The following is a 288,358-nucleotide window of genomic DNA, read 5'->3' on the forward strand; positions in this document are numbered from 1 at the left end:
TTCTACCTCATTAACCCTCATTGTTAGGAGCTCCAGTTTGGATTACATGTCATTTAATTGATTTTGAACTTCAGCCTGATTAGATCTAAATTCTGCAGTCATGAAGTCTCTTGAATCCTTTATGCTTTTTTCTAGAGCCACTAGTAGCTTTATACTTGTGCTTCTGATTGCTTTCTGACATTGAATTGTAATCCAAATTTTGTAACTGTGGGAGGGAGTATTGTTTCTGATTTTTCTTTTGTGGTGAGTTTTTTGCTTCTAGTCATTTTGCTCAGTGCAGTATTTTGCTCTAAATGAAATATGGGAGAGGCTTTTTCAATGTCAATGTCACTATATTGGTTCACAAATTAAAATCTAAGTGTGCTTATGAGAATCAAATTAAGAATATAATGAAACTTACATTATGGTTCTCAGTATGTACCAGTAATATAATCCTACTAATTGCAAGATATTTTAATGTAGTGGCTTAAATAATCTTATTAAGTATATTCTTGCCATCCTACTGTTGGTTGGAAAATAAACCTAGTGCTTAAGTTTTAAATGCAACTATTTGAAAATTAAAAATGCTTTCTTTTACCTAAGTGCAGTTCAGAAACAGAGTTTATTACCAAACTCCAGATAGTGCAAACCACTATGCATTTTTAATGTTTTTTTTCTACCATAAATATAAAATGTTGTATTTGAATGAAAAGCTGGTCACAGAAAATAAAATTAACTTGGAATTTTATTGTTGAAATTAGGAAAAATTATTTTGGTATTCCATTTATGTTTTTTTTTAGAGAATGTGGGGAGAGGGAGAGGGAAGGGGCAGACGTAGAGGGAGAGAGTTTTAAAAAGGTAAGCCCCAACTCTGAGTTCCATTTTACAACCCTGAGACCATTTCCCGGGCCAAAATCAAGAGTGGGATACTTAACCAACTGAGCCACTCAAAGCTCCCCCTCCCCACTTATGCTTTCTTCATCTTGTTGTTCAGGCTGTTGATTTTGGATGATTGGCTTGCTATGAGTACACATCATATACTGATAATAGAAAGTTTAGATGCTGTTGCTTTATCTACAATCTCAGGTTTGCAGATATGAAGCTGTGTACAGATTTAATTTTAAAACAGCTCACTAATTTGAAATTCTTGTGGTGAGCTTGCAAAATAGAAAAATAATGTTAAAGTGAATCACAATTGAATATTTAAAGGGTTGTTGTTTTGGCAACAGGTCCCTTTCAGGATGTAAAACTAAAAAAAAAGTACTTTAAATTTTAATGAAATAATTATTTGATATATTCTTCTGCTAGGATATAGCATATGTAGAGTAAAGGAATACTAGTAATCAAAAAGATCTCAGCTTTTTTCCTCCGTTAAAGAATTTTTAAAGCAACACAATCATTTCTGAAGAACGATTTTAGCGTAATGCAGGAAATTATTTTTGGTTAAGCTAGAATGATAGAGTATAAAGGAAATAACACTTGAGTTAGTGAAATAATAAGGCATTTTAAAAAATAACTGTACTCTATATTTATAGGTCTTTCCAGATAATAATGCCTTACGATTTTTAGGTGTTTTACAACAAATAGATCAATCACATGTCAGTGCAGCATGCAGCTACTTTTAGGATAAAACTTAGGAGAATTTAGATGTACAAAGAAACTCTATATAGCAATTAGTAAGAAGCAATTAAAAAATACTATGAGCAATTAGAGTACAATAATATACAATTGTTGCACACAAGCAAATTCAGCATTGTTTTCTTCATCTTTAGAAATAATGCTATTGAAATACCATTCAACTACAGATTTATTCATTCTAAAAATTGATCAATTTTAAGAAATCATATCATGTTTAAATGTGTGAATGACAAGATTCAAATTTAAATTTTTCAGATTTATTTGAAGAGACGTGTGTCTTCAAACTCAGAATCTTAAATCAGGTATCATTTTATTTTAACTATCTAGAGCTTCCTGATCTCCAAAATGCATTCATTTTGGGTATAGTGTGATTGGCAAAACATGAAAGTTTTCTTTATATTTAAGAATGCATTACAGGTTTATAAAAATTTATGCTTTCTCTTGGAAAGCATAATTGCACATATATGTGAATATGTGTAAGGGTGAGTCTGATTTTCTTTTAAACTGATGAGTTGGGTTAGTGATAGCAATTTAAGAAAATGTACTTTCTTGCATATATCAAATTGCTTTATAGTGTTATATCTGGGAATGATAAGACTTTGAAATACTTCTTAAATTGATAATGTCAGGGTCTCTAGTAAAACTCTTCAACTTCTACTGGCTTACATTTGATTTGCTCTAATAAGTGTTATGGAAAAAGAAAAACTATTGGGACTCTATTTAGAGCTGCCTGGCAACAGACAAGTAGGAACATCTTTGAATTACTATTTTTCATTACTAGAGGGTCCCTTAGGACCACATTGGGAAGAATTCTGTCTACCTTAGATAAGAGTCTCCTAGCAGTTTAATGCACCAATCAGTTGTGCTCAGTATCCTGGGATTATCATATTGGAGCTATTAAATAGTTCCAGACCATATGTTTCAAAGGATGGAGAATTTGATATGTGACATACTTCCAAAGAAAGATGATGAAGAGCATTAATATGCTGATAATGGAGAGGGGGAAATATAAGATACTGAACAATGTGGGATCAACAGTACTATAAGATGGGGAAAAACTTATGTAAGCAGTAGGCACCTCATAGTCTACAACTGCATGTCTGCCATAGCCATATTGTTCACTCAATGCTAAAGTTCTCAGTTCTTGTCACTGTTAAGCGTCAAACCCTGGGATAATAGAGCACACATGTACTTTTAAAAGACACAGTGATAGAGGCTAATTAGATTCTCTTTCAGATCAGCACTATTATATGTTCTATTCTGAGAAGTCATCTTGAATAATATTAACTAGAGCCTTATTACCATTTGAGGTTGCCACCATACTTTTGAAAAATAAAACAAGATCTTTAATATGATGCCTTTAAAGTAAAAATAAAATGATAGGGAAAAAGTACACTTTCTTCTTTTTCATCTCAAAAGATCTTACCAGGTAAAGAACTGAGCTTATATTCATTTTTTAAGAAGCTAAATAAGAGGTGTGACTTATGTTACACACATATACTTAGCATGGAATGTAGTTTGTCAAAGAATGGTGACATAGTTCTAAAGTAGGATTAAGTAAGACCTTTGGAGGTCCAAAGGACTAAAAAGAAAATTGTTCCTCACTCCCATCCTTGATATATTATTAAAAATAAGTTTATTTATTTATTTTTTTTAATTTTTTTTCTTTTTTAATTTATTTATTCATGATAGTCACACGGAGAGAAAGAGAGAGGCAGAGACACAGGCAGAGGGAGAAGCAGGCTCCAAGCACCGGGAGCCCGATGCGGGACTCGATCCCAGGTCTCCAAGATCGCGCCCTGGGCCAAAGGCAGGCGCCAAACCGCTGCGCCACCCAGGGATCCCAAAAATAAGTTTAAAGTACTCAAGTTAATGATATCGAGTTATTTTAAAGAAATGTATTAGTGACCCTATTTTGACAGTACTCTTAGCATGTGTATATACCTATTGGATAATTCAACATATAATTTTCAATATTATAGCTCAGTAGACTATGGCCAGGCCAACTGCCCTAGTTAAGGGATAGAAAAAAAGGAGGTTGGGATAGAAATAATTACCATAGGATATGCATGAATGTCTCTCTGAGGAGAGGGAATTTAAATGAAGTGTGGGAGTTGACCATGTGGGTAGCTGAAGAAGAGTTTCCTAGGCATAGGGAAAAGCAATCGTAAATATTCTAAGCCTGGAGCATATATGCTATGTTTGGTTCAGCAAGTGGCTTGAGCAGAGTGAAGAAGAGCGAGGGAGAAAATTTCAGGTAAGAAAAACAATATGGAAAAAGCTGAGGAGTAACAGATGGCTCTCCGGCATCAGGATTATTTTACTTCTGAAGTCACACAGCCATCCCTAAATATCACTCAGAATATCATATGTAGCTAAACCTATGTCCAGCATCAACTGCATAAACATGGTTTTTTGATCTTTCTGAAGGTCACTGAATAGACTGGGAACACCAGGAACTCAGATGGCTAACATAAGTAACATAAGGTTTACATGAAGGAGACAAATGGGTAAAAGCTAGAATTTGGAAAACACAAGGCAAATTTAAAAAAGGACCTTTTTTTTTTTTTTTTTTTTTTTTTGGCTTTTAAGCGCTTAACAACAAATCCTGTGCTATCAATTCAGAAAACTCACAAACTGATCATAATTATGCATAAGGTGCACAGAAATTGATGGGTTCTATTAAAATACAGAAACTTGGAGTTGCACACAAAGGACACTGATGAATGATAAAATTCAGTGATGGTACTCGTAGCTAACACATTTTTATTATCTCACAATGTTATTTGAGTACAATGGCATATGGACATGAACAGAAGCTCTAAGGCCAGAAAAGAGCACTGAGTGTATTATAAAAATTCAATGAAATATATTCATAGTCATAGAGGGATACTGAATTTACCATTTTAAAACACGATCAGATAATCATTTTTGTCCAAATTTTGTCTTCACTTAACTAGGGACTGAACAGACCAAACTGACTAATAGTTTGGATTTGGGGGGCACTACGTAACACTATATTAGCATTAATTATGCCAACTTCAAGCAAGTAGTGAAAATTGGTCAACAGAATGGTTTTATCTTTTTTATTTATTATTAGTCTTTTTTATTTATTATTAGTTAAAATTTATTTGAGAGAGAGAGAGAACACAAGCAAGAAGGGCAGAGGGAGAGGGAGAGGGAATCTCAACCAGGCTCTGTGGGAGACCTGAACTGAAACCAAGTCAGATGCTCAGCCAATTGAGCCACCCAGGTGCCCCCAGAATGATTTTAAGAAGTCAAATTGATTGTTTGACATTGTGAAGTTATAACCTAAATATGTTTCAATAAAAATACTTGCTCATATATGCAGATAAAGCCCAGAGCTTTTTTAACCCTCTTAGGTCAAGAGTCTAGAACTGTCCTATAGCACCATATTATATGCACATATAATCCTTTATACTTTTCCAATACTTTTATATATATTCACCTTCTTGATGAGATTTCTGTAGCCACCACCTTCTTTAAAAATCCCTGTCCGCTTCTCCTGCCCTGCCTTATTCCACACTTGAATCCCACAATCCTGTGCCATCTTTTTTAATGTTTTAAAAAATTTATTTATGATAGTCACAGAGAGAGAGAGAGAGAGAGGCAGAGACACAGGCAGAGGGAGAAGCAGGCTCCATGCACCGGGAGCCCGACGTGGGATTCGATCCCAGGTCTGCAGGATCGCGCCCTGGGCCAAAGGCAGGCGCCAAACCGCTGCGCCACCCAGGGATCCCTCCTGTGCCATTTTTATCCATAAACTTATCACCTTATATCATGCTATCTCAATTACATGTTTATTTTTTTTAATTTTCTGCCTCTTTCTTCTAATATGTAAGCTCCATAGCAACATTGCTGGGTAACTTGACAGGGGCCATAGAGACAATTAGTGACAGTTGAGAGGAAACTAAAGCACGGTGTCTTGATTCTCAATCCTATATTTCCTTTGGAGAATCCAAATTCTCTTTTTTAAGATTTTATTTATTTATTCACGAAAGACACACACAGAGAAAGGCAGAGACACCACAGAGAGAGAAGCAGGCTCCCTGTGGGGAGCCTTATATGGGACTTGATCCTGGATCTCCAGGATCATGCCCTGGGCCAAAGGCAGATGCTCAACCTGGGAGCCACCCATGTATCCCCCAACTTCTCTTTTGACCATCATTCTCAACTATGGCTATGCATTAAAATTCCCTTTTATACTCTATGAAATTATGCCTGGGTCCACTCTTAGAAAATCGTGATGCAGATTGGGCATCAGAATTTTTATCTCATTCTCCTCCTCAATAAATTAAGTCTGTTTTTTACAAAGAAACATTTCAACAGTATAATGGATAGGAATCAGATAGAACTGGGTTCAAATCCTAATATCTATTTTATCCTGGCAAATTCCTCAACCTGTAAAGCTGTTTTCTCAGCTCTCAAATAGGGATAATAACACCAAACTTGTAGGGAAATGCAAGGATCAAATGAGATAGTGTGTATGAAAGACTCTGGCACATAATAGGTGCTCAATAAATATTGCTTTTCTGCCTCTTTTGCTTATTTCTGCCCACAACATTTTTTACTATTTCAGGGTACTATTACATCCTAGTTCTATTACAGGGTTATTAAAATTTGTTAGCTACTAATGTTGACATTGTGATTTTACCATTATTACTATTTATTAATCTCTGTTATATCAGTGTCTGAGATTTTCCTTTAATAAGAATTATCAACTCATGCTTTGAGTATAATTATGATCATGCAATTAGTTCTCTGAATTGATAGTACAGTATTTATTTTCATGGGTCAATAAATAATCACATGTTTGTTGTTTGGGTTTGATTTTATTTTTCCATCTCCCAGTGCTTGCAGATTGTGTCTGTTTTAAGGAATTTAATGCTTAGTCAGGCAACTAGTTAGCCAGACAGTTTACAAGCTGGTCTTGGCCTTTACTTCTTGCTTGCACAGAGCCTTAAGGTAAGCCAGAGGTGGGAGCTTAGTGTCTTCTCAGGTCTTTTGTGAACATCTGTCTGGCAACAGACATACCTGTGGCCTTCTAGATTCCTTAGAATATACAGACGATTTTTAAAGCCCTTATTCCTGGAAACATCTCTTTCTCTATCCTTTTCCTTTTCAAGCTTTTTGGCCTATTGGTTATCTAGTTATCCTTTGCTCATAGCAGCAGTGGCTAATACATATCCTTTAATGCTGACCAGAATGCTGTTTCAGCCCTGGAGAGGTTCTGTGGCAGAAAAAACAAGTTCAAATCCTTGGGATTATCTCTCAAGGAGCCACCAGACAGAAGAAAACACACAACCAGAATTCTTTAAAAATAAGTTCTGTATGTCTTCTTCTGATACTTGTAACCTGCAGTGGAAATGCAAGTTGTCATCATCAAAGTAGAATGGAGAGTAGGAGATGTTAACATGTAAGTTAAAATGTCACAGATTTCTCTTATGTAAATTCATCACCTTTTCTTCATTAAGCACACTCTATTTATTTTAAATTTTTAATTTCATTCTAGAGTTCTGAGAAAGTTGATCCTAACAGTTTTTCAGCTTACTTACTGCTTTTGTGAAGTAACAGAGTTTTGGATTTCCTTACTTAGTAATTTTTGGTGACTTCATTTGATAAGTATCACTTTTAATTTATAGATCAATTTGATGAGAAATTCCATTTTCACAACATTGAGCTTTTAAATATTGATCATTTAGATTATCTTTAATTTCTCTCAGCAATGGTTTATAATTTTCAGTGTATTGGTCTAGAAATTATGTGTTAAATTTATTTCCAAGGTTTTTTTCTTTTTAGGATTTTGAATGAAATATTTTTTCTATTTTTATTTTCAGATTTTCTGTTATTATTATATGTAAATTTATTTGCTTTTAATATATTGTTCTTGTATTCTATAACTTTTCTAAATGTGTTTATTAGGACTAATAATGTGTGTGTTTGTGTGAGCCTATCTTTTTAGGATTTTCTACATTAAAGATCATGCCAGTAGGACTTTTCCTTTGCTTTATTCTTTCTAATCTAAATGCTTTTATCTTCTGCCCTCTTTTTTTTCTTATTACACTGACTAAAATCACTATTATAATGTTGTATAGGAGTTCCCAAACAATCACCAGGACAGTATGGTACTGGTACAAAAACAGATAAGTAGATCAATGAAACCTAATAGAAAACCCAGAAATGGACCCTCAACTATATGGTAAACTCATCTTTGACAAAGCAAGAAATATCCAATAGAAAAACAGGCAATCTTTTCAATAAATGCCGTTGGGAAAATTGGACAGCTGCATGCTGAAGAATGAAGCTGGACCACTTTCTTATACCATACATAAAGAAAAACTCAAAATGGATGAAAGACCTAAATGTGAGACAGAAAGCCATAAAAATCCTAGAGGAGAACACGGCAGCAATTTCTGTAACCTCAGCCACAGCAATTTCTTGCTAGACATGTCTCTAAAATCAAGGGAAACAAAGGCAAACATATACTATTGGGACTTCATCAATATATAAAGCTTCTGCAGAGCAAAGGGAAGAGTTGACAAAACCAAAAGACAACAGACAGAATGAGAGAAGATATTTGCAAATGACATCAGATAAAGTGCTAGTACCCAAAATCTATAAGAAACTAATCAAATTCAACAAAGAACAAATAATCCAATCAAGAAATGGGCAGAAGACATGAACAGACATTTCTCCAAAGGAACATACACATGGCCAATAGACACATGAAAAAATACTCCACATCACTCAGCATCAGGAAAAAACAAAACCATAATGAGATATCACCTCACACCAATCAGAATGACTACAATTAACAAGTCAGGAAACAGCAAATGTTGGAGAGGATGCAGAGAAAGGTAAACCCTCCTACACTGCTGGTAGGAATGCAAGCTGGAATAGCCACTCAGGAAAATGAGATAGAGGTTTCTCAAGAAGTTAAAAATAGAGCTACCCGATGACTCAGCAATTGCACTACTAGGTATTTACCCCAAAGATAAAAATGTAGTGATCTGAAGGTACACAAGCACTCCAGTGTTTATAGCAGCAATATCCACAATAGCCAAACTATTGAAAGAGCCCAGATGTCTATTTATAGATGAATGGATAAAGAAGAGGTGGTATATATATATATATATATATATATATATAATATATATATTATATATATATATTTATATAATGGAATATTACTCAGCCATTAAACAAATGAAATCTTGCCATTTGCAAAGACGTGGATGGAACTGGAGGGTATTATGTTGAGCAAAATAACTCAATCAGAGAAAGATGATTATCATAAGATTTCACTCATATGTGGAATTTAAGAAACAAAACAGAGGAAAGGAGGGAAAAATAGAATTACATGAAATCAGAGAGAGAGAGAAAAACCGTAGAGACTCTTAACTCTAGGAAATAAACTGAGGGTTGCTTGAGGGGAAGTGGGTGGGGGCATGGGGTAATTGGTGATGGGCATTAAGGATGGCACATTATGTAGTGAGCATTGGGTATTAGATGTGACTAATGAATCACTGAATTCTATGTCTGAAACTAATATTACACAACATGTTGAATTTAAATAAAAATTTAAAAATTAAAAAAAGAAGTTGCCAAAGCAGACATCTTTGTTTTGTTTTGTTCCCAATCTTAGGCATCATGCAATCAGTCTTTTATCATTAAGTATGATATTGATTTTAAGTTTTTTTAAAAATATTTTATTTATTTATTTGAGAGAGATAACAAGAGAAAGGATGAGCAGGGGTGGGTGAGAGAGGGAGAAGTAAGCTCTACACTGAACAGGTGGCCCAATACAGAGCTTGATCCCAGGACCCTGGAATCATGACCAGAGCTGAAGGCAGACTCTTAACCAACTGATCCACCCAGATACCCCTGATTTTAAGTTTTTAGTAGATGTCTTTTATGGATTTGACCAAGTCCCTTTTCTTTAGTAGTTAGTTGATTGTTTTTATTATGAATTAGTGTTAGATTTTGTCAACATTTTTCTCCTTATTGAGATACTTATGTGGTTTTGTTCTTTTCTCCATTAATAAAATATATTACATTATCAATATTTAGAGGTGAAAACAACTTCACATTCCAGGTATAACTGGTCACTGGATAAAAAGCTTTTTAAAATTTTTTTATTTAGTTTTCACTTCTCTGACACATTTATTTTTTGAAAGCAATGGATTTTGAAAAGAAAAAATCATGAGACAGAAGTATGGAATAAGAAATAAATACAAAAAAACAAAACAAAACAAAAAAAAAGAAATAAATACAAATGTAAGCTGTTTTGCTAATTGTTTTATAACCACAACAAATTCATACAGAGTATGACCTATACAAAACAACACAATAAAGGCTCAAAGATCAAGGTGTTCCCTTGGGCAAAGCTGAAGATTTTAGTCTCGGGTATTTGAAATTTAGGTTGCTGTCCTTGTTTTTGGACGAATCATTGGGTGTGTGACATAGTCCATGCTTTTAACCATATTTGAACAGAAGGATGGCCACTTAGCCCAGGTTGAAGTAGATGAAGTGTTTGGTTTCACATGTCGCATCACCACCAAAATTCCTCCCCATGATGCAGTGTCAGGGGGGTTCTAATCTTTGTTGAACTCCTTCTTAATACGGGCCACAAGGTCTTTCTCTATATTCTATTTCTCCAGCTCCTAAGTAGCACACTACATAGAGTCCTGTTGCATCTTCTCTGATGAATCAGCATTTTTTTTATCATGGCCTTTTGGTCACACAGGGTTACCAAGGAGTGGGGGTTGGCCAACTACAGTGGTCTCCTGTGGGAGGGGTTGGCGATACTGAGACTTAGCAGTATCTTACTACTGAATCCCTGGTGCATCTCTGTAATGCTTTTTAAAAGTTTTATATATTCAGCTTCATAGTATTTTGTTGAGAATTTATGTCTATATTTTACTATTTGTTTTCTACATCTTTCACATCTTATTGTTCCTACAGTTCTCTTTTGTTGACTTATATTTTGTTGCATAGATATTTTTTGCTGTGTCACCTTAATACCAATTTAGTTTGCTATTTGTTTGTTTTTACTATTTTTTAAGTTACTTTCTTAATTGTTACTATAGGATTTATGTCTTAGTTGGCTCAGACTGTCATAACAAAATACCATGAAATGGGTGGCTTAAACAACAGAAATCTATTTTCCATGGATCTGGAGGTTGAAAGTCTGATATCAACCAGGATGCTAAATATTTGGGTTCTGGTGAAATCTCTCTTCTTGGCTTGCAGACAGCCAATTCTTATCTTCTTATCTTATCAAGATAATATAGTATTTCTTCAGGTGTGCATGTGGTGAGAGAGATCACCCCTTGCCTCTTTTAAGGTAACCAGTCCTACTGGATTAGGATCCTACTCTCATCTCATTTAATCTCAATACTTTTCTGAAACCCCTATCTCCAGGGGGGCCCGGGTGGCTCAGTCTGTTAAGCCTTTGACTTTTGAATTTGACTCAAGTAACGATCTCAGGATTCTGGAATGAAGCCCTGTGTCGGGCTCTGTGGTCAGTGTCAAATCAGCTTGAGATTCTCTCTCTCTCTCTCATTCTCTCTCTCTCTCTTCATCTGCCCCTTCCTCTGCTCACATGCTCTCTTTCTTAAATAAATAAATAAATAAATAAATAAATAAATAAATAAATAAATCTTAATAAATAGATAAACAAACAAATAAAAGCCTTATCTCCAAACACAATCAAATTGGGAGTTACTCTTTAACATGTGAATTTTGGAGGACACAATGTATGCCATAGCAGCTCAAAATATTCTTTTTTAAAAGATTTTATTTATTTATTCATGAGAGACACAGAGAAAGACACAGACACATGCAGAGGGAGAAGCAGGCTCCATGCAGAAGCCAGAGGTGGGACTTGATCTCGGGACCCCAGGAGCATGCCCTGGGCCAAAGGCAGAGCCAAACCACTGAGCCACCCGGGCTGCCCCTTTTCTTTATTTATTATAATCTTCTTCAAGTTGATTCTAATTGAATTTCAGTAAATATATTTGCTCCAGTGTAGCTTTATTCTCATCCCACTTCTTAGTGCTAGTATTGTCCTATATGTCTTTATGTCATAAAACCAATAATATAGGTTTATTTTTATTATTTTTTTTGGTTCTTTTTTTTTAATTTTTTTTTATTGGTGTTCAATTTACTAACATACAGAATAACCCCCAGTGCCCGTCACCCATTCACTCCCACCCCCCACCCTCCTCCCCTTCCACCACCCCTAGTTCGTTTCCCAGAGTTAGCAGTCTTTACGTTCTGTCTCCCTTTCTGATATTTCCCACACATTTCTTCTCCCTTCCCTTATATTTCCTTTCACTATTATTTATATTCCCCAAATGAATGAGAATATATAATGTTTGTCCTTATATAGGTTTATAATTATTGCATTATGCAATTGACTTTTAAAATATTTATTTATTTATTTACTTATTTTTTAAATATTTTTTTTAATTTTTTATTTATTTATGATAGTCACAGAGAGAGAGAGAGAGAGAGAGGCAGAGACACAGGCAGAGGGAGAAGCAGGCTCCATGCACTGGGAGCCCGACGTGGGAATCGATCCCGGGTCTCCAGGATAGCGCCCTGGGCCAAAGGCAGGCGCCAAACCGCTGTGCCACCCAGGGATCCCTAAAATATTTTTAAAATTTATTTATTCATGAGAGAGAGAGAGAGAGAGAGAGAGAGAGAGAGAGAGGCAGAGACACAGGCAAAGGGAGAAGCAGGCTCCATGCAGGGAGCCTGATGTGGGACTCGATCCTGGGTCTCCAGGATCATGCCCTGAGCCAAAGGCAGGCATTAAACCACTGAGCAACCCGGACAGCCCTCAATCTTTGTTTATATAGGTATGTCTTTTTTTTCATCTTCACTATTGAAGAAAAATTTTACTGGATATAAAATATTCAGCAGGCACTTTTTCTTCCCACACCCTGAATATGCCAACTCACTGTCCCTTGGCCCCCATTGTTTCTGACTAAAGGTAAATTGTTAATTTTATTTTGGTTCTTCTTATATGTGATAAGTTCTTTTTCTCTTGTTGCTTTCAAGAGTTTCTGTGTACCTTTGTCTCTCAACCACTTGTCTATAAGTCTCTAGGCATGGGTCTCCATGTTTATTTTTATTCACTTGAGATTCATGGATGTATAGATTAATATTTATCTTCAAATTTGGAAATATTTTGGCCATTATTTCTTTTATTTAATTTTTATTTATTTATGATAGTCACAGAGAGAGAGAGAGAGGCAGAGACACAGGCAGAGGGAGAAGCAGGCTCCATGCACCGGGAGCCCGATGTGGGATTCGATCCCTGGTCTCCAGGATCGTGCCCTGGGCCAAAGGCAGGCACCAAACCGCTGCGCCACCCAGGGATCCCTTGGCCATTATTTCTTCAAATATACTTTCTGCCCCTTTATGTTACTCTTCTCATTTTGAGAATTGTATTATGCCTATGATGATATAGGTTGTTTAGACCTGGGGGTCTCTAGGCTCTATTCATCTCTCTCTCTCTTTTTCTTCAGATCATATAATCTTTATTGATTTATCTTTTTTCATTTCTTTGTTTTTTAAAATTTGTTTTTATTGAAGTTTGATTTGCCAACATATAGTTTAACACCCAGTGCTCATTCCATCAAGTGTGATTTATCTTTTATTCCATTGATTCTTCCACTGTCAGCTCAAATCTGTTATTGAACTCTTCTAGTACATTTCTCATTTCAGTTATTGTACTATTGAACTATAACATTTCCACTTGGTGCTTTTAAAAATATATTTTGCCTTTGTATTGATATTCCTTATTGAGTCATTGTCAACACATGCTCCTTTAATTTTAAAGAATGATTTTATTTATTTGTCTAAGCACATGTATATTAGATACTTTGAAATATTTTTTGCTACTAAGTCCAACATTTGGACACTATTAGAATTTCTCTTGACTTTTCCCCCCTCTGTGTATGAGTTATATTCTCCTGCTTCTTTGCATGCTTTATAAATTTTTGTCAAAAACAGGTCACTTTAGATAAATTAGTTTAGTGCCTATGGATTTGGATCCCTTCTACAGATTTGTTGTTGTTGTTATTGCCTTTTGCTTGGTCCATTTGTTTGGTATCTTTCTTAGGCTAATTCTGTAGAGTCTGTATCCCTTATATCCCATGTACTGTGAGGCCATTGATGTCTCTGTTCTATTTTTAAAGATATTTCATTGTTTTAATTTTATTTTTAATACTGCTTTCATAGGAGTTACCTCTGAGTCATTAAAAATTGGTGGTTAAAAAAAATTGGTGGTAAACCAGTGATTAATTAAAATTTGTGCCAAACTCTTTAAGTGAATAACATTTCTTTGCCAATTTATCTGTGTATAGATTGGGGTACACAATTTAATTTCAGTCAGTTATAAGTCACTTCTTATGAAGTCAGTATTTTTCTGGGTGCACAAGGCTTCATGATCAGATAGGGATAAACACCTTACCTGACTATTCTTTAAGCCATATCACTTTTGGCTTTAATAATACCTCTGGGAGGAGGCAGCTAGATGGCGGAGGAGTAGGAGCCCTCAACTCATCTGATCCCACAAACTTACCTAGATAACTTTCAAAACATCCTGGACACCTACCAATTCGACCTGAGGTTTAAAGAGAGAACAGTGAAAGGGAATATAAGGGAAGGGAGAAGAAATGTGTGGGAAATACCAGAAAGGGAGACAGAATGTAAAGACTGCTAACTCTGGGAAACGAACTAGGGGTGGTAGAAGGGGAGGAGGGCGGGAGTGGGAGGGAATGGTGACGGGCACTGGGCGTTATTCTGTATGTTAGTAAATTGAACACCAATAAAAAATAAATTTAAAAAAAATAAAGAGAGAACAGATGGAATGCTACAGAGAGAAATGTTTTCACTTCTAACAAGGTAGGAAGGCAAAAAAAAAAAAAGAATAAAGTGGAAGAGGGGAACCACCACTAGCAGGGCTAAAGCGGAGCTGCAAAAGCCTCTGGGGAATGAAAGCCCAGCCCTAGAGAAATGGGAACTTCAAAAATCAGCATCAGAGCTTTCCTTGACAGAAAAGTGCTTAGCAGGAAAATCAGGCAGAATAACAGGAAAGGCAGTGAAGCCTCAAGATTCCTGGAGTCACTATAAGAGGAGGGGTATCTGGAGGAAAGCTCACCACAAACCACGGTCTGATCTCAGTAAAGGGCTGGAGTGCTGGAGTCCTCCAGGGCACTTGGAAGAAGCCAGTGAGTTATGTGGGCTAGCTCCAGAATGGCCTTTACACTAGAACCCGGCAATGGACAGAGGTGGCTGTATTCCATTCCCTTCAGGAAAGGCAGTCCCTGGGAATGCATGTCCAGCAGTGATCCTCCATTTTTGCTGGAACAGGCAGAAGTGAGAAGGACAATGGAAAGTGAGAACTCTCCTTCTGCTGGGCACACTGCAAGCTGTGCAGATCAGAACACCTATGCCTGTCCCCAGGCCACTGTGGGCTGGGAGACTGCAGTTAGTTACTCAAGGGGAGCTTGGCTACAGAACTGGAAGTCTAGCCAACACCACTTTTTTTTCTTTTTCCTCCTTGTTTCACCTTGTGTCTCAGAGAGGCAGGGCCTCTACGGGGCAAAGGCTCCACAGGATAAACAGCTCATATTGAGCCCAGCACCAGGCAAGTGGTGGGGCATCTCTGCCAAGGCACAGACACCTGAGAATCAGCACAGCAGACCCCTAACCCAGAAGAACTGCTGAAAGTACAAGGGAAAATCAAGTTTACTGAACAAACAGCACTGGAAAGCTCCAGAACTGAGGGTAAATAGTATACAGAACTAAGGGTCCTTTTTCTCCCTCATTATGACTTGTTTTTTATATCAGATTAAAAATTTGCAATATTTTTTCTCTTTTCCCATCTTAACTACAATATTACACCAACTCTTCATTTTTCAGTTTTTTCCTTTTTGACTTTCAAATTTCCACAATTACATATCTTAGATATATTTTTCACTTCTGGATTCCCTTCAACATATTCAATTTAAATTTGGTAGATATACAAAATATGGGTATTTGTTTTTTTGTTTTATGTTTTTCTGCCTCATTTTATTTTACAATTGTGGAAATTAATACCTTCGAACACATGACCAAAATACACCCAGAACCAAGTAGAACACCACATGGTTCATTTTGTGACATTATATTCTCTTTTTCTTCCCATTCTACCCCTTTCTTTATCTTATTTATGTTTTTGTGGTCAATGATAGGTCCTTATGTAAGTATAGGTGATTTATATAAATTTGGGATTGACCGTTTTCTAACATAGAAAACAAAATGCACTCAGAACAAAGAGGATCACCCTTTAGGATCCATCAGGTAGACTACATTCTCTCTCCATTACCACTTCCTTACGAACACTATCCCCCCCTTTTTCTCTTTTCTTTACATTTTTTTCGTTTCTTCTTCTTTTTTTTGGTTTTTGACTTTTTATTTTTACTACTTTGTTTTAAAATGTATTTTTCCCTTTTGTGGTCATTTTGTTTTATTTTGATCTGTTCTTCTTTCTCTTATTTTCTGGTATCTACTTCTTCAGAATCATCTAGGGTGTATTTTATCTAGGTTGTGGTAGATACTTTTGACTCAGCCCACTCATACAGCAAATCTGAATTGGAAAAATGATTAGAAGGAATAATCCATCACAAAAGAAAGAACTGGAAACAATGCTCTCTGTCACAGAGTTACAGAACATGGATTTCTCTTTTATTTGTATATATTTTTTATTGGAGTTTGATATGCCAACATATAGTATGACACCAGTACCCATCCTGTCAAGTACCCCCCTCAGCGCCCATCACCCAGTCACCCGAACTCCCCACCCACCTCCCTTTCTGCCACTCCTTGTTTGTTTCCCAGAATTAGGAGTTTCTCATGTTCTGTCACCCTGACTGATATTTCCCACTCATTTTCTCTCCTTTCTCCTTTATTCATTTTCACTATTTTTTATATTCCCCAAATGAATGAGACCAAATAATGTTTCTCTTTATCCAATTGACTTACTTCACTCAGGATAATACTCTCCAGGTCCATCCACGTTGAAGCAAATGGTGGGTATTTGTCGTTTCTAATGCCTGAGCAATATTCCATTGTATACATAGACCACATCTTCTTTATCCATTCATTTTTGATGGGCACCAAAGCTCCTTCCACAGTTTGGCTACTGTGGACATTGCTGCTATAAACATCGGGGTGCAGGTGTCCTGGCGTTTCACTCCATCTGTATCTTCGGGGTAAATACCCAGCAGTGCAATTGCTGGGTCATAGGACAGTTATATTTTTAACTCTTTGAGGAAGCTTCACACAGTTTTCCAGAGTGGCTGTACCAGTTCACATTCCCACCAACAGTGCAAAAGCGTTCCCCTTTCTCCACAGCCTCTCCAACATTTGTTGTTTCCTGTCTTAAGTTTCAACATTCTCACTGGTGTGAGGTGGTATCTCCTTGTGGTTTTGATTTGTATTTCCCTGATGGCCAGTGATGTGCAGCATTTTCTCATGTGCTTGTTGGCCACGTGTATGTCTTCTTTGGTGAAATTTCTGTTTATGTCTTTTGCCCATTTCGTGATTGGATTGTTTGTTTATTTGCTATTGAGTTTAATAAGTTCTTTATAGATCTTTGATACTAGCCCTTTATCTGAGAGGTCATTTGCAAATATGTTCTCCCATTGTGTAGGTTGTCCTTTAGTTTTGTTGACATTTATTTTGCTGTGAAGAAGCTTTTTATCTTGATTAAGTCTGAATAATTCACTTTTTACTTTTATTACCCTTGGCTTCATAGATGTGTCATGCAAGAAGTTGCTGTGGCCAAGTTCAAAAAGGTTGTTGTGTATGGATTTCAAAACGAGGCCAGAAAGTCAATTCAGAAGTACACTTAAAAAGCTACTGGTGGCTCTGGAAAAAAGCATAAAGGACTCTAGAGACTCGGTTACCATAGAATTGAGATCTAATCAGGTCAAAAATAAAAATAGATTAAATGAGATACAATCCAAACTGGATGTCCTAACTTCTAATGATGAGTTAATGATGTGGAAGATAGAGTGAGTGACATAGAAGACAAGTTGATGGTAAGGAAGGAAGTTGAGGGAAAAAGAGAAAAAATAATTAAGAGACCATGAGGAAAGGCTTAGGGAAATAAATGATAGCTTGAGAAGGAAGAATTTACATATAATTGGAGTTCCAGAAGAGGCTATGAGAGAGAAAGAGAGAGAGACCACAAAGTATATTTGAACAAATCCTAGCTGAGAACTTCCCAAATCTGGGGAAGGAAACAAGCATTCAGATCCAAGAGATTGAGAGGACCCAGCCCCCAAATAAATAAAAACTGTTTGAAACCTTGACATTTAATAGTGAAACTTGTAAATTCCAAAGAAAAAGAGAAAATCCTTAAAACAGCCTGAGACAAGAGATTCTTAACATACATGGTCAGAAATACCAGATTAACAGCAGACCTTTCCACAGATACCAGGCAGGACAGAAAGGGCTGGCAGGATATCTTCAGGATACCAAATGAGAAGAACATATACCCAAGAATACTGTATCCAGCAAGGCTATCATTCAGAACAGGAGAGAGAAAGAGCTTCCAAGATAGGCAGAAGCTGAAAGAATATGTGAGCACCAAACCAGTTATGCAAGAAATATTAAGGGGAACTCTGTAAAAGAAAGAGGAAGCTCACAGAAATAATCCACAAAAGATGGACTGAATAGGTATTATGACAACACTAACTTCATATCTTTAAATAGTTACTCTGAAGGTGAATGGGCTAAATGATCCCGTCAAAAGACACAGTGTATCAGACTGGATAAAAAAGCAGGAGCCATCTATATGCTATCTACAAGAGACTTATTTTAGACCTAAGGACACCTCTAGCGTGAAAATGAAAAACTGGAGAACCATTTACCATTCTAATGGTCCTCAAAAGAAAGTTGTGGTAGTACTCCTCATATCAGATAAATTAGAGTTTATCCCAAAGACTGTTGTAAGAGATGAAGAGGGACACTATATAATATTTACAAGATATATCCAACAAGAAAACTTAACAATCATGAATATTTATGCCCCTAATGTAGGAGCTGCCAAATATATCAATTAATAACCAAAGTAATGAGATACTTATACAATAATACACTAATAGTAGGATACTTCAACATGGCACTTCCAGCAAATGACAGATATTCTAAGCAGAATATCACCAAAGAAACAAGGTCCTTAAATGATATACTAGACCAAATGGATTTCACAGATATATACAGAATTTTCCATCCAAATGCAAGTGAATACATATTCTCCTAATGGGCACATGGAACTTTCTCCATAATAGACCACATACTGGGTCACAAATCAAGTCTCAACTGAAACCATAAGATTGGGAATGTCCCCTACATATTTTCAGACCACAATTCTTTTGAAACTACAACTCAATCACAAGAAGAAATTTGCAATAAAACTCAAACATGAGGAGGTGGGGAGGAGGGGCAAGATGGCGGAAGAGTAGGGTCTCCAAACCACCTGTCTCCACCAAATTACCTAGAAAACCTTCAAATTATCCTGAAAATCTAGGAATTCGGCCTGAGAATTAAAGAGAGAACACCTGGAATGCTACAGTGAGAAGAGTTTGCGCTTCTATCAAGGTAGGAAGACAGGGAAAAAGAAATAAAGAAACAAAGGCCTCCAAGGGGGAGGGGCCCCGCGAGGAGCCGGGCTGAGGCCGGGGCGAGTGTCCCCAGGAGAGGAGAGCCCCGTCCCGGAGAAGCAGGAGCTGCACCGACCTTCCCGGGCGGAAAGGGGCTCGCAGGGAGTTGGAGCAGGACCCAGAAGGGCGAGGATGCCCTCGGGCTCCCGGGGACAGTAACAGAGCAACTGCGTGCCCAGGAGAGTGCGCCGAGCTCCCTAAGGGCTGCAGCATGCACGGCGGGACCCGGCGGGACCCAGAGCAGCTCCGAGGGGCTCCGGCGGCGGCTCCGCGGAGGGGGCTACTCGGCCACGGGAGCAACTCGGAGGGGCTCGGGCAGAGGAAGAGGCTCCGTGCGGAGGGGGCTGCGTGGTTCCAGGAGCAGCTCGGAGGGGCTCGGGAGGCGGCTCTGTGGAGGGGCTACGCGGCCGAGAGCGCGAATCCACCAGCGCAGGCCCCGGAGCACAGGGCGCCGGGACACAGCCCAGGATCCGGCCTCCTCCGGGACAGGCAGAGGCCGGGAGGGCCCAGGACAGCGAGGACGCTCCTGCCCCGAGCTGAGCAGATCAGTGGCCCGCCCCGGAGCCTCCAGGCCCTGCAGACGGAGAGCTCCGGAGTTCCTGCCGGAGCTGAATCCAGGTTTCCAGAGCTGGCCCCGCCACTAGGGCTGTTGCTCCTGGGGCCTCACGGGGTAAACAACCCCCACTGAACCCAGCACCAGGCAGGGGCACAGCAGCTCCCCCAACTGCTAACACCTGAAAATCAGCACAACAGGCCCCTCACCCAGAAGACCAGCTAGACGGACAACTTCCAGGGGAAGCCAAGGGACTTAAAGTACACAGAATCAGAAGATACTCCCCCGTGGTTCTTTTTTGTTTGTTTGTTTTGTTTTGTTTTGTTTTGCTTTTGGATTTGTTTCCTTCCCCCACCCCCCTTTTTTCTCCTTTCTTTCTTTTTCTTATTCTTTTTCTTCTTTATTTTCGTTTTTTTCTTCCTTTTTTTTCTCTTTCTCTTTTCTTTCCTTCTTTCTCTCCTCTCTTTTTCTCCTTTTCCCAATACAACTTGCTTTTGGCCACTCTGCACTGAGCAAAATGACTAGAAGGAAAACCTCACCTCAAAAGAAAGAATCAGAAACAGTCCTCTCTCCCACAGAGTTACAAAATCTGGATTACACTTCAATGTCAGAAAGCCAATTCAGAAGCACTATTATACAGCTACTGGTGGCTCTAGAAAAAAGCATAAAGGACTCAAGAGACTTCATGACTGCAGAATTTAGAGCTAATCAGGCAGAAATTAAAAATCAATTGAATGAGATGCAATCCAAACTAGAAGTCCTAACGACGAGGGTTAACGAGGTGGAAGAACGAGTGAGTGACATAGAAGACAAGTTGATGGCAAAGACGGAAACTGAGGAAAAAAGAGACAGACAATTAAAAGACCATGAAGAGGGGATCCCTGGGTGGCGCAGCGGTTTGGCGCCTGCCTTTGGTCCAGGGCGCGATCCTGGAGACCCGGGATCGAATCCCACGTCGGGCTCCCGGTGCATGGAGCCTGCTTCTCCTTCTGCCTATGTCTCTGTCTCTCTCTCTCTCTCTGTGTGACTATCATAAATAAATAAAGATTTAAAAAAAAAAATAAAATAAAAGACCATGAAGATAGATTAAGGGAAATAAACGACAGCCTGAGGAAGAAAAACTTAGGTTTAATTGGTGTTCCCGAGGGCGCCGAAAGGGACAGAGGGCCAGAATATGTATTTGAACAAATTCTAGCTGAAAACTTTCCTAATCTGGGAAGGGAAACAGGCATTCAGATCCAGGAAATAGAGAGATTCCCCCCTAAAATCAATAAAAACCGTTCAACACCTCGACATTTAATAGTGAAGCTTGCAAATTCCAAAGATAAAGAGAAGATCCTTAAAGCAGCAAGAGACAAGAAATCCCTGACTTTTATGGGGAAGAGTATTAGGGTAACAGCAGACCTCTCCACAGAGACCTGGCAGGCCAGAAAGGGCTGGCAGGATATAGTCAGGGTCCTAAATGAGAAGAACATGCAACCAAGAATCCTTTATCCAGCAAGGCTCTCATTCAAAATGGAAGGAGAGATAAAGAGCTTCCAAGACAGGCAGCACCTAAAAGAATATGTGACCTCCAAACCAGCTCTGCAAGAAATTTTAAGGGGGACTCTTAAAATTCCCCTTTAAGAAGAAGTTCAGTGGAACAGTCCACAAAAACAAGGACTGAATAGATATCATGATGACATTAAACTCATATCTCTCAATAGTAACTCTGAATGTGAACGGGTTTAATGACCCCATCAAAAGGCGCAGGGCTTCAGACTGGATAAAAAAGCAGGACCCATCTATTGCTGTCTACAAGAGACTCATTTTAGACAGAAGGACACCTACAGCCTGAAAATAAAAGGTTGGAGAACCATTTACCGTTCGAATAGTCCTCAAAAGAAAGCAGGGGTAGCCATCCTTATATCAGATAAACTAAAATTTACCCCAAAGACTGTAGTGAGAGATGAAGAGGGACACTATATCATACTTAAAGGATCTATTCAACAAGAGGACTTAACAATCCTCAATGTATATGCCCCGAATGTGGGAGCTGCCAAATATATCAATCAATTATTAACCAAAGTGAAGAAATACTTAGATAATAATACACTTATACTTGGTGACTTCAATCTAGCTCTTTCTATACTCAATAGGTCTTCTAAGCACAACATCTCCAAAGAAACGAGAGCTTTAAATGATACACTGGACCAGATGGATTTCACAGATATCTACAGAACTTTACATCCAAACTCAACTGAATACACATTCTTCTCAAGTGCACATGGAACTTTCTCCAGAATAAACCACATATTGGGTCACAAATCGGGTCTGAACCGATACCAAAAGATTGGGATCGTCCCCTGCATATTCTCAGACCATAATGCCTTGAAATTAGAACTAAATCACAACAAGAAGTTTGGAAGGACCTCAAACACGTGGAGGTTAAGGACCATCTTGCTAAAAGATGAAAGGGTCAACCAGGAAATTAAGGAAGAATTAAAAAGATTCATGGAAACTAATGAGAATGAAGATACAACCGTTCAAAATCTTTGGGATGCAGCAAAAGCAGTCCTAAGGGGGAAATACATTGCAATACAAGCATCCATTCAAAAACTGGAAAGAACTCAAATACAAAAACTAACCTTACACATAAAGGAGCTAGAGAAAAAACAGCAAATAGATCCTACACACAGGAGAAGAAGGGAATTAATAAAGATTCGAGCAGAACTCAACGAAATCGAGACCAGAAGAACTGTGGATCCGATCAACAGAACCAGGAGTTGGTTCTTTGAAAGAATTAATAAGATAGATAAACCATTAGCCAACCTTATTAAAAAGAAGAGATAGAAGACTCAAATTAATAAAATCATGAATGAGAAAGGAGAGATCACTACCAACACCAAGGAAATACAAACGATTTTAAAAACATATTATGAACAGCTATACGCCAATAAATTAGGCAATCTAGAAGAAATAGACGCATTCCTGGAAAGCCACAAACTACCAAAACTGGAACAGGAAGAAATAGAAAACCTGAACAGGACAATAACCAGGGAGGAAATTGAAGCAGTCATCAAAAACCTCCCAAGACACAAGAGTCCAGGGCCACATGGCTTCCCAGGGGAATTTTATCAAACGTTTAAAAAAGAAACCATACCTATTCTCCTAAAGCTCTTTGGAAAGATAGAAAGAGATGGAGTACTTTCAAATTCGTTCTATGAGGCCAGCATCACCTTAATTCCAAATCAGACAAAGATCCCACCAAAAAGGAGAATTACAGACCAATATCCCTGATGAACATGGATGCAAAAATTCTCAACAAGATACTGGCCAATAGGATCCAACATTACATTAAGAAAATTATTCACCATGACCAAGTAGGATTTATCCCCGGGACACTAGGCTGGTTCAACACCCGTAAAACAATCAAAGTGATTCATCATATCAGCAAGAGAAAAACCAAGAACCATATGATCCTCTCATTAGATGCAGAGAAAGCATTTGACAAAGTACAGCATCCATTTCTAATCAAAACTCTTCAGACTGTAGGGATAGAGGGAACATTCCTCAACATTTAAAAGCCATCTATGAAAAGCCCACAGCAAATATCATTCTCAATGGGGAAGCACTGGGAGCCTTTCCCCTAAATTCAGGAACAAGACAGGGATGTCCACTCTCACCACTGCTATTCAACATAGTACTGGAAGTCCTAGCCTCAGCAATCAGACAACAAAAAGACATTAAAGGCATTCAAATTGGCAAAGAAGAAGTCAAACTCTCCCTCTTCACCGATGACATGATACTCTACATAGAAAACCCAAAAGTCTCCACCCCAAGATTGCTAGAACTCATACAGCAATTCCGTAGCGTGGCAGGAAACAAAATCAATGCCCAGAAATCAGTGGCATTTCTGTACACTAACAATGAGACTGAAGAAAGAGAAATTAAGGAGTCAATCCCATTTACAATTGCACCCAAAAACATAAGATACCTAGGAATAAACCTAACCAAAGATGTAAAGGATGTATACCCTCAAAACTATAGAACACTTCTGAAAGAAATTGAGGAAGACACAAAGAGATGGAAAAAGATTCCATGCTCATGGATTGGCAGAATTAATATTGTGGAAATGTCAATGTTACCCAGGGCAATATACACGTTTAATGCAATCCCTATCAAAATACCATGGACTTTCTTCAGAGATTTAGAACAAATTATTTTAAGATTTGTGTGGAATAAGAAAAGACCTGGAATAGCCAGGGGAATTTTAAACAAGAAAACCATATCTGGGGGCATCACAATGCCAGATTTCAGGTTGTACTACAAAGCTGTGGTCATCAAGACAGTGTGGTACTGGCACAAAAACAGACACATAGATCAATGGAACAGAATAGAGAACCCAGAAGTGGACCCTGAACTTTATGGTCAACTAATATTTGATAAAGGAGGAAAGACTATCCACTGGAAGAAAGACAGTCTCTTCAATAAACGGTGCTGGGAAAATTGGACATCCGCATGCAGAAGAATGAAACTAGACCACTGTCTTTCACCATTCACAAAGATAAAGTCAAAATGGATGAAAGATCTAAATGTGAGACAAGATTCCATCAAAATCCTAGAGGAGAACACAGGCAACACCCTTTTGAAATTGGCCACAGTAACTTCTTGCAAGATACATCCACGAAGGCAAAAGAAACAAAAGCAAAAATGAACTATTGGGACTTCATCAAGATAAGAAGCTTTTGCACAGCAAAGGATACAGTCAACAAAACTAAAAGACAACCTACAGAATGGGAGAAGTTATTTGCAAATGACATATCAGATAAAGGGCTAGTTTCCAAGATCTATAAAGAACTTATTAAACTCAACACCAAAGAAACAAACAATCCAATCATGAAATAGGCAAAAGACATGAAGAGAAATCTCACAGAGGAAGACATAGACATGGCCAACACGCACATGAGAAAATGCTCTGCATCACTTGCCATCAGGGAAATACAAATCAAAACCACAATGAGATACCCCCTCACACCAGTGAGAATGGGGCAAATTAACAAGGCAGGAAACAACAAATGTTGGAGAGGATGCAGAGAAAAGCTACCCTCTTACACTGTTGGTGGGAATGTGAACTGGTGCAGCCACTCTGGAAAACTGTGGAGGTTCCTCAAAGATTTAAAAATATACCTGCCCTAGACCCAGCAATGGCACTGTTGGGGATTTACCCCAAAGATACAAATGCAATGAAACGTCGGGACACCTGCACCCCGATGTTTAAAGCAGCAATGGCCACGATAGCCAAACTGTGGAAGGAGCCTCGGTGTCCAACGAAAGATGAATGGTTAAAGAAGATGTGGTTTATTTATATGTGGTTTATGTAATATGGAATATTACTCAGCCATTAGAAATGACGAATATCCACCATTTGCTTCAACGTGGATGGAACTGGAGGGTATTATGCTGAGTGAAGTAAGTCAGTCGGAGAAGGACAAACATTATATGTTCTCATTCATTTGGGGAATATAAATAATAGTGAATGGGAATATAAGGGAAGGGGGAAGAAATGTGTGGGAAATATCAGAAAGGGAGACAGAACGTAAAGACTGCTAACTCTGGGAAATGAACTAGGGGTGGTAGAAGGGGAGGAGGGCCGGGGTGGGAGTGAATGGGTGACGGGCACTGGGGGTTATTCTGTATGTTAGTAAATTGAACACCAATAAAAAAATAAATAAAAAAAAACATGAGGAGGTGAAAGAGCATCCTACTAAAAGATGAATCAGTCAAACAGGAAATTAGAGAAGTGTTAAAAGAAGTTCATGGAAACTAATGAAAATAAAGATACAACCTTTCAAAACCTTTGGGGAACAGCAAAAGTGGGCATAAAAGGGAAATATGGGCAGCCCGGTGGCTCAGCAGTTTAGCGCCACCTTCAGTCCAGGGTGTGATCCTGGAGACCCAGGATCGAGTCCCACGTCGGGCTCCCTGCATGGAGCCTGCTTCTCCCTCTGCCTGTGTCCCTGCCTCTCTCTCTCTCTCTCTCTGCATCTCTCATAAATAAATAAATAAATAAAATCTTTAAAAAATAAATAAAAAGGAAATATATCACAATAAAAGCCTGTCTCAAACAATAGGAAAAACATCAAATACAGGAGCTAAACTCCCACCTAAAGGAATTGGAGAAGAAACAGCAAGTAAAGCCTACAGCAAACAGATGAAGAGAGATAATAAAGAATCGAGCAGAACTCAATGAAATAGAGACCAGAGGAACTGTAAAGCACATCAACAAAACCAGGAGTTGGTTCTTTGAAAGAATAAGATAGAAAAATCATGAGCCAGCCTTATTAAAAAGCATAGAGAAAAGATTCAAATTAATAAAATCATGAATGAATGAGGAGAGATGACAATCAATACCAAGGGAATAGAAACTATTTTAAAAACGTATTATGAGCACTGATATGCCAACACATTAGGCAATCTAGAAGAAAAAGATGCATTTCTGGAAAAACAAACATTACCAAAACTGGCACAGGGAGAAGTAGAAAACCTGATGAGGCCAATAACCAGGGAGGAAATTGAAGCAGTCATCAAAAACCACCCAAGACCCCAAAGTCCAGGGCCAGATGGCTTCCCAGGGGAATTCTATCAAAGCTTTAAGAAGAAACAATACCTATTCTACTAAAACTGTTCTGAAAGATAGAAAGGGATGGACTACTTCCAAACTCGTTCTATGAGGCCAGCATCACCTTAATTCCAAAACTAGACAAATACCCCAGCAAAAAGGAGAATTATAGACCAATATCCTTGAGTAACACAGATGCAAAAATTCTCAACAAGATACTAGCCAATAGGACCCAACAGTATATTAAGAGGATTATTCACCAAGACCACCCTGGATCACAAGGTTTGTTCAACATTCATAAAACAATCAACGTGATAGATCACATCAATAAGAGAAAAAACAAGAACCGTATGATCCTTTGAATATATATAGAGAAAGCATTTGACAAAATGTAGCATCCATTCCTGATCAAAACTCTTCAATGTCCTTCCATTTCTTCTAGATTATTTGTTGGCATATCCCTGCTCATAATATGTTTTTAAAATCGTTTGTATTTCCTTGGTATTGGTTGTGATCTCTCTGAGGGAAAGCGATAGGGATAGACAGAACATTCCTCAATATCTTAAAAGCCATTTTTGAAAAGCCCACAGCAAATAACATTCTCAATGGGGAAATACAGAGAGCCTTTCCCCTAATATCAGGAACACGACAGGGATGTCCACCCTTACCACTGTTATTCAACATAGTACTAGAAGTTCTAGCCTCAGCAATCAGACAACAAAAAGAAATAAAAGGCATATTCAAATTGGTAAAGAAGAAGTCAAATTTTCCCACTTCGCAGATGATATGATACTGTATATAGAAAACCCAAAAGACTCCACCCCAGGATTGCTAGATCTCATACAGCATTTCAACAATCTGGTGGAATTCAAAATCAATGCACAGAAGTCAGTTCAATTTCTGTACACGAACAATGAACAGGAAAAAATAGAAATTAAAAAATCGATCCCATTTATAATTGCATTGATAAGTATAAGACACCTAGGAATAAACCTAACCAAAGAGGTAAAGGATCTATACCCTAAAAACTACAGAACACTTCTGAAAGAAATTGAGAAAGACACAAAGAGATGGAAGCAAGTTCCATGGCCATGGATTGGAAGAATTAATATTGTGAAAATGTCTATTCTACTCAGGGCAATTTACACATTTAATGCAATCCGTACCCATATACCATGGCCTTTCTTCACAGAGTTTGAACAAATAATCTTACAATTTGTTTTGAGTCAGGAAAGATAGCCAGAGGAATATTGAAAAAGAAAAGACATGCTGGGGGCATCACAATACCAGATTTCAAGCTGTATTACAAAGCTACAATTAACAAGACAGTGTGGTACTGGCACAAAAAACAGTCACATAGATCAATGAAACAGAATAGAGAACCAGAAATGAGCAATAAAGTCTATGGTCAACTAATATTTGACAAAGCAGGAAAGACTATCCACTGGAAAAAGACAGTCTCTTCAACAAATGGTGTTGGGAAAATTGGACAGCCATGTGCAGAAGAATGGAAATAGGCCATTCTCTTACACCATACACACAAATACAAACTCAAAATGGATGAAAGATTTAAGTGTGAGGCAATAATCCATAAAAATCCTAGAGAATAACACAGGCAGCACCCTTTTTCAACTTGCCCACAATAACTTCATGCAAGATACATCTATGAAGGGAAAAGAAAGAAAAGCAAAAGTAAACTATTGGGACTTAATCAGGATTAAAAACTTCTGCACATGGGGCGGGACAAGATGGCAGAAGAGTAGGGACCCCAAGTCACCTGTCCCCATGAACTTACCTAGGTAACTTTCAAATCATCCAGAAAATCTACGAATTCAGCCTGAGATTTAAAGAGAGAAAAGCTGGAATGCTACAGTGAGAAGATTTCGTGCTTCTATCAAAGTAGGAAGATGGAAAGAAAGAAAGAAGAAAGAAGGAAAGAAGAAAGAAAAGAAAGAAAGAAAGAAAAGAAAGAAGAAAGAAAGAAAGAAAGAAAGAGAAAGAAGAAAGAAAGAAGAAAGAAAGAAAGAAAGAAAGAAAGAAAGAAAGAAAGAAAGAAGAAAGAAAGAACGAACCCAGTGGGGGATGGGACCCCGCGAGGAGCCGGGCTAAGGCCAGGCAGCGAGAGCCTCCAGGACAGGAAAGCCCAACCCAGGAGAGTCGGGAAATTTACCAATCTTCCCTGTGGGAAAGGCACTGGCAGGGAGCTCGGGCAGGATCCCAGGAGGGGCAGTGGAGCCTCCAGGTTCCCGAGGTCACTAACAGAGGAAGTGTGCCCCGGGGGAGAGCGCGCCACACACGGTAGGCCGAGCTCCCTAAAGGGCTGAAGCATGCACCCGGCGGGCCCTGGGAGCAGCTCAGGCAGTGGCTCAGGCAGCAGCTCTGGTGGCTGCTCCATACAGAGGAAGCTGCGCACCCGGGAACGCAATTCCAGCAGCGCAGGCCTCGGATCCCAGGGCGCGGGGGGAAACAGCCCACGATCTGGCACTCCCTTGGGACAGGTGAAGGCTGGGATGGTCCAGGACAGCGAGAACTCTCCTGCCACTGGGCACCCCCCCGAGCTGTGCAGATCAGCGCCCCGCCCCCAGAGCATCCAGGCCCCTGCCGCCTGGGAGCTGTGGTACTTACTGAGGGAGCTGACTCTAGGGCTGGAGAGCTGGCCACTGCCACTGTTGCTGTTCCTCCTCGTGTCACCTTGTGACTAGAACAGAGCAGGGCCACCAGGGAGCAGGCACCTCACAAGATAAACAGCTCCCACTGAGCTGTGCACCTGGCAGGGGGCGCGGCAGCACCCCCAGGTGCACACATCTAAGAATCAGCGCAGCAGGCCCCTCCCCCCAGAAGACAAACTGGAATGACAGGGAAAGAGCAAGTTCTTAACCAAGCAGCACTGGAAAGCTCCAGGGGAAGTCGAGGGACTTAACAGTATACAGAATCAGAGGATACCCCTCCTTGTTTTTTTTTTCTTTGTTTATTTGTTTTTCCCCATTTTTTTCCTTTTTCCTTCCTTTTTCAGTACAACTTGTTTCTAGCCACTCTGCACTGAGCAAAATGACTAAAAAGAACTCACCACAAATGAAAGAATCAGAAACAGTACTCTCTGCCACAGAGTTACAGAATTTGGATTGCAATTCGATGTCAGAAAGCCAATTCAGAAGCAAAATTATAAAGCTACTGGTGGCTCTGGAACAAAAGCAAAAAGGAATCAAGACATTTCATGACTGCAGAATTTAGATTGAATCAGACTTAAATTAAAAATCAATTAAATGATATGCAATCCAAACTTGAGGTCCTAATGACGAGGGTTAATAAGGTGGAAGAAAGAGTGAGTGACATAGAGGACAAGTTCATGGCAAGGAAAGAAGTTGAGGAAAAAAGAGAAAAACAAAAGACGATGAGAAAAGGTTAAGGAAATAATTGATAGCCTTAGAAGGAAAAATCTACTTTTATTTGGGGTTCCAGAGACCGCTGAGAGGGACAGAGAGCTAGAAAGCATATTTGAACAAATCATAGCTGAGAACTTCAACAACACGGGGAGGAAAACAGGCTTTCAGATCCAGGAGATAGAGATATTCCCCCCTAAAATCAATAAAAACCAGTCAACATCCCGACATTTAATAGTGAAACTTATAAATTCCAAAGATAAAGAGAAGATCCTTAAAGCAGCAAGAGACAAGAAATCCCGAGGTCTGCTGTTAACCTAATACTTCTCTCCATGGCATTAGGTTAACAGCAGAACTCTCCATAGAGACCTGGCAGGCCAGAAAGAGCTGGCAAGATATATTCAGGGTACTAAATGAGAAGAATATGCAGCCAAGAATACTCTGTACATCAAGGCTGTAATTCAGAATAGAAGGAGAGATAAAGGGCTTCCAAGATTGGCAGAAACTGAAAGAATATATGACCACCAAACGAGCTCTGAAAGAAATATTAAGGGAGACTCTGTAAAAGAAAGAGGAAGTCCAAAGAAACAATCCACAAGAACAGGGACTGAATAGGTATCATGATAACACTAAATTCATATCTTTTAATAGTAACTCTAAACATGGACTTAATGATCCCATCAAAAGGCACCAGGTTTCAGACTGGATAAAAAAGCAAGACCCATCTATTTGCTGTCTACAAGAGACTCATTTTAGATGTAAGGACACCTCCAGCCTGAAAATGAAAGGTTGGGGAAACATTTTCCATTCAAATGGTCCTCAAAAGAAAGCAGGGGTAGCCATCCTCATGTCAGAGAAATTAGAGTTTATCCCAAAGACTGTAGTAAGAGATGAAGAGGGACACTATATCATACTTAAAGGATCTATCCAACAAGAGGACCTAAGAATCACGAATATTTATGCCCTGAATATGGGAGCTGCCAAGTATATCAATCAATTAATAACCAAAGTTAATACATACTTAGATAATAATAGACTTATACTGGGAGATTTCAACATGGCGCTGTCCCCAAATGATAGATCTCCTAAGCACAACATCTCCAAAGAAACAAGAGCTTTAAATGATTCACTTGACTAGATGGATTTGACAGATATTTACAGAACTTTCCATCCGAACACAACTGAATACATTCTTCTCAAGTGCACATGAACTTTCTCCAGAATGGAACACATACTGCATCACAAACAGGTCTTAAACGATACCAAAAATTGAGATCATCCCCTGCATATTTTCAGACCATAATCCTTTAAAACTAGAACTCAATCACAAGAAGAAGTTTGGAAGAAATACCAACACGTGGAGGTTAAAGACCATCCTACTAAAAGATAAAAGGGTCAACCAGGAAATTAGAGACGAATTAAAAAGATTCATATAATGAGAATGAAGATACAACCATCCAAAATCTTTGAGATACAGCAAAAGCAGTCCTAAGGGGGAAATACATTGCAATACAAGCATCCATCCAAAAACTAGAGAGAACTCAAATACAAAAGCTAACCTTGGACCTAAAGGAGCTAGAGAAAAAACAGCAAATAGATCCTACATCCAGCAGAAGAAAAGAGGTAATAAAGATTAGAGCAGAACTCAATGAAACAGAGACTAGAAGAACTGTGGAACAGATCTACAAAACCAGGAGTTGGTTCTCTTTCTAATATAAATTTATTTTTTATCGGTGTTCAATTTGCCCACATATAGAATAACACCCAGTGCTCATCCCATCAAGTGCCCCCCTCAGTGCCCATCACCCAGTCACCCCCACCCCCCGCCCACCTCCCTTTCCACCACCCGTGGTTTGTTTCCCAGAGTTAGGAGTTGGTTCTTTGAAAGAATTAATAAGATAAACCATTAGCTGGCCTTATGAAAAACAAAAGAGAAAGACTCAAATTAATAAAATCACAAATTAAAAAGGAGAGATAATAACCAATACCAAGGAAAGACAAACTATTTTAAAAACTTATACTGAGCTGCTATATGCCAATAACATAGGCAATCCAGAAGAAATGGATGCATTTCTGGAAAAATGCAAACTACCAAACCTGGAAGGAAGAAATAGAAAACCTGAACAGGCCAATAACCAGGGAGGAAATTGAAGCAGTCATCAAAAACCTCCCAAGACACAAAAGTCCAGGGCCAGATGGCTTCCCAGGGGAATTCTATCAAACTTTTAAGAAGAAACAATACCTATTCTGCTAAAGCTGTTCAGAAAGATAGAAAGAGATGGAATACTTCCAAACGCGTTTTATGATGCAAGTATCACCTTAATTGTAAACAAGACAAAGACCCCAATAAAAAGGAGAAAGACAGACCAATATCCCTGAGTAACACAGATACAAAGATTCTCAACAAGATACTAGGCAATAGGATTGAACAGTCCATCAAGAAGATTATTCAGCATGAGCGAGTGGGATTTATCCTTGGGATGCAAGGCTGGTTCAACAGTCGTAAAGCCATCAATGTGATAGATCATAACAACAACAGAAAAAACAAGAACCGTAACGTCTTCTCAATAGATGCAGAGAAAGCATTTGACAAAATAGAGCATCCATTCATGATCAAAACTGCTGAGAGTGTAGTGATAGAGGGAACATTCCTCAGCATCTTAAAAGCCATCCATGAAAAGCCCACAGCAAATATCATTCTCAATGGGAAAACACTGGAGCCTTTCCCCTAAGCTCAGGAACAAGACAGGGATGTCCACTCTCACCACTGCTATTCAACATAGTACTAGAAGTCCTAGCCTCAACAATCAGGCAGCAAAAAGAAATGAAAGGCATTCAAATTGTCAAAGAAGTCAAATTCTCCCTCTTTGCAGATGACATGATACTGTACATAGACAACCCAAAAGATTCCACCCCAAGATTGCTGGAACTCATACAGCAATTCGGCAGTGAGGCAGGATCCAAAATCAATGCCCAGAAATCAGCGGCATTTCTATACACTAACAATGAGACCTAAGAAAGAGAAATTAAGGAGTCAACCCCATCTACAATTGCACCCAAAAGTATAAGATACCTAGTAATAAACCTAACCAAAGATGTAAAGTATCTATACCCTAAAAACTACAGAATGCTTCTGAAAGAAATTGAAGAAGACACAAAGAGATGGAAAAATATCCCATGCTCATGGATTGGAAGAATTAATATTGTGAAATTGTCAATGCTACCCAGGGCAATTTACACATTTAATGCAATTCCTACCAAAATACCATAGACTTTCTTCAGAGATTTGGAACAAATCATCTTAAGATTTGTGTGGAATCAGAGAAGACCCCGAATAGTCAGGGGAATATTAAAAAAGAAAACTAGAGCTGTGGCATCACAATGCCAGATTTCAGGTTGTACTACAAAGCTGTGGTCATCAAGACAGTGTGGTACTGGTGCAAAAACAGACAATAGATCAATGGAACAGAATAGAGAATCCAGAAGTGGACCCTCAACTCTATGGTCAACTAATATTCCACAAAGTATTAAAAATTGATTGGAGGGGCAAGATGGCGGAAGAGTAGGGTCCCTAAGTCACCTATCCCCACCAAATTACGTAGATATCCTTCAAATCATCCTGAAACTCTGTGAATTCGGCCTGAGATTTAAAGAGAGAACAGCTGGAATGCTACAGTGAGAAGAGTTCAGGATACTATCAAGGTAGGAAGACAGAGAAAAAAGAAATAAAGAAACAAAAGGCATCCAAGGGGGCGGGGCCCCGCGAGGAGGCGGGCTAAGGCCGGGGCGAGTGCCCCCAAGACAGGAGAGCCCCATCCCGGAGAAGCAGGAGCTGCACCAATCTTCCCGGGGGAAAGGCCTCGCAGGAGTTAGAGCAGGACCCCAGGAGGGCGGGGATGCCCTCAGGCATCCTGGGACAGTAACAGAGCAACTCTACACCAGGGAGAGTGCACCGAGCTCCCCGAAGGGCTACATCGCGAGCTCAGCTGGACTCGGGAGCAGCTCGGAGGGGATCGGGCGGAGGCTCCGGCGAACGGGGCTGCCTGCCGGGAGCGCAAATCCAACAGCGCAGGCCCGGGAGCACAGGGCGCCGGGGACACAGCCCAGGATGCGGCCTCCCGCCGGGACAGGCAGAGGCCGGGAGGGCCCAGGAGAGCAAGGACGCTCCTGCCCGGAGCTGAGCAGATCAGCGGCCCGCCCCAAAGCCTCCAGGCCCCTGCGGACAGAGAGCTCTGTAGTTACTGCGGGAGGTGAATCCAGGGCTCCAGAGCTGGCTGCAGCCACTCTGGTTGTTTCTCCTGGGGTCTCACGGGGTAAACAACACCCACTGAGCCCTGCACCAGGCATGGGGCAGAGCAGCTCCCCCAAGTGCTAACACGTAAAAATCAGCACAACAAGCCCTGCCCCCAGAAAAGCAGCTAGAGGGACGGGGGAAAAATTATTGAACAAGCAGCACTGGAAAGTTCCAGGGCAAGTCAAGAGACTTACAGTATACAGAATCAGAGGATACTCCCCACTTTTTTTTTCTTTTTGATTTCTGTTTGCTTCCCCGACCCATTTTTTTCCTTTCTTTCTTTTTTTTCCTTTTCTTCTCTTCTCTTTTCTTTTTTTTATCCTTTTTTCTTTTTTTCTTTTATTCCCTTCTTTCTCTTCTCTCTTTTTCTCCCTTTCCCAATACATCTTGTTTTTGGCCACTCTGTACTGAGCAAAATGACTAGAAAGAAAACCGCACCTCAAAAGAAAGAATCAGAGACAATCTTCTCTCCCACAGAGTTACAAAATTTGGATTACAATTCAATGTCAGAAAGCCAATTCAGAAGCAGTATTATAAAGCTGCTGGTGGCTCTAGAAAAAAGCATAAAGGACTCAAGAGACTTCATGAATGCAGAGTTTAGATCTAATCAGGCAGAATTAATATTGGCAAAATGTCAATGTTACCCAGGGCAATTTATACATTTAATGCAATCCCTATCAAAATACCATGGACTTTCTTCAGAGAGTTGGAACGAATTATTTTAAGATTTGTGTGGAATCAGAAAAGACCCCGAATAGCCAGGGGAATTTTTTTTAATACATTTTTTAAAATTTTTTTGATTTTTATTTATTTATGATAGAGAGAGAGAGAGAGAGGCAGACACATAGGCAAGGGAGAAGCAGGCTCCATGCACCGGGAGCCTGATGTGGGTTTCGATCCCGGGTCTCCAGGATCGCGCCCTTGGCCAAAGGCAGGCGCCAAACCACTGCGCCACCCAGGGATCCCGCCAGGGGAATTTTTAAAAAGAAAACCATAGCTGGGGGCATCACAATGCCAGATTTCAGGTTGTACTACAAAGCTGCGTTCATCAAAACAAATACCCACCATTTGCTTCAACGTGGATGGAGCTGGAGGGTATTATGCTGAGTGAAATAAGTCAATCAGAAAAGGACAAACATTATATGTTCTCATTCATTTGGGGAACATAAATAATAGTGAAAGGGAATAGAAGGGAAGGGAGAAGAAATGGGTAGGAAATATCAGAAAGGGAGACAGAACATAAAGACTCCTAACTCTGGGAAACGAACTAGGAGTGGTGGAAGGGGAGGAGGGCGGGGTGTGGGGGTGAATCCCTGACGGGCACTGAGGGGGGCACTTGACGGAATGAGCACTAGATGTTATTCTCTATGTTGGCAAATTCAACAGCAATAAAATGTAAATTTATTATTAAAAAAATAAATAAAAAAGAAACAAGAAAAACAAAGTAGAATAAACTATCCATTGAAAAAAAAGTCTCTTCAATAAATGGTGTTTGGAAAATTGTACAGCCACTCGCAGAAGAATGAAACTATACCATTCTCTTACACCATACACAAAGATAAACTCCAAATAGACTAGAGATCTAAATTTGAGAAAAGAATCCATCAAAATCCAAGAGAAAAACACAGAAAACACCTTTTTTGAACTTGGCCACAGTAACTTCTTGAAAGATACATCTATGAAGACAAGGGAAACAAAAGCAAAAATGAACTACTGGGACTTATTCAGGATAAAAATGCTTCTGCACAGCAAAAGAAACAGTCAACAAAACTAAAAGACAACCTACAGAATGAGAGAAGATATTTGCAAATGACCTATCAGATAAAAGGCTAGAATCCAAGATCTATAAAGAATTTATTAAACTCAACAACAAAGGAACAAACAATCCAATCATGAAATGGGCAAAAGACATGAACAGAAATTTCACCAAAGAAGACATACACGTGGCCAACAGGCACATGAGAAAATGCTGTACATCCCTGACCATCAGGGAAATACAAATCAAAACCACAATGAGATACCACCTGACACCAGTGAGAGTGGTGAAAATTAACAAGGCAGGAAACAACAAATGTTGGAGAGGATGTGGAGAAAGGGGAACCCTCTTGCACTGTTGCTGTGAATGTGAACTAGTGCAGCCACTCTGGAAAACTGTGTGGAGGCTCCTCAAGGAGTTAAAAATAGAACTGCCCTACTACCCAGCAATTGCACTGCTCAGTATTTACCCTGAAGATACAGATGGAGTGAAATGCCAGGACACCTGCACCCCGATGTTTATAGCAGCAATGTCCACAATAGCCAAACTGTGGAAGGAGCCTCAGTGTCCATCAAAAGATGAATAGATAAAGAAGATGTGGTCTATGTATACAATGGAATATTACTCAGCCATTAGAAACGACAAATACCCACTATTTGCTTTGATGTGGATGGAACTGGAGGGTATTATGCTGACTGAAGTAAGTCAATTGGATAAAGACAAACATTATATGGTCTCATTCTTTTGGGGAATATAAAAAATAGTGAAAAGGAATAAATGGGAAAGGAGAAAAAATGAGTGAATATATCTGTGAGGGTGACAGAATATGAGAGACTCCTAACTCTGGGAAAGGAACAAAGGGTAGTGGAAGGGGAGGTGGGCGGGGGGTTGGCGTGACTTGGTGATGGCCACTGAGGGGGGCACTTGATGAGATGAACACTGGGTGTTATGCTATATGTTGGCAAATTGAACTCCAAGAAAAAAATTAATTAATTAATTTAAAAAATCTTCTGCACAGCATAAAAGATACAGTCAACAAACTAAAGACAACCCACAGAATTGGAAAAGATGTTTGCAAATGAGCTATTAGATAAAGGGCTAGTATACAAAATGTATAAAGAATTTATCAAACTCAACACCCAAGAAATACAAAATCCAATCACGAAATGGGCAAAGGCATGAACGGAAATTTAACCAGAGAATACATACACATCGCCAACAAGCACATGAGAAAATGCTCTGCATCCCTTGCCATCAGGGAAATACAAATCAAAACCACAGTGATATACCCTCACACCAGTGAGAATGGTAAAAAATAATAAGATAGGAAACAACAAATGTTGGAGAAGACGTGGAATAGGGGCTTCCTTTTATACTGTGGTTGGGAATGCAAATTGGTACAGCCACTCTGGAAAACAGTGTGTGGGTTCCTCAAGAAGTTAAAAATAGAGCTACCCTTTGACCCACCAATTACACTACTGGGTATTACCCCAAAGATACAGCTCTATTGAAATGCTGGGACACCAGCCCTCCAATATTCATAGCAGCAATGTCCACAATAGCCAAACTGTGGAAGGAGCAATGATGTCCTTTTACAGATGAATGGGTAAAGAAGGTGAGATCTCACCAAATACCCACCATTTCCCTTACACACACACACACACACACACACACACACACACACACACAATGGAATATTACTCATTCATCAGAAGAGAAGAATACCCACAAATTGCTTCCATGTGGATGGAACTGGAGAATATTATTGGGGGTGAAATAAGTCAAGCGGACAAGGACAATCATCATATGCTTTCACTCATACATGGAATATAAGAAAAAGTGAAAGGGATTTTAAGGGAAAGAAGGGGAACTGAGTGGGAAAAATTTGAGTGGGAGACAAACCATGAGACACTCCTAACTCTAGGAAACGAATAAAAGGTTGCAGAAGGGAAGGTCGACGACAGGATGGGGTAACTGTGATGGGCACTGAGGAGGGCACTTGAATGCGATGATCACTGGATGTTATATTATATGTTGGCAAATTGAATTTAAATAGAAAAAATTGTAAAAAATAATAATACCTCTGAGCATGAGTTTTTATTCTTTCTCTAAATCAAGACAGCTGCCTTACACCATAAGACTCTTAAGTCCTCATGGCCTATCCTGCACTGGTAGAGCTATCACAACATGATAGAGCTGTGGCTTGGGGATTGGAACAGCCCCAGACTGAACTGCCATATATTCCCATTGTCCGTATTAAGGTTTATTTGTGTTTCTCAAACAAACTTTTTTCAATCTTTTGTATGGCTTTAGTCAATCCAGAATCCTGAAAGGTTAGTTTTTGATGAATTTGAAGTTTTTTATTTTATTTATTTATTTTTTGCTGAACTCCTTACTTTGCCATCCAAAAAAACAAGTAGCATATATCTTCCTGCTCTTGTTTGAAGGATAAAGTAATGAATTATTATGAAATGGCTATTTCAATTGAGTGGACATAATTTAGTTGAATCATTTGTCATAAGAGTTAAGGCAGCATAAGAAGAGATTTCTATATTCTCCACTTCTGTAAAGGAATCTACAAAATCTTGTTGCTGCTTCACACATTTCCCAACTTTAAAATGTTATACCCGAATAATATTTTTATCGAGATAAAGGCCTTTTATATGTAGGCTTTATAAAAATATGTCCTATTTTCAGGATTTTTGAGGTTTTATTTGCTTTCTTGTTTTTGATTTTTGTTATACTGTTACAGAGCCAGAAAAGAATGTGCCATTATGTAGTTGGCTCTAAAAATGCAAGGCCTTTATTTATTTATTTTTCATTAAAACATTAAATTAAATTATCCAATATATAGTTCATTAAAAAATTAAATTATCCAATATATAGTACATCATTAGTTTCAGATGCAGTGTTAAATAATCACTTTCATATAATATCCAGTGCTCATTACATCCAATGCCCTCCTTAATGCCCATCACCCAATTACCCCATCCCCCCACCCACTTCCCTTCCAGCAACCCTCAGTTTGTTTCCTATAGTTAAGAGTCTCTCATGGTTTGTCTCCTTCTTTGATGATTTCCCATTTAGTTTTTCCTCCCTTCCCCTATGATCCTCTGCACTATTTCTTATCAAAATATGCAAGGTTTTTAAAAAAGTTTTGCCAAATTGTCCTACCTTGATCCATAAATAGCTGAAAACACCAAATAATAATAATATAAAGCTAAATGGATCCAACTGTAGTCACAGCCTAACAAACAACTTCTGCTAGTAAGCCTGTCTATGAAAAACTTATGAGAACTAATTAGGAAGTTTTAGTGTAGAAAATGTTCCACACTAAGATGAAAATGGTATGAAGGGAACTTGCAAGTAAATACCAAAGCAGGAATTTAAAGTGTATAATTATTAAGGTCTTTCAGATATTGCTCTGGCTTTTTTCCACATAGAAATAGTCTAGTTCTATATAGTTGTATTATTTTTAACTTAAGACTCCTATTATTTCCTGTTGGGCAGTGGACAAACTGTTCTAGAAATATTGCAATATTTTGGGGGGTTGGAAATGGTTTGCAGAGGAATTTTTAAAATAATAATTTTAAGAAGTAAAACACAAGCAACTTGTTTGTATTGCCTACTATCAATGGTGAAGCTGAATCAAGAAAAATGAAGATTTTATTTCAGACTAGACAGTCCATCTTTAGAGCCTTTAATTTTACTTTTTATCCCACATTAGCTGTATGCCCATAATTTTCAACAGCAGGTACTATTTTTCTATTTTTAAGTGGATGAATCATTGAATTTTAGAATTACAGAGGGATTATTGTGTCCATTTAGTTAGAAAAGCTAACATGTGTAAAACTCTATGCCTTACACAAATTTTAACTGTAAAATAATCTCTTTTAGGAAAGAAGTTAAAAATAAGATTTCTGTTTTCATTCTAAATAAGTGCCTTTTAAGTATGGGCACTTGGAACAAACTTTCGAGAAGTCATGACTGTAGATAATTCAGATTTCTAAGATTCATAGTTTAAAGATACCAAACTAAAACATAGGAGATTTCCTTCTCTCTTACTTATAACAGTATCTGTCACATAGTAAGTGTTTTTATTTTTTAAAAGATTTTATTTATTTGAGAGAGAAAGAGAGCACATGAGTGAGGGGGAGGGGCAGAGGGAGAAGTGGGCTCCCCACTTTACAGGGAGCCTGACAGGACCCTTGGATCATGAACTGATCCTAAGGCAGATGCCTAACCAACTGAGCCATCCAGAAGCCCCTAGTAAGTGCTTAAAGAAGTATATGTTGTTTTTTGTTAAATATCCCCTTTAATTTGATGGCATTTGCACTAAAGATGAAAGGCACACCCTATAGATATTAATCTTAGTAAAAGTACGTAAACATTATTTTGGCATTGATCTCAAGATATACAAAGCATTTTTCAAAACAAACAAAAAGAAGCAATTAACATTTCCAGTAAATTTGACCAAGCAATATTATCAAAAGTCTACTTGGAGGTGTGGATAACACAGATGGGCTCTCTATGTTGAATATACTAATTGTAATTACTAAATGTCCAGCCTTCTGCTTTGTGATTTAGATACAGATCTCTTTGCAGATATCTAAATAATATTTAAATGGCTAACTTAATCAACTTTCAATGAAGCTGTGTAGAAAAAATAATCAGTTTCATTTATGGAAGCATGCTGTTGTAAATTCAAAATTTGCTTCAGATGTACAAATTAAACCAATTAATTGTACACTTAATTCATCTTCATAGAAATTACATATATAAAACATCTGGTTCATTTTTATTAGTTCCATATAGTTTTTTTGGCACAGATGATATCAGGGAGATGAGAAATAAAACCCTGTGATTTGACAGACTATTTCACTTTCTTAAAAGTTGCATTGTCATCCTATAGATGCAGCTGAAGGAACATACTACAACTGTATTTATTCTGCATTATCTACCTCCTTCAAATATGAATGTCCCCTAAACATTCTTTGACACTCATCCAAAGAGAGAGTTTAAGACATGGTCATGTTGAGTTTAAGACAACACACTATGTTAAGAATGTCATTATATATTTGACCACAATTGCATGTGTCTATAGTGATGTGAATGTGACACCTCTTAACTTACTTGCAGTCATCTATTACTCCGGATCACGCAGCTTCATAAAGTCCTGAATTAATCTTCAGGGAGAAGAATGCCTAATAAAGAACACAATAATGTGCAGCAGCTCTGGCAATAAATTTGATGAAAGGTTTCCTGAAAGCCACAGCAAAGGGTAAATGAGTCCACTTATTAGTTCTGTGTTGGTATTATTTATGTTCTGCAATCCATAGGGAGATGAGAGATTTTATTTTGCTGCCTGGGCCTCTTTGCCAGGATTTCAGCATGTTGGCACTTTGGGACCAGTGTTTGTATACTGAATGGGATTTTTTTTTTTAATTTTGAGAAATATGCTGCTTTCTTCATGAAGGAAACTTGCAGACGTGTGTGTGTTTGTGTGTGTTCTTGTTGTTGTTGTTGTTGCTACTGCTTTGGTTTAGCTATTTTATTTAATTTTAATCTAGGATCTTGGAGTTTTGGAATTGTGGTGTACTTTCGTGGCTTGTGGGATTTAAAGTTATAAGGGAAAATGAGCTTATTACCTATGTGACCCTGTAATAAATCCCTGGGAATATATTTGAGGAGCAGAGAATCAAAGTGAATCAAGCACAAGTTTCATTAGATACCTTTCCAAGAATATACTCTTTTCTGGTTTTATATCAGTTCAATGTCTGATAACTATAGAGAATATGCCATCTCATTTTTACTGATGTCTTTTGGAGGATATATGTGTGTATTCAAAATTTTATATTTATATATGCATATATATACACATATTTAAAGACTTTATTTATTTATTTGACACAGAGAGAGAGAGAGAGAGAGAGAGAGAGAGAGAGAGAGCAAGCACAGGCAGGAGGAGTAACAGAGGGAGAAGCAGACTCCATGCTGAGCAGGGAGCCCAATGCAGGACTTGATCCCAGGACCCTGGGATCATGACCTGGGCTGAAAGTAGATGCTTAACCAACTGAGCCACCGAAGTGCCCCTATATTTATATTTTAGAATTATTTTTTGATTGGATTCTTTCAGAGTTGAATTAAAGGAATGGCTGTGGTTATTATATTTTATGTTCATAATTTAGTTCATTTGATGGCACTCTTAAAGAAAGAATAATGACCCAGGAAAACTTTGGCCTTACATCCTATTCCTTTTTTAAATTTTTATTTATTTATGATAGTCACACAGAGAGAGGGGAGGCAGAGACACAGGCAGAGGGAGAAGCAGGCTCCATGCACTGGGAGCCAGACGTGGGATTCAATCCTGGGTCTCCAGGATCGCGCCCCGGGCCAAAGGCAGGCGCCAAACCGCTGCGCCACTCAGGGATCCCTTACATCCTATTCCTTTAGGAATTTTGCATTGATCATTTCTCTTCACTTCCAAACTCTAAGGTCATTAATACCATTCCTTGAATATTGTGTTCTTTTCATTATTGTCAGCACTGCCTTAGGCTCATTTTTGTGGGTTTCTTTTATTATTACTGTTCTTGTTGTTAGTACTTTTTAGAAAATAAAGAAGATGGTGTTCATCAGGGCTTTACTTGAGTATTTGAACTTGTATATTATGATCTTATTTTTCTCTTTTGATATTACATTTTAATTATGCAGCATTTTGAGCTCCTGAATGTGTGTGGGAGGGAGAAAGAGAGAGACAAATGAAAAGAGTGTTATTATATTTAATTATTATGGGTCAACTATTTATTTTGCATTAATTCTCTATATTTCCTGTATGTCCTCTGTGTTAATTTAATATGATAGTCCAAGCACAGAAACTAGTCATAGAGCTCAAACAAGAAAAATTTGATGCTATTTAGTTCAAAGTATAATTGGAATGATAGATTATAGAACATTCGGGGAAAATGCTCCTTTCTCTGGAATACAGACTTGGGGTAGTAAGGATTAACAAATTAAAGATAGAAAGGTGTACAACTTAAAGAAGAGAAATACAGGTTCTGATTAAATTCAGTGTTTTATTATTATAAAAATGCAGAATTCAAGTGTGTGTATTTCTTGGAGGGAGTAAAAAGAGCTCTCTTCAAAGTTCAATTTGTTGACATTTACTTAATCAACAAATGTGTATTTAATGACAGTTTGTATAAGACACTGTTCTACGTAATATAGTGAATGATTCATGGCCTTTGGCTCTCAAGATTTACTGTCTGTAAACATAGTAAAAAATAATCTTATATGAGGTAAAAAAAATCTTATATGAGGTAAAATTAAACCTAGTTTTAAGCAGGATTAGTTACATAAGCAATTTTCTATAAAAATGCAAACGAAGGATTCATTATGAAAGTGACTAGGAAATATTCTAGAGCAAGTTATATATAAAACTGAAAAATAAATAGTTTGTTAATTCAACAAATTAAAAAGTTGGAACAAAGTCATTTCTTTCTGAAGGAAAAGTAGAGGCAGAGAGGTGTGAAAATATATATCATATTTAAGTAGATACAAGTGGGATCTCCTTTTCCTTCAAGCTAAGCCACCTGCAGTTCTGAGCCCAACCTCTGACTCCTCACTGGGGCCCAGATTCCACTTTCCTCTGTGAATTCTGGACCCCAGCTGCCCCTGCTCTCACTATAAAACCTATAGCAGGCTGCATTTTGTTGCTTCTTCTCTGTGCTCCCCATTGAGCCTGTGTCTCTTGTAAATTCTTTTCTGGAGGTCACTGACTATCTTGGACTCAGATTTGGGAACATGTGTGTTCAATAAATACTGAATAAGTATATTTTTTCCCTTAAGAAAAGTATATTTAAGTGGATTATTTGATATACATTTGATGGGACTAGCAACCAACTGGTACTTTGGCAGTGAAAAGAAAGTGAGAGAAGAAACTTTGTTTTGAGGCCAAAAATAGAGTCGAGAAGGATTTTCAGAGTAAATGGAAGGATTGACTATTAATTAGCAGACTGGTAAAAAGGAAGCAGTTGTTGACTCTTGAATCCTTTTATGTTTTATTGCACTGACATATAAGTGTTCAATTTTGAAGGGAAACATTTTTTTATCACTATTCTTAAGAAAAATTATCTGAACAATAGGGAAAAGACTGGATCTTTGTGGGCAATGGCCTCCTATTTAGTTTAGAAAAGAAATTGTTTCATCAACATTTCCATAGTAAGTTCTTCAGATAAATAAGGATCACATGGGGTGGCTGTAAGAATATTAGGCAAGGAAAATACATTTGGAGATCTGTGGGTTCAGCAAGGTTAAATGTTTTATTACTGCTGCTTATGGCCCTGTCTTTAATATAATGTAAATCTTCTAGAGAGGACTGTCTAGTGCAATATCTCTTAAAATAGAATTTGACAAGTAGATGCATTTCTTTTTCTGCATAGCATCTCACAGAACAAGCACAAAAGAGTATTTTTGGAAACATAGCCTTACATAAATGACTTAAAAAAAAAGCCCTGCCTAAAAGATACACTTACTATATGATACTCCAATTTGAAAGTTTCATTCAAAAAACATTATGTACAAAATACTATAATTCCCACTCTGAAGTTAACAAATAATGTTTGTATTGTTCATTTTATGGCTTACAGGTGTAACATTTTTACACTATACTCATGCTACTTAAAGCTCCTGAAGAAGAGTTGGAGGTAAAATGATTAAAGTTCTGAATTCTGCAAAATTTGATGATTCCTTGATGTGATTCATTTCCAAAGAGACTGGATATCTAGTATTTTAACTGCAATTTAGAAACATCTAAACCAAAAGTCCATGAAAATGAAAAACTGAGAGGAAGAAGATGGACAATTGTCTACTTAGAGTTCATATTTCTAAATCTATTGTGCGTAGCAAAGGGAACTGTTGCTTATACATCTATATTTGTGTTGCCCTTGAGTCCTGGCTAATGCTTTATTTTCTTTAAACCTCTGCAGTTTTAAGATGACTGCATCTGGTTTGGGGTAGGTTTAGCACAGAGTAGTATGCATTAAAAGGACTGTTTAGTTAAATTACAGTTTTTGATATACAGTATGAAGTATGAGATTACTTTAAGAAAAAAATGGGATGGCAGAAGATAAACCTCTGCAGTTTTAAGATGACTGCATCTGGTTTGGGGTAGGTTTAGCACAGAGTAGTATGTCATTAAAAGGACTGTTCAGTTAAATTACAGTTTTTGATATACAGTATGAAGTATGAGATTACTTTAAGAAAAAAATGGGATGGCAGAAGATAATGTACGTCTACTCTCAATACTTCTAGCAAACAGTTGGATAGGAAGTGCACCATGGAAACTAAGATCACAATATATTTAAAATGACTGCTCTTTGGTTGAAGAATTTGATATCAGCCAATCTGCTTGATGGGACTTATATACTAAGGCTTTAATTTTATCTTGGAACCAAAAAGTATAGAGATAACTACTTTATGTGGTGCTAATATCTAGAATAATAAGTCCTCACACACATCATCCTTGTTGCAAATAAAATAATTGAGTAAAATATTGCTTTTTAAAGAAACACCTCATCAATGTCATCAGTCATTGTTCAGAGATATCAAGTTACACTAATGAGGTTGTCTCTGTTAATGGTTTAGTACTGTGATATCTTCATCATTGCAGTATGGAGGATTGTTTAGAGGGTGATAGGTCATACAAAGTAAATTTTCATGCCTAAATATATAGCAAGAAAGGGAGAGAAGGAGGGATGGAGAGAAGGGGAAGAAAGGAGAGGGAAGAAAGAAGGAAAGAGAAATAGAGGCAGAATGTATTTAGATTAACTTTCAGAGTTTATGCAATGACCCTTCAATAATGGTTGTACATGATTACACCATATTTAACATCCCTAAGTGCATAAGAAAATATATGTCATTAAAAAAATCAAGTGACATAGTTTCTGTTATAAAAGAAGAACATGGTATGAGAACGGAGAGCACTTGACAACATGTTAGCATAATAGGAAAGTAGGTTAAGACTATTTGCAGAATAATTCACTACATAAACTATGGTACCAATCAAGATTAATGTGGACATCATACATATATACATATACATACAGGAGTGCTTCTGCTCAGAGCAGCTTGGATTTAGAGATATAGAGTCTTAAATAGAAACCTTTGGAGTATAAAGTGATTCATAGCTCTTGGAATCATTGTCTAACAAATTCCTTAAAATATCCAATTACAGATTTAAAAAGTATTTTTTGGCAAGTATTATAAGACTGAATTAGCATCTTTTCAACTAATTTGTCTATTCCCTTGTAAGTAAAAGATATGCCAATTTCTCCAAAGAAGAAATAAATTTCTAGAGTGTGAAGAAACCCGAGTGGAAAAAAAAAAAAAAAAAAAAAAAGAAACCCAAGTGGTCTCTTGCTGGAAAGTTTAATGATTATGGAATATTTGGTGGAGAATATTAGTGCCCTGTTAATAATATGAAAAATGATGCTACAAATGAGACCAAACATCTCTCGTATTGAGGGGCTATTTGACATTATGTGTCAGTTCAAAATTTATTCTTTCCTTATAATTTTCCATAACTTAATGGGGATAGTTTTTTTAATTCTGTGCATTATGTCTTTTTCATTAAATCAACAAAGCATAAATTTATAGAAATTACTTAAGAAATTTCTCACCTTCTTCCCAAGTTCTCTATTTTTCCCTTATCCCTCCTCTTCTTTTTTCCTTCCCTCCTCCTTGTTATCTTCCTTTTCTTTAATTAATAACACTTATAGCTACCGTTTATTGAACATAGATATTGTTCTAAGTGTATATATTCTTTATTCATTTCACAAATCCATGGTGAGCATTTCTAAGATAGAAACTATTTTAGGAAAATTATCCCTGCTCATATAGAGCTTGAGGAAATAGATAAATATGTAAGTAAGCAAGATAATTGTAGATTATATGAGAGATTCTAAAGAATGTAAACAGGGTGACAAGATAGTATAACTGAGTGGAGAGAGTTAAGAAAAATCTCTCCGAGGAGGTGACATTTGGACTGAGGTAAAAAAAGAAGTCAGCCATACAAGGCTGTGGGGTTAAAACATTCCAGACATAGGTTACAAAGGCATTTAGGATGTTAGAGAGAGGGGACTGTTTTGTTAGAGCTTACTAAGGAGAAATATATGAAATGATATCGGAGAAGTAGTTTGGAACTAGATCATTTAGAAACACTCTAGGCTGAGGTAAGAAACATAGATTTTATTCTGGGAGTGATGGGACTCCATTGAGGTATTCTATGCTAGGGAGAAGATAGGATCTGCTTTTCATTTTCAAAATTTTCTTCTATTTATTATAGGGAGAATTGGTAGTGAACATTAAGAATAGTGAGAAGTGAACTGATTGGGGACTTGTTTTGGAGATAAGGCCACAGGTTTTGGTAATGTATTGGATGTGGAGAATTAAGGTAAGCAACTGACTGAGGATGAATTCTAAGTTTTCAGTTTGAGGAGCAGAAGTTTACAGTGGCATATTTAGTAAATTGAGGGTAACTAAGGGAACAACAAACTGTTGTTATTGTTTTGGGATGAAAATCATGAGGTCTTTTTCAACATATCAACTTTGGATGCCTAATAAATATGACTGGTGACGTCAAAATATTGTAATACACAAATCTGACTCAGAACAGAGGTCTGGATTTTATATAGAAATTTGAAAATCATCAAAAAAACTAATAGTATTTAAAGCCACAATGCTAGAATGGAGTTACCTAGAAAGTTATTATAGAGGTAAAAGGGAAGGGGAACAAAAAGAGAGCAGAGTGAAAGAGAAGAATCCAAAGATTAAGTCCTCAGGCACACCAAGATTTAGGGTTGCACAGAGAATGCTGGACTCCCAATGGAGACTGAGAAAAAGTCAAGGAACTCAGTAGACAGTCAAGAGAATATGGTGCTTCAGGAAAGCATAGTTAGTTGGGTTAAATGCTGTTGAGAGGGCAATATAGACGTCGTTGTTAATCTTGATCATTGCTATTTCAGTGAAGTTCTCAGAGCAGAAGATTGAAATAAATAGACTAATGAATTGGAGATCATGATGTGAACTCATTTAACCCTTATAAGAAACCTGGGGACTACTACCATTTAACAGAAAGAAAATTGAGGTTCAAAGATGAAGTCATTCATTAAGTGTCACAAGAAATTGATGGAGGCAGGATTCAAAACAAAGTCTCCCTCACATCAAAGATCCCTGTATTTAATCACTATATATCAGGAATTCAGATTTAGAGAGTAAAAGGTTCAGAATTTGGAAAACTTAGTCTATTGCATCAGTGCTGCTATTATTCACTTAGTAACACTGGTAAATTACCTACTCCAAAACAAAAATGGATCTTAAAGCTGTCTTTAGGAATAGGTAGGCTTCAAGGAGGTGCTGGCATTATGCAATGTATCAACATTTATTTCACAAAAGGCAACTTCTATTGAGATGTATCAGCTATTTGGATTGTGAGAGTAGGGCTGTCTGATATTCTATGGCATTGAATTTCTAGTTTTAAGTTATTTTTGAGACTAGTGAACAGTTATTGACTTCATAGCCTGTGCTAGTACATTACAGAGAACATAAATCTCTGTTTTTTACGAATGATATTTCACCTTATAGTTTTGGAGATGTGCCTATCCACAAAATGCCAGATGGCATTGAGGTACTGATTGTTAACTACTCAAGGGCAATTTCATGTACACAATAAAGATAAACAGAATTTGACAAAAGAAATCCTTTCTATCATTATAAATCTCAAGATACTTCATAATGTCCTCAAATGCTCTGTGCTCACAATTTATATTAATTACAAGTCTCTTTTTTAGATTCTTCACAGGGTAAAACTTTAATATTAATTGTACCATCATAGAGGCTCAATGAAGGAAGCCCAATGTGGGGCTCAATCCTGGGACTCCAGGATCATGCCCTGAGCCAAAGGTTCAGTGTGTGGAGCCTGCTTCACTCTCTGCCTATGTCTCTGCCTCTCTCTGTGTCTGTCTCTCATGAATAAATAAAAATATCTTAAAAAGAAAATGTTGAAATTTTTGAAGAAAATAATAACTTACAGTGTAACAGTGTTGGAGCACTAACTGTGGATCAGATATTCTTCTGTTTTCTTTTTCCCATGGATTATTTTTTCCCATGGATTATTTTATTTAATGCTTACAATAACCAGAGGCAGAAGATATTTTTCTATTTCTATTTTTTTAACAAATGAAGAAACAAGGTACAGAAAATTTAAGAATTTCCTAAGGTGTCACACTTGTAAGTGTCAAGATTCAAATGCAAGCAGTCTAGCTTGAGAGCCTAGTTTTTACCACTACATTGCCACTCATAATCTCAAGAGCCACAGAAAACTACTCTCAGTAATTTGATCCATTCTCTTATACGTGCTTATTCTTTAAAGGTGGTTGCCAGAATTGGCTTCCATTTCCCCATACCCAAAGCTGGATTAAAATCATAAATCTCTCATGAAATTCTTTTTTCCCCCTAAGCTTAAATGCATATCCCAATATGCATAAAGATATCACATCACCAAAAACTTACCTATAAGATTTAGGAAAAAATAAGTAATCCTCCCATTCAGTATATATCTATCTTATATTTCTATATTATGATCAGGGTGCCTGACATTTGTAAAAGGCAAAAGTTCGCAGACATGAATTTCACAAGTTTCCAATCCTCCACTCTGATCTCTGCGTTTTTGTTATCCTGTAGAGATCCCAAGGCTTTCATTAGCCCTGTGCTGCCCCGCTGCTTATACTTCACTAGCTTTTTGCCTCTAGGGAACCATTCAAAATGATATGTATTCTTCCAGAAATCAGAATATAACTAACAAGAAGCACTGATCAAAAATATTGTCCCAGTGCAGGAGCCTTGATCCCCATATGGAACTTTGTCTACAAAAAACTTCACTAACAGTTCGAAGTCACAAATGAATTCACCCTGACCTATGCTCACTAATATCAGATCTTCTGGCCCCATGTAAGAAGTTACTCATAGCACCTACAGGTGTGTTTTCAGTTTTAAATAGTAACTCTTTAATTTAATTGGATTATTCTCTATTGTAGAGCATAAGTACTTTTCCAGGCAAAACATGACATCCCAATTCCACTGTATATCCATTGAATATTAATTGTGGGAGGAATCTGAATTCTTGTTTATTTCAGTGTCTAAGGAACTGATGGCCCTAACCATTCTAAGTGTATGTCACCCCCCTGCCCCATATCAGTCTGCTTGGGCTGCCATAACAGAATACTATGGACTGGGTGGTCTAAACAACAGAAATCTTGTTTCTCACAGTTCTGAAGGCTAAGAAGTCCAAAATCAAGGTGCCAGCTGATTTAGTCTCTGGTGTGGGCTCTCTTTCTGGCTTATAGACATCTTCCTTCTCACTGTGTTCTCATATGATAGGGATGTATATCTCTATATATCTATGTATCTAGATCTCAAGAGAGAGAAAGAGAGTGACCTCTTGTGTCTCTTCTTGTAAGGACACTAATCCTACAGATTTTGGACTCCATCTTTATGACTTAATTTAACCTTAATCACCTCTTATAGACTCTATCTCCATATATAAACATACTGGGGTTAAGACTTCAACATATGATTTTTTTAGATTTTATTTATTTATTCATGAGAGACACACAGAGAGAGAGCGAGAGAAGCAGAGACACAGGCAGAGGGAGAAGCAGGCTCCATGCAAGGACCCCGACACGGGACTCAATCCCAGAACCCCAGAATCATGCCCTGGGCCGAAGGGAAGCACTCAACCACTGAACCACCGAGGGATCCCAACCTTTGAATTTTGAAGGGAACATCATTCAGTCTATAGCATCCCACCTCGGAGTCTCCAAAATGCATGTCCCTGTCACTCCAAAAACACCAAAGGTGTTAATCACTTCAGCATCAACTCTAAAACCTGAAGTTCACAGGTTTTTTTTTAAAGGTTTTGTTTATTTATTCATGAGACACAGAGAGCGGGGGGGGGGGGGCAGAGGGAGAAGCAGGCTCCATGCAGGGAACCTGACATGGGACTCGATCCTGGGTCTCCAGGATCACAACCTGGGCTGAAGGCAGTGCTAAACCACTGAGCCACCTGGGCTGCCCCTGAAGTTCACAGTTTCATCTAAATATTATCTAAATCAGATTTGGGTGAGACTTGAGATACAATTTGTCCTAAGGTAAAATTCCTTTCCAGCTGTGAATCTGTGAAACCAAACAAATTACATGTTTCCAAAAATAATGGTGGGGTAGGCATAGGATAGATATTCCTATTCCAGAACAGAAAAATGGGAAAGAAGGACGAGATGATGGGGCATCTGGGTAGCTTAGTCACTTGAATGTCTGATTCTTGGTTTCAGATCTCGTTGTGATTCTGGGGTAGTGGGATCAAAGCCCACCTTGGGCTCCACACTCAGTAGGGACTTTGCTTCCCCTCTTCCTCTCCCTCTGCCCCTCCCCCTGCTCACACATTCTCTCTCTCTCAAATAAATATATATCTTTAAATTAAAAAAGGAACGTATGATGGGTTCCAAGCAAGTCCAAAACCTAGCAAGGCAAATTCCATTAGCTTTTAAGGCTAGAGCATAATCCTCTTTGATGATCTGCCCTTCATGCCCACAGGGGTAGCAATGTCACCCACAGAGCTCTTCAGGGTGGCCCCACCCATTCAGCTCAGATGGACAGCCTTCTGCCTTCTCTGCGAGGGTCTTATCCACTGAAACTGAGGAAAAGGCAGCTTTGGCCTGTGGGGGGAAGTGGGACCCCTGATGATCTCCAAATCACCTTCTGAGTGGTTATTCCCTTTTATTGAAAGATAAATCATGTTAGAAGTCTTCTTTCATTTGGTTTCATTTTCTCTGTGTCTTTTAGTCCCAGCTGGCAGTGTTATCATTGGTATAATCTCATTTCTATTGCTTGCTTTTCTGAGGTTACTGACTAAATTTGTGGTTCATAACCATACAAATATCCTCAGCAAATGGGTGTTTAGCCACATGCTTAAAGTCCTCTTAAAAACAGTCTTTCTCATTTGTTGTATCATGGATATGGTTGGAATTTTTCGAATTCTCGAGTTCTAGTTCCTTTTTGCTTAACAGCTTCTTAAATTTAGCAATCCCCTTTCACACTTTACTGGTAAGTATTAAACAGAAGCAAAGCCACACATTCAACACTTTGCTTAGAAATCTCCTCAGCTAAATACCTAGTTTCATCATTTGGACTTTCTACCTTTCGCCAAACACTAGAAGACAATTCAACCAAGTTCTTTGTCAATTTATTACAAGGATTGCCTTTCTTCCAGTTTCTAAATTACCGCTCGTTTCCATCTGACACTTCACCGGAATGATCTTAATGCCTATATTTCATTTTATTTATTTATTTCATTTTTTTATAATAAATTTATTTTTTATTGGTCTTCTACTTGTCAACTTACAGAATAACACCTAGTGCTCATCCCGTCAAGTGCCCCCCTCAGTGCCCGTCACCCATTCACCCCCACCCCCCCCGCCCTCCTCCCCTTCCACCACCCCTAATTCATTTCCCAGAGTTAGGAGTCTCTCATGTTCTGTCTCCCTTTCTGATATTTCCCACACACTTCTTCTCCCTTCCCTTCTATTCCCTTTCACTATTATTTATATTCCCCAAATGAATGAGAACATATGTTTGTCCTTCTCCAAATGACTTATTTCACTCAGCATAATACCCTCCAGTTCCATCCACGTCGAAGCAAATGGTGGGTATTTGTCATTTCTAATGGCTGAGTAATATTCCATTGTATACATAAACCACATCTTCTTTATCCATTCATCTTTCGATGAACACTGAGGCTCCTTCCACAGTTTGGCTATTGTGGACATTGCTGCTATACACATCGGGGTGCAGGTGTCCCGGCGTTTCACTGCATCTGTATCTTTGGGGTAAATCCCCAGCAGTGCAATTGCTGCGTCATAGGGCAGGTCTATTTTTAACTCTTTGAGGAACCTCCACACAGTTTTCCAGAGTGGCTGTGCCATTTCACATTCCCACCAACAGTGTAAGAGGGTTCCCTTTTCTCCACATCCTCTCCAACATTTGTGGTTTCCTGCCTTGTTAATTTTCCCTATTCTCACTGGTGTGAGGTGGTATCTCATTGTGGTTTTGATTTGTGTTTCCCTGATGGCAAGTGATGCAGAGCATTTTCTCATGTGCGTGTTGGCCATGTCTATGTCTTCCTCTGTGAGATTTCTGTTCATGTCTTTTGCCCATTTCATGATTGGATTTTTGTTTCTTTGGTTTTGAGTTTAAGAAGTTCTTTATAGATCTTGGAAACTAGCCCTTTATCTGATACATCATTTGCAAATATCTTCTCCCATTCTGTAGGTTGTCTTTGAGTTTTGTTGACTGTATCCTTTGCTGTGCAAAAGCTTCTAATCTTGATGAAGTCCCAATAGTTCATTTTTGCTTTTGTTTCTTTTGCCTTCATGGATGTATCTTGCAAGAAGTTACTGTGGCTGAGTTCAAAAAGGGTGATGCCTGTGTTCTCCTCTAGGATTTTGATGGAATCTTGTCTCGCATTTAGATCTTTCATCTATTTTGAGTTTATCTTTGTGTATGGTGAAAGACAGTGGTCTAGTTTCATTCTTCTGCATGTGGATGTCCAATGTTCCCAGCACCATGTATTGAGGAGACTGTCCTTTTTCCAGTGGATAATCTTTCCTGCTTTGTCGAATATTAGTTGGCCATAGAGTTGAGTGCCCATTTCTGGGTTCTCCATTCAGTTTCATTGATCTATGTGTCTGTTTCTGTGCCACTACTTCACTGTCTTGATGATGATCGCAGCTTGATAATACATCTTGAAATCTGGCATTCTGATGCCCTTGGCATTGGATTTCTTTTTCAATATTCCTCTGGTTATTTGAGGTCTTTTCTGACTTCATACAAACAGTAAGATTATTTGTTCCAACTCTGTGAAGAAAGGCTATTGTATATGGATAGGGATTGCATTGAATCTGTAAATTGCTCTGGTAGCATAGATTTTTTTCACAATAATTATTCTTCCAATCCATGAGCATGTGATGTGTTTCCATCTCTTTTGTGACTTCCTCAATTTCTTTCAGAAGTGTTCTGTAGTTTTTAGGGAATAGATCCTTTACCTCTTTAGTTAGGTTTAATCCTAGGTATCTTATGCATTTGGGTGCAAATATAAATGGGATTTTGTTTTGGTTTTGTTTTGTTTTGTGTGTGCCAATGGGATTCCTTAATTGTTTCTTTCTTCAGTCTCATTGTTAGTGTAGAGAAGTGCAAGTGATTTATTTGCATTGAGTTTGTATCCTGCCACATTACTGAGTTGTTGTATGAGTTCTAGTAATCTTGGGGTGGAGTCTTCTGGGTTTTCTACGTACAATATCATGTCATCTACAAAAAGGAAGAGATTGACTTCTTTGCCAATTTGAATGCCTTTTATTTCTTTTTGTTGTCTGATTGCTGAGGCTAGGACTTCTAGTACTGTGTCGAAGAGCAGTGGTGAGAGTGGACATCCCTGTCTTGTTCCTGATCTTAGGGGAAAGGCTTCCAGTTTTTCTCCATTGAGAATGATATTTGCTGTGGGCTTTTCGTAAATGGCCTCTAAGTAGCTGAGGAATGTTTCCTCTATCCATACACTTTGAAGAGTTTTGATGAGGAATGGATGCTGTATTTCATCAAATGCTTCCTGTATCTATTGAGAGGAGCACATGGTTCTTGTTTTTTCTCTTATTGATGTGATCTATCACATTGTTTTATGAATGTTGAACACCCTTGCAACCTAGGGGTAAATCCCACATGGTCATGGTGAAGAATCCTCTTAATGTATTGTGGGATCCTATTGGCTAGTATCTTGGTGAGAATTTTTGCATTCATGTACATCAGGGATATTGGTCAATATTCACCTTTTTGGTGGGATCTTTTTTTTCTAAATAGTCAACATAAATTTATTTTATTTTTTACATATAATCGTCATTTATTTTTTTGCATGTTTTCATTTTTTTATATGAGTTCAGTTTGCCAACATATAGCATATCACCTAGTGTTCATCCCGTCAAGTGCCCCCCCTTCAGTGCCTCTCACACACTCACCCCAACCGCCCTCCCACATCCCTTTCCATATCCCTTGTTTGGTTCCCAAAGTTAGGTGTCTCTCATGTTCTGTCACCCTCTATGATATTTTCACTCATTTTCTCTCCTTTCCCCTTTATTCCCTTTCACTATTTTTTATATTCCCCAAATGAATGAGACCATATAATGTTTGTGCTTCTCTGATTGACTTATTTCACTCAGCATAGTACCCTCCAATTCCATCCATATCAAAGCAAATGGTGGGTATTTGTCATTTCTAATGCCTGAGTAATATTCAATTGTATACATATACCACAGTTTCTTTATCCATTCATCTTTTGATGGACACTGAGGCTCCTTCCACAGCTATTGTGGACATTGCTGCTATAAACATTTGGGTGTAGGTGTCTTGCCTTTTCACTGCATCTGTATCTTTGGGGTAAATCCCCAACAATGCAATTGCTGGGTCATAGGGCAAATCTATTTTTTACTCTTTGAGGAACCTCCACACAGTTTTCCAGAGTGGCTGTACCAGTTCACATTCCAACCAACACTGCAAGAGAGTTCCCCTTTCTCTACACCCTCTCCAACATTTGTTGTTTCCTGTCTTGTAAATTTTCCCCATTCTCACTCGTGTGAGTTGGTATCTCATTGTGGTTTTAATTTGTATTTCTGTGATGGCAAGTAATGCAGAACATTTTCTCATGTGCTTCTTGACCACGTGTATGTCTTCTTTGGTGAAATTTCTGCTCATGTCTTTTGCCCATTAAGTGATTGGATTGTTTGTTTTTTGCTGTTGAGTTTAATGAGTTCTTTATAGATCTTATTACTAGCCCTTTAACTGATAGGACATTTGCAAATATCTTCTTCCATTCTGTAGGTTTGCTTTGAATTTTGTTGACTGTTTCTTTTGCTGTGCAGAATCTTTTTATCTTGATTAAAATCCCAATAATTCATGTTTTGCTTTTGTTTCCCTTGCCTACATAGATGTATCTTGCAAGAAGTTGCTGTGGCCGAGTTCAAAAAGGGTGTTGCTGGTGTTCTCCTCTAGTATTTTGATGGATTCTTGTCTCACATTTAGATCTTTCATCCATTTTGAGTTTATCTCTGTGTATGGTGTAAGAGAATATTCTAGTTTCATTCTTCTGCATGTGGCTGTCCAATTTTCCCAGCACCATTTATTGAAGAGACTGTCTTTCTTCCAGTGGAGAGTCTTTCCTCCTTTATCGAATTTTTAGTTGAGCATAGAGTTGAGGGTCCACTTCTGGATTCTTCATTCTGTTCCATTGATCAATGTGTCTGTTTTTGTGCCAGTGTCACACTGTCTTGATGACCACAGCTTTGTAGTACAACCTGAAACTGGCATTGTGATGCCCCCAGATATGGTTTTCTTTTTTAAAATTCCCCTGCATATTCGGGGTCTTTTCTGATTCCACACAAATCTTAAGATGATTTGTTCCAACCCTCTGAAGACAGTCCATGGTATTTTGATAGGGATTGCATTAAATGTGTAAATTGCCCTGGGTAGCATTGACATTTTCACAATATTAATTCTGCCAACCCATGAGCATAGAATATTTTTCCATCTCTGTCTTCCTCAATTTCTTTCAGAAGTGTTCGTAGTTTTTAGGGAATAGATCTTTACGTCTTTATTAGGTTTATTCCTAGCTATCTTATGCTTTTGAGTGCCATTGTAAATCGGATTGACTCCTTAATTTCTCTTTTCAGTATCATTGTTAGTGTATAGAAATGCTGCTAATTTCTGGGCATTGATTTTGTATGCTGCCACACTGCCAAACTGCTGTATGAGTTCTAACAATCTTGGGGTGGAGGCATTTGGGTTTTCTACGTGCAGTATCATGTCATTTGCAAAGAGGGAGAATTTGACTTCTTCTTTACCAATTTGAATGCCTTTTATTTCCTTTTGTTGTCTGATTGTTGAAGCTAGGACTTCTAGTACTATGGTTGAATAGCAGTGGTGAGAGTGGACATCCCTGTTGTGTTCCTGATATTAGGGGAAAGGCTCCCAGTGTTTCCCCATTGAGAATGGTATTTGCTGTGGGCTTTTCATAAATGGATTTTAACCTGCTGAGGAATGTTCCCTCTATCACTACACTCTCAACAGTTTTGATCAGGAATGGATGCTCTATTTCATCAAATGCTTTCTCTGTATCTATTGAGAGGATCATATGGTTCTTGTTTTCTCTTGTTGATGTGATCTATCACGTTGATTGCTTTACAAGTGTTGAACCAGTCTTGCATTCTGGGGATAAATCCCACCTGCTCATGGTGAATAATTTTCTTAATGTATTGTTGGATCCTATTGGCTAATATCTTATTGAGAATTTTTGCATCTGTCTTGCTCAGGGATATTGGTCTATAATTCTCCTTTTTGGTAAGGTCTTTGTCTTGTTTGGAATTAAGGTGATACTGGCCTCATAGAATGAGTTTCGAAGTATTCCATCTCTTTCTATCTTTTGGAACAGCTTTAGTAGAATAGGTATTGTTTCTTCTTTTAAAGTTTGATAGAATTCCCCTGGGAAGCCATCTGGCCCTGGACTTTTGTGTCTTCGGAGTTTTTTGATGACTGCTTCAATTTCCTCCCTAGTTATTGGCTGTTCAGGTTTTCTATTCCTTCTTGTTCCAGTTTTAGTAGTTTGTGGTTTTCCAGAAATGCGTTCATTTTTTTTCTAGATTACCTAATTCATATGTATATAGTTTCTCATAATATGTTTTTAAATTCATTTGTATTTCCTTGGTATTGGTGGTGATCTCTCTTTTTTCATTGGTGACTTATCAATTTGAGTCTTTTCTCTTTTGTTTTTAATAAGGCCGGCTAATATGTGTCTATCTTTTTAATTCTTTCAGAGAACCAGCTCCAGGTTTTGTTGATCTGTTCCACAGTTCTTCTGGTCTTTATTTCATTGAGTTCTGCTCGAATCTTTATTGACTCTCTTCTGCTGGGTGTAGGTTTTATTTGCTGTTCTTTCCCCAGTGTTTTTGGTGCAAGGTTAGGTTTTATATTTGAGTTTTTTCCATTTATTTGAGGGATATTTGTATTGCTATGTATTTCACTCTCAGGACTTCTTTTACTGTATCCCAAAGATTTTGAACAGTTGTATCTTCATTCTCATTGGTTTCCATGTATCTTTTAAATTCTTCTCTAATTTCTTGGTTGACCCTTTCATCTTTTAAGAGGATGGTCTTTAACCTCCACATGTTTGAATTTCTTCCAAATTTCTTCCTAATTTATTCTTGTGATTGAGTTTAGTTTCAAAGCATTGTGGTCTGAAATATGCAGGGGACAATTCCGATATTTTGGTATTGGTTAAGGCCTGATTTGTGACCCAGTATGTGGTCTATTCTGGAGAAAGTTCCATGTGCACTCGAGAATAATGTGTATTCAGTTGCATTTGGATGTAATGTTCTGCAAATATCTGTGAAATCCATCTGTTCCAACATATCATTTAAAGCTCTTGTTTATTTGGAGATGTTGTCCTCAGAAGATCTGTTGTTTACAGAAAGGGCCATGTTGAAGTCTCCCTGTAGAAGTGTATTATTATCTAAGAAGTATACTGTCTCCCCATATAACTTAGGGATCTCTTGTCTCTTGCTGCTTTAAGGATCTTCCCTTTATCTTTTAAATTTGCAAGTTTCACTATTAAATGTTGGGGTGTTGACCGGTTTTTATTGACTTTTTTGGGGGGGATCTCTCTACCTCCTGTTTCAGAATATCTGTTTCCCTCCACACGTTAAGGAAGTTCTCAGCTATGATTTGTTCAAATACACTTTCTGGTCCTCTGTCCCTTTCGGCTCCCTCTGGAACTCCAATTAAAGGTAAATTTTTCTTTCTGAGGCTGTCATTTATTTCCCTTCACCTTTCTTCATGATTTTTTGTTTTTCTCTTTTTTCCTCAGCTTCCTTCCTTGTCTTCCTTGTCTTCCATCTCCTTGTCTTCTATGTCATTCCCTCTTTCTTCTACCTCATTAACCCTCGTCGTTAGGACCTCCAGTTTGGATTGCATCTCATTCAATTGATTTTTAATTTCAGCCTGATTCGATCTAAATTCTGCAGTCATGAAGTATCTTGAATCTCTTATGCTTTCTTCCAGAGCCACCATTAGCTTTATAACTGTGCTTCTGAATTGGCTTTCTGACATCAAATTGTAACCCAAATCCTGTAACTCTGTGGGAGAGAGTATTATTTCTGATTGTTTCTTTTGTGCTGAGTTCTTCTTTCTAGTCATTTTTCTCAGTGGAGAGTGTCTAAAAAGAAGTTGTACTGGAAAAAGGAAGGAAGAAAGAAAAAGGGAAAGAATAAGGGAAAAACAAAAACAAAAACAAAAACAAAAACCCCAAAGAACAAAAACAAAAACAAGATCAAAAAACAAGGAGGGGTATCCTCTGGTTCTATATACTGTAAATCCTTCAACTTCCCCTGGAGCTTTCCAGTGCTGCCCAGTCAAGAACTTGCTCTTCCCCTGTCCTTCCAGCTGGTCTTCTGGGGGAGGGGCCTGCTGTGCTGAGGTGTGTGCACCTGTGGGAGCTACCCTGGCCCCTGCCAGATGCCGAGCTCAGTGGGAGCTGTTTATCCTGTGAGGCCCCTGTTCCCTGGTGGCCCGGATTCTCCAAGGCACAGGGTGACACCGGGAGGAACAACAGTGGCAGTGGCCAGCTCTCCAGCCTTAGAGTCAGCTCCCGCAGTAACTACTTCAGTCTCCCAGTCTGCACTGGCCTGGATGCTCCAGGGGCGGGGCAGGGTGGGGTGCAGTGCTCATCTGCACAGGAGTAACTACTTCAGTCTCCCATTCTGCAGGGGCCTGGATGCTTCAGGGGTGAGGGGTGCTGATCTGTACAGCTCGGGAACGCCTTCTGTCAGGAGCATCCTCACAGTCCTGTGCCCTCCCACACTCTCCCTGTCCTGAGGGGAACACAGGACCATGGCCTGTGCCCCTCGGTGATCTGGGATCCAGGGCCTGCACCACTGGAATCACGCTTCTGGGGCCTAGCAGCCCCCTCATCCTGGAGCCCCACTTGAGCTGCCCCTGAGTCCCCACCAGGCGTGGGCTCCAGCCCTTTACTGTGCTCAAACCACAGGGTGTGGTTCAGTCTCCCTCAGGGCGCACCTTCTCTGTTAGTGACTCCAGGAACTTGGAGGCTCTGCTGTCCCTCCTGGGATCCTGCTCGAGTTCCCTCGGAGTACCTTTCCTTCCGGGAAGACTTTTAAAGTTCCTGCTTCTCCAGGACTGGCCTTTCCTGTTCTGGAGGCTCTAGCTGCCGACCTTGGCCCTGCTCCTCGCGGGGCCCCTCCTCTACTGGATGATTTTATTTTATTTTATTTTATTTTATTTTATTTTATTTTATTCGTCTTCCTACATTGTTAGAAGCGCAAACTCTTCTCACTGTAGCATTCCAGCTGTTCTCTCTTTAAATCACAGGCCAAATTCGTAGGTTTTCAGGATGATTTGAAAGTTATCTAGGTAAGTTGGTGGGGACAGGTGACTTGGGGACCCTACTCTTCTGCCATCTTGTTCTGCCCCTTGGTGGGGTCTTTGTCTGGATTTGGAATCAAGGTGATGCTGGCCTCATAAAATGAGTTTAGAAGTATTCCCCCCCCCCCCATTTCAATCCTTTGAAACAGCTTTAGCAGAATAGGTATTATTTATTCCTTAAATTTTTGATGGAATTCCCCTGGGAAGGCAACTGGCCCTGGACTTTTGTCTTGGGAGGTTTTCAATGACTGCTTCAATTTCCTCTCTGGATATTGGCCTGTTTAGGTCTTCTATTTTTTCATGTTCCAGTTTGGGTAGTTTGTGGTTTTCCAGGCATGCATCCATTTCTTCTAGTTTGCCTAATTTGTTGGCATATCACTGCTTGTAATACGTTTTTAAAATCGTTTGTATTTCCTTGTTATTGATTGTGATCTCTCCTCTTTCTTTCGTGATTTTATTAATTCGAATCTTTTCTCTTTTCTTTTTAATAAGGCTGGCTAGGGGTTTATCTATCTTATTAATTCTTTCAGAGAACCAGCTCCTGGTTTTGTTGATCTGTTCTACAGTTCTTCTGGTCTCTATTTCATTGAGTTTTGCTCAAATCTTTATTACCTCTCTTCTTATGCTTGGTGTAGGTTTTATTTGCTGTTCTTTCTCCATTTCTTTTAGGTGTGAGGTTAGCTTGTGTATTTGAGTTTTTCCAATTTTTTGAGACATGTTTGTATTGTGATGTATTTCCCACTTAGGACTGCCTTTGCTGTATCCCAAAGATTTTGAACAGTTGTATCTTCATTTTTGTTAGTTTCCATGAATCTTTTTAACTATTCTCTAATTTACTGTTGGACCAATTCATCTTTTAGTAGGATTCTCTTTAACCTCCGCGTGTTTGAGTTTCTTCCAAATTTCTTCTTGTGATTGAGTTGTAGTTTCAAAGCATTGTGGTCTGAAAATATGCAGGGGACAATTCCAGTCTTTTGGTATTGGTTGAGACCTGATTTGTGACCCAGTATGTGGTCTATTTTGGAAAAAGTTCCATGTGCACTTGAGGAGAATGTGTATTCACTTGCATTCGGATTGAAAGTTCTGTATATATATTTGTGAGATCCATTTGGTCCAGTATATCATTTAAGGCCCTTGTTTCTTTGGTTATGTTATGCTTAGAAGATCTTTTATTTACTGAAAGTACCATGTTAAAGTCTCCCCGTATAAGTGTATTATTATCTAAGTATCTCATTACTTTGGTTATTAATTGATTGATATACTTGGTGGCTCCTACATTAGGGGCATATATATTCACGATCATTAAGTGTTCTTGTTGGATAGACTCTGTAAGTGTGATATAGTGTCCTTCTTCATCTCTCACTACAGTCTTTGGGATAAACTCTAAATTATCTGATATGAGGATTGCTATCCCAACTTTCTCTTGAGGACCATTTGAATGGTAAATTGTTCTCCAGCTTTTCATTTTCAGGCTGGAGGTTTCCTTTGGTCTAAAATAAGTTTCTTTTAGACAGCATATAGATGGCTCCTGCAATTTTTATCCAGTCTGATAGCCTGTGTCTTTTGATGGAATCATTTAGCTCATTTACCTTCAGAGTAATTATTTAAAGGTATGAATTTAGCATCATCGTAGTACCTGTTCTGTCCCTGTTTTTGTGGACTGTTTCTTTGGGCTCCCTCTTTCTTTTACAGGGTCCTCCTTAATATTTCTTGCTGAGTTGCTTTTGTGCTCACATATTCTTTCAGTTTCTGCCTATCTTAGGAGCTCTTTATCTCTCCTATTCTGAATGAGAACCTTGCTGGATAAAGTATTCTTGGCTGAATGTTCTTCTCATTTAGTACCCTGAATACATCCTGCCACCCTTTACTGGCCTGCCAGGCCTTTGTGGAGAGTTCTGCTGTTAATCTGATATTTATCTCCATATATGTTAAGAATCTCTTGTCTCAGGATGCTTTAAGGATCTTTCTTTTTCTTTGTAATTTGCAAGCTTCTCTATTAAACATCGAGGTGTTCATGGTTTTTAATTTATTTTCGGGGGGAGGGGGTTCTCTCTATCTCTTGTGTCTGAATGCCTGTTTCCTTCCCCTGATGAGGGAAGTTCTCAGCTATGATTTGTTCAGATATACTTTGTCCCTCTCATTCTCCTCTGGAACCGCAGTTATATGTAAATTCTTCCTTCTGAGGCTATCATTTATTTCCTTAGGCCTTTCCTCATGGTTTCTTAATTGTTTTTCTTTTTTTTTCCTCAGCTTCCTTCCTTACTATCAATGTCTTCTAACTCACTCACTCTCTCTTTCACCTGTTTAACATTTAGGACATCCAGTTTGGATTGCATCTCATTCAATCTATTTTTTTTTAAATTTCGGCCTGATTAGATCTCAATTCTGCAGTAACAAAGTCTCTAGTGTCCTTTATGCTTTTTTTCAGAGCCACCAGTAGCTTTATAACTGTACTTCTGTATTGACTTTCTGATCTCGTACTGAAATCCATATTCTGTAACTCCGTGGCAGATAGTATTATTTCTTGTTCTTTCTATTGTGATGGATTCTTCCTTCTAGTCATTTTGTCCAGTGCAGAGTGGCTGAATGAGTGGGCTGAGTCAAAAATATCAACCACGACCTAAGTAAAATACACTCTAGATGATTCCAAAGAGGTCAGAGTCCAGAAAATAAAAAAGATCATATAAAAATAAAAACAAAAGGACCACTAGTGGGAGAAAGATATTTTAAAACAAAGTAGTAAAAATAAAAGGCCAAAAGCCACAAATAAGAAAAAAGAAACAGGAAAAAGAGAAAAAGACAGAAAGAAGGAGGTTGGGGAATGGTGGTGGTGAAGAAGTGGTAGTGGAGAGAGAATGTAGTCTATCTGAAAGGTCCTAGAGGGTGATCCTCTTAGTTCTGAATGTATTTTGTTCTGTATGTTAGAAGATGATCAATCCAAAATTTATATAAACCAGCAATACTTATAGAAACCCCACCATTGACCACCTAAACAGAAATAACATAAATCATGGGGAGAGAATGGGAAGGAAGAGAGCATAGGAGCTCACAGAATGAACCAACATGATATTCTACTTGTTTCTAAGTGCATGTTGGTCATGTTTTAGAAGGTATTAACTTCTACTGTTGTAAAACAAGATGAGGCAGAGTAAACAAAAACACAAAGCAAAAACCCATATTTCATATATCTACTAAAATTAAATTGAATACGTTTAAGGGAATCCAGAAGGGAAAAATATATCTAAGACATGTAATTGTAGAAGTATGAAATTCAATAAGGAAAAAAAACTTAAAAATGAAGTACTGGTAAAATATTGTAGTTAAGTTAGGAAAAAAGAAAAAAATATTGGAAATTTTTAGTCTGATATAAAAACGAGTTGTAATGGAAAAAAGAGGGGAAAAAAAAGGGCTGGACCGTCTAGTTCTGTATACTATTTTTACTTCATTTTCCCTCATTTCTTGAAGTTTCCAGAGCTTCTTGGTCCAAAACTTGCTCTTCTCTTGTTTTTGCAACTGGCCTTCTTGGGGAGGGTTCTGCTGTGCTGATTCTCAGGTGTCTGACCCTTGGTGGAGATGCCCTGTCCCCTGCTAGGTTCGGGGCTCAGTGGGAGCTGTGTATCCTGTGAGGCCTTTGTTCCCTGGCTGCCCTGCCTCTTCTCTGCACATGGTAAAATAAAAAGGAAAACATTAATGGCAGTGGCCAGATTTCTAAGTCAGGTGTCAAGCTCCTTGGGAGTAACTAACCACAGTCTCCCAGTCCACACTGGCCTAGGTGCTCCTGGGGGCCAGAGCAGTTGCACTGATCTGCACAGCTTGGGGGTGCCCAGTGACAGGAGAGTTTCACTGTGCTGTGCCCTCCCATCTTCCCGAGTCCCAGGGAGAGCTCAGGATAGCTGGCTTTGTGCTTGGGCGCCCTGGGTTCTGGGGCCTCTTCCTCTGAAACCATGCTCCTGGGGGTTGCCTCTCCCAAAAGGAATGGGGTACAGCCACCTCCATCCAGAGCTGGCCCGCCTAACCCACTGGCTTCTCCCAAATGTCCCAGAGGGCTGTGGCACTCCAGCCTTTACTGATATGGGACCGCAGTTTGTGGGGAGGTTTCTCCCAGGTGCTCCTCCTTTTATAGGGACTCCAGGAATCTTGAGGCTTCACTGCTCCTCCTGGGATTTTGCCCAATTTCCCTGCTAAGCACTTTTTCTATCCAGGAAAAGTCTGGTGCAGATTTTTAAAGTTCCCACTTCTCTAGGGCTGGGCTTTCTGGTCCTGGAGGCTTTTGCCGCTCCACTTTAGCCCAGCTCCTCGCGATTCCCTTCCCCCACTTTATTCTTTTTTATTTATTTATTTTTCCACCTTCCTACCTTGTTAGAAGAGAAAACTTTTCTCTTTGTAGCATTTCAGCTGTTCTCTCTTTAAATCTCAGGTCGACTTGGTAGGTGTTCAGGATGTTTTGAAAGTTATCTAGGTAAGTTTGTGGGACCAGGTGAGTTGAGGACCCCTACTCTTCTGCCATCTTGCCCTACCTAATGTTTATTTTATGTATTCTCTAAGAATATGGAAACTTTCTCTACAGCTCTTCTCTTTTTATGCTTTCATCTGAATCACCTGTAGCATCTGTATTTCTACCAACAATTCCTTCGTGGCAATCCAGGCTTTCTCTAGCACACACTTTAAAAATCCTCCAGCCTCTACTCATTAACAAGTTCTAATACCATTGACATCTTTTTAGCACTCCACTTCTCAGTACCAAAATCTGTGTCTGTCATCTCAGGGTGCCATAACAAACTACCACAGCCCGGGTGGCTTAAACAACAGAAATCTATATCTCAGTTCTAGAGTTTGGGAAGTCCAATATTAAGGTGCTGGCTAACTTGGTTTCTGGTGAAAACTCTCTTCCTGGTTTGAAGATGCTGCCTTCTTGCTGTGCCTTAACATACTGGAGAGAGAGAGAGAGAGAGAGAGAGAGAGAGAGAGATATTTCCTATGTCTTCTTTAAAGACAATAGTTTCTCCTTATCAGAACCACACTTGATTACCTCAATTGAACTTAAAAACCTCCCCATCTCACCACCTCAAATAATTTATTTTTTTATTTTTTTAAAGATTTTATTTATTTATTTATTTATTTATGAGAGACAGAGACAGAGAGGCAGAGACACAGGCAGAGGGAGAAGCAGGCTCCATGCAGGTAGCCTGATGTGGGACTCAATCCCAGGTCTCCAGGATCACACCCTGGGCTAAAGGTAGCGTTAAAACACTGAGCCACCCGGGCTGCCCTCAAATAATTTATTTATGAGAGTTTATACCTTTGTGTTCCAAAATATGTTTTTCAGATCATTTCTGCCTTGTCATTCTTATATTATTCTTCTCTGAAGCTTCTACTAGTCTGAACCCCAAATATCTTTCTTTTACTGGACACATATATCATTACAAGTGACCACTAATGATGACAACATCTTATGGAGTGGTATATTTACCTTCATGTCTAGGGTAAGCACTGATATCTCTTACAGCTTTCCAGGATGGTCAGAACTCAGCTATAACTTCTTGAAGGTAGATTTCTTAGCAACTTCTGCCCAAGATATTGGCTATTGTAGAAACTGTCCACTTCCTTATACTGCTGGTGCTGCTATGGGTTTTTATGCTTTCACTGACAATTGTATCAAAAGGTCTCAGCTCAGAAATGACATTTCTATCTTCCTTGATTGCACATGATCAGAGGAAACTCATCCCTGCTATCTTGAAATCTAGGTTCTGAGAGATGAAGAAGTTCCTCTAATCAGTTGAAAGGCTTATTTCATTTTATCCTCTAGGGTTAGCCAATCTTCTTTAGAGGATAAGAGCTTCCCACTCAACAGGATATGGTACTGCTCTTGTAGCCAAAATTACACAAATACAAAATATTACATTGGTATTGAGTTTTTCTGTTTTGTTCAAGGTCACCTTCTCATACATGAATCCTTTACTAGCTGCTTATAAAAGCTACAGCTAATCTAGAGAAGCAGGCCCAAGGCTTAGGAAGGAAGAAATATCAATTTTAGTATAGTATATTGATTAAACATGCTTTAATGCTTTGGACCTTTCCCCTATGTATATCCCAGGGCTGTAGTGAGTAGCAACACATGATAGCTGTTGAGGAGGCTTAGAAGATGCCCCCTAACCCACTGAACTCACACTGGTTTCAGTTTGGCCTGTACAAGAAAGGTGAATAGACCCAAACACAAACTAGCCTCAGGCTTAATTCATTGTGGCAGCCCATAGAGCATGATTCTAAAATAGGAACCAAAAAGATAAGTAAAGAAAGCAATATAGAATATGCCATAGAGAAGTCTGAGCTTTTATACTATTCACTTATACCAAAATTTAATTGCTAGCATTGTTTCAATAAAGTCCTTGCATTTGATCAATTACTTTTTCACATCTTTGTTGAGGTACAATTTACAAATAAAATTATATATAAAGTGTACAAAATAATGATTTATGTCTACATTTTGAAATGATTACTACAATTATGCTAATCAAGAGAGCCATCACATGACATAATAAGTACATTATTTCTCCACAGAAATTGTGGGGATGAGAGAGAGTAAAGAATCACACTGGAAGATAAGTTGGGCTACTAAGATCCTTCTTTAACATTTTATAGATATTTTTATGTTATATATATTTCATATTAAATTTTTTTCTATAAATTTAATATTGCTGCTATTATATTGGGACTTTTCCTCTATTACAGTTTCTACATGCTTTTGTTGGTGTGCATGAATTATAATAATTTTCATAAATTTATAATTTGGGGGGATTTAAAAATATTTATAATTCCAGGGGATCTTTATTTATCTTATTTGGTTCTCAAGGTACAAAATTACTCTATCTATGGATAGAGTTTTTCCTTCATTTCTGTAAGTTGCACCTATTAATTCTTAGCTGGACTTTCTAGAATCACATCAAATAATATGAGTGATAAAAGTCATCTCTATTGCTATATATATGAAAGATGGTTTTAATGGAAATTTGTTTTCTGTTTTACTATGAAGTGTAATGTTAGCAGTTTATTATAGTTGTTTCATTTAGGAAGTAATAGGGATCCCTGGGTGGCGCAGCGGTTTAGTGCCTGCCTTTGGCCCAGGGCGCGATCCTGGAGACCCGGGATCGAATCCCACGTCGGGCTCCCAGTGCATGGAGCCTGCTTCTCCATCTGCCTATGTCTCTACCATTCTCTCTCTCTCTCTGTGTGACTATCATAAATAAATAAAAACAAACTTAAAAAAAGACTCATAAGTAATAGAATACTCACCTCAAACTGGTTTAAACAAGGAAAATTTTCACCTCATAAATGAAAAATTAGAGGTAGGGCATGCAGGAGCTAGCCATGACACAACATCCTTAAGGACCAATCTTTCTGGTATTGTTCTTGAATTTGGCTTTAGAATAGAATGGCTACAATAATTCAGGTTACCAAATCCAGAGAGTGAAATATCCAAAAGAAAAAAAGACTATATATTCTTGAGTCTCTTTCTTAGGAGTGAGGACACTTCATGGAAGTCCTCCAACAGAATTTACCTTGTATTTTATTGTATAGAATTGGGTTGACTGTAGACTTTCCAACATAGTGGAGGAGTAGGAGACCTTAATTTTGTCTGGTCCCAGGAATTCAGCTAGATAGGTATCAAATTATTCTGAACATCTGTGAACTCAACCAGAGATGTAAGGGAAGAATTGTTGCAATTCTACAAATAGAAAAGTGACCAGTTTCTGCAAGGTAGGGGATGCAGAGAAATGAATCCAAGGGGATATATCAGAAGATAAACTGCAGAGGGAGAGAGCTTCCATAAGCCAGCTACTGGAAAGTGATATAGCAGTGGAGTGCAAAATCAGAACTTTTAGCATTTTGCTCCAGTGAAGGGTGCCCCTGCCCGAAAGACACTCAGATGGTGACATAGGGTGGAATCCCAAGTGGGACAGTGTGATCTCAGGGTACCCAGGGTCACAGAAATAATGGGGATGCCTGAGTGTGGCAGAGAGCTCAGAAGTGGGATTTCAGTTCTGTATCGCCATAAACCACAAACCAAGGCACAGTCAAGCAACCACCCCCAAGAGAGGGACCCAGCAAGTGGCAGAACCATAGTGTGACACCACAGGTGGAACACACCCAGGTGGAACAGCACAGGTGCGTGCTGCAGGAGTATGAAGGGTTTGGATAATTGAAGTGGGTTTGTGTGCCTGAGATACACACCCTCGATCACAAGCTGGGTGAGCATGGAGTAATTGACTGCTTTTCCCTGAAGGCACACTGAAGATTGGCAGAGGGAGCTTTTGGATCCAGGGCTGGAGATTGGAAGGCTGCCATTTTCATTTGCATCCTCTAAAGCAGTATGGAAAGCCTTCAGAAAACAGAAAAACACAAAAGCCACAGAGAGCAATCTGGGGCTGCTTGCACTTAATCGGGGTCCCTGGAAATGGCAGTGCAATTCTACCTGGGGCAAAGACATCTGAGAATCAGCACAACAGGCCCTACTTCCAGAAGATGAGCAAGAACATCCAGCTAAGACCAAGTTTACCAAATCACATAGAATTGCAAAACTCCAGTGCTGGGAGAAAATAGTATATAGAATTCATGTTTTTTTTCTTGTGATTCTTTAGTGTTTCAATTTTAATTTTTTCCCCTTTCCCTTTCAACCAATTTCTTATTTTATCAATTTTTAAAATTCTATTTTTTAATTTTCATTTCTACAATTAGTGAATATAATTAGTGAATTATTCTTTCACTGTATTTAATTTTATTTTTGTATATATGTAAGTATTGCTTTATTTATAATTTGGGGATGTAGTGTCTTCCTTTTTATAAGATTTATATATTTATTCATGAGGGAAACACAGAAAGAGGCAGAGACATAGGCAGAGAGAGAGATGCAGGCTTCTTGTGGGGAGCCTGATGTGGGATTCAATCCCAGGACCCCACAGCATATTCTGTGCCCACATCATGCTCAACCACTGAGCCACCCAGGCATCCCATGGGATGTAGTTTCTTCTAACAAACAGACCAAAAAACACCCAGGGTATAATGTATTGCTTTGTTCTGTTCACCTATCTGATTATATTCTCTCCTTTTATTTTTATTTATTTTTATTCTGGTTTCATGGCTTTTCTGATTTGTTTAGTGTATATTTCTCTGGGGTCATTGTTGCCATTTTAGTATTTTTTATCTCATCTGTTCCTCTCTGGACAGGATGAGAATACAGAAAAAAGTCATCTCAAAAAAGAACAAGAAGCAGTACTGACTGTCAGGGACCTAATCATTATGGATATAAGTGTGATGTTGGAAGTAGTTTCAGAATAATGATTACAAAGATACTAGCTGGGCTTTAAAAAAGCATTGAAGAAACTAGAGAATCTCTTTCTGGAAGGAATAAAAAAACTAAAATCAAAACAAGTTGAAATCAAAATGGTTATTAATGAGATGCAATAAAAATAGTCTCTAACTGCTATGATAAATGAAGAAAAAGAGAGAATGTAGTGATATAGAAGACAAAATGATGAGAATAAACAAACAGATAAAAAGAGATATAAATAACTACTGGATCATAAGGGGAGAATTCACGAGTTAAGTGACACCATAAAGCAAAACAATATTAGAGTAATTGGGATCTCAGAAGAAGAGGAAAGAGGGGAGGGGGGGCAGAAAGTATATTTGAACAAATTATAACTGAGAACTTCCCTACTCTTTTTTTAAAAATATTTTATTTATTTATTTATTCATGAGAGACACAGAGAGAGGCAGAGACATAGGCAGAGAGAGAAGTAGGCTCCCCTTATGGAACCCGATGTGGGACTCAATCCCTGAACTCCAGGATCACACCCTGAGCTGAAAGCAGAGCTTAACTGCTGAGCCATCCAGGCATCCCAGAGAACTTCCTTAATCTTGGAAAGGAAACAGGCACTCAAGTCCAGGAGACACAGAGAATCCATCAAAAATAATAAAAATAGGTCAACATCTCAACATATAAAGGTGGAGCTTGCAAATCTCAGAGGCAATGACAAAATCTTGAAAGCAGATCAGGACAAGAGGTCCTTAACGTACAAAGGTAGAAACATTACAATGGCAGAAGACCTATCCATGGAGACTTGGAAGGCCAGAAAGGACTGGCATGATATATTCAGGGTGTTAAATGAGAAAAGCATGCAGCCAAGAGTACTTTACCCAGCAAGGCTGTCATCCAAAATAGGAGAGATGAAAATCTCCCAGGACAAACAGAAATTAATGTCTGATCACTAAACCAGCCCTACAAGAAATATCAAGAAGGATCCTTTAAGTGGAGAGAGCCCAAAAGTAACACAGACCAGAAAGGAAGAGACAATATACAGAAACAGTGACTTTACGGTAATACAGTGTCACTAAATTCATATCTTTCAATAGTTGCTTTGAATGTATAAAGGCTAAATGCTCCAATCAAAAGACCAGGGTAGGGGATCCCTGGGTGGCTCAGTGGTTTAGTGCCTACCTTCAGCCCAGGGCTTGATCCTGGAGACCTGGGATCAAATCCCACATTGGGCTCCCTGCATGGAGCCTGCTTCTCCCTCTGCCTGTGTCTCTGCCTCTCTCTCCCTCTGTCTCTCATGAATAAGTAAATAATATCTTTTAAAAAATCTGAATAATAAAAAATAAAATAAAATACAAAAGTAAAATAAAATAAAATAATAAAATAAAAAGACCGGGGTATCAGATTGGATAAAAAAGCAAGACCTGGGCAGCCCAGGTGGCTCAGTGATTTAGTGTTGCCTTTAGCCTGGGGCCTGATCCTGAGGACCTAGGATCGAGTCCCGTGTCAGGCTCCCTGCATGGAGCTTGCTTCTTCCTCTGCCGGTGTCTCTGACTCTCTCTCTCTCTCTCTCTCTCTCTCTCTCTCTGTGCCTCATGAATAAATATATAAAATCTTTAAAAAAGCAAGACCCATCCATACACTGTCAGGAATAGATTCATTTTAGGCACAGAGATGAATCCATATTGAAAGAGAGGGAGTGTAGAACAATTTGTTACGCTAATGAACATCAAAAGAAAGCTGGAATAGCCATATTTATATCAAAGTAGATTTTAAACAAAAGAGTGTAATAAGAGATGATGAAGGACACTGTATCATAAATAAATGGTCTATCAAACAAGAAGATCTAACAATTGTAAATATTTATGCCCCTAAAATGGGAGCAGCCAGTTATATAAATCAATTAAAAGCAAAATTAAAGAAACACATTGATAATAATACAATAATAGCAGGGGACTTCATGATCACACTCACTGCAATGGGAAGACCATCTAAGCAGAAGACCAACAAGGAAACAAGGGCTTTGAATGACTCACTGGACCAGATGGATTTCTCAAATATATACAGAGCATTCCATCCTAAAGCAATAAAATACATATACTTCTCGAGTGCACATGGAACATTCTCCAGAATAGATCACATACTGAGTCACAAATCAGGTCTCAATCCATACCAAAAGATTGGGATCAATACTTGCATATATTTCAGACCACAGTGCTTTGAAACTTTAACTCAGTCACAAGAGGAAACTTGGAAATGACTCAAATACATAGAGGTTGAAGAGTATCCTACTAAAGGATGAATTAGTCAACCAGAAAATAAACGAAGAATTTTTAAAAATCATGGAAACTAGTGAAAATTAAAGCACAACTGTTCAAATCTTTTGGGATGCAGCAGAGGCAGTCCTAAGAAGGAAGTATATAACAATACAAGCCTTTTTCAAGAAACAAGAAAGGTCTTAAATACATAAGCTAAACTTACACCAAAAGGAGCTAGAGGAAGAACAGCAAATAAAGCCTAAAATCAGCAGGAGAAGAGAATTAATAAAGATTAGAGCAGAAATCAATGAAATAGAAACCAAAAGAACAGTAGAACAGATCAATGAAACTAGGATCTGGTTCTTTGAAAGAATAAGATTGATAACACCCTAGCCAGACTTATCAAAAACAAAAGGAAAAGGACTCAAATCAATAAAATCATGAATGAAAGTAAAAAGATCACAAACACCATGGAAATACAAATTATTGTCAGAATGTATTCTGAGCAACCCTATGCCAACATATTAGGAAGGAATGGATGCATTCCTGGAAACTTATAAACTACAAAAACTGAAATACGAAAAAAGGGAAGACGTGAACAGACACATAACCAGCAAGGACATTGAAGCAGTAATAAAAAAATCTCCCAACAAGCAGGAGTCCAAGGACAGATGGCTTCCCAGGCAAATTCTACCAAACATTTATTTTTTTTTAAATTTTTATTTATTATTTATGATAGTCACACAGAGAGAGAGAGAGAGGCAGAGACACAGGCAGAGGGAGAAGCAGGCTCCATGCACTGGGAGCCCGACGTGGGATTCGATCCCTGGTCTCCAGGATCGCGCCCTGGGCCAAAGGCAGGCGCCAAACCGCTGCGCCACCCAGGGATCCCCTACCAAACATTTAAAGAAGAATTAATACCTATTCTTCTGAAACTGTTCCAAAAAATAGAAATGGAAGGAAAATTTCCAAACCCATTATATGCAGCCAGCATTACTTTGATCCTAAATCCAGACAAAGACCCCACCATAAAGGACAATTATGAACCAATACCTTGATGAACAGATGCCAATATTCTCAGCAATATACTAGCCAAAAGGATACAACAGTACATTAAAAGGATAATTCACTACAACTAAGTGGCATTTATTCCTGGGCTGCAGGGGTGGTTCAGTGTCCACAACTCAATCAATGTGTTATATCACATTCACAAAAGAAAAGACAAGAAGCATCCAATACTCTCAGTTGATGCAGAAAAAGCATTTGACACAATACATCATCCTTTATTGATTAAAATTTTCCATAGTGTAGGGATAAAGAGAACATATCTCAATATCATTAAAGCCATATACAAAAGTTCCCAGGGAATAACATTCTTAATGGGGAAAAACAGCTTCTCCCTAAGGTCAGGATGTCCACTCTCAACACTGTTTTTGAACATACTACTGGAAGTCCTAGCCTCAGCAATCAGACATCAAAAACAACTACAACTACAACAACAAAAATAAAAGGCATTGAAATTGGTAAAGAAGTTGAACTCATTCTTCACAGATGACGTGATACTCTATGTGGAAAACTCAAAAGACTCTACACCAAAATTGCTAAAATCTATATAGAAATTTAGTGGCAAGATATAAAAATCAATGCACAGAAGTCAGTTGTATTACTGTACATTAACAATAAGACAGAAAAAAGAGAAATCAAGGAACTTATCCCATTTACAATTGCACTAAAACCCAAAAGACACCTAGGAATAAACCCAACCAAAGAAGCAAAGTATCTGTACTCTGAAAACTTTAGGATGCTCATGAAAGAAATTGAGGAAGACACAAAGAAATGGAAAAATGTTCCATGCTTATGGAATGGAAGAACAAATATTGTTAAAATGTCTATGCTACCTAGAGCTATCTATACATTCAGTGCAATCTGTATAAAAATACCACCAACATTTTCACAGAGCTGGAACAAATAATCCTGAAATTTGTATGAAACCAGAAAAGAGACTGAATAGGCAAAGGAATGTTGAAAAAGAAAATTAAACCATGGTGGTATCACAATTCCGGACTTCAAGCTGTAATCATCAAAGCAGGAGGGTACTGGCACAAAACCAGACACATAGATTAATGGAACAGAATGGAGAACCCAGAAATGGACCCTCTACTATATGGTCAACTCATCTTTGAAAAAGAAAGAAATATCCAATAGAAAAAAAAGGCAGTCTTTTCAACAAATACTGTTGGGAAAATTGGACAGCCACATGCAGAAGAATGAGATTGGACCACTTTTTTATACCATATATAAAGATAAGCTCAAAATGGATGAAAGACCTAATGTGAGATAGGAAACCATCAAAATCCAAGAGAACACAGGCAGCAATTTCTGTAACCTCAGCCACAGTAACTTCTTGCTAAACGCTTCTCCAAAATCAGGGGAAACAAAAGCAAATATGAACTATTGGGACCTCATCAACATAAAAAGATTTGCAGAACAAAGGAAACAGTTGACAAAACCAAAAGACAACCTATAAAATGGGAAAATATATTTGCATATAACTTATCAGATAAAGGACTAGTATTCAAGATCTAAAAAGAACTTATCAAATTCAACACCCGAAGAACAAATAATCCAAACAAGAAATGGGCAGAAGACATGAACAGACATTTCTTCAAAGAAGACATACAGATGGCCAATAGACAAATGAAAAAATACTCCACATCACTCAGCATCAGTGAAAAACAAATGGAAACCACAATGAGATACCACCTCACACCAGCCAGAATAGCTAAAATTAACAAGTCAGGAAATGACAGATGTTGGCGAGGATTCAAAGAAAGGGACAGACACCCTTTTACACTGCTGGTGGGAATGCAAGCCGGTGAAGCTGGTGCAGCTACTCTGGAAAATAGTATGGAGGTTCCTCAAAGAGTTGAAAATAGTGTTACCCTATGACCCAGCAATTGCATTAGTATTTACCCCCAAAATACAAATGTAGGGATCTGAAGAGGCACCTGCACTCCAATGTTTATAGTAGCCATGTCCACAATAGCCAAACTACTGAACGTGCCTAGGTGCCCATTGACAGATGAATGGATAGAGAAGAGATGGTGTATATTTACAATGGGAGATTACTTAGCCATCAAAACAAATAAAATCTTGCCATTTGCAGAGACATGGATGGACCTAGAGGATATTATGCTAAGCAAATTAAGTCAATCAAAGAAAGGCAATTATCAAATGATTTCACTCACTCATATATGTAATTTAAGAAATAAAGCCAAGGAGCATAGAGGAAGGGAGGGAAAAATAAAACAAGATGAAATCAGAGAGGAAGACAAACCATAAGGGCCTCTTAATCATAGGAAACAAACTCTGGGTTGCTGGAGGGGAGGGAGTACCTGGGTGATGGACTTTAAGGAGGGCGGGTGATGTAAAGAGCACTGGGCATTATATAAGACTATGAAATCACTGACCTCTACCTCTGAAATTAATGATACATTATATGGTAATTAACTCATTTAAAAAAATAGTTGGACACTTAGTTGACTGAGCCACCCAGGCACTATACAAATTTTCTAATTAATAATTTAAGCTTGTTGTCTATAAAATTAATGTATAGAACTGAGTTTAGTTTTTGTACCCAACAAACATAAAGCATAATTTTAAAAAAGATATAATGTACACTAACAAGAAGATAAAAGTACTCAGGAACTTATAGATTTGGTTATAAAGTTTTTAAAATCTTTAAAATTCAAGGGGGCCTGGCTGGCTCAATGGGAAGAGCATGTTACTCCTGATCTTGGGGTCCTGAATTTGAGCCCCATGTTGGATGTAGAGATTGCATAAATGAAAAATTTTAAAATAAAAATATTTCTAAAATTTAATTTTTTTAATGGATAAGAATATTCAATGTTATAAAGATGTTAATTATTAAAAAAAAAGAATTGGGTTGACTGTTTATTTTTTAAATCAATCAATAGTAAGAAGAGTAGGATAACCCTAACTAGCTTAGAATAGTTTCTTAAAGTTGGAATGGATATTGGCAAATCAACCACATTGAGTATAAAATTGCATTATGTTTTCATTACATATAATTTTTTTCTAGTGAAAACTTTTTTCTTCCAAAATTTCATTTAAATTCGTTAGTAAATACATGCTGTAATATTGGTTTCAAGGGCAGAGTTTACTGTTTCATCAGGTACATATAACACCCAGTGCTTATTACAGCATGTGCCCTCTTTAATGCCCTTCACTCATTTAGCCCATCCCCTCCACCCATGTTCCCCAGCTTGTTCTTGATAGTTAAGAGTCTCTTATGGTTTGACTCTCTCTCTGTTTTTATCTTATTTTATTTTATTTCCTTTCCACTATGTTCATCTACTTTGTTTTTTTCTTTTTCTTTCTTTTTTTAAATAATAAATTTATTTTTTATTGGTGTTCAATTTGCCAACATACAGAATAACACCCAGTGCTCATCCCGTCAAGTGCCCCCCTCAGCAGCCGTCACCGATTCACCCCCATCCCCTGCCCTCCTCCTCTTCCACCACCCCTAGTTTCTAGCAGAAATGTCCACAATAGCCAAACTGTGGAAGGAGCCTCGGTGTCCAACGAAAGATGAATGGATAAAGAAGATGTGGTTTATGTATACAATGGAATATTACTCAGCTATTAGAAATGACAAATACCCACCATTTGCTTCAACGTGGATGGAACTGGAGGATATTATGCTGAGTGAAATAAGTCAATTGGTGAAGGACAAACATTATATGTTCTCATTCATTTGGGGAATATAAATAATAGTGAAAGGGAATATAAGGGAAGGGAGAAGAAATGTGTGGGAAATATCAGAAAGAGAGATAGAACATAGACTCCTAACTGTTAATCTATTTTGTTTCTTAAATTCCACATATTAGTAAAATCATACATTTGTTTTTCTCTGACTACTTATTTCACCTAGCATAATACACTAGTTCCATCCACATGGTTGCAAATGCAAGATTTCATTATTTTTGATGGCTGAGTAACATTATATATATATATATATATATATATATATAAAATATGATATTTTATATATATATCACCTCTTCTTTCTCCATTCATTAATCAATCAATTGACATTTGGGCTATTTCAATAATTTGGCTATTGCTGATAGTGCTGCTATAAACATTGAGGTGCATGTGCCCCTTAGAATCAGCATTTTTGTATCCTTTGGATAAATACCCAGTAGTGCAATAGTTGGGTCATAAAGTAGTTCTATTTTTAACTTTTTGAGGAACCTCCATGCTGTTTTCCAAAGTGGCTGTATGAATTTGCATTCCCACCAACACTACAAAAGCATTCCCCTTCCTCTGTATCCTCACCAACATTTGTTACTTCCTGAGTTGTTAATTTTAGCTATTCTGACTGGTGTAAGGTGGCATCTCATGATTTTGATTTGTATCTCCCTGATGATGAGTGATGTTGTGCAGTTTTCCATGGATCTGTAAGTCATCTGTCTGTATGCCTTCTTTGGAGAAATCTGTTCATGTCTTCTGCCTATTTCTTAACTGGATTATTTATTTTGGGGGTGTTGAGTTTGATAATTTCCTTTTGGATTTTGGATACTAACCCTTTATGAGATATGTTGTTTGCAAATATCTTCCCCCATTTTGTCAGTTGCCTTTTAGTTTTGTTGATTGTTTTCTTCCCCGTGCAGAGGCTTTTTATCTAGATGAAATTCCAAAAGTTTATTTTTGCTATTGTTTCCCTTGCCTCCAGAGATATGTCTAGTAAGAGGTTGCTATGGTCCAGGTCGAAAAGGTTGCTTAGGCAACACTCTTCTACTTTTTTGGCATTATATTAGTGTTAATCTTTAAGTAATGATGGCAAATGGAAAGAGCACAGGATTTGGAGTCAGAAATAAATGCTATATTAATTCTAAGAATTTTTTAGTGAAATCTTTAGATTTTTCTGTATATAAAATCATATAATATGCAAATAGAAAATTTTACAACTTCTCCTCCAATTTGACCACTTTTGTTTTCATTTCTTGCCTAATTGTTCTGGGCACAATTTCCAGTTCTATGTTGCATAGGAGTGATAAGAGTAGACACACTTATCTTGTTCCTGAGTTTTGCAGGAGCACTTTCACCTTTTCACCACTGATTATGAGCTAAGCTGTGAGTTTTTCATATATGGCCTTTCTTCTATAACTGATATGTTAAATTTTTTATTATAAAATAATGTTAAATTTTTCAAATGCTTTTTTCTGCATCTGATGATATGGCCATATAATTTTTATCTTTCATTCTATTACATTTTATTCTATCACATTTATTAATATGTGTACATCGAATCATCTTTATATCTCAAGGATAAATCCCATTTCATCATTTTTGTGTGATTCTTTTAATATGATTTTGAATTTGGTTTGCTAGCATTTTGTTGACAGTTTTTACATCTATATTAATCAAGAATAGTTGCTCACAGTTTTCGTTTAATGTCTTTATTGTGGTATAAGGGTGAAAGTGTTTTCCCCCTCTTCAACTTTTTGGACGAGTTTGAATTGCATTGGCTGTGATTATTTCTTAAGTGTTTGGTAGAATCCACCAGTTAAATCATCTGGTCCTGGACTTTTCTTTATTGGATGTTTTGGATTACTGTTTCAATATCCTTACTCATTATTATCTGTTCAATTTTTCTATTTCTTCCTAATTCAGTCTTGGTTTGTTATATGTTTCCAGGAATTCATCTATTTCTTTTAGGTTATCCAATTTGTTAGCATGCAGTCATTGATAATAATCTCTTATGACAGTTTATATATATCTATGGTTTCTCTTTCATTTTCTGATTTTATTTATTTTAATCTCCTTTTTTCCTAGTGTGGCTAAATACTTGTCAATTTTGTTTGTCTTTTCAAAAATCTAACTCTTAGTTTCATTGACTTTTGTATTTTTTCTTTTTCTATTTCATGTATTTCTGCTGTGATCTCCCTTATTTTTTTTTCCAGAGAAAACTCTCTGCTTTTTTTATTATTATTATTTATTTATTTATGATAGTAACAGAGAGAGAGAGAGGCAGAGACACAGGCAGAGGGAGAAGCAAGCTCCATGCACCGGGAGCCCGACGTGGGATTCGATCCCAGGTCTCCAGGATCGCGCCCTGGGCCAAAGGCAGGCGCTAAACCGCTGCGCCACCCAGGGATCCCCCATTTGTTGATTAATAAATCTTCTACCTTCTTATTTGAAATGGTACCTTTATCAGGCATAAGTACTTAACTATGCTGTGTTTGTTTCTCTCTCTCTTTTTTTAAATAGATTTTATTTATTTATTCATAAGAGATACAGAGAGAGGCAGAGACATAAGCAGAGGGAGAAGCAAGCTCTCTTTGGGGAGCCCAATGTGGGACTCAATCCCATGACTCTAGGACCATGCTGTGAGCCGAAGGTAGATGTTCAACCACTGAGACACCCAGGCATCCCTTGTGTTTGTTTCTAATCTATTCTGCTAATATCCATATCTATTATTTCACCAATAAAATATTTTATGAGCTACAGCATATGATAAACTTCTGTTATTTATTGTATACTACAGTTTTAACTCTGTTTTTATAATTTTAATTTTCTCATGACTATTTATTTTTTAGAAGATTTTATTTATTTATTCATGAAAGACAGAGAGGAGACAGAGACATAGGCAGAGGGAGAAGCAAGCTCCTCACAGGGAGCCTGATGTAGGACTCAATCCTGCAACTCCAGGATCGTACCCTGAGCCAAAGGCAGACACTCAACCACTGAGCCACCCAGGCGTCCCAAGACACTTTATTTTGGCAGCATTTGTAACTATACCTGTCTCTGCATCTCTTTTGTAAAAAATCCCATTCTTATGCTTCCTTATGACTTATATCTCAGTCTTATATACCATATTAACTCAGTAATAATGCCAAATATTTTTCTAAAATATTTTTCTGTTTAAGAAATTACTTTAATATGATTTTCTGCAGCTTCCAAATGATAGTTTACATGAATTAAAATATTGTTTAATACTTTCCAAATTTAGCATTTAGTCTTTTTCCATTCTTAAATAATAAAGATTATTCAAATTCAATATTTGCCAACAGGCAGCACATATTAGATTCCCTTTATTCTTGCATGCTTTCCATATGACGATGAATGGAATCACTTCTTAGATGTGTTGCTGGAAAATAAATTAATGGTATAGAGACTACTCTAATTTTTGGTAACTAGCATGCTTTCATTTTCTATTCTCCTCAGTTGTGATTATTTCTTTTCCCTAATGGCTTGATATTTTGGCATTTCAAATCACCAGTATTCAAAGTGTGACTCCTGGGGACACTGATAGCATCTGGATCTCAGTTAAATGAGATTTGGGGATCTACGTTTTACCATGATCTACAAATATATCTAATGCACATTAAAGTTGTGGTCCAGAAGGATTTCATGGAGAAGGCCTTGGAATTGCCTGACTGAAAGAGCATGTTTGTTAGTAAAGAAGAGTATTCTTTTATTTTAGGTTTTTTTTTTTTCACTGTATGCCAGAAGTCATATGACTGTTAGGGATATGGTTTAAGTTCTTTATGATGTATACCTTTTGTGTTTTGATACCTTTGATAGTTTCATGCTACACGGATTTACTGAAAGATTAGTTCTCTGTGTGTGTGCATGCACATTCACATATGTATATATTTCCCAACTATTTAAGTAGAAAGAGCAATGGGCTAGAATCCAAGAGAATGAGTTTTTATCCCTGACTGTTCTCCGAATTTTCTCAATTATGGTCTTGGACTGGTTTGTTTGTTGTATTTTATGGCATTGATAGGAATGGGAATTGCTAAAATTGCCAAAAAAAGGGCAGATCTTAAAGGTTCATACTCATCCAGAACATGGTATCTGGATACAGTGACAACAGAATATATTTGGTGTTAGTATTTGTTCACATAAAGATTCTGGATGTAGATAAAAGGAGTATGGCAAAAATCTGGTTCCTAAAAATGAGATAGTGACCACGTCTTTGAAAAAAAGCAAGATGGAAGCCCAGCTATCAAAACCTGGCTTGAATTAGCATAGGACAATTTAATGCTGACTCATACTAAAATAGAGCTCCCTAAATCTCTTTTGCCTAAATTCAGGATTAGTTCTATATCTGTCAGCTTTCAACCAATGACCAAGAAATATAAATGATGGCTATTGACACAGGACGTCTGAAAGAGCCTAAGAGATTTAAGCTTTCTAGGGTGAGGTCTTATCTTTGCCTGTGTTCACCAGAAAGCATACCTGATACAGGTTTTCATGCCATTATTACAGAGTCCAGTCTCAGGGAGCAGGAGTAAGGAACAAAAAGAGAAAATCAGTGAAGGAAGAAGTGCTAATATGAGGAGTTGTTATTGAGCAGGCTACTATTAAATGTGATTGCCTGATTCTTGGAACTGATAATCTGTACCCCCTATGTTATACAAACTATATATAGGCTATTCCTGGAGGGTAAGGTTTTGGGGGAAAAGGCAGAATGAATAATTTGTTTACTTGCTCCTCACATTGGTCAAATATTTATTTGGTCTTTAGTTCCTCTATATTTCTAAGTTTCCCATATATGTTCAAGGATATTGATCCCATGGGAGTGTTTTATGGAATGTGAACAGGAAAGCCTGCACCATGAGGCAAGAGGTGTGCTATGAGGGCAGGACACCAGAGACTCTGAGATCACAACTGTAAAAAAATTGGTGAGAGCCAAGGTGACCATATAAGTGATAGTCCAAATTGGAACACTTATGAGAGTGAAGGGACAATATTAATAATTGAAATGAGATAACAGGTTTATAAACTCTTCCAGTCAAACTGTGATATATGGTCATTTAATCAGATCTAGGGCAGAGGTGAAAAAAAAAACAAAAAAAAAAAGAGAAAGAGGAGCATGATTATAAGAAGTGTCTGAGACAGTTGCATTCATAAATATGAAAAAATTTATGTAATTAATTAGAGGGTTTTTAAAAAATTTTAGCAACTTTTTTTTTCCAAACAAAGTCTTAAAAAGAAACCAACTATGTGGAACAAATTAAGTCAGAGCCGCTCTCATTGAAGTAAGAAAAAATTAGGACTCAAAGGTTTGCCTGTTTATTTCCTCTCAATAATTTATCCCCTGCTTTGGAGAAATCTTTAGAGCAACTCTATTCTATGGAAATGTTATGTAAGCTACAGCTGTGAGGTGGGTTAGTGATTTTAAATTTTCTTTTTTTTTTTAAGTTTTATTTATTCGTGAGAGACACAGTGGGAGGCAGAGGCATAGCCAGAGGGAGAAGCAGGCTCCACACAGGGAGCATGATGCAGGACTCAATCCCAGGACCGAGGGATCACCACCTGAGCCAAAGGCAGACGCTCAACCACTGAACCACCCAGGTGCCCTGATTTTAAATTTTCTAATAGCTATGTTAAAAAAGTGAGAAGAAATAAATGTAGTTAATTTGAGTGATAGATTTAATTAATGTAATATATTAAAATATTAGCAGCAATATGTTATCAATATAAAAATGATTGATGAGATATTTACATTTTGGACTAAGTACTCAAAATGTAATGTGTATTTTGCAATTATAGCATATCTCAATTTGGACTATTCACATTTCAAGTGCTTGATAGCCATATGTGTCCAGTGGTGACCTTGTTGGGTAGCAGCATAAGTGTTCATGAGCAGCATGAGAGCATGATTTAAAACCTTTCACAGTAAAGGAATGCTCTACCAAGGACTGCTCATTTCTTCCCAATATATTGCTATCCATGAAAAAAGTTTTAAAGTCTTATTAATTCCAAATATACATTGAGAGAAAAATATAGAAAACAGTTCATTTTTTCACTAAGTCCAGTTTTGTATTTGTGAAGAATTGACCATTTTGACGTTCTTACCTACTGTGATTCATAAGGGAACAGAAAGTTGTATTTCTTTAATAGAATCAAATAGTCTTTAATTTAAATACCATTTAAATAATGTGATAAAGCACTGATTATAATCTCAACTGGGTTGAGTCAAATCCTTTTGGATGGTAGTTCTAACTCTTAAAGTTTCAATGCATTAATGGGATATATTTTTTATGACTGTTTTAAAAATCCATAAGAAATCCACATTTTCTGAGATGGAGGGTGAGGGGGGAACACTGGTGTATAATACAGGAAAGTTGCTAAGAATAAATCCAAAGAGTTCTCATCACAGGGAAAAAAAAGCCAAACTTTTTTTTTTGTCTATAGTAGGTTATGGATATATGTCAAATGCTTTTGCTGTACACCTTAAACTCATACAGTGCTATATGTTAATTATATCTTAATGAACTAAAAAAAAGAAATCCATATTTTCCCTTGCCATAAGTGCTTGGTAAAAGATGAAATAGCTCTCATATTGAGGGAACCAAAAAATAAAAATCAAAGAGAAGTCTTCTCTTTTTGAGTTTCTATGCACTTAACCCTTACATGGCAAGCTCTAGTCTTATTCTGTTTATTCTTAGTATGGCTTCAATTCCAGTTGTTTTGCTAATGATAAGTTGCTCTAGACCAGTGATTTCCAATATATTAAATTCCAGGAATACTTTATAGAAATGAAGTCTTATGCGTATAATATGTTCAATAGATAAAATCTTTTCAGGAAGGGTCATGGAGCTTCACTTTGTGCTTTCATTTTCCTACTTGAGGACACTGTACACAATCCTAGGTTTTCCTGAGCACTGTTTGACAAACAATGCTTCAAGCCATGAATATTTTCTGACCCATGCCTTTTAAAATCAATAGCATTCATTTTCTAGGTATTTGATTTAAATTATGTTTCAAGAATCAGCCTATTGGGATGCCTGGGTGGCTCAGCAGTTGAGCACCTGCCTTTGGCACAGGGTGTGATCCTGAAGTCCTGGGATCCAGTCCCACCTGGGGCTCCCTGCATGGAGCCTGCTTCTCTGTCTGCTTGTGTCTCTGCCTCTCTCTCTCTCTCTCTCTCTCTCTCTCTCTGTGTCGCTCATGAATAAATAAATAAAATCTTTAAAAAAAGAATCAACCTAGCAATATAGTATTTGTGAATCCAAATTGCATGACTCAAAGATGGGAAAAACTGCTTCAGTCACATTAATAACTTTCTGTACTCAATTCCATCCATTCAATTAAAAAATGTTTTATTGGATGCATGCGTGTTAAGTAAAATGTATGAGGTGGTAATAAAATAGAAATGAATTAGACAAGGTCCTTGTCTTAAAAGAGAGTACCATCTTCTGAATAGTTTAGTAACTAATTAAATCGCTATTTAATAAGGGACAGATAATCTAGATAGTCATTCATTCAACAAATATTCACTGATGTTTGGTATATTAGAGAAAATGCACTGTTTGTGGCTGGGAATGAGAGAATAGAGAATTGAGTAAGAACATTTTCATCTTCAAAGATGCCACATAAAGGAAATGGGCAGAAGTAAAAACTTACACCCTGGTACTGATTCATGCCTTAGGTAATTGCTATTATTGTGTAAATATAAGTGCATTTGAAAATATGTGTTGTACATATAAAAATGGATATAGAACCCAGAAATGGACCCTCAACCCTATAGTTAACTCCTCTTCGACAAAGCAAGAAAGAGTATCCAATGGAAAAGAGAAAGTCTCTTCAATAAATGGTGTTGGGAAAATTGGACAGCCACATGTGGAAGAATGAATCTGGATCATTCTCTTACACCATACTCAAGGGTAAACTCAAAATGGTTGAAAGATCTAAATGTGAGACAATAAACCATCAAAATCCTGGAGAAGAACATTTGTCTTTCTCTGATTTATTTCACTTAGCATAATAAACTGTAGCTTCACCCACATTATTGCAAATGTAAGATTTCTTCCTTTGATGGCTAATATTCCACTGTCTATATATACCATCTCTTCTTTATCCATTCATCAGTCAATGGGTATTTGGGCTCTTTCTATAATTTATACTGCTATAAACATTGGGGTGCATGTGCCCCTTTGAATCAGCACTTTCATATCCTTTAGATAAATACCCAGTAGTGCAATAGTTGGGTCATAGGGTAGTTCTATTTTTATCTTTTTGAGGAACCTCCATACCATTTCCCACAAATTTGCATTCTCACCAACAGTGCAAAAGTGTTCCCCATTCTCTACATCCCCATCAACACCCTTTGTTTCCTGAGCTGTTAATTTTGTCATCCCAACAGGAGTGAGGTGGTATATCATGGTTTTGATTTGTATTTCCCTGATGATGAGAGATGTTGCACATTTTTCCTGTGTCAATAAGCCATGTGTATGCCTTCTTTGGAGAAATCTCTGTCCACATCTTCTGCCCATTTCTTAACTGGATTACTAATTTTTGGGGTGTTGAGTTTGATAACCTCCTTATGAATTGTGGATACTAGCCATTTGTGCATGGTATTTGTAAATATCTTCTCCCATTTTGTCAGTTGCCTTTTACTTTTACTGATTGTTTCCTTCCCTATGCAGAAGCATTTTATCTAGATGAAGCCCCAAAAGTTTGTTTTTGCTTCCGTTTCTCTTGCCTCTGTAGAAATGTCTATTAAGAAGTTGCTGCTGCTGAGGTCAAAAAGGTTGTTGCCTGTTTTCTCCTCTGGGATTTTGATGGCTTCCTGTCTCACATTTAGGTCTTACATTCATTTTGAGTCTGTTTTTGTGTATGGTGTAAGAAAGTGCTCCAGTTTCATTCTTCTGCACGTGGCTGTCCAATTTTCCCAACACTATCTGCTGAAGAGAGTGTCTGTTTTCCATTGGATATTCTTTCCTGATCCACCAAAGATTACTTGACCATAGAGTTGAGGGTCCATTTCTGGGTTCTCTATTCTGTTCCATTGATCTATGTGTCTGTTTTTGATGTCAGTACCATACTGTCATGGTGATTGTAGATTTGTAACACATCTTGAAGTCTGGGATTCTGAAGTCTCTCACTTTGCTTTTCTTTTTTCTAAATTCCTTTGGCTATGTGGGGTCTTTGCTGGTTCCATACAAATTTTAGGATTGTTTGTTCTAGTTCTGTGAAAGATACTGATGTTATTTTGATTGGAATTGCATTGAATGTGTAGGTTGCTTTGGGTAATGTAGACATTTTAATAATATTTGTTCTTCCAATCCATGAACATGGAATATTTTTCCATTTCTTGGTGTCTTCAATTTCTTTCATAGATATTCTGTAGTTTTCAGAGTACAGATCCTTTACCTCTTTGGTTAGGTTTATTCTTAGATATCTTATGGGTTTTGGTCCAATTGCAAATGAGATTGATTCTTTGATTTCTCTTTTTGCTGCTACATTATTGGTATAAAGAAATGAAACAGATTTCTGTACATTGATTTTATATCTTGCAACTTTTCTGAATTCATGTATCAATTTTAGCAATTTTTTGGTGGAATCTTTCAGATCTTTTACATAAAGTATCATGTCATCTGCAAATAGTTAAAGTTTGACTACTTCCTTGCCAATTCGGAAGCCTTTTGTCTCTTTTTGTTGTCTGCTTCCTGAAGCTAAGACTTCTAGTACTGTGTTGAACAACAGTGGTGAGAGAGGACATTGCTGTCATATTTCTGACTTTGGGGAAAAACTCTCAGTTTTTCTCCATTAAGGATGATATTAACTGTGAGTCTTTTACATATGGCCTTTATGATATTGAGGTATGTTCCCTCTATTCCTACTTTCTTGCAGGTTCTTATCAAGAAAGAATGCTGTGTCTCGTCAAGTGCTTTTTTTCTACATCTACTGAGAGGATCATATGGTTTTTATCCTTTCTTTTATTAATGTAGTGTATCACATTGACTGATTAACCAAAGTAATATTAAGTATCATATTCAAGAATACATTAGGGATATATATATATATCACATTAGGGACTTCCAAATATTTCACATAACTTTAAAATGTAAGGCTTTCTTGTATTTTGAGTTTAAAAAGATCATAACAAAAGGATAAGTATCAAACTCAGTTTACCTCATAATCATTTAAATTTCTGTTGGCAATTTACGTGACTTGTTGTTAAAGTAAAAAGGTCCTTTTAAACAGTGCTAAGGTATATTTATGTATGTTGTACACTGAATATTTTATCACAAGCTTTCAGTGAATTGTTTTATTGTACTGAATTTATCATAACAAGTTATTTATTACATGTTCTCTTATTCGTGTTGTTACCCTGCTCAGTGAAAAATAATTTATATTTTCATGACATTTACTTGTTGATAGTAATTTTTATAACCTTGCATTTTGATTCTACTATTCATTTTTATACATGATGATTTGTGATTTAAAGATTTTACAGCAGCCTTCTGAGTTTTATGCATAGTGAATCATAATACTGACCAACTGTCTCCTTGTGTATGATGTCAATAGTAGAATGAAAATATATTATTATTACAATATTTTAGATTAAATATAAATGATAAAAAGTTTAGCTAAATTTTAATTCAGTAAGGAATAGATGTATACTTATTCATTTGGATATAAATTATCTTTTCATTGTTTCATAGCTATGAGGACAGATACTCAGTATATAGATGAAAAATTATGATGAATTATGCTCAATAAATTGTGTTTCTATTCATTTGGTTATGTCTTATGAACCAAATACAACTGCCTACATGCAGAAAATCCAACTGGAATTCTCTATTTACCGGGATAACCTATATTCATAATTATAGAATGAAAATTATATACTATACTTACATGTTTCCTTAATCAACAGGGGAAGATTAAATTATGCCCAGCACATAGTCTGTGTTAAATCTATTTTATTTATATTCTAAAAATCTGTGAATAATAGTGATATGTGCATGATATATAACAAATATCTACTAGAGTTTTTTATTTTTCAAAACACTTCATCCAACCTGTCTATTGTTGGATAGCAATTTGCCAAACCATATACTTAGGTATTCTCCCATTTTCTTCCTAAATTAAATCTTAGCTGCAACTGCCAGATGTCATTCATTCTGAAAGATGTGACAGAGGACTTGAGGATGCTTAGAAGTGCCTAGTCCAGCCCCAATGAAACTGCTTCTTTCCGCAAGATGTGTGGGGAGGATCGGGAAAGCCATTTCAGTAGATAAGAGAGTCTGATTTCCCCTTAAAGTTTTTCCCAAACACACTGAGAAGTGCTATTAATTAGTGCTCCATTTGGGTTACGGAACTACTGTTATAAAAGACAGATCAACCAATTTGCTTCAATTTTTATGATTTCTTTGTTGTTATTCCTTTATGCTTGTCTGGAGTTACTTAGCTGCAGAGGAATCTTTGCTATAACTTAAGAACATGCAACACAGAAATCCATAGTTGTTCATTCTGCAACTCCCATCTCCTTGTTATTTCTCAGCCTATCAAACTTTTCTAATATAGCTTCTTCTTAGCTGCAGCTTCAAATATACTACAGTTTTGCTATAACAAAGCAGTTAACAACAATCATTAAATCAGCAAACATACTTTAAAAAATAATGCTAAGTCAATTGATTGTCTCATGATGGTTTTAAAGACGTATTTTGGATTAATTTCATGAGTTTTTTCACCACTCAGTGGACTGTTTTGTTTATTTTGATTCCTGGAAAACTCATGCTGAAATGTGAAAACTGATTAATGGGGTGGGGGTTGGTGGTGGTGGGGCTAACTCTACTCATTAAACTTGGGCCTTTAATATAATAAGTCAACAACAAAAATCTTAACATTAGAGACTATACATTTCCACAGATATTAAAAAAAATAAACATTGCTTCCGCTACTAATACTACAAAGCAAAATACAGTAATAGGCTATTGTTGCTTCCAGAACATAACATTAAACAATGCCAAGGATATATATATATATATTTTTTTTTTTAAATACTTTATTTAAATTCAATTGGCCAACATGTAGTATAACACCCAGTGCTCATCTCATCATGTGTCCTCCTTGGTGCCTGTCACCCAGGTACCCCTCCCTACACCCACATCCCTTCCTGCAACGCTTTGCTTCTCAGAGTTAGGAGTCTCTCATGGTTTGTCTTCCTCTCTAATTTTTCCCCCACTCAGTTATATCACATCTTCATTATGCATTCAACTGTGGAAGGACATTATGACTCCTTCCACAGTTTGGCTATTATGGACGTTGCTGCTATGAAGATTGGGGTGCAAGTGCCCCTTCAGATCACTGCATTTGTATCTGTGAGGTAAATACCTAGTAATGCAACTGCTGGGTCACAGCGTAGCTATATTTTTAACTTCTTGAGGAACCTCCATACTGTTTTTCAGAGTGGCTGCACCAGCTTGCATTCCCACCAAGAGTGAAAGAAGGTTCACCCTTCTCTACATCCTCGCAATATTGATTGTTTCCTGTCTTGTTATTTTAATCATTCTAACTGGTGTAAGGTGATATTTCATTGTGGTTTTGATTTATATTTCCCTGATGACAAGTGATGTGGAGCATTTTTTCATATACCTGTTGGTCATGTGTAGGTCTTCTTTGGAGAAATAACTGTTCATGTCTTCTGCTCATTTCATGACTGGGTTGTTTGTTTCTTGGGCATTGAGTTTGATAAGTTCTTTTTAGATCTTGGATACTAGTCTTTATTTGATATGGCATTTGAAAACATCATCTCCCTTTCTGTAGGTTGTCTTTTAGTTTTGTTGACTCTATCCTTTGTTGTGCAGAAGCTCTTTATCTTGATGAAGTCCCAACAGTTCATTTTTGATTTTGTTTCCCTTGCCTTCATAGATGTGTCTTGCAAGAAGTTGCTGTGGCCAAGTTAAAAAAGATTGTTGCCTGTGTTCTTCTCCAGGATTTTGATAGTTTATTGTCTCACATTTAGATCTTTCAACCATTTTGAGTTTACCCTTGTGTATGGTGTAAGAGAATGGTCCAGATTCATTCTTCCACATGTGGCTGTCCAATTTTCCCAACACCATTTATTGAAGAGACTTTCTCTTTTCCATTGGATACTCTTTCTTGCTTTGTCGAAGAGGAGTTAACTATAGGGTTGAGGGTCCATTTCTGGGTTCTATATCCATTTTTATATGTACAACACATATTTTCAAATGCACTTATATTTACACAATAATAGCAATTACCTAAGGCATGAATCAGTACCAGGGTGTAAGTTTTTACTTCTGCCCATTTCCTTTATGTGGCATCTTTGAAGATGAAAATGTTCTTACTCAATTCTCTATTCTCTCATTCCCAGCCACAAACAGTGCATTTTCTCTAATATACCAAACATCAGTGAATATTTGTTGAATGAATGACTATCTAGATTATCTGTCCCTTATTAAATAGCGATTTAATTAGTTACTAAACTATTCAGAAGATGGTACTCTCTTTTAAGACAAGGACCTTGTCTAATTCATTTCTATTTTATTACCACCTCATACATTTTACTTAACACGCATGCATCCAATAAAACATTTTTTAATTGAATGGATGGAATTGAGTACAGAAAGTTATTAATGTGACTGAAGCAGTTTTTCCCATCTTTGAGTCATGCAATTTGGATTCACAAATACTATATTGCTAGGTTGATTCTTTTTTTAAAGATTTTATTTATTTATTCATGAGCGACACAGAGAGAGAGAGAGAGAGAGAGAGAGAGAGAGAGAGAGGCAGAGACACAAGCAGACAGAGAAGCAGGCTCCATGCAGGGAGCCCCAGGTGGGACTGGATCCCAGGACTTCAGGATCACACCCTGTGCCAAAGGCAGGTGCTCAACTGCTGAGCCACCCAGGCATCCCAATAGGCTGATTCTTGAAACATAATTTAAATCAAATACCTAGAAAATGAATGCTATTGATTTTAAAAGGCATGGGTCAGAAAATATTCATGGCTTGAAGCATTGTTTGTCAAACAGTGCTCAGGAAAACCTAGGATTGTGTACAGTGTCCTCAAGTAGGAAAATGAAAGCACAAAGTGAAGCTCCATGACCCTTCCTGAAAAGATTTTATCTATTGAACATATTATACGCATAAGACTTCATTTCTATAAAGTATTCCTGGAATTTAATATATTGGAAATCACTGGTCTAGAGCAACTTATCATTAGCAAAACAACTGGAATTGAAGCCATACTAAGAATAAACAGAATAAGACTAGAGCTTGCCATGTAAGGGTTAAGTGCATAGAAACTCAAAAAGAGAAGACTTCTCTTTGATTTTTATTTTTTGGTTCCCTCAATATGAGAGCTATTTCATCTTTTACCAAGCACTTATGGCAAGGGAAAATATGGATTTCTTTTTTTTAGTTCATTAAGATATAATTAACATATAGCACTGTATGAGTTTAAGGTGTACAGCAAAAGCATTTGACATATATCCATAACCTACTATAGACAAAAAAAAAAGTTTGGCTTTTTTTTCCCTGTGATGAGAACTCTTTGGATTTATTCTTAGCAACTTTCCTGTATTATACACCAGTGTTCCCCCCTCACCCTCCATCTCAGAAAATGTGGATTTCTTATGGATTTTTAAAACAGTCATAAAAAATATATCCCATTAATGCATTGAAACTTTAAGAGTTAGAACTACCATCCAAAAGGATTTGACTCAACCCAGTTGAGATTATAATCAGTGCTTTATCACATTATTTAAATGGTATTTAAATTAAAGACTATTTGATTCTATTAAAGAAATACAACTTTCTGTTCCCTTATGAATCACAGTAGGTAAGAACGTCAAAATGGTCAATTCTTCACAAATACAAAACTGGACTTAGTGAAAAAATGAACTGTTTTCTATATTTTTCTCTCAATGTATATTTGGAATTAATAAGACTTTAAAACTTTTTTCATGGATAGCAATATATTGGGAAGAAATGAGCAGTCCTTGGTAGAGCATTCCTTTACTGTGAAAGGTTTTAAATCATGCTCTCATGCTGCTCATGAACACTTATGCTGCTACCCAACAAGGTCACCACTGGACACATATGGCTATCAAGCACTTGAAATGTGAATAGTCCAAATTGAGATATGCTATAATTGCAAAATACACATTACATTTTGAGTACTTAGTCCAAAATGTAAATATCTCATCAATCATTTTTATATTGATAACATATTGCTGCTAATATTTTAATATATTACATTAATTAAATCTATCACTCAAATTAACTACATTTATTTCTTCTCACTTTTTTAACATAGCTATTAGAAAATTTAAAATCAGGGCACCTGGGTGGTTCAGTGGTTGAGCGTCTGCCTTTGGCTCAGGTGGTGATCCCTCGGTCCTGGGATTGAATCCTGCATCATGCTCCCTGTGTGGAGCCTGCTTCTCCCTCTGGCTATGCCCCTGCCTCCCACTGTGTCTCTCACGAATAAATAAAACTTAAAAAAAAAAGAAAATTTAAAATCACTAACCCACCTCACAGCTGTAGCTTACATAACATTTCCATAGAATAGAGTTGCTCTAAAGATTTCTCCAAAGCAGGGGATAGATTATTGAGAGGAAATAAACAGGCAAACCTTTGAGTCCTAATTTTTTCTTACTTCAATGAGAGCGGCTCTGACTTAATTTGTTCCACATAGTTGGTTTCTTTTTAAGACTTTGTTTGGAAAAAAAAGTTGCTAAAATTTTTTAAAAACCCTCTAATTAATTACATAAATTTTTTCATATTTATGAATGCAACTGTCTCAGACACTTCTTATAAACATGCTCCTCTTTCTCTCTCTTTTTTTATTCAATAGACCACATAGCATAGTGGTTTTAATGTTTCCCAGTCTCTGGAAGTAGACTACGTGGATAAAAAATTAGGGCATTGCAACTTACTAGCCGTATGGGACGCCTGGGTGGCTCAGCAGTTGAGCGTCTGCCTTTGGTCTCAGGGACCCGGGTTTGAGTCCCACATCGCGGTACCTGCATGGAGCCTGCTTCTCCCTCTGCCTATGTCTCTGCCTCTCTCTCTCTCTCTCTCTCTCTCTCTGTCTCTCATGAATAAAGAAATAGAATCTTAAAAAAAACGTACTAGCTGTTTGACTTTGCCTGTGTTAATTAAACCTTAACTTCCTCCTCTATAAAGTAAAGATAGAAATTTACATACTTCATAATATGAGGATTAAATATACTTTTATGTGTAAGATATCAATATCTGGCAAAAAATCCTAAATAAACATGAACCACTAGTTTATAGACTACTACTATGACTATTTCTAACATAAGCCATATGCTATAGTTTGGTTGGGGATGTTGTTAAAAATGAATAGGAGCTCTTTAGTAACTCATAATTTAGTACAGAAGACAAGTAAATAGATATATTAGTTATTTTTTCTGCCATAGAAAATTACAACAAATTAACAGATTTAAATTTATTTTTATATATTTTCCATGAGTAAGAAGTCCAGGTAAAAAGTGACTTAGCTAGGTTGTCTGCTTAGGTTCGCACAAGGTCAAAAGTCAAGGTAGTGGACCAAATTGAGCTTTTATTTGTAAACTCTGAGACAGAATCTTACTTTCAAGCTTATTCAAGCTTATTCTTTACTGGCAGAAATCATTTCCTTGAGGCTGTAGAAACAAGGTACAAGTTTCCTTGCTAGCTGTTTGCTGGGAGCTACTCTCTCATCCTAGAAGCTAGCTATATTTCTTCTCATTGTGGTCCTTTTTATCTGTAAACTAGCAATAATGCATTGAATTTCTCATGACTAGAATTTCTCAGACTTCCCCTTCTGCCTTTATTTTCTGTTATTAAAAATTAATGTCTTTACATTGATCCCACACTGATAATACAGAATAATCTTCCTATTTTAAGGCCAGATGATTAATAAGAATTGTATCTGCAAAGTCTCTTTTTCTATTGTAAGTTAACATATTCAGGGGAGTAATACCAGGAAGTGGAAGTTATGGTGGCCAAAGGTCTGTCTACCTTAGTGAGTAATTATAATACATAATATTTAGTCTAAAGGCAGAGAATATTTAATTGAAAGCATTACATTAAAATTCCAGTTCCAGGGATGCCTGGGTGGCTCAGAGTTTGAGTGTCTGCCTTGGGCTTAAGCCATGATCCTGGAATCCGGCATTGAGTCCCACACTGGGGTCCCTGCAGGGAGCCTACTTTTCCGACTGCCTGTCTCTTCCTCTCTCTCTGTGTCTCTCATGAATAAATAATTAAATCTTTAAAAAAAATAAAACACCAGTTCCATAATATTTACTAATGATCTTAGTGTCAGTTTTCTTCGTCTGACCTGAGGGGTTGGGAATGTATCAATCTCTATGATGACACTTAAGATCGTTGAGATAATATATGAAGTCTTTGAAAAACAAAACACTACAAAAGTGTTATTTATTTTGATAGAGTTATACACAAGTTCAGTGAAAACAGAAGAGCGCTTAATTCCATATAAAAGAGCAAAGGAACACTTTATAGAAGAAATGCCACTTAAGTCAGGTGATAAAGTATAGGTGTAGAATGTTGCCTATTTTATCACAGCTGCTAACATATATTTAAAACATATTAAATGCCAGAGGTTGTGATAGTGCTAAATAATCTTATATGCAAACATGCTAAATGATCATTGAAGCCTACAAACTCTAGAAGGTACATAGGTAGGTTTTATTAATGCCACTGTATAACATCAAGTTGGTTTTGATCAATAGTCCTCAAAGATGGAGGGAGCGGTGCATGTTGGAATCGCCTGGGATGCTTTTCAAAAATTGTGCAAAAAATATATCTGGAGTTGCACACAAAATTTTTAAACTGTTTACACTCTCTTAAAGAGTATTAGGGTAGGAACTTGAGATGTCCCCTTTTCACTTTGTGGCAAACACTGTTTATTGCCTGGCCCACAGCCATTCTTCCCTTCTTCAATAATACTATCCCACATTTTTAGCGGGTCACATGACTTTCCAGAATAAAAATTCCATTTCTCAGCCTTCTTGAAACTAGATTTGGCCATCGGACTGACTTTTGTCTACCTACATGATGTAAGCAGAAAAGTTTTGTGTGATGTAATAGTTTGTTAGGGCTGTCATAGCAAAGTATCACAAACTGGGTAGAATAAATGACAATAATTTATGATCCCACAGTTTTGGTGGCTAGAAGCCCAAAGTCAAAGCGTTAGCAGGGTTGGGCCTTGTGAGGGCTGTGAGAGAAGTATCTATTCCAAGCCTTTCTCCTTGGCTTGGAGATAGCCATGTTCTCCCTGTGTGAATGTATGACTCTTGTACAAATATCCCCTTTATATAGACACCAGTTATTTTTAGATCAGGGCCACCTTAATGATCTCATCTTAACTAATCCATCTGCAATTACTCTATTTCAAAATAAAGTCATGTTTTGAGGTATTACAGGTTAAGAATTTAAAATATGGATTCAGGAGTCCATTAACAGCCTATAATGTGATTTCCCATAAAATATTTTTAATTTTTTTATTTTTAATTTTTTATTGGAGTTTAATTTGCCAACATTTAGCATAACACCCAGTGCTCATCCCACCAAGTGTCCCCCTCAGTACCCATCACCCAGTCACCCCAACCCCCTGCCCACCTCCCTTTCCACTACCCCTTGTTTGTTTCCCAGAGTTAGGTGTCTCTCATGTTCTGTCACCCTCACTGATATTTTCACTCATTTACTCTCCTTTCCCTATATTCCCCTTCACTAATTTCATAAAATATTTTTTAAATGAGGAAGAAAGGTAAGTACTTCTTTTCAGTTTTTCCTTATTCCTCTATGATAGAATACAAACACGATGTCTAGAGCTCTAGATGATTCAGGGATGGAAGTTACAGATGGCAGAGCAACTAGATAGGGTTCTGGAAAATGTAGAAGCAGCCTAACCATTCCTGAGCTACTTATCTCCAGATTTTGTTTTTCTCCAAGAGAAAGAAAAACTTGTCTTGTCTCAGTAACTGTTATTTTTGAGTTTTAAATGCAAATAAACTAAGGTTAGTGCATATTTTAAATTATTTATTATGTTTTGAATTATTTTTCCACATGCATTATTTTAATTGAAAGTATTTTTTTTATTTATTTTTATTTTTTTAAATTTATTTTTTATTGGTGTTCAATTTACTAACATACAGAATAACCCCCAGTGCCCGTCACCCATTCACTCCCACCCCCCGCCCTCCTCCCCTTCTACCACCCCTAGTTCGTTTCCCAGAGTTAGCAGTCTTTACGTTCTGTCTCCCTTTCTGATATTTCCCACACATTTCTTCTCCCTTCCCTTATATTCCCTTTCACTATTATTTATATTCCCCAAATGAATGAGAACATATAATGTTTGTCCTTCTCCGACTGACTTACTTCACTCAGCATAATACCCTCCAGTTCCATCCACGTTGAAGCAAATTGTGGGTATTTGTCATCCACGAAGGCAAAAGAAACAAAAGCAAAAATGAACTATTGGGACTTCATCAAGATAAGAAGCTTTTGCACAGCAAAGGATACAGTCAACAAAACTCAAAGACAACCTACAGAATGGGAGAAGATATTTGCAAATGACATATCAGATAAAGGGCTAGTTTCCAAGATCTATAAAGAACTTATTAAACTCAACACCAAAGAAACAAACAATCCAATCATGAAATGGGCAAAAGACATGAACAGAAATCTCACAGAGGAAGACATAGACATGGCCAACATGCATATGAGAAAATGCTCTGCATCACTTGCCATCAGGGAAATACAAATCAAAACCACAATGAGATATCACCTCACACCAGTGAGAATGGGGCAAATTAACAAAGCAGGAAACATGTTGGAGAGGATGCGGAGAAAAGGGAACCCTCTTACACTGTTGGTGGGAATGTGAACTGGTACAGCCACTCTGGAAAACTGTGTGGAGGTTCCTCAAAGAGTTAAAAATAGACCTGCCCTACGACCCAGCAATTGCACTGTTGGGGATTTACCTCAAAGATACAAATGCAATGAAACGCCAGGACACCTGCACCCCGATGTTTACAGCAGCAATGGCCACGATAGCCAAACTGTGGAAGGAGCCTCAGTGTCCATCGAAAGATGAATGGATAAAGAAGATGTGGTTTATGTATACAATGGAATATTACTCAACTATTAGGAAGTATTTTTTTAAATTTTCCTTATTTAGTGAGCTCTCCTGGTATATGAAAAACATGATTTAAAAAAAATCAACAGACATTTATTATTTTGGTGAAATATGCCATTGCTTATGTTAAGATTGCATTTTTGCAAATGATTTTTTAAAAAAATCAAATCAGGAAAATTTTCTTTTGCCTCTCTTATTTGGTTGATTATATATCTTTTCCTCCTTTTCTTTTTTGGTGATTTACATGCATTTATCTCCCCAAAGACATCATTTATCCATGTCATTGACGAAACATTTATATTGAAGAAACATTTATTTTATAGTTTTTTGCAGACTCATTGCAGATTGGAAAAGAAGCTCTTTCTCAGCTATCTTTTGTCTCTGCCTTTGTTTTAAACTCATATGGTAAGTTAAAAATAGTACCCAATAATAGGTTAAGATAATGGCTTGTGACAGATAAACAGTAGGTGGTTTCACACATGGGCTGTGGGATACTCTTACTGTGGCAATCTTTACCTATTTGTATAAGAAACATTTTAATTCTATATGCCAGTGGTTCTTATCTTCTTTTGGGTCATGAACCTATTTAAGAATCTGTTGAAAGCTATGGATTCTTTCCCCCAAAAACTGCACATATCTGCAAAAATTTGCATATAATTTCAAGAGGTTCACTGACTCTGAAAATTCATCCATGAAAACCAGTTAACTATCCTTGCTTTGTGCAATCCTTAAACATATTTCCAGTGCTCATTTCTTTGTTTCATTGCTAGCTTAACTTTAAAAAGTACACTTTGAAATACAATGGAATTATGCCAAACATAGGAATAAAAATTAAATTACTGCAGTTTTTTCCTGGAAACCATGCTTACTTTTTCTGACTTTCTTTCCTTTAGTGTCTCTTTCTCCCCACCTCTTCAACATATTGTCACTTTCCTAGAAGAATAAAGAATATTTATTTTCTTATCAAAATGCATTTCCTAGAAAAGACATGGTAAAGCATTTGTACTAAAAATATAAATGTATAATGGGAATTAAAGTGATATCCCTCTCAGGGATACCCTATAGCAGAGACAAGAAATATGGAGTCAAGTAAATTCTTCTCTAATAGTAAATTATAGGCATCTGGGAATAAGTGAATGAGGAACACCATTGGAGTGAGAAGATTTGGGGAGCCTACTAATCTTACCATGAATGCAGTTAACTAGTCTTCAATATGAAAACCTGGTGGCATGTTAGAACAGCACTTGTTAATGCAGGTTTTACTGTGGTGGTTTTTCAAGTATTTTGAGCAACTATTCTTTTAACTTATTTAATTTTTTATTCTTTTATAATAGTTAAGCCAGGCCCTGATGATGTTCTAGTGTGTGTTTAGATAGAAATTATAAATCCAGTAAATTTTTCATCTCAATAAAATTTCCATTTAATGCTTGGTGGTTCCGAGTCTAAATGTAAGATTGTACATTTACTTATTAGGAAAGAGTTTTGTTATAGAATTTCTTTTGCATAAACTTATGGTCAACTCATTCAGAAATCTAAATATAATAGTATTAGTCCTGCTAGCTTAAAGACAAAGTGTGATGATGATGACATTTTGGTCCAGTGTAAATGCAAAAATATTTAATGTGTTATATAATATTTCAAGAATGCTCACCTGCTTTGCTGATGAAAATCATTCCACTCTATGTTATATTTATGTTATTTTTATGATATTCCCATTGTAATGATGCAGTAAAATGAGTAAGTAGAATGGAAATTTTTAAACATTAGTCTTTAAAATTCAGCAGACTACTTTTATTGACAAATGGAGGTCTATCCAATAAGAAAGGGTCTTCTTTCGCGTCCTTCCTAAGAGCAAAGTTCTTAAAAATGTCTGTTTGCAATGTTATGTCAGTCAAGAAAGGCAAAATGATGCAAAATAAACAAGCAGCACTCAAATCTAAATGGTCTATGTATTAGTTTTCTAATTCCGCATAACAAATTACCACAAATTTAGCAACTTAACTAATTCCCATTTATTATCTCACAGTTTCTATAAATCAGAAGTCCTGGCAGGATGTATCTGGTTCACCAGGGTCTCACTAGGTTAGAATCAAGGTGTCAGCTGAGTCTGTAATCTCATCTGAGACTTAAGATCCTTTTCTAGGCTCAAATTTTTGGCCAATTTCAGTTTGTAGCTGTTGTAGACTGAGATCCCATTTTTCCTGTTGGCCATATTAGTCACTCTTAGGTTCTAAAGTGAGTTCTCTTACAACATATTACCTTGCTTCTTCGGTGCCAGCAAGAGAATTTCACTGCATTTGGGTACAGGGGAGTCTGTATCATGTAAAAGATATAACTATCTGATCACCTTTGTCAAATAAGGAAACTAATCAGGGAGTGAATATCCGATCCTAGTAACATCCTTTCTCACTCCAGGGATAGACCCGAGATATACACTAGAGAGCAGGGTTATTAAGAATCCATGTAGAATTCTGCTATACACAGTTTATAACAAATGTTGATTTCTTGCTTAATAAAAGTTTGTTGTAGGTATGTGTGACTCTTCAGGGCAGCCATCCTTCATACTTAGCAATTCTGTTTCAGTCTTTTGGCACTGCTACATCAACATGACACTTTTTCCTCAACTGCTTTGGCTGGGAATGAAGCATTAGAGAGATAAGAACAAGCAATTAAATATTTTCAGCCTGAAGTGATATATGCCACTTCCACTCACATGTTATTGGCCAGTGAGTATCAAATGGCTATGTCTGACTTCAAGAGAGAAGATAGGGATCCCTGGGTGGCGCAGCGGTTTGGCGCCTGCCTTTGGCCCGGGGCGCGATCCTGGAGACCCGGGATCGAATCCCACGTCGGGCTCCCGATGCATGGAGCCTGCTTCTCCCTCTGCCTATGTCTCTGCCTCTCTCTCTCTCTGTGACTATCATAAATAAATAAAAAAAAAGAGAGAGAGAGAGGATAAATGGAATTTTGCCATACACATGGAATTAGATGATAATCAGATATTGATAAACAGTAGAAAGGCTTATCACAAAATATTGATATTAGTGTCAGGCTTCTTTCTCCTACTGGGTCATATATTAGTGTAAGATGAGATTTTTAAAAGTGTTTTTTTTAAGATTTTATTTATTTATTCATAGAGATGCAGAGAGAGAGAGAGAGAGAGAGAGAGAGAGAGAGAGGCAGAGACACAGGCAGAGGGAGAAGCAGGCTCCATGCAGAGAGCCTGACGTGGGACTCGATCCAGGGTCTCCAGATCACGCCCTGGGCTGCAGGCGGCGCTAAACCGCTGCGCCACCGGGGCTGCCCTAAAAGTGTTTTTTAAATATTTTATTTATTTGAGAGAGACAGCAAGAGGGAATGAGTGAGGAGGGGTGGAACAGCAGAGGGAGAGGGAGAAGTAGGCTTCCCGCTGAGCAGAGAGCCCAATGTGAGGCTCAATCCCAGAACCCTGGTATCATGACCAGAGCTGAAGGCAGATGTTTAACACACTGAGCCACCCAAGTGCACTGAGGTTTTTTTGAGATATAATCTACATATCATAAAGTTCATCTATTTAAAACACACATTCAATAGTTTTTAGTATATTTACTAGATGAGTTCTTCAATGTGTAATTGTAATAAACATTCCTTAAGTGTCTATTATGTGTGTAACAATATTAAAACCAATGTAGAGGAACAGAAAATAAAAGTTTTGTTTTGTTTGGTTTGGTTTGGTTTTACCTTGAGATCACAATCTAATTGGAGAAGAGAAAGTGAATATATAGTAAATTACTAGAGAATGATCTCAAGTCTTTAAATATATATATAAAACATGATTCTGAACTGGGAAGGGAAATTACATTTATTGAATATCTACCACTTGGCAGGCATCATGCTAAATGTCTTATGTATACTATCTCATGTGAACATAATAATAATTCTATTTTCTCCAATTTTTACAGTTGTGGGAGTTAAGGCTCAGAGAAGTTAAATGTCTTGCTCAATTTCACACACCTAGAAATTAAGAGTCAGAATTCATTTTCAATTCATTCTTAAACTAAAGGTTTGTTATGCCACACAATATTATCATACCAACAGTTATAAAACCAGTGGATTAAGGTTTATCTGGGAGTATAATTAGAACATTTTTTTAAAGGGCTAGAAAAAGGATGGTAAAATGATGGGTCTTTGTGTGTGTGTGTGTGTGTGTGTGTGTGTACATGTGTGCCTGCATGTATATTGACTACACTTCACCTACCTTCAAATAATTAATGTTATGAGTTTAGGCAGCATGTGAGCTTTTTCAAGTGCCCTTCCATTTACTTGTCTGTTGTAAAATATTTGTGCATTTATGTATTTAATCAGAAAACATTTATAAAGAACTCATTTTGTTCCCAAGAACTTACTCTACTAAGTTCTGAGATGAGTACAATTTGAATTTTTATTAAAAATTGCTATGATAAAGAACATATAAGATGAATAAAGGAAGCACACTGTTCTATTGAAGATAAGTAGTTAGAGATACTTGCTACCTAGGCTGATCAAGGAAATCTTCATGAAAAAATAATGGTAGAGTTGGAACCTGAAAAGTCAATAAGATTTTTGGACAGAGAAGGGGATAAAAAATATAGCAAAAATGGCATAAGCAAAGTAACAGAAACAGGAAAGAAAAGATAGTATTTGGGAATATATAAGTCATCATGGTTTCCAGATGTACATAAGTGTATATAAACTAGAGTGGTGAAAGATCATAGAAGGCTTTGAATGACAAGTTAAAGATAACTACATCTGATAAGGAATTTATAGCTTTCTGTGTATGGCAGAAAATTCTATAACCTCTAAGAAAGAAAGAAGAGATCCAGAAATTAGGGAAGACCAATTGTACTTAATGTTCTTCATGATCAAGTTAGTGGAATATGACTTCGTAAATACAACCTTGAGTCATGAGGAAGAAAAGTATTCTTTGAGCATTATAAGGTTGATATTATATTGACCACACAATATCCCTCTTATCTAGACTTGTTGAAGGAGTTTGGCAAGAAACTAACTCTCAAAATATGAAATGTGTCTAAATTTTTAGATACTTGGGGAAATGCAAATTGCAATGTAAAATGTGAGACATGATCTTACACCTTCCTTTTAGATAACAGCAGAAACCTTGTTGAGAAGATCACATTTCTGATTCAAAGTAAATCCTTCTGAAGGTATGGATTTTCAAGACATACAAAGGAGTTTGGGACTTGTTTCCCAAGGAAGAAGTAACCTAAAAGGGGATGGGGCAGGAAAAGAGACTTTTTCACAGGGGACGTTAATCAAGACAGACTGCAGGACAAAGAAACAAGGGATAACATGAGGAGGACAGGGAAGAGGTAGCCAGACTAAATGCTTACCAGTCACTTTTTCACCCCTCTTTTCTCTGTATGGTTTGGACATAATCTTTCTCTTTACCAAGGTTGTGCATATTTGGAAGAGGGAACAAAGGAGGCTGCTGTCACCAACTACACCTTTTCCCTTTTATGCTACAGTCACTGGCAGGTGCCCAGAAACAGCTTCATTGTGTCCTAGAGAGAGATAAGCATAATAAGCATTTCCTTGGAATTATCTATACTGCCAAAGACTTAACCTTCTTGTTAGGAAACAGCTTATTCTCCCAGTCCTGCTTAGATCTAGAGAGCTTAGGTGCCTTATGTGACAGAAGACAAGAATGGTGCCACAAGACAAAATGGAATCAGCAAAAGCAATTAAGGTGTTTGTATTAACATCTTACATTAAGAGGGATGTGATCAAAATGGAACCCTCACATTGGGAGTACAACTGGTGTTCTGTGTTGTACCATTTGACCATTTGAGAATAGATATTCTGTGTATAAGTATGGAATTTTACAGTGCCATATACATTTCTCAGGCTAATTTCTTTCTTATGGGCAAGGTAGACCACAGGCATGTGTGATTGTTCACATTTTAACAAATAGTTTTGGGGGATTTGTTTGTTGGCTTGCTTGTTAGTTTTAAGAAATTTATATGAGTTCTTGATAGAAAAGTAAAATATTTCTCCATGATGTTGAGATCCATTTGGAGAATCAAGCAAGCAGTGACAGGCTGGTGGCTAATTCTGTATCCTGGATTGATGACCTGTGGGAGACATCAGGAAAAGACAATATGACCTGTGGTCAACACAATTATTAGATATGGAAGATGAAGAGTGTTTTCAGAGGAGTTTGAACTATGGCTTGATTACATTAAGTAAGGGTGTCAGCAATGGAATTTTTAACAATTTGAGAAATGAAGAAGGGTCACAGAGTGTTTGAAACAGCATACCTTCTAGGCTATATTAGCATAAATATAATAATGTATATTCCTTTTGGTAAGTTGCTTTATTACCTTACAATAAGTCTTTGACAGTAGAGATAAGGAAATGCTTATTATGCTTACTACAGGAATAATGGGAAAAGACCTCTTAATATGTAATGAGATGGTAGATGTAATTACAGAAGACTGTAGAAAAGGATAGAATACAGCCCCAAGTTTTAGGAGCATCCTGAGAATCCTTTCAGGAATTTTAGAACTAATTTGAGCAGTACAACTCATTCATCTGATTCAGGCAGAGCAGAAAAAAAGATAAGGATAAATTTAAGTCCATAGATATTTACAGGCAAAATAAATTAGTTGATATTATATCTTACACTGAGCTTGATTTTAGTGACTGCAAAAGAAGAGTCATGGAAAGACAAATTGGAGTATTGGTGGCAGATGTAAAGGTGAGGCATAATGATCCTCACTTCCAAAGAAAGTTGGTAAGCTTGTTTCTTTTGCTTGCTTTTGTTTTCCCCAATAAGCAAGGTATTCAGTGGTAAGCTATGTGTTCATGGAAGATTACTCTCTATTATTGTATTTTCACATTGCACATTTGAAATTGTATTTTATATTGTATATTTTGATACTGATTTGATATTGCATTTGATTAAGTGTATATTGATTATTGAATATTGTTCAGATTTTGAGTGTATGGTCTTGCTCTCTATTATGGCTAATGGCATTATTTGCCTGATAACGTTTCAAGAAGCATGCTCCTGCTGGCTTAATGATTTGTTTTGTTTTTAACATGAGATGTTATGGTTAAGGATCCTTAAAATTACCTAGCAATCTGTTATCTCATCATGTGAATTTGACTGACCAGCTTCTGATTCTAGGGGATTTGTTTGACCTTTTACTGACTGCAGAGATAAGAAAAGAGGTAAGAAAACAGTGACATAGATAATAAAAACTCCATCACCTCCTTCTCTTCCTTCTGAGCTAAATAATCACTTCAAATTCAAATAAATTTATTGTCATATTTTCTGTGGCATATCTGCATAGCTATCTAAAAATCTATCTATCTATCTATCTATCTATCTATCTATCTATCATCTATCTATCCATCTTTCTTTCTATCATCTATCATCTATCTATTGGCAGATAGAGATTGAAATGGGAGATATAAAACTGCTTGTACCCTAAATAAGATAGTCTTCTTAAGAAAAATTTAATTCACAGTGATTTAATTGCCTCAAAAACATATATGTTATTCAGATCATATTTTATTTGAAAACTCAGAAAGTTCTATCCTATGCTTAATTTTTCTTCTCGTTGTTTGCCAACTCTAATTATCCCTGTTTTACAATTGGGAGAAATTGTCTTACATAGAGATTGAAAAGTTCCCAGTAGCCAACTGTTGACCAGGGAAGAAAGTGAAATTATTCCCTGAGCTAAATTCCATTTAGTAGCTGTTCCAAAAGTAAAAGAACAAATGTATTTTTAGAGAAAATCAAAGAATTGAAACTTATCTTTGTGTCTAACATGAAGGGAAATTCTATGTCTGCCTACACTAAAGCCATCAAAGTGAAACCTTTTGATTGTTCAAACACATTGCACAGATCTGTATTTGCACATATAATAAAGGTCAAAACTGTAACTTATTATCAGATGTCATTTTATTTGAACAGCCCAAGGAGAGACTGTTTATCTTATGGAGCCTTTCTACTAATTTGTTTTCCTCAATGTGGAACATTTGCTGTGCTATGTTATTTCATTTGACCAGTTGTAAGAGAAAACAAACAAACTTGAGTCATATATTGACAGATGAGTATGAAACTTGGCTGGAAGAGTCTTAAGATTTTCAAGCCAGAGAAGTAATTGAGTTAATTTCAGTAATTGGTGAGATGCAGTTGATTTCTTGGAAAGATCATGGGCTTTGGAGTTAGATATGGATTCAAATATCTGACTGTCATTTTCAGTTAATGACCTTGAGAAAGTTAACCCAATTATTCTAAAATTTACAGGCTTTGAGAAACAGTAAAATAAAAAACTAATGTTATAGACTAAAATGGACATTAATGAGTGCACTTGTGATGAGCACCAGGTGTTGTATAGAAGTGTTGAATCACTATACTGTATATCTGTATATCTGAAGCTAATATTGCACTATGTTAACTGCAATTTAATAAAAACTTAAAAAAACATATGTTTGTAATCCCCAAAGAGCCTGGTGCAATGCTTTACATTGTGATAAAAGCTGAATTTTACATACTTAATAAATGTTTGCTGAAATAATTCTAAAAAAATAAATAAAAAATAATTCAGCCAAAAAAAATAAAATGTTCCCAGCTTCTTATTTCACCAGGTAAAGATACAATAAAACCCCACCAATAAATGCATGAAGAACTATCAATTATCATCACCATCTATGGCAGGTACTGCTAGTTGCCTACTCAATATCTATTTCCTTTCTTCCTCACTTATAGAATCTCAAGTTTTGTTCACAGACACAACACACCCAGCTAAAATACATTTATCAGTCTCCTTTGTACCTAGGAGTAGCCATAAAATACAGTTCTGGGCAATGAGATATAAGGGAGAGTCTGCTGGGATTTCTGGAAGGCTTTTGCATTCCTAATATAGGCAGCCACCTTCCTTGCTGTGTCCTTTTTTTTTTTTTTTTTCGTACTTGGATATGAGGCTGGGGTTGGAGCAGCCATCTTGTGACACGTGATGGAATAAAGATAGAAGTTATATGCTAAGAAATCAGAGGAGAAGATGAAAAGAAGCGTAGGTTCTTAACAGCATTTGAACCCACCTTATCAATTTTGGTTTACTGCAGGACTTCTCATGAGAGAAAATGCCCCCCCTTTTTTAAACCATTATTTTCTAGGTTTCTGTAACTAATGATGAAATGTAATTCTGATTACAGTTCAGCATTTTGTAAAATAAAGGATATTTTATACTCAGAAGTGTCTTGCTTTGCTTTCTCCATAAAAGATATCTTCTTTTCTCTATATTCTTCCATCCCTAGCATCCTGTCAGGGCATTTTTAGTTCTGTGCACCTTGGCAACAGCTTCTACCTTCTGCTATAGAATTGCTTAGGTTTATGTATGATATCTCCTAGATGAGTCTTGCCCTACTTCTAGATATTTCTTTCAGTTGGGCACACCCCCCAAGGTTTTTCTAAATAGATGTTCCCGTTGATGCTTCCAAACCTGTATTCTCATGGGCTAAGAAAGAATGAATATGTCCTCTGCCATTTGTTCCTTAAAACTTTTATTTTCTTCTGCTTCAGAATTTTCTAGTTTTGTGTAACTTGTGAAACAGAATAGAAGAAAGCATCCTTTTTCGACTTCTTTCTTTGAAGCATTAGTATATACCTCAATAGTTGAATGTTGATCTCTTATTTCACTAATCCTTTGAAGCAGTCCCAGCTGAGTTGTATTTCAAAGAGCATTTTATTTTTATATTTTGACGGCATGGTATTTAGAGAATGATAATTATAACTTCATTGTAGATTGTATCCTTTGTCCAAGAGTTTAAAAAATATTCATTAAGATTCTTCGTTTTACTTTGAATTTTATTTTTTATAATAATAGTCTGAATTTTTTTCTTGTTATTATATCTGACTGATATATTTGTGTCTAACATCTAATTTTAATTTTATCATATCATTTACTTTATAAATGTATTTTGTAAGTATTGTATAGACGAATTTATCTTTAAATCCAACCTGAGTCTTTTCTTTTAATAAGGCGATTCATTTTAAGTTTATTCTTGGAACTGAAAAGTTTGTTCTTACTTTATCATCTTATTTTGTGTTTCTCTCATATCTATTTTCTTTTTAATAGAAAATATTTGCTGGTAGCATAACAATGTTGGATTTCAAGCTCTATGATAAAGCTATCGTCATCAGGACAGCATGATGCTGGCACAAAAACAGACACATAGATCAATGGAACAGAATAGAGAACCCAGAAATAGACCCTTAACTCTATAGTCAACTAATCTTGACATACCAGGAAAGAATATCCAATGGAAAAAAAACAGTCTGTTCAATAAATGGTGTTGGGAAAATTGGACATCCACATGCAGGAAAATGAAACTGGGCCATTCTCTTACACCATACACAAAAACATGTTCAAAATGGATGAAAGACCTAAATGCATAACAGGAAACCATTAATTTCCTAGGGACAAACACAGGCAGCAACTTCTGTGACCTCAGCCACAGCAACTTCTTAAAAGATACGTCTCCAAAGTCAGGGGAGACAAAGGCAAACATGAGCTATTGGTATTTCTTCAAGATAAAAAGACTTTTGCACAGCAAAGGAAACAGTGGACAAAAGCAAAAGACAACTAACAGAATGGAAGAAGGTATTTGCAAATGACATATCAGATAAAAAGCTAGTATCCAAAATATATAAAGAACTTATTAAACTCAACACCCAAAGAACAAAGAATCCAATCAAGAAATGGGTAGAAGATATGAACAGACATTTCTCAAAGAAGACATGCAAATGGCCAGCAGGCACACGAAAAAATACTCTACATCACTTGGCATCAGGAAAAAGCAAATTAAAACTACAATGAGATGCCACCTTACACCAGTCAGAATGGCTAAAATTAACAGACAGGAAACGATAGATGTTGTTGAAAATGTGGAGAAAGGGGAACCCTTTTACATTGCTGGTGAGAATGCAACTGGTGTAGCCATTCTGGAAAACAGTATAGAATTTCCTCAAAAAGTTAGAAATAGAGCTACCCTATGACCCAGCAATTCCACTACTAGGTATTTACCCCAAGGATACGAATGTAGTGATTTGAGAGTTCCCCTGTACCCCAATATTCATACGTTCACAATAGCCAAACTATGGAAAGAGCCTGGATGTCCATTGACAGATGAATGGATAAAGAAGTGATGTATATATTCAATGGAATACTCAGCTATCAATTTTTGTTTACCATTTGCAATGATGTGGATGGAACTGGAGGGTATTATTCTGAGTGAAATAAGTCAAACAGAAAGATAATAATCATATGATTTCACTTGTATTGAAATTTAAGAAACAAATTGGAGGAGCATAGGAGAATGGTAAGGGAGTAAAATGACAAAATAGGAGAGAGAGATAAACCATAAGAGACTCTTAATCATAGGAAATAAACTTAAGATTGCTGGAGGGGAGGGTGGTGAGGAGATGGGGTCACTGGGTGACAGGCATTAAGCAGGGCACATGATGTAATGCCACTAGATGTTATATAGAACTAATGAATCACTGAACTGTACCTCTGAAACTAATAACATACTATATGTCAATTAATTGAATTTAAATTAAAGAAAAAACATAACTTCTGTAGAATTATTGCCTAACCATTTAGCTATTCAGACATGGGAACTTCCATAGGAAGTCAGAATTAAATTTAAAAATAAGAATATAAGTAAGTTATAAACAAATTAATTCATTTAAAAAACTGAGTTGAGAAGACATCATCTATAAATGGCAGGGAATATAGATGTCATAAATTTAACCTAGGCACGTTATTAAACAAATAAATAGCAACAACAAAAACCTTTAGGAGGAAAATCAAGACCCATATTTGCTCTAACATATTATCTAAAATATCTGTAACAGAAATTTAAGAAATATGCAAAGAAACAAAAAAATATGCCCCATACTCAGGGGAAAAAATCAGTGAATACAAAACAGTCTCACTCCCTTTTTTTAAAGGAAGCTCCATGCCCATAATGATGGCCAATGCAAGATCTGAATTCATGACCCTGAGATCAAGACCTGAGCTGAGATCAAGAGTTGGGTGCTTAAGCAGCTGAGCCACTCAGGCACCCCTACAAAATGGTCTCTGAGTGGACTAAAAACTACAGAACACTTCTGAAAGAAATTGAAGAAGACACAAAGAGATAGAAAAATATCCCATGCTCATGGATTGGAAGAATTAATATTGTGAAAATGTCAATGCTACCCAGGGCAATTTACACAGTGAATGCAATCCCTATCAAAATACCATGGACTTTCTTCAGAGAGTTGGAACAGATTATCTTAAGATTTGTGTGGAATCAGAAAAGACCCTGAGTAGCAACAGGAATATTAAAAAGGAAAACCAGGGCCGGGGGCATCATAATGCCAGATTTCAGGTTGTACTACAAAGCCGTGGTCATCAAGACAGTGTGGTACTGGCACAAAAACAGACACATAGATCAGTGGAACAGAATAGAGAAACCAGAAGTGGACCCTCAACTTTATGGTCAACTAATATTCGATAAAGGAGGAAAGACTATCCATTGGAAGAAAGACAGTCTCTTCAATAAATGGTGCTGGGAAAATTGGACATCCACATGCAGAAGAATGAAACTAGACCACTCCCTTTCACCATACACAAAGATAAACTCAAAATGGATGAAAGATCTAAACATGAGACAAGAATCCATTAAAATCCTAGAGGAGAACACAGGTAACACCAGTTTTGAACTTGGCCACAGCAACTTCTTGCAAGATACATCTATGAAGGCAAGGGAAACAAAACAAAAATGAATTATTGGGACTTATTCAGGATAAAAAGCTTCTGCACAGCAGAAGAAACAGTCAACAAAACTAAAAGAGTACCAACAGAATGGGAGGAGATATTTGCAAATGACAGATAAAAGGCTAGTATCCGAGATCTATAAAGAACTCATTAAACTCAACACCCAAGAAACAAACAATCCAATCATGAAATTGGCAAAAGACAATCACACAGAGGAAGACATACAAATGGCTAACAAGCACATGAGAAAATGCTCCACATTACTTGCCATCAGGGAAATACAAATCAAAACCACAATGAGATACCACCTCACACCAGTGGGAATGGAGAAATTTAACAGGACAGGAAACAACAAATGTTGGAGAGGATGTGGAGAAAGGGGAACCCTCTTGCACTGTCGGTGGGAATGTGAACTGGTACAGCCACTCTGGAAAACCATGTGGAGATTCCTCAAAGAGTTAAAAATAGATCTGCCCTACGACCCAGCAATTGCACTGCTGGGGATTTACCCCAAACATACAGATGCAATGAAAAGCTAAGACACCTGAACCACAATGTTCATAGCAGCAATGTCCACAATAGCCAAACTGTGGAAGGAGCCTCGGTGTCCATTGAAAGATGAATGGATAAAGAAGATGTGGTATATTATATAATGGAATATCATTCAACCGTTAGAAACGACAAATACCCACCATTTGCTTCGACATGGATGGCACTGGAGGGTATTATGCTGAGTGAAGTAAGTCAATTGGAGAAGGACAAACATTATGTGGTCTCATTCATTTGAGGAATATAAAAAATAGTGGAAGGGAATAAAGGGGAAAGGAGAGAAAATGCGTGGGAAATATCAGAGAGGGTGACAGAACATGACAGACACCTCACTCTGGGAAAGGAACAAGGGGTAGTGTAAAGGGAGGTGGGCAGGGGGATGGGGTGTCTGGGTGTCAGGCACTGAAGGGGGCACTTGGCCGGATGGGCACTGGGTGTTATGCTATATGTTGGCAAATTGAACTCCAGTAAAAAAATAAAATAAAATAAAACATAGAAAAATGTAGGATTAGGATTTTTAACTTATATTAAACAATTTATATTATACCACTGTTTCTTTATGTTCATCCTTGCCTGCCATTTGGATAAATTACTAGTATAGGAAGTAAGTTAGGTAATTCCTAACGACATTAACTCTCAAACACATGAACATACAGGGTGGCATTTCACTGTGACAGAATCTCATTTTACAAATTTGTTATGTAGGTGGCTTTCTGGGATGTTTTCCTCATACTTTCTCAAAATCAAGTTGAGGAGAAGGTCAAATTTTCCACTTCTTGTTTTTCAATATTGCCTTGTTAAATTAATTAAGTATAACAGATCCATAATTGTTTAGCAACTAAGCCTAAGGGGATATTGCTCTCCTTCTTTCCTTCTGTTTTTTCCTTTATCCTTGCTTTCTACCTCTTCTTAATTTGTTCTTCGTATTCTTTTCTTAGGATCACTTTTACTAAAATATAGTGTTTTATTTTTCTTGTATTTGTTTCTAAATTATATGTAAGATTTTTATATTCTGTGTCTGCCCACATTTCTCACCATCAACAGATGAAATATTTTACAATGAATCATAGGCAAATTAATATCCAAATAACCAAACTGTTTTCTTCTAATACATCATTATCTTTCAGTTAGGGACTGAATGTTCGTTTCCTTCCAAAGTAAACGTGTTGACATCTTAACTTCCAATGTGATGGTATTAGGAGATGGGTTTTAGGAGGTGATTAGAGCATAACAGTGGAGACCTCATGAATGGTACGAGTGTCCTTATAAAAGACACTCTAGAGAGCTCCCTCACTCCTTACGCCCTGTCAGGACACAGCAAGAAGATGCTGTCTGTGAACCAGGAAGTATGCCCTCACCAGACACTGACTCTGCTGGTGCAATGATTTTAGACTTCCAGGCCTCCACTCCAGAACTGTGAGAAATAAATGTTTGTTGCTTAGCCACCCAGTTTATGGAAGTTTGTTATAGCAGCCCAAAGAGATCAAAATAGTATATGAATATATATATACATATACAATATGTATATGTATGTATGTGTGTATAAAAATCTCTCTTTTTATATTGGTTTATAACTTCTAAAGTGATTTTACATATATACTTTATTTCTACCTGATAATAATAAGACTACCTAGTAGTCTTTTACTAGGGCAAGTATCATTAGTGCTTTCTTTCCTACTAAGAGCTTAATTGTCAAAGAAGTTGTGTCATGTCAAAGTCCACAGAGCTAGAACAAGGGCTGTCAGTTTTCTGAGTCCAGTGCCTTTTCTCAAGCAATAGCATATTTTCTTATAGTCTAGTGAATATCCATACATGAAAAAGATCAGTGAAATAATATGTAAGTGACATTCAGAAACATATTATTGAATAGGTTATGTAAATCTTCAAGAGGAAGAATATATTATATAGCATTTTCCATGTTTATCCAACCCCTGAAACTCTGTTCTGTGACACATCTATTAACATGTCCCAGGAGAGTGTTTTCTATTATTTATGTATATTTTTATTGGAGTTCGATTTGCCAACATACAGTATAACACCCAGTGCTCATCCCATCAAGTGCCCCCCTCAGTGACCGTCCTCAAATCACCCGTTCCCCAGATTACCTCCCCTTCCACTACCCTTTGTTCATTTACCAGAGTTAGGAGTCTCTCATGTTTTGTCACGCTCTTTGATTTTTCCAACTCATTTTGTCTCCTTTCCCCTATAATCCCTTTCACTATTTTTATACTCCCCATATGAGTGAAACCATATAATGATTGTTTTTCTCTAATTGACTTATTTCATTCAGCATAATACCCTCCAGTTCCATCCATGTTGAAGCAAATGGTGGGTATTTGTCATTTCTAATGGCTGAGTAATATTTCTTATATATATATATATATATATATATATATATATATATATATATATATATCCCACATCTTCTTTACCCATTCATCTGTCAAAGGACATTGTGGCTCCTTCCACAGTTTGGCTATTGTGGACATTGCTGCTATAAACATTGGGGTGCAGGTGTGCTGCTGTTTCAATGCATCTGTATCTTTGGGGTAAATACCCAGCAGTGCAATTGCTGGGTTGTAGGGTAGATCTATTTTTAACTCTTTGAGGAACCTCCACACAGTTTTCCAGAGTGGCTGCACCAGTTCACATTCCCACCAACAGTGCAAGAGGGTTCCCCTTTCTCCACATCCTCTCCAACATTTATTGTTTCCTGTCTTGTTAAATTTCACCATTCTCACTGGTGTAAGGTGGTATCTTATTGTGGTTTTGATTTTTATTTCCCTGATGGCCAGTGATGCGGAGCATTTTTAGGCGTTTCTTCTAATACTTATTTGCAATTATAACCTTCCCATAAATTACAATGCAGAATGCAGGAAACAATGAACAATATGTATCCCCATCAGCAGTCTTCATTTCTGATTGTAACTGTTATTAATTAGGTGTACTAATAACTAAAAAATCATGTTACGTATTTGTAGTGTATAAAACTTTACAATATTCTTTTATGAATTAAGCTAAAACTTTGAGATTTAGACAACTTCATTAGATTTTAGGATCTCATTTTTGTTTTCAAATATCTTCTGAGGAATGTCTTCTATATCTAAAGTGTCCTGTTTTGATTCTTTTATATAATTATTGAGGTATAATTGATATAAACTGCACATAGTAAAAATTTAGTGGATTTTGACATAGAAATACGCCCATGGAGCCATCACCACACTGAAGATTATAAACATATTCATCACCCCTAAAAGCTTCCACTTGCTCATTTCTTATTCCTCCCTCTAGCCAAACCTCCAACTTCTGTCCAGGTCTGTAGGTCCACTGGTCTCCTTTCTGTCAATATACATTAGTTTGTCTTTCTAGAATTTTATGTAAATGGAATAATATTCTTTTTGGTCTGGTTACTTTCACTCCACATAATTATTTTGATATTCATCCATGCTGTTATGTATATAAATACCTAATTCCCTTTTATTGCTGAGCACTATTCTATATATTTACCTGTTCATGAACTTTGGGCTGTTCACCTTTGGGGCTATTACAAAGAAAGCAGCTATAGACATTTCTCCACATGTGTTCGGTGTGGACATATGTTTTAATTTCTCTGGGTTAATTACCTACAGGTGGAATAGCTGATTTATATAGTAGTAGTATGTTTAACATTATAAGATATTATAAAGCTGTTGTCCAACTATGCTTTACAAATTTACACTCCCACTAGGAGTGTTTCAGTTTCTCTGCATTCTTGCCAACACTTGGTAAAGTTAGTGTTTTTAGTTTTACCCATTCTAATAGGTCTTTAGTAATACCTAGTTGTGGTTTTAATTTGCACTTTCCTGATGACTAATTCATATGTTTATTTGTCATTTGTATATCTATTTTAGAGATACATCTGTTCAAATTATTCGTCCCTTTTTCATTGAGGCCTTTGTCTTCTTATTGATTCATAATAGTTGTTTATATGTTCTAGTTATAAGTCCTTTGTTAGGATTGGGATTTGTATTCCAAACTACAGCTTGCTTTTTCATTTCTTAATAGTGTCCTTTGAAGAGCAAACACTTTATTTATGACTTGGGGCTCAATCTCAGGACCCTGAGATCATGATCTGAGCTGAAGGCAGACACTTGACTGACTGAGCCACCCAGATGCCACTTCCTACTTTTATGTTGCAACTAAGAAACCCAAGATTACTAAATCATAATTCTGTTTACCTCTAGAAATTTTACAGTGTTAGCTCTTGAAATGAGGTTTATAATCCAATTGAGTTAATCCCCCTTTTAAAAAAAGATTTTATTTATTTATTCATGAGAGACAGAGAGATAAGCAGATACATAGGCAAAGAGAGAAGCAGGCTCAATGAAGGAAGCCCAATGTGGGACTCAACCCTGGGACTCCAGGCCGAAGGCAGATGCTCAACCACTGAGCCACCCAAACGTCCCTCCCCCTTTTTTTCAAGTTAATTTTAGTGCAGGGCGTGAGATAAATGCCTATCTTCCTTTTTCTCTTCTTCTTTCAGTTTTATTATGGCTATCAAATCTTTCCAGTACTATTTGTTGAAAAGGCTTCTAAGTTTATTTAAAATATTTAATTATCTTAGCAACTTTGTCAAGAATCAAGTTGAGCCTATATGTGTAGGTGTATTTCTGGACTTGATATTATTTTTTATTGATTTATTTGCCTCTCTATACCAACATAATACTGCCTTGATTACTGTAGTTTTATAGGAAGTTCTAAAATCACATAGCATAGGGCAGCCCTGGTGGCTCAGTGGTTTAATGCTGCCTTCAGCCCAGGGCGTGATCCTGGAGGCCCAGGATGGAGTTCCACGTCAGGCTCCCTGCATGGAGCCTGCTTCTCCCTCTGCCTGTGTCTCTTCCTCTATTTCTCTCTCTGTGTCTCTCGTGAATAAATAAATAAACAAATATTTAAAAAAATAAAATCACACAGTATAAGTTCTCAAAATTTGTTCTTTTCTTCCCACAGGTATTTTGCTTATTTTAGAACTTTGAATTTCCATTTGAACTTTATAATCCACTTGTCAATTTCTGAAAAAGTTGGTATTTTGATAGAGATTTTGCTGAATTTATAGATCAAATTGGAGAGAATTAATACTTTATCAATAATTGAGTCTCTTAATTCATAAAAATGATATATTTATTTAGGTCTTTTAAATAACTCTCAAAAATGCTTTATACTTTTCAATGTACAGTTTTTTTTAATAATAAATTTTTTTTTATTGGTGTTCAATTTGCCAACATACAGAATAACACCCAGTGCTCATCCCGTCAAGTCAATGCACAGTTCTTGCACATAGGTTGTCAAATGTATTAGTAGGTATGAATAAATTTATTACTATTATAACTGGTATGTTTTTGTTTGAATATATGATTTCTCATTGTTATTATGTAATAATACAAATTATATTTTGGTGATCTTGAATCAGTTTTGCTTAACATTTTATATCTGTTTTTGCATCTCTTTGAAGACTTTACAGGATTCTATACACAGATGAAGTTATTCTGTGGCCATAAAGAATTTTACTTCTTCCTTTCCAATCTGGATGAATTTATTTCTTTTGTATGCCCCATTGCAATAACTAGAACTTCCACTCTAATGTTAATTGAAGTAGTAGAAATGAACATTCTTTGTTATCATATGAGAAAAGCATTCAGTCTTTCACAATTAAGTATGATCTTAGCCATATGTTTTGCCATAGTACATTATAAGGTTGAGGAAGTTCCATTTTATTCCAGTTTTCTCAGAATTTTTATCGTGAATGGATGACAGTTTTTATCAAAAACTTCTTCTGCATCTACTGAGATTACCATACTTTTTTTCTTATTTTGAATTAATGTTAAATCAACCTTGACTTTTTTAACTTTAAATGCAATTGGCCAACATACAGTACATCATTAATTTCAGATATGGTTTTCATTAATTCACCAGTACTCATCACATCATGTGTCTTCCTAAATGCCCATCATCCAGGTACCCCATCCCTCCAACTACCTCCCCTTCAGCAACCCTTGGTTTGTTTCCCAGAGTTAGGAGTCTTTCATGGTTGTCTTCCTTTCTAATTTTTCCCCATTCAATTCTACTCTTTGCTTTAAAGTCCCTTTCACTATTTATTACATTCTAAATGTGAGTGAAACCATATGATGATTGTCTTTCTCCTACTGACTTATTTCACTCAAAATAATACCCTCCAGTTCCATCCATATGGAAGTAAATGGTAGATATTCATCCTTTCTGGTGGCTGAGTAATATTACTATATATATATATATATATATATATATATATATATATATATATATGCCACTTCTTCTTTATCCTTTCATCTGTTGAAGGACATCTCAGCTCCTTCCATAGTTTGGCTATTGTGGACATTGCTGATATGAATATTGGGGTGCAGATGCCCTTTCATTACAATACATCTGTGTCTTTGGAGTAAATAGCCAGTAGTGCAGTTACTGGGTCATAGGGTAGCTCTATTTTAACTTTTGAGGAAACTCCACAATGTTTTCTGGAATGGCTGCACCAGCATGAATTCCCACTAACAGTGTAAGAGGGTTTCCCTTTCTCCATATCCTTGCTAAAATTTGTTGTTCCCTGTCTTGTTCATTTTAGCCATTCTCACTTGTGTGAGGTGGTATCTCATTGTGGTTTTGATTTGAATTTATTTGATGGCAAGTGATGTGGAGCATTTTTTCATGTGCCTGTTGGCCGTTTGTATGTCTTCTTTGGAGAAATGTCTGTTCATGTTTTCTGCCCACTTCTTGACTGGATTGTTTTGTTTCTTGGGTGTTGAGTTTGATAAGTGCTTTATAGATCTTGGATATTAGCCCTTTATCTGATATACCATTTACAAATATCTTCTCCCATTCTGCAGGTTGCCTTTTAGTTTTGTTTACAATTTCCTTTGCTGTGCAGAAGCTTTTTATCTTGATAAAGTTCCAATAGTTAATTTTTACTTTTGTTACCCTTGCCTTTAGAGACATGTCTTGCAAGAAGTTGCTGCAGCTGAGGTCGAAGAGGATGCTGCCTGTGTTCTCTAGAATTTTGAAGGATTCCTCTCACATTTAGGTCTTTCACCCATTTTGAGTTTATCTTTGTGTATGGTGTAAGAGAATGGTCCACTTTCATTCTTCAGCATGTGGCTGTCCAATTTTCTCAACACTATTTATTGAAGAGACTGTTTCCATTAGGTATTCTTTCCTGATTTGTTGACGATTATTTGACCATAGAGTTGAGGGTCCATTTCTGGGTTCTCCATTCTGCTCCATTGATCTATGTGTCTGTTTTTGTGTCAGTACCATGCTATCTTGATGATCACAGCTTTATAGTATAGCTTGAAGCTAGGCATTATGATGTCTCCATCTTTGGTTTTCTTTTTCAACATTCCTCTTGCTATTTGGGATCTTTTCTGGTTCCATACAAATTTTGGGATTATTTATTCCAGTTATGTGAAAAATGTACATGGTGTTTTGGTAGTGATCGCATTGAATGTGTAGATTGCTCTGGGTAGCATAGACATTTTAAAAATATTTATTTCTCCAACCCATAAGCAAGGAACATTTTTCCATTTCTTTGTGTCTTCAATTTCTTTCATAAGTGTTTTATACTTTTCAGTATACAGATATTTTACCTCTTTGTGTAGGTTTATTCCCAGGTATCTTATGGTTTTGGTGCAGTTGTAAATGGGATCAATTCATTGATTTCTCATTCTGCTGCTTCATTATTGGTGTATAGAAATGTGGGTTGATTTTATATCCTGCAATTGCTGATTTCATGTAAAAGTTCTAGTAATGTTTGGTGTAATCTTTTAGGATTTCTACACCTAGTATCATGTCATCTGCAATTAGTGAAAGTTTGACTTATTTCTTGCTAATTTGGGTGATTTTATCTCTTTCTGTTGTCTTATTGTTGAGTCTAAGACTTCCAGTACTATGTTGAATAACAGTGGTGAGTGTAGACATTTCTGTGGTGTTCCTGACCTTAGGGAAAAGCTCTCAGTTTTTCATCATTGAGGACAATATTAGCTGTGGGTCTTTTGTATATGGCCTTTATGATATTGAGCTATGTTCCTTCTTTCCCTGCTTTCTTGAAGGTTTTTATCAAGAAAAGATGAAGTATTGTGTTGAATGCTTTTTCTGCATCTATAGAGGATAATATGGTTTTTATTATTTCTTTTATTAATGTGTTGTGTCATGTTTATTGAGTTGCAGATATTGAACCAGCTCTGCTGCCCAGGAATAAGTCCACTTGATTATGGTGAATAATCCTTTTACTGGACTGTTGGATATGATTAGCTAATTTCTTGTTGAGAGTTTTTTTAAAGATTTTATTTATTTATTCATGAGAGAGAGAGAGTGGGAGGCAGAGACAGAGGGAGAGGCAGGGGGATTCAATCCCATGATATGGGGAACATGACCTGAGCCTAAGGTGCTCAACTGATTGTACCACCCAGGCACCCCTTGTTGAGAATTTTTGTATCTAAGTTTATCTGGGATATTGGACTGTAACACTTCTTTTTAGTGGAGTCTTTTTCTGGTTTTGGAATTGAGATAATGCTGGCCTTGTAGAATGAGTTTGGCAGTTTTCCTTCCATTTCTATTTTTTGACACAATTTCAGAAGAATAGGTATTGACTCTTCTTTAAATGTTTGGTAGAATACCCCTGGGAATCCACCCTCCCCTGGGACTCATGTTTGTCAGGAGATTTTTGATTACTGATTCAATTTATTTACTTATTATGGGTCTGTTCAAGTATTCTATTTCTTCTTGTTTTAGTTTGGGTAGTTTATATCTTTCTAGGAATTTATCCACTTCTTCCAGACTGCCTAATTTGTTGTCATATAATTGCTCCCAATATTTTCTTATAATTGTTTCTATTTCTGCATTGTTGGTTGTAATTTTTTGTTTTTCATTTGTGAGAGACACAAATTTGTCTTTCATTTGTGTCTTTCATTTTATTTATTTGGATCCTCTCTCTCTCTCTCTCTCTCTCTTCTTTTTGATAAGTCTGCTTAGTGGTTTGTCAATTTTATTAAGTCTTTCAAAGAAACAGCTCCTGGTTTCCTTGATATGTTCTACTGTTTTTAAATTTCTATATCATTTATTTTTTATTTAATCTTAATTATTTTCCTTATTCTGCTTGTTTTTTATTTATTTGCCAATCTTTTTCCACCTCCTTTAGGCGTTAGGTTAGGTTGTGTGTTTTCTTGTTTGAAGAAGGCCTGTATTGCTACATTCTTTCTTCTTATGGCTGCCTTTGTTATGTCCCAAACATTTGGACTGTCTGTGTTTATTGTCATTTGCTTTTATGTCTTTTTAAGATTTCTTCTTTAATTTCCTAGTTAACCCACTCATTCTTTGGTGGGATGTTCTTTAACCTCCATGTATTTGTGGTCTTTTTAAATTTTTTCTTGTGGTTGACTTCAAGTTTTATAGTGCTGTGGTCTGAAAATATGCATGGTATGATCTCAATCATTTTGTACTGGTTGAAGCCTGATTTGTGACCAGTATGTGATCTATTCTGGAGAATGTTCCATCTGGTCCAGCGTGTCATTCAAAGCCTTTGTTTTCTTGTTGATGTTCTGTTTAGATGAGCCGTCCATTGCTGTCAGTGGGGGTATTAAAGTCCCTACTATTATTGTATTATTATCAATGAGTTTCTTTATGTTTCCTATTAGTTGATTTCTATATTTGGTTGCTCCCAAGTTAGGGGAATAAATATTCACAATGGTTAGATCTTCTTGCTGGATAGACCCCTTTATTATGATATAGTGCCTTTCACCATCTCTTATAATCACTGGTTTAGAAACTAGTTTGCGTGATATAAATATCACTATTACAGCTTTTTTAATGTCCATTGGCATGACAAATGGTTCTATACTCCCTCATTTTCAATATGTAGGTGTCTTTGGGTCTAAAATGAGTCTCTTGTAAGCAGCAAATCAGTGAGTCTATATTTTTATCCATTCTGATATCCTATGTCTTTTGATTGGAGCACTTAGTCCATTTACGTTCAGAGTGATTATTAATAGAGATGAATTTAGTGCCATTGTATTACCTGTATAGTCACTGTTCCTATAGTTTGTCTCTGTTCCTTTCTAATCTTTGTTGCTTTCAGTCTTTCTTTCTTGCTCAGAGGGTCCTCTTTAACATTTCTTGCAGAGCTGATTCAGTGTTCACAAACTGGTTTAGTTTTTGCTTATCTTAGAAACTCTATCTCTCTTTCTATTATGAATGATACCCTTGTTGGATAGAGTATTCTTGGCTGTATATTTTTCCCATTTAGCATGTTGAACATATCATCCCACTGCTTTCTGGCTTGCCAAGATTCTGTGGACAGGTCTGCAGCTAAACTTATGTGTCTCTCCTGTAGGTTAGGACCTTTGGTCCCTTGTTGCTTTCAGAATTTCCTCTTTATCTTTGTATTTTACAAATTTCACTATGATATGTATTTATGTTGACCTATTTTTGTTAATTTTTGAGGTGGGTTCTCTTTGCCTCTTGGACTAAAATGCTTGTTTCCTTCCCCAGATTAGATAACTTCTCATCTATAAATAATTTCTTCAAATAAAACTTCTGCCCCATTTTCCCACTCTTCTTGTGTGACTCCTATGATACAGATATTATTGTGCTTTGTGGAATCTCAGAACTCCCTAAGTCTATATTTATGAAAACTGAAAAGTTTTATTTCCCTCTTTTTTTCAGTTTCATTATTGTGCATAATTGTATCTTCTCTATCACCTCTTCAATCCTCTGCTTCTCCCATCCTCATTGTGATTAAATCCAGTCAGTTTTGCATCTGTTATAACATTTTTAAATTTGTCCAACTAGCTTTTAGCTCTTTTATCTCTGCAGCTAGGTTTTCTATGGTGTAGTGATGCTTCTTTCAAACCCAGCTAGTATTTTTATGACTGTTGTTCTAAATTCTTGTTCAGATAGATTACTTTTATCTCTTTTGAGCACATCCCTGGCTGTGATTTCTTCTTGATCTTTGTTTTGCAGAGAATTCCTCTGTCTTGTTATTTTGTCTAGGTTTCTGTCTTTTGCATATTATGAAAGCTTGCTATATTTCTTGCTCCTGAGAGTAATACTATATTAAAAAACATTCCTACACCGTACAGGATCTGGCACTTCAGGAAGTGTTTTTGGTGTATGCTGTTATGTTTTGGCTGTTCATCCCACAGATCAGGCCTCTGTATAGTTCCTTCTTGCTTGCAGTGGGAAGTTTTTGGACCTTTAACTGTGTGTGCTTTGAACTGCTTATTAAGATAAAACTGGAAAAAAAAAAAACAGGCTTGATCTAAGAAAAAAGAATAGGAAAAAGGAACAGAAAAGCAAGCAAACAAACAACTTTAAGTCTGATTTAAAGAATAGGAAAGAAAGGGTGAAAAAAACTTGAAACCTGATCCAAAAAATGAGAAAAGGAAACAAACAAATCAACCAACAAATGAACAAAAACGTATAACCCTGATACCAAAGGAAAAAGAAGAAAAATAATCAAAGAAAAAAAAGGAAAAAAAAAGAAATCTTGGTAGTGTTTCCACTAGAACTGAAGGTGACACTTTGGAGCATTCTATATTCAGTAGACTTGGTATATTCAGGGGCTTATTTAGGTCTTCTAAGAGAGGCCCATAGTACTGGCTTACAGTCAGACCTGCCTTTGCAAAAATGCTTCTGGGTGCAAGGAGGTGGTGGTTTGATGTAAGGGACTCCGGCCTCCACTGGAGATGCTGTTTCTCTCTGAAATCTGACCCGCTGATGGTCAGGGGGTGGAAGATGGCATCATGCCTCCTTCTAGTCACTGGGGACCGGAACTCATGGCAGTGCTGTTGAGGAGGCCCTCCCAGAAAAGGGAATCCTCTCTTCTCCTTTGTACCAGGCTTTTATCAGACCCCCACCCTTTATCTGTTTGTGCCCACCTATTGGCATGCCTGGTGGCACAGTTTTCCTAGGTTTTACCTCTGGCTGGTGGCTGGGATTCAAACCTCCACATCTTAAAGGACCTGGTGAAATGGGGGCCCAGTTCCCTCTCCTGGAGGAGAGCCTTGCACTGTGCCTGGTACCATTCTGTCCCACAAAAGCTGTCACACTCATGCACATGGTGGCTGGAGTCTATTGTGGCTCAAAGTGAAAAGTTGCAACCAGGTTTTCTGCCCGCTGTGCATGTACCTCTGTTCCCTGCTTTTAAATGGCCACTTAATGGCTCCTGGCAGGACTTTTGACCTTAGAGAGGCAAAATACCTTCTTCCAAACATACTGCAGGAAGGGGAGCATTTTCTCCCAGTGCAACCCAGGAGATCCCCTCACCAAGGCATATTGTGGAAACTCTACCTGCTGCTTTCTCTCCTACTCTCTCCCTTTCTGCCTGGCTTTGCTCCATGAAAAGAATTCCCTCCCCTTCACTGTACCATGGCTCTAAACCTTGCATCTACTGTATTCTCTCCCTCCAACTGTGTAGATTGTTTTCTTAATCCTCAATCAATTTCCTAGTTGTTAAAAATTATTTGGTATTGATTTAGCTGTGTTGATGGGATGAGGCAAACTCAGGATCCCCCTTCTATTCAACCACATTAACTAATTTCCCTAAAATTGTTATAGTTTCTTCCTTAAATGTTTGGCAAAATTACCAATGATGCTATTTTGTCCAGGAATTTTTCAATTGTTTGGAAGTTAAATAACACATATCTAAATAACCCGTGGGCCCAAGAAGAATTAATAAAATAATTAGAAATTAGTTTTTATTCAAATGAAAATGCCACATATACAATACTGTAGGATGCAACTAAAGGAGTATTTAAAAGAAAATGTTTAGTACTAAATACTCATATTAGAAAGAAAGGTCTCAAGTCAACCACCTTTGATTCCACCTTAAACTAGAAAGTAACAAATTAAATAAATAAATTAAATAAATAGTAAAAAATATTGCATTATGTCCTTCACCCAGATGCCCCAAATGTTAATGCTTTAACATACTTGCTAGCCATTCTTTCCCCTCTCCTTCTCTCTGTAGAATTTCAGAATAAATTGAATACATGATGACACTTTACCTTTAAATACTTTAGTGGTAATTCTCTCCTCTCAAAAAAAAAAAAGGTGGGGGGCATTATCTTATATAACTACAGCACAATTACGAAAATCTGGAAATTAAGACTCACCTTATTTAGTTGTTGCTACTGTCATTCTAATGTCCAGGTCTCACTCAAAAATTACTCATTCTGTTTAGTTGCATGTGTCTTTAGCCTCCCTTAATACCAAACACATATTTTTTCTTATTTTTTTTCATTTTTTGTAAAGGCAGAAACTGAAAATTTGATAGAAAGTTTAAACGACTTGCAAGATCACAGATGATAAGCAGTAGAGCCAGGGTTAAATTATCCTTTGACTTCTCTTCTAGTTCTATTTTCACATTGAAATATATTCCTCCAATCTAGTGTGTGTGTGTGTGTGTGTGTGTGTGTGTGTTCTATAGGTTTCTCATCTATGTACAGAAAGACAGTTACTGTATCTTATCACATCACCTAAAGCAGTTCAGTAAAGATAGCAGTCATTCAATCATTGTCCACATTTGACTAGATTAACAAACTAACCTACATGCTTGCAATATGACCAAAATTTAATTATAGTTATTTCCATATGCTGGCTGATGACAGTCAACTTCCTTTTCTCCAATTGAAATGACTTCTTTAACAGAAAAAAAATCCTTGGTAAAATAAATTTATATGTGTATCAAACACAATTTGCTAGCCAAGAAGATGCTGTGACTATGTGCCCAATGCCTTGTTACCTGACTTAAACTATATTATGCTTCATCAAAGAAAAACTGTTTGCTTTTAAGAACTTACCTGAGAGATTATCCTTGTGAGTTTTAAGAGGTGTGAGTTCATTGACATTTTCAGTGTTATTTTTTCAAATGAACTTTACTTTCCTAATATTGAAATGAAGATATTTTTCCCTCATTCGCCGCCCAGCTAAGTAATGGAATGGGCAAAAGATGTTTGAAATTAAGTGGTCATAAGCAATTTATTACAGAGAAAGAAAAATAAAATCTTTAAAGAACTTAAATTCTTTCTCCCACACAAACACATAACCCATGCAAATTCTAACTTTCTTGCAATTCAAGGAAGTTCTACAATAGAGGAATAAGCCTCTTAACAAGATTGAATTTACTATTGTGCATGTTACAAGCTGAACAAACAGAGATTGGAGAAGGCTCTGTTCATTCATGTGCCTCCTTTAAAAAACAAATACCAGTTTAATATAAATGGAAATGAGGGCAACATTAGTGTGAACACAAATCTTGATCCACTGTAACCTAATAATGAAAGCCATACTTTTTTGAGGCTGGATAAATGGATAACGTCATCCATTTTAGAATCTGAATCATCACCATTTTGTTAAAATTTTCTTCCTTTATGGATTTTACTTTGCATTCTGGGATAAGGATAAACTCTAGTACTGAAAGTCTTGAATGTTTATATGCACAACTAAAATAGTATAATTAGGAATAATGATGCTGGATGCCTGAGTGGCTCAGTGCTTGAGTGTCTGCTTTTGGCTCAGGGCGGGATCCTGGTCCCGGGATTGAGTCCCACATTGGGCTCTTTGAGTGGAGCCTGCTTCTCCCTCTGCCTGTGTCTCTGCCTCTCTCTCTCTGTGTGTCTCTCATGAGTGAATAAATAAATCTTTTTTTAAAAAGGAATAATGATGCAAAAAAATTGTACAAACTTACAAAATAAAACCCAAAGGCCAGCTTTATAAAAATTCTGTCTTTATAATCTTTTATTATCAAACACCATAGCTAATGGTTGTACTCAAACATTTGCCCTGCTTCAAGGTGTCATCACAGCAGCATTATTATAGAAGTTTTGTTTGCAAACAGGCAGAACTGAAATCCTTCCCTTAATTTGGGAGATGAGAATATCTTAAGAATACAGGGAGATAGTTTTTCTTTTTCCTAACTCCAAAGGAAGAACTTCATATAATTCTATGTCTTAACAGCTTTTAAAAATACAAATAAAAATTAGCTTCCTGATTTGTAAAAAAAAGTTTTCATTATTAAAAGAGATTTTCTTATCTTTTATAACACATAAATAAGTTAAATTAAAAAGTTATTTAAGGAGGAGGGGCAAGATGGCGGAAGAGTAGGGTCCCCAAATCATCTGTCCCCACCAAATTACCTAGATAACCTTCAAATCATCCTGAAAACATACGAATTCGGCCTGAGATTTAAAGAGAGAACAGCTGAAACGCTACAGTGAGAAGAGTTCATGCTTCTATCAAGGTACGAAGACGAGGAAAAAGAAATAAAGAAACAAAAGGCATCCAAGGGGGAGGGGCCCCGCGAGGAGCCGGGCTGAGGCCGGGGCGAGTGTCCCCAGGTCAGGAGAGCCCCGTCCCGGAGGAGCAGGAGCTGCACCGACCTTCCCGGGCGGAAAGGGGCTCGCGGGGAGTTGGAGCAGGACCCAGGAGGGCGGGGATGCCCTCGGGCTCCCGGGGACAGTAACAGCAACTGCGCGCCCAGGAGAGTGCGCCGAGCTCCCTAAGGGCTGCAGCGCGCACGGCGGGACCCGGAGCAGCTCGGAGGGGCTCGGGCGGCGGCTCCGCGGAGGGGGCTGCGGGGCGGGAGCGCGAATCCAACAGCGCAGACCGGGGGGCACAGGGCGCCGGGGACACAACCCAGGATCCGGCCTCCCCACCCAGGACAGGCAGAGGCCAGGAGGGCCCAGGACAGCAAGGACGCTCCTGCCCCGAGCTGAGCAGATCAGCGGCCCCGCCCCAAGCCTCCAGGTCCTGCAGGCTGAGAGCTCTGTAGCTATAGCAGGAGCTGAATCCAGGGCTCCAGAGCCGGCCCGGCCACTGGGGCTGTTCCTCCTGGGGCCTCACGGGGTAAACAACCCCCACTGAGCCCTGCACCAGGCAGGGGCACAGCAGCTCCCCCAACTGCTAACACCTGAAAATCAGCACAACAGGCCCCTCCCCCAGAAGACCAGCTAGATGGACAACTTCCAGGGGAAGGCAAGGGACTCAAAGTATACAGAATCAGAAGATACTCCCCCGTGGTTTTTTTTTTTTTATTGCTTCCCCCACCCTTTTTTTCCCTTTCTTTCTTTTTCTTTCTCTTTTTCTTCTCTTTATTCCTTTTTTTCTTCCTTCTTTCATTTTTCTTTTTCTCTTTTCTTTCCTTCTTTCTCTCCTCTCTTTTTCTCCTTTTCCCAATACAACTTGTTTTTGGCCACTCTGCACTGAGTAAAATGACTAGAAGGAAAACCTCACCTCAAAAGAAAGAATCAGAAACAGTCCTCTCTCCCACAGAGTTACAAAATCTGGATTACAATTCAATGTCAGAAAGCCAATTCAGAAGCACTATTATAAAGCTACTGGTGGCTCTAGAAAAAAGTATAAAGGACTCAAGAGACTTCATGACTGCAGAATTTAGATCCAATCAGGCAGAAATTAAAAATCAATTGAATGAGATGCAATCCAAACTAGAAGTCCTAACGACGAGGGTTAACGAGGTGGAAGAACGAGTGAGTGACCTAGAAGACAAGTTGATGGCAAAGACGGAAACTGAGGAAAAAAGAGACAGACAATTAAAAGACCATAAAGACAGATTAAGGGAAATAAACGACAGCCTGATGAAGAAAAACCTACGTTTAATTGGTGTTCCCAAGGGCGCCGAAAGGGCCAGAGGGCCAGAATATGTATTTGAACAAATCATAGCTGAAAACGTTCCTAATCTGGGAAGGGAAACAGGCATTCAGATCCAGGAAATAGAGAGATCCCCCCCTAAAATCAATAAAAACCGTTCAACACCTCGACATTTCATAGTGAAGCTTGCAAATTCCAAAGATAAAGAGAAGATCCTTAAAGCAGCAAGAGACAAGAAATCCCTGACTTTTATGGGGAGGAGTATTAGGGTAACAGCAGACCTCTCCACAGAGACCTGGCAGGCCAGAAAGGGCTGGCAGGATATATTCAGGGTCCTAAATGAGAAGAACATGCAACCAAGAATACTTTATCCAGCAAGGCTCTCATTCAAAATGGAAGGAGAGATAAAGAGCTTCCAAGACAGGCAGGAACTGAAAGAATATGTGACCTCCAAACCAGCTCTGCAAGAAATTTTAAGGGGGACTCTTAAAATTCCCCTTTAAGAAGAAGTCCAGTGGAACAATCCACAAAAACAAGGACTGAATAGATATCATGATACTAAACGCAAATCTGTCAATAGTAACTCTTAATGTGAACGGGCTTAATGACCCCATCAAAAGTCGCAGGGTTTCACTGGATAAAAAAGCAGGACCCATCTATTTGCTGTCTACAAGAGACTCATTTTAGACGAAGGACACGTACAGCCTGAAAATAAAAGGTTGGAGAATCATTTACCATTCGAATGGTCCTCAAAAGAAAGCAGGGGTAGCCATTCTTATATCAGATAAACTAAAATTTACCCCGAAGACTGTAGTGAGAGATGAAGAGGGACACTATCTCATACTTAAAGGATCTATCCAACAAGAGGACTTAACAATCCTCAATATATATGCCCCGAATGTGGGAGCTGCCAAATATTTAAACCAATTAATAACCAAAATGAAGAAATACTTAGATAATAATACACTTATACTTGGTGACTTCAATATAGCTCTTTCTACCCTCGATAGGCCTTCTAAGCACAACATCTCCAAAGAAAGGAGAGCTTTAAATGACACACTGGCCCAGATGGATTTCACAGATATCTACACAACTTTACATCCAAACTCAACTGAATACACATTCTTCTCAAGTGCACATGGAACTTTCTCCAGAAAAGACCACATACTGGGTCACAAATCGGGTCTGAACCGATACCAAAAGATTGGGATCGTCCCCTGCATATTCTCAGACCATAATGCCTTGAAATTAGAACTAAATCACAACAAGAAGTTTGGAAGGACCTCAAACACGTGGAGGTTAAGGACCATCCTGCTAAAAGATGAAAGGGTCAACCAGGAAATTAAGGAAGAATTAAAAAGATTCATGGAAACTAATGAGAATGAAGATACAACCGTTCAAAATCTTTGGGATGCAGCAAAAGCAGTCCTAAGGGGGAAATACATCGCAATACAAGCATCCATTCAAAAACTGGAAAGAACTCAAATACAAAAGCTAACCTTACACATAAAGGAGCTAGAGAAAAAACAGCAGATTGACCCCATGCCCAGCAGAAGAAGAGAGTTAATTAAAATTCGAGCAGAACTCAACGAAATCGAGACCAGAAGAACTGTGGAATAGATCAACAGAACCAGGAGTTGGTTCTTTGAAAGAATTAATAAGACAGACAAACCATTAGCCAACCTTATTAAAAAGAAGAGAGAGGATACTCAAATTAATAAAATCATGAATGAGAAAGGAGAGATCACTACCAACACCAAGGAAATACAAACAATTTTAAAAACATATTATGAACAGCTATACGCCAATAAATTAGGCAATCTAGAAGAAATGGACGCATTCCTGGAAAGCCACAAACTACCAAAACTGGAACAGGAAGAAATAGAAAACCTGAACAGGCCAATAACCAGGGAGGAAATTGAAGCAGTCATCAAAAACCTCCCAAGACACAAAAGTCCAGGGTCAGATGGCTTCCCAGGGGAATTCTATCAAACGTTTAAAGAAGAAACCATACCTATTCCTAAAGCTGTTTGGAAAGATAGAAAGAGATGGAGTACTTCCAAATTCATTCTATGAGGCCAGCATCACCTTAATTCCAAAACCAGACAAAGACCCCACCAAAAAGGAGAATTACAGACCAATATCCCTGATGAACATGGATGCAAAAATTCTCAACAAGATACTGGCCAATAGGATCCAACAGTACATTAAGAAAATTATTCACCACGACCAAGTAGGATTTATCCCCGGGACACAAGGCTGGTTCAACACCCGTAAAACAATCAATGTGATTCATCATATCAGCAAGAGAAAAACCAAGAACCATATGATCCTCTCATTGGATGCAGAGAAAGCATTTGACAAAATACAGCATCCATTCCTGATCAAAACTCTTCAGAGTGTAGGGATAGAGGGAACATTCCTCGACATCTTAAAAGCCATCTATGAAAAGCCCACAGCAAATATCATTCTCAATGGGGAAGCACTGGGAGCCTTTCCCCTAAGATCAGGAACAAGACAGGGATGTACACTCTCACCACTGCTATTCAACATAGTACTGGAAGTCCTAACCTCAGCAATCAGACAACAAAAAGACATTAAAGGCATTCAAATTGGCAAAGAGAAGTCAAACTCTCCCTCTTCGCCGATGACATGATACTCTACATAGAAATTTGGGGAATATAAATAATAGTGAAAGGGAATATAAGGGAAGGGGGAAGAAATGTGTGGGAAATATCAGAAAGGGAGACAGAACGTAAAGACTGCTAACTCTGGGAAACGAACTAGGGGTGTTGGAAGGGGAGGAGGGCGGGGGGTGGGAGTGAATGGGTGACGGGCACTGGGGGTTATTCTGTATGTTAGTAAATTGAACACCAATAAAAAAAAAAAAAAGAAAAAAAAAAAGGAAAACCCAAAAGCCTCCACCCCAAGATTTCTAGAACTCATACAGCGATTTGGTAGCGTGGCAGGATACAAAATCAATGCCCAGAAATCAATGGCATTTCTATACACTAACAATGAGACTGAAGAAAGTGAAATTAAGGAGTCAATCCCATTTACAATTGCACCCAAAAGCATAAGATACCTAGGAATAAACCTAACCAAAGAGGTAAAGAATCTATACCCTAAAAACTATAGAACACATCTGAAAGAAATTGAGGAAGATACAAAGAGATGGAAAAATATTCCATGCTCATGGATTGGCAGAATTAATATTGTGAAAATGTCAGTTACCCAGGGCAATTTACACGTTTAATGCATTCCCTATCAAAATACCATGGACTTTCTTCAGAAAGTTAGAACAAATTATTTTAAGATTTGTGTGGAAGCAGAAAAGACCCCGAATAGCCAGGGGAATTTTAAAAAAGAAAACCATATCTGGGGGCATCACAATGCCAGATTTCAGGTTGTACTACAAAGCTGTGGTCATCAAGGCAGTGTTGTACTGGCAGAAAAACAGACACATAGATCAATGGAACATAATAGAGAACCCAGAAGTGGACTCTGAACTTTATGGTCAACTAATATTCGATAAAGGAGGAAAGACTATCCATTGGAAGAAAGACAGTCTCTTCAATAAATGGTGCTGGGAAATTTGGACATCCACATGCAGAAGAATGAAACTAGACCACTCTCTTTCACCATACACAAAGATAAACTCAAAATGGATGAAAGATCTAAATGTGAGACAAGATTCCATCAAAATCCTAGAGGAGAACACAGGCAACACCCTTTTTGAAGTTGGCCACATAACTTCTTGCAAGATACATCCTCGAAGGCAAAAGAAACAAAAGCAAAAATGAACTATTGGGACTTCATCAAGATAAGAAGCTTTTGCACAGCAAAGGATACAGTCAGCAAAACTAAAAGACAACCTACAGAATGGGAGAAGATATTTGCAAATGACATATCAGATAAAGGGGTAGTTTCCAAGATCCATGAAGAACTTCTTAAACTCAACACCAACGAAACAAGCAATCCAATCATGAAATGGGGCAAAAGACATCAAGAGAAATCTCACAGAGGAAGACATAGACATGGCCAACATGCACATGAGAAAATGCTCTGCATCACTTGCCATCAGGGAAATACAAATCAAAACCACAATGAGATACCACCTCACACCAATGAGAATGGGGAAAATTAACAAGGCAGGAAACCATAAATGTTGGAGAGGATGCGGAGAAAAGGGAACCCTCTTGCACTGTTGGTGGGAATGTGAACTGGTACAGCCACTCTGGACAACTGTGTGGAGGTTCCTCAAAGATTAAAAATAGACCTGCCCTATGACACAGCAATTGCACTGTTGGGGATTTACCCCGAAGATTCAGATGCAATGAAACGCCGGGACACCTGCACCCCGATGTTTAAAGCAGCAATGTCCACAATAGCCAAACTGTGGAAGGAGCCTCGGTGTCCATCGAAAGATGAATGGATAAAGAAGATGTGGTCTATGTATACAATGGAATATTACTCAGCCATTAGAAACGACATATACCCACCATTTGCTTCAACGTGGATGGAACTGGAGGGTATTATGCTGAGTGAAGTAAGTCAATCGGAGAAGGACAAATATTATATGTTCTCATTCATTTGGAGAATATAAATAATAGTGAAAGGGAATATAAGGGAAGGGAGAAGAAATGTGTGGGAAATATCAGAAAGGGAGACAGAACATAAAGACTCCTAACTCTGGGAAACTAACTAGGGGTGGTGGAAGGGGAGGAGGGCGGGGGGTGGGGCTGAATGGGTGATGGGCACTGAGGGGGGCACTATTAAGAAAAGTTATTTAGAATATAAATGTACCTCTGTTTTCTGATTTGACTGTATAAGTAGTCTTTTGAAATGTCTGGGAATGGAACACAGAAATAATCAAAATGAGAGTAGGAAGACTTGCTAAATGAGTTTGGTCATCTTTAAATATAAGCGATATACCTATATCACTGTATTATTTTGAAGATTAGATTAGATAACAAATGTAAAATACTCAGCAAAGTGTTTGTGAAGCTAGAGTGCATATTTGAGAAACTATAGATGTTTTTGTTATTATTTCCTAAAAGGGCAAATTTCTTCCTAATTTTCCTTTTTCCTGGATTTATATTCCATAAATAACTGCATTATATTTGAAACCATACCATAATTCCTAAATTTTGAAACTAGAAATAGATTTAAAACAAGTAAAATTAAAAAAATAAAACAATTAAAATTATATTTGGTTTCATAGGGTGTGAAAGATTTTTTTCCCCTTATCTATATTTACATCATTTATTTTGTAACACATTATATATGCTAATATATATGCTGGAGAAATATTTAACAGTTTGGGAAAGCCATATCAATTAAGGTAGGATTTATTGCTCTAAATTAGTACAGTAATTTATGAAATGACAATATTTTATAAAAGAACTATATAATGAATGCTGAAAGAAGAGCTTTCCCTATGAGAACATATGGGCTGATATCATCTAGAAACTCTGACTTTCATTACTGTAACAATTTTAATAGGATACTCACTCAGAGGGCTTATCAAATACTGAGTCGTGTACTATATTTTTATGTGTTATAACAAGTATATTCTGATTTGTTTTACTATTTTATTTTTACCTTGTATCTTTTTTAAAAGCTTTGAGATAATTTGAAGATACTTGTAAATAATTTGGCCAATATGCTTTTCTCTTGGATTCAGACATATCCACAAAAGTGGCCCTTGGAGATAAGGTTTTCTGAATATAATTTGTCTGATAAAAAGAATTTGGCAAATTCATTTCCTGTCCTAGTATTCACAAGTTCATTATAATTTTGTCATTGATTAATTTATACAATATATATAATTTTAAGTTTGTAAAATTGAGCTCAGAAAAATTTGAGTTGGTTTTTCCTTCTCCAATATATTACATTTTAAGCAATGTTTGTTTAATCACTATAATTTTCTGAATGTATTGATGAACTTGCTAAAACCAAAAAATGCTAAAACCATTAATAATCTGATAGTTACATGATATTTGCTTTTTTTTTCAAAAGAAATGTTGTAAAATAATCAAAAGAAAATCCATTTTTGAAAGTTTACTCATCTCAAAATAGTGTTTATCATGGTTGAAAAAAAATTGTTTCTCAACCTTTATAATCCAGAGACAGGTAGAGTTCCTCAAGCTTTAGACTTATGTATAACTATTGTCTTATTCTTCTTAAACTATTCTCTTATTCTTCTTATTAAACTCCTCTGCAAAGCCATTGATAAATGCTGTTGAAGACTTAAGTGAAAAGGACTTTGACATTTAAAGAACCCATTGATTTACCAAGTGGTATTTGAGAAAATTTACTTCCTATATCAAAGTGTTAACTTTTTGAATGGTACAGCTTCTTGTGCTTATTTATCTGAGTTGAATGTTAGTTTTTTTTTTCTAAAAATCTCAAAAAAGATTATCAAAGACCTGATTAGGTTAATTAGACTGAGGATCTCCAGCTGCTGTATTGTTGCTTGCTAGGAACCATAATAAAACAATTAGGCTTAATTAAAAAATCTCCATGATTGTTTAGGATATATAAGCTAGTATGTGATTGTCACAGCTAATACATGGGCCTGCCAGTGTTACGTCTGATTAGCCCATGCTTTCATGACACAATTGGACAATTTCAAAACATTGCTGAAGTTATGATACTATAGCATGCATTTTGTAATAGGCTTTTTTCTTCTGCTCAGGTTCTCTGCCGTGCCTGAGCTGAAATAGCAGTTCATCTCTGTGTTTCTTGTCTTCTGAGATAAATTTCAATGCTACAGCAAGCCATCTTGGTAACACAGTTATAAAGAGATGTTCATCCACTGATATCTTCAAACTTCATTTAGAATATACACTGGCTATCCAAAAGTATTTAAGGGGTGCCTGGGTGGCTCAGTCAGTTAAGAGTCTGCCTTTGGCCCGGGTCATGTCTCAGGGTCCTGAGATCAAGTCCCACATCAGGCTGTCTGCCTAGCAGGGAGTCTGCTTCTCCCTCCTACTCTCCCTCTGTGCTCTCCCCCCTCAAATAAATAAAATATTTTTTGTAAAAAAAAAAGAATTTAAAAGTAAAACTCAAAAAAAGCAAGAAATTACACTAAAGTATAAAAATAAGCCACTAGGGATTTTGTAGACGTTTTCATTCAGACTATGGCATTTTAAAGGATTAATCTATAAACATCTAGATCTAGGACAAGAGGGTATAACCAACATGTCCTTTATTTTTCTAACTTAATTTTCTAGGACCAGTCAACACCAGGTATATCCTTAAGAGTTTCTATACTCATTCAGGGTTCTTTTCTAAGAACAAGCCAAGGGTGATCTTTGAAAAAAATTGTTATAGTAGCCCAAGTTTGATTCTAGGGGCTCTATATCTCATTGGTAGTTAATCTTTTCCTCTAACCTTCTTTAAATAATTCCTTGCTCCAAGTCTCAACTTTTCCCAATCCACTGTACCCTTGCCCCTAATGATAGTGCAGAGATTCCAATCATCAGGTCTAGATGTTTCCCATCCTCATCCCCCCTTTCCCCTGAGTTGAGTACACTCAACTATTAACTGCAAGTTTAATCTCTGACCTGATGTATGAATAATTAGAAAGACATGATACTTTAGTTCCATAAAGTTTAGCATTCAAAAAAAATGAAAAAATAACAAATAATACATAATCCTAACACTCTCACACAACTGAGATAGTTTTATATCATTTTACTTACAGTTTACATATCAGTTTTTGTTCTATTATTTTCTCTTAATGTTACATCATAATTATTTACATAATTTCCCAGTCTTAACTGGGATTAATATTTTAATATGCTTTTCCTTTTGACATGCTTATATATCAAAATTTATTAAATCATTTTACTAAACAATTAATTATCTCTGATATTTTCTTCTAGAGGTAAACATCTCTTTATTTTTAATTTTTTTATCTCTAAGTTTTTATTTAAATTCGAGTTAGTTAGGGATGCCTGGGTGGCTCAGCCGTTGAGAGCCTGCCTTTGACTCAGCTCATGATCTCGGGGTCCTGGGATCGAGTCCCACATCAGGCTCCCTGCAGACCTGCTTCTCCCTCTGCCTGGGTCCCTGCCTCTCTCTGTCTGTGTCTCTCATAAATAAATAAAATTTAAAAAACAATTCGAGTTAATGTACTATGTTACATTAGTTTCAGGTGTACGATGTACTGATTTTTTTAATAATAAATTTATTTTTATTGGTGTTCAATTTGCCAACATACAGAATAACACCCAGTGCTCATCCTGTCAAGTGCCCCCCTCAGTGCCCGTCACCCAGTCACCACCACCCCCTGCCCACCTCCTTTTCTACCACCCCTTGTTCGTTTCCCAGTGTTAGGAGTCTTTCATGTTCTGTCTCCCTTTATGATATTTACCACTCATTTTTTTTTTTTTTAGAGTCTGTGTTTAGATTTGTCTGTCTTATCTCTTTTTCCCCTTTTCCCATTTGTTCATTTGTTTCTTAAATTCCACATATGAGTTAAATCATATGATATTTATCTTTTTTGACTGATTTATTTTGCTTAGCATAATACTCGGTGGTTCCATCCATGTTATCACAAACGACAAGATTTCATTCTTTTTTATGACTAATATTCCATTCCATACACACGTGTGCATGCACACACACACACACACACACACACAACACCACATCTTCTTTATCCATTTATCAGTCGATAAACATTTGGGCTCTTTTCATAATTTAACTATTGTAAATAATGCTACTATAAACATTGGGGGGCATGTATCCCTTTGAATTACCAGTTTTGTATCCTTTGGGCAAATACCCTTCAGTGTAATTTCTTGATCATATGGTAGTTCTATTTTTAATTTTTTGAGGAACATCCATACTGTTTTCCACAGTGGCTGCACCAGTTTGCATTCCCACCAAAAGTGCAAGAGGGTTCCTTTTTCTCCTCATCCTCACCAACATCTGTTGCTTCTTATATTTCATTTTAGCCATTCTGACAGGTGTGAGGTGATATCTCATTGTAGTCCTTAAAAATTATTTATTTGTTTATTTATTTATTAGAGAGAGAAAGAGAGAGAGAGAGAGAGGAAGCAGGCTCTATGCAGGGAGCCCAATGTGGGACTTGATGCCGAGACTCCAGGATCACACCCTGGGCCCAAGGCAGGCGCTACAGCGCTGAGCCACCCAAGCGTCCCTCTCATTGTAGCTCTGTTTTGCATTCCCTTGATGGTGAGTGGTGTTCAGCATCTTTTTTATGTATCTGTTGGCCATCTGTATATCTTCTTTGGAGAAATGTTTGTTCATGTCTTCTGCCCATTATTTTCATTGAATTGTTTTGGGGGTATTGATTTGTATAAGTTCTTTATATTTTTTGATACTAACCCTTTATTGGATATGTCATTCGCAAATAGATTCTCCCATTCAGTAGATTGTCTTTTGGTTTTGTTTACTGTTTCTTTTGCTTTGCAGAAAATTTTTATTTTGATGTAGTCCTAATAGTTTATTTTTGCTTTTGTTTCCTTGCCTCAAAAACATACCTAAAAAATTTGCTACTGCTGATGTCTAAGAGGTTACTGCCTATTTTCTCTTCTAGAATTTTTATGGTTTCAGATCTCACATTTAGATCTCTAATACATTTTGAATTTATTTTTGTGTATGGTGTAATAAGTGGTTGAGTCTCTTCTGCATGTGGCTGTCCAATTTTCCCAACACCATGTATTGAAGAGACTCTCTTTTTCCCACTTGATATTCTTTCCTGCCTTGTCAAAGGTTAATTGACCATATAGTTGTGGGTTTATTTCTGGGCTTTTTGTTCTGATGCATTGATCTATGTGTCTATTTTTGTGCTACTACCATATTGCTTTGATTACTACCACTTTTTAATATAACTTGAATTCTGGAATTGTGATGCTTTCAACTTTGCTCTTCTTTTTCAAGACTGCTTTTGCTATATGAGAACTTTTGTTGTTCCATACAAATTTTAGGATGGTTTGTTCCACCTCTGTGAAAAATGCTGTTGATATTTTAATAGGGATTACATTATATGTGCAAATTGCTGTCGGTATTATAGACATTTTAACAATTTTTGTTCTTCCAATGCATGAGCATGGAGTGTTTTCCCACCTCTTTGTGTCATATTCAATTTCTTTCATCAGTGTCTTATAGTTTTCAGAGTACAGGTCTATCACCTTTTTGGTTAGGTTTATTCCAAGGTATCTTAATGGCTTTCGATGCAATTGTAAATGGGATTGCTTTCTTAATTTCTCTTTCCATTGCTTTATTATTGGTGTGTAGAAATGCAGCATATTTCTGTATATTGATTTTTCATTCTGTGACTTTACTGAATTCATTTATCAATTCTAGCAGTTTTTTGGTGGGGGCTTTCAGGTTTTCTATATACAGTATCATGATCATGCCATCTGCAAATAGTGAAAGTTTTACTTCTTCCTTACTGATTTGGATGCCTTTTACTTATTTTTGTTGTCTAATTGCTGTGGCTAGGATTTCCAGTTCTATGTTGAATACAAGTGGTGAGAGTTGACATCTTTGTCTTGCTCCTGACCTCAGGGAAAATATCTGTTTTTCACCATTAATAATGATGTTAGTGGGACGCCTGGGTGGCTCAGCAGTTAAGTGCCTGCCTTCGGCCCAGGGTGTGATCCTGGAGTCCTAGAATCAAGTCCCACATCAGGCTCTCTGCATGGAGTCTGCCTCTCTTTCTGCTTATGTCTCTGCCTCTCTCTCTCTTTCTGTCTCTCATGAATAAATAAATAAAAATCTTTTTTTTAAAAGAATGGTGTTAACTGTAGTATTTTTATACATAGCCTTTATTAGGTTCAAATATATTTCCTTGAGCCCTACTTTGTTGAGGGTTTTTATCATGAGTGGATACTGTACTTTGTAGGTAAACATTTCAATGGATGTTTTAATGTATAGTTTTTATTCTACTGTTAAATTATTATTATTATTCTATTGTTAAATTATTTTCTTAAGAGAATACCTAGCAGTGGGGTGACTTTGTCAAAGAGTGTGTATATTTGTAACACATAATTTACCTTGTCATATCGCTTTCTAAAAGGCTTATTCCAATTTATAATGCCACTCAAGTTGAAATACATTAACACCTTACCAGTAGAAGTTACTACAAACTATGTGCTTTTTGTAAGTCATCAAAATGGCTCCAGTTTGACTACTCTTAGTGAAGATTCACATTTTCCAACATGTTCAAACACTAATTTTCTATTATGGGAAATTTATGTTCAAATTCTATATCCATTTTTCTAATGAGAATTTGCTGTTGCTTCAATAAAGTTAAATATATTCTTTATACATCATACATGCAAACATCATGTAAGCCATGTAAATATTTTACACAATTTCCTGCTGATTTTTGTATTATTTAATTGTTATTTTATCATCTTTAATTTTTATATTCAAATATGGCAGTTTTATCCATTGTAATATCTATTACTTCCAAAAGAAAATATTTTTGTGTAAATATACTCTTTTCTTTTTTGTTTGATTTTCTATAATCTGATGAATCTTGCCTAATCCACCTAAAGTATACGTTGTTGGATTTACAAAGCATATTTAGACTACTTATTTACCTATAAGTAACAAAAAATTCTTAAAGATCACAGGTTTTACAATGGAATAGACTAGGTCTCAAATTCATGTTGTAACTTGAGAGTTGTGCTATGTTGGCCAGATTATTTAACCTGAGTCACCACCTTTTATCTATAGATTGTGGGCATGTAATGCTGGACTTGCAGGATCATTATGAGGATTGAGAATTATGTAAATATAATATCTGACATATGAAAGACATTTAATAAATGATCATTTTTTAAAAAGATTTTATTTATTTACTCATGAGAGACACAGAGAAAGAGGCAGAGACATAGGCAGAGGGAAAAACAGGCTCCCTGTGGGGAGCCATGATGTGGGACTTGATCCCAGGACCCTGGGATTACAACCTGAGCCAAAGGCATATGCTCAACCGCTGAGACACCCCGGTGCCCAATAAATGGTCATTTTTATTGAAGGTGCAACACAATTGTAGTTGGATTTATTTCTGGACCTTATGTTTTACATAGTTGTATTTTTGTGTCTATAATTACAAAAAATATTTTGTTTTAAATAATTAAAAAAAATTCAAAAAATGGGATAGCTGCATGCAAAAGAATGAAACTGGACCACTTTTAAATGTCATATGCAAAAATAAATTAAAAATGGATTAAAGCCCTAAATGTGAGACCTGAAACTATAAAACTCCTAGAAGAATACATAGGCTGTAATTTCTTTGACACCAACTGTAGAGGTATTTTTCTAAATATGACTCTTCAGGCAAAAGAAACAGAAGCAAAATTAAACTATTGAAGCTACACTAAAATAAAAAGTTTTTGCACAGAGAGGGAAACCATCAACAAAACAAAATGCAACTTACTGAATGGTAGAAGATATTTGCAAATGATATATCCAATAAGGGAACAATACGTAAAAAAGAATTTATACTACTCAATACCAAAACACACACACACACACACACACACACACACACAAACATATTCCGTTCATGTCTTTTGCCCATTTCATGATTGGATTGTTTGTTTCTTTGGTGTTGAGTTTGATAAGTTCTTTATAGATCTTGGAAACTAGCCCTTTATCTGATAGGTCATTTGCAAATATCTTCTCCCATTCTGTAGGTTGTCTTTGAGTTTTGTTGAGTGTATCCTTTGCTGTGCAAAAGCTTCTTATCTTGATGAAGTCCCAATAGTTCATTTTTGCTTTTGTTTCTTTTGCCTTCGTGGATGTATCTTGCAAGAAGTTACTGTGGCCGAGTTCAAAAAGGGTGTTGCCTGTGTTCTTCTCTAGGATTTTGATGGAATCTTGTCTCACATTTAGATCTTTCATCCATTTTGAGTTTATCCTTGTGTATGGTGAAAGGGAGTGGTCTAGTTTCATTCTTCTGCATGTGGATGTCCAATTTTCCCAGCACCATTTATTGAAGAGACTGTCTTTCTTCCAATGGATAGTCTTTCCTCCTTTATCGAAATATTAGTTGCCCATAAAGTTCAGGGTCCACTTCTGGATTCTCTATTCTGTTCCACTGATCTATGTGTCTGTTTTTGTGCCAGTACCACACTGCCTTGATGACCACAGCTTTGTAGTACAACCTGAAATCTGGCATTGTGATGCCCCCAGATATGGTTTTCTTTTTTAAAATTCCCCTGGCTATTCGGGGTCTTTTCTGATTCCACATAAATCTTAAAATAATTTGTTCTAACTCTCTGAAGAAAGTCCATGGTATTTTGATAGGGATTGCATTAAACGTGTATATTGCCCTGGGTAACATTGACATTTTCACAATATTAATTCTGCCAATCCATGAGCATGGAATATTTTTCCATCTCTTTGTGTCTTCCTCAATTTCTTTCAGAAGTGTTCTATAGTTTTGAGGGTATAGATCCTTTACATCTTTGGTTAGGTTTATTCCTAGGTATCTTATGCTTTTGGGTGCAATTGTAAATGGGATTGACTCCTTAATTTCTCTTTCTTCAGTCTCATTGTTAGTGTAGAGAAATGCCACTGACTTCTGGGCATTGATTTTGTATCCTGCCACGCTACCGAATTGCTGTATGAGTTCCAGCAATCTTGGGGTGGAGACTTTTGGGTTTTCTATGTAGAGTATCATGTCATCGGCGAAGAGGGAGAGTTTGACTTCTTCTTTACCAATTTGAATGCCTTTAATGTCTTTTTGTTGTCTGATTGCTGAGGCTAGGACTTCCAGTACTATGTTGAACAGCAGTGGTGAGAGTGGACATCCCTGTCTTGTTCCTGATCTTAGGGGAAAGGCTCCCAGTGCTTCCCCATTGAGAATGATATTTGCTGTGGGCTTTTCATAGATGGCTTTTAAGATGTCGAGGAATGTTCCCTCTATCCCTACACTCTGAAGAGTTTTGATCAGGAATGGATGCTGTATTTTGTCAAATGCTTTCTCTGCATCCAATGAGAGGATCATATGGTTCTTGGTTTTTCTCTTGCTGATATGATGAATCACATTGATTGTTTTACGGGTGTTGAACCAGCCTTGTGTCCCAGGGATAAATCCTACTTGGTCATGGTGAATAATTTTTTTAATGTACTGTTGGATCCTATTGGCCAGTATCTTGTTGAGAATTTTTGCATCCATGTTCATCAGGGATATTGGTCTGTAATTCTCCTTTTTGGTGGGGTCTTTGTCTGGTTTTGGAATTAAGGTGATGCTGGCCTCATAGAACAAATTTGGAAGTACTCCATCTCTTTCTATCTTTCCAAAGAGCTTTAGGAGAATAGGTATGGTTTCTTCTTTAAACGTTTGATAAAATTCCCCTGGGAAGCCATCTGGCCCTGGACTCTTGTGTCTTGGGAGGTTTTTGATGACTGCTTCAATTTCCTCCCTGGTTATTGGCCTGTTCAGGTTTTCTATTTCTTCCTGTTCCAGTTTTGGTAGTTTGTGGCTTTCCAGGAATGCGTCCATTTCTTCTAGATTGCCTAATTTATTGGCGTATAGCTGTTCATAATATGTTTTTTAAATCGTTTGTATTTCCTTGGTGTTGGTAGTGATCTCTCCTTTCTCATTCATGATTTTATTAATTTGAGTCTTCTCTCTCTTCTTTTTAATAAGGCTGGCTAATGGTTTATCTATCTTGTTAATTCTTTCAAAGAACCAACTCCTGGTTTTGTTGATCTGTTCCACAGTTCTTCTGGTCTCGATTTCGTTGAGTTCTGCTCGAATCTTTATTAACTCCCTTCTTCTCTTGGGTGTAGGATCTATTTGCTGTTTTTTCTCTAGCTCCTTTATGTGTAAGGTTAGCTTTTGTATTTGAGTTCTTTCCAGTTTTTGAATGGATGCTTGTATTGCGATGTATTTCCCCCTTAGGACTGCTTTTGCTGCATCCCAAAGATTTTGAACGGTTGTATCTTCATTCTCATTAGTTTCCATGAATCTTTTTAGTTCTTCCTTAATTTCCTGGTTGACCCTTTTATCTTTTAGCAGGATGGTCCTTAACCTCCACGTGTTTGAGGTCCTTCCAAACTTCTTGTTGTGATTTAGTTCTAATTTCAAGGCATTATGGTCTGAGAATATGCAGGGGACAATCCCAATCTTTTGGTATCGGTTCAGACCCGATTTGTGACCCAATATGTGGTCTATTCTGGAGAAAGTTCCATGTGCACTTGAGAAGAATGTGTATTCAGTTGAGTTTGGATGTAAAGTTCTGTAGATATCTGTGAAATCCATCTGGTCCAGTGTATCATTTAAAGCTCTCGTTTCTTTGGAGATGTTGTGCTTAGAAGACCTATCGAGTATAGAAAGAGCTGGATTGAAGTCACCAAGTATAAGTGTATTATTATCTAAGTATTTCTTCACTTTGGTTAATAATTGATTTATATATTTGGCAGCTCCCACATTCGGGGCATATATATTGAGGATTGTTAAATCCTCTTGTTGGATAGATCCTTTAAGTATGATATAGTGTCCCTCTTCATCTCTCACTACAGTCTTTGGGGTAAATTTTAGTTTATCTGATATAAGGATGGCTACCCCTGCTTTCTTTTGAGGACCATTCGAATGGTAAATGGTTCTCCAACCTTTTATTTTCAGGCTGTAGGTGTCCTTCTGTCTAAAATGAGTCTCTTGTAGACAGCAAATAGATGGGTCCTGCTTTTTTATCCAGTCTGAAACCCTGCGCCTTTTGATGGGGTCATTAAGCCCGTTCACATTCAGAGTTACTATTGAGAGATATGAGTTTAGTGTCATCATGATATCTATTCAGTCCTTGTTTTTGTGGACTGTTCCACTGAACTTCTTCTTAAAGGGGAATTTTAAGAGTCCCCCTTAAAATTTCTTGCAGAGCTGGTTTGGAGGTCACATATTCTTTTAGTTGCTGCCTGTCTTGGAAGCTCTTTATCTCTCCTTCCATTTTGAATGAGAGCCTTGCTGGATAAAGTATTCTTGGTTGCATGTTCTTCTCATTTAGGACCCTGAATATATCCTGCCAGCCCTTTCTGGCCTGCCAGGTCTCTGTGGAGAGGTCTGCTGTTACCCTAATACTCCTCCCCATAAAAGTCAGGGATTTCTTGTCTCTTGCTGCTTTAAGGATCTTCTCTTTATCTTTGGAATTTGCAAGCTTCACTATGAAATGTCGAGGTGTTGAACGGTTTTTATTGATTTTAGGGGGGGATCTCTCTATTTCCTGGATCTGAATGCCTGTTTCCCTTCCCAGATTAGGAACGTTTTCAGCTAGAATTTGTTCAAATACATATTCTGGCCCTCTGTCCCTTTCGGCGCCCTCGGGAACCCCAATTAAACGTAGGTTTTTCTTTCTCAGGCTGTCGTTTATTTCCCTTAATCTATCTTCATGGTCTTTTAATTGTTTGTCTCTTTTTTCCTCAGTTTCCCTCTTTGCTATCAACTTGTCTTCTATGTCACTCACTCGTTCTTCCACCTCGTTAACCCTCGTCGTTAGGACTTCTAGTTCGGATTGCATCTCATTCAATTGATTTTTAATTTCTGCCTGATTAGCTCTAAATTCTGCAGTCATGAAGTCTCTTGAGTCCTTTATACTTTTTTCTAGAGCCACCAGTAGCTGTATAATAGTGCTTCTGAATTGGCTTTCTGACATTGAATTGTAATCCAGATTTTGTAACTCTGTGGGAGAGAGGACTGTTTCTGATTCTTTCTTTTGAGGTGAGGTTTTCCTTCTAGTCATTTTGCTCAGTGCAGAGTGGCCAAAAGCAAGTTGTATTGGGAAAAAGAGTAAAAGAGAGGAGAGAAAGAAGGAAAGAAAAGAGAAAGAGAAAAAAAAGGGAAGGAAAAAAGGAAAAAAAAAGAAGAAAAAGAGAAAGAAAAAGAAAGGAGAAAAAAAGGGGGTGGGGGAAGGAAACAAATCAAAAAGCAAAACAAAACAAAACAAAAACAAAAACAAACAAACAAAAAAAAGAACCACCGGGGAGTATCTTCTGATTCTGTGTACTTTAAGTCCCTTGGCTTCTCCTGGAAGTTGTCAGTCTAGCTGGTGTTCTGGGGGAGGGGCCTGTTGTGCTGATTTTCAGGTGTTAGCAGTTGGGGGAGCTGCTGTGCCCCTGCCTGGTGCAGGGATCAGTGGGGGTTGTTTACCCCGTGAGGCCGCAGGAGGAACAGCCCTAGTGGCGGGGCAGCTCTGGAAACCTGGATTCAGCTCCGGCAGGAACTCCGTCTGCAGGGCCTGGAGGCTCCAGGGCGGGGCCGCTGATCTGCTCAGCTGGGGCAGGAGCTTCCTTGCTGTCCTGGGCCCTCCCGGCCTCTGCCTGTCCCGGGGGAGGCGGGATCCTGGGCTGTGTCCCGGCGCCCTGTGCTCCGGAGCCTGCGCTGTTGGATTCGCGCTCCCGCCCCGCAGCCCCCTCCGTGGAGCCGCCGCCCGAGCCCCTCCGAGCTGCTCCTGGAACCACGCAGCCCCCTCCGCACGGAGCCTCTTCCTCTGCCCGAGCCCCTTCGAGCTGCTCCTGGAACCGCGCAGCCCCCTCCGCACGGAGCCTCTTCCTCTGCCCGAGCCCCTCCGAGCTGCTCCCGGGGCCGCGCAGCCCCCTCCGCGGAGCCGCCGCCCGAGCCCCTCCGAGCTGCTCCGGGTCCGCCGGGTCCCGCCGTGCGCGCTGCAGCCCTTAGGGAGCTCGGCGCACTCTCCTGGGCGCGCAGTTGCTCTGTTACTGTCCCAGGGAACCCGAGGGCACCCCCGCCCTCCTGGGTCCTGCTCCACCTCCCCGCGAGCCCCTTTCTGCCCGGGAAGGTTGGTGCAGCTCCTGCGTCTCCGGGACGGGGCTCTCCTGTCCTGGGGACACTCGCCCCGGCCTCAGCCCGGCTCCTCGCGGGGCCCCTCCCCCTTGGAGGCCTTTGTTTCTTTACTTCTTTTTCCCCGTCTTCCTACCTTGATAGAAGCGCGAACTCTTCTCACTGTCGCATTCCAGGTGTTCTCTCTTTAATTCTCAGGCCGAATTCATAGATTTTCAGGATGATTGGAAGGTTTTCTAGGTAATTTGGTGGGGACAGGTGATTTGGGGACCCTACTCTTCCGCCATCTTGCCCCTCCCCCCCACAAAAACATATTCCAATTAAAGAATGGACAGAGGACCTGAATAGACATTTTTCCAAAGACGGCATACAGATGACCAACAAACACATGAAAAGATGCTCAGCTCACTTATTATCAGGGAAATGTAAATCAAAATCACAATGAGATATCATCTCTCACCTGTTAGAATGAACGAAATAAAAAGCATAGGAAATAACAAGTGTTGGCAAGTACGTGGAGAAAAAGAAATTCTTGTTCACTGTTGGTGGGAATGTGACTTGGTGTAGCCACTGTAAAAAATAGTATGGAGGTTCCTCAAAAAATTAAAATTAGAATTATCATATGATCCAGTAACTCCACTACTACTTACCTAAAGAAAATGAAATATTAATCCAAAAAGATATACACACACTTATGTTTATTGCAACATTATTTATAATAACCAAGATATGGAAGCAACCCAAGTGTCCATCCATAGGTGAATGGATAAAGATGTGGTATAGATTTATTCAATGATGTATTACTGATGTATTACTGAGCCATAAAGAAAGAATGGTCTTGCCATTTGCAGCAACATAGATGGATCTACAGGGTACAATGCTAAGTGAAATAAGTCATACAGAGAAAGACAAAATACCATATTCCCCTCATGTAAAACTTAAGAAACAAAACAAACAAGCAAAGAAAAAGAGACAAAAAGAAAAAAACAGACTCTTAAGTACAAGAAAACAAACGTAGTTGTCACAGGAAAAGTGGATGGGAAGATGGGTGAAATAGGTTGAGAGGATTAAAAGTATTGTTATCTTGATGAGTTCTGGGTAATGTATAGAATTGTTGAATCGTGGGGATCCCTGGGTGGCTCAGCGATTTAGCGCCTGCCTTCCGCCCAGGGCGTGATCCTGGAGTTCTGGGATCGGTCCCATGTTGGGCTTCCTGCATGGAGCCTGCTTCTCCCTCTGCCTCTCTCTCTCTCTCTCATGAATAAATAAATAAAATCTTTTAAAAAAAGAACTGTTGAATCACTATATTGTACAACTGAAACTAATATAATGCTGTATGTTAATTGTACTTCAATAAAGAAAACTATTTTTAAAAACCAATTTTACAGACCTTGTCCAACTATATTAATCTTTTCTTAAAAAATAAACTGCTTTAACAATTTTAGATGTGTAGAAAAATTGCAGATAGCAGAGAGAGTTCCCATGTAGACTTCATATAGTTTTTCCTATTATTATTATTATCTAACATTAGCATAGTTACATTCGTCATCATGAACCAACAATAAGACATTAAAATTAATGAAAGTCCATATTTTCTTTAGATTTTCTTAAGTTTTACATAACACTCTTTCCCTCATAACTCTAATTTCTTAATTATGGAATAAACATATACATAACATAAAAAATTTGTCACATTAGCCATTTTTAGTGTTTAATTCCATGGCATTAATAACAATCACAATGTTGTGTGACCATCATCACTACCTATTTCCCAAATATTTTGAACATCTCAAATAGAAACTCTGTGTAGAAATTCTGTAATCATTAATCAATAACTTCTCATTCTCTCCATTTCTAGCCACTAGTAACTACCAATCTACTTCCTATTTCTATAAATTTTCCTATTCTTAATATTTCATGTAAGTGAAATAAAATATTTGTCCTTTTTGTGTCTGGTTTATTTCACTTTGTATGTTTCCATGTTCCATGTGCCAGAACTTCATTCTCTTTGATGGCTGAATAATATTTCATTGTATAATATATATTTGATTTTGTTTATATTTTGTTATATTTTGTTTATATTTTTTGTTTATATTTTGATTTTCTTTCTTTAGTCATCTGTGGCTATTGTGAATAATCCTGCAATGGATACTGGTATACAAGTAGGTATGGCTGTGATTTCTTGTCTGAGGTTCTTTTGGGTACATACCAAAGAATTGAATTGCTGGCTCATAATTCTAAGCATAATTATTTGCTTAGGCTTTTGAAGTACTGCCAAACTGTTTTTCCCAGCAGCTGCACCATGTTCTATTCTCACCAGAAATATATAAGAATTCCAATTTCTCTATATCCTCAATAACACTTATTTTTAATTTTTAAAAAAATTATAGCCATGCTATTGCATATGAAATGATATATCATTGTGGTTTTGATCTGCATTGCCCTAATAACTAATGATTTTGAATATTTCTCCTATGCTTATTGGCTATTACTATATCTGTTTTAGAGAACAGTCTATTCAAGTTATTTATACATTTTTAAAATGGACTGTCTTTCTGTTGGGAAGTTGGGAAGAATTTCTTAGATATTATGGATATTGAATTCTTATCAGATACAAAATTTCAAATATCTCCTCCAATTCTTTAGATTATCTTTTCATTTTCTTGATAATGTTCTTTGAGGCACAAAAATTTTTAATTTTCCTGGAGCCCATTTATCTGTTTTTACTTTTCCTTTTTTTATAATTTTGGTCTTATGTCTAAAAATACATTGCTAAATCTAAGGTTATAAAGATTTAACCCTGTTTTCTTGTAAGTTTTATGGGTTTTAAGCCATATTTAGGACATATATTTAGGACACTGATAATTTTTTATTTAAGTTTTGTATATGGTATGAGGCAGCAGTCCAACTTCATTCTTTTGCATGTGAAGATCTAGTTGTTTCAGCACCATCTGTTGAAGACTATTTTTTACCCATTGAATGAATTTGACATACTTGTCAACAGTCAACTGGCCATTGATTTATGAGTTTATTTCTGTGGTCTCAATTCTATTCCATTGGTCTATATAGATATACTTATGCAAGTACCACACTGTCTTGATTACAGTAGTAGGAAGTAGTACACACAGTAGACTCACAGCTTTGTTGTGAGTCTTCCAAATTTATTCTTTTTGGGGATTGTTTTTACTATTCAGAGCCCTTGAAACTCCATATGAATTTGAGGATTGTGAAAGGATCACTGCAATAAGTCTAGTTAATATCCATCCCCATACAGAATTATAAATTTGTTGAGATACTTTTAATACCTACTCTTAACAACTTGCAAATATATAATACAGTAGTATTAAGTATAAAACTATTTTTGTAGATTTGAGATAGAAGGATAGACAAATTGGATGGATGGATAGATAGGATATACAGATGCATGCATAGGTAAGTAGATAGATGACAGATTGGTGAAGGGATAAATGAGTGGATAAATAGCTGAAAACTGGATTATGCAAGTTATTGAATAATAAATGGCATTTATTTTACTGGAACTTAAGGGAATAAAATGAAGTTAAAGTACAATCCTTCGATTGTCGAAGGATTATACTTTCATTGTTCACAAAAATATTTTAATTTTAAGATTTCTCTATACTAAGATTATGAAAAACATTAAAATGTGAATTCATCATTATTTTTAAATTATTTTTTAAATTCTAATTCCAGTTAGTTAACATACAGTGTAATATTAGTTTCAAGTATACTATATAGTGATTCAACAATTCCATACATCACACGGGGCTCATTGCTACAAGGGCACCCCTTAATCCCCATCACTTATTTCACCCATGTCCCCATCCTCCTCCTCTCCAGTAAATATCGGTTTGTTCTCTATAGTTAGGAGTCTGTTTCTTGATTTGTCTTTACCTCTCTTTTTTCCTCTTGTTCATTTGTTTTGTTTCTTAAATTCCACATGTGAGTGAAATATATGGTATTTGTCTTTCTCTGACTTATTTCACTTAGCATTAAACTCTCTAGCTTAATCCATGTCACTGCAAATAACTTGATTTCATTCTTTTTATGGCTGAATTATATATATATTAATATATATAATATATAATATATATTTGCCTACATATATACTTCTTCTCTCCTATTGTCAGTTTATTTTTTTAATTTATTTTTTATTGGTGTTCAATTTACTAACATACAGAATAACCCCAGTGCCCGTCACACATTCACTCCCACTCCCCGCCCTCCTCCCCTTCTACCACCCCTAGTTCGTTTCTGAGAGTTAGCAGTCTTTACGTTCTGTCTCCCTTTCTGATTTTCCCACACATTTCTTCTCCCTTCCCTTATATTCCCTTTCACTATTATTTATATTTCCCAAATGAATGAGAACATATGTTTGTCCTTCTCCAACTGACTTACTTCACTCAGCATAATACCCTCCAGTTCCATAAACGTTGAAGCAAATGGTGGGTATTTGTCGTTTCTAATGGCTGAGTAATATTCCATTGTATACATAAACCACATCTTCTTTATCCATTCATCTTTCGTTGGACACCGAGGCTCCTTCCACAGTTTGGCTATCGTGGCCATTGCTGCTAGAAACATCGGGGTGCAGGTGTCCCGGCGTTTCATTGCATCTGTATCTTTGGAGTAAATCCCCAACAGTGCAATTGCTGGATCGTAGGGCAGGTCTATTTTTAACTCTTTGAGGAACCTCCACACAGTTTCCAGAGTGGCTGCACCATTTCACATTCCCACCAACAGGGTAAGAGGGTTCCCTTTTCACCGCATCCTCTCCAACATTTGTTGTTTCCTGCCTTGTTAATTTTCCCCATTCTCACTGGTGTGAGGTGATATCTCATTGTGGTTTTGATTTGTATTTCCCTGATGGCAAGTGATGCAGAGCATTTTCTCATATGCATGTTGGCCATATCTATGTCTTCCTCTGTGAGATTTCTCTTCATGTCTTTTGCCCATTTCATGATTGGATTGTTTGTCTCTTTGCTGTTGAGTTTAAGAAGTTCTTTATAGATCTTGGAAACTAGCCCTTTATCTGATAGGTCATTTGCAAATATCTTCTCCCATTCTGTAGGTTGTCTTTTAGTTTTGTTGACTGTATCCTTTGCTGTGCAAAAGCTTCTTATCTTGATGAAGTCCCAATAGTTCATTTTTGCTTTTGTTTCTTTTGCCTTCGTGGATGTATCTTGCAAGAAGTTACTGTGGCCGAGTTCAAAAAGGGTGTTCCCTGTGTTCTTCTCTAGGATTTTGATGGAATCTTGTCTCACATTTAGATCTTTCATCCATTTTGAGTTTATCTTTGTGTATGGTGAAAGAGAGTGGTCTAGTTTCATTCTTCTGCATGTGGATGTCCAATTTTCCAAGCACCATTTATTGAAGAGACTGTCTTTCTTCCAATGGATAGTCTTTCCTCCTTTATCGAGTATTAGTTGACCATAAAGTTCAGGGTCCACTTCTGGGTTCTCTATTCTGTTCCACTGATCTATGTGTCTGTTTTTGTGCCAGTACCACACTGTCTTGATGACCACAGCTTTGTAGTACAACCTGAAATCTGGCATTGTGATGCCTCCAGCTATGGTTTTCTTTTTAAAAATTCCCCTGGCTATTCGGGGTCTTTTCTGATCCACACATCTAATTTGTTCTAACTTTCTGAAGAAAGTCCATGGTATTTTGATAAGGATTGCATTAAACGTGTATATTGCCCTGGGTAACATTGACATTTTCACAATATTAATTCTGCCAATCCATGAGCATGGAATCTTTTTCCATCTCTTTGTGTCTTCCTCAATTTCTTTCAGAAGTGTTCTATAGTTTTGAGGGTATAGATCCTTTACATCTTTGGTTAGGTTTATTCTTAGGTATCTTATGCTTTTGGGTGCAATTGTAAATGGGATTGACTCCTTAATTTCTCTTTCTTCAGTCTCATTGTTAGTGTAGAGAAATGCCACTGATTTCTAGGCATTGATTTTGTATCTTGCCACGCTACCGAATTGCTGTATGAGTTCTAGCAATCTTGGGGTGGAGACTTTTGGGTTTTCTATGTAGAGTATCATGTCATCGGCAAAGAAGGAGAGTTTGACTTCTTCTTTGCCAATTTGAATGCCTTTAATGTCTTTTTGTTGTCTGATTGCTGAGGCTAGGACTTCCAGTACTATGTTGAATAGCAGTGGTGAGAGTGGACATCCCTGTCTTGTTCCTGATCTTAGGGGAAAGGCTCCCAGTGCTTCCCCATTGAGAATGATATTTGCTGTGGGCTTTTCATAGATGGCTTTTAAGATGTCGAGGAATGTTCCCTCTATCCCTACACTCTGAAGAGTTTTGATCAGAAATGGATGCTGTATTTTGTCAAATGCTTTCTCTGCATCTAATGAGAGGATCATATGGTTCTTGGTTTTTCTCTTGCTGATATGATGAATCACATTGATTGTTTTACGGGTGTTGAACCAGCCTTGTGTCTCAGGGATAAATCCTACTTGGTCATGGTGAATAATTTTCTTAATGTACTGTTGGATCCTATTGGCCAGTATCTTGTTGAGAATTTTTGCATCCGTGTTCATCAGGGATATTGGTCTGTAATTCTCCTTTTTGGTGGAGTCTTTGTCTGGTTTTGGAATTAAGGTGATGCTGGCCTCATAGAACGAATTTGGAAGTACTCCATCTCTTTCTATCTTTCCAAACAGCTTTAGGAGAATAGGTATGGTTTCTTCTTTAAACGTTTGATAAAATTCCCCTGGGAAGCCATCTGGCCCTGGAATCTTGTGTCTTGAGAGGTTTTTGATGACTGCTTCAATTTCCTCCCTGGTTATTGGCCTGTTCAGGTTTTCTATTTCTTCCTGTTCCAGTTTTGGTAGTTTGTGGCTTTCCAGGAATGCGTCCATTTCTTCTAGATTGCCTAATTTATTGGCGTAGAGCTGTTCATAATATGTTTTTAAAATCGTTTGTATTTCCTTGGTGTTGGTAGTGATCTCTCCTTTTTCATTCATGATTTTATTAATTTGAGTCTTCTCTCTCTTCTTTTTAATAAGGCTGGCTAATGGTTTATCTATCTTATTAATTCTTTCAAAGAACCAACTCCTGGTTCTGTTGATCTGTTCCACAGTTCTTCTGGTCTCAATTTCGTTGAGTTCTGCTCGAATCTTTATTAACTCCCTTCTTCTCTTGGGTGTAGGATCTATTTGCTGTTTTTTCTCTAGCTCCTTTATGTGTAAGGTTAGCTTTTGTATTTGAGTTCTTTCCAGTTTTTGAATGGATGCTTGTATTGCGATGTATTTCCCCCTTAGGACTGCTTTTGCTGCATCCCAAAGATTTTGAATGGTTGTATCTTCATTCTCACTAGTTTCCATGAATCTTTTTAATTCTTCCTTAATTTCCTGGTTGACCCTTTCATCTTTTAGCAGGATGGTCCTTAACCTCCACGTGTTGAGGTCCTTCCAAACTTCTTCTTGTGATTTAGTTCTAATTTCAAGGCATTATGGTCTGAGAATATGCAGGGGACGATCCCAATCTTTTCGTATCGGTTCAGACCCGATTTGTGACCCAATATGTGGTCTATTCTGGAGAAAGTTCCATGTGCACTTGAGAAGACTGTGTATTCCGTTGAGTTTGGATGTAAAGTTCTGTAGATATCTGTGAAATCCATCTGGTCCAGTGTATCATTTAAAGCTCTTGTTTCTTTGGAGATGTTGTGCTTAGAAGACCTATCGAGTATAGAAAGAGCTAGATTGAAGTCACCAAGTATAAGTGTATTATTATCTAAGTATTTCTTCACTTTGGTTAATAATTGATTTATATATTTGGCAGCTTCCACATTGGGGCATATACATTAAGGATTGTTAAGTCCTCTTGTTGAATAGATCTTTTAAGTATGATATAGTGTCCCTCTTCATCTCTCACTACAGTCTTCGAGGTAAATTTTAGTTTATCTGATATAAGGATGGCTACCCCTGCTTTCTTTTGAGGACCATTCGAATGGTAAATGGTTCTCCAACCTTTTATTTTCAGGCTGTAGGTGTCCTTCGGTCTAAAATGAGTCTCTTGTAGACAGCAAATAGATGGGTCCTGCTTTTTCATCCAGTCTGAAACCCTGCGCCTTTTGATGGGGTCATTAAGCCTGTTCACATTCAGAGTTACTATTGAGAGATATGAGTTTAGTGTCATCATGATATCTATTCAGTCCTTGTTTTTTGTGGAATGTTCCACTGAACTTCTTCTTAAAGGGGAATTTTGAGAGTCCCCCTCCAAGCTGGTTTGGAGGTCACATATTCTTTTAGTTGCTGCCTGTCTTGGAAGCTCTTTATCTCTCCTTCCATTTGAATGAGAGCCTTGCTGGATAAAGGATTCTTGGTTGCATGTTCTTCTCATTTAGGACCCTGAATATATCCTGCCAGCCCTTTCTGGCCTGCCAGGTCTCTGTGGAGAGGTCTGCTGTTACCCTAATACTCCTCCCCATAAAAGTCAGGGATTTCTTGTCTCTTGCTGCTTTAAGGATCTTCTCTTTATCTTTGGAATTTGCAAGCTTCACTATGAAATGTCGAGGTGTTGAACGGTTTTTATTGATTTTAGGGGGGGATCTCTCTATTTCCTGGATCTGAATGCCTGTTTCCCTTCCCAGATTAGGAACGTTTTCAGCTAGAATTTGTTCAAATACATATTCTGGCCCTCTGTCCCTTTCGGCGCCCTCGGGAACCCCAATTAAACGTAGGTTTTTCTTTCTCAGGCTGTCGTTTATTTCCCTTAATCTATCTTCATGGTCTTTTAATTGTTTGTCTCTTTTTTCCTCAGTTTCCCTCTTTGCTATCAACTTGTCTTCTATGTCACTCACTTGTTCTTCCACCTCGTTAACCCTCGTCGTTAGGACTTCTAGTTTGGATTGCATCTCAATTGATTTTTAATTTCTGCCTGATTTGCTAAATTCTGCAGTTATGAAGTCTCTTGAGTCCTTTATGCTTTTTTCTAGAGCCACCAGTAGCTGTATAATAGTGCTTCTGAATTGGCTTTCTGACATTGAAGTGTAATCCAGATTTTGTAACTCTGTGGGAGAGAGGACTGTTTCTGATTCTTTCTTTTGAGGTGAGGTTTTCCTTCTAGTCATTTTGCTCAGTGCAGAGTGGCCAAAAGCAAGTTGTATTGGGAAAAGGAGAAAAAGAGAGGAGAGAAAGAAGGAAAGAAAAGAGAAAGAGAAAAAAAGGAAGAAAAAAACGAAAATAAAGAAGAAAAAGAATAAGAAAAAGAAAGAAAGGAGAAAAAAGGGGAGTGGGGGAAGGAAACAAATCCAAAAGCAAAACAAAACAAAACAAAACAAAACAAAAAAAGAACCACGGGGGAGTATCTTCTGATTCTGCGTACTTTAAATCCCTTGGCTTCCCGTGGAAGTTGTCCGTCTAGCTGGTCTTCTGGGTGAGGGGCCTGTTGTGCTGATTTTCAGGTGTTAGCAGTTGGGGGAGCTGCTGTGCCCCTGCCTGGTGCAGGGCTCAGTGGGGGTTGTTTACCCCGTGAGGCCCCAGGAGCCACAGCCCTAGTGGCGGGGCAGCTCTGGAAACCTGGATTCAGCCCCCGCAGGAACTCCGGAGGTCTCCGTCTGCAGGGCCTGGAGGCTCCAGGGCGGGGCCGCTGATCTGCTCAGCTCGGGGCAGGAGCGTCCTTGCTGTCCTGGGCCCTCTGGGCCTCTGCCTGTCCCGGGGGAAGGTCGGATCCTGGGCTGTGTCCCGGCGCCCTGTGCTTCGGGGCCTGCGCTGTTGGATTCACGTTCCCGGGCCGCGCAGCCCCCTCCACGGAGCCGCCGCCTGAGCCCCCTCCGAACTGCCCCCGCCCCGCAGCCCCCTCCTCACGGAGCCTCTTCCTCTGCCCGAGCCCCTCCGAGCTGCTCAGGTCCCGCAGTGCGCGCTATAGCCCTTAGGGAGCTCGGCGCACTCTCCTGGGCGCGCAGTTGCTCTGTTACTGTCCCGGGGAACCCGAGGGCATCCCCGCCCTCCTGGGTCCTGCTCCAACTCCCCGCGAGCCCCTTTCCGCCCGGGAAGGTTGGTGCAGCTCCTGCTTCTCCGGGACGGGGCTCTTCTGTCCTGGGGACACTCGCCCCGGCCTCAGCCCGGCTCCTCGCGGGGCCCCTCCCCCTTGGAGGCCTTTGTTTCTTTAGTTCTTTTTCCCCGTCTTCCTACCTTGATAGAAGCGTGAACTCTTCTCACTGTAGCATTCCAGGTGTTCTCTCTTTAATTCTCAGGCCGAATTCATAGATTTTCAGGATAATTTGAAGGTTATCTAGGTAATTTGGTGGAGACAGGTGATTTGGAGACCCTACTCTTCTGCCATCCTGCCCCTCCTCCTCCTTTTGTCAATTTAATAAATCAATGGACACCTGGGCTGCTTCCATATCTTAGATATTATAAATAATATTGTGATAGTCATAGGGGTGCAGGTATCCCTTCGACTTAATATGTTTGCATTCTTTGAGTAAATATCCAGTAGTACATTTGCTGGATCATAGGTTAATTCTATTTTTAACTTTTTGAGGAACCTGCACACTGTTTTCCACAGTGGCTGCACTAGTTTGCATTCCCACCAATAGTGCAAGAGAGTTCCTTTTTCTCCACATTCTCACCAGCACCTGTTGTTTCCTGTGTTATTAATTTTAGCCATTCTGATAGGTGTGAAGTGATATTGCATCATAGTTTTAAGGCTTTTGGAATTTTAATGAGATTGCACTGAATGTGTACAACACTTTCAATAGTATTGACACTTTAACAATATCAGGACTTCCCATTCACGAACACAGGATATCTTTCCATTTATTTAGGTCTTCTTCAATTTCTTTCAGCAATGTTTTATACTTTTCATTGTAAAACTCATTCGCCATCTTGATTACATTTATCCATAGGAATTTTATCTTGATCTCTTGCAAATGAAATTGTTTTCTTTATTCCCTTTTTCAATTGTTCATTGGTGGTGTATAGAGACACAATTGATTTTTATGTGTTTATCTTATACACTGTAACTTTGCTGAATTAATTTATTAGTTCTAATAACTTTCTTGTGAATTATTTGGAATTTTCTATATATTCACCATGTCATTTGTGAATATAGATAGTTATAATTCTTCCTTTCCAGTCTGGATGCCTTTCATTTGTTTTTACTGTCTAATTGCTATCGCTAGGACTTCCAATACAGTGTTGATTAACAATGTTGAAACATGTATCCTTTCCTTATTCCTGGTCATAGGGGAGAAGTCTTAATCTTTTCACCACTGAATATAATGTTAATTGTGGGTTTTTCGCTTATCATGTTGAGGAAGTTCCCTTCTATTGCTTTTTTTAATGTATCTTTATTGTAAATTTTTGGGGGGATTTCTTAAATGTATTTTCTATATCAGTTGAGATTTTGTTGTTCTATTAGTATGAAGTATTATGTTGATTGATTTCCTTATCTTGGACCATTATGCATTCCTGGAATAAATCCCACTTGGTTATGGTATGTAACTCTTTTAATACTCTGTTGAATTGGGTCTGATAACAAAATGTGGATTTTTTACATCTGTATAACATATTTTGGTCTGCAATATAACTTTCTTGTTATGACTTTGCCTTTGGAATCAGAGTAATGCTGGGCTTATATAGATTTTAAGATGGACTGATGTTAACCTTCCTTTAAATATTTGGAAGAATTCACTAGGGAAGCCATTTAGTCTTGGATTTTCTTTATTGGGAAGATTTGATTACTGATTCAGTCTCTTAGTTGTTATAGGTTTGTTGAGATTCTCTACATTAATTTCAGTCAGCTTAAGTAATTTGCATATTTCTAGGAATTTGCCCATTACATCTAGGCTATTTAATTTATTCATAGTATTCTGGTATGTCTTTATTTAAGGTTGGTAGTAATGTCCCCATTTTCCTTTGTGATTTTAGTTGAGTCTTCTGTTTTTGTTGTTGTTGTTGTTGTTGTTTTGGTTTATTTATTTATTATTTTACTGTTAATATGCTAATTTGATTAATTATAAGTATTAATTAATTTATTAGTAGTTGTTTAATTCACACTGCTAGCTTTAGGTTTAGGAGTCTCTTCTTTTTCTAGTTCCTCAATATGTAATATTAGATTATCATTTGCAATGTTTCATTTTTATTTTTATTTTTATTTTTTTAAAGATTGTATTTATTTATTCTTGAGAAACACAGAGAGAGAAGCAGAGACATAGGTAGAGGGAAAAGCAGGCTCCCCACAGGAAACCTGATGCAGGACTTGATCCCAGGACTCCAGGATCATGACCTGAGCCCAAAGCAGATGCTCAACCACTGAGCCACCCAGGCATCTCTTCAATGTTTCTTTTTTTAATATAGACATTACAACTATAAATTTCCTTCAATATTACCTTCACTACAACCATAAGTTGTGGCATTTTTCTTGTCATTCATCTCTAAGTGCTTTCTAATTTCTCTTGTGACATGTTCTTTGACCCATTTGTCTTTAAGAGTTGACTTTAAAATTTTTACATTTTTTGTGCATTTTCCAATTTTCTTTCTTTTATTGGTTTTCAGATTCATTCTACTGTGGACAGAGAAAATATTTTGTACAATTTAAATATTTTTAAATTTATTGAGACTTATTTTGTGGCATAATGTATGATCCATCTTGGAGAATTTTCCATGTGTACTTGAAAATAATGTGTATTCTCTTGTTCAGGTGGTGTCTTAGGCAATTCAGGCTGGTATAACAAAAATACCATCAACTTGGTAACCTAAAAACATTGGAAATTTATTTCTCAGAATTCTGGTGGTTAGAAAGTCCAAGATCAAGATACTAGCAGAGGGCAGCCTGGGTGGCTCATCAGTTTAGTGCCTGCCTTCAGCCCAGGGCATGATCCTGGAGACCCGGGATCGAGTCCCGTGTCGGGCTCCCTGCATGGAGCCTGCTTCTCCCTCTGCCTGTGTCTCTGCCTCTCTCTCTCTCTGTGTGTGTGTCTCTCATGAGTAAATAAATAAAATCTTAAAAAAAAGATACTAGCAGATTCAGAGCCTGCCGTCTGGTACATAGATGGTTGTCTTCTTGCTGTAGCTTTGCATGGTGGACCAGGCAAGGAAGTTCTCTGGGGTCTCTTTCATAGGAGTACTAATCCAAATTATGAGGGCTGTGCCTTTATAACCTAGTCAATCCCAAAATGCTTCTTGTCCTAATACTATTGCATTAATTGGTTAGGATTTCACTATTTGAATTTGAGGGGGAACATGTTCAGTCTATAGCAGGTGGAGTAGGTTTTGTTGGTTTATAGTCTTATTTATATACTTTATTTCATTATTGATCTTCTGCCTAAACATTCTATACATTATTGAAATTGGGGTACTAAAGTGTCCAACTATTACTATAGAGCTATCTTTACCTTCACTTATGTCAGTGCTTGATTTATATATTTTTGGGTTGTTAATTTGGTACTTAGATGTTTATAATTGTTATTAGTTCTCAATGAGCTTTTAAATCAACATACAATGTCCTTCTTTTACTCTTTTATCAGCCTTTGACTTTAAATCAGCTGGGTCTGATATCAGTATAGCCACCACAGGTATCTTTTCATTTTTATGTCCATGAAATATCATTTTCTATTCCTTCACTTTCAACTTATTTGCATCTTCGATCTAAAGTGAGTCTCTTACAGACAGCTTAGAGTGGATCTTAGTTTTTTTTTTTTTAATTCATTCTGCCAGTCATTGCCTTTTGATTGGATAATTCAATCCAATTACACTGAATGTAGTTATTGATAAGGAAGGACTTACTCTTGCCAGTTTATTTATTTTCTGTATGTTTTATGGATATTTTGGTTCACCTTTTCCTCCACTACTGCATTCTTATTATAAGTTTTTAAAAAGATGTATATATTTGAGAGAGGGAGTGTATGAAAGAGAGAGAATAGGGAGGAAGGGCAGAGGGAGAGAGAGAATGTCAAGCCAACTCCACTCTAAGTGTAGAACCCCAAGGCAAAGTTCCATCTCACAGGGCTGAGATCATGACCTGAGCTGAAATCAAGAGTGGGATGCCTAACTGAGTAACCAAGGAGCCCCTCAACTACTACATTTTTATTCATTTAGAGAATTTATTTTAGTGAACACTTTTGATTTCCTTCTAGTTTCTTATTGTGTATATTATATATTTTTGTTGTTGTTACCATTGAGTCTGCAGACAGTACTGAGATCTGCGGACCTGCCTCTAAAAATATGGATGTGTCTCCCTTCTAGTCTTTGAGTAGCACAACTACCCCCAGACTGTGGCTGAGAGAGCCTAAAGTGATGTTATGAGTCACTTCAGGGTCCATAACCAGGACTGAGTTTAGGGGGCCTGTCACTTGAGGTACAGGTGTATGTGGTTCCTCCTGGGTTACTTTTCAGATAGTATTGGTGGCAGTACCAGGACCAAAGGGGGTTGTAACTAAATCCACATGGAGATGGAGCTGTTTCTATGTCTGTCTCCAGGTCCTTTGTTAATGAGTCTGCCATCTGGGCATGGGCCTTTTCAAAATGATTCTCTTGGTGTTGGGCTCCATGGAGTTTTGAAACCTACCTAGATCCCAGAACTCCTACAAAAGCTCAAAGTTTGTGGATGGCTGTCAGATTGCTGTTTCTGCAGTGGGATGCAACAGGGTACCTCCTATTTCATCCTTTTAAGATGTTTTTTTAGAAGAGGGGAGGGGAAGAGGGAAAGGGTGAGACAGAATCTTAAGCAGACTCTATGCCCAGCTCGGAGCCCAATATGGAGCATGATCTTCCAATCTTGAGGTCATGACCTAGGCCAAAATCAAGAGATGGATGCATAACTGACTGAGCTACCCAGGTGCTCTAAGCATTTTTTTCTTTTTCTTTTTTTTTAATTTTAGAAGCTTTCTGGTAATATCTGGTGATTTGGGGTTGTTGTTTGTATTTAAAAATGCACCTTAAGAGCTTGTTTGGAGGTTCTAGCAGGGGAGCGCAGCTACTCATATACCCTTGACCGAAGAACGGTCCTCCTCTATCGGGGATGGTCGTCCTCTTCGACCGAGCGCGCAAGGGAAGGGAGAAGAAATGTGTGGGAAATATCAGAAAGGGAGACAGAACGTAAAGACTGCTAACTCTGGGAAACGAACTAGGGGTGGTAGAAGGGGAGGAGGGCGGGGGGTGGAAGTGAATGGGTGACGGGCACTGGGGGTTATTCTGTATGTTAGTAAATTGAACACCAATAAAAAATAAATTAAAAAAAATAAAAATGCACCTTATAACTTTTTGCACCTCACTGAATCTTGGTTTTGCTATGATTATCATTTGGTCATCTGGGATTTTAGAGGACCTCTAAATGTTATTGCCTATAGGTTTTCTCAGGAGTGGTTCAGGTTCTTCAGCAAACCATTTCCCAGGCTCCTACTTGTGCATATTAACCTGGCTTATGGCATTTTATTGCTGGGGGGGAGGTGAGGGATCCATCTCTCAGTATGCAGATTTTTATTTAATATTTTCCATATGTTATCTCACCCATGTCAGAGATTGTATTTTATCTTTCATGGGGGTAGGGATGGAGACATATAGCTATTTGAAAGTGAGAGATAAAAGAAAGAACCTACATATGGGAGTAGAGTCTAATTTATCTTTTTTCAGACTTTCAAACACTGTCTTTATTTTCTGCCCTTGCAGCATTACTCATATATTAGGAAATTCCTAGGGCTCTAAAGCATGGGCTTTTCTGAAATTACATCAGATTAGTTTCTCTCCATTTCCCATTCAACCCAGGTGCTTAGGTTTGTCCCATCTCCTAACTGCTAATTTTAATGCTTGCTCTATTTTTAAATGGTTAATAGCTCTTAGTCTCATTGAAGATTGTGTTTCTGGTAGTTGTTGCTATTATTTTTTGTTTTGTTTTGGGGTGTTTTCTAGAAAAGAGAAGCAGACAAAATTCTTCATTACACCAGAAATTTCAAGGTCTCATTTAAAAGAGTCACATGGAGGAGGAGGCAAGATGTTAGAAGAGTAGGGGTCCTCATTTCATTTTGTCCCCCAAATCTAGCTGGATGATTTTCCTTTTCAAAAAATATTTTATGTATTTATTCATGAGAGACACACAGAGAGAGAGAGAGAAGCAGAGACACAAGCAGAGGGAGAAGTAGGCTCCATGCAGGGAGCCCAACATGGGACTCACCCCGGGACTCCAGGATCACACCCTGGGCTGAAGGGGGCGCTAAACCACTGAGCCATCCAGGGATCCCTGGATGATTTTCAAACCATCCTGAACACCTGTGAATTCAACCTGAGATGTAAAGAAAGAACAGCTGGAATGCTACAGAAAGAAAAGTTATTGCTTCTTGCAAGTTAGGAATGTGGAGAAGAGAAACAGAAGGGATATATAAGAAGATAAACAGTGGGAGAAGGAGTCTTTGTAAGCTGGCTGTAGGAAAGTAATACAGCACTAGGGCATACAATTGAATCCTATAGAAATCTGCTCCTCAGAGAGTCTTCCCTGCCTGAAAAAGTGCTCAGTGGTGAAATAGGACAGAATCACAGGAGGGGCAGTGAAGTATAAATATTCCTGGAGACATAGAAAGGACAAAGGCACTCAGGAGAAAGCTCAACTTGTACCATAAACTGCAAACTGAGGTCACATCGGGGGACCTATGCTGTCCTAGGTCCCAGTAAAGGACTGGAATGCAGCAACTCTCCCTGGGCATCTGGGAGAGTGGAGCAGGTGTGCACTCAAGCAGGTAAATGCTCTCTGCCCCAGGGTATGGCAGACAGAGGTGGGCTATCCTCCATTTCCTCCAGGTGAGATGGAAATGGGGAGCACACAAGATGACAAAAGCACCTCTGCTGCTAGGCGCTATCTAATTTGTATGAATCAGTGCCCCTTCACCTGCCCCCAGCAGGATCTGAGCCAGTGCACATTAAGAGACTGCAGTTCGGTACAGGCAGGGAGGTCTTGGCTCTGGGGCTGGATATCTGGCTGCTGCCATTTTTTTTTCTCCTTTCACCCAGGGGAGGCATGGGCTCCAGGGAACAGAGGCCTCACAGAGCAAACAGCTTATATTGAGCCCCGCCACCTGGCAAGCAATAGGCATTTCCGCCAACGCACAGAAATCTGAGAATCAGTACAGCAGGCCCCTCCCCCAGAAGAACAGCTGGAACAGGGAAAGAGCAAGTTTACTGACCAAGAAGCACTGAAAAGCTCCAGGACTGAGGGAAAATGTATATAGAAATCGAGGTGTTTTTCCTTATGATTCATTTATCTTTCAGATTAAAAATTTCCAATATGCTTTCTTTCTTTCCTGTCTTAACTATAATATTTTATCAACACTACATTTTTAAGTATTTTTTCCTTTCTGACTTTCATATTTTTACAATTACATGTCATAGATATATTCTTCATTTCTGGCTTCCTTTCAATGTATTCAATTTAATTTTTGTAGATATATAAGTTTGGGATTCTTTTGGATTTCGCTTCATTTTGTTTTATTTTATAATTTTGGAATTTAGTAACTTCTAATGTAAGGACCAAAATACACTCAAAACCAAGTGGAGTAGTGTGTTGGCCCACTCTGTGAGATTATATTCTCTCTTCCTTCCCATTCTTCTCCCTCTTTTTTCTTCTTTTTGTTTTTGTTGTTGCTGTTGTTTCTCTGTATAATTTTTTCTTTTCTATATAAATTAGGAATTTAGTACCTTCTAAAATACATACCAAAATACACTCAGAACAAAAAAGATCCTGGTCTTGGGCCATTCTGTGAGGCTGTATTCTTTCTCCCCTACCATTCCCCACCCCCCCACACACACTTTAAAAGAAAATTTACAGTTTTTAAAAATTTGTTTTTCACTTTGATGGTCTTTTCTTTTCTCTTCTTTTCTGGTCCCTGACCTCGTCAGAATTGTCTAGAGTATATTTACTTAGGTTGTGGATGCTATCTTTGACTCTGCTTGTTCATATAGCCATTCTGCACTGGACAAAATGACTAGCAGGAAGAATTCACCACAAAAGAAAGAACCAGAAGTAATACTCCCTGACACAGACTTAATGGATATGGATTTAAGTAAGATGTCAGAGATACAATGCAGTATTATAATGATAAAATTACTAGTGGCTCTTGAAAAAAAGCATAAAAAACTCTGGAAATTATCTTACTGCAGAAATATGATCTAATCAGGCTGAAATAAAAAATACTTTGAGCTGCAGTCTAAACTGGATGCTCTAACAGCTAAGGTTAATGAGCTAGAAGGGAGAGTGAGTGATGTACAAGACAAGTTGATAGAAAGGAAGGAAGCTGAGGAAGAGAGAAAAACAACAAAGAGCTCATGAGGAAAGACTGAGAATTAAGTGATAATTTGAGAAAGAAAAATATTCATCTTATTGAGATTCCAGGGGGCATGGAGAGAGAGAGAGAGAGAGAGAGAGAGAGAGAGGACCAGAAAGTATTTTTGAACAAATCATAATGAAATGTTTCCCTAATATGGTCAAAGAAACAGGAGTTCATATCCAAGAGATAGAGAGGACCCCTCAAAACTCAACAAAATCTTATCAATACCCTGACATATAATAGTGAAGCTTGCACATTTCAGAGATAGAGAGAAAAATCCTAAAAGCAGCTCCAAACAAGAGATTCCTAACTGATATGGGGAGAAATATCAGATTAACAGCAGACCTATCCATACAGACCTGGCAGCCAGAAAGGGCTGGCATGAAATATTCAAGGTAATAGATGAGAAAAACATGCAGCCAAGAATAGTTTATTCTTGACAGCCAGAAAGGCTATCATTCAGAATAGAAGGAGAGATAAAGAGATTTGAAGAGAGACAGAAACTGAAAGAATATGTGACCACCAAAGCAGCTCTGCAAGAAATATTAAGGGGGATCCTATAAGTGAGGAGGGAGCCCAAAGAAACAATCCACAAAAACGAGGACTTTATATGCAATACTATGACACTACTTTCATATTTTTCAATTGTTACTCTGAATGTGAATGCGCTAAATGAGCCAATCAAGAGACACAGGGTATCAGACTGGATAAAACAGCAAGACTCGTCTATATGCTGTCTACAAGAGACAAATTTTAGACCTAAGGACACCTCCAGACTGAAAATGAAGTGGTGGAGCATCACTTACCATTCAAATTGTCCTCAAAAGACGCTGAGGTAGCAATCCTCATATCAGATAAATTATAGTTTATCCCAAAGACTGTAATAAAAGATGAAGAGGGACACTATATCATACTTACAGGGTCAATCCAACAAGAAGATGTAACAATTATGAATATTCATGCCCCTAATGTGGGAGCAGCCAATTATATCAACCAATTGATTACCAAAGTAGAAGTACACTTAGATTATAATACATTAATAGTAGGAGACTTCAACATAGCAATCTCAGCAAAGGACAGATCTTCTAAGCAGAACATCACCAAAAGAAACAAGGTCACACTGGACCAAATGGATTTCACAATTATATACTGAACATTCCATCCTGATGCAACAAAATATGTATTCCTCTCAAGTGCACACAGAACTTTCTCCAGAATAGACCACATACTGGGTTACAAATCAGTTCTCCTCTGATACCAAAAGATTAGGATTATCTCCTACATATTTTCAGACCACAGTGCTTTCAAACTAGAACTCAATCACAAGAAGAAATTTGGATGGAGAACTCAAACACTTGAAAGTTAAAGAGCATCCTACCCAGGAAATTAGAGAAGAATTAAAAAGATTTATGGGAATTAATGATAATGAAAGCACAACTGTTCAAAATCTTTGGGATACAGCAAAGATGGTCCTACAAGGGAAATACATGTCAGTACGAGCCTCCCTCAAAAAATTGGGAAAATCTCAAATACACAAACTAACCTTACATCTAAAGGAACTGGAGAAAGAGCAGCAAATAAAGCATAAACCAAGCAGAAGAAGAGAGATAATAAAGATTTGAGCAGATCTCAATGAAATATAGGTCAGATGGACTGTATAACAGATCAACAAAACCAAGAGTTGGTTCTTTGAAGAATTAATAAGATAGATAAACCATTAGCCAGCTTTGTTAAAAAGAAAAAAGACTCAAATTAATAAAATCATGAATGAAAGAGGAGAGTTCACAACCAATACCAAGGAAATATAAATGATTTTAAAAACATATTATAAGCAGCTATATGCCAACAGATTAGGGCAATCAAGAAGAAATGGATACATTTCTGGCAACCCCAAAACTACCAAAACTGGAACAGGAAGAAATAGAAAACCTGAACAGGCCACTAACCATGGAGAAAATTGAAGCAGTCATCAAAAACCTCCCAAGACAGGAAAGTCCAGTGCCAAATGGCTTCCCAGGGGAATTCCACCAAAAGTTTAAAGAAGAAATAATACCTATTCTTCTAAAGCTGTTTCAAAGTATTGAAATGGAAATAATACTTCCAAACAGGTTCTATGAGGCCAGTATTACCTTGATCCCTAAACCAGACAAAGACCCCACCAAAAAGGAGAATTACAGACCAATATCCCTGATTAACATGGATGCAAATATTCTCAACAAAATACTAGCCAATAAGATCCAACAGTACATTAAGAGGATTATTCTCCAGGGCCAAGTGATGTTTATTCCTGGGATGAAAAGATGGTTCACATTTATAAAACAAGAAATGTGATAGATCACATCAATAAAAGAAAAGACAAGAACAATATAATCCTCTCAATAGATGCAGAAAAAGCATTTGACAATATACAACATCCATTCCTGATTAAAACTCTTCAAAGTGTAGGGGTAGAGGGAACATATCTCAATATCATAAAAACCTTCTATTAAAAGCCCACAAAGAATATCATTGTAATGGGAAAAAGTGAAAGCTTTTCCCCTAAGGTCAGGAACACGACAGGAATGCCCACACTCACTACTTTTGTTCAACATAGTACTAGAAGTCCTAGCCTCAGCAATCAGGCAACAACAACAACAACAACAACAACAACAACAAAATAAAAAACATTCAAATTGGCAAAGAAGAAGTCAAAGTCTCCCTCTTTGCAAATGACATGATACTGTATATAGAAAACCAAAATGACTCTACTCCCAAATTGCTAGAACTCATATAGCAATTAGGAACGTGGCAGGATAAAAGTCGATGCAGAGAAATCAGTTGCATTTCTATACACTAACAATAAGACTGAAGAAAGAGATATTAAGGAATCAATCCCATTTATAATTGCACCCAAAACCATAAGATATCTAGAAATAAATCTAACCAAAGACCTAAAAGATCTATACTAAAAAAACTACAGAACACTTATGAAAGAAATCAAGGAAGACGCAAAGAAAGGGATAATCATTCCATGGTCATGGATTGCAAGAGTAAATATTTTGAAAATGTCTATGCTACCAAGAGCAATTTATACGTTCAATACAATCCCTATCAAAATACCATGGACTTTCTTCACAGAGTTGGAACAAAGAATTTTAAGATTTGTATGGAAACAGAAAAGACCCTGAATAGACAGAGGAATGTTGAAAAAGAAAACCAAAGCTGTGGGCATCACAGTGCCTGACTTTAAGCTGTATTACAAAGCTGTAGTCATCAAGACAGTATGGTCTTGGCACAAAAACAGACATTGATCAATGGCACAAAATAGATAACCCAGAAATGTACCCTCAACTCTGTGGCCAACTCATCTTCAACAGAGCAGGAAAGATGGGATGCCTGAGTGGCTCAGTGGTTGAGTGTCTGCCTTTGGTCCAGGGCGTGATCCTGGAGTCCCGGGATCAAATCCCACATTGAGTTCCCTGCGTGGAGCCTGCTTCTCCCTCTGCCTATGTATCTGCCTCTCTCTGTATCTCTCATGAATAAATAAATAAAATCTTTAAAAACAAAACTAGGAAAGGATATCCAATGGAAAAAAAAGACAGTCTCTTCAGTAAATGGTGTTGGGAAAATGGGTGTCAGAAACCATGAATACTACCATTTACATCAATGTGGATGGAACTGAAGGGTAGTATGCTGAACGAAATAAGTCAATCGGAAAAAGACAATTATCATATGATTTCACTCATATATGGAATACAAGAAATATTGAAATGGACCATAAGGGAAAGGAGGGAAACTGTGTGGGGAAAAATTAAAGAGGGTAACAAAACATGAGAGACTCCTAACTCCGGGAAACAAACAAAGGTTGCAGAAGGGGAGGTGGGTGGAGGGAAGGGGTAACTGGATGATGGACACTAGGGAGGACACATGATGAGATGAGCACTGGGTGTTAAACTATATGTTGGCAAATTGAATTTAAATAAAATATTTAAAAAAAGAAAATAAAAGTTGTATGTTATATGTGTTAACTACAATTGTATTAAACACATGATATTTTGTCTGTAGTCATTTATAACAGTGCAGTTTCTTACATATAAGGTACTAAACACATCCGTTGATTCATTGGATTTAATAATAACATTATTCACTTTTATGTTAAAATGTTATTTACTTTTTAAAAAGTTTGTTTTTGCCATAACAAACTTGTAGATATGAAGGAAAAATGTTCACAAATGTTACTTGGAAATGATTCTTAGTTAATAGGCATTAAATTTGAATATTTGTTTGCATTTTCATTATCAATGAAATCAATGACATTATCAATAATATTCTTGAATAGGCATTCCTTTTAGTATTTTTTCGAATTTTTCACAGCATCTAACACAGTTCTAAACACATGATAGGCACTCATTAACTGAAGTTTTACATAACAACTCATACATGCCTGAGATCAGTGCTGAGACTACAGTGATAGAAATAATTGTACCAATTTCAGCAGGACACTTTGGAAGAAAGAGAGTGACAAAACATGAGATGAGAGAAGTAGGCAGATGCCAGATCTTGAAGGGTCTTTATGACATACTCAGGATACTGTACTTTATTCTAAATGCTATTAGGTATGATAAATAGCTTTAACCAATGGACTTATGTGGTCTTATTTGGGTATTAGAAATATCAGTCTAGCAACAGCACCAAGGGTAGTTTTGAACAGGACAGGACTTGAAATCCACCATTGGATTTGGTGTCTAGAGGTCATTGGCTACTATGACAAAAAAAAAATAGAGTTGCTTTAGTGTAATGATAAGATTGGAAGCCAATTTGAAGTTGTTCAAAAGAAAATATGGAAAAAAATGAATAAACTGTTTTTCAAGTAGGTTGGGTATGAAATATAGGATGAATAAGGAGCATGTACAGCCAAGGAAGTTTTGTTTGGTTGTATATTTATTTGTTTAAGATTACAGATATTTGGATATGTCTAAAAAGTGTTGAGAATTCTTAGATTAAGTTGAAAAGACAGAATATTTGATTCAGCTATGTTCCTAACGAAGCAGGAGGGGACGAAATCCAGATACATTCAAATACTAAATAAATGCTCATTATTCAATGAAAGATCAAAAATTCTATTGCAAATGTTATTTTTAGAAACACTTTTAGACTTACAAAATTTTGCAAAGAAGTAGGAAACTTTGGGGTGCCTGGGTGGATCAGTTGGTTAAGCATCTGCCTGCAGCACAGGTGATGATCCCAGGGTCCTGGGATTCAGCCCCTCATTGGGTTCTCTGCTCAGTAGGGAGCCTGCTTCTCCTTCTCCGTCTGCCACTCTGCCTGCTTGTTCTCTCTCTCTCTCTCAAATAAATAAATAAAATCTTTAAAGTATTTTTTAAAAAAGCAGATTTTTTTTTTCCTGAATCAATCAAGAGCAGATTGATGCCATGTTACCCAGGAATTCTTTGACTTTTATTTTCTATGAATGGAAAAATTCTCTTATTTAACTACAACAATCAAAATTAATAAATAAGCATTAATAGGTTACAAGTTTTTAATGTAGCCCATTTAAATTCCATCAAAAGTTCCAATACTATCCTTCACAGATAAAAGATCCAAATAGGAGTAATTCATTGCGTTAAAGATGTAATTTTCTTTAGTCTTCTTCAATCTGGAAAAAATCCCAGTCTGTCCTTGACTTTGTTAGCCTTGAAAGTTTTGAAAATTAAAGGCCTGTTATTTGGTAGAATATACCTCAGTTTGGGTTTGTCTCATGTTTCTTTGTGCTTAGATTAAGGTTATACACTTTTGGCATGATTATTATGGAAAAGAAGCTGTGTTTTTCTTCAGTATATCTTACCATATTTTATAAGGTGGTAAAAGGTTTCAATTTATCCCTTTATTGATGATGTTGACTTTGATGATTTGATCAAGGTGGAGTCTGCTAGATTTTTGTTACAAATTACTTGTTCCTTTTGTATTCAACATGTATTTTTGAGGCAATCCTTTGACACTATGTTTATATCCTTCTTCTCATCAAACCTGCACTCAGAAGTTTTAGCATCCACTAAGGTTTCTTGCCTGAATTATTACTTTGATGATCACCAGGGAGTTTCTAATTCCATCCCTCCTTCTATATTTATTATTTAGCATTCCACTCTATAAAACTTGTTCCTTCCTCCTTTCCTTCCTCTTTTAATATAGATCATTGAACATTTTATTTATTCTTATTTGTTTATTTATTATTGCTAGTTTTGAAGGTCACATTGTCCCATCTCTGATCAATATGAGTCCTCGCAAAATGATTTCTGCATCCATTGGAGATGTCCCCATCATTCCTTCAAACTTTCTTACTTTCTGGTGCAACAAGATGTTACAGCCTTATCCTGTGCTTTTCCTTCCCCATCCACCCCTTCATTTTTTCAAGGAGCTTTAGTTCTTTTCATTGGAAACTAAAATGATGTGCCATCAATATACTTATTGCTCCCAGGACTTCTACCTGGAAAAATTATATATAATATATACGCATGTATATTTTTCTATATTTCTATGTCTACTCATATATTTAAAACCATGGCTTTTCTCTAATATCTCCAATTGTAAAACCTAACAACAGTGTTGATGCCTAGCCTTCCCCTTCTTTTATTTTCTTATATTTGTAAATCCCTTCTCTGACAGTGAGAATCTGGGTCCTGCTATTTTCTATATATTTACATGATAGTGAGAAATCTGGGTCCTGCTACTCTACATATATCTGCCTATTTTCCTAGCCTGCTTGTATGAAAAAAAAATCTCCTGATTCTGCTAAACATCAACCCCATTTCCTTGAGTTTGACCCAATATCTTCTGGAATGATCCCACCTCGGTGAGCATGACTTTTTCATGCAAATCCCAAAAGCTTCGTGTCTGCATTTTTCAGGAAGAAATGAAGAAAGAAGGTCATAATATAGATGTTTTTTGAGTAAGGAAGAATTAACTTATACATCTAGAATATTTTTCTAAGATTTTAGAGAATTTTTAACAAGTAGTGACAAAGCAAGTCAAATGGACAAGATCCCAGGAGTCCCATGACCAATCACCCAAAATTATATGAATAAATCAGTCAAATTCTACAACATCATTTTGAACCTGTGCTCTATTCTAGGAGCTTGTATTGGGATCTAATGATAAACATAAGAATTTTAAAATAAGGCATATACTCCAGTTTTTAGAAACATAGTCTCATAGAAAACAAAGACAAAAACATTTATCCATTTATTTATCAATAGACTACTCTGTGCCAGACCAGTTTCTAGATGCTGAAGAAATGGTGGTGTGTTAGGCAAACATAGAGTTACTGTTGTCCAGGGTTTATATTCTAAGGGTGGGTGTAGACAGACAGTAGCCAAAGTACTCATACCTTGTGATCAGTGTCATAAAGAAAATGGAAGAAGGAAATGCTAATGACTGAGTAACTATTTAAACTGAAGTAGTCAAGAAAGCTCTCCATGATTATATTTAACCAGAGAACTCAATGATAAGAAGGATCAGGCTACATGAAGATTAGAGAATATAACATTCTTGGCTTGGAGGACAGCTAAAGCAAAAAGTCCCCAAAATCTGAGTGACCTTGGTGGGTAAATAATTAAAGAACAGAAAGAAGAAAGTATGGATGGACTGTGATAGATTTTGAAGTGGTAGGCGAAGGTTGGATTGTAGGGCTTTGTAAGCCAGAGTATGAAATTTGGATTTTATTCTAAATATAATGGAAAGTCACTAGAACTCTTTAAGCATAATATAGTAAATATATACAATTAAAAGCTCATTAAATAATAAAACATCATGGTATATGTTGGGAAGAAAAAGTCAGGTAATAAAACCTAAGGCAAGGAAGAGTGAAATAATAGCCAATGAACTGGGGAATCAATAAATCTTCAGATGCTATAAAATGAAGCAAAAGATGAGGGACTGAATAAGGGTCATGGAAATGGAGATCACATTGGAAGTAGGGATGGATTTAAGAAACACTTGAGTAAAAAATTGTCAAGAGTTGCTAGTTTATTGGATGTACGAGTGAGGGAGAGGCATAGGAAGCACTCAAGAATGACATGGTTTTTTAGGCTTAGGTGATATACAAAGACCAAATAAAAAGTTAACTTTGCTTATGTATGGTTGATGAGATGATGGAGATTGTTACTTTCTTCTTTACATCACCCAGCCTTATATGCACTTTCTACTGTGCTAGGGTGAAACATTCAGATCCCTTCCCTCTTCAAGCCTGTGGCATTCACCCAGTACATTGTAGTCAGCTTAAAGGAGTTGCTGTCCCCAAGGTTACACTCTTTCCCCACAACAAATTACTGGTTAATGGAAAGGTAACAACAGCTGGACAACGTTGCCTTCATTTGAGATACCTGTTAAGGCTATGCCAGCTCCATAGCTCCCTGTGAGTTCAAGGCCTCTGGTTCAAATGCATGACACTCCAACTACTCTGTCTAATGTCCTTCCTTCACTTAAAACAAATGATATTTTTGAGATCACTTCCCAATAATCATCTGCATGCAAATATATATCTCAGAATCTATTTCTGAGACTATGGGAAACTATGACTTTCCTAAAACAACTCTGAAAAAGAATTCAACAACAATGATTCAATTTTTGTTTTGGAAAATCAAGATGCTTAACACTAGGGAAAATATACTTTGATTTTTTTTTTTTTTTAGCCACTATAAGTAATAGCTACAAGTACCCTTTAAGAATGGTGGACAATAGGGATCCCTGGATGGCTCAGTTTATTGCCTGCCTTCGGCCCAGGGCATGATCCTGGAGTCTTGGGATCAAGTCCCACAACAGGCTCCTTACATGGAGCCTGCTTCTCTCTCTGCCTGTGTCTCTGCCTCTCTCTCTCTCTCTCTTTTTGTGTGTCTCTCACGAATAAATAAAAAAATCTTTAAAAATAAATAAAAATGGTGGACAATTCAAAGACATCTTCTATAAATAACAGAACATGCTTAGAGCCATTGTAAATGAAGTGGGGTTTTTGTAATGTTGTACATGTCTAAATGCCTATTGAAACCTTTGGATGAATTTGCAAGTATAAAAGAGTAAGGTTAGATTTTTCCAAATGGGCTGAAGATCATTCATTCATATTTATTATATATTCTCTGTGGTAATTAACAACCATTAGGCATATGATTTGTAAAAAATAATCTCTATTCATGATATTATATAGTATATCTCTATTCACAATTCATAATGCCTATTATTCATTACCCTTAAGCACATTGGAGTAAGAGTTTGGAATAAACTTCCTTGTATTATAACAAAAGGCTCTTGAGGATGCACATTGCATATTTCCACTAATAAGGATTTAATCAACCCTTAAACTTTTTTTTTTCTGCTTATTTATAACATCAAGCAACCTGTGAGAATGCCAAGAGGAATTGGAAGTGTTGGTTGAATTTTCATCAGCTAGCCTGCCAGTTGGAAAGCTGATAGCTTACCTCAAGTGACATCTGTAAAATGAAAGCAAAATTAATTAGAAATCTTCGCTTCTGGAAGGTAGACAAACACATCTTTTCTTATCTTGTCTCTTTGACAACCATCTGCCTTCTGTATATGAACAATGAATATAAGAGAATACAATTTGAAACTAAAATTATACACAGTCACACACACATCATGAAAAGACAAGTTAATTAGAATACACTTACTTTGTATATTTTGAGAATTGTTTATTAATGTTAGAAATAAAAAAATCTTGTGACTGAAAATAAATGGTAGCGAACACAGAAATTGTTAATCTGTTTTTCTACATAATTAATTATTCTTTTGTGCTATTTAATTAACTGGGAGTATTTCTTCATATTAATTTCAAAAGATATTGTTTTTAAAAAGTAACTTGCATTATATTTTTCAGGATGAAAATAGCTTTGTATCTTCTCTGCTTAGGTAAATTATATATTTTTATTATAAAAATTTGATGTAGAGAAACTGTAATTATTAAACTAAAATTTAATTTGAATTCTAACTTCTATAAAGAAATAGTGTTATCTGTTTTGTATCTACCCTTTCATTAATATGTTCTTTCTGTATCTATCAACCTACTTACCTATACACAAATAATATTTATATATAATCAGTAATACTACATTTACTATCTTCATATATTTTTGGTACTCAAGGAGTCATGGACATCTTTCTATGTCAATAAACATAGATCTACAGTCTAATTTTAAATAGCTGCATATTTTTCCATTATATGGTCATTTCATATATTTTATTCAAGTGAGTCCCAAATAAAGGACTTACTAGACTGTTCTTGTTTTTGAAATATATAATAAAATTCATAAAAGCGTAATATGATAAATGACAGATATATAGATAGAGGTATGCCTAAACATCTATTCATTTGTCTCTTTAGAACGTTTTGTTCCAAGTGGAATTTTGAGGTCAAAGTATACACATTTCTTTTTAAGTAAAAGCAGCTGCCATCCATCCATCCATCCATCCATCCATCCATCCATCCATTCATTTTGTTTATAGGTCTATTATGTTATGTAAATTTAGTTAGAGTGAAATGTACAACTCCAAAGTGTACATTGCAATGCATTTTGAGAAATGCACATACCCACTCATATCCTACAAAGATGGAGAACTCAAAGATGTAACTCATATCCTTACAAAAATCTAGAACATTCCCTCATTCCAGAAAGTTCCTTCATGTTAATCTCACTGCACACAACACAGGCAATAGTTTTTCATTTTTTTATCATACATTAGTTTTGTCTCTTCTAGAAATTTATAAACATCATACTATATGTCCTTTTTGTTCACAACTTCCTTCTGTCTGTATAATGTCAGTGTGACTGATTTATCTCTATCATTGTGTGTAGCAGTAGTTTATTCCTTTTAATTGAGGAGTAGTATGTCAATGAATGAGACAGTCAAAATTTGTTTATCCATTTTCCTACTGATTGTCATTGGCAGCTGTGTCTCTGAGATTTTAAAATAAGTAATCTAAATATTTTTTAAATTGTAGTAAAGCATCTATATACAGAAAAAGTGCTCAAATACTCAAGTTTTGAAATCTGTTTAGTCTCATGCAGCATATTTTCTTTGTCTTTCTTTGCTAAGCATTATTATTTGTAAGATTTGTCCACGTTGCTGCATGAAGTTATAGCTTATGCTTTTTCTTTAGTGTTGTTATTTCCATATTTTTTGTGTTATTTAAAAAAAATTTCTCTTGTGGATATGTGTCCCTACAGTACGCATTTTAGTATGTTTTGGCAGGTTGTATATATTCTTTGGAGACATGTCCATTCAAATTGCCTTTATTTTTTAAACTGTGTTGACATTTTATTGTTGTTTTTGAGTTCTTGGATATGGCACCAAAAGCACTAGTAACAAAAGAAAGAAAAAGGAAAAAAATGGACTGAATAGAAAAATAAACACTTTTTCACTGGAAGTCCTCTACTTAGCCGGACATTCTTTGATTCTTGGGATCAGCACCATATGAAGGGTTAAGGTCTTCTGAACCCTTTTTCTGGAATGTATTTTGTCTGGGCTTTGAGGGTTTTGTTTTTTTTTTTATTCTCCCATATACAGGGTTGCTTCTGAATGCTTAATTTCCCAAAGCATGTCACATCAGTTTCTCCTTGAAGTCTTAGATGATCTATTGTATGTTTCTACCCATAATCCCTTTCTCCAGGCCTCTGCAGGTCCTCCATCAACTTTTACAAGCAGTACTTTATGTTTTCACCACTTTTCCCAGCCAGAGATCCAAGTTAGGTAAAACAGAGACCTGTCCTTTAAGCAGCCCAGAAACATTAGAATGTTGTAAACAAGGTCTCTCTGCTTCCCTCGGTTTAAAGAGAAACAGGAAATGAGGATACTGCCTTAAATGGTTAATTAACTGTCTTCACACAAAATCTCTTGCTCCAGGCATCTCTGGGTCTTAGATTCCCAGTACTTTTCATAAATACTGCCCAGTGATTTTCCCTTCCGAGCTCAAAGTTAAATGAAACAGAGACTAGTCACTCAGGCAAACCTCAGGTAAGTCAGAACACTGCTCTTCTTCCTCTGGTTCTAGAGGGATTTGGAAAGTGGGCAGCAACCTCCTCCAAAAAGAGACTATAAAGCACCAGGGAAGGGGTGGGGTATTGGAAGGTAAAAATACTAGAAAATTTCCTATCATTCGAATTCTGCTTTCTCTTGATTGTGCATTTGCTTGATGGCTCTAAACCTTTGATTATTTTCCAAAATTCCTATAAAGCTACTTTAGCCAGGCTTACTTTAAAAGATTTTTGTTTGTTTATTTGTTTGTTTGTTTATTTATTTATTAATTCATGAGAGACACACAGAGAGAGAGGCAGAGACACAGGCTGAGAGAGAAGCAGGCTCCATGCAGGGAGTCCAATGTGGGACTTGATCCCAGGTCTCCAGGTCTCCAGGTCTCCAGGATCACATCCTGGGCCAAAGGCAGGCGTCAAATCGCGGAGCCACCCAGGGATTCCCTAGCCAGGCTTTCATTTGCTGTTGTTGCTGTTTTGTTTCTTTTTTGATGTTTCCATGAGGAAATGAGGATCTGGAACTTCCTACTCCATCATTTGGCTGATGTCACCTCTGAATCATTAATGTTTAAACAGATTCAACATAATTAGAGGTTTCACTGCATTTATTATGATTTGATCATTTTTTTCATTATTCAAAAGATGCTTCTGAATGTTGCTGAACCTGAGAGACATAATTATCCATATCAGCGCATTATCAACATAAGCAGACTCCTTGATAGATAGATTCATTTTATCCTAATGTATCCCTTCTACCATTTTCATACTTTTTTCAATTACTCCAATAAATTTTTCAGAAAAAGGGTCTAATATCAGTAATTTATATTTCTGTGTTAAGATTCTTTTCCAATTGTTGAATAGGTGGTTTTGTTCCTTGTTAAAAGAACATGAAATATTGCTGAGTTAATGAGAGAGGCAGATGAAATCACATAATTTTGGCAATTCTCTTCTTTCCTAAATACAACTACAAACACAGCAGCACATAAGCTGGGTCATGAAATATGCTTTATCCATGTATAAAAGAAAATAGAATTATTGAAGAAATTATGGCTCTTTAAAAAGTGCTATTTTCCACTGACTCACAGTCAGATACATTGCTGCTATTGTCCAAATCATTCCATCAAGTTCTTCCATATCTCCCAGGATCTGTATTCATATAACCACATAAACTAAATCAATTTGCCACCTGGACTATATCATTAATTACCATGCCTACATCATAAGTACATTATCTGGACCCATAAGCAGAAATGTTCAGTCTTTCTCCATATTTCACCCAACTCTTTTCTAGAAATGAAACCCTCATGCTCCATATTTCAAAATCTTATGCTACCTCCTCGATTCCATAGAGGATCTCATATGCTCAACTCTCAAGTTCTTTCAACAATTTTTTACCAGGAGTAATTTTGCCTAGAAATTGGACAGTGTAATAAGCATTAACATAAAAAAAGTTTATACCAACAAGTAGTTTAAAATTAGTTTGGGGGAGGAGGGCAAGATGCCGGAGGAGTAGGGTCCCCAAGTCACCTGTCCCCACCAAATTACCTAAATAACTTTCAAATCATCCTGAAAACCTACGAATTTGGCCTGAGATTTAAAGAGAGACCAGCTGGAATGCTACAGTGAGAAGAGTTAGCGCTTCTATCAAGGTAGGAAGACAGGAAAAAAAAAAAAAGAAATAAAAAGCATCCAAGGGGGAGGACCCCCACCGCAAGGAGCCGGGCTAAGGCCGGGGCAAGTGTCCCCAGGACAGGAAAGCCCCGTCCCGGAGAAGCAGGAGCTTCACCAACATTCCCAGACGGAAAGGCACTCTCAGGGAGTTAGAGCAGGACCCCAGGAGGGCGGGGATGCCCTCAGGCTCCCTGGGACGCAAACAGACACCTGCGCCCCGGGGAAGAGGGCGCCACACACCGCTGCGGAGCTCCCTAACCACTGCGGCGCGTGCACAGCTGGGCCCGGGAGCAGCTCGAAGGCGGCTCCCGCAGTGGCTCCGCTCGGAGGGCCTGCGTGGCCTGGGAGCGCGATTCAAGAGGCGCAAGCCCAGGAGCCCAGGGTGCTAGGGGACACAGCCCAAGATCCGGCACTCCCCCTGGACAGGCGGAGGCCAGGAGGGCATAGGACAGCAGGGATGCTCCTGCAGCTGGGCGCCCCCGAGCTGCTGCAGATCAGCGGTCCCCACCCCCGGAGCATCCAGGCCACCACTGTTGTTCCTCCTGGGGCCTCACAGGATAAACAACCCCCACTGACCCTCACAGTGGCCTCACAGGATAAACAGGATAAACAACCCCCACTGACCGTGCACCAGGCAGGGGGCTGAGCAGCTCCCCCAGGTGCACACACCTGTGAATCAGCACAGCAGGACCCTCCGCCAGAAGACCAGCTAGACGGACAGGGGAAAAGCAAGTTATTGACCAAGCAGCACTGGAAAGTTCGGGGGGAAGACCAGGGATTTACACTATACAGAATCAGACAATACCACCCCTTGTTTTTTGTTTTCTGTTTGCTTCCCCTGTACTTTCTTCTTCTTCTTCTTCTTCTTCTTCTTCTTCTTCTTCTTCTTCTTCTTCTTCTTCTTCTTCTTCTTCTTCTTCTTCTTCTTCTTCTTCTTCTTCTTCTTCTTCTTCTTCTTCTTCTTCTTCTTCTTCTTCTTCTTCTTCTTCTTTTCTTTATTCTCTTCTCTCTTTTTCTCCTTTTCCCAGTACACCTTGTTTTTGGCCACTCTGCACTGAGCAAAATGACTAGAAGGAAAAACTCACCTCAAAAGAAAGAACCAGAAACAGTCCTCTCTCCCGTAGAGTTACAAAATTTGAATTACAATTCAATGTCAGAAAGCCAATTCAAAAGCACTATTATAAAGCTACCGGTGGCTCTAGAAAAAAAGCTTAAAGGATTCAGAGACTTCATGAATGCAGAATTTAGATCAAATCAGGCAGAAACTAAAAATCAATTACATGAGATGCAATCCAAACTAGAGGTCCTAATGACGAGGGTTAATGAGGCAGAAGAACGAGTGAGTGACATAGAAAACAAGTTGATGGCAAATAGGGAAACAGAGAAAAAAGAGAAAAACAAAAGATCATGAGGATAGGTTAAGGGAAATAAATGACAGCCTCAGAAGGAAAAAATCTACATTTAATTGGGGTTCCCAAGGGCACTGAAAGGGACAGAGGTCCAGAATATGTATTTGAAAAAATCATAGTTGAAAACTTTCCTAATCTGGGAAGGGAAACAGGCATTCAGATCCAGGAGATAGAGAGATCTCCCTAAAGTCAATAAAAACTTTTCAACACCCCAACATTTCATAGTAAAACTTGCAAATTCCTAAGATAAAGAGAAGATCCTTAAAGCAGCAAGAGACAAGAAATCTCTAACTTTTATGGGGAGAAATATTAGATTAACAGCATACCTCTCCACAGAGACCTGGCAGGCCAGAAAGGGCTGGCAGGATATATTCAGGGTCCTAAATGAGAAGAACATGCAGCCAAGAATACTTTATCCAGCAAGGCTATCATTCAGAAGAGAAGGAGAGATAAAGAGCTTCCAATATAGGCAGAAACTGAAAGAATATGTGACCACCAAACCAGTTCTCCAAAGAATATTAAGGGGGACTCTGTAAAAGAAAGAGGAAGACCAAGGGAACAATCCACAAAAACAGGGATTTAATAGGTATCATGATGATACTAAATTCATATCTTTCAATAGTAACTCTGAAAATGAATGGGCTTAATGACCCTATCAAAAGGCGCAGGGTTTCAGACTGATAAAAAAGCAAAACCCATCTATTTGCTGTCTACAACAGACTCATTTGAGACATAAGGACACCTACAGCCTGAAAATAAAAGGTTGGAGAACCACTTACCATTCAAATGGTCCTCAAAAGAAAGCAGGGGTAGCCATCCTTATATCGGATAAACTAAAGTTTATCCCGAAGACGGTAGTAAGAGATGAAGAGGGACACTATATCATACTTAAAGGAACTATGCAAAAAGAGGACCTAACAATCATGAATATTTATGCCCCGAATGTGAGAGCTGCCATGTATATCAAAAAAATTAATAACCAAAGTTAAGACATACTTAGATAATAATACACTTATACTTGATGAGTTGAATGTAGCGCTTTCTACAATCGACAGGTAATCTAAGCACAACATCTCCAAAGAAACAAGAGCTTTAAATGATACACGGACCAGATGGATTTCACAGATATTTACACAACTTTACATCCAAACACAACTGAATACACATTCTTCTCAAGTGCACATGGAATTTACTCCAGAAGAGACCACATACTGGGTCACAAATCAGGTATTAACTGATACCAAAAGATTAGTATCATCCCCTGCATATTTTCAGACCATACTGCTTTGAAATTAGAATTAAATCACAAGAAGTTTGGAAGGATTTCAAACACGTGGATGGTTAAAGACCATCCTGCTAAAAGATGAAAGGGTCAACCAGGGAATTAGGGAATAATTAAAAAGATTCATTGAAACTAATGAGAATGAAGATTCAACTGTTCAAAATCTTTGGGATATAGCAAAAGCAGTCCTGAAGGAGAAATATATCGCAATACAAGCATTCATCCAAAAACTAGAAAGAACTCAACTACAAAAATTAACCTTGCACCTAAAGGAGCTGGAGAAAAAAACAGCAAATAGATCCTACCCCTAGCAGAAGGAGAGCATTAATAAAGATTCGAGCACAACTCAATGAAATAGAGACCAGAAGAACTGTGGAACAGATCAACAAAACCAGGAGTTGGTTTGAAAGAATTAATAAGATAGATAAACCATTAGCCAGCCTTATTAAAAAGAAGAGAGAAAAGGCTCAATAAAATCATGAATGAGAAAGGAGAGATCACCACCAACACCAAGGAAATACAAACGGGGGATCCCTGGGTGGCGCAGCGGTTTGGCACCTGCCTTTGGCCCAGGGCGCGATCCTGGAGACCCAGGATCGAATCCCATGTCAGGCTCCCGGTGCATGGAGCCTGCTTCTCCCTCTGCCTATGTCTATGCTTCTCTCTCTCTCTCTCTCTCTCTCTCTCTCTCTGTATGACTATCATAAATAAATAATAATAAAAAACCATTAAAAAAAAGAAATACAAATGATTTTAAAAACATATTATGAGCAGCTATACGCCAATAAATTAGGCAACCTAGAAAAAATGGACGCATTTCTGGAAAACCACAAACTACCAAAACTGGAACAGGAAGAAATAGCAAACCTGAAGAGGCCGATAACCAGGGAGGACATTGAAACAGTCATTAAAAAACTCCCAACACACAAAAGTCCAGGGCCAGATGACTTCCCAGGGGAATTCTATCAAACATTTAAAGAAGAAACCATACCTATTTTACTAAAGCTGTTTGAAAGGTAGAAAGAGACGGAATACTTCCAAACTCATTCTATGCGGCCAGCATCAACTTAATTCCAAAAGCAGACAAAGACTCCACAAAAAAGGAGAATGATAGACCAATATTCCTGATGAACATGGATGCAAAAATTCTCAACAAGATACTAGCCAATAGGATCCAACAATACATTATGATTATTCACCATGACCAAGTGGAATTTATCCCTGGGATGCAAGGCTGGTTCAACACTCGTAGAGCAATCAATGTGATTCATCATATCAGCAAGAGAAAAACAAGAACCATATGACCCTCTCAATAGCTTCAGAGAAAGCATTTGACAAATTACAGCATCCATTTCTGATCAGAACTCTTGAGAGTGTAGGGATAGAGGGAACATTCCTCAGCATCTTAAAAGCCATCTACAAAATGCCCACAGCAAATATCATTCTCAATGGGGAAGCACTGGGAGCCTTTGTCCTAAGATCAGGAACAAGACAGGGATGTCCACTCTCACCACTGCTATTCAACATAGTACTAGAAGTCCTAGCCTCAGCAATCAGGTAAAAAAAAAAAAGTAATAAAAGGCACTCAAATTGGCAAAGAAGAAGTCAAGCTCTCCCTCTTAGCAGATGACATGATACTGTACTTAGAAAACCCAAAAGACTCGACTCCACCCCAAGATTATTAGAACTCATACAGCAATTCGGCAGTGTGGCCAGATAAAAAATCAATGCCCAGAAGTCAGTGGCATTTCTATACACTAACAATGAGACTGAAGAAAGAGAAATTAAGGAGTCAATTCCACTTAAATTTGCACCAAAAAGCATAAGATATCTAGGAATAAACCTATCCAAAGAGGTAAAGGATCTATACCCTGAAAACTACAGAACACTTCTGAAAGAAATTGAGGAAGACACAAAAAGATGGAAAAATATACCATGCTCATGAATTGCAAGAATTAATATTGTGAAATTGTCAATGCTATCCAGGGCAATTTACACAACTAATGCAATCCTTATCAAAATACCATGGTCTTTCCTCAGATAGTTGGAACAAATCATCTTAAGATTTGTGTGGAATCAGAAAAGACCCCGAAAAGCCAGGGGAATATTGAAAAAGAAAACCATAGCTGGGGGCATCACAATGCCAGATTTCAGGTTGTACTACAAAGCTGTGGTCATCAAGACAGTGTGGTACTGGCACAAAAACAGACACATAGATCAATGGAACAGAATGGAGAATCCAGAACTGGACCCTCAAGTCTATGGTCAACTAATATTCGACAAAGGAGGATAGACTATCCACTGGAAAAAAAGACAGTCTCTTCAATAAATGCTGCTGGGAAAATTGGACATCCACATGCAGAAGAATGAAACTGGACCATTCTTTTACACCATAGACAAAGATAAACTCAAAATGGATGAAAGATCTAAATGTGAGACGAGATTCCACCAAAATCCTAGAGGAGAACACAGGCAACACCAATTTTGTACTTGACCACAGTAACTTCTTGCAAGATACATCCATGAAGGCAAGAGAAATAAAAGCAAAAATGAACTATTGGGACTTCATCAAGATAAGAAGCTTTTGGACAGCAAAAGAAACAGGCAACAAGACTAAGACAACCTACAGAATGGGATATTTGCAAATGACCTATCAATAAAGGACTAGTATTCAAGATCTGTAAAGAACTCATTAAACTCAGCAGCAAGGAAACAAACAATCCAATCATGAAATGGGCAAAAGACATGAACAGAAATCTCACAGAGGAAGACATAGACATGGCCAACATGCACATGAGATAATGCTCTGCATCACTTGCCATCAGGGAAATATAAATCAAAACCACGATGAGATACCCCCTCATACCAGTGAGAATGGGGGAAATTAACAAGGCAGGAAACAACCAATGTTGCAGAGGATGTGCAGAAAGGGGAACCCTGTTGCACTGTTGGTAGGAATGTGAACTGGTGCAGCCACTCTGGAAAACTGTGTGGAGGTTCCTCAAAGAGTTAAAAATAGATCTGCCCTACAACCCAGCAATTGCACTGCTGATGATATACCCCAAAGTATAGATGCAGTGAAATGCCGGGACACCTGCACCCCAAGGTTTATAGCAGCAATGTCCACAATAGCCAAACTGTGGAAGGAGCCCCGGAGTCCATCAAAAGATGAATGGATAAAGAAGAATTGGTCTATGTATACAATGGAATATTACTCAGCCATTAGAAATGACAAATACCCATCATTTGCTTCTACATGGATGGAACTGGAGGGTATTATGCTGAGTGAAATAAGTCAATCGGAGAAGGACAAACATTATATGGTCTCATTCATTTGGTGAATATAAAAAATAGTGAAAGGGAATAAAGGGGAAAGGAGAGAAAATGAGTGGGAAATATCAGAGAGGGAAACAGAACATGAGAAACTCCTAACTCTGGGAAACAAACAAGGGGTGGTAGAAAAGGAGGTGGGCAGCGGGTGGTGGTGACTGGGTGACGAGCACTGAGGGGGGCACTTGATGGGATGAGCACTGGGTGTTATGGTATATGTTGGCAATTGAAGTCCAATTTAAAAAATATGTAAAAATAAAAATAAATAAATAAATAGATAAATAAATAAATAAATAAATAAATAAATAAAATAAATAAAATAGTTTGGATCTCTATCTTCAATATGAGTACCATCTTTATAGTCTTTCTTTCTTGTATATGGAATGTAGCTAGTAGTCTTTTGTATAATACAAATGCAGGTCACACTTTGGATTATTCTGAATATTAGAACATTTCATATATTCTGAGAACATTCTGTTTTACTTTATTATTAATCTCAAATACAAGAATAAAGTTTTTTCTGCAAGTTTCCTGGCTAATAGCATCATATTATTTAATTGAGATCCAGTACTCAGCTTGTCAATTCTAAGTATTTCTGGTCTGCTAGAGTGAGTTTTAATTTGGGCTAAATTACACTATTGATTTAGTAATTTGGTTTTAATTAGGTATATTCACTTAATTGTTCCTAGCTCTGTCATGACTTTTAAAAATGGAGTTTTGGAAATTTATTTCACACTTTGAAGACTTAAGTATGTCTTTTTTATTTTTAATTCATCACTTCTACTCTGAAACTTTGCATACAAGCTTTAGTCAGATGAATCTCTTGCAATTGATTTTTACATGTAGGTTTGTTTTTTAAAGAGTGAGTGCTTTCAACAAATTTCTTTAACCACAGACATAAAAATTGTCATGTGCTGCAGTGCAAGAATAGAGTTATGCCAATTGTGTATAGTAATCATTTTCTAGAAGTTTAAATGTCACCTATGATGATTGTGATGGTTAATATTATGTATCAGCTAAACTGGATCATAGTATGCCCACATGTCTGCTTTAGAATTATTTCTGTGTGCCTGTTAGGGTGTTTCCTGAAGAAATTAGTATTTGAATCAGGTAGACTGAAAGGAGCAAATTAACTTTCCCTATGTAGGTGGGCACCATCCAATCCTTTGGGGGGCTGAATAGAACAAAAAAGGTGGAGGCAGGAGAATTATATCACTTCCTTCTTACCTGTTTGAATTGGGGCATCAGTCTTTTCCAACCCTCGGATTGGGATTTATACCATCAGCTCCCCTGGTTCTCAGGCTTTTGGACTCAGACTATAATTACCCTGCTGGTTTTCCTGGGTTTCCAGCTGAGAAGTCCTGTGACTTCTCAAGACTCCATAATCATGTGAAGCAATTCCTCATAATAAGTATTTTTACCTCTCTCTCTCTCTTTTTTTCTATCTATATCTATCTATCTATCTATCTATCTATCTATCTATCTATCTATCTATCTACCTATCTAAATTTCTCTGGAGAACCCTGATTAATACAATGAGGGAGCAATATACCAATAAATTTGTCTTTGTTTTTCATGTAATAATAATAATCATAGTAACTCTCATCACCATCACCATTATTTTCTTTAATATTTTATTTATTTATTCACGAGAGACACACAGAGAGAGGCAGAGATATAGACAGAGGCAGAAGTAGGCTCCCCGTGGGGAGCCTAATGCAGGACTCCATCTCAGGACCCTGGGATCAAGATCTGAACCAAAGGCACTCAACCACTGCGCCACCCAGGTGCTCCACCATCACCATTATTATTCATCTATTCAAGATGTTGAATATTAAGCATATAAAATTTAAGTATAATACACACTTAATATAGTCTTCTACTGTCCCTGACACCCACTGTAGCTTTTTCTTATCCACTGAAAGAACCATAAATGTTATTCAATTAAGCTTTCTTCTTCGTGTTCACTCCTGCTAGCATTGTAACATGATGTATTTTATTCAAATTCCCCAAAACTATAGTTATAATGCCATCCAGGAAGAATATTGGAAGAGCAGAGCATGACTGACAGAAATTAATATTTTTCAAAGTGTGTTTGTTGGGAAAGTACTTAATAGAAAAGAAGGCTTGGAAAAAACTGATTAAAATAAAACAGATTTCTTTTCCACAGGACTTGTCAGGGACTTCACTCAGATAGCAAGCATTGTGAATTTTTCCAAATGGAAAGTAGTGTAAACCTATTTTCCAAATGTATTTCATTGCACAACACACACACACTCACATATTTTTTGCTAAGCATCTCACAAATGATTGTTTATAATACATCTTAGAATACTTGCATGGAAAATGTTAGGGTTTTTTTTCTTTTTATAGGAGTTTGACTTGCCAACATATAGCGTAACACCCAGTGCTCATCTGGTCAAGTGCCCCTCTCAGTGCCCAACACCCAGTCACCTCATCCCCCCACCCACTTCCCCTTCCACTACCCCTCGTTCATTTCCCAAAGTTAGGAGTCTCTCATGTTTTGTCACCCTCTCTGATTTTTTCCACTCATTTTCTCTCCTTTCCCCTAAAATCGTTTCGCTGTTTTTTATATTCCCTGTATGAGGGAAACCACACAAATATTGTCCTTCTCTGATTGACTGCTTCACTCAGCATAATACCCTCCAGTTCCATCTACATTGAAGCAAATGGTGGGTATTCGTCGTTTCTAAAGGCTGAGTAATATTCCATTGTACATATAGACCACATCTTCTTTATCCATTATATTTTGATGGACACTGAAGCTCCTTCCAAGTTTGGCTATTGTGGACATTGCTACTATAAACATTGGGGTACAGGTGTCTTGGCTTTTCACGGCATCTGTATCTTTGGGGTAAATCCACAGTAGTGCAATTGCTGGGTTATAGGGTAGCTCTATTTTTAACTCTTTGAGGAACCTCTACATAGTTTTCCAGAGTGGCTGCACCAGTTCAGATCTAAATGTGAGACAAGTTTCCATCAAAATCCTAGAGGATAACACAGGAAACACCTTTTTTGAAATTGGCCACAGCAACTTCTTGAAAGATATATCTATGAAGGCAAGGGAAACAGAGGCAAAAAATGAACTACTGGGACTTCATCAAGATAAAAACCTCTGCACAGCAAAAGAAAGAGTCAACAATATGCAAAGACAACCTACGGAATGGGAGAAGATATTTGCAAATGACATATCAGATAAAGGGCTAGTATCCAAGATCTATAAAGAACTTATTAAACTCAACAGCAAAGAAACAAATAATCTAATCATGATATGGGCAAAAGACATGAATAGAAATTTCATTGAAGAAGACATACACACAGCCACAAGCACATGAGAAAATGCCTCACATCACTTGCCATCAGGGAAATAGAAATAAAAAGCACAATGAGATACCCCTCACACCAATGAAAATGGTGAAAATTAACAAGACAGGAAACAAGAAATGTTGGAGAGTATGTGCAGAAAGGGGAACCCTCTTACACTGTTGGTGCATAGAAAGTTTTGAATGGTCTTTTTGGTGTTTGTTGTGAACTGAATATTTGTATTTCCCAAATATCCATATTGTGATGTCCTAACTTTCAATATGATGGTATTAGGAAATGGAGCCTTTGGGAAGGAACCAGGTATAGATGATTTTGAAGATGGAGCCCCCACCATAACCTGACCATGGCAGCACTCTAATCTCAGACTTGTAGCCTCCAGAATGTGAGAAACAAATTTCTGGTTTTTAAGCTATCTAATCTATGATATTTTGCTATGGCAGCCTAAGCTGACTACATGCAGTTGAGAAGTTTGGGATAAAACTGAATTTTTGGTTCATCCCTGACACTGGCAGTCTAACTTTATCTCTTAGTTTTTCAACTCATCTGTAGAGACAAAAATATTTACTCTTCAGGGTTATTGTGAAGATGGTATGTACATAGCTCATAATAAACTATGATAAATTATATAAATGTCAGTTATTATTTCTATTATTCACTATTATTATAGGTTTCTATTAAACTCGGTTTAAAAATAATTGAAAATTTGGAAATTTATGAATTAGCCTACTCAAACTGGAAAATTCTGATCAAAATACAGTATCCCTTTGGATCCTCTTGCTGAGAACTATACCTCAAAATCTGTTACTGTTAAAACTGAGTCCAGAATAGTTGACCTTGGGGTTTCTGGGGTGATAATAGATCAGCTATTTAAACATGATCAATGCCTAGTGATAAACCTAGGTGAGACCTTGCTCTCTTGAGCACACTGATTTTTTGATTAACATTTACTGCTCAGCAGGCCCAATTATATCAAATGATGTGTTAGATGTATTAGTTGGCACTCCACTGAGCTCAAATACTTAAAGAAGTTTTTATGTAAAAAACTCCAAAGACTATTTCTGGACTATTAATATAATTTTTGTACCCATAGTACCTCCAGGTCATCATCACAATAACTTACGTCTTGTGCTGGTTGAGAATAATTCTCATAATCCAGCTAACTTTTTTTGCTTGAAAACTTTATCTTTGTTTAGTGATTGTGTTTCATAAAAATTATGGAAAACATCCTCAGATCTGGATTTTTTTTAAAGTGCTAGCTGACAATTTAGCCCACTATCTTAACCCTAAGAAATAAATACATCAATGTTGAAATTTCTGGATGTTAGATGGGTAGAAACCTGATTTAAGCATTTGTTTTACAACATAACTCCTTTTAAAATACTTTTTTTTTGAAAACCTTGTTTTACAATTTAAAATCATTTAGTCTAGGCATGGTAGGAAAATTTTTTATTTATTTAATTTTTTGGGAAAAAATTTTAAAATAAGTAAACTGCATAATGCTTCTGCCTTTGGAGACCTTGTAACTTACTACTGTATGTTTTCATGTGTAGGCAACATATCTGTTGAGAGACAACGAGTATATTGTAGTTGGTTTTTTTTATTATATTTTCCAGATGCATATGCACTCTCCCAATGCCTTTTTAAGTTTATTTATTACAGTTTTTTAAAAGATTTTATTTATTTATTTATTCATGAGAGACAGAGAGACAGAGAGGCAGAGACACAGGCAGAGGGAGAAGCAGGCTCCATGAAGGGAGCCTGACGTGGGACTTGATCCTGGATCTCCAGGATCAGGCCCTGGGCTGAAGGCAGCGCTAAACCAATGAGCGACCCAAGCTGTCCTTTATTACAGTTTTTATTTAAATTCCAGTTAGTTAACAAATAGCATGATATTAGTTTCAGGTGTATAATATAGTGATTCAACACTTCCATACAATCACAATAACTGCACTCCTTACTTATTGAGATGAGCACATGTATTTGATTAATCACTGGATTCTGCTTTTGAAACCAGTGCTGTACTGTATGATAACTAACTTGAATTTAAATTTAAAAATACCCTGAACTCCTTAATCCCCATCACCTATTTCCCCCATCTCCTCACCCACTTCTACTCCAGTAAGCATCAGTTTGTTCTCTATACTTAAGAGTCTCTTTCTTGATTTGCCTCTCTCACTTTTTCCCGCTTTGCTCATTTGTTTCGTTTCTTAAATCATATGTGTGAAATCATATGGTTTTTGTCTTTTTCTGACTGATTTATTTGGCTTAGCATTATACGCTCTAGCTCCATCCATGTCACTTCAAATGCCAAGATTTCATTCTTTTTTATGGCCAAGTAATATTCCATTGTGCATAGGCAGGACATCTTTATCTGTTCATCAGTCAATGGATACTTAAGCTGTTTCCATAAGTTGGCTTTCGTAAATGATGCTGCTATAAACATTGGGGTGTATGTATCCCTTTGAATCAGTTTCTTTGTGTCCTTTGGGTAAATACCTAGTAGTACAATTGCTGGATCACAGGGTAGTTCTATTTTTACCCTTTTCAGGAGCCTCCATAGTGTTTTCCTGAGTGGCTGTACCAGTTTGCATTTCCACCAACAGTACAAGAAGGTTCTCCTTTCTCTACATCTTTGTTCCAGTGGATAGTCTTTCCTCCTTTGTCGAATATTAGTTGACCATAAGGTTGAGGGTCCACTTCTGGATTCTCTATTCTGTTCCATTGATCTATGTGTCTGTTTTTGTGCCAGTACCACACTGTCTTGATGACCACAGCTTTGTAGTACAACCTGAAATCTGGCATTGTGATGCCCCCAGCTATGGTTTTCTTTTTTAATATTACATCTTTGCCAAAACTTGTTTCTTGTGTTGTTGGTTTTAGCCTCCCAAAACCTTTTTGAATCATTATTTATGTATATATGAATTATTATTTATGTATATATATATATATGTGTGTGTACAGAAAACGAGAGATACAAAGATAGGTGGATAAATAAATCCTTGTTTCCTATTTTCAATTAATTTCTCTATAGGACAGCATTTTGCTATGAGGTCAATTAGGTTCTCTTAAAACATAAAATTAATGTGAGAAAATATTACTGATTGGGTCTCCTTTAATTTTTCAATGCTTAGAGGACATTTAGACAAGTGATAATGGGAAAACTTACATGTAATCATATGAAATAATTAAAACACACATGAAATGCCAGTTTGCTCCTCAAAAATATATTATAAAAGACATATAATTTGGAGATAAATTCATTAAGTTTTTTTTTAATTGTAGTAACTAGTAGTCTCATTGTTAATTTGCCAATCAGCTATAGTGTTAGTTCCTTTGTACTTTTATTGCAATACATTGCATTGTTATTTAATTCAACTCCAGCCGCTATTTCCCCCTGCGAATCAGGGTTTTCAAAATTCCATTGTAGACTAGTTATAGCAAATGCATATTAAGTTCACGGTAGTTGGTATTTCCTACTATAACTGAGAATATCATTGTCCCAGCTCATTTTTGACCTAGGATACAGTCACCTGTCTTTCTATGAACTGACTTATCTTTAGCCTCTTACCTATACTTGGTCTAATCAGTTAGGACCAGGATAACAAAGTCATGTGGTATAAAGCATGATCAACAAAAAGCTTCTTTTAAAGCAAGACCTATCAGTGAGGCAAGTTGACAACAAAAACGCTGTGGCAAAGCAGGCACCATGCTCTTTTCCTACTCCTTGGTTCAGGATAACTTAGGGAACATTAACCAGGAATTAAGGAAATGGATCTCTGTTGATGTTTATTGATCCTATAATTCTAAGAATCAGGAATTAGAAAAAGTATAAGAAAATAACACACAACTGAAATCATTGAACACTACATCTGAAACTAAGTATGTAGTCTATGTTGGCTAATTGGACTTAAAAAAGGAAAGAAAATAATACTAAGATATTACATATTTCCTTTTCTTATATATTTGATACTGGGCATTATGCTATATTTTAGATTTTTGAAATTATCAAGATTGATTTGATACATCCAAAAAATTCTGAACAAAAGGAACCAGACACTTGGGTAAGAAGAATTCAATGTATCTTTTTTTCCATGATCATGAAAAAGTTGTGTATGCTGAAATGAGAGATGCCAAGTAGAGAGAGTGGTGCCTCACCATATTTTTCCCCTTTCTAACCCTCACATGTTCTAATGACCTCAGACAAATCAAAAGAATTTAATATATCTTAACTTCGTCCTAATAGTTCTCAATAATTGGCTCAAGTTTTTAACTGAGTTGTACATTTACCATTTCCTAACTATATTCTACCTTAAAAATAAAAGCAGTACTTCTTAATCTTCAAAGAAATAAAACAAGAGCCTCACTATATCATTTGTTATTATAAGCAAAAATTCAACAAAGAATACATGCTATAGGCTGTGTATTACCTTGGGAAACAAACCAAGATACATTTTGATCTCAGCTCTTTCACCTACTAGATGTATAAATTTTCATCTAAAGAGTTGTCTTAAAATTGCTATAGCTTCACTTCTTAAAATGTTAAATGGCAGAAATAATATTTGCTTCTAGCCATAATGGTAGGTATTAAATAAAATAAATTATGTAAATCACTTAGCATAGTACTTATCTTATTGATAAGCACTCCATAAACTACAATTCCCTAGAACACATCTTCAGAGCAGTAACTACAGGAGGGGGCAGGGCAAGATGGCGAAAGAGTAGGGTCCCCAATTCACCAGTCCCAACCAATTTACCTAGACAACTTTCAAATCATCCTGAAAACCTACAAATTCAACCTGAGATTTAAAGAGAAAACAGCTGGAATGCTACAGAGAGAAGAGTTTACACTTCTAACAGCTGGAATGCTACAGAGAGAAGAAGAGATAAAGAGCTTCCAAGATAGGCAGAAAATGAAAGAATATGTGACCACCAAACCAGCTCTCCAAGAACTATTAAGTGGGGCCTGTAAAAGAAAGACGAAGCCCAAGGAAATAATCCACAAAAACAGGGACTGAACAGGTATTACGATGACACTAAATTCATATCTTTCAATAGGAACTCTGAATGTGAATGGGCTAAGTGATCCCATCAAAAGCTGCAGGGTTTCTGATTAGATAAAAAAAAAAGCAAGACCAATCTCTATGCTGACTACAAGAGACTCATTTTAGACCTAAGGACACCTACAGCCTGAAAAAAAAAGGTTGGAGAACCATTTACCATTCAAATGGTCCTCAAAGGAAAGCAGGGGTAGCAATCCTCATAGCACATAAATTAAAGTTTATCCCAAAGACTGTAGTAAGAGATGAAGATGGACACTATATACTACTTAAAGGATCTATCCAACAAGAGGACCTAATAATCATGAATATTTATGCCCCTGATGTGGGAGCTGCCAAGTATATCAATTAATAACCAAAGTACAGTACAGTATCTTATTTAGATAATAATACACTAATACTGGGAGACTTCAACACAGCACTTTCTGCAAATGACAGATACTGTAATCACAACATCACTAAAGAAACAACGGCTTTAAATTATGCACTGGACCAAATGGATTTCACAAGTAAATACAGAAATTTCCATCCGAACACAACTGAATACACATTCTTCTCAAGTGCACATGGAACTTTCTCCAGAATAGACCACATACTGGGTCACAAATCAGGATTCAACCGATATGAAAAGATTGGAATTGTCCCCCGCATATTTTCAGACCCCAATGCTTTGAAACTAGAAGCCAATCACAAGAATATTTGGAAATTTGGAAGAAATTCAACACGTGGAGGTAAAGAGCATCCTACTAAAAGATAAATAGGTCAACCCGGAAATTAAAGAGTATTAAAAAGATTCATGGTGGTCAGCCTGAGTGGATCAGTGGTTTAGCACCACCTTCAGCCCAGAGTGTGATCCTGGAGTCCCGGGATCAAGTCCCACATTGGGCTGCCTATATGGAGCCTGCTTTTCCCTCTGCCTGTCTCTGCCTCTCTTTCTCTGTGTCTTTCATGACTAAATAAATAAATAAATAAAATATTTTAAAAAGGAAAAAAAAGGATTCATGGAAACTAACGAAAAAGAAGATACATCCATTCAAAATCTTTGGGATACAGCAAAGGCAGTCATGAGAGGTAAATACATCGCAATACAAGCATCCTTCAAAAACTTGGAAAAAAACTCAAATACACAAGCTAACCTTGCACCTAAAGGAACTGGAGAAAGAACAGCAAATAAAACCTACAGCAAGCAGAAGAAGAGAGACAATAATGATTCGAGCAGAACTCAATGAAATAAAGACTAGAAGAACTGTAGAACAGATCAACAAAACCAGGAGTTGATTCTTCAAAAGAATTAATAAGATAGAAAAACCATTAGACAGCCTTATTAAAAAGAATAGAGAAAAGATTCAAATTAATAAAATCATGAATGAATGAAGAGAGATCACAATCAATACCAAGGAAATACAAATGATTTTAAAAACGTATTATGAGCAGTGATATGCCAACACATTAGGCAATCTAGAAAAGATAGATGCATTTCTGGAAAACCAAAAAGTACCAAAAATGGAACAGGAAGAAATAGAAAACCTGAAAAGACCAATAACCAGGGAGGAAATTGAAGCAGTCATTAAAAACCTCACAAGATACAAAAGTCCAGGCCCAGATGGCTTCCCAGGGGAATTCTATCAAACGTTTAAAGAAGAAACCATACCTATTCTACTAAAGCTGTTCCGAAAGATAGGAAGAGATGGAATACTTCCAAACTCGTTCTATGAGGCCAGCATCACCTTAATTCCAAAACTAGACAAAAACCCCACGAAAAAGGAGAATTATAGACCAATCTCCCTAAGTAACACAGATGCAAAAATTCTCAACAAGATACTAGCCAATAGGACCCAACAGTACATTAGAAGATTATACACCAGGATCAAGTGGGATTTATCCCGGGATGTAAGACTGGTTCAACACCCCTAAAGCAATCAACATGATAGATCATATCAACAAGAGAAAAACCAAGAACCATATGATCCTCTCAATAGATGCAGAGAAAGCATTTGACAAAATACAACATCCATTCCTGATCCAAACTCTTCACAGTGTAGGGATAGAGGGGACATTCCTCAGCATCTTAAAAGCCATCTATGAAAAGCTCACAGCAAGTATCATTATCAATGGGGAAACACTGGGAGCCTTTGCCCTAAGATCAGGAACAAGACACGGATGTCCCCTCTCACCACTGCTATTCAACATAGTACTAGAAGTTCAGCCTCAGCAATCAGACAACCAAAGAAATAAAAGGCACTCAAATTGGCAAAGAAGAAATCAAACTCTCCCTCTTCGCCGCTGACATGATACTCTACGTAGAAAACCCAAAAGACTCCACCTCAAGATTGCTTGAACTCATACAGAAATTTGGCAGTGTGGCAGGACAAAATCAATGCCCAGAAATCAGTCGCATTTGTATACACTAACAATGAGACTGAAGAAAGAGATATTAAGGAGTCAATCCCATTTACAATGGCACCCAAAAGCATAAGATACCTAGGAATAAACTTAACCAAAAGGTAAAGGATCTATACCCGAAAAACTACAGAACACTTCTGAAAGAAATTGAGGGAGACACAAAGGGATGGAAAAATATTCCATGCTCATGGATTGGAAGAATTAATATTGTGAAGATGTATGTCAATGCTACCCAGGGCAATTTACACAGTGAATGCAATCCTTATCAAAATACCATGAACTTTCTTCAGACAGCTGGAACAAATCATCTTAAGATTTGTGTGGAATCAGAAAAGACCCCGAATAGCCAGGGGAATATTGAAAAAGAAAACCAGAGCCTGGGGCATCCCAATGGTGGATTTCAAGTTGTACTACAAAGCAATGATCATCAAGACAGTATGGTGCTGGCACAAAAACAGACACATAGATCAATGGAACAGAATAGAGAATCCAGAAATGGGACCTCAACTCTGTGGTCAACTAATATTTGACAAAGAAGGAAAGACTATCCACTGGATAAAGGATATTCTCTTCAATAAATGGTGCTGGGAAAATTGGACAGCCACGTGCAGAAGAATGAAGCTGTACCATTCTCTTACACCATACACAAAGATAAACGCAAAATAGATGAAGGATCTAAATGTGAGACAAGATTCCATCAAAATCCTAGAGGAGAACACAGGCAACACGATTTTGAACTTGGTCACAGCAACTTGTTGCAAGATATATCTATTAAGGCAAGGGAAACAAAACAACAATGAATTTTTGGGACTTCATCAAGATCAAAAGCTTCTGCACAGCAAAAGAAACAGTTAACAAAACTCAGACAACCTACAGAATGGGAGAAGATATTTGCAAATGACGTATCAGATAAAGGGCTAGTATCCAAGATCTATAATGAACTTATTAAACTCAAAAGCAAAGAAACAAACAACCCAATCATGAAATGGACAAAAGACCTGAACAGAAATCTCACAGAGGAAGACATAGACATGGCCAATAAGCACATGAGAAAATGCTCCACATCACTGGCCATCAGTGAAATACAAATCAAAATCACAATGATATACCACCTCACATCAGTGAGAATGGGGAAAATTGACAAGACGGGAAACAATAAATGTTGGAGAGGATGTGCAGAAAGGGGAACCCTCTTGCTCTATTGGTGGGAATGTTAACTGGTACAGCCACTCCGGAAAACTGTGTGGAGGTTCTTCAAATAGTTCAAAATAGAACCGCCCTACAACCCAGCAATTGCACTACTGGGGATTTACCCCAAAGATACAGATGCAATGAAACGCCGGGACACCTGCACCCCGATGTGTATAGCAGCAATGTCCAGAATAGCCAAACTGTGGAAGGAGCCTCTGTGTCCATTGAAAGATGAATGGATAAAGAAGATGTGGTCTATGTATATAATGGAATATCTCTCAGCCGTTAGAAACAACAAATACCCACCATTTGCTTCAGCGTTGATGGAACTGGAGGGTATTATCCTGAGTGAAGTAAGTCAATTGGTGTAGGACAAACATTAATTGTCTCATTCATTTGGGGAATATAAAAAATAGTGAAAGGGATTTTAGGGGAAAGGAGAGAAAATGAGTGGGAAATATCAGAGAGGGAGACAGAACATAAGAGACTCCTAACTCTGGGAAACAAACAAGGGGTGGTGGAAAGGGAGGTGGCCGGGGGGGTTGAGGTGACTGGGTGACAGGCACTGAGGGGGGCGCTTGACCGGATGAGCACTGGGTGTTATGCTGTATGTTTGTATATCGAACTCCAATTAAAAAAATATACCAAAAAAAAGCTGTGAATACAAAACAATCCAGTTAGGTACCAAAGAACATATTAGATAATTAATTTGCATATTACTTTTTATTAAAATTATATTTATATAAATACATAAATACATATAGAAAGTTTCAAATAAATGTGAACATGTAATTATGTTTGCAGAATTTTGGAAGGAATTTTAATTTTTCCCTTTTTGCTTTCTTCATCCCTTTCTCTCCTTCCCCCATATCAACTCCCTTTCTCCATGATACACAAATATATTCTAGGTATGCCACATTAGAATACTAGTAGAAATCTGCATTACATTAATTTATTAAATCATTTTTTGTTCTCAAGAATGTTTAAAGTATATGGGCATAGTAGTATGTGTGTGTCATACTTAAATAAATAGACAAAAATCAGGTGTACCTGCTTAGATTTTTTTTTTTTACTCTGTGAACTAGTCTTTTGCCTACTCGTGTTTTAGACAGTTATAATACTCACCCTCCACTACTGCAGACATACAGGCATTGTGTTATGCCTTGGAAGATATTAGGTGTGTAAGTGGTTGCCTCTCCTTCCATGGTAACATATCCCCAGACCATACAAGGTCCTCTCTTTTTCTTGTGAATCTTGGGTAATGGGTATTATCTTCTTTCATGAAACATGGGGAAAAATACAGCACATTTCAAAATTGGGCCCATCTGGCTGGTAGAAAGTCTAATATCAGAAATTCCAAGGGCTATCCTTTTTATGGGATATCACTAAATTTTGATGCTTACTTGGTCCCAGGAAAAAAGAGGGATGTAGTTCTTAGTTCTTTGTGTTTGCTATGGATCTTCATATTGCTTATTCTATTACAGAATGACATCAGGATGACCTAAACTGGTTCTTGCTACTCTGGTTGCTGTCAGGGGAGTTATAGTGTCGCCTCTTTCAGAAAGCCTTGCCACTGATCACAGGATCTCTCACACCTGTTCTGTATCTTTACCCATGGAGTCCAACTTCCACAGATGTCCACAGCCATATTTCACCATTTTGGGTGGTGCAAAGGTCTTTTTAAAATAATCTCTATCACTAGCAGAACCTTTCATTCAACTCCTAACATATCTCTTGAGAAGTGATTAAGAACATGGAATTTGGATTCAGATTACTTGAGTAAAATCCTGCATCCATCACTTACTAATTCATTGACTTACTAAATCATAACTCCTGCAAGACTCCTTTTCCTCATCTACAAAATCCACCACTATTATAACAGTGGATTAGACAAGATAATATTTTAAAATTACTACAACAATGCTTGTCAGTGTAATAATATAGCAAAGGTTTCAGGTTAAATAGTAAAATATAATAAGTTATATATAGTTCATAGGTATAATTTCTCTGCCTAGGTAGCCTAGGCTACCCTCTGCCTTGGCCTCAAACTGATAATATCCACTTTAATTGCTAAGGCTTTGACAATTATCACATGGATAGGGGGTCCATTTTCAGGGTAGCTCTGAAGTACTCTGAAAATGTACTATTAATCTCCTATCTGCAACATACTCTGGCCTGATCGGTTGAAAAGAGCCTAGACTATTATTTCTCAAAGAGTGGTTCACAGACCATCTGTATCAAATCTTTTAGGATAGGGTCAAGGCATGTGCATATTTATTAAGCTGTCCCCATTACCTGAATATGCACTAAAGTTTGTGAATCTCTTCTCTACACTCTGCATACCTTGTCATATAGTTGCTTCTTTCTGAAATGTCCATTCCCCTAGGCTCACCTGTGGAAACAAAGTGTAGCCTTTTCCATGAAGCCTTTTCTAATTTCATGTTCACTACCTGCAGCAGTTGCAACCTCTTCTGTCAGCTATGGGCTGAATGAGATGGGGAGGAATCAGGGCTGGGGTGCCGGAGAGTGTTAGGGATCACTGGAATGTAACACCTGGACTGGCATGGTGGGAAAGGCCCATGGTTTGTACTTGGGAGTTGGGCACTTTACGTGACATTGCAAAAACAGTAGGGGAAGTAGGGAGAAAAATCAGTAAAACAGAACAGGGGAAGTGGGGAAGTACCAACCAGTAGCTTCAAAGTGCGAGGTATCACTGTGTAACTATTTTTTTATAATAAATTTATTTTTTATTGGTGTTCAATTTGCCAACATACAGAATGACACCCAGTGCTCATCCCGTCAAGTGCCCCCCTCAGTGCCCGTCCTCAGTGCCCGTCACCCATTGACCCCCACTCCCCACCGTCCTCCCCTTCCACCACCCCTAGTTCATTTCCCAGAGTTAGGAGTCTTTATGTTCTGTCTCCCTTTCCGATATTTCCTACCCATTTCTTCTCCCTTCCCTTCTATTCCCTTTCACTATTATTTATATTCCCCAAATGAATGAGACCATATAATGTTTGTCCTTCTCCGATTGACTCATTTCACTCAGCATAATACCCTCCAGTTCCATCCACGTTGAAGCAAATGGTGGGTATTGAATGGATAAAGAAGATGTGGTTTATGTATACAGTGGAATATTACTCAGCAATTAGAAATGACAAATACTCACTGTGTAACTATATGCCTGTGTTTGGAGGAACCTGCCACTAGGCTGTTCTGAATGGTCTGAGGGTATGAAACTTCCAACTCCTGAAACTAAGCTGGTGCTCTGAACCTTTACATTCTCTCATCAATGTGTCCCTGTGGCTGCCTCCTTCTGAAAGTAGTTTATCTCCATCTCTGTGACAATCCTGCCTATCCCACAGTACCCTTCCTCAGGCCCCAGGGGAATATGCCCAGGCACCTGAGGCTGAGAGACTGAGAGAGGGAGCTAACACAACCAAGGAGCAGAGAGGAGCTGCACCCCTTGACTCCTCCTTTCCACCTCCTTATGTCTCTAGGGTACAATAGAAGCCAAAACCTCCAAGGAACTTCTCCCTTGTCAGCATCAGTGTGGCCTGCCATGTTCCCAAAGATATGCCTAATGGGTCTCCTCCATCACGCCTGCCAGAAAGTGGGATCCCTGGAGACCTGTATGTGGAATGCACTCCTCAAGGCACTCGGGTGCATGAGCTCAAAGACTTCAATTTTTAGTACACACACACACACACACACACACACACACACACGTATAGTAGAAAGTGTTTAAGATCACTGCAGAGCGGCCGAAAGAGGGGTGGCTGCAGAACGAACAGAAAGGAGGGGGTCCCCTGTAGTTCCCAAACACTCCCATTCCCCCACTAAATTCAATGTCTAATCTTAGCCCAGGGTCTTCCAGGATTGCAGCAAGTGCACATTTATTTCTTCGTGAAGACAATTGCACTGGCTCTTTCTAGCAACGTGGTAGGCTATATCTAAGATTTCAAATTTTATTTAAGTAGGGATTTTAAGAAGGTTGGTTGGCTGCTGTCCTGAGACCGGCGAAATATCCTGTGTCACTTGGTGGAGGTCCAGGACAAGAGCACATGGCTAGCCTGGAGATACCTGGAGCGCAGGCCCTCGTGCACCCCCAGCCCCAGTGGTCCATCCCACTTCCCCTGCTTGGGGAGCGCTCACTCCATCGCGCCTGCTTGCTCCAAGCCCACGCCTCCCGCTGCCTCCGCCCCCTCACCCGCGGGCCCCAGCGCAGTCCTCGCCCTGCTCGCCCTTCACCGCTGCCCCACCGGCCGCACTTCCCGCCATCGCCTAGGTCCACGCCTCTGCAACTGCACTACGGCCGAGCTCCACTCCCCTCCGCCTGCCGCCCTCGCCTTCTTCGCCGCTGCGTCCCTTCTCGGGAGGCTCCGCGCCGGCCGTCTGGCCCCTTACAGTCCAAGCTCCCGGCTGACACGGAGGCGCCGCGGTGCCTGCCGCCGCCGCAGCCAACGTGGGTGCCACGGGCCGCCGCGCCGCCGCCGCGCCCGCCGCCACCCGCCCGCCGCCCACCATGGCCCTGCAGCAAACAGGTAGCAGGAAGCGGAAAGCGCCGGCGATCGAGGCGGGCGCCGCGAGCTCGTCGTCTCAGGGCTCGGCGGCGGCGGCGGCGGCGGCGGCGGCGGCGGCCTCCGAGGGGCCGCTGCTGCGCAAGAAGCAGAGGCGGCGGGCGACGCGGCGGTCGCTGGTGCAGTACCTGAAGGGCCGCGAGGTGGGCGCGCGGGGCGGCGCCGGGCTCCGGGGCTCCGAGGGCGAGCTGCGCGGCTACGCGGTGCAGAAGCTGCCTGAGCTGTTGAGGGAGCGCGAGCTGGCGCTGGGCACGCTCAACAAGGTGTTCGCGTCGCAGTGGTTGAACGCCAGGCAGGTGGTGTGCGGGACCAAGTGCAACACTCTGTTCGTGGTGGACGTGCACTCGGGCCAGATCACGCGCATCCCCCTGATGCGCGACCGGGGGCCCTGGTTGGCCCAGGCCCAGCCGACCTGCGGCATCCACGCCATCGAGCTGAACCCCTCCAAGACGCTTCTGGCCACCGGGGGCGAGAACCCCAACAGCCTGGCGGTCTACCACCTGCCCACCCTGGACCCCGTGTGCCTGGGCGACCGCCACGGCCACAAGGACTGGATCTTCAGCATCGCCTGGATGAGCGACACGGTGGCCGTGAGCGGCTCCCGCGACGGCACAGTGGCGCTGTGGCGGGTGGACCCCGACATGTTCAACGGCAGCATCGCCTGGCACAACGACGCCGGGCTCCCCGTGTACGCCCACATCCGGCCGAGGGACATGGAGACCATCCCCAGGTCCAGCACCAGCCCCAGCAACCGCAAGGTGCGGGCCCTGGCCTTCAGCGGCAAGAACCAGGAGCTGGGAGCCGTGTCCCTGGACGGCTACTTCCACCTGTGGAAAGCCCGGAGCGCTCTGTCCAGGCTGCTGTCCATCAGGCTGCCCTACTGCCGGGAGAACGTGTGCCTGACCTTCTGCGACGAGCTGTCCCTGTACGCCGTGGGCTCCCAGTCCCACGTCTCCTTCCTGGACCCGCGCCAGGGCCACCAAAACATCCGGCCCCTGTGCTCCAGGGAGGGTGGCACGGGCGTACGCTCCCTGAGCTTCTACCAGCACATCATAACCGTGGGCACGGGCCATGGCTCCCTGCTCTTCTACGACATCCGCGCCCAGAGGTTCCTGGAGGAGAGGGCCTCAGCCAGCCCCGACTCCTCTCCCGGGCCCTCAGGGAGGAAGCTCAAGCTCACCTGTGGCAGAGGCTGGCTCAACCACGACGACCTGTGGGTGAACTACTTCGGTGGGATGGGCGAGTTCCCCAACGCGCTCTACACCCACTGCTACAACTGGCCTGAGATGAAGCTCTTCGTGGCTGGAGGACCTCTCCCTTCAGGCCTCCATGGGAACTACGCAGGCCTCTGGAGCTAAGGGTGGCTGCTGCGTGCGTTCTCACGGTGCCCAGATTTACCTCCCGGTCCCCTCTCACTTTCCTTCCTCACGCTGTGTTTGTGCTTCTTAACTCAATGTGCTGTTTGTCTTCCAGGTCGAAAGTGCCCAGCTTACCTGTCCCGTGTGTGTGTGTGTGTGTGTGTGTGTGTGTGTGTGTGTGAGAGAGAGAGAGAGAGAGAGAGAGAGAAAGAGAGAGAGAGAGAGAAGAGACGTTTCCTTCAGGCAATCAAAACTTGGCTTTAATACTTTTTTACACTTCTCCAAACCATCTTTTTGAATTCACATTAGAAAGAGTTTTGGCTAACTCTTACTTGTTTTCTTTGAGTTATATATTCTCTTTTTAATGCCACACAGTCATGGTTTTAGAATTTTGTATTTCTTTATCTTGGATTTTTTAAATTTATTTTTTATTGGTGTTCAATTTGCCAACATATAGAATAACACCCAATGCTCATCCCATCAAGTACCCCCCTCAGCGCCTGTCACCCAGTCACCACCACCCACCGCCCACCTCCCTTTCCACCACCCCTTGTTGTTTTCCCAGAGTTAGGAGTCTCTCATGTTCTGTCTCCCTTTCTGATATTTACCACTCATTTTTTCTCCTTTCCCCTTTATCCCCTTTCACTGTTTTTTATATTCCCCAAATGAATGAGACCATATAATGTTTGTCCTTCTCCGATTGACTTATTTCACTCAGCATAATATCTTGGATTTTTTGTTTATATATTACAATAATATTGTGTTTAGTTATTTTCATTGCAGGTAAATGGTATATTAAAATCAGAGATCCCTAAGTGGCTCAGCGGTTTAGCGCCTGCCTTTGGCCTAGGGCGCGATCCTGGAGTCCCGGCATCAAGTCCCACGTCGGGCTCCCAGCATGGGGCCTGCTTCTCCCTCTGCCTGTGTCTCTGCCTCATTCTCTCTCTCTGTCTATCGTAAATAAATAAATAAATCTTTAAAAAAATAAAATAAAATCATGCAAACAGGGTTTGTACATCTGTTCTGGAAAGTTAGCCATAGTTTTATAGAGCATTGTTCCAATTGGAAAATACATTCCAAGTTCTAGATTACCAAATTTGGAAACATGCCATTTGTAAATTGTAATCTTAGGTGTTTATGGTTTCTAAGTTGTTGGTGCTAAGCATACTTTTTAAAAAAGGTTTTTCTCTTTGAAAAAAAATGTTGTCATAGAATCTTGTTTTTGTACCAAAATTTCAATATGTCAGAACACTTCAGGAATGCAAGGGTTCTGTTGGTTGAATGTTCAGAATTAATCTGAACAATTAATCTTTTTGTCCTTCAATCCTTACTTAAGTTTTAATGACCTGTTGTTAAACAAATAAATGAATGTGTATTTTTCACTTCTTGCCTTAGTACTATCAAAATTTGTAAATATATTTGAATGTTTGTTGTTTAAGGAACTTGCACAGAATTTCAGTGCCATCATTCAAAGCAGGGATTCTAAGTATAAAAATGTAGAATGTATGGCAGGTGGGGCAGAATGTATACTGATCCAGGATATAGACTGGATATTTTTTCTGTTTCTGTTTTTAATGCCAAATATTATATTTCAGCATACTTTAAATTTTCTAATTCTGCTGAACAGTTACATCACAAAAACCTGCGAAGGACAAAAATGAACCCAGTCTCCATCCCTTTGGAAAAAGATGCACAATTTGTAAAGTCCAAATTAATAAGATTTTATTTTGTGAATTTCAAAGATTCTTATCTAAAGTAGAATAAATATATTGTTAAAAAAGAAAGTATTGATGTTGTAGCCCTCAATGTAATAATATACAATTATCAAAGGCACTGGAAGTTTGTTTCAGGAGATGATCTGGGGATTAAAATAATTGGGATTAGGTTGAAGATATGTTAGAATATTGGAAGTGAGAAGGGAGATTGGCCCTTCCTCAAAACTGGCCAGGTTATGCTGGCCTTGGATTAGTGTTGTGGCATGTCTGTTTTTTCCGTAAATGTTCTGGCACTCAAGTGCTGCCTTAGTGTCCATTCACTACATGCTGTTCAGTTGCAAATCTGAACCAAAGGTACTAAAAGTGAATCAAGAAATACAGAAAAATAAGCTTTTGCTCACAGAGATTGTCTTAACAGGTTTATATAGTTGTTATACAGCAGTAAATTGTGTTTGTGTGCATGTATGTGTTTCCAACTCAGTCATAATTGTTTTGAGAGCAGAGAATCTTTATATTCTCTCATTTCTCCACTAATGCCTAGCAAATCATAGGCAATCAATTTACTGAATGAATGTATTTGCCTCTGGAGACTTAAAGTTCAAGGCTATGAAAAATAAACAAATGCATAAACACATAAATAAAAGTTTACTCTTAAATAGTATGGGATCCTGTTTTGTTTTAAGCATTTTCTTCTTTGCCCTAATCCATTTCCCAGTAAGGCTCTAGTGCCTGTTCATTTTCACCTGCAAATACTTAGATTTGAAGGTTTTTAAAAATATTCTGTTTCTTTTTCAGAAATTAGTTTTGAAAGATCTTTAATTTTGTAGGAGTTTTTCTTCTTACCTAAAAAGTTATTTGTTAAAAACTTCTTTAAACATTACCTAAGAACTTCACCAAAATATTTATTGCCCATCTTATTGTGGGTTATAGGGTATTTTTATAGTATTTGATCATTATTTGGGGACATTGGAAGAACATCTTCAGAGGAAATGACAGTTTTAAATGAGGTAGAGTTTTAAAGAAGAGTTAGAAGAAACATCTCTGACCTGTTCTTAGGCTTGTCCCTTAACTTCATCACTGTCTCACTCTTAATTTTCTAAGTTAGAATACATCTTTTTGATGCCAAATCACATGGCTTGTCTTTTAAAAACACTAAAGAGCCTAATTATGTATGTATTTACATTATGTAGAAGTTTAATTATTTTGAAATATTTCCTACTTTAGGAACAAAATGACCTACAGAAGTACAATTAATTATGTAGCTTGTGAGTGACATAATTGAAAAAGTAATGAAACTGGCACTACAGGAAACCCATAAATGTAGTTCACTTAAAACACACAAGGGGAGGGACGCCTGGGTGGCTCAGCGGTTGAGTGTCTGCCTTCAGCCCAAGGCGTGATCCTGGAATCCCAGGATGGAATCCCACATCAGGCTCCCTGCATGGAGCCTGCTTCTCTCTCTGCCTCTCTCTCTCTCTCTCTCTCTCTCTCTCTCTCTCTCTGTGTGTGTCTCTCATTAATAAATAAATAAAATCTTTAAAAAACACATACATAAGGGGATACATATTTTTATATACAAATTACCTATTATGGTTGTCTGAAACCCTTGCATTATAGGTTCTTATAACTATTCATTAAAAAGTTAGTTCCATTTATCTAACTACATATTCAGATATACCTCCCCAAATATATTTCTGACTTGAAAATTTATGTTCTTTCCCTTACTCTTTGGATGAGTTAATTTCTAATTTTTTTGAGGAGAGGGAGAAAGAAATGACTAATCAAGGATATCCAGTGAAATAAATTGAGATGAGTGCTCTCAAAAATTCATCTTTAAATATATTTTAGCATTAATGATAAACAAAATTGGATTCTCCAGAGGTTGTTTTTTTTTTTCCCAGCTGAAAACAGTGTTGAACAAATTGTCAAAAAGTTTCCATTAATTACTAATTTAGAGTGATTTTTTTTTTAGAGTGATTTTAAAAAGTAATTCACAATGCCTTCCTGGACGTTTTACTGACAATTTCCTAATCTCTGCAAGTTTTAGGTAACCCAGCTACATTAAACATGTCACTATGTGAGCTGCTCAGGGATTCAATTCAGTGAGAACGACATGTACTTATGTGAAAGAAAAGCTGTATAGGCCACAAGTGTTTGCTTTAAGAGATGTTATTTTAAGATCTTTTGAGAGTGTTCCCTAAAACTATTCCCCACTACTGGCTGCTGCAAACCCAGAAACATCTACCATTGGAGTGTGACATCAATAAAAGGGCAATGCAGTTACAGGAGGTTGCCATGAAACAAGCTAATCTTCACAAAGAAGATGTCTTTAACTACTAGTTGTTGTTTTGCACAGGCAGTGGTCTTTGCTTCATAGTCCCTTCCCCCAACTGTTTTTTTCTTCTAAACTCTGTGACATGGCAGGGCAGTATGCATAATTCTTCATGTTTCCAGAGTGAAAGTTTTGTTATCTTAATATAGCATTTATCAGATTGTAATGCAGTTAACTATGTGAGCATCTTGCTACTCAACTCTGCCCCCCCCCCCCATTTGAATGTGAACTCTGTCATCCCAACATCCAGCACAGTAGGCTGCACATAAATGGCACTGGGAAGTCCAGAGCAATGACTAATGCAATATTCTTGGCATCCATTATTTTATCAGATTAGTTGACCAGAACATTTGCAAATGTAATAAGGGTTAGGTTGATGGATGAAGAACATCGTGAGATAGGCCCCATGGTAGTGATCATGTCAACTTCATACCATGGGATAATGTGGGCAAGGCAGCAGAAATTTTGATTACTTAACAGTTTCATAGAGGACTGATACTGGATCTGGGCCAGAAATATAAAATGGAATGAATATTTTATAATCACAAAAACCTGGGTTTGAATCCCTGCTTTGTTATTTTTTTACTGAGTAACCATAAATGTGTTGCTTAACTTTTCTAAACCTGACCTTACATTACTAATTGATCAATCCCCAGAATCTAGTATGCTGTCTAATACATATAAGCACTCTATTGATATTAGTTCTCTTTCTCTCTAGATCCCCACTAATACTGTTAAAGAGTATATGTACTTTTTTATCTAATTGTTACATTTTTACAGGGAAATTTTTATGTACATTGTGGAAAGTGGGACATATATAAAGGGAAATATAAGAAAACAAAAAAAATCTCATTTCCATCAGCCAGATATTACTATTATTTAACAACTCAGTGTATAACTTTCCAGATTTTTTTCTGTACATAATGTATTGATCTATGTCATCACTACTAAAATGAGAATAGTTTCTATAGTTTGGCTTGTAATATTTTTTTGGTTAATGATTCCATCTTTTCGTGGCAACAAATATTCATCTTATCTAGTATTCAGGATGTTCTCAAGGTGTAGATGCAGAAAATTAAAATGGATTATTTGATGCCCCACTTAGGAAATTGGTTCTATTACCAGAAATCATTAGAAAAATGTATCAGACATTTATCCCAATATAGTAGCCCCTCTTACCTGTGGTTTCGCTTTTTGTGGTTTCAGTTACCTGTCTTCAACCACAGTCTGGGAGCAGATGACCCTCCTGACTTAGTATCAGAAGGTCAATAGTAACCTAATACTACATCACAATGCCTACATCATCCACCTCACATCATCTCATCACATAGGCATTTTATCATCTCATGTCACAGGAAATGGAAGGATGAGTGCAGCATAATAATATATTTTGAGAGCGACCACATTCACATAAATTTTATTACAGTATATTTTGTAATTTTATAATTGCTCTATTTTATTACTTATTGTCATTAATCTCTTACTCTGCCTAACTTATAAATTAAATTTTGTCATAGGGCTGTATAGGGAAAATACATAGTATATATAGGGTTTGATACTATCTGCAGTTTCAGGCATCCACTGGGGATCTTGAAATGTATCCCTCTTAAAAAGGAGGGATAACTATGAGATTGTATTCTTACTTAAACCTCAAGAGATAATTGTAAACATTTATCATGTACTGATAATCTTTGTCTAGATGCTTGCTTAATTCAGTGATTTTCAGATATTGAAGCATATCACAGCCACTTGCACATATTTTAAAAGTGAGAGTTGTTCAAGTCTCAACTCAGATCTACTGAAACAGAATTTCCTTGTAAAAACACCATTTTATTTGAGTGTTTTCAAATTAATTCAATCAAAACCCAAATGAGATACCATCAACAAAATAGGGTATCTGCCTTAAAAGTTTATGGTGTAGCAGAGGAGAAAGATATCTAATTCATTTATTATAAAAATTCACTGGTGTCCAAAAAAGGTAAGTACAATATTAAAGTTATGCTAAGCACAATGAGAATACGGAAAGAATAGCATTAATTCTGCCTGGGAAGGTCATGGAGAGCTCCCAGGAGATAAATTGCTTGAGCTGGGTCTGGAAAGTGAAATAAGGGTGGAGACTGAGTGCTAATACCTGTTTGAAAGTACATTATGAGGGATCCCTGGGTGGCGCAGCAGTTTAGCGCCTGCCTTTGGCCCAGGGCGTGATCCTGGAGACCCAGGATCGAATCCCACGTCGGGCTCTCGGTGCATGGAGCCTGCTTCTCCCTCTGCCTATGTCTCTGCCTCTCTCTGTGTGACTATCATAAATAAATAAATAAATAAATAAATAGATAGTACATTATGAGTGTCTGGAATGTATGAGCACATACATTCACATACATTACAGCCCTTGTGGAATTCCTTGTGGAATTTGAAGTGCCTATGGGATTTCTAGATGCCTGGTTGGTAGTTGGAAATACAGATCTGGAAGCTCATGAGAGAGGTTAGGGCTAGAGATACAAATGTGGGAGTCACCACTATAGAATGGTACTTGGGGTACTTGGGGTAGGGAACAATATAGTGTCTCAAAGACTAGGTCTCCTGGTTCCCATTCCAAAACCCACCTATATTAAATAGGTCTGCACATCCATATATGCATACATTACTATATGCCTGGCATGTAGTATGTAATTAATGACTTCTAGGTAGATGATCAAATAAATGTTTCTTTAGTAAATATTAAATGCTACTTAGTAGTCTCCAAAAAAGTAATATTTCATCTTTTCATTTGGTAGTGAACAACTTTTAAATTCACCTATTGGAATCACATTAACCAAAAGATGACAAAGGAAATCTACCAACTGTTGCTTTTTTAAATGGAGAAACCTATATTTTGCTTAGTCGTGTTTTTATCCTTTGTAGAATGTGGATCATTCTACAGTTGGGCAAGAATAAAGCTAGGTATTGATGATAGCTTCCTTACAAATTACTTTTTTTGTTATTTCATTTTGGAGGGTACAGTTCACTGAAGCAAACACATTGATGATGTCAATGAGAGTAATGGTGCTATTTTCACCCTTTCTAATGCCATTATTGTGCCATTAGCTGTTTCAACCTACGGCATTAATGTTTCATGTTGATTAAATTTTAACATCTAAATTGCCCTTTTATGTTACACACAAATGATAAACTTGAACATTCTAGTGAGAGGGCAGCAACTTTAGTTTCCTCTAGGCTCCTAGTAAATTCATCAACTAACATCCCCAGCACCTCAGAAATGGCTAATTTTTGTTGCTTCTTCTTTACTAAGAGATATAGGGTTGAGTGTGTTTTTGTTTTTGAATTATGCCTCATATGGCTAAAACTCGACCCCATTTTATACAATGGATGCATTTCTTGACATTTGTACATGAAGCACATTTTTGAAAACGGAATCACATATTCACCCGTTGACTTATATTAATTTCACAAGTGTCATCTTTATTATGGATTGATTTCCAATTGACAGTGGTTTCTAATGCATTGCCACTGCCTACACCTCTAAGACATGTACTTTAGTCTTCAAATAAAAGCTGAGTGATATAATGGAATTCCTTATTTCAAAGAATATTAAAGGATATTTTCAGAATGTGATAAATTAAGCCCAATTTCATTTGTGTAGAAAATGGCATTTCTTAAAATGGGACATTTTGTAATTTGATTTTCTCTGTATATGTTTATCATAAGCCAGAGCAAATTCTAAGATACCCTCATTTGTCATACCTAGAGAAGCTCTCTTCTTTCTTTTCCTGGTATTTAAGAATGTTGCCCTAAGCAAAGGTGTTTGGCTCACAGATACTCCAAGGGAATTATAAATAACCTTTTGTTTTTCCTCAAGTTCCATCCATGTTGTAACAAGTGTCAAAATATTTATTTTAGGTTTTTTTTATTTTTTTAAGATTTTATTTATTTATTCATGAGAGACACAGAGAGAGAGAGAGGCAGAGACATAGGCAGAGGGAGAAGCAGGCTCCATGCAAGGATCCCGATGAGGGCCTCGATCTCAGGACCCCAGGATCATGCGCTGAGCCAAAGACAGCCACTCAACCACTGAGCCACCCAGGTGTCCCAATTTTCTTCATTTTAAAGGCTAAATAATATTCTATTGTCTGTATATCCCACATTTTATTGATCCATCTATCCACTGATGGACACTGGGCTGCTTCCATTTCTTGGCTATTGTGAATAATGCTGCTATAAACATGTGTGTGCAAAAATCTATTCTAGACAATGCTTTCAATTTATATATATATCCAGAAATAAAAATACTGAATCTTAAGGTAATTCTGTTTTTAACTTCTGCTTTCCATCATGGCTATACCATTTTATACTCCCACCCAGAGTGCACAAGGGTTCCAATTTCTCAACAGCCTTGCCAATATTTGTTATTTTATGAGGTTTTGTTTTTCATTTTTCGTTTTTGTTTTGTTTTGTTTTGTTTTGTTTTGTTTTGTTTGGGGGTAGTGCCCATATAAATGAAGCATGAAGTGTCAGGGGCTGTTTTCAAACTTGTTTCAACTAACAATTGATTTATACAAATATTCTACCCCAATCTTTAAGTACTAACAGTACACTACATATGGAACAGAATACACAGCTGTGATTATCATGAGGAGAAATCATGATGATTTAAATGTGAGCAAGGGAGTCTTGAAACCTGTAAAGTACACAGAAAATATATTTTTGATATATTTTCCTAAAAAGGTATCCAGCAGGATAATTTGAAAATTAGAACTATCACTTATATGGGCTTAATGACCCCATCAAAAGGCGCAGGGTTTCAGACTGGATAAAAAAGCAAGACCCATCTATTTGCTGTCTAGAAGAGACTCATTTTAGACATAAAGACACCTACAGCCTGAAAATAAAAGGTTGGAGAACCATTTAACATTCAAATGGTCCTCAAAAGAAAGCAGGGGTAGCCATCCTTATATCAGATAAACTAAAGTTTATCCCAAAGACTGTAGTGAGAGAGGAAGAGGGACACTATCTCATACTTAAAGGATCTATGCAACAAGAGGACTTAACAATCCTCAATATATATGCCCCGAATGTGAGAGCTGCCAAGTATATCAATCAATTAATAACCAAAGTTAAGACATACTTAGATACTACACTTATACTTGGTGATGTCAATGTAGTGCTTTCTACAATCAACAGGTAGCACAACATCTCCAAAAAAAAAAAGAGCTTTAAATGATACACTGGACCAGATGGATTTCACAGATATTTACAGAACTTTACATCCAAATGCAACTGAATACACATTCTTCTCAAGTGCGCACGGAACTTTCTCCAGAAGAGACCACATACTGGGTCACAAATCAGGTCTTAACTGATATCAAAAGATTGGGATGGTCCCTTGCATATTTTCAGACCATGATGATTTGAAATTAGAACTAAATCACAAGAAGAAGTTCAGAAGGATTTCAAACACTTGGAGGTTAAGGACCATCCTGCTAAAAGATGAAAGGGTCAATCAGGAAATTAGGGAAGAATTAAAAAGATTCATGGAAACTAATGAGAATGAAGATTCAACCATTCACAATCTGTGGGATGCAGCAAAAGCAGTCCTGAGGGGGAAATACATTGCAATACAAGCATCCATCCAAAAACTGGAAACAACTCAAATACAAAAGCTTACACTGCACCTAAAGGAGCTGGAGAAAAAACAGCAAATAGATACTACACCCAGCAGAAGAAGAAAATTAATAAAGATTCGAGAAGAACTCAATGAAATAGAGACCAGAAGAACTGTGGAACAGATTAACAAAACCAGGAGTTGGTTCTTTGAAAGAATTAATAAGATAGATAAACCATTAGCCAGCCTTATTAAAAAGAAGAGAGAAAAGATTCAAATTAATAAAATCATGACTGAGAAAGGAGAGATCACCACCAACGCCAAGAAAATACAAATAATTTTAAAAACTTTTATGAGCAGCTATATGCCAATAAATTAGGCAATCTAGAAGAAATGGACGCATTTCTGGAAAACCACAAACTACCAAAACTGGAACAGGAAGAAATAGAAAACCTGAACAGGCCAAGAACTAGGGAGGAAATTGAAGCAGTCATCAAAAACCTCCTAAGACACAAAAGTCCAGGGCCAGATGGCTTCCCTGGGGAATTCTATCAAACGTTTAACAAAGAAACCATACCTATTCTACTAAAGCTGTTCCAAAAGATAGAAAGAGATGGAATACTTCCAAACTCATTCTATGAGGCCAGCATCACCTTAATTCCAAAAGCAGACAAAGACCCCACCAAAAAGGAGAACTATAGACCAATATTCCTGATGAACATGGATGCAAAAATTCTCAACAAGGTATTAGCCAATGGGATCCTACAATACATTTAGAAGATTATTCACGATGACCAAGTGGGATTTATCCCAGGATGCACGGCTAGTTCAACACTCATAAAATAATCAATGTTATTCATCATATCAACAAGAGAAAAAACAAGAACCATATGATCCTCTCAATAGATGCAGAGAAAGCATTTGACAAAATACAGCATCCATTTCTGATAAAAACTTTTCAGAGTGTAGGGATAGAGGGAACATTCCTCAGCATCTTAAAAGCCATCTACGAAAAGACTACAGCAAATATCATTCTCAATGGGGAAACACTGAGAGCCTTCGCCCTAAGATCAGGAACAAGACAGGGATGTCCACTCTCACCACTGTTATTCAACATAGTACTAGAGGTCCTAGCCTCAGCAATCAGACAACCCAAAGAAATGAAAGGCATTCAAATTGGCAAAGAAGAAGTCAAACTCTCCCTCTTTACAGATGACATGTTCCTGTACACAGAAAACCCAAAAGACTCCACCCCAAGGTTGCTAGAACTCAGACTGCAATTCGGCAGTGTGGCAGGATACAAATTGAATGCCAAGAAGTCAATGGCATTTCTATATACTAACAATGAGACTGAAGAAAGTGAAATTAAGGAGTCAATCCCATTTACAATTGCACCCATAAGCATAAGATACCTAGGAATAAACCTAACCAAAGAGGAAAAGGATCTATACCCTAAAAACTACAGAACACTTCTGAAAGAAATTGAGGAAGACACAAAGAGTTGGAAAAATATTCCATATCATGGATTGGAAGAATTAATATTGTGAAAATGTCAAGGTTACCCAGGGCAATTTACACGTTTAATGGAATTCCTATCAAAATACCATGGAGTTTGTTCAGAGAGTTGGAACAAATTATCTTAAGATTTGTGTGGAATCAGAGAAGACCCCAAATAGCCAGGGGAATATTAAAAAAGACTACCATAGCTGGGGGCATCACAATGCCAGATTTCAGGTTGTAGTACAAATGTGTGGTCATCAAGACAGTGTGGTACTGGCAGAGAAACAGACACATAGATCAATAGAACAGAATAGAGAATCCAGAAGTGGACCCTCAACTTTATGGTCAACTAGTATTCAACAAAGGAGGAAAGACTATCCACTGGAAAAAAAGACAGTCTCTTCAATAAATGGTGCTGGGAACATTGGACATCCACATGCAGAAGAATGAAACTGGACCATTCTCTTACACCATACCCAAAGATAAACACAAAATGGATGAAAGATCTAAATGTGAGAGAAGAATCCATCAAAATTCCTGAGGAGAACACAGGCAACACCCTTTTTGAACTTGGCCACAGTAACTTCTTGCAAGATACATCCATGAAGGCAAGAGAAACAAAAGCAGAAATGAACTATTGGAACTTCATCAAGATAAGAAGCTTCTGCACAGCAAAAGAAACAGTCAACAAAACTAAAATACAACCTACAGAATGGGAGAAGATATTTGCAATTGACGTATCAGATAAAGGGCTAGTTCCCAAGATCTATAAAGAACTTATTTTTTTAAATTTTTATTTATTTATTCATAAGAGACAGAGAGAGAAAGAGAGAGAGAGAGAGGCAGAGACATAGGCAGAGGGAGAAGCAGGCTCCATGCAGGGACCCTGACGTGGGACTCGATCTCTCCTCTCCAGGATCATACCCTGGGCTGAAGGCAGCGCTAAACTGCTGAGCCACCCGGTCTGCCCCTATAAAGAACGTATTACACTCAACACCAAAGAAACAATGCAATCATGAAATGGGTAAAAGACATGAACAGAAATCTCACAGAGGAAGACATAGACATGGCCAACATGCACATGAGAAAATGCTCTGCATCACTTGCCATCAGGGAAATACAAATCAAAACAACAATGAGGTACCACCTCACACCAGTGAGAATGGGGAAAATTAACAAGACAGGAAACAACAAATGTTGGAGAGGATGTGGAGAAAGGGGAACCCTCTTGCACTGTTGGTGGGAATGTGAACTGGTGCAGCCACTCTGGAAAACTGTGTGGAGGTTCCTCAAAGACTTAAAAATAAATCTGCCCTACGACCCAGCAATTGCACTGCTAGGGATTTACCCCAAAGATACAGATGGAGTGAAACGCCAGGATACCTGCACCCCGATGTTTATAGCAGCAATGTCCACAATAGCCAAACCGTGGAAGGAGCCTCAGTGTCCATCGAAAGATGAATGGATAAAGAAGAATTGGTCTATGTATACAATGGAATATTACTCAGCCATTAGAAACGACAAATACCCACCATTTGCTTCAATGTGGATGGAACTGGAGGGTATTATCCTGAGTGAAATAAGTCAATCGGAGAAGGACAAACATTATATGGTCTCATTTATTTGGGGAATATAAAAAATAGTCAAAGGGAATAAAGGGGAAAGGAGAAAAAATGAGCGGGAAATATCAGAAAGGGAGACAGAACATGAGAGACTCCTAACTCTGGGAAACGAACAGGGGTGGTGCAAGGGGAGGTGGAAGGGGGATGGGGGTGACTGGGTGACGGGCACGGACAGAGGCACTTGTTCGGATGAGCACTGGGTGTTATTCTATATGTTGGCAAATTGAACACCAATAAAAAATAAACTAAAAAAAAAGAACTATCACTTTTTAAAAATTCTCAATACATTTAATCTCCCATTTATTTAGTTGATCACAGCTAGTATTCCTAACTTTATGTAAGTAAAAGGTTATATTTTAAGTGCTATCCTTGGTGTGTTTTGAGGGGAAACTCATATATCAAAAATCAATTCTAGAAATAACTAATAATTATATTCTGCAAATGGATATAAGTTTTTCACAATTGACGTAGCCTGAAGTCTCTTAGGAGTATCTTTGGAAATAAAATGAGTTATAAAAAGAGGATATTTCACTTTCAATGGTACTTAGAACAAAACATCACAGAGATGTTTCAGATAAAACAAAACATCATGGAAAGTTTGTTTATTTTTGAGAAAAGAGAGCACTACTGGAGGGAGAGGCAGAGGAAGAAGGAGAAAATCTTAAGCAGACTCTGCACTGAGTGAGGATCCCAATGCAGGGCATGATCTTATGTCTCTGAGGTCATGACCTGAGCCAAAATCAAGAGTCAGCTGTTCAACTCACTGAGCCACCCAGGCACTCTAAGGGATGTCAAGGAATTTTTAATCTCTTTGATTTAACGTCTGTATTAGTAAATGTTGGAATATTTTATAATAGCTAGTATTGTTCTTTTTTCCTGTTTTAAAGGTCTCATTTCAGTCAATTATGTATAACATGCTAAATCTCAAACTTTTATATTTCTATAACACTACACTGTCATTAGCGATTTACTTATATATTTTTTAAAATTGTTTATTTAAATTCAATGTAGTTAACATATACTTTTTCATTAGTTTCAGGTGTAAAATTTAGTGATTCATCATTTGCATAGAACACCCACCGCTCATTACATTAAATGCCCTCCTTAATGCCCATCACCAATTACCCCATTTCCCCCACTACTCTCCCCTCCATCAACCCTCAGTTTGTTTCCTAGAGTTCAGCATCTCATATGGTTTGCCTCTCTCTATTTTCATCTTATTTTATTTTTCTTTCCCTTCTATGTTCATCTGTTTTGTTTCTTAAATTCCACATATAAATGAAATCCTACGGTATTTGTCTTTCTCTGACTGACTTATTTCGCTTAGCATAACACCCTCTATTTCCATCCAAGTCATTGCAAATGGCAAGATTTCATTCTTTTTGATGGCTGAATAATAATAATAACACCTTTTATTTATTCATTCATCTATTGATGAATATCTGGGCTACTTCCATGTTTTGGCAACTGTAGACATTGCTGCTAAGGGGTACATGTGCTGCTTTAAATTGCTATATTTGTATCCTTTGGATAAATACCTAGTAATGCAACTGCTGGGTCATAGGGGAGCTCTATTTTTAAATTTTTGAGGAAACTCCATACTGTTTTCCAGCCTGGCTGCACCAACTTGCTTTTCCACCAGCAGTCTAAGAGGGTTCCCTTTCTCTGCATTCTAGCCAACATTTGTTATTCCTCAAGTTGTTATTTTTAGTCATTCAGACTGGTGTGAGGTGGTATCTCATTGTGGTTTTGATTTGAATTTCCCTGATGCCAAGTGAAGTGGAGCATTGGTTCATGTGTCTGTTGGCCATTTGTATGTCTTCTTTGGAGAAATGTCTGTTCATGCTTTCTGCCCATTTCTTGACTGGATTATTCAATTTTGGGGTGTTGAGTTTGATAAATTCTTAACTGATTTTGGGTACTAGCCCTTTATCTGATAAGACATATGCAAATATCTTCTCCCATTCCATAAGTTGCCTTTTAGTTTTGTTGACTATTTCCTTTGCTGGGCAAAATTTTTATTTTGATGAAGTCCCAATAGCTCATGTTTGCCTTTGTTTCCTTTGCCTTTGGAGATATGTCTAGCAAGAAGTTGCTGTGGTCAAGGTCAAAAAGGTTGCTGCCTGTATTCTCCTCTAGGATTTTGATGGATTTTTTCTTGTCTCACATTTGGGTCTTTCATCCATTTTGAGTTTGTAGGTGTGTATGATATAAGAAAGTGGTCCAGTTTCATTCTTCTGCATGTGACTGTACAATTTTCCCAACACCAGTCATTCAAGAGACTGTCTTTTTTTCCAGTGGATACTTTTCCTGCTTTGTCAAACATGAGTTGACCATAGAGTTGAGGGTTCACTTCTGGGTTCTGTATTCTGTTCCAGTAATCTATGTCTGTTTTTGTGCCAGCACTATATTGTCTTGATGATTGCAGCTTTGCAATACAGCTTGAAGTCCAGAATTGTGATGTCTCCAGCTTCGGTTTCCTTTTTCATCCTTCCTTTCACTATTTTGGGGTATTTTCTGATGCCATACAAATTTCAGAATTGTTTATTCCACCTCAACGAAAAAATTTGATGATATTTTGATATGGATTGTATTGAGTGTAGATTGCTTTGGGTAGTATATACATGTTAACCTTATTTTTTCTTCCAATCCATGAGCATAGAATGTTTTTCCATTTCTTTGTGTCTTCTTCAATTTCTTTCATAAGTGTTTTATAGTTTTCAGCTTACAGATCCTTTACCTCTTTGGTTAGGTTTATTCCTAAGCATTTTATGGTTTTTGGTGCAGTTGTGAATGGAGTCAATTTCTTGATTTCTCTTTCTTCTGCCTCATCTTTAGTGTATAGAAATGCAACTGATTTCTGTTCATTGATTTTATATTTTGCCATGTTGCTGAATTCCTATATCAGTCTAGCAATTTTTTGGGGTGGAATCTTTTGGGCTTTCCACATAGAGTATCATGTCATCTGAGAATAGTGAAAGTTTGACTTACTCTTTACCAATTTGGATGCTTTTATTTATTTTTGTTGTTTAATTGCTGAAGCTAGGACTTCCATACTATGTTGAACAACAGTGGTGAGAGTAGACATCTCTGTCATGTTCTGGACCTTAGAGGAAAAGCTCTCAGTTATTCCCCATTTGAAGATGATATTTGCTGTGGGTTTTTTGTATATGGCTTTTATGATATTGAGGTATTTTCCCTCTATCTGTACATGGAGGAGAGTTTCTATAAAGAAAGGATGCTGGATTTTGCCAAAGCCTTTTTCTGCATCTATTGAGAAGTACTAATATATTTCTAATATTGCAAGCATCCTATAAAACCATGTATTTTGAACTTCTACACCTCAATAAAGTGGATGGAATGATAAATGCTCAATATACTTTGAACAAATTGATTTTCTGATTTTTAAGTAAAAATGAGAAAGGTTGTAAATCATATCTCAATGTTAAGTCTGGGCAATGTTGATATAGGTTAAAATTATCTTCAGGACTCTTCTATGTAATGCAACCACTGCTAATCCATTTGCAGATGCCATACACTCATATAATATCTTATCTCTAAAATTTCCATCATTATGCACAGTGACATCACTTAGGCTTTGAGATATGGCCTTGTATAGAAATTCTCTAAGTATTTTTTGTCCTTCTTGCTAAAAAATATCACAAAATCTGACATTTAGGAGTTTCTTACTTCCAAATATGAATTGCAAATATTGTTTCAGATGTGCCATATTAATTCTAATGAAGGCTTAACCATTCCATTTTTTGGCAATATCCCACAAGTCAGCATTAAATAGGCCCCATCCTGTAACTCCTATCTACTAAGTTCATTTTGTATTAGCTATTGGATAGAGGTATGTTCCTTTTTACATGTCAGTTTTACTTTCAACATCTTCCTGGAATCATATTCTCTGAAAAATAAGTTGAGTTTTTAAATGCGATACAGAGTTTTAAAATTATAAAACATATTTGGGAATGGGAACCAGAAGTTGGTGTAAAACAGGGATGTTTATGTAAGTGTATTTAAACTTGGGATGATTATGTAAAATATTTTATTGGTCTTTACATTTATCTTTATTTAGCCTGTACAAAATGAACATATTTTATAAGCTACTAAAAGTATAAGAGTTGATTCCATACAGAAAATGTTTATGTACTCAATAGAGCAACAAAAAATGATATCTCCGTTAATTCCACTAAACTAGATCTCTTCTCAAAAACCTAAAATTCAAAAAATGAGGACTATAGCAAGAAAATAATAGTTTCAAAAAGAAGGATCAGGGCAGCCGGGGTGGCTCAGCGGTTTAGCGCCACCTTCAGCCCAGGGCAGGATCCTGGAGACCTGGGATTGAGTCCCACGTCGGGCTCCCTGCATGGAACCTGCTTCTCCCTCTGCCTGTGTCTCTGCCTCTCTCTGTGTCTCTCATGAATAAATAAATAAAATCTTTTAAAAAGAAGGATCATTATACAGCAAATACTATGATCATATCTAAGTATAAATTCATTAAAATAATATATGGAAGTGTATTTTTAAAACATAAAATACTGGTCATGCTCCTATGGATTTGGAAATAGAGAAAACTTGCTAAAGCATGGTTGTAGTTAAAAATGTTTAGCATAATAAAAAAATATATGAAAAAAATGTTTATCGTGGGGATCCCTGGGTGGCTCAGAGGTTTGGCGCCTGCTTTCAGCCCAGGGCATGATCCTGGAGTCCCTGGATTGAGTCCCACATCAGGCTTCCTGCGTGGAGACTGCTTCTCTGTCTGTGTCTCTGCCTTTCTCTCTCTCTCTGTGTCTCTCATGAATAAATAAATAAAATCTTTTTTTTTTTAATAAATAAAATCTTAAAAAAATGTTTATCGTTTTCCAATAGGTCATTGCTAGTCATGGCTTTTTTTCCCAGACATTCTTTCCCCGTATGTGTCTTTAGTTTCTCTTAAGAGGATGCCTCAGGCAAATATACAAACTATATTTTGTTTCTCACTGGTTTATTTTTTGCAACCATATTAAAGTTATTGTGATCCTACCAAATGAGAAACTTATTTCCCCTTTGTGTTTTCAAATGCAAATGGAAATAAAAGCCACAATAAATTTTGAATCACTCATATTTTCCTACAAGTTAGAACTGAAAATGGATGAAGGAGAAAATTAAGCCTAATTTTGGCTGGACTTTAGACTCTTGCTTCTTTTATGGAGGTGAGTATTTCTTCAAGTGTAGTCCTAGAACTAGACACCCTAACATTATCTGGGATGTTACCAAACCAAGCCAAACAAAATTCAGATCCCTGACTGGGTCCAGAAATATTCATTTAAACAATGGTCATCAGATATTTGGATCCCCTTTTAAATTGGGAAAGACTTACTTAGTGTTGACTTTCCCACTACCTGGTATCTCTCAGAGCTTATTTTGCTTACTGTTTGCTTTTTCTTTTCAATTTTTAAAGTTTAAATTCAATTAGTTAACATATACTGTATTATTAGTTTCAGAAGTATACTTATTTTTGTTAACCCAAGAAAATTACATGGAAGAAAACTAGGTATGATTTAAATACTTAATGTCATTTTAGACTTAGGCTTTGGCTGTGAAGTTCTTATTCCTCTTTGCTAGTGTGACAGTCTGAGTAATTTATCTCGGCAAATTTGCCTGTGAATCCTCAGAACCTGGAAAACACGTAGAACACAGAATGTGCTCAATTAATTTTAACCAAAAATATAAGAAAACTCAAAATGTAAATAACAAATTTCATTCTCCTAAAATATAAAAAAGTAACAAGTCTCATCACTGTATATTTGACTTCACTGACAAATATTTGATTGACAAATATTATTTGATTTTGTGTGTATTCATTTTTACCCAATGTAAAGTCTTAGCATCTCACTTTTTTCTCTATAAGTGTATATTGGGATTAATTTATAAAATGACCTGCCCTACACTTACACTTGAGAGGGTTTTTTTTAAATTGTGTTTTTTTTCTTTCTTTTTGTAAGATTTATTTCTTTTTTTGAGATGTATTTATTTATTTGAGAGAGAAAGAGAGAAAGAAGATCTCAATACTGAGTGTGGAGTCCAACAAGGTGCTCAATCCCATGACCCTGAGATCAAGACCTAAGACAAAATCAAGTGTCAGAGGCTTAACTGAGACATCCAGGCACCCCTGAGAAGGATGTTTTAGAAAAACTCTCTAACCCTGTTATATCTAGCAATGGAGTAAGAGTATGTTCCTATAAGCAGTATTTCATGATTGATAAATTGGTATACATTAACCTTTTGTCTTCCTGTTTCAAGGTCTATAGCTGAGATATGTAACAGGATAAAAATTATTTTCAATATAGGGTACTTACTTTATATTGCATTTTAAGGAATTATCTCACAAATTTATATTTTCCTTTAGCAGTATAAGCTACTTAAAAATGTTTTTACTGAAATATAACACAGGAGAGTTCACAAATCATAAGTGCAAAACTGATAAAATTCTCACAAATTCAGTGCACCCTTGTAACCAAGAACAACCAGAATCAGCAACCAGAACAACACTGGCCCATTAACATCCCCCTCATGCCTCCTTTTAGTCATTACCTCTTCCTTATTTCCAAAAGGTGACGGTCATGATTCTAACACCATAAACCAGCTTTGTCTGTTTTTTGAATTTGACAAAAATGAGCCAATGTGTGTTCTTTTGAGTCTGGATTCTTTTACTCAGTGTTATGTCCTTGAGGTCTTGAATTTTATCAAATGCTATTGTCTAGACAGGAAACAAGTTTGGAGAGGATGTGGAGAAAGGGGAACCTTCTTGCACTGTTGATGGGAATGCGAACTGGTACAGGGACTCTGAAGAACAGTGTGGAGGTTCCTCAAGAAGTTAAAAATAGAGCTACCCTATGACTCAGCAATTGTACTACTGGATATTTACCCCAAAGATACTGATGTAGTGAAATGCTGGGACATTGCACTCCGATGTTCATAGCAGCAATGTCCACAATAGCCAAACTATAGAAGGAACCACGATGTTCTTCGACAGATGAATGGATAAAGAAGATGTGGAAGATATCTTCTCTCTCTCTCTCTCTCTCTCTCTCTCTATATATATATATATATATATATATATATATATATATATATAAAATTAGAAAGGATGAATACCCACCATTTGCTTCAACATGGATGGAACAGGAGGTATTATGCTGAGTGAAAATAAATCAATTGGAGAAGGACAATCATATGGTTTCATTCATACGTGGAATATAAGAAATAGTGAAATGGATTATAAGGGAAAGGAAAGGAACTGAGTGAGGAAAAATTAGAAAGAGAAACAAACCATGAGAGACTCCTAATTCTGGGAAAACAAAGGGTTGCAGAAGGGGAAGTGGATAGGGAGATGGGGTAATGGATGACGAGCATTAAGGAGGGCACTTGATGGGACAAGTACTGTTATACTATATGTTGGCAAACTGAATTTAAAATTTAAAAAATTAAATAAAAATAAAAAATAATAGGGGATCCCTGGGTGGCTCAGCAGTTTAGCGCCTGCCTTTGGCCCAGGGCATGATCCTGGAGTCCCAGGATCGAGTCCCACGTCGGGTTCCCAGCATGGAGCCTGCTTCTCCGTCTGCCTGTGTCTCTGCCTCTCTCTCTCTCTCTCTGTGTGTCTCTCATAAATAAATAAATAAAATCTTAAAAACAGTAAATAAATAAAAATAAAATAAAATAAAAAATAATTTAAAAAAACAAATGACATTGTCCGCATCTATTTTAAAATGAATATGTAATTCTGTTCTTTATTCCATTAGTAGGGTGCATTACATAAATTATTTTTTTATTTTTATTTTTTTATTATTTTTAAAATTTTTTAATTTTTTATTTATTTATGATAGTCACATAGAGAGAGAGAGAGAGGCAGAGACATAGGCAGAGGGAGAAGCACGCTCCATGCACCGGGAGCCCGACGTGGGATTCGATCCCGGGTCTCCAGGATCGCGCCCTGGGCCAAAGGCAGGCGCCAAACCGCTGCGCCACCCAGGGATCCCATAAATTATTTTTTTAAATACTAAACCAATTTTGCTTTCTTGAAATAATCCTCTCTTGATCTTTTTGCATTATCTTTCCATATATTACTGGATTGGGTTTGTTACAATTTTATTTAATAATTTTTATCTGTATTTTTAAAAATATTTTATTTATTTATTTTAAGAAAGAGAGAGCATGAGTAGTGAGAGGGGCAGAGGGAGAGGATTCCCCACTGAGCAGGGAGCCCCTGGTGGGGCACTATCCCAGGGTCCTGGGATTACTACCTGAGCTGAAGGCAGATGTTTAACCAACTGAGTCATGCCAGCACCCTTGTATCTTTATTACTGAGAGGTATCTCTGTAATATTTTTCTTCTTCTTCTTCTTTTCTTCTTCTTCTTATTATTATTATTTCTGGTTTGGGTATCAAGTTCTGTTGTCCTCATAAAAAGTAAAAGAATGGTTCCTTTTTTCTATTTTGTGGGAGAGATTGGGTAAATTTGTTTTTTGTTTTCTGACTTAAGTAACTTAGAAGAATTCATCAGCACAGATCTTTGGCACAGAGTATATTTGTAGTAAGATTTATAATAACCAATTCAATTTACTTAAATGATCTAATGATTTTCTAGTTCTTCTTGTGTCAATTTTACATGATTACAGTTTCCAAGAAGTTTGTTCATTTCATCTAAGTTGACAAATGTATAAAATTGCTCAAAATAGTGTCATATCTTTTTATTTGTCTTTAAGGTATTAATTATATATAGTGAAGTGCTCCAAACTAACAGTATACTAACACTTTACATACATACACACAGAGATTTATTTAATATAATATATATATTTTTATACATTCTGGTATGTGTGCAGTGGTATGTAATTATGGTTTTTATTTGCATTACCCTGAGCAGGGAAAATGTTTATCATCTTTCCATATGCTTATAGTCAATTGTGATTTCCTCTTTTGTCAAGTGCCTCTTTAATTCTTTATCCATGTTAAAAATTGGGTTTCCCTTTTTCTTATTTATTTATGAACCCCATTTTTTCTAGATATAGCACTTTGTCAAATACATTTATTCTGAAAAATCTCTTTGTACCTTACCCCTTCTTTAGTTTCTTGATAGTGTCTTATGATAAACAAAATTAACTTTTATTGAGTCAAATTTAGCAATTTTAAAATTTTATAATTAAAAGTGATTTTGGTGCTTTGACAAGGAATTTTTTCTTTATTTTTCAAGTTTTTATTTAAATTCCAATTAGTTTATATATAGTATAATATTAGTTTCAGGTATAGAATTTAGTGATTCATCACTTCCATACAACACCCAGTGTTCATCACAAGCGCACTACTTAATAACCATCATCCATTTAACCCATGCCCCCACCAACCTCCTGTCCAGTAACCCTCAGTTTCTTCTCTATAGTTAAGACTCTTGTTTTATGGTTTGCCTCTCTCTTCTTCCCTCATGTTCATTTGTTTTGTTTCTTAAGTTCCACATATGAGCAAAATCATATGGTATTTGTCTTTCTCTGACTGACTTATTTCACTTCGCATAAATGAAGCTCCATCCATGTTGTTGGAAATTGCAAAATTTCATTATTTTTAACGGCTGAATAAAATTCCATTATGTATATGGATACCACCAGCATATTTCATAGAAATACAAGAAGCAATCATTAAATTTATATGGAACAAAAGACCTAAATATCCAAAGCAATCTTGAAAAAGATAACCAAAGCTGGAGGCATAACAATTCTGAACATTCTTTATCCATTCATCAGTTGATGAACCTCTGGGCTCTTTCCGTAATTTGGCTACTGTTGATAATGTTGCTATAAACATCAGGGTGAATGTATCCCTTCAAATCAGAATTTTTGTATCCTTTGGATAATACCGAGTAGTGCAACTGCTGGATTGTAAAGAAGTTCCATTTTTAACGTTTTGAAGAATATCCATACTGTTTTCTAGGTTGGCTACACAAGTTTGCATTCCCACCAGCAGTGTGTGAAGATTCCCCTTTCTCCACATCCTCAACAACATTTGCTGTTTCCTATCTTACTAATTTTAGCCATTCTGACAGGTGTGAAGTGACATCTCATTTCAGTTTTGATTTGCATTTCCATGATGGTGAGTGATGTTGAGCATCTTTTCATGTGTCTGTTGGCCATCTGGATATCTTCTTTGGAAAAGTGTCTATTCATGTCTTCTGCCCATTTCTTAACTGGATTACTTGTTTTTTGGATGTTGAGTTTGATAAGTCCTTTATAGATCTTGGATACTAATCCTTTATCAGATATGTCATTTGCAAATATCTTCTCCCATTCTGAAGGTCACCTTTTAGTTTATTGATTGTTGCCTTTGATGTGCAAATATTTTTTATCTCAATAAAGTCCCAATACTTCATTTTACTTTTTGTTTCCCTTGCCTCAGGAGACATATCTAGTAAGAAGTTGCTGCAGGCAAGGTCAAAGAGGTTACTGCCTGTGTTGTCCTCTAGAATTTTGATGGATTCCTATGTCACATTTATGTCAATCATTCATTTTGAAATTATTTGTGTTATGGTATAAAAAAATTGGTCCAGTTTCATTCTTCTGCATGTGACTGTGTCCAGTTTCTCCAACACAATTCGTTGAAGGGACTATCTTTATTCCATTGGATATTCTTTCCTGCTTTGTCAAAAATTAGTTGACCATAGAGTTGAGGGTTCATATTTGGGGTTTTCTATTCTCTTTAATTGATCTAGGTGTCTGTTTTTGTGGCAGTACCATAGGGTTTTAGTCACTAGAGTTTTGTAATATAACTTGAACTCCAGGATAGTAATGCCTACAGCTTTGGTTTTTCTTTTTCAAGATTGCTTTAAGTATTTAGGGTCTTCTGTTGTTCCAGATAAATTTTAGGATTTCTTTTTCTATTTTTGTGAAATATGCTGATGGTATTATGATAGGGATTGCATTGAATATGTAGATGGCTTTGGGTAGTATACACATTTTTTATATGTATATTTTTTATTGGAGTTGGATTTGCCATCATATAGTATAATATCCAGTGCTCATCTCGCCAAGTGCCCCCCTCAGTGCCTGTCACCCAGTCACCCCATTCCTCTCCCCATCTTCCCTTCCACTACCCCTTGTTCATTTCCCAGAGTTAGGAGTTGCTCATGTTTTGTCACCATCTCTGATTATTCCCACTCATTTTCTCTCCTTTCCCCTATAATCCCTTTCACTAATTTTTATAATCCCCATTTGAGTGAAACCATATAGTTATTGTCCTTCTCTGATTGACTTACGTCACTCAGCAAAATACCCCTCAGTTCCATCCATGTCAAAACAAATAATGGGTATTTGTCATTCCTAATGGCTGAGTAATATTCCCTTGTATACATAGACCACATCTTCTTTATACATTCATCTTTCGATGGACACCGAGGCTCCTTCCACAGTTTGGCTACTGAGGACATTGCTGCTATAAACATTGGGAGGCAGGTGTCTTGCCGTTTCACTGCATCTATATCTATGTAGTAAATCCTCACTAGTGCAATTGCTAGGTCTTAGGGTAGCTCTATTTTTAACTCTTTGAAGAACCTCCACACAGTTTTCCAGAGGGGCTGTACCAGTTCACATTCCCACCAACAGTGCAAGAGGGTTCCCCTTTCTCCACATCCTCTGCAACATTTGGTGTTTCCTGTCTTTTTAATTTTCACCATTCTCACTGGTGTGAGGTGATATCTCATCGTGATTTTGATTTGTATTTCCCTGATGGCAAGTGATGCAGAACATTTTCTCATGTGCTTGTTGGCCATGTCTATGTCTTCCTCTGTGAGATCTCTGTTCATGTCTTTTGCCCATTTCATGATTGGATTGTTTCTTTGCTGTTGAGTTTAATAAGTTCTTTATAGATCTTGGATACTAGCTCTTTACCTGATAGGTCATTTGCAAATATCTTCTCCCATTCTGTAGGTTGGCTTTGAGTTTTTTTGACTGTTTCTTTTGCTGTGCAGAAACTTTTGATCTTGAGAAAGTCCCAATAGTTCATTTTTGCTTTTGTTTCCCTTGCCTTCATAGATGTATCTTGCAAGAAATTGCTGTGACCAAGTTCAGAAAGGGTGTTGCCTGTGTTCTCCTCTAGGATTTTGATGGATTCTTGTCTCACATTTAGATCTTTCATCCATTTTGCATTTATCTTTGGGTATGGTGTAAGAGAATGGTCCAACTTCATTCTTCTGCACCTGGCTCTCCAATTTTCCCAGCACCATTTATTGAAGAGACTGTCCTTTTTCCAGTGGATAGTCTTTCCTGCTTTATCGAATATTAGTTGACCATAGAGTTGAGGATCTACTTCTGGATTCTCTATTCTGTTCCATTGATCTATGTGTCTATTTTTGTGCCAGTACCACACTGTTTTGATGATCACAGCTTTGTTGTACAACTTGAAATCTAGCATTGTGATGCCCCCAGCTCTGGTTTTCTTTTTTAGTATTCTCCTGGCTATTTGGGGTCCTTTCTGATTCCACAGAAATTTTAAGATGATTTGTTCCAGCACTCTGAAGAAAGTCCATGGTATTTTGATAGGGATTGCATTTAACGTGTATTGCCTTGGTTAACATTGACATTTTCATAATATTAATGCTTCCAATCCATGAGATGGAATATTTTCCCATCTCTTTGTGATTTCTTCAAGTTTTTTTCAGAAGTGTTCTGTAGTTTTTAGGGTATAGCTCCTTTACCTCTTTGGTTAGGTTTATTCCTGGGTGTCTTATGTATTTGGATGCCATAGTAAATGGGATTGACTCTTTCATTTCTCTTTCTTCAGTCTCATTGTTAGTGTATAGAAATGCCATTGATTTCTGGGCATTGATTTTGTGTCCTGCCACACTGCCAAATTTCTATATGCAGAAGTTCTAGCAATCTTGGTGTGGAATTTTGGGTTTTCTATGTACAGTATCATGTCATCTGTGAAGACAGAGTTTGACTACTTCTTTGCCAATTTGAATGCTTTTTATTTCTTATTTTTGTCTAATTGCTAAGGCTAGGACTTCTAGCAGTATGTTGAATAACAGTGGAGAGAGTGGACTTCCCTGTCATGTTCCTGATCTTAGAGGAAAGGCTCTCAGTATTTCCCCATTGAGAATGATATTTGCAATGGGCTTTTCATACATGGCTTTGAAAATGCTGAGGAATGTTTACTCTATCCCTACACTGTGAAGAGTTCTGATCAGGAATGGATGTTTTATTTTGTCAAATGCTTTCTCTGCATCTATTTCAGAGGATCGTATGGTTCCTGTATTTCTCTTGTTGTTGTGATCTATGACGCTGATAGTTTTATGAGTGTTGAACCAGTCTTGCATCGTGGGGAGAAATCCCACTTGGTCATGGTGAATAATCTTCTTAATGTACTGTTGGATCCCATTGGCTAGTATCTTGTTGAGAATTTTTACATCTGTGTTACTCAGGGATATTGGTCTATAATTCTTTTTTTTTTTTGTGGGGTCTTTGTCTGGTTTTGGAATTAAGGTGATACTGGCCTCATAAAATGCGTTTAGAAGTATTCCATCCCTTTCTATCCTTCAGAACAGCTTTAGTAGAATAGGTATTATTTCTTCTTTAAACGTTTGATAGAATTTCCCTGGGAAGCCATCTGGTCCTATACTTTTGTGTCTTGGGAGGTTTTTGATGACTGCTTCAATTTCTTCCCTGGTTATTTGCCTGTTCAGATTTTCTATTTCTTCCTGTTCCAGTTTTGGTAATTTACGGTTTTCCAGAAATGCATCCATTTCTTTTAGATTGCCTAATACACTAATAGTAGGAGACTTCATCATGGCACTTTCTGCAAATGACAGATTTCTAAGCACAACATCACAAAAGAATCAAGAGCTTTAAATGATACCCTGGAACAGATGGATTTCACAGATATATACAGAACTTTCCATCAAAACGCAACTGAATACACATTCTTCCCAAGGGCACATGGAACTTTCTCCAGAATAGACCACATACTGGGTCACAAATCAGGTCTCAACTTATACCAAAAGATTGGGATTGTCCCCTCCATATTTTCAGACCATAATGCTTTGAAACTTGAACTCAATCACAAGAAGAAAATTGGAAGAATCTCAAACATGTGGCAGTCAAAGATCATCCTATTAAAAGATGAATGGGTTAACCAGGAAATTAGAGAAGAATTAAAAACCTCATGGCAACTAATGAAAATGAAGATACATCCATTCAAAATCTTTGGGATATAGCAAAAGCAGTCCTAAGAGGGAAATACATTGCAATACAAGCATCTCTCAAAAAATTGGAAAAAACTCATATACACTAGGTAACCTTGCACCTAAAAGAACTGGAGAAAGAACAGCAAATAAAACCTACACCAAGCAGAAGAGAGATAATAGAGATTTGAGAAGATCTCAATGAAATAGAGACCAGAATAACTGTAGAACAGATCAATAAAACCAGGAGTTGGTTCTTTGAAAGAATTAATAAGATAGATAAACCATTAGGCAGACTTTTTAAAAAGAAAAAAAGACTCAAGTTAATAAAATAATGAATGAAAGAGATCACAACCGATACTAAGGAAATACAAATGACTTTTAAAACATATTATGAGCAGCTATACTCCAATAAATTAGAATGCCAGTTTATTGTAGAACTTTTGCTCACCCTGTATTCAAATATAGCCTCATTTCTTATCTTTACTAAACACTACTCTGACAATAAGCAAACATTTTAAATTGCTACTTAGATTAAAAGTTCTGGGATAAGTATATGCTCTATGTTCATTTTAGTCTATAACAAATTGTTTTTCTTGCTTCTACAATTTATCGCTGTTTTAAATGACACTTTGCCTTTCTTTTGTTTAACCTTTTCCTAAGTCTTAGTCAAACTTTTATGTCCTGATATTGGCAATTATTGAAGAATTCTGTGCTTGTTTAGCTGAAGTTGGCTGAAAATGATGACTGAGATACAATGACAGAACACTTCTTTTTCAGCAAGTCTTATAAAAGTATTTTTGGTTCCCCTTTGTCCCTCTTTGTTCCCTATCTCTGAAAGACTTTCTGATGCTACAGGTATGTAAAAAAGAAGACAAATTATATCATATACTTGCTCAGGGGCAAGTTTTACTTGAAAAAGAAAAACAATTCTCAATTTGTCTTTATGCACATGTAAGTAAACACCTTATAAACCTTAAAATATTCTCTTAAAGTACTCTGCATATGTATTAATTCTTTCTGGACATAAAGAGTTAATATTCACTCTATTTTACAAATGATAGCATGTAGGTACAAGAAAATAAAGTAGCTCCACCAGGAACTATGTCCTAAAATTCCTGACCTTTATCCATGAAATTATGAGTTACCCAATGAAACAGATTCACACACACACACACACACACACACACACACAGAAGAGAATCTGTCATTCTGACTCTGTTAATTAAAATCATTTCTGTACATGGGCCAAGCAAGTATCTCACTAGAAATCCTACTAAATGAACTATAGAGTCTAATGGCAAATAAAGATCTAAGCAGGTAAAGAGTTAGAATTAGAGGAGAAGTGTGCCTCATGGAAGTAGTTTAAAACAAAGAAATAAAAGCAATCTGACAGATCAGAAAAAAAGAGTAGAAATTTACAAGTGTTTAGGAAATAGGGTATAATGTCTGATTTTAAAATAGAACTGTTTATTTCCTTTATGCTCTATTTTTATGTTTTATTTTGTGCATAAGTGGCTCTGAGCAAACAAGTGTTCAGAGACCTTCAGGTAAATTGTTATTCTGCTTAGGCAAGATTTAGTCCTAAATGTGAATTGATGTAAATGTATAGCAAATTAATTAGTGGTGTGTCTGACTGTATCATTAACCATAATAAAGATTTGTTTAAACTGAAGTTCTCTTATTTTATTATAGTCAGTACTACCTGCTGGCATGGTAATGTATATATGCATTTCACTAGTCTATATTAACTATGCAAGCTTACTTTCCTAGCTTGGATCCTCCCTTAATAAAGTTTATAGAATGAATGTACTTACAAGGTACAAATATTTAAGTTAAAAAGTGAGAAACCATTTTAATGAAACAATAAACAGGATCCTAACAAATAGGTCATAGCTAGTCCCAGTTGATGTCTCATGTTTTTGCCTTACACATGCAATTCTGAGTTGTGCATACAATTATAGATATCACAAATATTTCTAGAGTATGTGTTTTAATCCATTTGGGCTGCTATAACAAAAATACCATATACTGGATGGCTCATTAATAATAAACACATATTTTTCATGATGCTAGAGGCTGAGAAGTCCAAGATCATGGTGCCAGCAGATTCAGTCTGGTGAAATCTGGTCTTCTCATAGGTAGCTGTCTTTTTGCTATAACATCACAGGACAGAAGGGGCAAAGGAGCTCTGGGGTCTCTTTTATAAGGACATCAATTCTATTTATGAGGACTCCACCCCCACGACCTAAGCACATGTCAAAGGCCCAATCTCCTAACACCATCACCTTGGGCATTAAATTTCAACCTACGAATTTTGGGAGGATAAAAACATTCAGTCTATAGCATTCTGCTCTGCCACGCTTCCCATTCATGTTCTTCTATGTCATTAACTCAAATGTCTAAATCTAAAGTATCATCTAAATATCATCAAAATCATATATGGGCAAGACTCAAAATATGATTCATCCTAAGGCAAATTCTCCTTGCTGTGAACCTGCACAATCAAAGACATTATGTGCTTACAAAATACAATAGTGGGACAGCATATGTAGACATGCTCATTCCTAAAGGAAGAATATAAAAAAGGAAAAAAAAGAGTAACAGGTCTAAGATAAGTCCAAAACCTAATAGGGCAAATGACACTAAATGCCAAGATTCAATGCCCTAACTTCTGGATATAATGGAGCCTAGTGTGCCAATATGGCTTTGCTGCCTGCAGCTCAAGCAGCAGCTCATGGGTTGGAGTAGTGTGCCTGGGGTCCTGGTCTGGGGTGAAATGAGTAGCCTAGCTGGGTGTTGCCCTATTTGTGGCTTTCTGATTGGCTCTACTCCCTTAGCCATTGTCTTCCTGACTGAGGCTTTCTGGGGAATCCTTTTGAAATCTAGGTAGAGGTAGCCACATCCCTGCAGCTAGTACAAACTACAGACACAGCACCTGACTGATGCTGCCAAGGTTTACCACCTGTGTTCTAGAGAGGGACAGCAACCTTAGCCCACACTGCACCAGAGACCACCAGACCTGCACTTAGGGTTGCTGAGATGCTTAGAGCCAGAACCCTGGGAGCTGAGCCTTTAAATTATTGTGCCCCTCAAGCCCTTGTGTTCTGGACCCAAGATGAGAAGGGGAGACCCTTGTGATCTCAGAATTGCCTTCAGGTTTTTCTTCCATTGTTTTGGACATTAGGTCCTAGCTTCTGTTGAGATGGTCAATCCATACTAACTTACACATCAAATTTGGCTATACCCCTTGTGTTCTCTCTCAAGCTTTCTATTTTCTTTCTTTATGGATAGGCTAAAAATGTTCCAAATTATTAAGTTGTGCTTCTTTTTTGATTAACAATTCCATCTTTATGTCATTTCTCTCTTCTCATATTTTATAATGAACATTAAAGAGAAGCCAAGCTGCACTTTCAACAATGTGCTTAGATATTTCTTCATCCAATTTCATCATGCACAAGTTCTACCTTCGACAAAATACTAGGACATAAACACAATTCAGCCAAGCTCTTTATCATTTTATAACAAGGATCGCCTTTCCTCCAGTTATCAGTATGTTGCTTATCTCTGTCTGAGACCTCATCAGAGTGACCTTTACCATCCATATTTCTACCAACATTCTGTTCATAACTGAGACAGACCAGAGATAGAACTCAGGTCCCCTCAACTCTAATTGTAAAATTTGTTATTCCTTGATAGCTGAAACTCTATACCTCTTGAATAGCATATCTTACTAGAATGTGGAAGTAGGATGCTTATCAAAAGGAAGGACTCAGCTAGGAAGAGTGGTGAACACTAGACCAAACCAGTCTGTGCTAAGATGGACTCCAGTGCTGACCTTTCACTGACTTTCTCTTTCATTATAATATGAAAAATCATGCCCAGGGTGCAGTTTTAACATGCTAATTACACATGCCATGCATGAATATGCATGACTTTAAGTGCACAGGTGCCAATAAATCCCCACCTCTACATGCTTAAATGTCACCCTTTTCCCACCAGGCCTCTTAAAGATCTCCCTGGGGAGTCAGCCTGAGGATTCTTTCCTTTGTGCTGTCTCCTTTGTACTGGAGCATAAACTCTAGTAAAAGCTTTGCCTGGAATTCCCATTTGGTCTGTTGTCAATTTCAATTGCTTAGAGAGCCCAAGGGCTTGGTTCAGTAACATAACAACTTAGGTATCCTCTAAGAAGATTGAAGCTTTTGTTCAACTCTGGACTATCCTTGAGCCCTCACCAGAATCATCCTTAACAGTTCCTTCATGACAATGTAGGCCTTTTCTGGCATGCACTTCAAAACTCTTCTAGTCTCTACCCATTACACAGGTCCAAAGCTGCTTCTAGATTTTTAGTTTGGTTACAGCAGTACTCCACCGTCAGTACCAGCTTTCTGTCTTAGTATATTTTTAGGCTGCTATAACAAAAATATCACAAATTGGGTGGCTTATAAATAGTAAACATTTGTTTCTCACAGTTCTAGAAGCTAGAAATTCAAGGTCAAAGAACTGGCAGATTCAGTGTCCATTGGGAACAACTTTCTAGTTCATAGATAGTGACATCTTTTGGCTGTGTCTTCACAGGCAGAAGTGGCTAAGGATCTCTCTGGACCCCCTTCTATAAAGGGTACTAATTCCACTCACAAGAGGATTGCCCTTATGACTTAATTGACTCCTAATAACATCATCTTAGGGGTTAGGATATCAACATATGAATTTTGGATTAACACAAACATTCAGACCATACAAGTACTCTTATTTTAATAAAACTAAGTATATTTGCATAAATGTATTAGCAGGAGGATGAAGGCAGTTAACTCAGGAGGAAGCAAAAAAATAGTAAAGTATTTCTAATATTCAGATTTCACACCACTAAAGATCATCCAAATTCTTTAAAACTAAAATGATATCATATCAAATATTACTGCATGTAATTAAGCATATGTTTGAATTTGTTAATATCTTGTAAAATACCATTAAATGTGTTTGAAAGATAACCATTTTGTTTTAAATTTTAAAAAAAATTTTAATTAATTTATTTATGATAGTCACAGAGAGAGAGAGAGAGAGAGAGAGAGGCAGAGACACAGGCAGAGGGAGAAGCAGGCTCCATGCACCGGGAGCCCGATGTGGGATTCGATCCCGGGTCTCCAGGATCGCGCCCTGGGCCAAAGGCAGGCGCTAAACCGCTGCGCCACCCAGGGATCCCTCCATTTGGTTTTAAACAGGCTTAATCTTTTTTAAGTTTTTCATTATAATGAGACCCAATATTAATATGCTTAGAAGCTTAGAGTATTAATGAGAAGAACTTCCGATGTTCTTTTGAACATTTTCATTATAATTATAACTATTTCCTATTCTCACAACTTCCTCATCATTTGCAAACAAGGTATGATTCATCAAGAGTAAAATTTCTGTCTTCTTATCAGTTACACTAAAATATTTTTAGCTAAGTGATAGCAGACAGCAAGTCAGTATTGATTTCCTTTCTTTGGGTTCTGAGATCAGTTAAAATATAAATTATATACTGGTTGAAGAGTTGAGGAACACCACATAAGGATATCATTCAAAAGAGATAATTTATTTTTCATATAAACAATTTTAGACAACAATCATTTTGAAGTGTAATAAGTAATTTCAAATGATTCTTAGCCAGATGATTGATGAATATTAGTTCACATTAATACATGGAAAATAACCATTGACCTATCCCACAATTCTCATCTGGATATACTTTCTCTAAAAATAGATAACCATTAATTCTACTTATGCCTTTTGGGCCACTACTGGCATTTGCAATATACACAGACTTCTTCCATATACAGGAAAATTGTTAAATAGTATTTCCTCAACTATGTTTTATAGAATACTAATCCAATGAATTTATCTCTTTTAAAAAAAGTTTTTTTTCTAGTGAAGTATGTTTTAGAAATGCTATATATCATACCCACTTCTTGGAGATTTACAATGCACCTGACAACTTGAGAAGCTCTGAATGGAAGGAGAGTAGTTTGGCATTGCTTAACCCAGTATTTTTCAATGAACTTTGTGCACAGAAAACCATTTTTCATGGAATGTATATTTATATCTCAAAGGAACATGATACAAATTAATAAGTGCTGGCTTAAGAAATTCTCAGAAGTTATTAAATATTGACTGATTAAATCCTACTGGTACTGAAATATATACACCATGGTATAATGATATATCAGGAAAACCAATAACATAATAAATAATCTATTTGGTGCTTATAAATAAGGAAGAATTTTAGAAAAATGACTGAAAATCATGGTTAAACATGAGAAATAATCTAATGATTGTTATCAAGTACATTCATATTAAGATGAAAAAAGTCAAGTTAATAAGGCTCAACAAATACCGTTATGGTGAAAATATAAGAAAGAAAATGATCTGCAAATTTTTAGTCCCATTTAAAATTAAATTATGTGCATACCAAAACATTAATTTAATAATAGTGAGTATTGGTGAGGTTCTGCAGATGAGAATTTTAAAAGCTCAATGTGGTGTGATTTTTTAAATTATTTTTGACCAAATTATTGATTGACCAAAACCATTCATTGCTAGGAATTTACACTACACATATACATTATATGGAAACTAAAGTGCATATATTTTTGTTACAATGTTGCTTGTAAAACTAAAAGCAATATAAACATTTATTTATAAAAGAATGAATATGTGAATTATAGTGAATCCATATTCTTGAATACTGTGTCATCATCATAATGTGGAGACATTTCAGAGTTATATTCTTAGTAGCACTATGGTTAAGGGTTTGAACTCCAAACACTGATATCTGAGTCCTAATTCTGTTTATGTTACTTACTAGTTGTGTGACTTTGGGGAATTGTTTAACCTTTCTTTGCACCTGAGTCACAGGGTTGTTCTGAGGATTAATGCATGTTAGATATACTAATTGTCAAAAAGTATGTTGAAATGGACTAGTGATCCTACAAGGATCACCCAAAAAAGTTGAGTAGTGGAAGGGGAAGCGGGAAGGGGGATGGGGTAACTGGGTGATGGGCACTGAGGAGGGCACTTGATGGGATGAGTAATGGGTGTTATACTATATGTTCAATAAAAAAATTTTAAAAATTAAAAAAATTAAAAAGGTTCAGTATTGCAGATATGTGAAATATCCCTAAATATTTTATAGATGTAATAGAATTCAAATTAAAACTCTAGATTATTTTAAATTCCAGATTTCTTTTAAATGAGCAAGCTATTTCTCAAAATATGGATATGCAAAATTCCAAGAATATCCAACATGGTATTGCAGAAAAAAAATAAACTTGGAGGATTTATATGATCAAATTTCAAGATTTACTATGAAGAAAGTAATTAGAACAGTTTGGTGTTGGTGCAAAGCCAGCAAATAAATTATGGAATAAGAGTCCACATACTGATGCTCACATGTGATTTTCATCAAAGATTCCACCATACTTAATTCGGGAAAAAAAGAAAATGTACTTGATAATTTGGATATCTATATGGAAGAAAATAATCTTGATCCTGTTAATTGGAGAATGATCATATATCTAAATATGAGAGCTGAAAGAATAAAGCTTCTAGAGGAAACAAAGAAGAACATCTTAAGGAATTTGGGATAAGAAAAAAAATATTACCTTAATTCAAGGGGGTGTTAAAATGGCAATGCAGTCGGAGGACCCTAGGCTTGCCTCATCCCTCAAACACATCTAAATAACTATCAAATAATTCTGAATGCCCAAGAAATCAACCTGAAAATTGATAGACAAACTGTACAGCTAGAGGGAGAGAAGAGGCCATACTGAGGAAAGTAGGAAGTTTGGGAGATGTGGTTTCAGGGAGAAATGGATTGCAGGTGCTGGGGAAGGTAGAGACCCCTGGTTACAAAGAAAGATAAGAGAGAGTGAATGGCACAGGGATCTACATAAGGAGAACACCTCCCCAAAGTCATTATCTGGGAAAATGAGATGGGGCTGAATTTCATGAGTTTTTGCAACCAGTAGGACTCAAAGACTGAAATTTTAGAGGTCACTGGGCTTGGCTGTGATAGAGATCTGGAGATGCCGTCCTACTACTGGAAAGGAGGCAGGCCAACAAACCTGGCACAGCATGTGGGATCTGAGGATCACCTATGTCACACTGAAAAAGACTGTTCATACTTTTTGGAGCACATCTGTGAGAGGTAGCATTGCCCCTCTGGGTACAAAAGAACCAGAGGGCACTTTTTCCCTCACCAGACACTCAATATAGGCTCAGAGACACCTGCTAAGGGCAGCCAACCCAGACACAGGTTGTTTGGCCTGCTTTGATAAAACTCCCACTCCCTTCACTATGGCTTGCCTTCCCTTTTGGGTCAAACCTGCATCAGTCCTAGTGCTGTAAGATCCTTTCCCAGAGGACCATTGCAGGTCTCTGCCACACCAGATCCCTGAAGTTTAGAATTTCAAAAGTCAGCATGTCTGGCAGGAGTAAAGCCCAAGGTGCATTGCACTGCTCCAGGCAGGCAAGAGTCCCAGAACAGATAGTGTCAAAACAGCTATCTGAAAAACACCTGTGATGCATAAAGGGAAATTATTTGCTCCACTGAAAGAGCTTCTCTGAGAGCAGCAGGCCTAGCCTCCATTCCCCGGGGTCGAAGTTGCTGGCTGGTGCTATTTACATCCTCCCCACCCTTCAGCATAAACCAACTTCAGTAAACAGCATAGCCCCAACACTGCCTTACCTTTCACAAAGTCCCACCCACCCTGCACTTTCCTGGTACTACTTTTCTCCTGCAAATGTAACTAAGGACCAGTGCAACAGGCTCCTTCCTCAGAAGACCAGCATAAACCCCCATGTACACCACATCTACTGACCATAGAGCTCTGCAAAGTTTTAGTTGTAGTGGAAATAGCATCAGGTCTCTTTTAAGAAGCAGACCAGAGAATACCTAGTTAAAGCTTATCACACTCTGGCCAAGGACCAAACAGTCTCCAATGCATGCAAGAAGAGTTTCTGTAGATGACTGACCTGAAAGATAGAGCAGCCAAAACACAGCAGCAGAGTACATGCAGCACACACCAAAGACACTTCCTAAAGCACCAGGCCCTAGATATTATATGACCTCTTCTTCATAAAGCCATTATTCTTGGGAGCAGGAAAAATAACAGGCTTTTGAAACAAACAGAAGACAGGGATCTAAACAAAATGCTAAGACCGAGGAATTCATCCCAAAAGAAAGAACAAGAAAAGGTGATGGTGATGAATTTAATTGAAAGAAATATAAGTTACATGCCTGATCAAAGCAACAATCATAAGAATGCTAGCTAAGCTTGAGAAAAAACATGGAAGACTTCAGAGAGACCATTACTACAGAGATAAATGAGCTAAAAAACCTATCAAGCTGAAATGAAAAATGCAGTAACCAAGAATCAAAGCCAATCAGATGTAATAACCCAACGATGGAAAAAGCAGAAGAACAAATAAGTGATATGGAAGATAGAATTATGGAAATTAATGAAGCTGAAGACAAGAAAGAAAGAAAATTATCAATCATGAAACTGGACTTAGGGAACTCAAGGACTCCATCAAACATAGTAACATTTGTATCATAGAAGCCCCACAAGAGAGAGAAAAAAAAAGGCAAAAGGTTTATTTGAGAAATTATAGCTGAAACTTCCACAATCTGGGGAAGGAAACAGACATCCAAATCCAGGAAGCACAGAAAACTCCCATTAAAATCAACAAAAGCAGGTCAACACCAAGACATGTTGTACTTAAATTTTAAATATAGTAATAAAGACAAAATCTTAAAGCACCAAGACAAAAGAAGTTGCTAACTTACAAGGGAAGACCAGTAAGGTTATTAGCAGATATGTTCACAAAGACTTGGCAAACCAGTAGAGAGTGGGATGATATATTCAACATGCTGAGTGAGAAAACTATGCAACCAAGAATACTTTATCCAGCAAGGCCATTGTTTAGAATGGAAGGAGAGATAAAATTTCCCAGACAAACAGAAACTAAAGGAGTTCATGATCATTAAAGCAGCCCTGAACAAAATATTAAAGGAAAGTCTTTGAGTGAAAAGGAAAGATCAAAAGCAACAAAGACTAGAAAGGCACAGAGAAAATCTCCAGAAACAATGACAGAAAAAATAATAAAATAACACTAAATATACATTTATCAATAATCACTCTGAATGTAAATGGACCAAATGCTATATCAAAAGACATAGGGTGTGCAGCCCCAGTGGCCCAGCAGTTTGGTGCCACCTTCTGCCTGGGGAGTGATCCTGGAAACCCGGGATCGAGTCCCATGTCAGGCTTCCTGCATGGAACTTGCTTCTCCCTCTGCCTCTGCCTCTGTCTCTGCCTCTCTCTCCCTGTGTCTGTCATGAATAAATAAATAAAGTATTTTAAAAAGACATAGGGTGACAGAATGCATAAAAAAACAAGACCCTTCTATATGCTGTCTAAAAGGGACTCATTTTAGACCTAAAGACACCTGCAGATAGACCATAGAAAATGTGAGGATGTAGAACCATTTGTCATGCAGATGGACATCAAAAGAAAGCTGGGGTAGCAATACTCATACAAGACAAACTAGATTTTAAGAAAAAGACTGTAACAGGAGGTGAAGAAAGGCAATATATCATAAAAAGGGGACTATCCAACAAGAGGATCTAACAACTGTAAATATTTATACCCAACATGGGAGCATCCAAATATAGATAACCATAAGAAACATAATGGAACTGATAATAATCTAATAATAGTATGGCACTTTAACACATTACACCAATAGAACATCAAAGCCAAAACTCAATAAGGAAATAAGGGCTTTGAATGACACACTGAAGCAGATGGACTTAACAGATATATTCAGAACATTTCATCCTAAGGCTGTAGAATACATATTCTTTTCAAGTGCAACATGGAACATTCTCCAAAATAGATCACATACTAGGTCACAAATCAGGCCTTAACAAGTACAAAAGATTAAGATCATACCATGGATATTTTCTGACCATAATGCTATGAAACTTGAAGTCACCCATAAGGAAAAATTTGGAAAGAGTACAAATACATGGAGATTGAAGAACGTCCTACTAAAGAAAGAATGGACCAGCCAGGAAATTATAGAAGAATTTTTTTAAATACATGGAATCAAATGAATATGAAAACATAATAGTCCAAAACCTCTGGGATGGAACATAAGCAGCACTAAGAGGGAGGTATATAGTAATACAGGCCTACTTTAAGAAACAAGAAAAAAACCTCAAATACACAAGCTAACCTTACATCTGATGGAGCTAGAAAAAGAACAACAAACAAAGCCTAAAAACAATAAAGATTAGAGCAGAAATAAATGGTATATAAACAACAACAACAAAAACAGTAGGACAGATAAATGAAACCAGAAGATGATTCTTTGAAAAAAATAATAAAATTTATAAACACCTAGACAGACTTCACAAAAAGAAATGAGAAAGGACCCAAATAAATAAATGAGAGAGGAGAAATACCAACTCATACCACAGAAATACAAACAATTAAAAGTTATACACCAAGAAATCAGAAAATCAGGACATCCAGTGGTTCAGTGGTTGAGCATCTGCCTTTGGCTCAGGGCATGATTCCAGAGTCCCAAGATCGAATCCCACAGGATCTCAAAGCAGGAAACCAGCTTCTCCCTTTGCCTATGTCTCTGTTTCTCTCTCTGTGTCTCTCATGAATAAATAAATAAAATCTTAAAAAAAGAAATTGGACAATCTGGAAGAAATGGATAAATTCCTAGAAACATATGAATTACCAAAACTGAAATAGGAAAAAATAGAAAACTTGAGCAGATGCATAACCAGCAAAGAAATTGAATCAGTAATCAAGTATCACCCAGTCAACAGAAGTCCAGGGCCAGGTGGCTTCACAGGGGAATTTTACCAAATACTTAAAGAAGATTTAATGCCTATTCTTCTCAAACTACTTCAAAAAAATAGAAATGTAAGGAAAACTTCCAAACTCATTCTATGAGGACAGCATTACCCTGATTCTAAAACCAGACAAGAATTCCACTAAAAAAGGACTAGAGGACTACAGGCCAATATCCCTGATGAACATGGATGTCGAAATACTCACCATTATACTAGCCAATAGGATCCAACAGTACAATAAAAGGATTATTCATCATGATCATGTAGGATTTATTCCTGGGCTGCAAGATTGTTTCAATATTTACATATCAATCATTGTGGTACACCACATTAATAAAATTAAAGAAAAGGTAAGGACCATATGATCCTCTCAATAGATGCAGAAAAAAAGTTTGACAAAATACTGCATTTATTCATGATAAAAATCCTAAACAAAGTAGGGACAGAGGGAACATACCTCAACATAATAAAGGCTATATAAAAAAGACCCACAGCTAATATCAAATTCAATGTGGAAAAACTGAGAGCTTTTCCTCTAAGGTCAGGAACAAGACAAGAATATACACTCTCATCACTGTTACTTAACATAGTAATGGAATTCCTGGCCTCAGCAATCAGAAAACAGAGAGAAATTAAAGGTATCCAAATAGACAAAGAAGTAAAACTTTCACTATTTGGATGTGACATGATATTCTATACAGAAAACTCAAAAGATTCTATCAAAAATTGCTAGAATTGATGCATGAATTTAGTAAAGTCACAGGATACAAAATCAACATACAGAGATCTCTTGCATTTCTATATACCAATAATGAAGCAGCAGAAACAGAAATCAAGGAATAGATCCCATTTACAATTGCATCAAAACCCATAAAATCCCTAGGAATAACTTAACCAAAGAGGTAAAACATCTGTATGCTGAAAACCATAGAACATGTATGAAAAAAATTAAAGAAGACAAGAAGAAATTGCAAAACATTCCATGCTCATGGATTGAAAACACAAATATTGTTAAAATGTCTATACTAATATTAGACAAAGCAGGAAAGACTATCCACTGGAAAAAGGACAGTCTCTTCAATAAATGGTGCTGGGAAAACTGGACAGCTATGTACAGAAGAATGAAACTAGACCACTCGCTTACGCCATACAGACAGATAAGCTCAAAATGGATGAAAGATCTAAATGTGAGGCAAGAATCCATCAAAATCCTGGAGAAGAACACAGGCAACACAATTTTTGAACTTGGTCATGCAATTTCTCGCAAGATACATCTATGAAGGCAAGGGAAACAAAAGCAAAAACGAACTATTGGGACTTCATCGAGATAAGAAGCTTTTGCACAGCAAAAGAAACAGTCAACAAAACTAAAAGACAACCTACAGAAAGGGAGAAGATATTTGCAAATGACCTATCAGATAAAGTGCTAGTATACAATATCTATAAAGAACTTATTAAACTCAACAGCAAAGAAACAATCCAATCATGAAATGGGCAAAAGACACGAAGAGAAATCTCATCAAAGAAAACATAGACATGGCCAAGAAACACATGAATAAATGCTCCACATCACTTGCCATCAGGGAAATACAAATCAAAAGCACGAGATACCCCCTCACATTAAAGAGAATGATGAAAATTAACAAGACAGGAAACAACAAATGTTGGAGAGGATGTGGAGAAAGGGGAACCCTCTTGCACTGTTGGTGGGAATGTGAACTGGTACAGCCCCTCTGGAAAACTGTGTGGAGGTTCCTCAAAGTGTTAAAAATAGAGCTACCCTTTGACCCAGCAATTGTACTGCTGGGGATTTACCCCAAAGATACAGATGCAGTGAAACGTCAGGATACCTGCCCCCCAATGTTTATAGCAGCAATGTCCACAATAGCCAAACTGTGGAAGGAGCCTCGGTGTCCATTGAAAGATAAATGGATAAAGAAGATGTGGTCTATGCATACAATTGAATATTATTCAGCCATCCGAAACGAATACCCACCATTTGTTTCAACATGGATAGAACCAGAGGGTATTATGCTGAGTGAAGCAAGTCAATTGGAGAAGGACCCTTATTATATGGTTTCACTCATATGGGGAATATAAAAATAGTGAAAGGGATTATAAGGGAAAGGAGAGAAAATAAATGGGAAAAAATCAGAAAGGGTGAAAAAACATGAGAGACTCAACTCTGGGAAATGAACAAGGGGTAAGTGGAAGGGGAGGTGGGTGGGGGGCTTGGGTGACTGGGTGACAGACACTGAGTGGGGCATTTGACGGGATGAGCACTGGGTGCTATACTATATGTTGGCAAATCGAACTTCAATATATATATATATATATATAATAAAATAAACTGACCTTCTTTTGAATGAATACAGTGCATTTTTATTGGCAGGCAATTATTGGAATTAAATTTTTTAGCAAGGGCAATTAACCACCCATTGAAATGATAATATTGGATAATAAAGTTGCTAAGAAAAATTTTTCTCTTATGAATTGCACTCCTGATTTTATTATTTTAGTCAAGAGCCATTGTTCTAACTTTGCCAGGATTATTCATTCATAATGTTAATGTTGTCATTATTATTTATTTATTGACTTTTGAGAGGATACCCAACTCTACATATCTTGTAGTTAAAACTCATATGGATGTTACTTACCATTTTATGCTACAAAATCCAACTACAATGAATAATGTAAAATAAAGTGAAATTTTTCTTTTAACTTTAGCTATACTCAGAACACATCATTCACAGTTGAAAGTAGATTTACCACTGAAAATGCATTTTTTTCATTACTAGAGGTTAATCAAATCTATACTTTTATTTGTACCTAATTAAAATATGAAAGAGATATTTACTATGAGTATCTATAGGGGATGTGAAAATGAAATTGTAAAAGAATATCCACAGGTCATAACATTTTATTTTTCATTATATCTATTTAAAAAAAAGATTTAATTATTGGATTGTTAAATAAGAACACAACCTCATTTTTTGAATTTAGCTTTTGTTGATAAATGAAAAATAGGTGCCTTGAAGAGGCATACTGTAATACTGCCATATAAAGGAAAATCTTTGCAGAAGTTTATTTTTATTCAGTTCATGTATACTTCATGCCTGTTAGATGATGATTCATAACTTCTTTGTATTTTGCTAATGTTCTTTGAAATTATCTTGATAGCTTATATAAAGAAGGTGAAACTGCCTTCCTAGTAAATAATATGTTAATTTTTTTAAAAGATGTATTTATTCATGAGAGACACAGACTGAGAGAGAGGCAGAGACCTAGGCAGAGGGAGGAGCAGGCTCCTCACAGGGAGTCCGATGCGGGACTCGATCCTGGAACCTGAGATCACGACCTGAGCCCAAGGCAGGCGCACAACTGCTGGGCCACCCAGGTGTCCAAAGAATATGTTAAATTTAAGAGAAAGACATCTTTAAAATAATCTTACATAGCTTTATCTGATTGCTATGGTGTCAGGTTACCATATAAACTTAATAATAAATCTTCACAAGAATCAGTATTCCTCTGACAACAAAAAAGCAATTTTTAGTAGTAATTATACTTTAGTGTGTTTATGAATATTATCAAATATATGAAAGCTACAAGATTTCCAAGTATTTAAACTAAAAATGCAGACTTCATTATGAACTTTAAACTGCCTGATGCATTTTTTGAAATGTAAATGTTTGTGGTATATCATAGAATAGAAATGAAGGTACTCAACTGATTCTTAATAGACATAAGCAAAGCCCCTTAGTATTATCACTTAGCTCTGAAGGAGTGACAGTTTTATCAAAGTGCATAGTCTGATTGCCAGAAGAATTTAGTTTATCTGTTCGCAAACAAATTTATCTCCTTTCTGGTGAGAGGAGATAAAAATTAAAGGCTGTGTCACAAACTGAAGCAAAAATTTTAAAAGGTGAAGCAATCATTGTTTAAATCTGAGAAGCATCCTATTGTTGAATGTTCATTCTAATGCATGAATTCTCTCTCCACATACATGTAGCTGTCTCAGATACAGTCTCTGCCTTCCCGCCTTTCAGAGAGGATTTTGATGAGGAGGTGTTATTGAAATTGCTTTTGGAGAATGAGTGTGAATATCTTAGACAATAGGGGAAGGACATTCTAGGCCTAAATAGCAAAGTATACAAAGGCATAGAAATGAGAAAAAGCAGCATTCATCCATCACCTCACATAGTTACTTTGTCTGCATTTATGGTAAGAACACTTAAGATTTAGGAAAATGCAAGTGTACAATACAGTATTGTTAACCATAGTCACATTGCTGTTCATTAGATCCCTGGAACTTATTATAATTCTTATAGGATTCAAGTCTGGAGTGCTGTCAATCTACTTATAATATTCTGTATTATTATGACATTTTCGTGTGCTCCTTTAAAGTCATCCCTCAATTAATAGCCTACATATTGAAACAATGTTATACAAGATTTAGAAAAATAGTCTTATTTGAAAGCTATTGTTCTTATCCATGATGGAAATGAAGAGTGATTTGTGGCAGTGAAGTTCTGGGCCTACCCTACTTGCATGTCAGTAATGTAAGAAGCAAAATACAGTTACCTTTTTCAAATAAACATTCATCAGTAGACATTTATAAGCTACCTGTCATATGCTCAGCTTTATATACCAAGCTCAGTGAAAAGCTCAAAGCAAAGAGAAAACACAGCATATACTTTCATAAGGTTATGTACTAGCTGAGAAGACAATATGTTTATTCATGAAAAAGCTCAACAACAACACGAGATATGTATGTGAGGTGATGTAGTACAGATATCCTATGGAAATTTATATAGCTTAATCATTTCATCTATGAACCATCCATTTCTTCCATTGTTATATGGAAGTTTCTTCCATAGTGATAATAACCCTATTACCTTCCTTAGGAGGACATTATAAAGATAAATGAACTGATTTTTGTATAGGGGTTTGAACTCAGAAAGAAGAAGGTATTAGAAAAGTACAATGAAAAGAAACTTATCAAAAATCAAGACTTGTTTGATTATAATGGAAAGACTAATATATCATTCCTTTGTTTACTTTCATCATCTTCCACATTTAACAATTAAGCTTTTTAAAATACCTAGTGTTTAAGCTCACAAAAATAACAGTAAATTGCCCTGGTGCACAAGCGTTTTAAACAAATACAGTGTCTATTTTTAGTCATGTCTTTATTTTAAAAGGTCCTTTAAAAGATAGTTTTAGCACTGGTCTGTAATAATAGAGGAAATCCCTGAATGTATCTGTTAGTAATTGCAAGGCATAATTTTGTGAGGAGAGGGGAAGAAGAGGATAGATTTTTAAAAAGTTTTTATCTTAATACTGTTAGTTAACATGCAGTGTTACATTAGTTTCATGTGTATAATATAGGGATTCAATAATTCCATACTCACTCATTGCTTATCAGGATAAGTGCCCTCCTTAATCCTCATTACCTAGTTCACCCATCCTCCTGGACCCTCTCAAAAATTGATTGGTTTTAAATTGTTTTGAAAATTTTTTAAATAATTTTCTTTTTTAAAAGAAAAGAGAGAGAGAGAGAGTAAGCACAGGCAAGGGGAGAGGCAGAGGAAGAGGGAGAGGGAGAAGACTCCCCACTAAACAAGGACCCTGACATGGGGCTTGATTCCAGGTGCCAGGATCATGACCTGAGGGGAAGGCAGATGCTTAATCATCTGAGCCACCCAGGCACCCCTAAAAATAACTTTTCTATCAGTATCCAAGATAAGAGTATTTATCTCTATTTCTTTGCAATTAATTGTATGCTGACTTTTTTTCATCCCGAGAGTGATATTCAAGGACTTAAGGCTGAACTCTCCAACAGATCTTTTGATTACTTGAGGATGAATGATTCATTTGTACAGGTAGGGGTTCTGAACAGTTCTTTTTTTACAACATATTTTGTATGTTCTAGAGACATGCCAACTTCAGGACTCTAAATGACGCTTTTGAGTTGTATTTTTTAAACCCACTTATGAATACTGGGACTGGAAAGGCAGCCTTCCTTCCTTCCTACCTTCCTTCTTTTTCCTTTAGCAACTAAATTGAAGGATGTTGATTTAATTATTTTCCTTAGTTCAGAACACATTATTAATAACTAACCTGTGTAAATCTCCTCTTCCGTTTGCACATTCACTAATTCATTCACTTACTCATTAATTCATTTGTTTTTATCTTAATTTTCACTTATTATTCTTCCTTATTTATAAACATTATAATATGTTTAATATGTATTTTTTGTTTGAAGTTATGCTTTGTATTATTATTTTATATGCATATGTTTTTAATTTATATAAATGGCACTAATTTTAAGTAATTGTAGTTAACACTGACATAGTAATTTCCATGTGCCAGAAACTGGTCTAGGCACATTGACATGTACTAACTCATTTAATCATCACAACATTATGACATAGGTATTCTTATTATCCCCATAAACAGAGGAGGAAACTAAGGTATAAAGAGTTTAAGTAACTTGGCCAATGTCATACATACAGCTAGAAAGGAGAAGAGCTGGTATAAAAAACCATACGTGAGGCTTTCGAATCTGTACTCTTAACCACTGTGTCAAACTGCCTCTTGTTAGGAAACATTACTCTATTTCTTATTTATTTTACTAAACACTGTTTTTGGAATTCATGTGCAGTGCTAGTGCATCCATCTAAGACAATGTGTCTAACTGTTGGGAGGCCACTTTCATAGGTTTCAGCAAGTTTTTATGTTAACTTTCATCGATGGGCCCAAGGTAATCTTAAGTACACTAGTGTTTATGGGCCAGGACAGAGATGAAGGTCAGGATAGGTGTAGCAAAAGGGATCCTGGGAAATAGTCTTAGGAATGTGTTAGTAATAGTTCTTAATTTTATCTAAATGTAATTATGCCTAATAACAACATCATTTTGAAATAATTTCAAAAAATGAAATTTCTTATAATTTATGCACAACTGAAAAAAAACCTGAATTAATTTGCTAGAGCTGTCATAAAGAAGCACCACAGATGAGGTAGCTTGAACAGTAGAAACTTATTTCCTCAGAACTCTGGAGGCTAGAACTCCAAGATCAAAGTACTATCAGGTCTGGTATCTTTTTTTTTTTTTTTTTTTTTTAGGTCTGGTATCTTCTGAAGGCTGCAAGGGAAGGAAGGGTTTATTCTAAGACTCTTTCCTTGTGTTGTAGAAAGCTATCTTCTCCCTATCTCATCCCATTATCTTCCCTCTGTACACATCTGTGTGTTCAACTTTTCTCTTCTTGTAAGGACTCCAGTAATATTGGACTATGGTCCACTCTAATGATATAATTTTAACTTAATTACCTCTTTGAAGATTTTGTCTTCAAATATTGCCACATTGTTAGGTACTGGGAATAGGACTTCAACATAAGAATAAGCCCATAACAGTATCCAAGAGACACAGTCAGACCATGGATTGACTGAGATTAGGCTAATGTTGCTCTTACAAAAAAAATTATAAGAAGATTATTTGAACAAAAATATACTGGCTTTCTATTATGTGCCAAGAACTTAGGTAAGAAACCATAGAGTGAGAGTTTGGTGAAAAAGTAATTTTCAGATGGTGAGAATAATTTAGTAGTACCATTGTTACCTCAGATTTTAGAATCACATTGGATAGCATTTTCAAAACAGAATGGATTTTCATTTGGCTGGACATGCTCATTGAAGAATCCTAAAAGCTGAGTAGTTTTTTTCTCCTTTATGCTATATTTCCTTGAAATCATGTTTTCTCTTTCCTTCTGGATCTTTTTAAACTTAAATTCCTCATACACTTTGTTCAACTGCAGTAATTCTGAGTTCCAAATTTCACTCATTTTAAATTACTTACTCTTGCCCTCTCACCAGTTTCTCTGGTGGTGGTTGATTAATTCCTAAGCACCCAGATTATGCTTAAGCTCTCTGTACCAACAGAAACACATTGTGTTTAGCCTCTGTAACGTAAAGATGCAAACATGCACGTTAGATCTAAAAGAGCAAAAAGAGTAAAAGGCTAGACTTGTTAAATATATCAAGGCAATGAATTTTTACAACATTTCAATTCTAATCTGATTCATGATTCAGTATTTCGGAGGTTAACCAAGACCATAATTAAGAAGAGAGGGATTGTGTGAACTGAAGGATGATTTAGAAATAATGTGAATAGAGTATCTCAAAAGTGTATATCCTATAAAGAATAGCTTCTCTGCTATTGGCTTAGCTGATCAGCTGAGTCCCATTGTGGTTCTCAAGTTCCACTAGCAAATGTCTGGATTTATAGACAAATTCTTCCATTTCCACAGATTGGAATTTCCATGTGTTTTACCTGACACAAGTAGAATGATTGTTGAAATGTCCATGAAGTCAGGATCTTAATTGAAATAAATAAATACATATATTTATATTTATTTACATAAATATATTTATTATAATTATATATTATAATATAGATTTATATATTTATTTACATATGCCAATGCAAATATATATGTATACATACCGATGCAAAGTTAAATTTTTTAGATTAAACCTCTAAGGCAGCTTATTTTCTGCAGAGTAGTGTATTAATTTTTGGCTTTGATATTTCCCTCCAACTTATAAAGAATCCTTTGTGAAGGTCCCGCTTCTAACTTCTCTTGGAGAGTATTTGCTGCTTGAGCTCCTTTTGCTAACTATATTCCATTTAAAGGAAAGGTAAGAGAACAAAAGTTTTCCTGATAAGCAATATTTATAATATGACATGTTCAAAGATAGTCAATACATTGATCTTTTTAAGCAAAAACTCCTAAAATGAAGCTATTAATGTGTTGTAAATCTCAGAACTGCTTTTTAAAAAATATTTTATTTATTTATTCATGAGAGACACAGAGAGAGAGAGAGAGAGAGGCAGAGACACAGGCAGAAGGAGAAGCAGGTGCGGGATTTGATCCCAGTACCCCAGGATCACAACCTGAGCTGAAGGCAGATGCTCAACCATTTAGCCATCCAGGCAACCCAAGAACTGGCTTGCTTTTAAATTCAACCATTTGGGGATGCCTGGGTGGCTCAGCGGTTGAGTGTCTGCCTTCAGCCCAGGGCGTGATCCCAGGGTCTCGAGATCGAGTCCTGCATCGGGCTCCCTGCGTGAAGCCTGCTTCTCCCTCTGCCTGTGTCTCTGCCTCTCTCTGTCTCTCATGAATAAAAATGAATAAAATCTTAAAATAAAATTAAAAAAATAAATTCAACCATTTGTATATTGCCTATTTCATGCCATGAAAATGCTGATTCCTGTAATAGATGTTCTTTCATATGTATCCTTTGATTTCAAAGAACTGTATACATTCAAAAAATTGAGTTATATGAAAGGATGTTTTCAAACTTTAATAAGAAAAATCATATTTGACCAGAGCAGTGGGATTTTGTAATAAAAGGAGCATTTGAATTAAAATTAATTTCCTAATCAGACATGTAATATTTTTTTATTGCAGTCCTTATCAGTAATACTTTATGGGTATGAGATAAGATAACAATGATTTGTATGAGGGATATTAAACATTATCAAGAATTATTTGAAATATCTGCATTTAGTAAAAAAGATATTAAGCTACATGAAACATATATAAGCAAAGGAGTTTGCAAATATTCTTTTTCTAGCTTTTAACACTTATTTTATTATCTAGTATACCCAGTCTCTAGAGTTGGTAATGCCTGCTAGAATGGATTAACTGTTATGATTGTTTAAATTGATTTTGCTGTTTATCAGCTCTTATTCAGCAAATGGCAAGTTTGCTGACATAGCAGTGTACCATAGATTCATCCTCCCAGATTCTATCAGTCCTTTAATTCAGTGCAGGTCTATCATTGGCGTTCAATATGAAGAAGACTTTAATGCAGTACTATAAAACTTCTAGAAATTACATTAGGGACTTTCTGTTGTTTTGGGGCTTTCAAGGAAACAATCAGGTAAGAATAAAATGCAAATAGTTTCACTTAGTCTTTAAAGGCATTTTTACATGACTTTTACCTGTGCATGCAATGTATTAGGAGTTGGAGTACTAAGACACACTTACATAACTTTAATACTTATGAAGGATTTGATTTTACAAAGGTTGACTTCTGTGGAGTTTGTTTGTTAAATGTCTCTTAATTCAAAGCAATCAGTTCCTTGTCATCACTTTTAAAAGCCTGCTCTCATGTATAAATGTAACCTTTTCTTTGTATTCTATGGATTATCTTCTCTATTATTCCATTATAGCCATCTTCTGAACCTTATACCTTGATCATATGGAACACAGGTCTTTTTGCCTATATTCAAAGTTGGATTCTTCTTACTTCTGTCCTCTGTATAACAGATGACTGAAAATTGGCAGTAAAACGTAGATAGATAGAGTGATAGAGTGATAGAGTGTGCTAAGTGTAACAAAATATTTAAATAGATTTACTTTCATCTAGAGTGAGAGAGGTATTGTCTTTTCTTTAGATAAATGCTCCTAATGTGCTCTTTTCGAATTTTCTCAAGCCTACTCAAGAAATTTAACTGAATTGATATACTTTCTTATTTTTAATGTTTTCCTTTCCATTGATTTTCACTCAGACATATAGAAATACATAGGATTGTCCATTTTAGAAACACTTTCCCCAAGTTAGTAATTCCCTCAATGTAATGCCCAACTTTCCTTTTTTCTCTTATAACCAAGAATTTGGAAACCTATTTAGTTCCGGATGACTCCCTGCTTCCTTTCACTTTCCAATCTACCACAATAGTTTTCTTTTTAAATTATAGTATAGTTAACATACAGGGTTATACTAGTTTCAGGTGTACAATATAGCACCACAAGAGTTTTGTCTTAACTACTTTACTGAAACTGTTTAAGTCATTTACCTCTTTTTGCTTTTAAACCAATGACCCCTTGATTGCTAAGTCCAATGGCCCCTTAAATGACTATTCTACTTGATCTATCTTTAGCACTTGATACAAAAGCACTTTCTTTCAGAGATCCCTTTTCTCATATTTTTTTCTACCACTTTCAAACTCACTCTCCTACTATTCCATCTTCTCAATCTTCTTTGATTTCTTTTCTTCCAACTTTTAAATATTAATGTTTTCCAAAAGTTTTATCCTTAGTCATCTCTTCTGTTCAATGTTTTCCCAAATAAATTATGCAACTAAGTGTCATTATATATAATTTATGCACAGATAACTTTGAAAACTATATCTTTAAACTTGATCTGTATTTCAGACTATACTTATACGAGCTTCCTAGAAGTATTACTAGGTGCATCAAATCTAGCATATCCCAAATCAAAGTCATATTTACCCTATAATCAAACTCATTCTTATTCCTGGATTCCACATCTTATTTAATGTCATCTATTTCTTCCCCTTTCAAGCTCCTAGAATTACTATTGAAACAACAACATATTTAATATCAGGGAAAAAAATGAGCATGTGTCAGAAAACATGAGCTTTGACTCACAAAACATGTGGTTTGGGAACAGAAACGATGAAAATCTGGATGATGAGGAATTTTTGATTCCCAAATGGCCACATAGTCACATATGGTATGGGATAGCAGCTGTGCTGCAATTAGTCACTAAAGGTTAAAGTGACTGATAGAATTTAGAGATGGATGCAACTTCTGGTGTATTAGGATTCTCCAGAGAAACAGGACCAAGAAGAGATAGAGAGATAGATAGATAGTAGATAGATGAGAGGATTTATTATAGGAATTGATTCTCATGGTTATTGAGGCAAAGAGGTCCTGCAATTTGCAATATGCAAACTGGAGAACCAGGAAAGGCACTGGTAGAATTTAGTCCAATTCAAAAGGCCTGAGAATCAGGGGAGTCAATAGTGTAACTCCCAGTTTGAGGGCAAAGGCTTGAGAACCAAGGAGCTGCTGGCATAAGTCCCAGAGGCCAAAGGCCAGAGAACAAGGGGCTCTGATATCTGAGGGGAGGGAATGATGGATGGACCAAAAGAGTGAGGAGAGAGAAAGATAGAGTTAGCCCTTCCTTTACCTTTTTGTTCCATCCAGGCCCCAAACAAATTGGCTGATATGGGCCCATACAGATGAGACCGTATCTCTTTATTCAGTCTACTGAATCAAATGCTAATCTCTTTCAGAAACACTCTCAAATACTCAACCAGAAATAATGTTTTACCAGGTATCTGAGCATCCCTTAGTCCAGTCAAGTTGACACATAAAGTTAATCATTACACTAGGGTGCTGGTTTACTCATTGCATAATGAAACGCAAACTGATAAAAAAAAAAAAAAACTAAAACAGAATCAATTGGTTACTGTTATCTGTCATAGGTAAAATGAAATTAAAAGAGAGTGATGCATTGGCTTGGAAGCCACCAACAAAGGGAAAAACTATGCAAAAACAACAGATAGTATCTCTAAGACTCTGGTCATCAAGAAGGTAGTCCATATGAGACAAGGGTAAACCAAGAAACTACTGAAACCTGGCAGTATTGTGTAAAGGAATGGTCTCATTTTGTGGATCAGTATCATCAGCTCCCTGAAGAACCATTAGTAAAATGGATTGTGAGACTAAATAATTTAGAGGCTTTGAATGCTGTAGAGTGGAAAGGTATGTGTGTGTAAGCAGGACTCACAGTTCACTATACAACAATTACACATGGGTATAAAAGATCGAGATACAGAGCACGTGGTATGGGCTGAATTGGCCCCTGGCCCTAAGGGGATGCCACTCAGAGCTGAGGGGTTAGGACCACTAACCTAATGGGTCTAGAAGACAGATTACTAAGTCAAATAGTATTATTTTTGAGCCTTAACATCTAATAGGATTTTCCCTGCTAGGTTTTGGACTTGATTGGGACCAGTGACTCCCTTTACCCCGCAATTTCTCCCTTTTGAAATGGGAATGTCTATCCTATGGCAGTTCCTTCATAATTTGGAAGCAGATAGCCTGTCCAGTTACATAGATTCAGAGCTGGAGAGAAAGTTTGCCTCAGATGAATCAGACCTTCAGTCTCACCCACACTTGATTTACATAAGATCTTGGACTTAAAATTGTTGAGGGAATAGTTTAAGACCTTGAGCTGTTGGGATGAGGGTGAATTTATTTTCTATGTGAGAAGGACATGAATTTGGGGGTCCAGACGAAGGGGCCAAATTATGAATTATGTTGAAGTTTTAAATCCCAGTACTTCAGAAAGTGACTATATTTAGAGATAAGACTTTTTTAAAGAGATCATTAAGGTTAAATAAGAACATATGAATAGGTCCTAATCCAATCCAAGTGTTGTTTTTAGGAGAAGCTTAAGTTTGGACACACAGAGAGACATCAGAGGTGTGCACACAGAGGAAAAATATGTGAGGACATAACATCTGCAAGCCAAGAAAGGAGACCTCAAAGGAAACCAAACCTTGCTTGCACCTTGATCTTAGACTCTTAGACTCCAGTTATGTGAGATAATGAATTTCTTTTGTCTAAGCCACCCAAGTTGTGGTATTTTGTTTTGGCAGCCTTAACAACCTAATATAGTAGGTTATTCCTGAAGAAACAGCTAGTCTAGTGGAATGGATAAAAACCACTGAAAAGTCTGTCTACTCTGAGAAGGAAGCTGTCTGATTTCCTCTATAAAATGCTAAGTGAAACACCCTGGATGAAGCAATTCATATGCTTCCTATGCAAGGCATGTGGGACACACTTTATGATGACAGGGACTTTCACCCACTAAATATGCCCTTTATCGAGGTCATGATAAAAGCTGTGATTAAGGGGGCTCCTTTCGCATGGGCATCCCACATAAACTTACTACTGCAATATAGAACAAAAGTCAGATAAGTCTTATGGGATTTGCTGACTCAGCTTTCCCTTATGGGTCTTACAGATGGTAATAAAAGCATTAGATTAATTAATGAGTAAATGAGGAGAGGCAGAGGGGAGAGTCAAGGGACTCATTCCAGCAGGGTAGAAATCTTTAGATGGTTATTAAGAAATGGTATGAATAAGAAAGGCATTCAAATAAAGGTTTTAACACAGCACTCTGGAAGGTTATGTGAACTAATGAAACCTCCTGCTAGTCCCCTGCATGAAAAGATCCTAAATAAATATGCTTTATTTACTCCAGTTTGGAACAGTTTAAAAAGCTGTAAGCCAAAAATTATAATAGAAATGCATCCTAGAATTGCCTGAGATGATAGGCAGGCAGAATAACAAAAAGTCCCTTGACCGGACTGCTTCTAGGGTCTCAAAGCCTTATGCACATTAGTAGGCAAAATGGTCAAAAAGTGGAGAAGAGATGTTTCCAGGACCCTGTGGCATGGGATCCTCATGGAATATGGTACCAAAATCTATTGGGTAAATCCTAATACAGTCCATAATTTTATTGACAGACTATGGAGATATAAAGTTTGATAGGATTAAGGTAGAAGTTTAGGTAAAAATTGGAATATTTAAACATGGTTTATGTGAAGGTGTCATGTCTCCTTTAACTGAATGTCTTATGCCTGACTGGGGAACACTTACTCTGCCTAGTACTGTAAAACCAAAACCTGTTGACGAAGTACAAATGGAGGCTACAGTTAGGAATGTAAGGTTTGATGGCATTAAAGTGAGAGTTTGAATAGGCTTAATGTGAAATGGTTGTGTCTCTTTCACTTGAATACAACGTTATATAGGGATGGATACTGTGTCTGGGGAACATTTCTCCTATCTGGCATTATAAAACAGAAGGCATGCAAATAAACCCTTCAGACAATAATAATTGGGCATGCTAAATAGAAATGAATAAGGTTTCCTACAGTATAGACTAGAACTTGGAATCCTGGTATAAACAAATTCTCAGTACAATGGACATATATGAACCCTAGATTGTGGCTCATGATAAAAGCCTGTGAATGCCTCCCAACAACAACTACTAGAACTTTGGACTAGAAAATTTCCATTTAAGGGCAATAGTTTTTTTATCTGACACTAATGAAAACTGCCCTTATAATTGAAGAACATAAATAATTTTGAAACTGGAAATATCTGCAATATTGTGGGTAATATTGGAGAGATGTTCTAATGGAGAGGGCAATTCCTAGAAAACTTCCATAATAAAATAGATTTGTACAGGAATATGCTACTGAGGGAATGTAGAGAGTTCTTCAGCATATTAAGCAGGTGGACATTTCCCCCTGGGATTGTTTGGAGACGTGAAAATCTGCCAGATTCTATTGTCATTTTGACAGGGACCTATAAAAATCTCTTAACTAGCCAGCAAAGAGCTCTTTGGTTTGCAGATGGCAGTTCCAAGGTAAATGAACAATAATCTGTTTTGGAAGGCTGCTACTATGATCAAAGAAGATAAAACCAAATGGGCTCAATGGGCTGAGTTGTATGCTATTTGCCATAATGTTTTGGATTTTACCATCTCATGAGCAGTTGCCAATGGCCTGGCTATAAGGCCATCAGAAGGGCAATGAAAAACTGGTCTATTAAAGGGTCTGCCTATATGAGGCATTGCCCTATGGAAGCGACAAATGAGAATTTGAAGAGTGCATTAAAGTAAGACATATCAATGCTTAATAGAAGAATCCTTTTTCATTCTGAAGGTGATTGGAGTTTACAAGAAAAATATTCTGGTCTGCTCACTTAAGGTACCTATCTGGGTCCATGAAATAATAGGGCTACTGCAGCAATGGAGAGGTAGGCTAAATCTAGACATATACTTCTTATAGCCTTAGAGGCATAACATGCCAATAAAAACTTTCTGCCAAAAATAAACAGAGGTTGCAGATTCTCTGGGAGGAAGGGGGCACCTCTTAACATAGCTGTCAAGTCGGACAGATGCCAGTAGCCCCAGGTGGCTACCAATGGGTGCTGGCAAAGACATTGAGCCTGGACTGGGCTTACTTTACCCAGTAGTAGATGTATATGCTTAGAATACTCTAAAATAACTGAAACAGAAAATTTGGCAACAGTTTGAATCTCTGGGTTACATTTCTTCAGACCGAAAAAATACTTCATGGCCCATAATGTCCAACAATAGGGAAAGAGAGATTCTCCTAAGAGTAATAGTTTGGTAGATATTTGAAACTGACAATTGAAACATTGGCTTTCTAAAACAGAAAAAGATATAGGCATGAAAGCCTGGCTTACATGTCTTCATGAATGTGGGTTCACATTTAACATAGTGGGGCTAAGGCAATTGTCTCTATTAGCTACTCCTCTGTTTCTCTGGTGGATCTAGGGAAGAGGGGATGGGGAAGGATGCTGGTATGACTATGTAATTCTTCCTAAGATGAGAGGATGCTGGTATGATGACTATACATTTTCTTCCCCACATCACTTCTACTCTATTTTTCCTATTTGTCCAGTGGTCACAGGACCAGGGATGAAACTGCAAGTACCAGAAACAGGGACAATTCCCTAAGGAAAAAAATTGTAACTATATTTTTAAACGTTTATGTTAAAATTCCTAAGCAGGTTGTGCCTTCACCCTCTGTGGCAAAATTGGGTTTTCTAATGAATGCAGCTATAGTCCCTAGCGATAAAAATAGCTCACTAGAATGCCTGGATAGCTTAGTCAGTTGAATATCCAACTGTTGGTTTCAGCTCAGGTCATGATCTCAGGGTTGTGAGATCCAGCCCTGCGTAGGGCTCTGCACTCAGTGAGGAGTATGAGTGAGATTCTCTCTCTCTTCCCTCCTCCTCTGCCTCTACCCTTGTTCACATAGTCTGTCTCCCCCACCTTCATATAAATAAATATTTTTTTAAAAGATAGCCCACTGGTTTTATATCTACATAACTCTACCCTATATGAATAGGACTGAGGGGGAGATACTGGCTAGATTAGTATTGTTGCCTCCAATGTAGACTAGCACAGTGGCCAAACATAATGTCCATTCAAAAGGTGGAAAATTTTGAATATGAATGAAGAGGAGGAATAGTAGCCGAGGATAAAACATTGAATATATGTGTTAAATAATGAGGGAAATCCAATATTAGATTAACACCTTGAAAGAAACAATATTGTCTCTTAGCTCAATTATACCAGATGCCTGAAAGGGTAAAAGCACATAATACTGAGACCACATCTTCTTTTGGAACTTGGCAAGATCAAATGGAAGCCTGCACATCTGACAGGCCCACCTTGGGAAACATTTTCACAGGATATAATGATGGAAAGGACTGATAATGACTGAATGAACTCTAGTAACATGTCAGTATTTTTTGACTTTTATGATACCTTTGCCATAAGGAAACTGTGGTCAATGGCCAGAGAGTTGCCTGCAGCATAATAGTAATAATAATAAAACACACATATATATATTTGGTCTTTGTCCCTGGTCCCAGCATAAAGTTACTCAAACCTTTGGAATTTCCTGAGTGATAGCAGTATCTTTTCTTATTTAAAACAAGCCCTTTTCTCTCATACCCAAATTTATGCGAACAAAGCAACACTTGGCAACCCCTAGATAGCTTCAGTATAGGTGCTGGTTGACAGAGGAATCAAGCACGTGATTAGAGGCAAACTTTCAGCTCTACTCCTCAACCTCCAGAGAGGATAAAGAGCTAGAGATTTTTATCACCTGTGGCTAATGATTTAATCAAACATGCTTACATACTGAAACTTTATTAATACTATTGAACAATAATTTCAAGGAACCTACAAGGACTGGACATGCAAAAGGACAGGAGCCAGAACATAGATGAGAACTCTGACCCATAACCTCTGTAGCAGTCAGTTCAAAACAGCCTCAACTCTCCAGGACCACATCAACGATGGAGAACTTCCCTAATGTTTGCCCCTATCCTCACTTTCACCTAGGATAAACGAGAAAAAGCCAAATGTGTCCCCACAGCCAATCACATAGGGTGCCCCTTATTAATTAGGTAATTAGGGTGTTATTGCCTAATTCTGCTACTCCTCCTACCATCAGCAAAGAGTTACTTCTGCTTGGGGGACCTCAGCAATCATCAAAAATAAAATGACAGCTGATGGAAAATTGGATCCATACAGAACCACAGGTTAAAAACTAATTCTTTCTTGGTCAGAGTGAAGAACTCTAGGGCACCTGGGTGGCTCAGTGGTTGAGCATCTGCCTTTGGCTCAGCATGTGGTCCTGGGGTCAAGTCCCACATTATTTTTTTTGTGGAAAATGCTTTATTGTATCATGCCAGTATACTACAAGGAATATTTCAAAATAATACAAAAGTAAGCCACAGACTTGACTAAGTGAAGATCAACTCATCCAAAAATCACTTTCCTTAATTTTTCATAGTAATTGCCAGAAGTCCAATAAGCTGATTTTTCCAAGAAGGATCATTCTAATAACTTTGAGTGTTCAATCTGTGCAATGGTCCAGTCAGGCTTTATTCCTTGTGTAAACTCCCTCTGAAATTCATAACTTGCACTAAGAAGCTGTTTAGTTTCCACGTTCTGATCCCCCAACTTTACCTGGAATACACTGGCTCCACTTAAAGTTTCACTGGGGATGTTGGCACTGGTTAGATACCAAAAGCCCATCAGGATGTTAATAAACTTCCTTCCTTTCTCATCATAGTAAATGGAGATGTCTCCTGTCAATGTGTATACAATTTCATCTATGTCAGCAGCAAGGGCATTTTTATGGTTGTCAGGTAGTGAAGTTACCTTTTCCTTCAATACATGTAGCACCTCTTTGGCCACAAGTTCTTCCAATAGATCAAATTTACACTGTGACAGTAACTTGGACACATGAGCAAAAGCCTGCTTCGCTCCCTCGGAGAAATCCGCGATGCTGAATTCCTGGTCGAAATAGGCCCAGATTAAGAAGGCGTAAATTCGAGTCCGAACCCAGTTGATGGGGTTGGAGAATCCCAGGATGATTATCTTGGTTTTCTGGAGCGACTGGGGCTGCTCCTCGGCGCTGTAGGTTCAAGGATTTCAAGGAACTTCTGAGTTGGTAAACACATCAATGCTCTAGAATGGTGGTGCGCCTGGAGAGGGCAAGGAACTTATGTGCCCCTCATCCTTATATCCCTCCATACCTTGTCTTATGCATCTCTGCTATTTAATTATTCCTAATTTACATCGTTTATAATAAAACTAATCATAACTACAGTATTTTCTTGAGTTTTGTGAGTTGTTCTTGTGAATTATCAAACCTGAGGAGTGAGTTGTAGGAATATCTGAATTTATGAATATTTGGCCAGAAATGAGATGGTCCCCAGGACTTATGATTGACATTTGAAATGAGAGCAGTCTTTTGGGACTGAGCCTTAACTCATGGGGTCTGTGTTAACTCTGAGCAGTTAGTGTCAAAATTCAAATCACTTCTGGGATCCCCAGTCACTCTTGGATAATTGGGTACTGTTGAAATGACAAGGTGTTTAGTGTCAAATAAAACAAATAACACTATACAAAAGACTTCTATGTGGCCCTGTGTTTTCAGTGTAAATAATTATATGGGTCCAGTAATGAAGCCAGAGTGGCCCCACATATCATCATTTCTAATACCCTATTGGAGGACTTTGTGTTTTCTGTTTCTGCAACTAGATCTGCAGAGACAGTGGTCCCAAAATGCATGCATATTTTCTCTGGGCCAATTATAATCTACAACTGCTACCAGGGCACTTTGGACTCCTTGTGTTCAGAGAACAACAAGCCAAAAGAGAAGTTGTTATTTTTGGCATGAGTAATTGACCCTGATAAGGAGAGGAAGTAGGGCTATTCTTATACAACGGGGAATGTGAGTGATATATGTCAAGTCTAGATGATCCATTTGATATTCTACTGGTATTTTCTTGCTCCATTGTGGTGAATGGACATATACAGCAAGTCCTACTAGTCAAGCTTCTAATTAGTAGGGACTTAGACATCTCAGGCAGAAGTTTTGAGTCACACCACAGGTAAAGTCCCCAATATGTTTGAGATGATAGTTAAGGGTGAGGAAAATTTAGAATGAATAGTGGAATAGGGATAGGATGAGAACCAGCTGCAGCCTTGAGACCAACTATATAAATAGAAGCTATAGTTTGTTCCACTAGCCTCCCTCACCTAAGTATCTCACCAGGAGGAGAACTTTATGAGAACTATGGATGAGCCGCTACTCTGAATATTCATGGAGAAGTGCATCTGTGCAGTAGAAGTGGTAGACTGTGGCTTCAGTCTGTTTAGATTCACTGTTTTGAAATGCACTGTTTAGGTTCTTCTTTTGAGAGAATCTGCTTTAGGATGATGACCTCAGCATCATGGCAGCATAAGACATTCCTCCTTGTGATCCTCTGCTTTAAAAACAACAAATTACACATTCATTTACAAATTAAAACACTTTTGTAGGAGCTATGAGATCTAGCACATATGTCAAGAGACCTGGGAGGAGTCTCATCCACCGGTGCATCTGGTAATAGGCAGACATACCTAAGTAAGGGCTGCAGAACCACTGGAACTAGCAAGTTTGTGCATATCTCTCTCACAATAGTGGGAGGAAAAACTTCACAATGCAAGAAACAATAAGAAAATAAAATGACAATTTATGGATTGAAAGAAAATACTTACAGACTATATATATCCAAAACATATAAAAAATTCATTAAAGTCAAGAACAACACACACAAAAAAAATCTGATTTAAAAATGGACAAAGGAATTAAACAGATATTTTCCAAAGAAGACATCCAAAGGAACTAAATAGATATTTTTCCAAAGAAGACATCCAAATGGCTAACAGGTGCATGAAAACATGTTCAGCATCTCTAATCATCAGGAAAATGCAAATTGAAACCACAATGGGATAGGAGGAGTTAAAATGGTGGAAGAGTAGGGGACTGTAATTTCATCTAGTTCCTGGAATTCAGCTAGATAATTATCAAACCATTTGGAATATCTGTGAAATCAGAGATTTGAGAAAAGAATTGTTATAATTCTACAAATAGAAAAGGGATCACTTTTTTGCAGTGAGGTATGTGTGGAGATATGAATCTGTGGGGATATATCAGAAGAGGGATGGGGACTTGCTTAAGGAGGCTGCCACAAACTATTATAAGCAGCAGATTCCCAAATTGGAACTTTTAGAAGTCTGATACAGTGAGGGACATCCTTGGCTTAAAGGTGCTCAGGTGGCAAAATGGGACAGAATCCCAGGTAGGACAGTGTGGCCTCAGGATCCCCAGGGTCCCAAGAAGAACAGGGGTGCCTGAATGAAGCAGAATTTCCAGGCATCAGAGCAGGAAAGCAGGCTGAAAACATAGAGTTGAGTCTAGGCCCTGGCTTTCTGCTTGGGGTTGCCATTAGCTGCAAAGAACTGCATGGTCATAGGGCCACTCTCTGACCAGGGACCCAGCAAAAGGCACAGTGAGATGTTTTTCCTTCCTTGGGGAGGAACAGTGTGGGTCCATGGGCAGGAATCCATAAAGTTTAGAGACTTGAAACTGGATCATGTGCTTGAGATAAAAAATGATTGGTTACAAGCTGGGAGAACACAGAGCTCAGACAGAAACCAGGGAGGCAAGAGTGATTAACTGCTTTTTAGTGAGGGCTCACTGAACAGTGGTGGGCATGAACTTTCAACTTCAGGGGTAGAGATCAGGACATTACCATTCATCCCCACCCACCCCTGCTCCGTTGGTGGTTCTGAGAGCCTTTAAGGAGCAAATCAGCATCACACAATGCAATTCAGAGCCGCTTACACTGAGCCCAGCCCCCTGACAAGAGGGCTACAATTCCTCTACAGCAAGGACACCTGAGAATCAGCACAACAGGCCCCACCCCCAGAAGACCGGCAGGAGCAGCTGGCTAGCACCAAGATTACTGATCAAAAAGAACTGCAAAACATCAGCTCTTGAGGAAAACAGTATATAGCATTTGTGAGGTTTCTTTTTTTCTCTAATTATTCTTTAGTCTTTCAGAGTTTTTTTGTGTTTTCTTATTTTTTCAATTTTTTAATTTTAATTATATATACATTATATATTTTTATTTTTGGTTTCCTATAATTGTATTTTATTTTATTTTTGTATTTTGCATAAGTGTATATATATTTATTATATATATTATATAATATATATACTTTTTCTTTCTTTGCTATTTTGGGATATATTTTCTTTTTTAAGATCTTATTAATTTTTTAAGATTTTATTTATTTATTCATGAGAGACACAGAGAGAGAGGCAGAGACATAGGCAGAGAGAGAAGCAGGCTCCATGCTGGGAGCCCAATGTCCCTCCATCCCAGGACTCTAGGATCATGCCCTGGGCTGAAGGCAGACGCTTAACCACTGAACCACCCAGGCATCCCAAGAATCTAATTTCTTTTAACAAATGGGCCAAAATACACCCAGGATCTAGTTTATGATTTTTCTATTATACTTTTTATTTGATTTCTTCTTTTTTTGTTTTTATTTTCTGCTGATTTACTTTGTTGTTGTTGTTGTTTTTCTGATGTTGTTATTTTTGTCTTTTCTTTCCCTTTATTTTACTGTTTTTGGGACATTATGACAAGATGGAAAAACTCATACCAAAAGACAGAATAGGAGGCAGTACTTACTGCCAGGGTTTTAATCAATATGGATGTAAGTAAGATATTGGATCTAGAATTCAAAACAATGATTATAAAGATATTACCTGTGCTTGAAAAAAAGTGTAGAAGACCCTAGAAAATCCTTTCCTGGAGAAATAAGGAACTAAAATCTAATCAGGTAGAAACGAAAAAAGGTTATTATTGAGATGTAATTTAAAAAAATTGAGGTTCTGACTGCTAGGATAAATGAGGCAGAAGACATTATCAGTTATAAAGACAAAATGATGATGAATAAGGAAGCTAAGAACAAGAGAAACAAATACTGGATCACAAGGAGAGGATTTGAGAGATCATGATACCATAAAGTGAGACGATATTAGAATAATTAGGGTCCCAGAGGATGAAGGGAGGTCGAAAGTATATTTTAACAAATTATAGATAAAAACTTCCCTAATCTGTGAAGGAAATAGGCATTCAAGTCCAGGAAGCACAAAGAACTACTCCACAAAATCGATAAAAATAGGTCAACGCCTCAGCATATAATACTAAAGCTTGCAAATTTCAGAGATAAAGAGAAAATCCTGAAAGCAGCTCAGGACAAGAGATCCTTAAACTATAAGAGTAAAAACATAAGCCTGGCAGCAGACCTGTCCACAGAGACCTGGCAGGCCAAAAAGGACCAGCATGATATATTCATGGTGTTAAATGAGAAAGATATGCAGCCAAGAATACTTTCTCCAGCAAGACTATCATTCAGACTAGAAGGAGAGATAAAGAGTTTCTAAGATAAGCAAAAACTAAAACAGTTTGTGAACACTAAACCATCTCTGCAAGAAATACTACTGAGCAGGAAAGGGAGACTGAAAGTGATAATGACTGGAAAGGACAGAGACAATCTACAGGAACAGAGCCTTTACAGGTAATACAATGGCACTAAAATCATGTCTATTAATAATCACTCTGACTGTAAATGGACTCAATGCTCCAATCAAAAGACAAAGGGTATCAGAATGGATTAAAAAAGCCAGACCCATTGATATACTATCTACAAGAGACTCATTTTAGACCCCAAAACACCTACAGTTTGAAAGGGAGGGATGGAGAACCATCTATTATGTTAGTGGACGTCAAAAGGAAGGTGTAGTAGTCATACGTGTAGCAGACAAAAATAGATGTTAAACCAAAGACTGTAATAATAGAAGAAGAAGGACACTATATCATAATAAAAGGGCCTCTCTAACAAGAAGATCTAACAATTGTAAATATTTATGCCCCCAACTTTGGAGCAGCTAATTCTATCAAGCATCAATAGCAAAATTAAATAAACACATTGATAATAATACAATAATAGTAGGGGATGTTAACATCCTACTCACAACAATGGACAGAGCATCTAAGCAGCCGATCAACAAGGAAACAAGGGCTTTGAATGACACACTGGTCCAGATGGACTTCACAGATATATTCACAACATTTTGATTTAAAGCAGTAGAATACATATTGCACATGTAACTTTCTCCAGAATAGATGACATACTGGATCACAAATCAGATTTCAACTAGTACCAAAAGATTGGGATTATTCTCTGCTTAAGAACACAATGCTTTGAAACTTGAACTCGATCACAAGAGTTTATTTAGATAGAACCCAAACACTTGGAATTTAAAGAGCATTCAACTTAAGAGTGGATGGGTCAATCAGGAAATTAAAGAAGAATTTTAAAAATTCATGGAAACAAATGAAAATGAAAACACAACTGTTCAAACATTTGAGATACACCAAAGGCATTCCTAAGAGAAAAGTACACTGTAATATAAGCTTTTCTCAAAAAAATTAGAAAAATATCAAATACATAAGCTAACTTACACCTAAAGAAGCTGGGTAAAGAACAACAAATAATGCCGAAACCGAGCAGGAGAAGAGAAATGATAAATATTAGAGCAGAAATCAATGAAATACAAACTGAAAGGACAGTAGGACAAATCAACAAAACTAGGAACTAGTTCCTTGACAGAATTAATAAAATTGATAAAATCTCCCAACAAACAATAGTCCAGGGCCAGGTGGCTTTGCAGGGGAATTCTACCAAGCACTTAAAGAAGAACTAATACCTATTCTTCTGAAGCTGTTTCAAAAAATAGAAATGGAAGAAAAACAAACTAATTCTATGAGGCCAGAATTACTTTGATCCCAAAACCAGAAAATGACCCTGCCAAAAACGGGAATTACAGACCAATATCTCTGATAAACATGGAACATGGATGCCAAAATTCTCACCAAGATACTAGCTAAGAGAATCCAACAGCACATTAAAAGGATTATTGGGGGCAACTAGGTGGCTCAGTCTGTTTGGTGTCTGCCTTTGGTTCAGGTCATGACCGTAGGATCCTGGAATTGAGTCCTATGTTGGGCTCCCGACTCAGCAGAGACTCTCCCTCTCCCTTTCCCTCTGCCCTCCTCCCCCCGTTTCATGCAGTCTCTCCCACGTTTTTTCAGATAAGTAAATAAAATATTTTTTTAATAAAAAGATTATCGTTCGATACCAAGTGGGATTGATTCCTGGGCTGCAAGAATGGTTCAACATCCACAAATCAATAAATGTGATACATCACATTATCAAAAAAAAGGATAAGAACCATATGATCCTCTCAATTGATGCAGAAAAAGCATTGACAAAATACAGCATCCTTTCTTGATAAAAACTCTCCACAGTGTAGGGATAGAGGGAACATGGCTCAATATCATAAAAGCCATCTACAGAAAGCCCATAGCAAATCTCACTCTCAATGGGGAAAAACTGAGAGCTTTTCCCCTAAGGTCAGGAACATGACAGGGATGTCCACTCTCACCACTGTTTTTCAACATAGTACTAGAAGTCCTAGCTAGCCTCAGCAATCAGACAACAAAAAGAATTAAAAGACATTCAAATTTGCAAAGAAGTCAAAACTCTCACTCTTTGCAGATGACATGACAATTTATGTAGAAAACCCAAAAGATTCCATACCAAAATTACTATAACTCAGACAGCAATTCAGCAATGTTGCAGGATACAAAATCAATGCAGAGAAATCAGTTGCATTTCTATACACTAACAACGAGACTGAAGAAAGAGAAATCAAGGAATTGAACTTATTTACAATTGCACCCAAAACCATAAACCACCTAGGAATAAATATAACCAAAGGGGTAAAGGATCTATACTCTAAAAAAACTATGGAACACTTATGAAGGAAATTGAGGAAGGCATAAAGAAATGGAAAAACATTCCATGCTCATGGATTGGAAGAATGAATATTGTTAAAAGGTCTATGCTACCCAGAGCAATCTACACATTCAAAGCAATCCCTATCAAAACACCAACAACATTTTTCACAGAACTGGAACAAATAATACTAAAATTTGTCTATTCTGGGCATTTCATATAAATGAAATAACACTATATGTGGGTGATGAAAATTTTCTAAGATTGTGGCAATGGTTGTATAATGCTGGGAATATAGTAATCATCAAACTGTATATTTCAATTGGGTTGATTGTATGGTGTGTGAATTATATCTCCATAAAGCTTTTACAGAGCTCGCTTTGGCAGCACATATACCATAAAGCTTTTACATAAAAACAAAAGACTCTCCATGTCATAAAAAAATCCTAAAATTTGTATGGAACCAGAAAAGACTATGAATAGCTAGAGGAATGTTGAAAAAGAAAACCAAAGCTGGTGGCATCGCAATGCCAGACTTTAAGCTATATTACAAAGCTATAATCATCAAAGCAGGGTGGTACTGGCACAAAAGCAGACACCTAGATCAATGAAACAGAATAGAGAACCCAGAAATGGACCCTCAACTCTGGTCAATAATCTTTGACAAAGCAGGAAAGACTATCCACTGGAAAAAGGGCAGTCTCTTCAATAAATGGTGTTGGGAAAATTGGACAGCCACATGCAGAAGAATGAAACTGGACCATTGTCTTACACCATACACAAAAATAAAGTCAAAGGGATGAAAGACCTATATTTGAGGCAGGAATCCATCAAAATCCTCGAGGAGAATACAGGTACTAACCTCTTTGACCTTGGCTGCAGCAACTTCTTATTAGACACGTCTTCAAGAGCAAAGAAAACAAAAGCAAAAATGAACTATTGTGACTTCATCAAAACAGGAAAATTTCACACAGCAAAGGAAATGGTCGACAAAATTAAAAGGCAATCGACAGAATGGGAGAAGATATCTGCAAATGGCATATCAGATAAAGGGCTAGTATCCAAGTTCTATAAAGAACTTATCAAACTCCACATCCCCCCAAAAAAACAAAACAAAACAAACACACAAAATCCACTCGTGAAATGGGCAGAAGACATGAACAGACATTTCTCCAAAGACATACAGATAGCCAAAAGACACATGATGCTCCGCATCACTTGCCATCAGGGAAATACAGATCAAAATCATAATGAGATATCACTTCACATCAGTCAGAATAGCTAAAGTTGACAACTCAGGAAACAACAGAGGTTGGTGAGGATGCAGAGAAATGGAAACCCTTTTATACTGCTGATGAGAAAGCAATCTGGTGCACCCAGTCTGGAAAGCAGTATGGAGGTTCTTCAGAAAGTTAAAAATAGAGCTACCCTACCATCCAACTATTGCACTATTAGGTATTTATCCAAAGGATATATACATAGTGATTTGAAGGGCCACATGCACCCCAATGTATATAGAAGCAATATCCACAATAGCCAAAATATGTAGAGCCCAGATGTCCATCAACAGATGAATGGATAAAGTATAGGTGCTATATATATGCAATGGAATATTACTCAGCCATCAAAAAGAATGAAATTTTGCCATTTGCAACAATGTGGATAGAACTAGAGGGTATTATTCTGAGTGAAATAATTCAGTTAGAGAAAGACAAATACCATGTGATTTCATTCATATCTGGGATTTAAGAAATAAAACAGATGAGTATAGGAGAAAGAAATGAAAAATAACATAACACAAAAAAAGGAGATAAAACATGAGAGACTCTAAACTATAGGAAAAAAACTGAGGGTTGTTGGTGGGGAGATGAGTGGGAGGATGGGGTAGTTGGGTGATGGGCATTAAGGGGGGGGCATGTGATATAATGAGCACTGGGTGTTACAAGCAAATGATGAATTATTGAACTCTATATCTGAAACTAAGGATGTACTGTAAATTGGCTAATTGAATTAAATTAAAGAATCCAAAATCTGAATACCTAGTGTACTTATTGTTACTAGGGTTTTATTGCTTCTAGGCCTTCTTAGCTCAAAGAGAAAGGAAACATGCATTTACTACACTGTATATACACACATAACTATAAATATTTTTATGTGTAACCATTTGTAACTATATTATGCTAAGCCTTAGTTGATACAGGTGTCTCTGATTTCCATACATTACCGTACCCATCATTACCCATCATTCTTCCTTCCTTTGCTTATCTATACCCATTATTCCTCCTCCCTGTGCTTATCTATTTCAACTATTGAAAAACTGACTCCCACTATTCAACATCCATTAGCTTAATTGTTAGATTCCACTATACATATATGGTGGTATCAGAATTATTATCTCCTACCCCTATGATGGAAAACACAATCAACTACAGAACAATGCTTATGAATATTTCCTTTACCTTTGCCTTATAGACTCTACTCATTTCCAACATTACTTAGGTCCAGTACTTTTCCTCTCCATTCCCTTCAGTGAGTTAGTTTCATAGATTTGTAATAAACTTATATTATTTGTTATATTTTGCACTCCATTCCCCAAAATTATTTTTCAAAGTGTGCATATATTAAGGTTTGCACTTTGTGCTGTAATTACTGTAATATTCTATGGGTTTTGACAAATGCAAGATGATATGTATCATCTTTACTGTATCATACAGAATAGTTTCACTGCACTAAAAAATTTCCTATTCTCCACATATTCAAATACCCACTCCCCACAACTCATGGCAATCATTGACTTTTTAATGTCTTTATAACTTTGCCTTGTCTAGAATGTTGTGTAATTAGTATCATGCAGGTATGTAGACTTTTCCAACTGGCTTCTTTCACTTAACAATATACATTAACATATATCCATGCATTTTTATGGCTTCTTAGCTTGTTTTTTTTTAAATTTATTGAGATATAATTGACATATAACATTGGGTAAGTTTAGTGTGTACATCCTGTTGATTTGATTAATATATTGCAATTAATATATTGCAATGATTACCACCATAGCATTAGCTAAAACTTTTATTATATCACATCACTACCATTTCTTTTTGTGGTGGAAACAATTAAGATCTAGTCTCTCAGGAACTTTGGAGTTTATAATTCAGTATTGTCTATAATCACCATGCTGTGAATTAGATCTCTAAGATTTATTTTCTACTGCTTGCAAATTTGTAGCTTTAAGCAATATCTCCCCAATTCTCCCACACACATGCCCCCACTCCTGCCTCTGGTAACCACCATTCTATAATTTTACAAGTTCGGCTTCTTTTAGATTCCACATTATAAGGGATACCTTAGAGTATTTATCTTTCTCTGTTTGAGTTATTCCAATTACTATAATGCCTTCAAGGTCCATCCTTGTTGTTGCAAATGGGAAGATTTCCTTCTTTTTCATAATATTTGGTTGTGTGTATATATACCACATCTTCATTATCCATTCCTCCACGGATAGGCACACCTGTTGTTTCCATATCTTGGCTATCGTGAAAAGTTCTCTAGTAAACATGAGGGTGCATATATTTCTTTAATATCCTGTTTTATTTCTTTTGAATGTATACCCAGGAGTGGAATTGCTGGATTATATGGCAGTTCTATTTTTAAGTTTTTCAGGAGCCTTAATACTGATTTCCAAAATGACTAAACTAATGTTCATGCATAGCAGTTTATAAATTTCTAGGAATGCATTACTTTCTTCCAGATTGCCTAATTTGTTGGCATACAGTTGTTCATAATATGTTATTATAATTGTATTTTGTCAGTGTTGTTGTGATCTCTCTTCTTTCATTTATGACTTTATTAATTTGGGTCCTTTCTCTTTTCTTTTTGATAAGTCTGGCTAAGGGTATGTTGAACGTATTAATTCTCTCATATAACCAGTTTCTAGTTTCATTGATTGTGTTCCACTGTTCTTTTGGTTTCTATTTCATTGATTTGTGCTCTAATCTTTATTAATTCTCATCTCCTGCTTGCTTTGAGTTTTGTTTGCTATTCTTTCTCCAGCTCCTCTAGGTGCAAGGTTAGCTTGTTTATTTGAGACTTTTTTTTTTTTGTTTCTGGAGAAAAGCTTGTATTGCTATGCACTTCCCTCTTAGGACTGCCTTTGCTGCATTCCAAAGGTTTTGAACAGCTGTGCTTTCATTTTCATTTGTGTCCATGAATTTTAAAAATTTTTCTTTAACTTCGTGGTTGACCCATTAATTCTCTAGTAGGATGCTCTTTGACCTCCAATTATTTGAGTTCCTTCCAAATTTCCTCTTGTGCAGATCTTGGTTTCTAATAATAAAGGAACAAGTGATCTTTGGAGAACTGGCTAAAACTACAGCTCAGGCAGAAAATACATAATATGAGACATATTGTAGTTATAGAGATGAAGGAAGAAAATGCTCGAAATGGGTGGGAAATATCAGAAAGGGAGACAGAACATGAAGACTCCTAACTCTGGGAAACGAAGTAGGGGTGGTGGAAGGGGAGGAGGGCAGGGGGTGGGGGTGAATGGGTGATGGGCACTGAGGGGGGCACTTGACGGGATGAGCACTGGGTGTTATTCTGTATGTTGGCAAATTGAACACCAATAAAAAATAAATTTATTATTAAAAAAATCTTTAAAAACATAATAAATACTTAAAAAATAAAATATAAAAAAAGAAAATGTTCGAAAAGAAAAAAAAAGATTTAAAAAGATTAAAAAAACATTTACATTGATAAGGGTATATTAAATGAACAGAGGAGGCTCCTGAAGTGGCTCCCAATGGTCCAGTGGAATGAATTTAAGCAACAAAATAAATTAGTGTTGAGTTATAACCCAAATTTGAAAATTAATAGCCATGAATTCATACTAATATAAATAAATGATTAAATAAATAAATAACTGGGAGGAAGAGTTCAATGTTCCCTGTAGAATAGTTCCAAATATTTTAGGCAGGTAGTACTTACCAATAGCTCCCAAATCCTTAAGTATGTGATGCAGATAGTGGCTTCCTCCAAAGAGTACAGTATGGAAAGAGGTTTAAAAGAGTAACACTATAGTAGAGAACCTTGACAAACACTACCTCAGCTAGATGATCAAGATTAACATTAACACTGCTAAGTCATATTGACAACACATACTCTTAATATGATGTGACAAAAGTGTCCCTTTATCCCTGTAGTCTTCTTCCATAAACATATAACTCTCATCTAACTGCATATGTTCCCTTTTCCTACTGTAACAAATTACCATAAACTTAGTGGCTTAAAACAAGAGAAGTGCATTCACTTTGAGTTCTGGGACCCCCAGGAGGCTGAAATGAGTCTTCTGGACTAAAGCCAAAGTTTGCAATAGGGTTGGTTACTTCTGGAGGTTCTAGGGGAGAATTTGTTTCTTACCTTTTCTAGGTATTTGAAGCTGCTGGCATTCCTTTGGTTTCTGTTTCTATTGTCATATTGCCTTATCTTCTTCTATAGTCAAATTTCCCTTTGCCTCCCTCCTATAAAGATGTTTGTGGTTACATTTAGGGTCCACCCAGACAAGGAAGATAATTTACCCATCTCAAAATTCTTAATCACATTTATAAATTTCTTTTTGCAAGTTTAACTTTCCAGGTTCCAGAGACTAGGACATGGATATTTTGGGGGCTATCAGTCAGCCCATGAGAAAAGACATCAGACATGTCCCAACTGACATGTATTCTACAAAATATCTGGCCAGTACACCTCAAAACTGTTGAGGTCATTAAAAACAAAGTCTTAAACACTGTCATAGCTACAGAGTCTGAGAAAACATGGTAATTAAATGTAGTATAATATTCTAGATGGAATTTAAAGCAGAAAAATACCATTAGCTAAAAACTAAAGAAATCTGAATAAAGTGGGATTCAGTTAATAATAATGTATCGATATAGGCTTAGTAATTGTAAATTATATAGTAGGTTAATGCAAAATATTAATAATAAGGGAAATAGGGTTTGTTGTACATGCAAAACATACTATTTTTGCCACTTTTTTGGTATATCTAAATATATTCTAAAGCTAGAAAATTATATTAAAAGTTAAAAATATGTTGGCGCACCTGTAGAGCATGTGACTCTAGATCTCAGAATTGTGAATTTGAGCCTCACATTAGGTGTGGAACTTCCAAGAAGGGCTGCCTATGTGGCTCAGTCAGTTAAGCATCTGCCTTTGGCTCAGGTCATGATTCTGGGGTCCTGGGACTGAGCCCTGCATCAGGCTCCTTGCTCATCAGGAAGCCTACTTCACCCTCTCCTTCTGTTCTCTCTCTCAGGCTCTCTCTCGCAAATAAATAAAATCTTACTAAATAAATAAGTTTAAAAATGTTATTTATAGTCTGATTTCAATTATGTCCAAACAATGTAAATCTACACAAAATCCAGAGGTAAGCACACAAAACATTGAGAGTTCATTTTGATTGATGGTTACGAAGACATGATTTTCATATTAAAAGCAAACATGTAAACATTATTAATATAAATAAAAATTTCCTTGAATTTTCAAGCCAGAAATGAAGTTCCAATACACATGGGCATTGTGGATCTGCCTGTGATCATAAATGATATTGCAAATGGCCACCTTATATATAAATCTTTCTTGCACTTCAGATTGTTTCTTTAGGACAGATTCCTAGAAGTGGGTGGAATTATTAATAGATGTGATACTCTAAGAAAGATTATAAATATTTATACTCTTACAAGCCATTTTTTTGTAATTTCATCTACTGTTTTTCTGCCTAGTGTTTCCCAATGCAAAGATGAAATATTTACCTACATTTTTTCTTATTTTTTAATAATAAATTTATTTTTTATTGGTGTTCAATTTGCCAACATACAGAATAACACCCAGTGCTCATCCCGTCAACTGCTCCCCTCAGTGCTTGTCACCCCGTCACTCCATCCCCCCGCCCACCTCCCCTTCCACCACCCCTAGTTCGTTTCCCAGAGTTAGGAGTCTTCATGTTCTGTCTCCCTTTCTGATATTTCCTACCCATTTCTTCTCCCTTCCCTTCTATTCCCTTTCACTATTATTTATATTCCCCAAATGAATGAGACCATACAATGTTTGTCCTTCTCCGATTGACTTACTTCACTCAGCATAATACCCTCCAGTTCCATCCATGTTGAAGCAAATGGTGGGTATTTGTCATTTCTAATGGCTGAGTAATATTCCATTGTATACATAAACTACATCTTCTTTATCCATTCATCTTTCGATGGACAACGAGGCTCCTTCCCCAGTTGGGCTATTGTGGACATTGCTGCTATAAACATCGGGGTGCAGGTGTCCCGGCGTTTCATTGCATCTGTATCTTTTGGGTAAATCCCCAACAGTGCAATTGCTGGGTTGTAGGGCATTTAAGTCATATATATTAACCTTTTCTATCTTGTTATTCATACAGAAGAATTTTTAAAGTTAGGTTTTTGAAAAGGATGCAATTTAGGGAAGTAAAACTATCTTTCCATAATGTTTTGATTATTGATTTACTTGTATTAAAAATGGAAATTATGAGTAGCTTATTTTTCTTGATCTCTAAAATGAAGAGATTACCAAAAGAGTACTTGCAAAGATTAAGGACTACTTCTAATTTAGGTAACCACCTCCAGGTTCAGGTTCAAGTACTCATCAGCTGGGAACAATAATAAAATATATATATGTCCTTGTAGGAGGAGAGTTTAGGTTCTTATGATAGCTCCAGAGATATCTTGATTATGTCCCTAATAGGTACGTACCCAAGACGCAGGAGCAAGAAACAATGTCTGCTCTACCACAGTTTATATTTTTTCAATTCATATTTTTATTTTAGAAAAATTTAGGTGTTTTAATAGATCTTTCTCAGCTTTATTAAAAACTCTGCTCAGCAGAGAACTTGCTTTTCCTTCTCCCTCTGCCCCTCCCCAGGCTGTTCTCTCTCTCTCTCTCTGTCTCTCACTCTCACTCATGCTCTCTCCCTCATACAAATAAATACAATCTTTTAAAAAAGTAAGCATAAATAAAATGAATGGATAAATATTTTTTAAAATTACAATTCTATTCTGGAAAAAATATCTTATATACACTTGAGTGATTGGAACAAAGAGTTTTTGCATATAAAATAAGTGGTAGCTTAATGGTACATCATATAATAGTATCAAAATATTATTCCTTTCCTACATTGCCTCATTCTTCTAAGTCATAAAAAGATTAGGTTTCATTCTTTTAGGATGGATAATGGGGAAAGGCATTATTTAAGAATAAAAACTCAATGTATTTTCTTTGAGTTGCATTTAATTTTCAAATATACTAGCTTTCCTCAGTGTTAACAGGATCAAGCCTATTAATTCTGAATTAATTGGTACTGATATTTCAGGTAGCACTGCATTAATATCCAGAAAATGCTTCAGTTCAAAATTTGACTTTTCATACAGAATATACGTGAAAAATTATATTCCCTTTTGCTTAAATTCTAGATTATTGAATGTATTAAATATATCTAGTAAGAGAACATTTTCTTTTCTGTACATTCTTTTTTAATAATAAATTTATTTTTTATTGGTGTTCAATTTGCCAACATACAGAATAACATCCAGTACTCATCCCGTCAAGTGCCCACCTCAGTGCCTGCCACCCAGTCACTCCCACACCCGCCCACCTCCCCTTCCACCACCCCTAGTTCGCTTTCCAGAGTTAGGAGTCTTCCATGTTCTGTCTCCCTTTCTGATAGTGAAAGGGAATAAAGGGGAAAGGAGGAAAAATAAGTGGGAAATTTTCTGTACATTCTTAAAGCAATAAGCCAAAACTCTATTGAACTCAGATTTTGTGTTCACTCCCATAGTAATTAAGTTGTGATTTTTAAAGGGAATATGAAGATATGAGAATTATTGTCAAAAGACTACAGTTTTAGATCTGTCACTAACTTTCTGATTGACTTTGGGAGGGTCACTTAATCATCTGCATGTTTGTCTCCTTTTTTTGGAAAAAAATTATAAGATTTATTTTTTAAGCTTTGTTTCTGTTTCTGGAAAGCCAATCTGGCTTGATACTAATGTAACCAGGGAATAGAAGAGTGTTTGGCACAGAGTAAGTGCTCAATAAAGGTTTATTGAATTCGTGGACTTGCCCTTAATTATTTATTTATTTACTTAGTTAGTTATACTGCAAAAAGCTTTATTGCCATTTGATCCATGGCTTAGGAGAGAGCTCCAAGGGATTTGACCTTTTTAGTATTATTGTCTTTTTTTAAGATTTTATTTATTTATTCATGAGAGGCACAGAGAGGGGTGGGGGCAGAGACACAGGCAGAGGGAGACACAGGTAGAGGGAGAAGCAGGCCCCAAGCAGGGAGCCCGACGTGAGACTCGATCCCGGGTCTCCAGGATCAGGCCCTAGGCCGAAGGTGGCGCCAAACCGCTGAGCCACCCAGGCTGCCCCAGCATTATTGTCTTTTGTATAGAAGAGAATATAAGTCAGTTTTATTCCAGATAAAAAGAAAATGCAGTTCTTACCATTAAAAAATCAACACTTCAAAATTAATATTTATAGTCTTTATGTTCTCTATTGATTCTTTTTTTTAAAGATTTTATTTATTTATTCATGAGAGACAGAAAGAGAGAGAGAGAGAGAGAGAGTCAGAGACACAAGCAGAAGGAGAAGCAGGCTCCATGCAGGGAGCCTGACGTGGGACTCAATCCCAGGTCTCCAGGATCAGGCCCTGGGCTGAAGGTGGCACTAAACCGCTGAGCCACCCGGGCTGCCTTCTATTGATTCTTTTAACTATAGTTGTATCAGTTGAATATTGCTCATTCCAAATTGTCATTCAGAAAATGTGAACACTTCGAATTAAACTAGTGGAGATTTAAAGCATATAACAAGGGCAACCCCGGTGGTTCAATGGTTTAGCGCCGCCTTTGGCCGGGGGTGTGATCCTAGAGACCCGGGATCGAGTCCCACATCGGGCTTCCTGCATGGAGCCTGCTTCTCCCTCTGCCTGTGTCTCTACCTCTATCTCTCTGTTTCTTGTGAATAAATAAATAAATATCTTAAAAAAAAATACCCGGTGCTCATCACAGGTGCCCTCCTTAATGCCCATCACCCATGTAGTACTTCCACCCTTCCTGCCCTCCTTCAGCCCTAAATTTGTTCTCTATAGTTAAGAGTTTTTTATTATTTGCCTCCCTCTCTGTTTTTATCTTATGTTTCCTTCTCTTCCCCTATGTTCATGTTTGGTTTCTTAAATTCTACATGTGAATGAAATCATATATTTGTCTTTTTCTGATGACATATTTTGCCTAGTATAACACACTGTAGTTCCAACCACACTGTTGCAAACAGCAAAATTCCATTCTTTTGGATGGCTGAGTTATATTCCATCACATGTATACATACCATTAATTTTTATTCTATTCATCAGTCAGTGAACATTTGGCTCTTCCCATAATTTGGCTATTGTTGATAGCACTGCTATAAACATTGGGGTGGACGTGCCCCTTCAAATCAGCATATTTGTGTCCTTTGTATAAGTACCTAGTAATGCCATTGCTGGGTCATTGGGCAGTTCAATTTCTAACTTTTTGACAAACCTCAATACTGTTTTCCAGAGTGGCTGCACCGATTTATATTTCCACCAACTGTGTAAGAGGGCTCTCTATTTTCTGCATCCTTGCCATTATCTGTTGTTTCCTGAGTTGTTACTTTTACTCATCCCAACAGGAGTGAGATGGTGTCTCATTATGGTTTTGATTTGTATTTCCCTGATGATGGGTGATGTTGAACATTTTATAATCTGTCTGTTAGCCATTTGAATATCTTCCTTGGTGAAATGTCTGTTCATGTCTTCAGCCCATTTCTTAACTGGATTATTTATTTTGGGAGTGTTGATTTTGATGAGTTCTTAATAAATTCTGGATACTAGCCTTTTATCTGATATGTCATTTGCGAATATCTACTCCCATTCTGTCAGATGCCTTTTAGTTTTGTTTTCTTCACTGTACAAAAGCTTTTTATCTTGATGAGGTCCCAATACTTCATTCTTGCTTTCATTCCCCTTGCCTCCAGAGACATATCTAGTGAGAAGTTGCTGCAGCTGATGTCAAAGAGGTGCTGCCTGTGTTCTCTTCTAGGATTTTGATGAAATCCTGTCTCACCTTTAGGTCTTTCATCCACTTTGAGTTTATTTTTTCATATGGTATAAGAAAGTGATCCAGTTTCATTCTTTCGCATGTGGCTGTCCAATTTTCCCAACACCATTTATTGAATACACTGTGTTTTTCCATTGGATATTCTTTCTTGCTTTGGTGAAGATTAGTTGACCCTAGAGTTGGGGGTCCATTACTGGGTTCTCTATTCTGTTCATTGATCTATGTGTCTGTTTTTGTGCCAGTACCATACTGTCTTGATGATTACAGCTTTATAATGCAGTTTGAAGTCTGAGATTGTGATGCTTTCTGCTTTGCTTTGCTTTTTCAACATTACTTTGACTATTCAAATTCTTCTCTGGCTCCATACAAATTTTAGGATTGTTTGTTCTAGGTCTGTGAAAAATGCTTGTGTTATTTTGATTGGAACTGCTTTGAATGCATAGATTTCATTGAATAATATAGACATTTTAACAATGATTGTTCTTCCAATTCATGACATGGAATGTTTTTCCACTACCTTGTGTCTTTTTCAATTTGTTTCATAAGTGTTCTATAGTTTTCAGCATACAGATGCTTTACTTCTTTGCTTAGGTTTATTTCTAGGTATCTTAAGTTTCTTTTGTGCAGTTGTAAGTGGGATCAAATCCTTGATTTCTCTTTCTTCTGCTTCACTATCGGTATGTAGAAATGCAACAGATTTCTGTACATTGATTTTATAACTGAGGACTGCTGTATTCATGCATCAGCTCCATCAATTTTTTTGGTGGTCAGGTTTTCTGTCATGTGGAGAGTATCACGTCATGTGGAGAGTGAAAATTTGACTTCCTCTTTGCCAATTTGAATGTGTTTTATTTCTATTTGTTATCTGATTGCTGAAGTTAGGACTTCCAGTATTATGTTGAACAACAGTGGTGAGAGTGGACATCCCTGTCTTCTTTCTGACCTTAGGGAAAAAGCTCTCAATTTTTTGCAATCAAGGATGATGTTAGCTGTGGAATTTCATATATGCCCTTTATGATGTTGAGGTATGTTCCTTCTATCCCTATATTCTTGATGCTTTTTATCAAGAAAGGATGCTGTGTTGTGATAAATGTTCTTCCTATATCTATTAAAAGGATCATATGGGTTTTATCCTTTCTTTTATTATGCAGTGTACCACGTTGATTGATTTGTGAATAATGAACCAGTCCTGCAGCCCAGGAATAAATCCTGCTTCATCATTGTGAATAATTCTTTTAATGTACTGTTAGGTTTGGTTAGCTAGTATCTTGAGAATTTTTGTATCCATGTTATTCAGAGATATTGTTCTGCAATTTCCTTTTTCAGTGGGGTTATTATCTGGTTTTGGAATGAAGGTAATGCTGGCCTCATACAATGAGTTTGAAAGTTTTACTTCCATTTCCATTTTTTGGAAGAGTTTCAGAAGACTAGATATTAATTTTTCTTTACATGTCTGGTAGAATTCCTCTGGGAAGCCATCTGGCCCTGGACTTTTGTTTGTTGGGAGATTTTTGATTACTGCTTCAATTTATTTGCTGGTTATTGTTCTGGACAGGCTTTCTATTCCTTCCTGCTTCATTTTTGGTAGTTTATATGTTTTTAGGAATTGATCGATTTCTTCCAGATTACCCAATTTGTTGGCAAATAATTTTTCATAATAATCTTTTATAACTGTATTTCTTTGGTTTTGGTTGTGATTTCTTGTCTTTTACTTGTGATTTTATTTATTTGGATCTGTTCTCTTTTCTTTTTTGATAAGTGTGATTAAGGGTTTATCAATTTTGTTAATTCTTTCAAAGAAACAGTTCTTAGTTTCCTTCATCTATTCTGTTTCTTTTTGGTATCTGTATCATTAATTTCTGCTCTAATCCTAATTATTTCCTTTATTTGACTGTTTTCAGGCTTTATTTTATATTCCTTTTCCAGCTTCTTTAGGTGTAAGGTTAGGTTGTATATTTGAGATTTTTCTTGCTTCTTGAAGAAGGCCTGTATTATTATGTTCCACCTTTGTTGCATCCCAAAGGTTTTGGACTGTCATTTGTTCATTTTCATTTGCCTCTGTGTATTTTCTTACTCCTTCTTTAATTTTCTGAATAACCAATTCATTCTTTAGTAGGATGTTGTTTAACTTACATGTATATTTGGCCTTCCCTATTTTTTCTTTGGTTGACTTCAACTTTCATAGTATTATGGTCTGAAAATATGCATGATATGATTGCAACCTATTTGTACTGGCTGAGGCCTGATTTGTGACCCAGTATGTGATCTATTTTGGATAATGTTCCACAGGCACTTGAAAAGAATGTGTATCCTGTCACTTTAAGTCAAAATACTGTGAATATATCTGTGAAGTCCATCTGGACCAGTGTGTCATTCAAAGCCCTTGTTTCCTTGTTGATCGGCTGCTTAGATGCTCTGTCCATTGTTGTGAGTAGGATGTTAACGTCCCCTACTATTATTGTATTATTATCAATGTGTTTATTTAATTTTGCTATTGATGCTTGATAGAATTAGCTGCTCCAAAGTTGGGGGCATAAATATCTACAATTGTTAGATCTTCTTGTTAGAGAGGCCCTTTTATTATGATATAGTGTCCTTCTTCTTCTATTATTACAGTCTTTGGTTTAACATCTATTTTTGTCTGCTACAAGTATGACTACTACACCTTCCTTTTGAGATCCACTAACATAATAGATGGTTCTCCATCCCTCCCTTTCAAACTGTAGGTGTTTTGGGGTCTAAAATGAGTCTCTTGTAGACAGTATATCAATGGGTCTTGCTTTTTTTTAAAGATTTATTTATTTACTCATGATAAGCACAGAGAGAGAGAGAGAGGCAGAGACACAAGAGGAGGGAGAAGCAGGCTCCATGCCGGGAGCACGACGCGGCACCCGATCCCGAGACTCCCTGGGCCAAAGGCAGGCGCCAAACCGCTGAGCCACCCAGGGATCCCCTGGGTCTTGCTTTTTTAATCCATTCTGAGACCCTATGTCTTTTGATTGGAGCATTGAGTCCATTTACAGTCAGAGTGATTATTAATAGATATGATTTTAGTGCCATTGTATTACCTGTAAAGGCTCTGTTCCTGTAGTTTGTCTCTGTCCTTTCCAGTCATTATCACTTTCAGTCTCCCTTTCCTGCTCAGAGGGTCCCCTTTAGTATTTCTTGCAGAGATGGTTTAGTGTTCACAAACTGGTTTAGTTTTTGCTTATCTTAGAAACTATCTCTCCTAGTCTGAATGACAGACTTGCTGGAGAAAGTATCTTGGCTGCATATTTTCCTCATTAAGCATGTTGAATATATCATCCCACTGCTTTCTGGCCTAACAATTTTCTGTGAATAAGTCTGCAGCTAATATAGTGTTTCTACCCTTGTAGGATAAGGACCTTTTTTTTCCCTAGCTGTTTTCAGAATTCTCTCTTTATCTTTGTATTTTGCAAGTTTCACTATTATATGTTTTGGTCTTGAGTTCTCTAAGTCTATATTCATGATTGATAAGTTTTCTTTCCTTCTTCTTTTGAGTTTCATTATTTTCCATAATTGTATCTTCTCTATCACCTCTTCAATCCTCTGCTTCTTCTATCTTCATTGTGATTAATTTACTCAGTTTTGCATCTCAGTTATGACATTTTTTATTTTGACCTGACTGGTTTTTAGGTCTTTTATCTGTAGCCAGGTTTTCTCTGGTGTCTTATATGCTACTTTCAACCCCAGCTAATATTCTTAATGATGGTTAAAGGTTCTTGTTCAGAAAGATTGCTTTTATCTGTTTTGAGAAAATCCCAGCTGTGATCTTCCTTTTGCAGAGAATTTCTCTGTCTTGTCATTCTGTCTAGGTTTCACTCCTTTTTGTATTATGAAAAATTGCTATGTTTCCTGCTCCTGAGAGTAATACTATATTAAGAAGGGATCCTACACTATCCAGGGCCTGGCACTTCAGGAAGTGTTTCTGGTGTATGCTGTTTGCATTCTGCTGTTGTGTTTTGGCTGTTCTTCCCACAGATCAGTCCTCTGTAGAGCTCCTTCTTGCTTGCTATGGGGAGTGTTTGGACCTTGAACAAAGAGTGGTTTGATTTGTTTGTTAAGAAAAAACTGATTTTAAAAAAGCCCGATTCAAAAAAAAAAAAAAAGAGAGAGAGAGACAGAGAAAGAAAAGGAACAAAAAAGCAAATAAACTGACAGACAAAATCTATAACTCTGATTCCAAAGAAAAAATAAAGAAAAAAAGAAAAGAAAAGATGTCTGGTCCAAAAAAAGAGAAATGAGACAAACAAATCAAGAAATGAACAAAAACCTATAAACCTGATTCTAAAGAAAAAAATAATATAAATTAAAAAAATTTTTAAATGGAAAGCCTAGTCCTATTTCCACCAGAATTGAAGCTGACACTTTGGCACAGTCTATGATCAGTAGACTTGGTGCATGCAGGATGCCTGTGTTCATCTTCTGGATTAGAGGCCTACTACGCTGGCTTACTATCAGCCCTGCCCTGGTAAAGACGATCTTGCTGGGTGTAGGGGAGGGTTTGGTGTAAGTGGCTCCAGCCTCCACTGGAGATGCTGTGTTTCTCTCTGAAGTCCAACTGTGCTGGTATGTGGGGATGGGGAAGTGGGAATGTGGGGAGGGTGGAAGATGACATCGTACCACTTCTCATTTCTGGGGCAGGGAACTCATGACTGCTACTGTCCAAAAGGCCCTCACAGAAAAGTGAACAACCTTACCTCCTATGTCTGAAGCTTTCATCAAATCCCTGTCCTCCACCTGTATTTGCCTGGGCTGTCGGCACACTAGAAGTCATAGTTCTCCTATGCTTTATCTCTGGCTGAGGGCTAGGATTCAAAACTACAAATCTTAAAGGACCTGGCAAGGTGAGGACCCACTCCCCTCCCCTGCTGTGCCTGGCATCTTTCTGTGACAGAAAAGCAGCTGAAGTCTATAGTGAAGCACTGAGAAAAGATGCAACCAGGTGATCTGTCCTCTGCATTTGCCTCTGTCCTCTTTTGCTTAACAGGCACTCAGTGGTTCCCAAGGGGCCTTTTGTACTTGGAGAAGAAATACACTCCCTTCCAAAAGTGCTCCAGTTCTCTCTCAGTGTGATCTCAGGGGATCTCCACACCACAGCATCTTGTGGGAACCCTATGCACTGCTCTCTCTCTCACTGTCTCCCCCTCTCCCTGACTTCTCCCCTAAAAAAAGTCTCCCTCCCCTCTGTGGTACCACAGGTTTTCTTTGCCCCAATTCATGTCTCTGAACCTTGCATCTGCCATGCTGTCCCTCCAATTATGCAGATTGTTTTCTTAATCCTCAGATTGATTTCCTAGTTGTTCAAAATGATTTTATGTTGATCTGTGTTTGAGGGTCAAGGGAAGCCCAGGATCCCACTACTACTATACCACCTTTACTTCTTCCCCCTAAAATAACACATTTTTAAAAAATATTTTATTTATTTATTCATGAGAGACACAGAGAGAGAGAGAGAGAAACAGAGACACAGGCAGAGGGAGAAGCAGGTTCACTGTGGGGAACCCCATGTGGGACTTGAACCTGGGACCACGGGATCATGACCTGAGCCAAAGGCAGATGCTCAACCACTAAGCTACCCAAGTATCCCTAAAATAACATATTTTATAAGCAATCTAAATTCATATTAAAACAAGGAATATTTTATTTGTTAGGGTTTTATTGTTGCTATCTTTTACTTATTTATTTCTAAATTATTGAGATGTTGTCAGAGAATATCTGTATGATAAGGATTTTTTAAATTTATTGAAAATTACATTTCATAAATGTTATGTATGCACTTGAAAATAATGGTGTGTTTTTTTATTTCCTGGGATTTTTAAGTGCTTATTAGATTAAGCAGATTGTTTAATCATTATATTTTGAATAATCTATTTTTACTGTTATTTTACTGTTTTCTTAATCTATCTTTACTTATCAGCCTATACTTAGATTCATGTGTTTTTAAGTCAATTTCTTCTTAAAGAGACAAAGTTTTTTACTTCAGAACACTAAAATAGTGGTTATTCCATCAAGTGGTGTTATTCTGTATGTTGGCAAATTGAACACCAATAAAAAATAAATTTATTATTAAAAAAATAAAATAGTGGTTATCAAATATTAGTGTGTACTAGTATCCTGGACCTCTTAGTAAATCACAGATCCCTACTCCCAGAGTTTTGGATTCAGTAGTTCTGTCGTGAGGCCTGGGAATTTGCATTTCTAACAAATTCCTAGGTAATTTGTAGGTAATGCTGATGCTGCTGTGGTCTGTGACCAATGACATTTACACATCAGAAATGTCTGAGTTAGGAGAGGCTGAATTAAGAAAAAAGGTGTTATGCTATTATGTTGGCAAGTCGAACTCCAATAAAAAATATATATATATACAAAAAAAAGAAAGAAAAAAAAGAAAAAAGGGCCACCAAAATGTGGTTCACTCAATGCAAAGGACAAGGCTCATTCTTTGCCTCCACACCTGTATCCTTAGGAAGTAATTGGAAGAGGCCTCTTAGCTCAGAGTTACTGGATATGGAAGCAATCTTGATCATGTCAGCATTTATGGGAAACAGGCCAGGTACACAGATAATGCAGAGAAAGGATTCTGTTTTTTACACATGGTGCCAAATCTGTGCTATGTCAAAGCAGGGGCACTGCAGGCTCGTAAGATGCCCCTACTTTGATTGACCTTTTGTTGTACTAAGATATGCAGATAGCTACAAAAACTGTAAATTTGTGAGTGAGTTTTTTACCTAATCCCCATTGATTTCTGCCTTTTAATCTAATAGAAACAAAAGATGAATCCCATATTTTAAAAGTTCATTTCTAGGTATTGAGGAATAAAGGACACAGGATTAATGAGATATTAAATTTTTCTATTTAATTTTTTTATTTCTATATTATGCCATTTTAAAAATTGTCTCTTGAAAAAGAAAATAAAATGGAGAAAAATAAAATATAGATGAAGTTTATGTAAATTTGGAGTAGGGAAAAAACTTCTTAAGCATAACATCAAGGGTAATGATGGCACTGATGTTTAATATTTGTTTACCCTGACATCAAAAGATAAAATAATATAAAAGGAGACAAAAAAATAATTTCAAAAATTGAGAGGCCAATAAAGAATTGGGAAAAATTTTCCGATGATATGACAAAGGGTTATTTTCCTTAATACATATAGTGTTCTTACAAATCAATAAAATAACAAATACCTCAAATGAGGTATAGAGCTTTGTGTTAGTTATTGCTTTATCTCCAGCTTCTAATACATAGTACATACTTAAAAGTATTTTCTATAAATGATTTTTTTTCAAAAAAGTAGAGAAAATGAACTCATAAACATATAGAAATATTCAAGCTAATAAGAGTCAATTAACTAAAAATTCTAAGATTGATCCTTCTGCCTGGATTATCTTCTTGTGTACTTAGAAAATTCCTCAAGCTGGGGCACCTTGGTGGCTCAGTCAGTTAAGTATCTGCCTTCACCTCAGTTCCTGATCTCAGGGTCCTGGGATCAAGCCTCATGTTGGACTCCCTGCTCATCAGGGAGTCTGTTTCTCGCTGCCTCTGCCCCTTTGCCCTTCTCCCCACTAGTGCCTTCTCTCTCTCTCTCTCTCTCTCTCAAATAAATTAAATATTTAAAAAAAGAAAATCCTCAAAGTTTCAAGATATAGACCAAGTATCATTCCATCTCTGAAATCTTTTCTATTTCCCTCTCTCCATCATTTTCAGTGCTATCAGGTCACCTTATATATTATCCTGTCATTTTGTTTTGTTGTCTTATAATTTGAGGACATGTTCATCTTCCCAAGTGAACTTAATTCTCAAGGACAAGGAAAATTCCTTTTCTTCATTGTTTTTAAAATTGAGGTATAACTGACATATAACATTAGTTTCAGGTGTACAATATAATGACTTGATATATGTATATATTGCAAAATGACAAGAAATTTCTTATTTATAGATGTACTTTTAAACTTCACAGCTTCTAGATTATGCTAGTTGCTAAATATTCATTATACTAAATGAAGTTGTTATACAAAAATGAGATGGAAAATTGAATATTCATTTCTAAAGATAAATAGAAAATGAATTATTTTTCTCTGATTATCATAGCATGCTAGTTTACTTTTGAAAGTATATGTTTTATTTTTAAAACTCTATTAATTTGTACTTTTTTTAAAATTTTTATTTATTTATGATAGTCACAGAGAGAGAGAGGCAGAGACACAGGCAGAGGGAGAAGCAGGCTCCATGCACCGGGACCCCGACGTGGGATTCGATCCCGGGTCTCCAGGATCGCGCCCTGGGCCAAAGGCAGGCGCTAAACCGCTGTGCCACCCAGGGATCCCTGTACTTTTACTTAATATCTTAAAATTTGTTTTTATATTTAGTACTGAATTCCATATCATATTCAATATTATGTTAGATTAATTGCACTGAATCTTCTGTTCTCCCTATAATTAAGCTAGATTGATCTTATCCTAAAATCTACATTTTGGTTTCACTATAGAGTTAGAGTGGCAATAGTTGTGGTATTGGCAAGTTTTATCTTTGTACAGATTGCCTTATATATCTTAGGCTGTTTGTTACAAACTAATATGAGGAAGTCCTCAACAGAACCTTTTAAATTCTCAGGGAATATTTTAATTAATTAATTAATTATCAGGGAAGAATGTCAATTGGTTTTTCCCAGCAATAATCAGTAATCACTAATGCTCTGGAGGATAGCTCTGTGAGTTATCCCACACTTGTGTGAAGGTCCAGGTCCTGAATTTGGTCCTTTAAATACAATAATTAACATTTTTTCCCATAGTATGTCTGGATTCCAAACTTGGTCTTTTAATGTCTGTGATTTTATCAGAAAAATGTAAAAAGCTCATGCCTCCTTTGATACTGAAAAAAAGTGCATATGTCAAGATCAATTCTCTTTTTCTATAGATTATATAGTGTTTATCTACTGTAAGATAAACATTGTTTAATATTTATATAATTTAAAATATAAAATATCTATTAAAGAAGGTTATGGGTCATAAAGAAGAGTTTAAACATATAACTGTGAGATTTTATTCTGGATACTCACTAGACTTTGGGTTCTTTTATGATTTAGTTCTGGCTTTTCTTTCACATTTCAGATTAAAGTAGATGTTTTATATTGCTATAAACTTATCATAGTTTGACATTTTCTGCTTGTTTTTGATGCTATTTTTGAATTTTTCTCATCTTGTAAGAACAGAACTTGAAGGATGCCTAGATGGCTCAGTGTGTTAAGCAACTGCCTTTGGCTCAGGTCATGATCCCAGAGTCCCAAGATCAAGCCCCACATCAGGCTCCCTGCTCAGGCAGGAGTCTGCTTCTCCCTCTGCCCTTCCCGCTGCTCATGCTCTCTCTCTCTCTCAAATAAAGAAATAAAAATAAAATCTTTAAAAATAGAACTTGGCTTTCATCTGGTGCATTAGAAAACTTATTTAAATATTTAAGTCACTAATATAAATAGCGTATTTTAGCCACTCTGGATAACAACTTTTCTGTTCACTGCCCATTTAATGAATAAATGTGTGACCTGACATAGAACTGAAAATAAGAGGGATGGAAATTACATTTACCTCAAATCATTTGTGTTTTAATTCAATTTATTAAGCCTCATAAATATAAGTTGTGCATATGTATTAAGTACTTACATCAGTATACTAAGATGATAAGGAAAATGCATTTATATATTATAGTGCAGCTTTTGATTAACATGTGCTTTTTTAATTTACATTGAAGTTAGCTAATGCATTATTAGTTTCAGGTGTAGAATTTAGTGATTCAGTAACTCAAACCTGCCAGTCAAATTCTCAAGAATACCTTGGTCAAATGTTAGTTAGATTCAGTCAGAGTTAAAACTCTTGATTATTTCATAGATAATGTTGTTGGTCGCAAAACATCCCTAACATCTCAAGCATCAAAGAAGAAAAATCAATCAAATTGCCATGTATTATCTTCTTTTTTATCACACTGTGGTTTGTATTAAAGTACAATTAGCATGATTTTCCTGGGAAACGTTTCATTGTGGAATGAGACTAATAATTATTCTAGCCCCAATCAACTTATAGAACAACTGTGAAGCCAAAATGACATGTGTATGAAAGCACCTTAAACATTGCTCCATGATTAAAAAGTATTATTAAAAATCAATCAGTATGAATAACATAAGTTGCACTTTGAAATGGGATTTATTTTTTATGAAAGTAATATGTAATTATTGTTTAGAAAAATCAGTCATTAAAGAAAAAAGGTAATCCAACCATGAAATACCACCCAGATATTGTTAATAATCTTGTCACATTCCATTCTCTTATTCTATTTGTATGTGGGACCATGTCAAACTAAAAAACTTCTGCAAAGCAAAAGAAATGATCAACAAAATGAAAAAGCAATCTATAGAAAGGGAGAAAATATTTGCAAATCATATATCTGACAAGGGTTTAATAACCACAATATGTAAAGAATTAATACCATTCAAACCAACAAAGATCCAAATAGATTTTTTTAAAAGAAAACATAACAAATGGCCAACAAATATGTGAAAATATGCTCAACATCACTTATCATCAGGAAAATGCAAATCAAAGCTGCAATGAGATACCACTTCTTACCTGTCAGAATGGCTAATATCAAAAGGACAAGAAATAACAAGAGTTAGCAAGGATGTGGAGAAAAAGAAATCTTCATGCACTATTAATGAGAATGCAAATTGGGGCACCCATTATGGAAAACAGATGGAGTTTCCTCAAATAGAATTATTATATGATCCAGTAATTCCACTACTGGGTATTTATCCAAAGAAAATGAAAATGCTAATTCAAATAGATATATGCACTCCAATGTTTATTGTAGCATTATTTACAATAGCCAAGGCAAAGAAGCAATTGAAATATTCATCCATAGATGAGTGGACAAAAAAATGTGGTAGAGATATATTTAGTGGAATATTACTGAGCCATAAAAAGAAAGATCTTGCCATTTGCAACAACCAGCTCGTATAATTTAGACCCAGATCATATAATTAGGTGAAATTAGTTAGAAAAAAATACTATATGATTTCACTCATATGTGGTATTGAGGAAACAAAATAAAATGATACGCACAAAAAAAGACAAAAAGCTAGACTCTTAAATACAGAGAACAAACTGGTAGTTGCCAGAGGGAAGGTGGGTGGGGAGATGAGTGAACTAGATAAAGGGTATTAAAAGTACAGTTGCCATGATGAGCACTGAATAATTTATAGAATTGTTGAATCATAGTGTACACTTGAAACTTATGTAATATTGTATATTAATTATAATTCAATATAAGCAAATAAATGTATAAATAAATAAAAATATATAAGAAATTTAAAGTATAGAATGAAGCAAATTATAACAATCTCAGCCTCCTGATACATTAGTCTTAGGGTTGCATATTTTATCCATACATATGTTACAGCATAGTAAAAATACCATATTAAGAATTAATCATATTTTTTGCATTTTGTTGTCATAATTTTGTTACATAATGATTAATCCAATAAAGATACTATAATTTGCTCAATGCTAAATCCATATGTCACTATTATATAAAATCCATTGGTGGCTATCTTTATTGTATTGATATCTAACTTTTGAATTATTTTCTCAACATAACTTCCATCTTTTTTTATTTAATTTAATTTTATTTTATTATTTTATTTTATTATTTTATTTTATTTTATTTTATTTTATTTTATTATTTTATTTTATTGGAGTTCAATTTGCCAACATATAGCATAACACCCAGTGCTCATCCCATCAAGTGCCCCCCTCAGTGCCTGTCACCCAGTCACC

General features: G+C 37.2%; 2 protein-coding genes and 1 pseudogene across 2 annotated transcripts; 1 reads left to right on the forward strand and 2 right to left on the reverse strand.

Moving 5' to 3' along the window:
* Positions 1–10,113: 10,113 nt before the first annotated feature.
* LOC140628422 (dynein light chain 1, cytoplasmic-like) lies at positions 10,114–199,162 on the reverse strand (annotated as a pseudogene).
* Positions 199,163–199,403: 241 nt separating this feature from the next.
* On the forward strand, positions 199,404–203,187 carry LOC140628593 (DDB1- and CUL4-associated factor 12-like protein 2). Its single transcript, XM_072817883.1, has one exon. It carries the CDS (start codon positions 199,407–199,409, stop codon positions 200,817–200,819), a length of 1,413 nt encoding a protein of 470 aa, XP_072673984.1. The 5' UTR covers positions 199,404–199,406; the 3' UTR covers positions 200,820–203,187.
* Positions 203,188–257,800: 54,613 nt separating this feature from the next.
* Positions 257,801–258,573, reverse strand: LOC140628423 (m-AAA protease-interacting protein 1, mitochondrial; the record flags this gene model as incomplete). Its single annotated transcript, XM_072817793.1, has 1 exon — positions 257,801–258,573. A coding segment is annotated over one exon (591 nt), but the record flags the coding sequence as incomplete, so codon positions are not given.
* Between the last annotated feature and the right edge of the window lie 29,785 nt (positions 258,574–288,358).

Source organism: Canis lupus, chromosome X (assembly GCF_048164855.1).
Source record: "Canis lupus baileyi chromosome X, mCanLup2.hap1, whole genome shotgun sequence".
Classification (NCBI taxonomy): domain Eukaryota; kingdom Metazoa; phylum Chordata; class Mammalia; order Carnivora; family Canidae; genus Canis; species Canis lupus.

Coding starts and splice junctions, on each gene's coding strand:
- LOC140628593 (XM_072817883.1), top strand. CDS start 199,407: ATGGCCCTGCAGCAAACAGGTAGCAGGAAGCGGAAAGCGCCGGCGATC.